Raw genomic sequence first — 222,617 nt, 5'->3', positions numbered from 1 at the left:
GCGATGAGCTGGCTCTTGGCTTCACTGCCTTCTCACCTGGCCAGGTGTGCCAGGAGAAGCCGCCTGGCTCCTGCCTGGCTCCGGTCGGCATTCAATGCTCTGGTCCTGCTGGATTTGGGCACAAGAAAGGAAGCTGGGGGAGAATGATCCTGGACCCTTGCTTAGAACCAGATGTCTGATTGCCCTCTCTGCCTGATTTCTCTCTTGGGTCCGCAGCAACTCCTCTGGGTTGTAGCTCCTCTCGAGGGGGAGGCTGGTAGAGCTTCGGGCGCCCCTGGGCCAGAAAAGATGATGCCTGGAGAAGGGGTTCGTGGCTTCTCTTCCACATCAGTGGGCTGCCGTGCGTGTCAGTAAGAATGCCTGCCATTTGCCAGCCCAGAAGGCAGTGGGGGAAGAAAGAGGCTGTTGCTAAGGTAGAAAGGATTCGGTTACAGCCAAGAGAGCCTCTGCAGCCCCAAGGAGGGATAGCGGAGTCAGAAAGGGATGCTTATGAGGCTGCTGGACTGATGTGTCTCAGGGCCTGCCTTTGGCAGGGGAGGGGAGCCAGGCCAGGGGAGGTGGAGAAGAGGGCTGGGGCGGGGATGGGAGGGCCGGGTCCTCACTCCTTCATACCACGTGAAGGGCATGAGGATCCTACCCCCAGCCTACCGCCCCCACCCATCCCCTCACACACCCCCAGCCATCTCCATACAGAGAAGCCAGGCTTGGGAGCTGTACAGTGAGAATTGCAGGGTGATCGTGGGCAAATCCCCGTCACCCCTCTGAGCCTCAGTGTTCCTCTTCTGCATGATGGGTAGATTGTATCTGCCTCTCAGGACCCAGGTGAGACCACAGCCTGCTACACCAGCAGCCAGATGTGTGAGGTGCTTTGTACATGCCACACCTCCCTGCACATGGTTTAATTTTTCCCTCCCATCAGCCCTCTGAGGCAAGCACCAGTATAGTCCCATTTTACAGATGAGAGTCCGAGGAGACTGGTGATAAGCTGGGATGGATCTGCCATGGGCAGGGACCCCCTCTCTCAGAGAGCGGAGTGAGGCAGTCACGGACTGTGGCCAAGTTTAAGGTCACGGCTCATCCCAGACACAGGGGACTTCTCTTCTAGGCAGGGTCTTCTCTTCCAGTTCCCTTCCCTTAAGCAATGGTCAGGGCTGCGGAAGCAGCTCTAATGACACTGATTGGCATCCAGGACCCAGGTCTCCCCCCTCTGGCTTGAGGTTCCGCCCACCACCTGCCACCCCCAGCTCCCAGGGTCACCCTGTGACACCTGCTTCCTTGCCAGTTCCAAGCTTGCTTTGTTTTATGTTCAAAGAAGATGCAAGGAGTTTAACACACCGTGGATATGTCGGTAGCTCGTCAGGCTGGAAGGAGGAGCTGGGAATGACCCCAGGCGGCCCACTTGTGCCTGTACTCCTAATTTCATCCACTTGACCTGCATTAAACCTGGCTCCCCACTCCCTTTCCAGGCCCCTGCTGCTGCCCAAGCTGGGGCCTCCTCTCTGTCCTCCTGGCCTCCAGTCTGGTCCCTCCCAGCAGCCTTAGCTGATCACTCCCCTCCCCTGTGCTGAATCCTTCAGCGGCCCCACTCTGCTTCCGGACAAATCCTGACTGCTGGGTCTGGCGTTCAGTGCTCTCCCCGTGGTGACCGGCCATGCCAGGGGCCACCTGGGCCCGTGGGGCCTTCTCCTCACCACTGGCTTCGGGCCCTGAGTCAGCCAGCCGTGAGCCTCTTCTAGCAGCGAGGGAGACAATGGTTCCATGAGTCCCCTGGGGGAACTGAGGCCCAGAGAAGGACTCCGCCTTTTCCAAGTCCTACAGCCAGGCTTTCTGGCAGAGGGGACCTCCTCTCTCCTGGACCTTTGCTTCCGTGGGCATGGGCCCCTTGGGAGTCAGCGGCCCATGGCCAGGGCTGAGCCCTCCTCCCCTCCGGCATGGCCACCCAGTTTCCTGTAAGCTGGGTGCAAATCAGCCTGTGCAGATCACCCCCACGTGCTCTGTGTACCCCTTGGACCTGCTGCCCACATGCCTGCTCCCCGCCTGGGCAGCCTCTGGTCAGCATCCTGCTGCCTCCCTGCTGGTGGGTTTGGGGCACAGGCCTCGTCCCAGGACAGCCTCCCTCCCCAGGCAGGGTGGTCTCCATCCTAGTGCCCCCCCCCCCTCGCCCTGCCCAGGCGGCCCCCAGCAGGTTGTTTTCTTGGTGCTGGGCCTGGCTCAGCCCCCGGGGCCTGCCAGTCACGTAGCCAAACTTGTTCCTCCTCTCCCGCTGCCCAGGCTGCTGAGCACAGCGGTTTCCTGCTGGGGAGAGCACAATGGAACCCGCCCCTGAGGGACCCACCCTGGGGAGGCGCCAGCCCAGCTGGCTCTGAGTGCTGTGTGACCTGGGACAGAACCCACACCCTCTCTGAGTCGTGGTGTTCCTGGTGAGAAGTGAGGGGGTGAGACAAGGTCACGAGAGGCCATCATCTCCAATGCTGATAACAGCGAACTTTCCTTGGGCACTAAGTACAAGCCAGGTGCAGCACCCCCGCATCCTCGCGGCCACCTGTAAGCCCGGCCGGGTCAGGGCCGGGTTAATTCACTTGGCCACAGTGGAATGTCCCTTTTCTGTCCAACCTCCCAGAGTTGCTTCCCCTCTCCTGCTCGGAGATCTGCTCTCCCCATCTCTGCCCCCCCCCGCACCAACCCCCCCAACCCCTGTGTCTCCTTCCTCCTCCTCCTCCTCCCCAGCAGGCACCCTCGGAGAAAGGAGAGGAAGTGTTAGAAGGTCGAAAGCGTCACCTGCACCAAGTGTTCCAGGCCTGCTGCCCTGGTTGACAGTGGGGGGAGGCTTAGGGAGATACGGGGAGGGGGCTGACAATGGGAGGAGGAGAAGAGACAGCGGGGAGAGGGCTGAGGGCTGGAAATGGCCTGCAGGCTGGCCTGGGAAGGAGCTAGCCAGTTGGGGACCAAGAATTACCCAACAAGCCGCCCACCAGAGGGTTTCGGAGGCTGGGAGCCTGAGGTCCTACAGAGTTTGGCTCCCGCCTCCCCACCTGTCCCCACCTCTGGCACAGTACCACCACCAGCCTCGATAATCTCTTCTTCATCTCCAAGTTTGGACCGGGCTCTCCATTCCAGGGCCTGACTCTGAACGAGATCCTCTGAGTGGTGGGCAAAGGGGAAGTGGCCACAGTCCCATGATGGCACTTCCTCAGGACACACAGATGAGCAGCCCTAGCCTCCCTGCCTGACTCCGTCATGGGTTAGGGTACCGTATGGGTTTCCAAGCGAGAATCAGGGAGACAGCAGGGCCTGGGTGCCTGCAGCAAGACCCTGTGGTTCCCCTAGTGGGAACAAGTGGCTACTGTCACTGACGCCCTGTCTCCTAGTCCGCCCCCCCCCCCAGCCCCGACTTCAGTGTCCGAGGCCTGGCAAACACTCTTGATGACTGACCCCCTCCCCCAGACCTCCAGGATCAGAAGGTGTGACTTTGCTCCTGTGCAGCCATGACTTTCATCCTGCCTGAGTCCCCAGGCCACGGAGGCATCACAGTGACTCTACTCTGAAGCTCAGGGTCCCCAAAGGAACCAGCCCTAGACAAAGTCCCAGCTGACACATATCCCCCCCCCCCCTTTGGCCCATGGGGTGTGGAATCCTAGCCTTGCCTCTCTGAGCCTGTTTCCTCATCAGCACAATGGTCCTCGAATAATCCCCACTTCCTAGGCTGGTCGAGGACCAAAAGCAACAGTGTGCATAAGGACCGTCACCCAGTGAGATGGAAATCCTAAAATTTTTATTATTTTTTTAATGTTTATTTATTTTTGAGAGAGAGAGAGAGAGAGAGAATGAGCAGGGGAGGGGGAGAGAGAGAGGGAGACACAGAATCCGAAGCAGACTCCAGGCTCTGAGCTGTCAGCCCAGAGCCAAACACACGGGGCTCAAATTCACGAACTGTGAGCCCATGACCTGAGCCAAAGTCGAATGCTTAACTCACTGGGCCACCCGGGCGCCCCAAGAATTTTTATTTTTAACTGGATGTGCTTGCCATCACTGCGTGTCTTTGCCCCACCTTCTCTCCCACACCTCTTTTTTTGTTTGTTTGTTTTTAAAGATTTTATTTTTAAGTCTCTACACTCCAGATGGGGCTTGAACTCACAACCCCGAGATCAAGAGTCACGTGCTCCACCGACTGAGCCAGTCGCTATTTTTCCTCTCCCGCACTTCTGACTCCCTTATTTCCTTCTTGCCACCTTCGAGGCCCCCAAGCCCGCTGGAAGTGTCCCCCATTGTCACAAAGAGCCCAGAAGCCCACCTCCTCCCCAGCCCACCCCGGACTCCTCCCCAGACAGGCTTTGGCCCTCCTGGCAGGTCTCAAAGCCCGACCGCTGGGCCTCCTCAGACGCCCCCCCAACCCCAGCTCCTCAGCCGACTAGGGAGTCAGGGCCTGAGGGGGTGGGGGGTGGCAGCTCCAGAATCTACATGTTTAACCAGCTTCCCAGTGGATTCTGATGCCCTCTATCCTACCTGCTGGAGCAGGAACATCCAACACCTTGTGGAGTCCTGGGAGCCCCTCTGTCGGCAACATCGTGACCTGGTTGCTGCCCCCACCCACTGGGGGGAAAAAAAAAAAAACAAAAAACAACCTTTCCCAAAGCGTGATTTCTTCCCCACCCGCTTCTAGGACTGGGAAAGCAGGAGTGGGCAGGGCCGGGCTGGGCAGGGCTGGGCAAGGGAGACCAGCGGCGTTGTGCTCGTTTTTAGGGGTTTTCCTCTTCGGCTGGTTCCTAAGCAGAATGCCTGGGTGACTATGGGGACAGAGCCTGATGCAGCCCCTCATGGGGCCCTCGTGGGGCACAATAGGAGATGATGGGGGTGCGGGCTGCATTTACGCTCCTCCCAGAGCCAGGCCAGGGCTTGAAAAATCTTTAAAGTCCCCTTCATGCAGGAGTTATTCCCCCATTTTACAGAGCAGGGGTCTGAGGCTCATCAGGGCCCAGGGGTGTGCTCAAGGGCACACAGCTGAGGAGGGGGCCAGAGAGGGGACTCAGCAAGGGAGTTTAATTTGGGGCTGCACAGGGGCTTGGCTGCTCTTTCCTCCTCCAAACTCCCTCCCTTGCTTCACTGTACCCTCCCCCAACTCTGCACCCCTCCCCCCAATCTCTCAGGCTGTGTGTCCTCTCCTCCTTCTTCCCCAGGCGGCCCCATCCTCAGCCCTGTCCTCATCACCCTCCCCCAAAGTGGACACAAGCCCCTCATGGCTTCAGCTGTCAAGATCCAAAGCATCAACCTGAGGTCACAACAGCAACATTTAAGGAACTTGCGTGGGTCAGGCCCTGCCTTAGAGGTGTTCCGGAGGTATCAGCCAGCTGGTTGAACCTCACCACAGCGCAGTGAGTAGATGCTGTTACACGAGGAACACGAGGCCCAGAGAGGTGAAGTAATTTTCTGTAGGGGGCAGAGCCAGGGTTCAAACCCAGGCATCTCCCATACTTCCCTTCCCCTTGTCACCCCTCTGACTTCCAGCCCAGACCTCCCACCCTGGCTTCAGGCTGGACCACTCCTCCCAGTTTCTCTTGAGCCGCCAGCAAGGGGGTCACCAAGCCTGTCTGGCTCTTACCATAGCTCCCATCTCAGTGTCAAGAATTGTTTGTTCCAGGTCTCCCGCTAAACCTAGACTGGGAGCATCTCAGGTCCCCTTCAGTCACGGCCATGTCCCCACACTCACCTCGGCAAGCTTGGCACACAGTAGGGCCTGAGTCCCTGTTCTAGAAGGAACAAAGGCTTTCCAGCTCAGAATCTGGCCAGAGCCTCCCCCACAGTGCCCTCTGCTGGTCAGACCAAACACTGCCCTGGGGCCTTCCAAACATCAGCGCGCAACTGATCCCCATCACCCTAATAACCCCCTGGGTTTAAAAAGCTCCTTTCTTCCTCTGAGCTCAAAGCACTTTCCCATCTGTGATCTCCCTGGCTTGGGACCAGCTGCAGCATTTCTCTCCCCACTTTACAGAAGCAAACCGAGGCCTGGAGAGGGCGAGCCCCGGCGTGCTGCTGGCAGATCCAGAAAAGAGCTTGTAAGTTTGTTTCTCCAGCCCTCTCAGTTACAGGTGAACAGACTGAGGCCCAGAGGGGAACGGACTTGCTCACATGAGTCCTGGGAAAGAACCTGGTGTCCTAAATACCGTCTGGGGCTCTCCCGCGACATCGAGATCTCTGCAGCTCAGCAAGGGGTGGCCACGTCATTAAACATGAGGAGTCTCTGTTGTCCCATTTGTAAAAGGAACAGAACTTCCTGCTCTGTTCTGTCCGCCCCCCCACCCCGGGGGGGATGGAGAACACAGAAGCTGTGAGGCGTGAGGCCAGGCGAGGCTGGGTAATGGGAGAATGAGGGCCGTGATCCAAGCCGCAGACATCAGCAGGACCCTCACCCCTGTCTGGCATAAACACAATCCAGGAGGCCACTCCTCTCCAAAACTTGACCTTCCGGTGGGCTGGCACGTTGTGTATGATGCCCATGCACGTCCTTCCCTGGATGACCTGGTCGGGGTATCAGAGGTGGAAGGTGAAAAGCAGTGGTGGCCAGTCTAACCCCACGTCTCAATTCCTGCCCCCCTGTTACACCCCTCCTCGCTCTTCTCACAATCCGTCAATATCTGTATTTATCTTAGTGACTTGTTAATATCTCTTCGCTGCCAGACTCTTAAGTCAGACATTGGCAAGCTTTTTCTGCAAAGGGCCAGATAGGAAATCGTTCTTGCTTTAAGGGCCATACCATTTCAGGCTGTTTTTTTTTTTTTTTTTTTTTAATTTTTTTAAATGTTTATTTTTGAAGGAGAGAGAGACAGTATGAGTGGGGGAGGGGCAGAAAGAGAGACAGAGACAGAGACAGAGACACAATCTAAAGCAGTCTCCAGGCTCTGAGCCATCAGCACAGAGCCCGACGTGGGGCTCGAACTCACGAACCGCAAGATCATGACCTGAACCGAAGTTGGATGCTCAACCGACTGAGCCACCCAGGCGCCCCCCATTTCAGGCTGTTGTAAGGTGAAGCAGCCATAGACAGTAGGTAAACAAGTGAGCGTGGGTATGTTTCAATAAAACTTTATTTACAAAAACAGGCCAAGGGCTGGATTTGGCCCAAGGATTATAGTGTGCCGACAACTTCTCTAATCCCCAAGACAGCTGAGACTTGCCTGATTCCTCCCAAGTGTATCCCATTGTTTGGGCAGACAACACAGGGCAGGCACAGGTTTAATAAATATTGGATGAATGAGGGAGAGAAACAGGAAGACCTATGTGGTGACACCGAGGGACACGTGTGATATGGACTGATCAAGGGGGGAGCAGAGCTTGTGCAAACATCACGAAGCAGGGTTGGAGGGGATGCTGTCCGTCCCCAGGAGTTACCAGGCTCAGAATCCCCCCAGAGGTCAAGGTAGAGGGGAAAGTGAGGGGTCTAAGGGCTGTTGCAGTGTGGCCAGGACTCGGACCCACCCCTAGGGTTACTGGGAGGATTAACAGGACGGGACCAGAAAGGGTCTCGGCACAGCAGCTGGCACATGATTATGTTGTTGCTGTTATTAACCCGAGCACCCGAAACTGCCCTCAAGTCCTCACCAGTGGCCCCACTTGGGTCAGCGGGACTCTCCCCCATGGAGGATGTGATGAGCACGAGAAAGCCTGTCCGTGGAACAACTGGGGGATGTCTGTCCAAGTGCTAAGGACACACACCACCTGCTTGCTCACAGACCGGAAGCTTCTCCAGGGCAGGGTTTGGTCTTGCCCCAGTCTCCCCCACGCCCAGCACAGTGGCCGTGTCTCCTCCGTCAGACTGGAGGCTTGCCTTTCTCTCTCCTCATCCTACCTAGTCCAGCTTGTTGCCTAGGGGGAAGTGGGGTGGAGGGTGGGGGGTGACTCTGACCTGTCACCCCACTCCAGCTAGAAGCCCTCAGTCCCAAGCCTGTGCTGGGAATGCACATAGTCTGAGCTCAGCCTGGTCTCCAGAGGTAGCACCCAGCACCTGAACCCTCCGGGTGGAGGCTGGAGTCCCACTGGCTGTGGGGTTCCAGTCCTGGCTCTGCTCCTAACCAGCCTCGGTTCCATCTTTCCTGGGTCTCAGTCGCCACTCTGCACAGTGGGGGTCAGGACCAGGTGAGGTCCGAGCTCAGGAGCGTTGCTAGCCTATAGGAGACTTTGTGCAGATCTGGGTGGAGACAGCACTCCTTAACAAATAGGCGACACCTTTGTGTTAAGAAAAAGGCACCCCGTATGGAGGCGGGCACAGCCCGTGCCAGAGCTCAGGGCTTTCTGACCAGAGGATGGGAAGGGTTCTAGTGCCCTCCCCCTCAGCTGGGCACCCTCGTGCAGGTCGCACGATGCACAGCCTTGAACTGTGGCTGGGTCTGAGTCGCCAGCATGGTACTTTCTGGGTCAGTTGGCCAAGGGAAGATGATGAAGGCAATAAAGATGCTGTCTTGGGCTGCCCCCTGGTGGCCACCTCCTGCATGACACTCACAACCCAGGAAAGCCAGCTCCGGTGTCTCGCCTGTCTCTCTTGGTCCGAGCAGGGGAGCCTCCTCCCTGCCTGCAGAGATCCAATGCCCAGGGAGTCAGAACCTCAACTTCTGAACCCTGAGAAAGGGATCCTGTCATGAAGCAGCCACTGCGGACCAGGCCCGGGACGGGCACGTTAGAGATAAATTTAGCGCACCTGTTTCCTCACCAGGCTGGGAGCGTCTCCAGTGTCCCTAGTGCCTGGCACAGTGGCCGTGTCTCCTCCGTCAGACTTAGAGCTCCCTGAGGACTTTGCCTCCCCAATCAGATGGGGGGCTCACCGTCCTCTCTCTCTCTCTCCCTCCCTATCTCATCCAGTTCAGCTTGTTGCCTAGAGGGTTACAGGGGGAGGGCTCGGACCTGTCACCTCACTCCAGCTAGAAGCCCCCAGGCCCGAGGCTGGAGCTGAGAGCTGCTTTCTTTCTCAGGCTTCCCGGAAAGGCCCCAGGCAGGGCTGGGCCTCCAGCGAAACAGGACTGGGGAGGCTGGTCCAGGTCTCAACAGCACCTGAGACTGGGAGACTGGAAGGAAGCTCGGTGTGCAGAGGAGGAAACAGGATGGGGCTTCCTGTTGCCCTTTGCATAAAGGGCAGATTTCCGTGTGAAACCCTGTGGAAACCGGCTCCTTTAACCCGCTCCTCCCGCTCTGTGCCCCAGCCACCACCACAGCCCTCTCGTCCTCCTGGGAGTCTGTCCCTCCTCCCACCTCCCGACCCTTCAGACTGTTGCCCATGCCACTCAGGCGGCCAGGCCGAGTCCCACTCCCCCTTCGGCTGTGGACTCGGTCACCATCTCTTCCCCCAGATGCCTCCTGAGGCGCCTAAAGCCGGATAAGGCCCCTCTCTTCCACGCTGTCAACAGCTCTTTCCTAGCACTTCTCAGGGTTGTGATTCTCCACTTACCTGGGTCATTACCGGATTAATGCCTCCCTCCCTCCAGCTCTTCTCCCTCTCCCAGTGAAGAGGAACCTCATCTGTCTCATTTATGCTTAATCAGTGCTACGCAGGGCTGGGCACATACTAGGTGCTCAGTAAACATCAGCTGGATGAAGGAAAGGTTGCTTGAGTCAGTCCTGGCCCTAATCAGTTTCTAGATGTGTGACCTTGGACAAGTCTCACTTTCTGTCATTCAGTTAACGAATACTTACCAAGCACCCACTAGGCACTGTTCTGGGCATACCCGTCAAACGCAGATCTGCTGGGCTTCCAACTGCTTTCCTGAGAAACCAGTACTGAGATGTGTGAGGCCTGGAGATGGGCAACCCGGAAGTCTTGTCCGCTCCCACTGCCCCCCCCACCCCGAGACATCAGAAAAGCCAGTCCCCTGTACGCCCCACAGTATCCCTGCCTCGATACCTTTGTGCACACAGAGCACTCCCCTATCTTTGCCTGCCGAGGTCCCGCTCAACCTTCAAATTCCCACGGCAGGGTCACCAACACCTTGAAGGCAGCCCCACGATCCTTGGCAGAAGCAGTTCTGCTCTTACAACACTCGACTGGCATGGGGATACACCATTGTCCACACTGACCCAAGCTCTTTATGCACATGGCTCCCCCTGCCCCCCCCCCCCCCCCGGCCATGCCACCCCCGATCCCAGAAGCACCTGGGCTTAGACTGAGTGTGATTCATCGCTGTAAGCCTCTGGTTGATTGATCTTTCTCTGGTCAGCCCCTGCAGCCTCTGCTCTCCACGCTCCAGCGCCCAGCCCAGGGCCAGGCACTCAGCGCTGGCTAGTGAATGTCTGTTGCTAAGAACAGCAGCGGCAGGCCATAGAAGCAGGGGCTCTGGATGGATCCCCAAAGTCCGGATGGGAGAATGGGATTCAGGGCACCGCCTGGGCACTCTCTCCCCTGGTCCCCTCACTCATGAGGGCCTCTTTCTCTCCCTGCTCTCCCACAGATGGTGAAGCAAGGAGGGGACTGGGGGGAGGGTAACAGAAGGTCACAGGGCAGATGGACTGTAGGCTGCTCTGGGAAAGGACAGCTTGCCCCCGGGGAAGGACAACCACACATCTTAGAGCTGTCTGGGAATCTGGGAATCGTCAGCTTCAGCAAAATCCCAAGGACTAGGAAGGTGAATGTGGGCGCACAAGGGGGAGCGGCCCACCCCTGCGAGGCCCTGTTTGCAGTGAGTGCCAAGCTGGGCCGACAGGCAGGCGACCCCGGTTCGACTCTCTATCAGTTTGCTGTGTGACCTTGGGCAAGCCCGTGCCCCTCTCTGAGCACCAGTCTGCACACGGACAGGATTGAGTCAGTGTGGAGCTGAGCAGCATGAATGCCAGAGGCTGGGATAGCCAGGGCCACCCCACCGCACCCTGGCCATATCTCTGAGACGGTGAGCGGGGGACTCTGCGTGGGGCCACTGCCCAGCCTCATCCACCTGTCCCTGTCTTAGGCTGAAGGGGCACAGTGGGCTCCCCAGGCGTCCTCTCCCCTGCGAACTGCCCCGTTCTCGGCTGGGGTCCCCCCCCCCCGTCCCTCCCGCCCCCAGAGCTGCTAGGCTGCCGGCTGGGAACATCAGGAGCTGTGACCAGCGTCCTGCGTCATGGTGAGTCAGAGCCATCCCTCCAAGCCAAGCCCAGTCACCCCACGACAAGAAGAAGAGAAAGGACACCTTGCCCCCCAGCCCCAGGCCACACAGGAAGGGTTCCTCTCTTCTTTCCTTTTCCGCACCGGGGCAGGCCCACACCTGGCACTGTGCACAGCCCGGAGGCACCCGGGGTGACCTGGACAGACTGTCCCTTCAGAGCTATCCTCCCTCAGGCCAGAGTTGGGGGGCGGGGGCTGCTCTGACAGGGGCGGCACATGGGGGGGCTCTGAGCACACGTGGCTGAACATAGCACTGACTCTAAGGCTGGCACATCTCTCTTGTTCACACCAGCACATAGTAGGCACTTCACGCACATTCATTGAATGAAGATTCCTCAGGCTTCCCGTGGGCGTAGAGAAACTTGGTGAGGCAAGAACGCATCACACCTGTGTTCACCGTCACTGTTACTCATTTTTAGCCCTGAGTACCTACTATGTGCCGGTCATTCTGCCTATATTTCTCATTCATCCTTACAGCAATCCTGTGAGGTGAGATTTTTTTTTTTTTTTTTACCCCCCACTTAACAGATAAGAAAACTGAGGCTCAGGGAGGTGAGGCAGCTCAGCATTCACACCGGGTCTGCTGACGCCCATGGTTAGAGCCACTCTCCATCCACACCCTACTTCAGACAGGGCGCCAGGCCTGGGGCTGGGGGGGGGGGGGGGAGACAAAAAGGTCAGCGCCCTCCCCCACCCCCCTGGCAGTCCCGCCAGGCCCAGACCCTGCCCTGCCAGAGGACTCCAGCTCCAGCCCACGCTCATGCCTCAAACCTTATTCACGCCCCACAACCCTGCACGGCCATCGCCAGGTGTTGGAAGGGAGCCAGCGAAGCTGGCTGGCTTCCTCACCTGAAAAAGGTGCCCAGGTAGGTGTAGGTGTAAAGATGGGGTGAGAGGGGCGCCTGGGTGGCGCAGTCGGTTAAGCGTCCGACTTCAGCCAGGTCACGATCTCGCGGTCCGTGAGTTCGAGCCCCGCGTCGGGCTCTGGGCTGATGGCTCGGAGCCTGGAGCCTGTTTCCGATTCTGTGTCTCCCTCGCTCTCTCTGCCCCTCCCCCGTTCATGCTCTGTCTCTCTCTGTCCCAAAAATAAATAAAAAACGTTGAAAAAAAATTTTTTTTAAAATTAAAAAAAAAAAAAAAAAAAAAGATGGGGTGAGATACGAGTGCAAGTCAGCGCTTCAGACACTGCAGTGCTGGTGCAAGGGAAGGTTCGCTCAGGAGCTGGGTGTGTGAGTGTGTAAGACGTGTGCAAACGCGGATGGCTGCATGTGTGTGCTAGTGCATGCGAGCTCGTGTCTATGAGGGGGTACGGACGCGTGGGACACGCGTGAGCGTGTGCGCGTGAGTGAGCCGCGGTTGCCCCATGAGAAGGGACCCAGGGCTGAGAAGAAGCCCCGCCCAGCCTCTGTGCCGCCAGTGGGCCCGGAGGAGGAGCTGACCCTCAAAGTCGCCTCCCAGCCTAAGGGACCTCAGGCAAGCCTTCGGTGAGCCTCAGTTTCTTCCCCTGTTCAATGGGCGGAGTGGAACTGGTGTTACTGCGCTGCGCCAGGCGTCTGGTCCCGATTAAGTTAAGGTTGCGTGCTTTGTGCCCCAAATCCTGGAATCTCCGCGTCCCCGCTGCCGGTCCCCTTCCCTGACCTTCAGCCCCGGTCACCAGGTGGCGACGGGTGAGGGTCAGAGGTTCCATCCCCTCTCCCCGGCTCCCCGCCGCTCGCCGTGGCTCCCTCCCTCCGTCCAGCCCGGGTCACCCCGCACCCCCGCCGCCACGCCCCGCCCCGCCCCGCCCCGCCCCCGTCCCGCCGACCCCGCCCCGCCGACCCCGCCCCCCAGCCGGGGCTGCGGCCACAGGTGCGCGCGGCGGGCGGCGCCGGGCGCTGGGGAAGGGGCGGGGCGCCCTGCGCGCGGCTCTGCGCTCGCGGGCTCGGGGCGCGCGGTCCCCCGGGTCCCCCCGCCCGCCGTGCTGCCCGCGGCTGGCAGGAGCGGGCGCGGCGCGGGAGGCGGCGGCGGGCACGACCCGGCGGGAGCGACGGGGAGCCGAGCGGAGCCCCAGCCCCTTCCCGCCCGCTGCGCCGGCGCCGCGCGTGAGCCCCGGGCCCGCGGAGAGATGAGCGCCCGGCGGCCCGACGCACCCGAGGCGCAGCGGCCCGGCCCCGCGGCCCCGTGATGGGCTCCTGCGTGTCGCGAGGTGAGGGGGCTGCCGGCCCGGGTGGGGGGTCGGGGACCCGGGGCCCCAAGCCGAGGACGCTCGCACGTCCGCTCGCCGGCTCCCGGGAACCTGGGGGGTGGGAGCGGGGGCTGGGGGGCGACCCGGCCTTCGCGACCGGTACCACCCCACGCCACCCCACCGAGCCCCAGGGGACGCGGTGCCCCGGGAGGACGGGGGAGGGGGGCAGCGCGGGGAGAGCACGGGGAGGTCACCGCATCCCCAGCCCGGCTTGGAACCACACCCAGGCAGGTGGCTCGGAGCGGGGTCGCTTCCCAGCCGGCAGCCACACACCCCCTGCCGTGTGCTCTGAGGGGAGGGAGGCTCCTGGTTGCTCCTGGCTTCTCTGGAGAGGCGGTGGGGACACCAGGGGAGCAGGCCGACTCTCCTTCCCACACTCCCCCAAGGCACAGGCCTTACTTGCCCGACGCGGGCACTTCTGTCCCCTCACCCCAGGCCCCTGTCTTCAGGGTCCTGGAACCCCACGGACAGCAATGGGTTAACGGACATGCACAGGTTATGAAGAAGGTATCCCTCCCCCCACCCTCATCCCTAGCCTCGTCCCCACCCCCATTCGTGGTCAGGGGACTGGAAGGGACAGAGACAGCTGATGTTCCCAGGAACCCCTGGGCCTTTCTTTCTGCCTCTGAGCTTTCGGCCCTGCCCTGGCCCCCTCTGCTCTCCTGCACTTCCCAAGATGGTACCCCAGGAGTGGGGAGTGAACTGCCCGGAGGGGGTGGCGGTGGAGTCCTGCACAGAGCAGGGGGGCTGGAGATGGGGGAGGGGGGCATAGGGGGGTGGAAGTGACTGAGGCCTTGGCCCCAGCTCTGCAGACTGAGGCCAAACCCACTGACCCCAACCACACAGCCAATAGCTTACTTTCAGGGGTTGAGGGATGAACATGCACTGGGGAGGGGCCGCACAGGCCCTGGAGGGGGTCTTGTCCTGGGGGGGGGGGGTGCTGAGGAAGGAGCGCAGCACCCCTCCCCCATCCTCCGGCCTCTAAGGAGCTCATCAGTCCAAGTGGGACGTTCAGGTTAGTAGCTTGGGGTGTCTCAGGAGGGTGTCAGGGCTGGGATCGTGGGTGGGACTGAGGTTGTGCGAGGTTCACAAACTTATTCATTCATTACGCTGATGTCAGCGCGACACCTACTGTGCGTGCTGGGTGGGCATCTAGCGGAGATGGGTCCGGTACAGCGTCTGCCCTTGTGAGGCCTAAAGCTGGCCAGAGGGGAAGGTAGCTTCAAGGGTTCCGGGAGAGTATTTAAGATCCTTGAGGACTGATAGCCTCTCAGTGCGTTTCCAGAAACCAGAAAGCTCTGGGAAGGCTCTGGGTGTGGGGCAGCTGGGATCTAGTGTTTCCTTGGTGACTGTGTCCTTTGCACATCACTTGGCCATCCCGCGCCAGGGACCCAAGTGGACCTGTCTGTGAGCTGGAAGGCTGCAGACCCACTGAACACAGCACAGGGGCCAGAGAGGAAGAGATTCCTGCCAAGGTCCTCTGACCCCCCCAACCAGGGGCTGGCACCCTCTGCCGTGCCTGTCTGAGGTCACACAGGCACCCTTCCTTCTGCGGCTTGGGCTCCCCAGTGCCCCCGCCAGATCTAGCTGTGTGTTCTAACCTTGTCTGCTTCCTGGGGCTTACAGCCCCAACATGCATGGGGCCAGTTGGATGAAGGTCCGAGACCACTTGAGCAGAGGACAACTGTGGTCCCAGGGACCGAAGCACTAAGTGGAGGCCACCCAGCCTCTAATTGTCATTACAGCTTACCAGGTATTGGTTGGAGCATTTTAGGCACAAGTAGCTAATTTGGGGTGGGTACTATCGCAGAACCCATTTTGCAAATGGGGAAACTGCTCAGAGGGGGAGTTGCGTGACCTGAAAATAGCTGACCCTGTGCCCTTCGCCTCCTGCACCACACCCCCAACCCGTAGCCCGGGGGGGCCTGGCCTGCTCCTCTCCAGCTACAGGCTTCCATGAGCTTCCGAGTGTTGTTCTCTACACCTGCACCCAGCGCCAATAACAACCACTGTCTCCAAGCACTTCGCTGTGCCTGCTGCGTAGCCCTGAAGCCAGGCCAGGGATCGCGAGCCTCGTGCTATGCCCATGCTCAGCCCAGAGCCTGCACCCAGGTGGGGCCGCCCTAGCCAAACCCGAGCCCCGGGTACAGGCCACACCTGGCAGAGCCTCCCCATAGCAGCATGGGGCAGCACGTCCCTTCTCTGTGCCAGGCCTGAGAGGTCAGGACTGCAGACTGTGGAGCTGGCCAGCCTAGGTTCCCATCCACACCATTCACTAGCTCTGTGACCTCAGCAAGTTACTTCACCTTGGATGTGTGTCTCAGTGCTCTCATCTCTAAAATGGGACTAATACCAGTATTGATGTCCTAGGGTTGCTGGGCGGGGATCAAATGACTTAATTCCTGTAGAGCACTCAGACCCAGTGCCTGGCAGGAAGCAAGCACTCATAAGTGTTACTGTTTGTTTCATTTGAAATGTTTTGTTATCACCGAGATAACAAAGAGACCCTCTTGTCTGGGAAAGGGGAGGCCTCGGAGGCTTCCAGCCCCGTCCTGCCCTCATGACTGCCCTGTGGCAGGCATTTGAGGTACTGAGGACTTGGGGAAAGTCATGGGGACCAGAGTAAGGCAACAAATGCTATTTCCAGGAGCTACTTTGTATTCATCATCTACTAAGCTACCATTTATCAAGGGCTTAGCCTCACCCCGGCTGAGCCTTTACTCCTCTGACCTAGTTTGTCCTCATTCAACCCCGGGAGGGGAGACACGGGGCTCAGAGACAGGAAGTCTTACCTGAGGTCACACAGCCAGGACACTGAGAGGCAGGATTTGAATCCAGGTCCGTGGTAGCTGAGCACCTGAGGAGGGACCCCTTGCCCTTTGCTTTCTGATGTGCCCTACGTGAGAGAGGTACCCAGTGCATGGCCAGTGCTTAAAAAAAACACAACTCTCGAATAACTCACGTGGTTGGGGCTTTGCTGCCACCACTGGTGACAAAGTGTATGGAGCAGGGGGGTTAATATCTGCCTCCCTCTCTCCCGGCTGCAGGTTCTCTCAGGGCCGCCCCATGCCCCTGGCGCCCCTCCGCCTGCCCCTCCTGCCCCAGCCGTGTCCTCCAACCAGCCCATCAGCCTCCTGGCCTCACCCTGGGGCTCTCAGTGCCCTGGGCCCTGGGGTGAGGGCAGAAATTGGAGACTGAAGCCTTTCTTCTGGAAGGTCAGACATCTATTATGTCTGGGAGAAGGCTCCAGCTCTGAAGGGGCCGGCCAGAGCCACCCACAGCGCCCAGGGCCCACTGACCACGCCCCCGTCCCAGCCCCTCAGCTCTTTCTCACCCTGGCCCTTGCAGAGCCAGTGAGCAGTCCGACATGGGCACTGGGGGAGACTGAGGAAGGAGTAGATCTGGCCTTGTTAGGAGCTCACTGTCTGAGGAAAGAAACACAACCTTGCCCGTGGAGTAGTCTAAGTGGGGAGGCAGGGCATGGACACACACACATACACACACACACATGCAGAAAAACTGCTTGAGGAGATCACCACTGGTTAGTGGTTTGAGCACAGTCTCTGGAATTTCAGACTGATCTAGGTTTGAACCCCCATCTCTGTTCTTATTAGCTGGTGACTTTGCAGAAGTGATTTAACTTCTCTGAGCCTCAGTTTCCCTGTCTGTAAAGTGGACATAATAGTATCTACTTTGCAGGATTTTAGTGAGGGTTAAACAAGAGATAATGGATGAAAAGGCCTAGGACAGTCAAGGCCTAGGCCCTGAAAAATAGTAGGTGTTCAATAAATAATGGCAGCAAATTACTGCAGGCCAGACTTTGCTCATTAGGGCTAATACAGCCGAGGCCAATCTAGGCAGGCTGCCTGGAGGAGGTGAGGCTAGCACAAAATGAGCTCTAGGATAGCTCATCAAAGAGACTGAGCCACAGGATGGCTGAGGAAATGGAAAGGAGTTGAGGTGTGTGGGAGGTCCTAGAGAAGGGCCCGTTGTCTCCCTCCCATCCTTGGTTGGGGAATGGAAACGGACCCCCTTGCTCTGCATCAACTCACTGATGAAGTTACCGCTGTGGTCCTGGTGACCTATAAACAAATGTCCTGGGGAGCAGAAGGGCACTTTGTCCACTCGAGGCCAGGCCTCTGCCAAGCTCAGAGCGACAGCCTGCTGTCATGGCAGTGACTCACCAGGCAGAGAGGCCAAGGGCTCACTCCCGGTGGCCTCCCTCTGCACAGTCCCCACGGTAAGCTCCAGCCCTAGGGGCAGGACCAGAGGTCACCGGTGGTGACCGCGATCTGTCCACCCGCTCCGGAAAGAGGATCTCAGGTCTGAGAGGGGAGAGGGACAGAGCAGCCACCGTTTCCGGAGTGTTTGATGTGACGGGTGCCTCATCCTCGGCAACCCTTCCCTGAGGATGTGGGGACTCTCAGCTCACAGGTGAGAGCCCACAGCTCACAGGGGCTGTGACGCATCTGGGATTGGACCCGGGGCAGGGACTGTAAAAGTGTTCTCCTCAGAGACTAGGACAGGGCCTGGACCTCAGCCGGCCAGCAGCACGCACCCGGGGAGCCCCTGGCTGGAGGACTGCACTGTGCGCTCAGCCACAGGGGTCCTGAGGAGCTTAGAGCCCAAGCTTGGCGGCTATGGGTGGGGGGGGGGGGGGGGGGCACGGTGAGGACCTTTGCACCCCGGCTGCGTATCAATTACTGTGTGCTTGCTTGCTTGCTTTTAAAGTTTATTTTTATTTATTTTGAGAGAGAGAGCAAGTGGGGCTGGGGCAGACAGAGAGGGAGACAGAATCCCAAGCAGGCTCCATGCTGTCAGTGCAGAGCCCGATGCGGGGCTCGAACCCACGAACCGTGAGATCATGACCTGAGCCGAAACCGAGTTGGGCCCTTAACAGACTGACCCACCCAGGCGCCCCTCCTGTGTGCTTTCAAGAGGAAGTTTACCCTCTCTGGGCTGCTGGGAAAGAACGGGGTTACCTTGGGCCCTCCCTGCCCTCCTGGGGTGCAGAGCCCTGGGAGACACTCCAGGGGCAGATGGTGGGCTGGGACGAGAGCACCAAAGAACAGCTAAAGGGGCTAGATGGTTCCGAGGCACGTGTGAGAGGGAGCTGAGCTGCAGACGCACCCAAGGGGCAAGCGGAGACAACCAGGGTGGGAGCTTTGCAGCAAGAGGGGCTTAGGTCAGACATCAGGAGGAACTGTCCGCAGAAGATTGAGGAGCTGGTGTGAGAAGGCAGGAAGCATCCTTGGTAGGCAGGAGAGAGCGCTGGCTGAAGGCACAGGGACAGAGGACACGTCTGGATGACACCCCTCTCCTTGCAGGATCAAGATGGCCCCTTCCAAGTTGCTAGGGCAACCAGAGGCTTGTCGCTGCTGTGGCCAGGGGAGGTGGGGGAGGGGGCAGGTCTCCAAAGGGGCCTCAGGCCTTGAGGTCAAAGGAGTAGGGTGTGGACCCGGAGGGGAAGGAGGGCCCCACCACTGCCTCGGAGAAGGAGACGCCCACAGGAGCGGTGGCCAGGGGTCCCCCCAGGCTGTCCCCAGCCCCCACCCCACATGAAACACTGTGTTTTTCCAGTTGCTGGTGGTGACGAGGCTGCCGGTCCCAGCTGGGCGAAGAGCAGCCTGTGACTTCACCCTGGGCTGCTCCATTACCTGACGTCTCCATGGCAACCAGCCTGTGACATCACGGGGCCAAAGTCCTCAGGGGGAGAAGGCAGCTTGGGAGGAGGCTCCCAGACGCCAACTGAGGCAGGGGGCAGGAGAGCCGGAGAGGGGCTGAGAGCCAGCAGCCCTCCAAGTCCACCTTGGCCAATGACCTTGCTCAAGCCATGTCTGCTCCAGGCCTTTGACACGGCCTAGCAGCTTCCTCAGTGCTCAGCTCCCCTTACTCTCCAGTCTGCAGACCACACAGTTTTAAAACAGCTTCAGGGACGACCAGGGACCCCTAGAAATATTCCGGCACCTCTCAAAGTTCCCCGGGACAGCCTGCAGCCAGCACAACTCTGCCTGCACCCCGGCAGGCCCCTGCTTATGCACTCTGGAATCTTAGGAATGGCCACTCTCAGACGTTTTTGACTGGAACCCGTAGCAATAAATGTATTTTGCATCACGACCTAGCACACACATAGAGAACTCTTACCACAGGTGCGTAGGCACACTTGTGTGGGCACATGCGTGTCTGTGCAATTTAAAGTTTCATGGGGCGCCTAGGTGACTTGGTTAAGCGTGTGACTTCAGCTCAGGTCATGATCTCGCGGTCTGTGGGTTCGAGTCCCACATCTGGCTCTGTGCTGACGGCTCAGAGCCCGGAGCCTGCTTCCGATTCTGTGTCTCCCTCTCTCTCTGCCCCTCCCCTGCTCACACTCTGTCTCTCTCCTTCAAAAATAAATAAACGTTAAAAAAATAATAATAAACTGAAGTTTCATGAAACAATACTTAACCTGACTCCTCCGTAGGTTCTGGTATTTTCTGTCTTATTTTATCACTTTTTTAACAGACTCTTTTTTTTGAGTTTATTTATTTTTGGGGGGGGTGGGGAGTGTGTGTGAGCAGGGGAGGGGCAGAGAGAGAGGGAGAGAGAGAATCCTAAGCAGGCTCCATGCTGTCAGTGCTGAGTGAGACACGGGGCTCGATCTCAAACCATGAGATCATGACCTGAGCTGAAGTCAAGAGTCAGATGCTTAACTGCCTAAGCCACCCAGGCACCTGTATTTTATTTTATTTTTTTTATTTTTAAATGTTTGTTTAGTTTTTGAGAGAGAGAGAGAGAGAGAGAGAGAGAGAGCGTGCACACACAAGCAGAGGAGGGGGCAGAGAGAGAGAGGGAGACACAGAATCGGAAGCAGGCTCCAGGCTCCCAGCTGTCAGCACAGAGCCCGATGTGGGGCTCGAACCCATGAACTGTGAGGTCATGACCTGAGCTGAAGTCGGATGCTTAACTGACTGAGCCACCCAGGTGCCCCTATTTTATTTTATTCTTTAAAAATATGACCTAGTAAGTGGCTTGCATGACCCACTGAAGGATGTGCCCCTGCTTGAACGCCACCTTGGAACACGGTCTTTGTACCCATGGAGACTCTGAAACCCAGAGAGGGGCAGTCCCAGCTCAGGGACACACAGCCGGGACTCGGGATAAAGGGCAGGATGTGTGGAATGTTCCCGTGTGCAAGCACACGGCTCGGCCCACGCTGCTCTTGGCTCCTGGGTGATTGAGCTCTGAGTTCAGGGCGTGGGAATGTCAGTCCTGACTCTGCCTTCCTTTTCTCCAGTCCTGCTTCAGACAGGCTCATTCAGACCTCCCTCAGCTGCCCGCCTGCACCCACCTCTGGGCCAGTCTCAGGGGATCCTGAGTCCCGTCCAGCGTGGATGGAGACTTTCACCTCACACCCTACTTGGTGTTCCCTTTGGCCGTCCAGTCAGGACTGGCCGCACCTGAGGGCCACAGCCTGCTTTTTCCTCTGCTGGCCTCCCTCCTCTCTCTGGGTCCCATTCTCCTCTGACACGTTGGGGTCTGGCATATGAGGAACTTGTAGAAAAGTGGCCAAGATATTTTTATCCATCTGGAGTTCTAGTGATCTCTGTTGGCTCAAACTGGCTCACTGTTGAGGCCAAAAAAAAAAATTTGTTTTTAATGTTAATTTCTTTTGAGAGAGAGAGAGAGGGGGAGAGGGGCAGGGAGAGAGGGAGACAGGGAATCCCAAGCAGGCTCTGCACTGTCAGCGCAGAGCCTGATGTGGGGCTTGAACTCGTGAACCATCAGATCATGACCTGAGCTGAAATCGAGAGTTGGACGCTTAATCAACTGAGCCACCCAGGCACCCCTGTTGAGGCAAAATTTAGTGAGCAATGTGCAGGCCCTGTGGCAGGTGCTGGGGCTGTGGTGGTGAATAAAGCTGACGAGGACCAGCCTGTAGACGGCTGATGGTCTACTGAAAGACTGTGAATAAGGAAAGGGACATATAATGTGTGGTGATGGGCACCATAAGATCACGGGGTAGGAAAGGACAGGTGTCATTAAACAAAATGGCTGGAGACCTCGCTGAGGTTCTAACATTTGAGCAGAGACCTGAATGCAGTGTGGGAGTGAACCTGCGGCTATGTGGGAGGAGAGAGTTCCAGCTGGAGGAACTGAGCGGCCAGTGCAAAGGCCCTGAGGCAGGAATGTGCTGGGCGCGTCTGAGCCATCAGTGTGGCTGGAGTGCAAGAGGGAGAGAGAGGGACGTTGAGGTGGCAGGGGGACCATAGGTCCCAGATTAGCATGTGTGAGTTCTGCCAGGGGCCACCTGGGGGGCCTGCCCACTGCAGGGAGGTCTGACCCGGTTTGACCTCTTCCATTCTCAGCCCAACTCCCTCGACCCCTAAAGTTGCCCACCTTCCAGCCTCTGAGGCCTGGGGTCCCCTTGTCCTTCATGCAGCCCTCTTAGGGGGCACCAGCAGAAGTCAAACACGGTCCCTTCCTCAGTGTCCTGTTGACCCTTGAGAAACTCATAAGGCAGGCTGCTCCACTCCTCTTCCCGGCCCAGCTGTCTCTCCCCAGCTGTGCAGACACCCAGCCAGGGGTGGGGCGGGTGGGTAAGGATGCCGGCCTCTCTTGTGCAGGCATCCCAGATTTCTGAGAGCCCCCTCACTTCACTTGTGAAGTCAGCAGCGTCAGAAGGGTGGTGCATGGCTGGGGTAGAACAGCCTGTCTCAACCACCTTGAAGAGGGTGTTTGCTTCCCTGCCCTTGACAGTGGCTTTCTTCCAAGTGGGGTACCCGGTACGTCTGTTCTGCTTTGGATCCTGGTAGGCAATACCTAGAGAACAAGAGCAGTCAACTGTCCATTCTACAGATGAAGAAATGGAGGCTCCAAGAGGCAAAGTCAAGGTCCCACAGGTAGTAAAGGGCAGAGTTGGGATTTGAACTGGGCGATCTGGCACCAGAGTGTCACCCAGTTGTCTCTGGACCAGCTCCTCAGGAGCAGACCCTGGAATGAGGATTTGGGTGCAACTGGTGTATGAAGGAGATCTTGCAGAGGAAACCAGTAAAGGAATGGAGAGAGCAAGGCGGAGGAGAGGGGCCGCAAAGGGTCTGTCGCCCTGCGAGGGTGGCTGCAGCCCCATCCCGCGGGGGGGACTCTGAGCTTTTCAACCCCAAACAAAGGGTCATAAACTCGCCTCCGGTTGCCAGAGAGTGGCTCACCCGAAGGAGACACGGTTGCTGCCAGTTGGGAGCCAAGCCCATGGGGCAGGGGCTGTGAATGCGCAAAAACAGGAGGAGAAAGCCATCCAAAGGCACAAGTGAGGCCAGTGGAGCACTCATGCTGTCCCCCGGCTCCCCATCCTCCCCTCCCTGCCAACACCTCCGAAAGCCCCCTAGTCACACTTCAGCCCACGGCCCAGCCCTGCCTCTGGGAGCACCTGATACCTTCCACCTCCGCTTCCTCCAGGAAGCCCTGCTTGCTTCCACGCCGTCTGCTCTTGCAGACTAAGCCAGAGAAGGGTGGTGGGAGCCAGCGTCCAGCACAGGGATGCTGCAGGCTGGGACCAGCGTCCTGCAGAGATCCCCCTCCCTGCCACGGCCCAGACACCCCTGCTCCTCCAGTCTCCCAGACTCCAGGGTTTTGTGCAAGCTGCACACCCCTCCCTCTGCCCACAACACCTTCCTCCTGGCACCCCCTCCTGGCTAGCTCCCCCATCCGCGTGAGGAGTCCGTTCCATCATACCAGGAGAGGGGGTGAAGAACGGGAGCACTCGTGGGTGCTCCTGCCCCCCCCCCCCCCCACCGCCCGTCAGCCTTGTGTTTGAACGAGGGGCTTTGGGACTGGTTTCCATGCAACTGGGAGCTCCCAGAGGGCGGGGATGAAGTCTTAATCCTGCCTCTGTGCCCAGGCGCTTGGATGGTACAGACGTGTATTAAATGGATGCTTAGTGGGAGAAGAAATGAATGGATGCATAAATGAATGAATGAATGAACCAACTAGAATATCAGCTCCATGAGGGCAGAAACCATCTCCGTCTTGCTTGTCATTGTTTGTCAGTGTTCCTGGTGCCCATAACAGAGCCTGGCACGTAGTAGGTGCTCAGCTAATGCTTTGGAATGCATCAGAAAGAAATGCTTACTCAAGTGAATGTAAGGGTGCTCCCAGTTACCCTCTGGAGGTGGAGTCCTCTTCAGTTCAGCCCAAGAATTCAGTCCAGCAAATCCCGCTTCTTCTTCATTTCAGCCTGTCATCCCTTCAGCAACTTCTGCAAGCCTACTATGTGGCAGGCCCTGAGAATGCATCACGATGGGACTGGTCCCTGCCCTCCCACACATGCTTTTAGCAGACAGCCTGTGCTAACTGCTATGATACAGACAGAGGTCATTCCACAGTGTCGACAGAACATCCTCTGGGTGCCAGGCCCTGTTCTCTGGTCTTTGCTATGGTCTCTGCTCTCATGGTCTCACATTCCCAGAGGCACCGGACACTTCAAAACACAAGAACGTCAAAGAGTGTCAGAGTGCCGGCTGCTGTAAAGGAAGCTTGGCCCCGGGGGCAGGGAGGGCCCCCTGAGGAGGTGACCTTGAGCAGAGACCTGAGTGACACGGTTCAGGAAGATCTGGGGATGGTGTTCCAGGTGGAGGGGACAGCAAGGACAAAGAACAAGTGGGCCATTTGGGGAGCAGCAGGGAGGCCAGAGTGGCGGGAACAGGGACCAGGCTGGCGTGCAGGGTGAGGGGCTGGCTCTCCCGTCAGGTTCGATGGAAGGCAGCCAGCGGCAGGTTTTCAGCAAAGGTGCAGTCCGACCTGTAGCATCCCTGTGCGGCGGGGTGGAGAGAGGGCTGCGTGCCAGGAGAGGAAGCAGGAGGCTGTGGCCCTCTTGTGGTCCAGGTGAGAGAGGGTGATGCCCCCTCGTGGGCAGCAGTGGCGGGGATGGAGACGGGTAAATCCGGAAGGGAGGTTGGAGAGAGAGCCAGTAGGGCTTGCTGGTTGGGAGGGTTGGGGGAAGGCAGCGCGGAGAAAACTGGATTTTTGTTTGGTACAGCTGGGTGGACCCTTGCATCATTTTCTAAAATCGGAGAAGTGGAGGAAGATGGGCCCGAGTTTCCTTGAGACACCTGCCGGGCATCCGTGAAGGGAGTTGGAAATTCAGTGTGGGGCTCAAGCAGAGTCAGGGCCGTGGGTGTGAATGTGGGCGGCAGCCGCTCGCTCTCCGATGAGATGCCCTGGGAGAGAGGAGGGAGATGAGGAGGGGCCGGGAGGGAGCGGAAGGGGGACCACGGAGGTGGGAGGGAAGCCCGAGATGGGCGTGGCTTGAGAGGGAGGGAGGGGCTGAGAAGCCAATGAACCGCTGGGCTGGGCCAGGTAGTCAAGGGCTTTCTCCGGAGAGGCGACCCGAAGAGGGTGGAGGAGAAAATGGGAGTCCGGGAAGTAGAGGTCGAACACAACTCTAAGCGTGGCCTGGAAGGGGTTGGAGGAGTGGGCACGGAGCTGGGGGGAGCTGGGGTCGGGACCACCACACCGGCGGCCAAGAGGCAGACAGACAGACAGGACGATCACAAGAGCAGAGAGAGAGAGCAGAGCTCCTGGGTGGGGGGCAAGGCCAGGTCCCAGTCCCTGGTTGGGACGGCTGGTCTGGGCTCGGCTCGGATGGGGTAGGGATAGTTCTTCCTCTGTCATAGGAGGGAGAGCAGATGGTGTGGGCAAAATGCGGGCGGGGTAATGATTTGAGGTAGAAAAATGGGGCCAGGATGGAGCCTGCCGAAGGCTTCTGGATCTCAGTGAGGGACGGGGAAGAGCCAGAAGCAGGGCGTGGGGTCGGGGGTGCCAGGGTTGCCGGTTGGAGAAGGAAAGATGCCCGAGGGAGTCCGCCTGGCAGGAAGCAAACTTAGCGGTGATGGGAGACAGGTAGAAGGGTCCCCAGACGGTGTCTTGTGCGAGGCCTGTGACTTTCTCCAGCGACATGCAGGTCCAGGCACGGAGCAGGCAGAGGGGAGACTGAACACGGTTGAGACTTGAGGGCGTCCGCGAAGGAGAGCTCAGTTCGCAGGCTGGGCCAGGGCTGGGCCGGGAGGGGAGTGAGGGCGCCAGGGGCTAGTGGAAAAGAGGAGGGGAAATGGATTGGAGGTCTCCATGAGGTCAAAACTTCTGGAGTGTGGGTGCTGGAATTAGGGGAAACGGAGGAACAGGCAGATTGTCTCCTCATCTGCCACGGCCTTGGGTCTCTGTTTCCTACAAGATGACAAGGGATGATAATATCGTAGTGCCCATCTCTCGGGACTTGAACAGGCCCCATAAGGAGGAGAGTGTGCGGTTTTTCTGAGTTCCTCCTGTCATTGTATTTCCAGATCTGTTCACAAGTGCCCACAAGGACTGCCCCATGCCCCAGGGCACGGGTCCTCTGAACCCAGACTTGCCCTCCAGCCATCCCCCTGCTGTCGCTCCAGACCATGTCACTGGCAAGGTAACTGGTCACCCTTCATCCCCACCTATGCCCTGGTTCCCAGAGTGTCCCCTACAGCTCCCCACGGGGAGCTGAAACCTTTCCAATCTTCCCTTCCCGCCGCACTTGGCTACTTCCTGTGGGATCAGAGCCCCCAAGGTTTGGTACTCAGTTGAATGAAGGTCTGGGTCACCCTGGGCATCCAGGACCTGGACCTGGGTTGTTTAGAAAAGAGAGTCCTGCCTTGGAGATTTTCCCACCCAAATTAACTCAGTCTTGCAGATAACAAGCCCCCCCACCCCCTACCACCAGCCCACCAGCCCTTAGCAGCCTGCATTGCCCTCTGGAGGGAAGAGTGTCATTCTTTTTTTTTCTTTTTCTTTAAGTTTATTTAAGTAATCTCTGCATCCAACGTGGGGCTCGAACTCATAACCCTGAGATCAAGAGCTGGGTGCTGGGTGACTGAGCCAGCCAAGCGCCCCCAAGGAGTGGCATTCTTAGTCCGGATGCATTAGGAAGAGCTTGCTGGGGGTCTCAAATCTTGCTGCATAGTTTCCACCCCCACCCCAGAGGTCGTGGCTTGAACCTACCTGTTGATATAATTATTATAATATATATATTTTTAGGGCATACACATGCTAAGTGTCATGCTGGGCACTTTGCATCATGTCATTTGCCTCACGACAACCTGTGAGGTAAATGGTAGTATCACCCCTTTACAGAGGAAGAAATTGACGTTCTGGGATGTTAAGGCATTCGGCTAAGCGTTCCCAGGTGCAAAGTACAGAGTCAAAACTCGAACCCCGGTCGGATCTAGGTCCTGCACTCGCTGCCTTGCTGGCAGAGCCACCATTGCCTGCCCCCCGCCCCCCGTCTTTCCCCGCACGGCAAGGGAAACCAGGGCACGACCCAGGAGTAGGCAGACCCCGACCTCGGAATACCAGAAGGCTGACCAACACCACCGCCCCGGGCTCCAGGACCTGTGCCTTCTGCTGGCACTGTGTGCCAGGCCCTGCCTGACCCTCTTTCTCCTCTCGTTTTAGGACAAACAGATGGATTTCTGTTGGGATCCTTGGCAGGTCAGTGCGTTTGCCCTTCCCCCCGGTCCAGCCAGCCGCAGCTGACACCGTTGCCCCTCACTGTGCAGTGCCCAGCCTGAACACCCAGTCTTGCCGGCCCTGGGGGAGGGGGGCCCTGACGAGAACAGCGGGGTGGGATGGCCCTGTGGGGGTGGGCACAATCGCTCAGGGAGGATGCCTCGTGGGGATGGAAGTGGGGAGGGGGGTGCCCTCTGGCAGGTGCAGGGGGGATGTCATCTGGCACCTCTCTTCCCCGCAGAGGTGCTTCCAGACCACCAACGGCTACCTGTCTGATTCCAGGTCCTGCTCCAGCAACTACAATGTGGCAGCTCTAGCCACCTCGTCCCTTGTGGGTAGGCCCCGACTGCCCTCTCCTGCCTTGGAGTTAGCATGTCCCCCACCCCTGGACACTAGCCGTGGGGAGGGCAGGGCTGGGCCGCAGAGGGAAGGATCGCAGCCCCGCCCGAGTCACCATTTTCCAGATGCCACGCTCCGGGCCGGGTTCGGCCAGGGGTGGTGACTTGGTGCTCCCGACCCACCCCCCCGCCCCCCGGCCGGGTTAAGTTGTTGGGGTCTCCCCGAAGCCCTGAGGAGCGGGCCCCGAGTCTTCAGATCTCTTCAGCAGATGCAGTCTGCCCGTCACCCCCGCCTTGGGTCGGGTTCCCTAGAAGCGAGTGCTTTATTGAGGGGTAGTTCTCCAGGGCAGTGTGTAGGAGTGAGGGCAGCAGGGCCAGGGGAGGGAGCCCAGCAAAGAGGGGGCTGCACGAGAAACCGTTCTCGGCCTGATACCCCCGGGGAGCTCAGGAGCACAGACCGCTCCCGGTGCTGGCGGCTGCTTGGATATCACTGCCCCCCGTTGGTCCCTTGTTGCCCCTGGGAAGGCTCTCCAGCCTCCAGGGCGGCTCTGGGTGAGGCCGCTCCCCTCAGCCAAGGGCAGGCTCTGGGGAGGGCTGCAGGCAGGAGGCAGTGGCAGCGGGGAGGTGGGCGCACAGGCCAGCACGGGGTCTGCCTCAGGTCGCCCAGAGCACACCTTCCAGACCGTTCTCAGCGGGCCAGCCTCTTTGCTCACAGGTCTGTCCCACGTACCTCAGGCTCACGTCTCCTTAAATCCCTCACGGCCCTCACGGCCCTCCCTCCCTCCCTCCGTTTGCCTGGACGCTTTGCCACCTGAAACCCCTTCCCTCTGCAGGGGCCCTGCGGGGGCCTCTCGAACCACCTCCCGCAAAGACCTTTGCCGGTTGCCCGCACATCTAGCTTGGGGAGGGGGGGCTCCGCCTTCTTCCTCGCCTCCGTCCTCCCCATTTTCTCAGTCTTATGGCTCTGGTTTCCTTGGTGGATACCCCGTCTTGCTTAAATATTGCTGTTCCTTGCGTCTTGGCTCTGAGACCCCGGTGACTGTGTGCTCAGCCTTGGTTCAGAGAGATGCTGAATCATGCCTGACAGCCCTTTCTGTCAACTTCCACATCCAGCCAGTCTCCTCCTGAGAACCCCTCAGGCCACCCGCACCCCCCCCTCCCAACACTGTCCTGTCTCTTGCTTCCCTTCAGTGGTATCTGACAGAGCCTCATCTCCACCCTTGGCCCCTTCCCTAACTAGGATGCTCTTCCTAAACAGCAGATCTAACCTGTCACTCTCCTGCTCATTACCCTGCTGTGGCTCCCCATTGCTAGAAGGAAAATGTCAGAGTCCTCAGTCTAGCCCCTGAGGGGCTCTCCAGCCTCTTCCAGTCTTAGTGTTGCCCCACGTCTCACCCCTGGTAACCCTGGAATCATGCCAGATTCTTCCATGCCTTCCTTCCCATCTCATCTCTGAAATAGCCTCCAGTCTTGCCTTCTTCTGTCCAATGCACCTACAAACCTACCAACCTACCTGTAAGGCTCAAACCCCAGTCTACCTCTTCCAGGAAGCCTACCTGGTGTACGGCATCCCACGCAGGTCTCCCCTTCAGCAGAGCTGGCACTGGGCTTGGCACAGGGGACGCTCTCTGAGCACTTATTAATTAATGCATAAAGGGAGAGGGCCGGGTGGATCTCGAGTGAATCTTTGGGTGGATCTTCTGGGGCAGAAGGGTCTAAACCTGGTCAAAGGGAATGAAGGGTGTGGCAGGTCTGGGGAGGAAGCACCAAGTGGAGGGGAATATTGCCTGAAAGCAGGATGCTGGGGGGGGGGGCGGTGCATGAGACCTCCACATGAGTGGGGAGCATCTAAGTGAGGTGGGGGGCCTTGGGGCTTGGGGCCCGTGGGGTACAGAGTGGACAGGGGGACTTGCACAGATAGGTACAGGGCTTTGTGGGTATGAGGCTGTAAGGACGCGGGGCGCTGGATGAGTACACAGCGATGAATGATTGTAGGGCATAGGTCATTGGGTGGGCCTGAGGCACTGGGGGGCCCGGGGTCGCGGGGGTAGGGCCCTGAGCTGGGTTCTGTGTCAGAGCGGTCACCCAGCTGCCCTCCATGCCCCCAGGGGTGGTGCAGAGCATCAAGGACCACATCACGAAGCCCACGGCCATGGCGCGTGGCCGCGTGGCTCACCTCATCGAGTGGAAGGGCTGGCGTGCCCAGCGGTCGGGCTGGGAGCCATCCCCGGCTGAGGATGAGCATTACTGTTGCCTGCCAGACGAGCTGCGGGAGGCCCGCTTTGCTGCAGGTCAGAGGTTGGGGGCGGGGGAGCATGGGGAAGGGACCGTCGGGTCTCTGGTCCTTAGGGGACCGAGGGTCACCACGTGGGCAGTGTCTAGGCAGGGCAAAAAAAAAAATGCCAGGGGGTGGACGGGGCATCAGGTGGGCGCTCTGATCACCGGGGCCTGGATGGACAGCCAGCTCACTGCAGAGTGCCAATGTGGCCTGGCACCGAGGCCCTGCCCCCATCTTCTGCCGTGTCCCTGCTGAGCTGAGTCCCGCTGTCCTCCGCCTCCCCCAGGGGTCGCCGAACAGTTTGCCATCACAGAGGCCACACTGAGCGCCTGGTCCTCGTTGGACAATGAGGAGCTTCACCCCGAGAACAGCCCTCAGGACGTCGTCCAGCTACAGGGTACCTCCTGGGCCGGCGCTGGGCGGGGCGGGAGGAGCAGAGCAGGGCCTGGGTGCCTGCCCTGCCACCAAATGCACTGTGACCTCGGACAACCCCCCGCCCCCCTCCCCTCAGCCTTGGTTTCTGCGTCTGTCCAATGGGGCTGGGGATCCTTGCCCTGCCCACTGCCCAAGGAGAGCTCTAAGTGTAAAGGAGAGAAGAATAATAGTAATAATGCATCATGGGGATTAAGTGATTACTGTGTTAAGTGCGTATTGTATTATCTCACTTAATCCTCACGACACCTCTACGAAATAGGTCCTGTTATTATCTCAGGGAAACCGAGGCACCAGGAAACTTGCCCTAGGTTACACAGCTAGAGGCATCAGAGCCAGGACCTGAACCTTAATCCCTAGCACAACCAACCAGTCTTCTAGAACCCCAGTTACTGCTTCAGCAGGGCTTGGTCCTGGGTGAAGCCTGCATACCAGCTACTTCATTTAATCCTTCCTCTGACAGCGAGGGGAGGGAAGGGAACGGAGGCCCGGGAAGAACACTGTCCCAATTTTCAGAGCGCAGGATGCAGATTCGAGTCCAGGCGGCACGGCCTGCTTTTACCTCCTCCACTCATTCCACCACCCCTGGAACCCCCAGGGAGAAACAGGGGCTCAGAGAGGTTCAGTGACTTGCCCAGGGTCGCACAGCTCAGCAGTGACAAAACACTGGCCTTCACCTTCCCTCACACACGAGGAGAGGGTGAGGAGGGGGTCCGGGACTCCATTCCTCATGCCTCCTCCCCCTCCTGTTGGTTTTCCAGACCTAGAGAACGTCTACCTTCAGGACAGTCTTCTGAGCGGCCCCTCCCAGGATGACAGTCTTCTGGCCTTCTCTTCCCCTGGCCTCTCCCCCGATGGCTGGCCCTCACCCGATGAGCCCCCCATCACAGCTGCCGACCCCCAGCCCCCCAGCCCTGAACAGCAGCATCGGAGGCGGCTGCCTAGGGGCCCGGGGCCTGAGGGTGGGGCCCACCTGCAGGGCTCCCTCCCCTCGGTGGACAGCATCTCCCTCTCGGAGGAGGAGGACGAGGTGTTCTACAACTGAGGTGGGGGCTACATGGCTCAGAGCCTCCTCATACTGTGACCTTGCCTGGGGAGGCAGCCCGGGCATATCAGGACGTCGGGGTCTGGGCTGGGCGACTCTTGACCCCTCAGGGCAGGCAGAGGGTGGGTGCAGAAGGGATGGGGGGGGGGGTCAGCACTCCTTGTGGACCACTCTGTGCCTCCGTGGACCTGCCCCAGCAGTGGGAGCCATAATCCCCCTTCTCCCTTCTTTACTTGGCTCAGGTGGGCACCTTCCCCCGCAGGATTTCTGTCATCAGTGGGCTCAAGGACACTCAGCAGACACCAGGGCAAGCTGCCCAGAGGACCCTGCAGCTGGGCCCCCAGGCAGACAGACGCAGAAGGGCCTAGGAAACCCACTCGGAGTGGGACCTGGGGCCCCTGCCCTGACCCCGGGGCTCGGTCCTTCCCCCTCCCTCTGTGTTCGTGCCCCCCTCCCTCAGAGGTGGGACAGCCTCTCTGGTAGCTAAGTGTCTGTTCCTCAGCTCCCTTCTTGAGAATCTGTCTCTGGAGGGTCTGTTCATCCCTCACTCTCGGAACCTGCTCCCTGAACCCCTTCCCTGCACCCTGGAAGGTTCTCTGCAGACAATTAAAGCGGTGGGTTCACCCAACGAACTTGGCCTGGTCTCTGGGGGAAGGTGTGTCCTTGGGCCCCTGGGATAAGGGGGTTTTAGAGGGATTCGGGGGGGGAGGCCCTATGCCCTGCCCCTCCCTCCCCCCCCCCCGCCCCCAACAGGTGGTTCACCCACTGCCAGCCGGCCCGGCCCGGAGAGGCCCCACGGGAGATGCCCAAGATTCTGCGGAGCACACAGGAGCCACACCCAGGGACGCTGCTTTATCAGCCCAGGCTCAGCCAAGGAGGAAGCTGGGGCTGGGGTGAGGGTAGCTGGACCACAGGGTTCTTCTTATTCGTGAGGACAAGCGTCATAAGACCTGGTGAGGGACCTGCTCTCCTGCTTATTTAGCAGCAGTGGGAGGCCAGGAACCCAGGCCTGCGATGCCCACAGGTGGCCACCAGGGGGCCCCCCAAGAGCTCGCTCAGGGCCCGCACAGGTACGTCGACGCCCTTGGAGCTGAGGTGAGGGGGTCTGCAGCTCTGGGAATCGGCTTTATTTTTCTCAGGAGCCTCTGGTTGGGAGTCCTACAACCCCCAGAGGGCCTCTGTACCTGCCCTTGGTGACCGCATACACCCCTGTCTTCCTTGTAAATTTGGTGACTTTTCGATGAGCACCCACTGTCCGCTGGTTTTCTGCGGTCTCCATTTCTGCTCTGTCCAGGGTGGAACTTGTCCCTTAAGGCATATAGTGCTTGCGTCACCCAGGATGGACCATGGTGACCGTGGGGCCCTCTTTGGTGCTAGGTCAGAGCTGCCCGCTACACTGAGCAGTTGAGGTGTGCCGTGATGGGGGAAGAGAGGCAGGGTCCCCGCCCAACCTCCTTCACCAGGGCAGCTGAGGCGCCCTGTTTCGTCTTGCCAGGCTGGCTCACTTTGGGGCTGGTGGGTTTGTCAGGCTGGAAATTGCTTTCTTCAACTAGAACAGAGAAAGAGGGGTTGGGGGGAGGGAGGATGTAGAAGAGGCTGAGAGTGGGGGTTCCAGTATTACCTGACTCTGCTCGGGGTTGATTCTGGGGTGAACGTTGAAGCCAGTGCCCCCCGCCCCCCGCCACTGCACAGATGGAACCATTGAGGTCCAGAGAATGGCAAGACTGGCCACTGGCCGCAAAACAGTGGCCATCCACTCTGGGCCAAGAAGTGGGGCTCATCAGAATCCAGTGAGACCCCTCTAAATTTAGATGGGAGGATACTGGTGCCCCCCCCTTGCCTCCCCAGCCTGCTAGGGCATGGCTCCTCTGCCTTGCTCCGCCCCTGGGACCCTCGTACCTCCACCCAAGACACGGAGCCTACAGCTCTGCCCCGGGACGTCACAGGCAGGGACTGAAGGTGCAGCAGCTCGAAGAGGTTGTGTGCCTGGAGGAGGGGTTGTTAGGAAACATTGGAGGACATGTGCTCGGCCCACCCCTCTAGCTTCAATCTCGCCCTGGCCTGGGGCTGTGAGCTGAGGTGGAGCCCTGGCCAGGGCTCCGTCCCACTGGTGCCCACCTTCCTGTCTCTGAGCCTGGGGAGTGTAGGGCGGCCGCGTGCATAGTGGTGGGTGGGAGACAGGACCTGGGCCTGCAATATCCACCATGACCACCAGAGGTCTCCAGAGTCCGCATAAGGGACCAAGGGCAAGGACGGGTTTATTTAAAGGAATCCAGGATCATCCAGCAGCACAGAGGAACTGAGGCCTCCCCCAGGCCCCCAGCCCCATGTGCCAGGCTCTGTTTTGCAGGGTGGGAGGGGATCAGCACTCAGAGTGATTAAGTAATGTGCCCAAGATCACACGAGGAGAATATGGTAGAGCCGAAACCGAGACCCACGTGTACCTTTATGCAAAGACACATTTTTAACTACTGTCTCTCTCCACCCAGAGGCTTCTGTTCCCCCAAGCTCTCCCTCTTCCCTTAGTCTTTGCGTCATCCCAAGAATCCTAGCAATAAAGGCTGGAGAGGACAAGGACTGCTGTGTCCATTCCGCAGATGAGGAAGCAGACCCAAGAGAAGGAGACGGAGTGTGCCAAGAAAGCTGGAGCCTAAGTTCCCCTCTTGGGCTCTTTCCCTCTACCCCACAGTCCTTGTCTGCCCGCATGCCCACATGCCCGCATGCCCCAACCCTCCCCACTGTCTCCCACTACCTGGTGCAGGGAGGTCTCCGGAGACAGCTGCAGGGTCACTGGCTCCATGGGACAGCCCCCAGCCAAGATGTCCTGGAGACATTGCTGGGGATGGTGGAAAAATCATGGGGGGCCTGGGCCAGCCACCCCTTCCTCCAGGCCGGCCCCCTAGAACCACCTTTCCCAGAGGCCCCCTCCCCTCACTACCCTGCTGACCACTCCCCATCCTGTACCCACCTGGTGTCCTGGGGCCCAGGAAGGTGGCTCAGCCTGGAGTGCCTGCACCAGGTGGGCCCTTTCCATGGTGCCCACCAGTATCTGGGACTCTGCACAAGTGGAGAGGGAGAGAGCCACATCAGGAAGAAGAAACTTACATTTGCTGGGCACCGACTATGTGCCAAGAACTGTACTGGGTGTTCTCGTGTCTCTCAGGAACCTACAGCAGCCTATGGGTCAGGAACTATTACCACTCATCTTACAGAAGAGGAAGCTGAGGCTCAGAGAAACAGAGAGGCTGATTGTCTTGCCCAAGGTCACTCAGCTTTTGATGTGGAGGCCTGGTAGTTGAGGGCAGCTGGGTGAGGCTGCCAGGGGGCCGGGAGGTTACCTGCCCACCCTGACCGCCCCTGTGGCGGGGCCTCAAGGCAAGAGCAGGTTTGGGAGAACTAGCGTGAAGATATCTGTGCATCACGGCCGGGCTTTGCCCCTCATTTCCCACAGGAAATGCACCGTGTGCTGAGGGCTTGGCAGGCCTCACTCCAGGCCATGACTAAAGCTGTGTCTTAGGTGAGCGCCAGGGTCCCACAACCTGCGCCTGTGGCTCTAAGGGTACAAGTGGAGTTTGTCTTGGAGGCCAGTTCTGTCTTTGTTCCAGGAGGTGAAGCCTCTTCGGGGAGTCAGACATATGCAAGTATTTTCAAACGGGATATTTGGTGTATTCTGTGGGATAATGTTAAAAGTATCCCAGTTTGAGTGGGGAGAGGGCCTGGCATTTGGGGTGAAAACCTCCGACAACTCCATATTGCATTGGTCCCTATTTTCCAGGTCGGGAAACTGCAATTCTTAGAGCTTGAAGGGTTTGCCCAGGCTTCTGTTGCTCATAAATGACTTCATGGTCTCTTGGGGTGGGTATGGGGGTGACCCATGCAGTTGTGCAGGTTGCTTCCTGAACAAGGCACCTGCTGCAAGGATGAGTGGGCATCAAAATCCAGCTGTGCTATGCTTGCCAAGTGTGTACCTTGCCTTGTTTGCACATACGGGCTGGCGGTGGCCCGAGTGGACATAGCTGCCTCCCCCCGGCATGTCTTTCCCACTCTTACTGTACTTGTCCCAGTGGGAAATGATGCTCTAGCTAGATCCTTCCCCAAGATTCAGCTCGTGTGTCTTTTAACAAAGGTGCCCATCCATTTTCCTCCAAAGAGATGTCTTTCTCATGGCAACGGGGTTTCAAGAGAGGTGACTAAGCCGGGGAATGCTTGAAGGGGAGACCCTGGTAGTGTTCCCATCGTTTTATCCCCACTCCCAAGCACACGAGGACTGGTTTCTAAAATTCCTAAAGGTATCCACAGAGTGCCTTACAAGCCCCCTCTCGTCTCTCATTTAAACATGTCAACCACCCCAAGTAGGGCGGTTGCTATCTCTATTTTACCAGCGAGGAAACCGAGGCTCAAAGAGGTGCAGTGACCCACCTGAGGTCACACAGTTGTAGAGAGAAGATTCAGATTCAGGTGCCTGACAGGTCCCATGCCCTGCTTTCCCTTTCCTGGACCTGAGCCCCCAAGGATGAAGAGAAAGGTCGAGGGAATGTCCCCTCCCCACCCGCGCTGCCCCCTTCCTGCCGGGCACCTGTGCTTTCCACCAGGAGGTACTTGGCCATGTCCGTGGAGGTCACGACCTTGACCACTTCCTCCAGCGGTGTGTCCTTGGCCACCGTGGTGATGGTAGTGTTCATGAAGTGCTCCACAGTCACACGGTGAGAGCTGAAGGCAGAAGGGCGCTCCCTTCAGGTCCCGGAGTGGCAGGATATCCAGACCCCAGGACGAGGCAGGGGTACCTGGTTCTTGGCTGTGGGCAGGCGCTGAGACATCCCTAGGATGAGCAACTAGGGTGGGGAGGAACTTGGCAGAACCCCAAGGTGGGGAGGAACTTGGGGACCGGCTCACCTACGGCCTGACTCTGGATTCCTAGCTCTCAAACCCGTCTCCCCGCCCAGACTGTCTCTGCTTCAGTCTGTTTTACTCGGAAGCCTTCCCTGAAAAATTTCATTTGAAGGAAAGTTTTGTGGCAAAATGAAAAAAAGGCTTTAAAGTTTGAAAATCACTGGAGTAGCCACCCCCGTTTTACAGATGGGGAAACTGAGGTCCGGAGCAAGGTGGCAGCTTGCACATGTTGGCAGCTGGGCCTTGGGTCTCAGAGACTCTCAGTCCTGCTTCTCTGGGAACAGAGGCTGCCAAGTGAGGACCTCAAAGCCTGATTCCAGCCCCCTGTGTCCCAGTCAGGACAGCAGACTCTTCCATACCACCCAGGTCCAAGGTCAGCCACAGTGAGGGTTTTGTGGGTTTTTTTTTTTGGAGGTGGGGCCTCAGCCCAGCCCACCCAGACCCATCACCCCCATCAGCCAGCCCAAAGTGGGCACCTCTCACCTGATTTTCCGACCTCGGATCCACGGAAGGTATGGCAGCTTCTTGACAATGATGGTGCCGTCATAGAAGGAGGGCTGGAAGCTCTGGGCGATGGCGTTCGCTGCCAGCACGGCCATCAACACCGGCAACGCGTGCACTATCTGGCCGGTCAGCTCGAAGGCCAGCAGCGCCGTGGAGATGGTGTGGGTCACAGCCCCTGAGAAGGCCGCAGCCCCTGCAGGGGGCAGACCCAGGGCGGGGCGGCTCAGGCCAGGGGCCAGCCTCGTGCAGAGCGCAGAGCCACCCGGGGCTAAGGCCACGTGCTAGACGGCAGCTGTCCAGAGGCCACACGCTGGAGGTGCCCCGGTGGCTGGGCTCGGTGAGGGGGAGCGTGGTAAGGGAGAGTGTGGGGCACCAGGGACAAGACGGGAGCCAGAGAGAGTCACGGGGGCTCAGGGAGGGGGCTCACGGGGAGGCGCAGTGACTGCCCCATGCCCCGCAGAACCACCGGCTGACCCCCCAGGTCCAGCCCAGCTCCGTCATGTCTCCCCGCCCAGGGCGGACTCAGCACACTCACCTGCCAGGGCGTACCCTCCAGGCATAATGGGGTTGGTGACCCCTCCGGCTACGATGCCCTCAGGGAAGGCAACAGCCAGGGCCTCCCCGATGAGGCGCCCGATGGCAGCTCCTGGCCACAGACAGCAGGGGGAGGGGGAGCCAGGCTGACCCGGCTCCCACAGCCCTCCGTTCCTGGGGACCAACCTCAGTACCCTCGGAGGAGGGAGGGGAGGGGCCAAGAGCCACAGCCCTGCCCCAGTAACCCTGAACCTCTCAGACCCTCAGAACCCCAGACTCACCGAAGATGAATATGGGCATGAAGTAGCCGGCAGGCATGGGGATTGTGGTGGCCAGAATCAGCATCCAGAACTGTGGGCGGTGGGAACCCAGCAGGGCAGAGGTCAGGGGCAACCGGACAGGAGTGGGCGAGAAGAGGGAATGGATGGGGGCACAGGGGAGTGTCCCGGGGGGAAGGGGGTCGCGCGGGCACGCGCCCATCGCCGGTGTCTGGTGTTGACCAGGAAGGCGCTGACCGAGGGCAGGAAACCCGTCCTGACAAAGTGCCTACTGTGTGCCTGGCACCGTGCCGAGGGCTTTCCTCTCTTCCTTCTCAACCTTCCCTCCGAGGCCGACACAGCAACCGTTTTAAAGACGAGGCAACCGAGGCTCAGAGAACTGAAGCCACTTGGCCAGGGCCGCACAGCTGGCGGGAGTCAGATCAGGCGGGCCGGGCGGAAGAGGCCCAGGCCACGGACAAGCATCCCCCTCCCAGGCTGGTCTCCACTCTGTGCGCTCCCCTGGGGGCCCCCTGGCACCCACCTTCATAACCAGGAAGAAGGCGAGGGTCCCAAAGATGGTGAACCGTGGGTGGTACCACTCGAACCACAGGTTCTGGGGGTCGAGCTCCTCAGGCCAGGGTGGGGATGAGTTCCGGGTCATCAGCGCCCATGAGTTGTTGTCGAACAGTGACTCCAGATGCTGCTTCATGGACAGCTGGTGCGGGGGACAGGTCGGTGAGGGGGCTGGGGGGCCCCTTCCTGCCACCCCCCCTGCCCTGCCCCTGCCCCGAGTCTTCCTCTGCCCTGTCCCGCCTCGGGAAGGGCTCTGACGTCCCAGAGCTGCGGTGTCCTCGTCTGGAACTCGAGGATGACCCACAGGCTTCCCCTTACGGGTGTGGTGGGGATTATGCGAGATGACGGGCACAAAGTGGGTGACGGATGGCGGGGGGTTCCCAGCCCTGCACCCCTTACCCGAGAAGCGATGAAGCGGCCCACGCCAGGGGGGTAGGTGATGGAAGCAAGAACCAAGGCGGCCAGGGCGGAATACAGAGGCTTGCTGTGGGGTGGGGGTGGAGGGGGCGGGTAAGCTCCAGTGCTGGCCCCAATCTTCCCCCCCGGAAGGGGAAAAGGACAAGAGCGGGCCCCATCACCACCCTGGGGGCCAGATCCACTCCAGGGGAGGAACCCTGTGGGGGTCAGCCCCACCCCGCCCAGACGGAGCTCCCATCAGGCCACAGGGCCACGCGTGGCAGGCCTGGGGCAGAGGAGGCCGACTCTGAGATGCCAATGCCAGGGGGCGGGCAAGGTTTGGGGAGGAGAGGGGCTCAGTTAGCCCTTCCAGCTCCATGGGAAAGTGGGCCTTCCGTGGGGGGTGCAAACTCAGTGACAGAGTGAGGGGTTGGTAGCCCAGCAAGCTGGGGGTGGTGGAGGGGTGGCTGAGGGGACCCGGAGAGGGGGTGTTAGGAGGGAACCAGGGCTCCATAAGTGGCGTGTGGGCTAGGAAGGTTTGGGGGGCTCTGTAGGAGGACGACAGTACAGAGGGCAGGGCTCTCTATAAAACAGATCAGGAGGCTGAGAGTAGGGGCCAGGGGGTTGTTCCCCCTGAGAGGTCCCCAGTCCCTGCCCAGAGCCTACCTGGTGGCCAGCAGTTTGGAGGTGACCCGGTTGGTCTTGACAAAACCAAGGAATGTTCGCTGACAGAAGAGGTAAGCACAGCTCAGGATACCGCAGATGGCCCTGGGGAGGGGAGGGGAGTTCTGGAGCCCCAGCCCGGAAACAGGGTGGCAGTTCAGGCCTGGGGGGGGGGGGAGGCCCCCAGTGGAGGGCACTCACTCACCCCAGGGCCACAAAAAAGAAGATCTCTGGCAGGTCGAAGGGGACATCCACCCTGAAATTGGTCTTGTAGAGGGAGGTGATGGTCTCTGGGGAAGGAGGGGAATGATAAGGGACCACGCTCCTACCCCAGCCAAACCCCAGTCCCAGCCTCAACAAACAGGCGTGGGGGTCGTGCCAAGTCCTGCCCCCACGAAGTACCCTTTCCTGGCATTCAAGGCCCCAACAACCAGCCTTTGCCTCTTTGCTCACCGTGCCGTCTTGTACTCTCAGGGCCCCCATCCTTCATGCCCAGTACAGGTCAGGAAGGAGAGGGGAGAGGGAGAAAAGAGGGAAAGAGGGGAGGGGGGGAAGGGACGAGGAGGGAGCCGGGCCTGGGGTCAGGTGGTCTGATGGGGACTCACCCTGCTCGCTGTTGAAGACTGCCAGGAGGCGGAACATGAAGGCCCCGCAGGTGGCAGCGAAGAAGCCCCTCCAGTAATCCCAGACAGAGAAATGTGAAGACATGACCTCGATGCTGAACAGGACGCCTGAAGGTGATGCTGAGCTTAGAGCCCCACCCCCACCCATCCCAGCACCCTGAGCCCGCCCGTCCTGCTCTCCTCTCTCCTCCAGGCCTGCCCTCTCTCTTTGGTCCTGACCTGAAGTGAGGAAGGGCAGGCAGGAGCCCAGGGAAGACGCCTGTGTGTGCCCTCCCGGGCCATCTCAATCCCTCCAATAGCCCTAGGGGGTGGGGCCATTATGGTCCCCATTTTACAGACGAGGAGGTGAGTCTCAGAGGGCCGACCCCACCAGCCCAGGGTCACGCAGGGAAGCTGGATTTCAAACCCGGGTCTGCCTGGCATAACCCTGAAGTGTCTCAATAAACACGTCCACCCCACCCAGGGGTGGCCGTGCCCTCAAAAGTCTGCTGTAAGAACCAAGATCTCAGCTGGCCCCCATCCCTCCTGCAGGTCCCTCAGCTGGACACAGGAGTGAACGGATCAGTCCACAGCGGTAGGGGACAGGAGCGGTGTGTGGGGGCCCCGGGGTGCAGGGAGGGGTGCGAGGGAGGGTCTCACCGCTGAAGGGCGCTGCAAACACTGTGGCCACACCCACCGCGGCCGCTGCCACCAGCATCTCGTTCTGCTTGCTCTTGTTCTGTGCGAGAAGGGATCCGGGGGGGATCCGGGGCTCAGAGTCAGCCCCCACCCTCCCCTCCTTCTCGTCCCTCCAAGGACGGCCCTCCCTGACTCCCTTACCTCAGGCTCCCCAATGGCCTTGGTGTGCACACGGCCCAGGTAGGCAGCGATCATCACAGACAGGTGCACGAAGGGGCCCTGCGGGGGGAGGGGGGGGGGCGTGGGCACAGGGGCGGGGCTTGCCTCTGGTGGGGGGCGTGTCAGAGTCCTAGCCCCTCCCCCTCGGGGCCCAGGGTTAGGGGAGGGGGTGCTCAGAGAGAGCCTCATCCAGGCCCGCATGGATACCCGTCCACACCCTTCTTCGTTTCCCCGGTTCTTTTGTCACACGCTGGGGACCCAGCCCGTCTCCTCCCCAAGACTGAGCCCCTGAAGGCAGGCATCGGCCTGAGTCCCCGCTGACCCGGCTTCTGTGGGGCCCCGGGGGAGAAAGGCAGAGGGGGCGGGGCGGGGTGGGAATGCTCTGCCCATACCACTTTGCCCAGGAAAAGGGTGCTGCCAGTGGCCAGGGTGCAGGTAAGGCCCACGACCTTGGCCCCGAAGTTCTTAATATCCAGGTAGTCCTCCAGCACCACGCCTGACAGAATAGTCTTCAGCTCTGGGATTCCAGAACCTTGGCAGGGGATGGACAGGGGGGCAAGAGGAGGCACAGTCTCCAGATTAGACTCAACACTTCACCCTGCGCAAAATGTTCCACGCCGTGAACCTGTCGGGTCCTCCAAAACCCTGAGTTGGGATGTGCAAATTCATTTGCAGAGGTGAGGGTCAGAGAGGGGGACGTGAGCTGCCCGTGTCGTTCCCGCTGAGCCTGGCAGACAGCTCCGGCAAGGTGGGGGGAACCCAGGACAAGAAGCTCAGGCCACCCGCGGATGTGCCCCTGGAGCTCCCCAGCGCTGGCCTGGAGCTGGAGGCAGAGCTGAGAGGCCCTGGGGGAGCTGTGCCCCCCTCCCTGGGGAACCCGCCCCCAGGGCTCCCCGTCACCACCCAGAAGAGCCCTAAGAAAGGAAGCAGAGCCAGCAGTGAGCCAAGAGTCCAGATCTGGCCTTCTCGCTGTGTGACTCTGGGGCAGCGACACGACTCCCCTGAGCCTGGCCTCCCTGGCTGTGAAATGGGGTCACTGCTTCTTGCCTCCCCCCATCAGAAGCCGCGAGGGACAGGAAAAGGCTTTGGCACGAGGCTCCGCGGTACAAAGCACACAGGCAAATGGCTCACCTCCAGAGAAGGGTGTGATGCTCTGGCTGAAGCCAGAGGAGAAGGAGACCAGGGCCACAGGGTACACAGTCCAGGAGAGATACCGGAGCAGGTGGCTGTCCCCAATCTCCCGGTAGAGCCACTTGTGTGCTGGGGACACCCGGGAGTCAGGGAGCCATCACAGCCCTCAGGTGTCCCCCGACCAGGAAGTGGAGGCTCAAAGAGGGGAGGCCCGGGGCCACCCGGGGAGCAGCAGATCCCCAAATGGAGGGAGACGTAGGGCCCTGGGTCTATATTCCAGTGTCGCCACTCCCTAGCTGAGTGACCTTGGGCAAGTGACTTAACCTCTGTGAGGCTCTGCTTCCCCGTCTGTCAGATGGGCTAGCAGTGGGACTTCCCTCCCAGGATCATTGTGAGAAAGCTCTCAGATGATGGCCGGGGCATGTGCGTAGCAGGTGCTCAGGAGAGCCCCTGAGCAAGTCCACCGGAGGGGTGTTAGAACCTTCCTGCCCCCTTATCCCGGTTCCTGGGAGATCTCAGGGTGCAGAGAGCCTGCTGAGGCGTGGGAAAAGAAAGGTCTGGTAGCCTGAGCAAGTGCCCTCGCCCGGAGCTACTGAGCCGAGAGCAAGGAGGGAGGGAGGAGAAGAAACAGGGGCAGCAAGAACAGGTGGGCAGAAGCTCGGAGGACGAAGGGCTCTTGGGCACATGTGGGCCTCTCTTGCTCATCGTGCAGATGAGGAGACTGAGGCCCATAGAGAGGCAGGAGCCTGCCCAGGGTTGCACAGCACATCAAGAGCAGCGCCTGCACAGACCCAGGCCTCCTCCCTACCCGGAGCCTTCCTCCACCCGCGATGCACCTGGCGGCCCATGTGGCATCCCGAGAGCGTGCGTGGAAGCCTGTGTCCAGAGCAGGAGTGCGTGCCAGGGAGGGGTTACCTCTGACCACGCGCCCGATAGCGAAGTTCATGGCGTAGCTGATCAGGGCCATGAGCACCCCGAGGGTCATCAGGAAGTACCAGTCCTCCCCGACGCGGAACAGCTTCTGCTTCAGCCACTCCAGGCCCCCTGGGGCAGGGGCACTGGGTCATAGCCCGGGACAGGGGTGGGGCAAGCACGGCCCCTTCCCTGGAGGCCTGCTCAGGCTCAGGGCAGGGAGGCCAGGGGCAGTGTGGGGCTGGGGCCACGTGGTCAAGCCCAGGGTAGCCCAGAAGGGGGTCTGCACACGAGGGGCAGAGCAGGAACTTGGACAAGTGAAGGTGGCCGCACGGTGGGCCCTGGCGGGGTACAGAGGCCTGGCACCCTCCCCACCCACCCCCCACCCACACTGGACACTCATGGAAGAATGATGGAGCAGCAGGGGGTGGGGAGTGTGTGCTGAGAGCCACAGCCTTCTCCAGTGTCTCCGCAGGGCCCACAGCTTACAGAACACAAGGGGCTAGCAGGACCCCTCCATGTCTCCAGACCCGTGGGGCCATCCTACAGGCCGCACCGGTGTCAGACCAGGCAGCACCCACTGGGCCCGGAGCAAAGCCCCCAGTATAGCCATCAGGCCTTGGGACCTGCTCTCCCCAAAGGCAGACAGGAGACATCTAGCACGTCTGACCCATAGGCAAAGGGACAGGCAGACAGATCCCTTCCCTCCCGGCCGCCCAGTGATTGTGGGCACATCAAGGCAGGGCAGCTCTTGGACTTCAAGGTGGGTGGGGGAGGTGGGGTCTGGGTAGGTAGGGGTGATGTCCTGAGGGGTCTTCGACAGGGAGAGGAAGGGACCTAGCTCTCACCTCGAATGCCTCTGCGGATGCGGGGGCACGGGCCCCATAGCTCCTGAAGAGTCACAGGGCTCCCCGAGGAGCCCTCACGCAGCCCTACCAGCTCTTCCATCGGGTCCCTGAGCAGACAGACAGACAGACCCTTGGTAAGCTGCTCCAGTGGCTTTGCCCTGCCGCTTGGCCCTTCCAATGCCCCTACTTCCCAGATAAAAAGGAGAAGCGTTTTCCTGTTTGCATGTGTGTGCATGTGCGTGTGTGTGTGTGTGAAGTTACCAGGAGGGGACATAGGTCTGCTGTGCCCTCATCACTAAGGGGGTGCCACCGAGGGTGCAGGGTGGGGACCGGGGTTCCTAACTGTGCCCTCTGTGTCCAGTGGCATGTTGATCAAGGCAGGACCCCAAGCCTCAGAACTCCCTTCCCCTGCTTGGACACAGCTCCTGCTTGGCTCCTTCCACTGCTCAGAGCAATCTCCTTGCCCCGCGGAGTCACTCTGTGGGGTCCCCAGGGGCTGCTCTGACTCCCCCTGCCCATCCCTGAGCCCCCCTCTCCTCTGCTCAGGCCACAGAGGCAGGTAAACCGCAGGTGCTGAAGGAAAGCCCGTGAGGATTGAAACGAGGTGCTGGCCCCCTGCCCCCCAGCCTCCTGCCCCAGCCCGACCTGCCCTGGCCCAGCTTCCACCCAACCCAGGCCCCGGCTCCACACCCAGCAGCCCCTCACCTCTGTCCGTTGGCCCTGCTGCGGCCCCAGCCAGCCCTCCTCTAACAGAGACACCTCTGCCTGCAGCCCAGATGCACCTGAGCAGGTCTGCGTTCCACCAATCAACATCCTAGGCCCCCCTCCCTCCCCGCCCTGCCCGGGTTTACCGTGGCCATTAAGAATGTCCTTGACAAACCAACCAGAACTGCCCAGGCCGGTTGAGCCGTGCAGGCCAGAGCGGCCAAGGGGGACCAGGAGCAGGAGCTTCCCAAAACCCAGGACAGCCACACGGAGGGTGGCACTCAAGCACACTGCAGGTGCCTGCTGTGGGCTGGGGGACACGGGAGAGAGAAACTCCTGCACACCAGCAGGACAGGGAGGGGTCATCTGCGGGGGGCTGAGGGTCAGGGCCCTGGATTCTCAGATCGGGGCATGGAAAGGGTTTAAAAAAGCAGAGAAGAGGGGCGCCTGGGTGGCTCAGTCGGTTAAGTATCCGACTCCTGATTGGGGCTCAGGTCATGATCTCATGGTTCGGTTGGTGAGATTGAGCCCCGCGTCAGGCTTGGGGCTGACAGCATGGAACCTGCTTGGGATTCTCTCTCTGCCCCTCCCCCACTCGCTCTCCTCTTTCTCTCTCTCTCTCAAAATAAGTAAATAAACTCAAAGAAGCAGCAGCAGCAGAAGCAGCAGCAGCAGAGAAGGGAGAAGGGAGAAAGCCAGTGGAGCTGGAGGAAGACCTTGGGCAAAGGCGAGGGGCCCCATTGCTGCTGTCCCCTGGCTGTGCCAGGCTCTGTGCTCAACCCGCCCCCAAACCCGTGAGCGCTCACAGAAACCCAGCGAGGTGGGAGGTATTATCCCATTTTAAAGAAATTGGAGTCTCTGGGGGGTGATGCTTCCGCTCCAAGGTCACAGACACTGAGGGCAGAGCCAGAATTCCCAACCAGGTTGGTCAAACTTCAGCCCACACACTCTCCACTGCCCACCTTGCTCGGAGATCGGGGGTTGGGGACAGACCTCCAAGCTGGAGCAGGGGCAAGCGATTTGGGGCACCACAGACCCCCAAGGCCTGGGGAGGAACTTGAACTTGATCCTCACATCCGGCCCTTCTGGTCTCAGAAAACTGCCCTCTCAAACTATAATGCTGAGTGAAAGGCACAGACGGTCCCACCCCAGCAGAGGGTAGGACTGAGGGCACGAGGGACATGGTGAGGGAACAAGGTTATGTGCCTGCCGCATGCCCGGCCCTTCATGTTTGCAACACTGTTCATCCTCCCACGGCCTTATGAATCAAGGGCGGTATCACCATTTCACAGCCTCTGATCGAGGATCAGAGAGGTGCCAGCACGTGTCTAAAGTCACACAGCAGAGGCTGAACCCAGCCCTAGACTGCCTGGCTTCCCCCCTCCCTGGAGTTCCTTCAGTCCCTGTGGCTTTAATCAGCCAGGGCAAGGGTTTGAGCACAAAGCAATAGATTTGGGTCTGATGCTGCTTTTGGAAAGATTTGGGCAAGAGATTTGGGGTAACTGCCCTCCCTCCCCCCCCACCCCCCTGCCAGACAAAGCTCCTCTGTGAAAATCATCATGGCCCTTCCGCGACGTGTTAAAATCCTGGCACCCTGAGCTGCTCTCTGCCCCCGGATGCCTGGCCAAGTCCATCCAAAGTAGGAGCGCGTGCGCCTGTCGTGGGAGGTGGTGGGAGGTGGGGTGCGGGCTTGTTGTTCTGCCTGGACCTGGTGGGCCTGGGCCCGCTGTCACCTTGCTGCCACAACCTGCTGACTGTGTACAGTAACAGGAAAACTGTTGAATAGGCTACAATCCCACAGCCGGCATCGGCCGGGCCAGCCTCACCTCCCAGCCCTGGGAGCACCAGGAAGCTGGGGAAAGGGCAGCAAAGTCCCTCCAAAAGGCATTTTCCTGCGTCATGTCCCAGCAGCAGGTGGGGGGTGCCAGAACAGCTCTGCCACCCCCATTGGTCCCTCACCACTCGGAGCCTCGGTGTCCTCTTCTGCCCCAGGAGGAGTCATGGGCGCAGGGGGCTCTCTCTGCCTCATTCATCGTGAGTCCCCCAGAGCCTAGAACGGTGCCCCCCACATAGTAGGTGTTCAATAAATTCCTGCTGAGTGATGAGTGGTTTCCAAACACAGGCCTGAGGGCTGGCTGTGTGGGGACCTGATGGGAACAGATTCCTGGTCCCTTCCCAAGACCCCAAATCAGAATCTTGGCACACAGAGGGAAGAGTCTGTGTTTGTCAAACGTTCCCCCCCCCCCCCCCCCCGGATGGTTGGGATGCCCTGGTAGGTTTGGGATTCGAGGTTCTGGATCATCTCTGAAGTTCCTTCTATCCCTGTGATCTGGAGGGAGAGCATTGCCAGAGACAGGGGAATAGCCTTGATGACCTTTTGAGGTCCCCCCTGGCCACTGAAGTCAGTAGATCCAGTACATTCACGGGCGATGCCTCAGAGATAGGAGGAAGGGGAGGAGGAACGGTGGGCGGGGGTGGGTAACGAGATCTGAGGTCCAGGAGCAGTGACTCAGGCCCTCAGCACCATGACCTTATGTCTGCATTTAGCCACTGGCTCCTGTTCCCCTGGCGGGCGGCAGGCTTCTGGGCCCCCCACCCCCGCCCCTACCCTCTTTCCATCTCTGCCTCGTGCCGGTAACTTCCTGGCAGCCCTAGTGGAACCCCTCGGACAGGATGGGTGACACGGGCCCAGCAGTGATCTCCACCACAGTGACAGACCCCTGTCGCCCCAGCCTCCACTCAGCTCCCGGCTACACCCTGAGCCCTAGGCTGCCCCTGCTGCACATACCCCACCAGCAGCAATAATCACCCCAGATGGAGCCCCTCCCCCAAAACGGACGATGTTCTGTGGGAGCCAAAGCAAAGGAAAACAGTCGCCACCTTCAGGAGCCCCCAATCTGGTGGGGAGAGAGGCAGACCCCTGCACCAGGGGAACCACCAGTCTGAGGGCAGGGGGTGGGGGGGTGAAAACACAGCAGAGAAGTCACAGCCCCAGGAAGACCATATCAGAGTGCCAGGCGCTGGGGTGGGCATCTGGGCAAGGGCCCCAGTGTGGCTGCAGCAATCACAGAGGCCTTCACGGAGGAGGAGGAATCCGAACCGGTCTGGGCAGGAAAGGCAGGATCTGGAGACAAGAACAGAAACCCCACACTGTAGCCTGGGCAGTGCCCACCCCCCCAGAATGGCCTCTCCTGCTTCACCTACTGGCCCTGCATGATGTCAGTCCTGGCTCGGCTGAGCCGTGGGTGGCCAGAGAGGGGTTTCTGGAGCTTCTGGGCTAGCCTGTCTCCATACACATACGGTCAGGTCACCCCAGCCTCCTAGAAGGCTTTGAATCAGACCCATCTGGCCAGCTCTGCCACTTACCCACGTGCAAGCCCCGCCCTCTCCGCGAGGCTCCGCTTCCCTGCCTATAAAATGGGAACAGCACCTCTTTCCTGAGCTGTGGGGAAACCATATGGGGCCATGCTGGAAAGCTCACAACCGGGAGGCACTCCAGAAGTCAGAGCTAGAATAATGTCTTCGGGAATTCTCGTTTACCTCTAACCGAAACCCCTCCCACTGCGGTCCTCAGCATCTCCATTGAGCTGGAGGTCAAGTGAACAGTTCCCAGAATACAACATGATAGAACTTTTTTTTTTTTTTAAGCAGGGTTCATGCCCAGCACGGAGCCCAAAACAGGATTTGAACTCACGACCCTGAGATCAAGAGTAAGATGCTTAACTGACCGAGGCATGCAGGCACCCCCACCTTCTAAATCTTTAAGGACAATTACCAAATTATCCGCCCTCCTCCCCTGAGTCCTAGCCCAACACCCCACCCCAGCCAAGGACCGCCAGCTTTCTCCTCTTGGGGCCCCAAAATGTCCTGAGAGTAGGGGGAGGGCAAGCATGGAATCTGGGTCCCCATGGGAGCGGGCAGGGGGACAGCTGCACATTCTACTCCCCCCCAATCAAGGGCTGTCTCAGTCTTTCCTAAGAGATGGCTGTAAACATTATCTGCCCTGAGGGAAAGAGTCACCTCACACAAGGGTCCAACAGGTGGGGGTCCTTCACCTACCCCTACCTTCTCACCTTGCACCTCCTACTGTCCCCAGAGCCAGGGGCTCGGGGCCCCACCGCCCTGACTGCCCACCACCTAGATCCCCTCTTGCCAAAGACTGGGATGTTGGGGGAGGGGGGACAGGAAATAGAAAACCCTGTCCTCAAGCAGCTTGCAGTCTGATGGGGGAGGCACAGTCCTTAGAGAGCCCCAGGCCGATGGGGGCACACGGAGACTCAGAAGCACCACACCCACAAGGTCCTGGGGTGGGCACGGGGGGTCCGAGTGGCAAGGGGACAGATTGCCCCCGGCCCGCGGCTGCGGAGGCCCCTGGGCTGGAGTTCTCGGCCTGGAATGCTGGGCTGTGAGCTCAGCCTGGGCCTGCGTGTGCCGGACTGTCAGCAGTGCTGCCTCACCGGAGAAGATTTCCAGCCCCCTCCGGGCCGTGGCAAGGCCTAAATTTAGCTAGGAGACAAGGGGCTGGCCCCAAGCCCAGGGACGGTCGGGCCTTATAAAGCGCCGGCAATCAGGGCCCAGCACGCTTCCCCAGAGCCCACACCCTCTGCTGTCCCCCTGCCCGCCTGGCCAGGGCCCGGCCGCCCGCCGTGGATGAGCCACAGGACCTCCTCCACCTTCAGAGCGGAGAGAAGCTTCCATTCCTCCTCCTCGTCCTCCTCGTCCTCATCCTCCTCAGCCTCCCGTGCCCTCCCAGCCCAGGACCCGCCCATGGAGAAAGCCTTGAGCATGTTTTCCGAGGATTTTGGCAGCTTCATGAGGCCCCACTCAGAGCCCCGGGCCTTCCCAGGCAAGTTGTCAGGGCTTTGAGGGGAGGGGCGATGCACAGGTAGGGGACACCTGCTCCTGGCCACCTCTGGAGACGGCTGCCGAGCTGCCAAGAACAGGTGCTGTACAACCATAGCCACGTGTGGCCACCAGGACAGATGTGGCCAGGGACAGATGTGGCCAGGAGAACAGGCTGGTCTCCAAGGAAGAGTTGTGGCCCCAGGGGTCAGCTATGATGCCGATGGCCACACATGGCCCGTGGCCAGGTCCTCGCTGGAGATGTAGGGGGCAGGACAGGGTTGAGGGGTGGGAGGCATCCCCCAGCCTTCAGGCCTGGGTGGGGGGGGCGGGGGGGCTGCCACAGACACGGTCACATACACATAGTCCTCCCACCTGTGCTGGGTGAGGCCTGGCCCCACCACGGAGAAGGTGGGCTGCGAGAGGTGAGGACAGGTGGGCTGGGGGGTTGGAAACAACAGCTGAGCGGGAGGCGAGGCCTGGGGGCCTGCCCCTTTCCCCAAGAGGAGCCAGAGACCCGGGTTCTAGACGCAGGTCTGCCCGGTGCTCAGCTCACAGCAGCCTCCTCCACAGCCCGTTCCGGGGGGCCGGGCAACATCAAGACCCTCGGGGACGCCTATGAGTTTGCAGTGGATGTGAGTGACTTCTCACCTGAAGACATCATTGTCACCACCTCCAACAACCACATCGAGGTGCGGGCTGAGAAGGTGAGCCTGCCCACCCTGTCTGGACCCCGGCTCCACGTCTGTACCCTCTGTACCCCATACTCCATGCTGGGACCCCAGACCTTGTCCAGTGCCCCTCCCCCGAACCCCCCCAGAACAAACTAGAGACCTTGCTTTTATTACTTGTAGGCCACGGGACGGACCCCAGCCTCTGCCTCTCCCTGCCCCAAGACTCTGAGGTCCTTTCTTTAGGAGCCAAGGGCAGCTGAGGGAGCCACAGGGGAATGGGAGAGGGTGGAGGGATGCAGGGAGGCGGCACCTGAGGAGGTGAGTTGAGGGGGGCCCAGAGGATGGACATAGTGGCTGAGTGGGGACAGCTTTCCTGGCAGGCATATGGGTAGGTAGGGGGCTCACCTGGGAAGCTGGCAGGGAGGAGCTCGCCCACGTGACATTCCCTCCCCTACCCAGTGGTTCAGCCCCCATCCTCCTGGGATCCTTGACCTGGGCCCAAGGCTGGCCAGAGGCCCTGCAGTTCAGGGTCAGACACACTCCGGACCCACCCCGCACTCCCTCCACCCATGGGCCTCAGGGTCACTGGGTCACTAGGGTCTCTGAGTCCCAGCTCCCAGGAGGCTGAGACCCCGGTGGAGGGTGTGGCCCGGCCTGCACAGGAGCGCTGCACCCTCCCCACCCCCACCCCCAGGGCCCCAGTCACGACTGCCCATCAGAGAGGGCCTGCCAGGCTGCCTCCAGATCCCCCACGGCCTAGCTTCCTCTCCCGAGCAGGGGAGGCTACATGCCCTGGCACCTCTGCCAGGGAAGCTGAGGACTGTGGGCACCAGGACCAGAGGGCAGCACGTGCCAGCCCTGTAACCCCCGCCAGTGACTCAGCCGCCCCAGCCTCCTCTGGACACGATGTGCCGGCCGAGTCGTGGGGGCGGGGCTGCCGGCCCAGCCCAGGCCCCGGACGCCCAGTGCGTCTGGGCATCCCAGAGGGCACGGCCCTGCTGTGTGCTGTCTTCTCTTTGTCCCCCGGGGGCTCTGGATTCTGCCACCGAGCTCCCTCTCTGAGCTGCCCCCCCGCCAAGCCCCTCGCCTCCCCCTGGGAAACAGTGGAAGGCCTCCGAGCAGCTCTGAGGCTGGCCCTGCATACAGCCCTCAGCCACCGCCACCCGGGCCAGCCCCTCTGCTCCCGAGGGTAGAACCCCTTGGCATGTCGGGGCCTGGCTGGGGTGAGAGGAGGAAGACTTGATGTGAGCAGGATGGGGCTGGGGGCATCCGGCCCTGACCCATCACCCCTCCCCTAGCTGGCAGCCGACGGCACAGTCATGAACACCTTCGCTCACAAGTGCCAGCTGCCCGAGGACGTGGACCCCACTTCCGTGACCTCGGCCCTGAGGGAAGACGGCAGCCTCACCATCCGGGCCCGGCGTCACCCACACACGGAGCACGTCCAGCAGACCTTCCGGACAGAGATAAAAATCTGAGGGCCTCCCCTTTCCTGTCCCCCCCACTCCCCCCTTCTCCCCCACTGGCCTGCCAGAGACATTTTCCTCACCTCTCATGACAGCTTGCAGAACATCTCAGCTCAAGTTCCAGGCCCTGACACCATCAGACCCCGGGTGGGTCAACCCCGCCCCCCGCAACTGAGGCCTTCTGCCTCACCTGTGGCCTCCAGATTCCAGATGTGGCCTCTTTCCCTTAATCCAGAATAAAGGGATTGAGATTGGAAAGGGAGACCCCAAAGAACCCACTTTGGGGAAGGGGTCTGGGACAGGCAGGAGCACTAGGCAAATAATCTGCAGGACAGACAGATGGACAACTCCTTTGATCTATGGAGTCCCTGCGGGGGGACAGGGACCTGGGACCCCCTTGGCCAAGGGGAGCGGGCGAGGAAGAGGCAGATATTAGCGGAGGTGCTGATCCCCGGCCGTGGCGGCGGGAACCCTCTTCTCTGCCACTCCCCGAGCCCCAAACCAGCTGCCAGGTTCCCTGCTCCCCGGTGTCCCCACCCACCAGCTGTGCCAGGGCAGGGCCACACAACGTCTGTACATAGATGGGGTTTTTCCGATACAGAGGGTTCACGATGAAATTGCAACACTTCTGCCCTCCGTTACCTGCTGTGCCCTCAGGCGAGGCCGGGCAGAGGGGTGGGGCTGGTCCCTCCTCCCACCTGGAGACCTGGGCTCCCGGGGCTGCTTCCGCAGACAGGTCCCCCAGATGAGGTGAGAGAGAGAACGTGGATGGGGCCTTGGGTCTTCAAGGTTGGACCCCGGCTTCTTGCCAACCTTCCCCCGCGGCCAGTCACCTCCCCCACAACCCTGCCCCTTCTTCAATCAATGAATCTATAAGGCTTGGTGTGTGTACATACCACACACACGCCTATTGTCCTGTCCTTCAAATACTGAGCACGACCATTGGTTGAGGCTGAATGCAGAACATTCTAAAATCAGATTTTTCAATCTCCATTTTTATCAATGGGGAAACTGAGTCTCTGAGTGGTTGAATGCCCACCTTACTCATTAAAGGTTGGATCTGAACCCAGGCTGTGAAAGCTGCTCTCAAACGGCCCCACCCCCAACCCCTCTGTGCACTGGGGAGTAGTTCCCCTCATTTTGTCCCTTATGGCCTATGTCCCCCTGCCCCACATCTTCCTGTTGGGAGAGAGGGCCCAGGCCATGGGAAGAGCCCCCAGCCCAGTTCCCTCCTAGTCTCCAGTCCAGGGCAGGGACCCCCAATCAGCCTTCATGCTGAGGAGCCCCAGACACCTGCAGTGACACTGGCTCAGTCTCCAACCTACAGATGCAGGGGTGGGGGGAAAGGGGGTGGTTCACAGTAGTTGAGGCCCCCTGGGGCGAGAGGCGGGGGCCAGCTTCTGACTTCTGCACCTCTTGGGTCAGTGTTCTATAGGATGGCCTCTGACGTGACCCTGCCATTCTGGGGCCCTTAAGGGATGGCTGGGGGGTGGGAGGGGGCATGGGAGGACCCCAGCATTGTACCCTGCACACACAATAAACCACAGAATCACAGACTTCCGGAGATCACCTGCCTGAAATTCTCAAACTTGGGTGGGGGCTGGAGGCAGCCAGGGGGAGAAACCCCAGGATAGACAGATCTGACTTCCTTGAGATTTGGGGGCAGGGGTGGCACCTCAAGTAAACTTCCAGGACCTCACAGAAATGTGGGTGGCCTGTGGTCTCCTCCCTCAGCTCCCAGACCCACCTGAGCGGGAATCCCAGAATTATTGCCCTGAAAAACCTTGCGGGGCTTTCTCTCCCAACCGCCAGCCCCTGCTGCTACACGCCGAGCACTGTCCCAGGCACAGGGACACCGAGGGTGGGCCAGCTGCACTGTGTCACCTGCCCTCTTGAAGCCCATCTGGTGTCACATGGGCTCTGAGGACCAGACTGGCTGAGTGACTGGGCTCGGGGTCACGCAGAGCCAGGGGCAGAGCAGGGCTGGAACCTGGCTGGAGGGCTGGCTGGTTCGGGGAGTCTGCGTGCTCTCCGGAGGGACCCCACCCCACCCCCAACACCAGCAGGCGCTACTGAAACCCGAGTGCCAGGCAGTCTCCGGTGCAGCTCCGGCTGGCTGCGGGCCGGAGGAGGGGAGAAGGAGAGGGGGCGCGGTATTTCCAGCCTCCGTGACTCACTGATTCCACTGGGCTATTTGCAGCCCCGAAACTCAGCAGCGCGGGGGTTGGGGGTGGAGCCGGGCCAGCTTCCCAGTCTCCCTCGACCCCTACCCAGGGTCACGCTCACCTTGGCTTCCCGACCCCAGCGATGCCCCTCCCAGGGTCGCGCGAAGAGGGTGGGGGCTGGGGGCTGGGCCGCTGGCAGCCCGGGCTGAGAAAAGGAGAAGTTTCTCCAGAAGCGGCCAGTGGGGCCGAATACCATCCCCCCCACACCCGGGCCCCAGAACCATTCCCCCGCCCCCGACCGAGGTTCCGGAGCTGAAGATTTTGCCGGGGACAGAGCAGAGGCTGTCTGAGAGAGCCCTCCGACCAAGGTGACCCTGTGGGAGAGGAGGGCGGGGAGATGGGGACAGCGGGGCCCTCTTTCATGGGCTCCGCCCCCTGGGCGCCTGGGCTGGCCACAGCGCTTTGTCTCCTCCGCCCCCCACCCTTTCCAGGCTAAATATAGGCCTGGCTGCGGGCCCTGCGCCCCACCCCCACCCCGTGAGGGATAATTTTAGCAGCCCCATTCACTGAGTGCCTAGTGTGTGCCCAGCATGCTGCTCATCCTTGCAAGGATCCTGCAAAGTAGGTACCGAGGAGGTTGGGAGAGGTCAAGCAGCTGGCCCAAGGTCGCCAGCTTGGAAGTGACTTGGCTGAGATTTGAATCCTTGTCTACACCCGAGGGGGAGGGGCAAGTCAGCTCCCCCGCCCCTATTCTGGCATCTTGCACCGGAAAGGCAAAGTTGTACATCTATAGTTTTTGGAGTGGGCCTGTGCAGGAGGGCAGGGGGAGTGGAAAAGATACAGCCTCCTGGGGCCGGAGACCTGTGAGAAGCCCAGGTGCCGGGGACCCCCAAGGGTGCCAAGGACCTAGAAGTTTCCCTCACTTTTAGGCTCAAAGCCGCCTCCTCCAGAAAGCCTTCTAGAGCTACCAGTTCAGGGGCACAGACAGAACCCAAAGAACCTGAGGCCCAGACTTCATGTTGGAACTGGCCAAGGGGGAAGGCAGACCCACTTGCTTGGCCAGCCCTGTGCCCTTAGGGAGTCACTCCACAGTCCTCTTGGTGTGGTGGGGAACCCAGGCCCAGGGAGGCCCAGCGCCTCGCCCCAGGGTCACACACAAGTCAGTGGCCGAGGTGAGATAAAGACCCAGGCCTCCAGACCCTCCGGCCAGGGCATCTCTTCCAGACCAAGCCCTTCGTGCCATGGCCACCTTTCCCCTGGGCCCAGAGACAACTCCCACCTCCCACATTGTACACCCCGCCCCCCCACCTCCCCCCTCCCCAATCTGCCTGCGATCCTAGTTCTGCAAAGGCAGAAGATGTCTCACTCTGCCCTCTTGCTCCCAACCCTGGCATGGGAAAGGGGCTAAGCGCGCGTTTGTTGGGTGTTTGAAAAAGCTAACGAGCCTCAGTAAATAGTGGAGGGTCGGTCACAGACTCTGGAGCTACCTCACCTGGGTTCAAATCTTGACTCTGCTGCTTCTGACCTGTGTGACCCTGGAGGAGTCACATAGTCTCTCTGTGCCTCAGTTGCCCCATCTGTAAATGGTGCTCATAGAATCTACTTGCTAGAGGTTTTTTTCTTTTAATTTTTTTTTTTTAGTCTATTTATTTTGAGAGAGAGAGAGAAAGAGAGAGAGAGAGTGAACATGAGTGGGAGAGGGACAGACAGAGAGGGAGAGAGAGAGGATCCCAAGCAGGCTGAGAGCTAACGGCAGAGGCCACATGGGGCTCGATCTCAGAACCAGGAGATCGTGACCTGAGCTGCAACCAAGAGTTGAAACCAACCGAGCCACCCAGGCGCCCCGCTAAGGTTGTTTTGTAATGCATGTAAGGGACCCGGGACTCGTGTGTGGTGTCTGGCTGTAGCTCACGGGTGCCACACACTGAAAATGCTACCGTTATTGCGTTTAGGTTTGGATCCCGACCTCCTCAGCTTCACCCACGCTGTGGCTCCGTCTCTGAGATCGAGACTCAGGCAGGGGGTTCAGAGGAGTTGCCGGATTGCTGCAGCCTTCTGTCCATGAAAAGCAGGTAAGGGCAGAGCTAAAATGTTCCCTGTCTGGGTCCTGGGGGTGGAGATGGCAGAGAGAAGCCTCTGGAAGCCTTAGTTTCCTCATCCCATAAGCAAAGATCAGGCACCACCCTTCCAGGGGCTGCTAGGATGTACCAGAGAGAGATGGTGTTTTTGTATAAGCTTAGTAAATGGTAAACTCTTGTTAAAATTGTGCTTGTTTGACGAATAACAAAAACCAAGGCTCCGCCCACCTGGCTTTGCCCTGAGATAACAGACGGTCCTGAGTGGGTGGTGACTTGAGTACCAGCAGGACTGGTGGTCAAGGCAGGAGCCTCTGGGCAGGAGAGGCAAATTGTTTACAGTCAACACAGCTGGGCTACCCCACAGCTGGCCTGAGGCTCACTGTCACCAGCCAGCTGGGCCAGTCCCCAGCTCTGAGGCCTTCCAAGGCCCAGACCCAGAGACAATCTTTCATGGAAGTCTGGGGGCTACTAGACAGGGCAGCTGGCCCTAGGGAGCCCCAGAGGGGGGAGGCAGGACTGCAAATCTGCATCTTCCTTCCATTCTCTGTCCCCTCCTTCTCACACATTTTTTTTTAAGTTTATTTTATTTATTTTGAGAGAGAGAGAGAGAGAGAGACCAAGCATGAGTGGGATAAGGGCAGAGAGATAGAAAGAGAGAAAATCCGGGGCGCCTGGGTGGCTCAGTCGGTTGAGCGTCCGACTTCAGCTCAGGTCACGATCTCGCGGTCCGTGAGTTCGAGCCCCGCATCGGGCTCTGGGCTGATGGCTCAGAGCCTGGAGCCTGCTTGGGATTCTGTGTCTCCCTCTCTCTCTGCCCCTCCCCCATTCATGCTCTGTCTCTCTCTGTCTCAAAAATAAATAAACGTTAAAAAAAAATTAAAAAAAAAAAAAAAGGAAAGAGAGAAAATCCACAAGCAGGCTCTACACTACCAGCACGGAGCCCAATACGGGGCTCGAACCCACGACATCAAGAGTTGGACGCTCAACCGATTGAGCCCCCCAGGCGTCCTCTTCTCACACAGTTCTTGACCACCCCCTGTTATATACTGACACTTGAAGGCACTGGGGACGCAGTGCCTAAGCATGGCCACCAACCTGGAAACACACGCATTTACTCACACTTTAACTCACTCACTGGTTCAATAGTCTTTCATTTATTCATTCCCTCAACAGAATTTCGCTAAGCTCCTACAGCGTGATTGGTAGGCAGAGCTCTGAGGTCAAATACCTTAATTTCAACCCTGGCTCTGCCACTTGCTAGCTGTGTGACCTCGGGCCAGTTGCTTAACCTACCTGAGCCTCAGTTTCCTCATCTGTAAAATGGGATAATGCCGCGCAGGATTGTGGGTGGCGAGACTAACTGAGCTGCTCTCCTCCACCTGTGTGTTCCACCTCAGTGAGGGCCCTGCTCACCTGCTCAGCCCCACACACTCCCTGCACACTGCCAGGCCCCAGGCTGGGTCCTCGTAAAACCGTTTGCTGCTGGAACGGATGTGAACGCAGTGCCTAGCCGCATGGCTCAGGGTCATGATGCTGTGGCTTATAGTCACACTCCCTGGGGTTTGGATTTGGGCTCTGCCTCTTTCTGCATCTGTAAAATGGCAATAAAAGTCATACTCACCTCTCCCAGGGGTGATGTGTGATACGTATAAAAATATACACAGTCATGGGGCTCCTGGCTGGCTCAGTCAGAAGAACTTGAGACTCTTGATCTCAGGGTTGTGAGTTCGAGCCCCACGTTGAGTGTAGAGATTACTAAAAAATAAATAAACTTAAAGTAGGTATACCCATATAGTCATCGAGACCAAGCGGGTGTTGGTTAGAATGAAGGTTTGGCTTCTGAAACCATGGGCCCCACGAGGTGCCCCATGCCCTACAGGTTCCAACTGTCCTTGGCCCGGAACCTATGGGGTGCCCTCGAGTCTGGTGATAGGGCGACACCTGCTGTTCCAAAGTAGGATGTGCAGCCACAGGCCCACCCTCTCCCTTGAGGGCCTCAAACTCCTCCTTTGCAGCCATTTCTTTGGGCTCTTCTAATTCAGTGATTCTCAACCAGGGGAGGAGAGAGGAAGGGTAGATGTCATCCACATTACTCTGTCACCACCTCTCTAGTCTAAGTCGTCACCTCCCTTTGCCTGGATTAGGGCACAGCCTCCAAAGCTTCCCTACCTTCTGGTCCCAGCACAAAAGCTAGAGAAACTTTTTTTTTTTTTTTTTAAGTAAATGCAACACCCAACACCCAACACGGGGCTTGAACTCACGACCCTGAGATCAAGAGTTGCATTCCCAGGGCACCTAGGTGGCTCAGTCAGAAGAGTGTGTGACTCTTGATCCCAGGGTCCTGAGTTCAAGCCCCAGGATGGCTGTAGAAATTACTTACATAAATAAACTTAAAAAAAAAAAAAAAAAAAAAAAAGAACAGTCGCATGCTCTACTGGCCCTAGAGGAACCTTTTTTTTTAAAGGTGGGTCTGGGCCTGTCACTGCTCACAGTTTCCAATGGAACCTACCTCAGAATAAAATCTAAAGACCTCATCATGGCCCACAAGGCATCGCGCGATGTGGTCCCTGCCACTTCTCTGGCAACTGTTTTGTGTACATATGCACACGTCGTCTGTCCCGACTGGAGAAGAAGCTCCTTTAGAGGGGGCCCTGTCTGTCCTATCACTGCTCCAGTGCGGGGTCTAGCCCAGAGCCGGGCACTGAATGAATGAATGCCCTAGCTAGACTGAATGACTCTGGTCCCTTTTCCTGGAACACTCCCCATCCTGGCTCCCTTGCCTTTGTGTGGTTCACTCCACTGGTCAAAGCTTAGTCTAGGGGCGCCTGGGTGGCGCAGTCGGTTAAGCGTCCGACTTCAGCCAGGTCACGATCTCGCGGTCCGTGAGTTCGAGCCCCGCGTCAGGCTCTGGGCTGATGGCTCGGAGCCTGGAGCCTGTTTCCGATTCTGTGTCTCCCTCTCTCTCTGCCCCTCCCTCGTTCATGCTCTGTCTCTCTCTGTCCCAAAAATAAATTTAAAAAAAAAAAAAAAAAGTTGAGAAAGCTTAGTCTAGATATCACTTCCTGCAGGAAGCCCTCCCTGATCTCCTCTCCCCAGAATCGACTGGTCACCCTCCTCCAGCCCCAGCATTATCCTGTATACCCTTACTGTTGCACTTATCAGAAGCTAACAGTAATATTAATAGTCACTTCCTTTCCTGGCTTCCCACCAGGCTGTGAGCTTCTGGAGGACTGAGTTATGTCTGTTCTCTCTGGATCCCCTCTGCCTAGGAGGGATTCTGCTGCGACGAGAGGCCATCAGCCCTCTGGTTAGGAGCAACCCGGGCTTGCCTGGGTGCTAATTCCAACTATACCAGTCTGTGGGGCCTCACTACACCCCTCAGCTCTTTGGACCTCACCTCCCTAATCTGTGCTGCCTCACACGGGCCCTGCAAGGAGGCCGCTTCCCTGGCCTGGAGCAAATGGCCAACACACGTTTGTAGAAAACCGATAAAATAGCCATTGAATATCTAAATGGACATTCAGCGATCTCAGAAAGCCTTGAGCCACGCTTCCTCGGATGAGTTGATTCAGCATTTCACACAACGCTGTGCCTCTTACACCCTCACACGCACTCCAGTGACCCCACTTCCTGCGGGGTAACACGACTGCCCTGGGAGGCGGGGACCACCTGGTCCCTTGTATCCCGAGGGGCACATGAGGCTGGTCGCAGTAGCTGCTGAGTAAGTAACCGCTCCTGTTTGTATCTGTTCAGACATGATACCCTGTCACCTTTCTGAGCACCTTCTGCCCCCTCTTGAGAAGCAGTTTCCCTTATTTCCCATTTTGGATTGCCTGGGAATTTCCCCCACCTGGTATCCATGCCTCCCGGTGACCTACAGACTTGCACGAGAGTGACTTGCCTGTCGCACTGGGGCATCCTGACCCCGCTCTGGGCGGCCCTGGGATCAGATGCCAGCCAGGTGGCCCTGGGGAGTGTGGATTTTCACAGTGCTGGCTTTCTCATCTTTTACTTAAATTATTTTTGAGAGGTAGAGACAGATCATGAGTGGAGGAGGGGCATAGAGAGAGGGAGACACAGAATGTGAAGCAGGCTGCAGGCTCTGAGCTGTCAGCACAGAGCCCGACGCGGGGCTCGAACTCACAGAGTGCGAGATCCCGACCTGAGCCTAAGCCAAACGCTTAACTGACTGAGCCACCCAGGCGCCCCTCCTTCTCATCTTTTAGATCACACTTTGCCACTCACGGTGTCAGAAAAGCTTTTTTGCCCCAACGGCTTCCCATCCCAGCACCCCATTTCCCTTCCTACATAGTCATTAGTTCATCACTATTCAAAATCATCTTTATTTGGTTACATATTTAGCCCTTTCCCTCTCCCCCACCCGGAGGAGGAGCTCCAAGAAAGCTGTGGCATCTTCCCCAGTACTTTGCAGAGCCTGACGTGGAAGCCGCTCCGTTAGAATTTGCTGTATGAATGGTCTGGTCTCTTTCCACGTGCAGGTGCCTGATCTTGCTTCCGCTGAAAGGCTCGCAAAGATAGGAAGGGGGAAGGTGGATACCCTTGAGTGTGTACTTGGTGGCTGTTTCAGATGTCCTTTGCAGATCCAATGCCTTTCCTTGGCTCAGGCACAAATGACTTCTGCTTGGCTGGGGAAGGGGGGTTGGGTTCTGGGAATTGCAGTCCCCGAGCTCGAGCCTGGTGTGCCAACCCCCTCCTTCATGGCCAGGCTCTTCCAATTAATCTGCCTGCCCACAGACACAGGAGGAGAGGGCTTTGAGGGAGCCTATGACAGTTCCCCAAGCTGAAGACCTCGAGGGCACAGACTTCAAGGGGTTTCCCTTGGCTTCAGGAGCCTCCTGCGGGACCAGTGGACTGACTGGGGAGGAATCTGGGGCCCCAGTCCCTCTGCAGGGTGGCACGGCCCCCCTGGCCTGGGCAAGGCGTCCCCTACCCAGGGGGGCCTCCTGAGTCAGGTGGGGCTGGTTTTCTCCACAGAACAAGATATAAGTCTTCATTGGCGGGGTGACGGTTCCTAGATTAGGACCAGGGGCTCGGGGCAGCACTGGGGGTGCTATCAGGGAGATCTGTCTGCCACGAGCACAGTCGATGACAAAAGTCAGGTGAGCGGGGGGGATGGCCTTCTGATGGCAGCCTGGCTTCCCACCTAGAAGGAGGGAAAAGACCAAAGGTCTGTGTTAGCACAGTGGAGTGTGGTTTCCATTCATGGTTTGGTTTTCGTTCCCTGGTGCCCTCCCTTAAAGGGTTTAACTTCCCCTTCCCTTCCCTTCCCTTCCCTTCCCTTCCCTTCCCTTCCCTTAAAGGGTTTAACTTCCCCTTCCCTTCCCTTCCCTTCCCTTCCCTTCCCTTCCCTTCCCTTAAAGGGTTTAACTTCCCCTTCCCTTCCCTTCCCTTAAAGGGTTTAACAACCCTTCCCTCGAAAGGTTGGCTGACACACAAAGAGGGGAAGAGAATGGGGTCTAAAAGCATGGATTCCTGCCCCCAGGGAGACCTGAGTTTAAATCCTGGCTTTCCCCATATCAGCCATCTGAGTGGCTGGAGCAGGAGTCCATTGCATCAGGGCTCCTGGTAACAGACTCTGATACACTGGGGGAGGGGGAGGAGTGAGGTTCTGCATTAAAAAACATTTCTTTTTCTTTTTTTTAAATTTTTTCAATGTTTATTTATTTATTTATTTATTTATTTTGAGAGCGAGAGAGCAGGGGAGGGGCAGAGAGAGAAGGAGACACAGAATCCAAAGCAGGCTCCAGGCTCTGAGCTGTCAGCGCGGAGCCTGACGCGGGGCTCGAACTCTCGAACTGCAAGATCATGACCTGAGTTGATGTTGGACGCTTAACCGACTCAGCCACCCAAGTGCCTATATTTAGTTATTTTTGAGGGAGAGAGAGAGAGACAGCAGGGAAGATTTTTGAGAGAGAGAGAGAGAGAGAGACAGCAGGGACGGGGCAGAGCCAGAGGGAGACAGAGAATCCCAAACAGGCTCCAAGCTGTCAGGGAAGAGCCTGACGCAGGACTCGAACTCACTCATGAACCATGAGATCAAGACCTGAGCAGACATTAAGAGTCAGATGCTCAACAGACTGAGCCACCCAGCCCCCCAGGTTCTGAGTTTTTAACAGGCTCCCAGGGGATGCTGGTGCTGCTGGTCCACAGACCACACTGTTCAAGTAATGAGGTCCTCAAACAGGAGGAAGGTCCTGTCACCTTTTGCAGACGAGGAAAACTGAGACTCCAGTTTGTGCAAATGCTGGTCCTCCCCTCCCAACACAACCTTGTCCGTAGCCTCAGAGCACACCAGGAGCACCTGTGCTGTCGGGCCTGGGAAGGAATTCCTGCCATCTTTCTTTGGTACCCTTCCCACCCAGGTCCAGGATAAGCCCTGAGCCAACCTGCCCACTTATCAACGAAGAAAGTACCAGAGCAGCTCTCTGTGAATCCAAAGCCTGTACTCCTTGTTTGTTTTTTTTTTAAATTATTTTTTCAATTAATTATTTTTGAGAGACAGAGACATAGCACAAGTGGGGGAAAGGCAGAGAGAGAGAGAGGGAGACAGAATCCGAAGCGGGCTCCAGGCTCTGAGCTGTCAGCACAGAGCCCGACGTGGGGCTTGAACCCACAAACCGCGAGATCATGACCTGAGCCGGAGTCGGACGCTTTGCCGACTGAGCCACCAAGGCGCCCCTAAAGCCTGTACTCTTAAACAATTAACTTTGGAGCTACCGAAACAGCAAATAAATCCATTTTCTCAACTGTATGCCCTTCATCACGACACAGGCTCAGAAGGAAGCTTACGTTCTGGTAGCTTTGCTGACACAGGAAATAAATGAAGCCCACCCATGGCTTGAGAATCCTGGCGGCTCTGGGGAGCCTATCTGCCCTCCCCAGGCCCCCTTGGCTGGTCTTTGGGAAGTGCTGACGCCCCTCCGCCATCTCTTACCTGAACTGGTCTCCACGTCCGTCTCCAGGCCCGTGACCTTGGGGCTGGCCTTTGGGTCGCTGGGGTCTTCCGAGGGGGTCATTGCCGCTTTCCACAGGGCCTGGATGGAAGAGCACTTCTCGGCGGCCTCTTCCAGGATGAGGCTCCCCACCCAAGGACCAGAGCTTTTATATTTACCGGATCCGGATCCGGATCTGCAGAGTGAGTTCCACCAAGAGCCACAGGAACTGGCCTGGGGCAGCTAGGGGATCGCTTTGATCAACAGGGTTATGTCAACAGAACTGCTGTTGGGTCGCTGGGAGGCTGGCCTTTTCTACCAAACAGATACTTATGTCTTTCAACTCCAGCCGCTTCCCACACGTCCTTTGTCTTAGCCTGTCCGGCGTTAAACAAGAAACATGTATTTCTCTCGATCTTAGAGGCTGGGAAGCCCAAAATCAAGATGTCCACAGATTCTGTGTTTGATGAGGACGCACTGGTTCGTAGATGGCTGTCTTCCCCACTGTGTCTTCAGGTGGCTGAAAAGACACAAGTACTCTCTGGGGTCTCTTTTATCAGGACACTAATCCTACCCTGAGGGCTTCCTCCTCGTGATCTAATCACCTCCCAAAGGCTCCACCTCCTAATACCATCACACCAGGATTAGGTTTCAAAATATGAATTTCGGGAGGACACATTCAGTCCACAGCATCCTTTAAATCAGCTGTTTTTACTGAAAAAAAAAATATATATATACTTTATTATTTTTCGAGGGGAGCATAGTTAACCTACAAGATATATATATTTAATGTTTGTTTATTTTTGAGGCTGGGGAGGGACAGACAGAGAGGGAGACACAAAATCTGAAGCAGGCTCCAGGCTCTGAGCTGTCAGCACAGAGCCCGACGACACGGGACTCAAACTCACAAACCGCGAGATCGTGACCTGAGCCGAACTCGGACACTTAACTGACTGAGCCACCCAGGCGCCCCGACATAAAATATTATATTAGTTTCAGATTTGTGACACAGTGATTTGACATTTGCGGATAAGAAGAAATGCTCGCCACGGTAAGTGTGCTTACCATCTATCCACCTGTCACCGTACAAAACTATTACCGTATTATCAACTACGTTCCCTATGCTATACTTTTCATCGTTTTTTGTACTTACCTTTTTTTTTTTTTTAATTAAAGATTTTATTTTTTAGAGGTGCCTGGCTGCCTCAGTCCGAAGAATGTGTGATTCTTGATCTCAGGGTCGTGAGTTTGAGCCCCATGTTCGGTGTAGAGATTACTTAAATAAATTAATAAAAAAAAATTTTTTTTTAATGTTTATTCTTGAGAGAGAGAGACAGACAGAGACAGAGTGTGAGTGGGGGAGGGTCAGAGAGAGAGGGAGACACAGAATCTGAAGCAGGCTCCAGGCTCCGAGCTGTCAGCCCAGAGCCCGACGACGCCTAACCGACTGAGCCACCCAGGCGCCCCATAAATAATTTTTTTTTAATTGGCTTTTTAAGTGATCTCTACACCCAATGCGGGGCTCAAATTCACAACCCTGAGATCAAGAGTAGCAGGCTCTACCGACTGAGCCAGCCAGGCAGCCCTGTTTTATAACTGGTAGTTTGTAACTCTTAATCCCCTTCACCTATTTTGCTAATTCCCCACATCCACCCCTCTGACAAGCACCAGTTTGTTCTCTGTATTTATGAGTCTGTTTCTGTTTGTTTACTCATTTACTGGAAATCTACTTTAAAAAGAAAATTAGTATTGCTACATTAAATGGAAACAGTATCACTTCTATACATCACAAGTAACTCTGTATGGTGTAAGAATAATGGTCCCATGCCTTAGTCCCCGGAACCTGCGATCATGTGTGCTGGCACAGCAAAAAGGACTCTGCATTTGTGATTAAGGGTATTCCACTTTTAACATCAGTTCTGATGTATGTGGGTTTTTCCCCCACGCCACCAATTAACTCAATTCTGACGCCACCTTGCTGGACAGAGCGTCAGATCCCCCAGGTTAAGAGCTCAGTCCCACGTGACTGCCAATTTCCCCCACTGCTCAAGCCAATTGCAATTCTACGTTGCCATCTGTGCTTCTGATTTATAGATCAGAGGTTCCCACAACCCCCTCCTTGGGTTGGATTTATTTGCTAGAGCTGCACACAGAAGTCAGAGAAACATTTTATTTACTAGATTACCAGTTTATTATAAAAAGATACAACTCAGGTGAAGCCAGCTGGAGGAAATGCACAGGCAGGGCATGGAAAACGGGGCGTGGAAAACTGAGTGCCCCACTCTTCCCAGAATCTCCTCCATATGTTCACCAGCCCCAAAGCTCCCTGAACCCTGTCCTTTTGGGTTTTTTGGGTTTTGGGTTTTTTTTTTTTTTTTTTTTTTTTTGAGCATTGTTACAGTGGTGTCATTGATTAAATCATTGGCCATTAGTAACTGAACTCAACCTCCAGCCGGTCTCCCCTTCCTGAGATCACTGGGTGGGGCTGGAAGTTCCAACTCTAATCACTTTGTTGGTTCCCCTGGCAACCAGGCGCACCCTTAAGTGACCTAGGGGCTTTCCAAAAGTCACTTTGTTAACATAACAAAAGACACCTTTCTTGCTCTCTTTCACGAGGGCAATTCCAAAGGCCAAGAACCAGAACAGTGACTGGAATATATTTCCAGTTTATCCAAATGAGCCACCCAGGTGCCCCAATGGTGTAGTCATTTTAGAAAACCATTTGGCAGTGTGAAAACATATGTCCAAACAAAAACTTGTATGCAAATGTTTAGAGTAGTAGTATTTATAACAGCAAAAGTAAGAATATATACAATAGAAGGAAACAGCTCAAATGTCCATCAACTGATGAATGGATAAACCACGTGTGGTATATTCATACGACACAATATTTATTATTATTATCATTATTTTAAAGTTTATTTCTTTCTTTTGAGAGAGGGAGGGAGAGGGAGGAGCAGAGAGAAAGGGTGAGAGAATTCCAGTGAGCCCTGATGAGGGCCTCAAACCCACTACCGACCGACCGCAAGATCATGACCTGAGCTGAAACCAAGAGCTGGGCACTTAACCGACAGAGCCCCCCAGGTGCCCCAACGCAGTATTATTTGACTATAAAAAAAGAGTGAAGTGATGATACCTGCCACCGCAGGGATGAAGCTTGAAAACTACTTGAAAGAAACTACATGTTGTCTGATTCCATTTATATCAAATGTTCTAAATAGGCAAGGTCATCAACACAAAGTAGATTAGTGGTTGCCAAGGAGCTGGGGCCAGGGAGAGTGATTGCTAATGGGTGTAAGGGTTTCTTTTTGGGGTGATGAAAATGTTCTGAAATTAGTGGTGATGGTTGCATGAGTCTGTGAATATACTAAAAACCACTGAAGTATACGCTTGCAGAAGGTGAATTGTATGGTATATGAATTAAATCTCAATAAAGTTATTATTTCTTTTAAAAGGACACGAGCTCTATCCTACTTCTCTGAATGAACTATATATATACTTTTTATTCTTTATTTTTGAGAGAGAGACAGAGGGCAAGCAGGTGGGGAATGAGAGAGAAGGAGACAGAATCCGAAGCAGGATCCAGGCTCTGAGCTGTCAGCCCGACGCAGGGCTCGAACTCATGAACCATAAGATCATGACCTGAGCCAAAGTTGGACGCCTAAACGACTGAGCCACCCAGGCACCCCACCGAATGAACTATATTTCCAGGTAACTTTGGCCCTAGTTGATGAGGGAAAAGTTCTTGTTTACACAAGAATTCCAGCTGGGACACCTGGGTGGCTCAGTAGGAAAGAGCACGTGACTCTTGGTCTCGGTTCCTGAGTTCAGGAGTTTAAGCCCCACATTGGGGGTAGAAGTTACTTAAATAAATAAATAACTTGAAAACAATCCAGCTAGTAAATGTGGAAAAGAATGATAACATCAGAAATGCATCATTTTACGACCTCTAATGAAATCATTGACTCGAACGAAGAAACTGTTACATGGGAGGTCGATGGGGAACTTTCCAAAGAAGGAATCCAGCTGCTGTCATCGAAACCTGCCAGTGGTCTTAGCACCACTGAAGGGGTCTCTGATGGGACTCAAGAGAAGCACTCAGCAGCACCTAGGGACATGTTCTTACTAAAAATGTCGTATCCAAATCTACTCAGGCCTCTGTAGCTAATTTACAGGAAATAGGAGGAGAGAAGAGGTAGTCAGATGACAGCACAAGGAAGCAAACGGAGAAATCCAGAATGTGGGACTTTCTACGGGACGTGCTTCCAAAGAATTTTCTTCTCCTCCTCCTCCTCCTCCTCCTCCTCCTCCTCCTCCTCCTCCTCCTCCACCTCCTGCTTCCTCTTCCTCTTCCTCTTTTAATGTTACATTGTGGAACTGTAAGATGATTTTTTAAGAGTTGCACACTGAGGGGCGCCTGGGTGGCTCAGTCCATTAAGTGTCTGACTTCCACTCAGGTCATGATCTCGAGGTTCATGAGTTCGAGTCCTGCGTCGGGCTGTGTGCTGACAGCTCGGGGCCTGGAGCCTGCTTCCGATTCTGTGTCTCCCTCTCTCTCTGCCCCTCCCCTGCTCGTGCTCTGTCTCTCTCTCTCTCTCTCTCTTTCTCTCTCTCAAAAATAAATAAGCACTGAAAAAAAAAAGTTGCACACTGAACTATATAAGGATAGAATGACATATCTGGGTTTGCTTTATCTTATTTTATTTATTTAGAGAAAGAGAGAGAGGAAGAGAGGGGCCAAGAGGCGGCGGGGAGAGAGAGAATCCCAAGCAGGCTCTGAGTGTGGAGCCTGTCACGGGGCTTGAACTCACCAACCATGAGATCATGACTTGAGCTGAAATCAAGAGTCGGACATTTAAACGACTGAGCCACCCAGGCACCCCTAGAGATTAGACTTCAGAGATTAAAAAAAGAAAGAAAAAGGAAAGGAAGGATATATTAGGTACCTGTAGCAAAATAACTGTTGAATCTGGATGATGGGCATATAGAAAATAATATTTTTTCTAGATCTATTATTTTATTTTATTATTTTACCTAGTACTTTATTGTTTTTTCCTTTCTTTTCTTTTTTTTAAACTTAAAAAAAATTTTTTTTTAACGTTTATTTATTTTTGAGACAGAGAGAGACAGAGCATGAACGGGGGAGGGGCAGAGAGAGAGGGAGACACAGAATCGGAAGCAGGCTCCAGGCTCTGAGCCATCAGCCCAGAGCCCGACGCGGGGCTCGAACTCACGGACCGCGAGATCGTGACCTGAGCTGAAGTCGGACGCTCAACCGACTGAGCCACCCTGGCGCCCCTTTTCTTTTCCTTTTAAAGTAAGCTGTACACCTAACATGGGCCTCAAACTCATGATGCTGAGCTTAAGGGTCACGCGCTCCACCAACTGAGTCAGCTGGATACCCTTATTTTATCTAGTACTTTGTAATATTTCCAAAATGGAGATGAATTAAAACGTGTGTGTCAAGGATGTATGCCAAGGATGCCTGTGAAGTGTTAAGAAAACTGCTTCATGACAAATAAGCAGAGAAAAAAAACTCATTGCGCTTACAAATTAATATATGGTTATTTAACTTGTGATTTTCTTTTTTTTTTTTTAATTTTTTTTTTCAACGTTTTTTATTTATTTTTGGGACAGAGAGAGAGCATGAACGGGGGAGGGGCAGAGAGAGAGGGAGACACAGAATCGGAAGCAGGCTCCAGGCTCTGAGCCATCAGCCCAGAGCCCGACGCGGGGCTCGAACTCACGGACTGCGAGATCGTGACCTGGCTGAAGTCGGACGCTTAACCGACTGCGCCACCCAGGCGCCCCTAACTTGTGATTTTCAACCTGTATGTAATCAAACTGATCAACTAAATTGTATAAACAGACATTTGTCAGTTTCTCTACAACCCTTCGAGTTTACAGCCACAAGTGTTGGTCAACCACTGAGGTTCTCCTCGTGGGGAAATGGCCCACACGTAAACAATTACTGAGCTTTGGGAGGACATTAGGGTAGGGAGTGGATGGGGTTTTGGTTGGAGACTCCAGAGATGGCGAAGAGCCCTGTGTGTCCTTCGGATAGCTAAAGGGAGGGGACAGTGGAGGGGGAAGCCCCGGGTGGAGGGAGTCTCTTAGTTATTAATAGACTAAACAATTATCCCTAATGAGGAACCAGGCAAGTCACAAGCCTTCACTCATTCCATCAACAAATGTATACTTAGCTCCTGCTCTCAGCCCCGTGGCCCAAATGTTTCGATCCCTTCTTGGATATTATTCTAAGGAGTTTCTGGCATCTCAGCTTCACTTAATAAAGACCACGGTTGGGTCGAGATCTCAATCAACCAACCAACGGTGCCGTTAGAACCATTCTCAGCTGTTAGGGCTGGGACAGTAAAACTCAAAAGTCTGCAATGTGCACTTATATTTATAAATTTGGCCAAATCTAATGCTATGTTCCTTCCTCCCTGACTTAGCATGTCTAAATTTCATGGACAGTCTCTAGGTTTCGGCTCATTTATTAGCTAAGGTTTGCTCTTTCTTTCTTTCTTTCTTTCTCTCTTTCATCACCTCTCTGGCCAGACCATGTGCTTCTTCCCTGGGGCACTCTGGACTGGACTCAGATCTGAGGACAAATAAAGGATGGTGATCTCGGAGAGGAATCAGCCTCTCTTTGTAAAATAACTTCCTCAGATAAGGTCAGTACGTGCTTCCCAGGGAAAGCAGGGTTAGTCTCATTCAATGGGAGGAAGGGGCTGCATCTCTCTGCAAAAGAGTTTCATTGAATTTCGAATTTGGAGAGGCGGGGCATTTAGTCATCTGTATCCACCCAAACACCCCTATTTTGACTCCTAACTGCCACTTGTTCCCATTCAACGCACTTGGCCAGGCTGTGAATACAACTTTATTGCAATTATGTTACAATTCAGCAACCTACAGGATCAGCTCGAATTTTTGGTTGCATAAGCCCTGTAGCTACAAGAGAGGAGATCAAATTTTTAGAGTAGTCACGAATGGCCCTTGCTTCTCTGGTCCTGTCTTGAGCTGAGAATTTAAACCCTAATTTTTTTTTTGAAAGTCTTCAGTGAAATTATGAATAGCCAACCTACCCACAAGTCCTCATTATCCTCATTTTCCCCATAATGTTCAATTGCAGTAACTACTCCATCTACCAAAGCGTGTCTTTATTAGGCACTTTCCCCCAGGCAACAATACGTATTGTGATAAGTGATAACTTATGTAACTATTTTTTTCCCTGCACAAAATAGGCTAGATTTGCATCACCTTCAAATCTAATGCCCTGACCCCTTGGGGGTCAGTTTCCTGCAGAAATAGAAACCTTGCTGGGCTTTCTCTTTAAACTTTTTATTTTGAAAAAAAAAAAAAAAAAGAATGTAGGTTCACATGCAATCTTTTTTTTTTTTTTTTTTTTTTGAGACAGAAAGAGACAGAGCATGAACGGGGAAGGGTCAGAGAGAGGGAGACACAGAATCTGAAACAGGCTCCAGGCTCCGAGCTGTCAGCACAGAGCCCGACGCGGGGCTTGAACTCATGGAGTGTGAGATCGTGACCTGAGCCAAAGTCGGCCGCTCAACCGACTGAGCCACTCAGGCGCCCCTCACATGCAATCTTAAGAAACAATACAGAGCAATGCCACCACCTCCTCCTTTACCCAGTTACCCCCACGCTAACATCTTGCAAAACTATAGAACACTATCTCGACCAGGATATTTACATGGATACAGTCAAGGTGCCCAACATTTCCATCACTACAAGGATCCCTCATGCTGTCTCTAGTCTTCCTTTAACCTAAAAGGGATTCAATACAGAAAATTAAGTGTTTATAACATTATTGGAGGGGCTGAAAGAATGGTCTCTAGACCGGTCCCCTAGTAATGGCTCTCAGAACACCATGGAACTCACCAGTCAGACGCTTTTACTTCTGCCACAGTCAGGAAAATGAGGAATCAAGAAGCCACCACTGAGATTATTGCATTCAACAGATCACCAGCAGGAATCCACGGATCTAGATTTGGGACTAGAAGCTGGTTCCCAGGCGCTGGAATGCTGAGTTTGGCTGTCACCATCTCACAGATGGCTTCTGAACACTAGCGGAGCTGGAGACTGGCCACCATGCACTGTTGAAGACCCTCACGTGTGCATGACCTTGCTTGCCAGCCGCAATGAGCTAACATCGGTAGGACAGTTCTTACCAACTTGCAGAACTCATCTGTATCTGGAATTCTAACTGCAACTGAGTGTGGGAAATGGTATTTGAACTTTTTCGATTCTGGAAGGAGTGGGTGGACGATACCCAACACAGATGGACACAGAGGTAGATCTGTGTCCTTCATACTGGGAGCACAAGAGGGGTCCTATCAGATTTGCTATGATTTTCTTTAAAAGAAAGAGTGAAGTCAACCTGCTACTGAGTCCTTTTAGTTTTCCTAGTTGTTGCGAAGGGAGGAGTGGTGACTTGGCTGACCCATGTTTGCTGAAGCTCCTTTTCAGGCTAGCCATCATGAATTTGTAGGTAACAGTCTGTCCCTTTGGGTACTTCTTCCAAAGGAGCAGCTGGATTTACTGAGGGTTGGAAAGCTCACCAAACCTGATGAGGGAGCGTGGGGCAAGCTGAGGGCAAAGTACAGGCTAACAGCACCCCCCACGCCCACCCCGGTTGAACATGTGTGATGTTTCTGGGACACTCCTGGCTACCCCAAAACAAAGGAAAGCAGTTCAAGTGCTTGCCATGGTGATGTGGGAAACTAAGGCAAGTGAAAAATCAAATTCCTAATTTAATAGGCCTATAGCCCACTGACAAGTCCTTGAAACAAGCACAGTGACCTCCCTCTAGGATCCCAGCTGCCTCGATGACACTTTGCTAGGGGCAAAAGAGAATCTTAACATCATCCCAACCTTGAGGATCCTGTAAGTCTACTTCCTTTATCTCAACTGCTCCAAGATACATGCTGGCAATCCTACTCCAAGCTTATGGCCCCCTGATATACATCTGAAGGGTCTCATGACTAAGGTTTTATTAAATGGTAATAAATGGCATTTCCCTAGCAACAGCTAGCCCCTCAAGGTCCCGGAAAACTTGCTTACAAAAATACCTTAGGGACTCACTCTATCCCTGACCGCCCCCCCCCCCCCCCAACCTGAGGGTATATAATGAGTTACCCGTCAGGACCCCGGTGCAGCTCTTCCTGCCCACGGGTCCAGTCCCCGTGTTTTAATAAAATCACCTTTTTGCACCAAAGATATCTTCAAGAATTCTTTCTTGGCTGTTGGCTCCGGACCACCCCACCATCACCCCAAAACCTCATCAAAACCCATACGACAAAAAGACAAGGGAGCAAAGGAGTTCAGGATGGTGACAAGAGTGTGGTTAACATTCATGGGAAATCAACAGGATCAGAAGTGAAGAAAGGAGAGAGCCCGCGAACTGTGAGGAAATAGAGAAGTCAACGGCCTAGAGGTGCTTTAAAGTTGGAAAGAGGCCAGAGAAGGACTGTTCACGTCTGCAGACACTTTTTTTGTTTCTAGCACCCTCATTCACACCCGGGCTAATCCTGGCTCTGCCCTAAATAGAGAACGGGGAAATGATTGGCTCAGAAAGTAGAAAAAACATAAATGGGGATCTGCTGCTTTGGAGCCACACAACTGGTTCACATCTCTGCTCCACCACTTGTAAGATACGTGACAATGGGCAATTCGTTCAACCTTCCTGGGCCTCCGTTTTCTCTTCTTCAAAAGGGGGAGAAAAAAGCCTAACCCCACGGTTAGTGAGAAGACTTAAGGAGATCATGCGCGTAAAGCGCTTAACAGTGCCTGGCACACAGTAAGCGCTGAACGCGGAGAAGCTGTTACTGTTACGTTTGGAACAGAAAACCAAGGAAGGTTACAATGAGGACAATTCTAAGTGCCGAAGTACTGTGTAATACAGAACTTCTGGGCAGGTAGGCGCATGCGCCTGTCCGCGGTTCTCGGCCGGCGCGGGCGCTGCGCATGCGCCGGAAGTTGCAGCCGGGAAGCCAGCGAGGTCGGTTCCGCCCGACTCTGACATGGCGGCGCCCTTTGTCTGCTCTGAAGTGCCGTCCCCGGCCTTCTCGCGGCCGTGATGCACCTCCCTCTACGGTGGGGTCCGGGACATGGCAGGTGAGGGCCAGAAGACGCCCGCGGCCCGGGGAGTCCCGGGAGCCGGGCGGAGGCGGTGAAGGATGGGGCGCAGCGGGACGCCGGGGACGGTTGTGTGGGGGAGGGGAGGGAAGTGGAAGGGGAAGGGAACCGGGATTGGGGGGTGACGACCCCGCGGGGCAAGGGGGTGCGGGGCAGCCGCCAGGCGAGCGGGCGCTGAGGGGGCGAGCGGACCGGCAGTTCCCGCGAGGGAGCGCGAATCGCCTCCCGGCTTGGGTGACACCCCGGCTCGTAGCATCTCCGCCCCCGCCGCCCGGCTGTCACCGTCCCTTGACCTCGCGCGCCGTGGCGGGTGGTCGTTCTGCGGCCGCAGCGTGGCGCGGTGTCGGGGCCGCTCGCGTCGGCGCGTCGGGGGCAGGAGGGCACGGGCTTGCCGGACCAGGAGGTGTTGGCAGAGTGGGAGGTCCACACTGCCCCTGTACAGGATTATTTCATTCATTCCTTCCTTCCACCCGCGGCGGCTAGGCACCTGATAGGGTGTGAGGCTAGAGCGAGTGCACCAGACAGACTTGATCCTGGTGGGGTGGTTGAAAGTGTCAACTGTGGAGCCAGGCCGCCGGGGTTTGGATCCGGACTCGGTGCTTGCCGGCTGTGTCCTGAAACACGTGAGGTTCTCGCTGTCTGCCCCGGTTTCCTCATCCTTAAAGCAGAGATGGTAATGAAACCTGCCTCCTAAGGCTGTTCTAAAGATTAAATAAGGTAATAGGTGCAAGGTGTGGAGAACCCTGGCTAGCATAACGTAAATGCTGTGTGTGTTTGTTGTTGTGACTGTTCGTTTCGTGGTCATCGCCCAGAGCTCAGAGCCTCATGTGGGAGCCGTGGACATAAATACGTGATTCTGAAACTGCCCTGAAGGAAGAAAAAGCACAAAAGTTCTCCTTGCTCGGGAAACAGAGTAGAGGCACCTCACTCAGTCTAGGCGGATCCAGGGAGGCTCTCTCTCCCTGGAAGCTGAGACCTAACGGATGCAAGAAAAGGGGGAGGATTCTCACCTGAAGACGGGGGTTTGTGAGAAAGTTTAGGGGCTACTGGCATAACTGAATTGAGTTCTCTGCCCTAGAGACAGAGACAAGAGGTAGGACTAAAGAAGCAGGCTGTGGTCTGGTCCTGTGGGACCTTGTGAACCTAGTTAAGGGCTCTTAAGTTTTAGGTTAATGGAAAGCCACGTAAGAATCAGATGGGTGGACTAGAAAGATCACCTGTTTATGTGGAGGAGGCGTTAAAGGCAGCAGGCCTGGAGACCCGTTAAGAGGCTGCTAGAAGAATCCAGGTGAGAAATGAGGGTGGTCTTGAGTTAGGTTAGAGGCAGAGGGTGGGGAGAGAGGTTTTGGAGAACTGGCAAAACTCGGTGGTTACGTAGATGAGCAAGGAGAACTTTTATGCTTTTCGTCCGTCAGGGCAGTATCAGAATCACGTATTTATGTCTGTGGCTCCTAGGGGCAGAGAGGTGTCGGGACTGACCTCACACTTGTGACCCACAGGTGGTGGTGCCACTCAGTGTGATAGGGAACAGGCCGGGGAGTAGCTGTGAGAAGGGAAGATACGTTTAGTTTTGAACATGTTGAACGCAGGTGCCTGTGGAACAGTCAAGTGGGACTATACAGTGGCAAGCCAGAAGTCGTCCTCCATCAAAAGTCACTAAGGTTGTGGGAGTGGGTGTGCTCACCTGGGGCAAGAGTATATTTCATGGGAAAGCAAGAGTGTCTGAGACCCCCCGGAGGGATGCTAATGCTGTAGCAATGCGGTAACTTGGGCACAGCCTTGTTGCTCTTGCTTTTCAGCATTGTGTTATGTCTTTCTGGTAAGTAGGGGTGTGTGAGGGCTGGGAGAGGGTTTACTCATCTTTGTGTCCCGGGTGGCCGGCACAGGGTCCGGCACGCAGCAGGCCGATAATGATCCAAACGAACTTGTACTGAGGACTGACTTTGTGCCGGGCTCTGAATTTGCCTGTGTTTCATGGATGAGTGAAAAAGGGCGGCTTTTAGGGAGCAGGTGCCTTGCAGGTTCTCATCCGATTTTCTGCTTGGGTGTCTTTGATTCAGGTGATGAGCTGGAGGAGGAGAGCCAAGCTGGAGTTTACACAAACTGTCAGAAAAGAGTAGCCTGGGCTCCTTGGAAATCTGAGGTATGTCGGTAATGCTCAAGGATGAAACAGACCAGAAGGTCAGCTCGCTCGTCCTTCTTCTTCTCTAGGCTCAGCGCGATTCAAATCACCCTTTCAAGGCAGCTTTTTCTTTCAAGCTGTACAGTGAGGACAGTATCTGAGTGTGGTTGGGAGACTGTTGCTGTCATTATTCGTGGTTTACCAATGAAGACCAGACTAGGTTAATCACTGGGCAAATGCTCACACCTTGTTTTAATCAAGTACAACCTAACATGCTCCAGCCAAGCAATCCCAAAATACAGTGGCTGAAACAAATTCGAAATTTACTCCTAGAAGTAGGCAGTCCAGAGTTGGTAGGGCATCTTGCTCTGTTCTGTGAAGTATCCGGAAATGGGGTTCTAGTGATCATGTGGCTCTCCTTGCTCAAACCCAGATCTCCGTCTCCTGGTCCAAGCTGGCCGCTCCAGCCCCTGCCATTATTGTCTGCACCCCATCTGGCAGACAGAGTGGGGAGCACATGTTCATTCCTTTTAAGGTTCTCATGTTTAAAGATCTGTATTCTTGTACAGCATGTCCCCAAACATAAGCATCTGGTGTACAACCAAAGAACGAATCATGACTGTCCCAAAGCTGGAGGGAAAGCTGGCTAAGGGAGCCTGCTTGGTCCCTGTGTGACTGGATTGCTGACCCTGGGGCTTGGGCCCAGCCTGAGGGAACGTCCCCTGTATTGGTGACAGGGGGCTGGGCGTTCTCCCCAAGACAGACTGCTCTGGCTTCAGGTGGGTTGACATGCTTGGGCACAGGGAGTCCTGGCTTGTTAATGCATTCAGCGCTTCCTGTGCCCAGCAGGTCAGACGCCATGGCAGGTGCTAGCTAGGGAAGACTGGATCCTAGGAGCAAGGAGCTCTTAGCCGTGTGGGTAATCACCATAACACAAGGAACACTACGGGGGTCTATTCCCGAGTGTGAGGCGATCCAGGGGAAGGATGACTGATGGTGGAAGGCTCTGCTGAGATGGGGGGGAGATCAGACTGAACAACGTGTTTGGATTGACATTTGTGAAGCTCCCCTCGTAGGCGGTGAGGACTCTGGTGTTAGGTGTGAATCTCTGTTTAGTGGCTCTGTATCCTGAGGGCCAGTTACGTCACTGCTGTGCCTCAGTTTCCTCCTCTGTCAGATAGGGATAACAGTACCTACATCACAGAATTGTTTTGAGAATTCCCGGTGGGGAAGCCGGGTTGTGTCCTCACTCAAGGCAGGAATTATCCCGATTGTCCAGAGGGGATCAGCGACCACTCTGGGAGTTCTGCCAAGCTCTCTGATTAAAGGGGTCCATCTGTGGATTCTCAGAGACCGTACTCTGAATGGTCTGGCGAGGGGTCCTTTGGGAAGGGAAGGATTGCCTCTGCCTGTTGAATTCCCATAAGCGCAAATGCTGCTGGGAAGCCTTCTCTGGGCCCTGCCCGGTCACCCACCCCAGCTGAGGGTAGAGCTCCTCCTCTTGATTTCTTAGCATCCTGCACTGATGTCTCAATGCATTCCTACCTCACGGGATAATCCTAGGTTTCTCCGTCTCCCCGTTGGCCCATTGGCATCGTGCAGGCGGGGACGGGGCTTGTTTCTTCTGGTCCCCGGCACATAGCTGGTGCTCAGTAGACATACTTGGGTGGATGAATGATCAGCCTTGGCTGGCTAGGGAGGAACCAGCAGTCGGGTTGGAGAGAACCCCAACGTGATGTGGGGCTGGCATGCTATTGACTGAAGACAGGAGAAACCTGACGGTTTATTTGGTATCCGGCTGGAGTAGGGGTGCGAAATAAAATGGTGACCTGTGAGATTTGACAGTTGAGGTCAGAAGATAGTTCCTCTGTCCTTTTCTAGTAGAGCATGGTTTCTCAACTTCGATTTTTTTTTTCAATTTCTATTTTTTAATGTTCATTTATTTTTGAGAGTGAGAGAGACAGAGTGCGAGTGGGGGAGGGGCAGAGGGAAAGGGAAACACAGAATTGTTTCCCTGAAGCGGGCTCTAGGCTCCCAGCTGTCAGCACAGAGCCTGACATGGGGCTCAAACTCACCACAAGATTCACGTCCTGAGCCGAAGTCGGATGTTTAACCGACGAAGTCGCCCAGGCAGCCCCTTCTCAATGTTGGTGTTCTCGACATTCAGAGCTGCGTGAATCTTTGTTGTGAGCTGTCCTGTGCACTTCGGGATGGTTATGGCATCCCTGGTCTCCACCCATAGACGCCTGTAATACTCACCTACCTCACCAGCTGTGATGATGAAACATGACTCCGGACGTTGCCAAACATCTCCTGGGGCCAGATGGTCTCCCGCTAGAAGCCTGCAGTGTCGGGTACTGGTCAGAAGTCAGACATACGTGGACTCTTCCTTGTTCTTATACCCACTAGATGTGCCTCTGGGCAAAATACTTGGTCTCTCCAAGCCTCAGTTTCTCCCGTTGTAAAATGGGGATACTGATGACCTCACACGTAACTTTATTGGCTGGAATTATTGATGAGGTGATGAATGTGAAATGCTTAGTCGGGTCCCTGACTCCGTAATTGGTAACTGGTGTTATTATGTGTTAGGAGAAGAGGACCCTTGAGAGGGTCAAAACAGAGCGTGCACAGTTGAGGAAGAAAAAAAATGGTATAGGAATACGTACAAGGTACAAAAGTCAGAAGGTTCCAAAGAATGCCTTGTGGGGAGGCGAGTCACCCTTCCATACCTGACCCATTTCCCCTCCCAGAGAACTGTTAATGGTATCTGTGGATCCTTCCAGAGCTATTGCCTGCATGTATATGTCTCTGTGTATCTAGAGAGGACCATTTTGTAAGCGTCAAGTGGTTTGATTCTGTTTACAGACACTGAGCTCCTGCGTGTAGAAGGGCAGCCTCTGAGGGCGGGGCTTCAGGGTTTTACTAGTTTGCCACATAAAAGACCAGGTGGCTCGCTCTTTACCGTCCTGAAATTCCTCGAAGGATGGTGCTTGCGCGGGTGGTCACAAAAGGGAGGGACCCAGCCCGAGAGAAAATGAAAAACTCCAGATACGTTTGTGTGCACAAAGCATGTTGTCCTGGAGACCACTCCCTCCTTCCTTTGCTGGCCACGGTTTCTAAATGACTGAAATAACAGAGGTCGAAGCATAAGCGTTTGCTGAGCGGTTTCCGCACTTGGCTGCGGACGTGTGCGCTGTCGGCACAGGTACCCGGCCCTCTCGTGGGTCCCCCTGCCACCAGTAGCTACCCATCCAAGGGCCAGTGAAAGTAGACCTCCGGGCTGTAATCGCCACGGATTCGTGCGGAAAACCGGGGCTTGGGCTCTGGGCTCGGGGAGTCAAGCCTGCTTGTCAGGAACTGGAGAGATGTAAGCCTTGAACTTCCAAGGAAAGAGGCAGAGGGCCTGGTTAGAAGTGGGAGTTGCTCACTCCTGTCTAAACAGCCGCCTGCGGAGGCTCGGAGGCGGCGGTTCCCGCTGAGGGCGGGACCACCCCGAAAGCAGGTGCAGTGGGTTCCTGGTAACATCAGAAGCCTCCTCTGACATTTTGATGACTGCAGCTGATACTGCCATGTGACAAAAGGGGGGCCGTTGAGAGTAGATCCTGTGAGCCCTCATCACAGGAGAAAATTGTTTTCCTTCTTTTTTTTTTTTTTAAGTTTACTTATTTTGAGAGAGAGAGAGCATGAGCAGGGGAGGGGCAGAGAGAGGGAGGGAGGGAGGGAGAGAGAGAGAGAGAGAATGAATGAATGAATGAATCCCAAGCAGGCTCCACACTGTCGGCACAGAGCCCAACTCAGGGCTTGAACTCACGAACTGGGAGATCATGACCTGAGCCGAAACCAAGAGTCAGCCCCTTAGCCAACTGAGCCACCCAGGTGCCCCTCTTTATTTTTCTTGTATCTCTGTGAGAAGGAGGATGTCAGCTGCACCTGTTGTGATCACACGTCACCATATATGGCAACTCAGACGAGCTGTACACGTTAAACTTACCCAGTGATGTATGTCAATTATTTCTCAGTAAAACTGGAACCCCCCCCCCCCACCCCAAAAAAAGAAAAAGCACTCAGTTTTTTGTCATAAGAGGTCTGGCAGTAGAACCTGTTCCCCCCACCCCACCCACACCACTTCCTATGCTGGAACTGTTATTAATCAAAGCAGCCACTTTCCTGTCCCGAATGGGAGGCGCTGGTGCCCAGCGGGAAGCTGTTTCTCCAGGCGCTCTGAGCCTGGTGTGCAGCACGTCTCATTTCGGTAGTCTTGGCAGTGGGGGGCCCCCATCAGGGACTTTCCTGGTTTACTGTAACTCAGCTGCCCAAGTTCATGCCTCGAAACATTGTTTAGGGGCGCCTGGGTGTCTCAGTTGGTTAAGCGTCTGACTCTTGGTTTCGGTTCAGGTCATGATCTCACGGTTTGTGGGTTTGAGCCTTGCGTGGGGCTCTGTGCTGGCAGTGTGGAGCCTGCTTGGGATTCTCTCTCTCCCCCTCTGTCTCTCTCTGCCCTTCCCCTGCTCGCCCTCTCTTTCCCTCTCTCAAAATAAATAAAATTAAAAAACAAAAACATTGTTTAAAGTCAGAAAGAACATTGTTTAATTTTGTAAGTTGTTTTTTGTTAAATATTGAGTAGATACAAAGAAATATATACAGCATAAAGAATAGATACAAGGAAACCCATGTACCCATGGCTCAATTTACAAATAAGAATGTTACCGTTTGTTACCTTAGGAACACCCCTCCCTGATCCTATCCTGTCCTGCCCCCGCCCCCAGCTCATCACAGTTTTGCTTTTACCATTCTCTTTACAGTTTCAACCACGTGTGTTTGTATTGCTAAACAATGTGTTGTCTCATTTTGCATGTTTTTGTTTTGTTTTTATTATTTATTTTTTTGAGAGAGAGGGAGAGAGAGCGAGCGCGCGCACGCGTGAGCAGGGGAGGGGCAGAGAGAAAGGGAGACGCAGAATCGGAAGCAGGCTCCAGGTCCGAGCTTGCAGCACCGAGCCCGACGCGGGGCTCGAACTCACCAACTGCGAGATCGTGACCTGAGCCGAAGTCTGACACTCAACCGAATGAGCCACCCAGGCACCCCTCATTTTGCATGTTTTGAACTCAATATAATCATGTTGTTTTCTTTAGTTTCTTAAATTGTTGGCTTAATATGGGTTCTTGAGAGTGATGCATGTTGCCTGTAGTTGTATTTCACTTTCACGGATAAAGTTCCCTTGCAGGAGAATTTACTTATCCTTTCTCTTGCTAGCGGACTTCTGGGTTGTTGAGTATTTTGCTGAGACGGTGTTGCTGTGAGCATTCCTGGCCCCCACGTGCAGCTTCTGCAGGGCGCACCCTCAGGAGTGTGGCTGAATCTCAGGGTGTGTGACCTTCAGTCCAACCAAATAATGCGTAACGTTTCCAAAGTGCCTTCCCCCGTTTACAGTTCAACTGAAAATTCTGTTTGTTTCACATCCTCCCAACTCTGGTTTTATTAGGCTCTAAAAATTTTTCGTAATCTGGGGCACCTGGGTGGCTCAGTGGGTTAAGCAACTGACTTCAGCTCAGGCCATGATCTCACGGTTCATGGGTTCAAGCCCCGTGTCAGGCTCTGTGCTGACAGCTCAGAGTCTGGAGCCTGCTTTGCATTCTGTGTCTCCCTCTCTCTCTGTTCCTCCCCTGCTCATTCTGTCTCTCAAAAATAAATAAACGTTAAAAAAAATTTTTTTTTTAATTTCTAGTAATCTGATGGGAATGATGTCTTGTGTGGTTTTGATTTGCATTTTCATGATTATTAGTGGGCTAAGCATCTTTTCATATACTTATGAAAATTCTTGTTTAACGAGGTTCCACACCCAATGTGGGGCTTGAACTCACGACCCTGAGAGTAAGAGGCACATGCTCGCCTGACTGAGCCAGCCAGGTGTCCCTTGTATACTTATTCAGGTTTCAGCTGCTGTGAAAAAGCTGCTTAAATCTTTTGCTTATTTCTCTACTGGGTTGTCGATTTTATTTCATTTTATTTATTAATGTTTATTTATTTTTGAGACAATGTGAGAGACAGAGTACAAGCAGTGGAGGGACAGACAGAGGGAGACACAGAATCCGAAGCAGGCTCCAGGCTCTGAGCTGTCGGCACAGAGCCCAATGCGGGGCTCAAACTCACAAACCACGAGATCATGACCTGAGCCGAAGTCAGACGCTCAACCGACTGAGTCACCTGGGCTCCCCTGTCTTTTTATTGTATATGGATTTCTTGTTTGTTTTTGGTTTTTGTTTTGTAGACTGACCCTTTTTCGGTTATATGTGTTGTACCTGTCCGTTTCCTCCTGTTTGTTGCTTTTCACTGTGTGTTTTTTTTTTTTTTAACAAATTCTTAATTTTAATGTTTATCATTTTTTTTTCTTTTATGGTTTGCGCTTTCTGTTCCTTTTAAGAACTTCCTTCCTACTTTATAAAAATATTCCCCTGTATGTTGTCGTCCAAACATTTTTTGATTTTGCCTTTTACGTTACGGTCTTTAGTCCATTTAAAATTATTTTTGTGTATGCTATGAGATGGGGGGCTGATTTCTTTTTTCCTTTTTCAAAAATTTTATTTAAAACAACTTTTAAGCTTTTTAAATGTTTATTCATTTTTGAGAGAGTGCATGAGCTGGGGAGGGGCAGAGAGAAGGAGGGAGGCATAGATCTGAGCTGTTGGCACAGAGCCTGATGCGGGGCTGGAACCCAAGAAGCAGCATGATCATGACCTGAGCTAAAGTCGGACACTCAGCTGAGTCACCCAGGCACACCTAAAATTTTTCTAATGTTTATTTTTGAGAGAGACAGCATGAGTGGGGGAGGGGCGGGGGGGGAGAGGGAGAGAGAGAGAGAGAGAGACAGACACACAGTCAGTCCAAAGCAGGCTCCAGGCTCTGAACTGTCGGCCCAGAACCTGATGCGGGGCTCAAACCTGTGAGATCATGACCTCTGAAGTTGGACGCTGAAGTTGGACGCTTAACCGTCTGAGCCATGCTCCCCCCCCCCCAATTTTTTTTTAATGTTTATTTATTTTTGAAGGAGAGATAGAGTGTGAGTGGGTGAGGGGCAGAGAGAGAGAGACAGAATCTGAAAGAGGCTCTAGGCTCTGAGCTGTCAGCACAGAGCCTGACACGGGGCTCGAACTCACAAACCACGAGATCATGACCTGAGCCGAAGTCGGATGCTCAACCGACTGAGTCACCCAGGCGCCACCCACCCCCCCCCCCCGCCACAAATTTTTATTTAAAAAAAAATTTTTTTTCCAGTTTATTTATTTTGAGAGAGAGAGAGAGCACACACGTGTGAGGTGCCACCAGCACAGAACCCAGCGCGGGACTGCATCCCACCAACCATGAGATCATGACCTGAGCCCAAATCAAGAGTTGGATGCTTAACGGAGCCATCTGGGCTCCCCTCCTTTAAAAAAAAACAAAAAAACATATATAAACGGACTAAATTGTCCTAGTACTATTTATTGGGGGGGGGGGGGGAATCCCTTTCATGTGGTTCTGTAAATGTGACCACTGACCGTCTTAATACGTCAACGTCCACAGATAACGTGGATCTGTTTCTGAGCTCTTTACTCTTCTCCGTCTCTGTGCCAATATCATTCTGCCTTAATGGCTGAATTTTTATGTGATAGTTCTTGGAACCTAGTAGGGCCTTGGCCCTTTGCTCTTCCATTTTAATTTCATTTCATTTTTTAACGTTTATCTTGAGAGAGAGCACGTGCAAATGGGGAAGGCGGGGGAGAGACTCTCAAGCAGACTCCATGCTGTCAGCACAGAGCCTGATGTGGGGCTTGATCTCATGGAGCATGAGCCAAATACCCTAAGCCAAGATTAAGAGTCAGATGCTTAACCAGCTGAGCCACCCAGGTGCCCCCATCTTCATTTTAGATTGTGCTTGTCAAATTCCATAAAACGTTGTTGGGATCTTTTATTAGAATTGTTTTTGAATTTATTCCATATCAATTTGGATAGAGTTGGCATTTTTATGATGTTCAAGTCTTTCATGAACATGGTATATCTTCTAATTTACATAAATCACCAAAGTCTAACTTTAGTCACTGTCTTCACAGCCTACTGTCAAACAATCAAGGACCTTAGCACACTTTAATTCCCATCACTCCCTCCTTTTATTCTATTGGTGCACATTTTAGTTCTTTTTTTACAATTTTGGAAGATGCCATTAGTTCAGTATTGTTTGGATTCACTCACTTATTATTGACTACTTTAGTTGGTCCTCATTCTTTCTTGCATTTAATATTTTCATTCTGGGATCACTTTTTGTCTCCCTGAAGTATATCTTTTGTAATGTGTGAGTTTGGGCTGTCATTTATTTGGGGGCTTTCTAGTGTTTACCAGTTCCAGGGGGGGGGGGTGTGGATTTTACCTGCCAAGATTTTGGTATAGGCAGTTTCTGTGCAGTCCGTTTTTCCATTGACTTATCATCCTATGTGGCTCCAGCTTTATTCTGGAGGATTGTCACACGAGACACGAGACCTCCCTCCTTAGGAGGGAGAGAGAACTTGAGCCCGCTCAGTTCTGCAGGTGCCTTCGATACCCACCCTCAAAGCTCCACTTGCTCTCTGGATTCCAGCCTTTGCTGACTTTTGTTTGACCTCTCAGTGTTCCTCACTGACTTGCCGGTTCTTTGATGCATTTAAAAAAAAATGTCTCACAGTTTTCCTTCAGCATTTGTAGTTGTTTGCTGTGAGACTTGGCCTGGTTACTTGGTGTGCCACGCTTCCAGAAATCAGGATGTTTCTGAGTTTTAATCTTGTGTTTCCTCTGGCAGCAGGAAACACCGGAGATTAGAACTAAGACTTAGTGATATGCGCTAAGGGTTTTCATAAGATGTTTTGTAACACTCATTAGTACAAGGAAAGGGAGTTGGTAAGTGCCAATTAATGACAGAATTTGCCCTTTGGGGACAGACTAAGGGTCTTTTGAGGCTGGCACTCCATGTCTGCAGAGGTTTTGTCCTTTTCTGAAGTGGAAAGAGCACATCTTTAGAGTATGATGGACTTGGCCTTGAATCTGGGCGTGTCAGTGAGAGCTGGGTCAGCTGACAACCTCTCTGAGCCTTGATTTGCTTATCTGCACAGTGGGGGTGATCAGATTAACACCCTTCTCTGGGGATTACTGCGGGTAGTGATGACGTAGCATGTATTCTGGAACACGCTGCAGGCAGGCAGCTACAGCAGCTATCAGTTATTCCCTTTGACGGCATTTTCTCCACGTGCTGCTGCCCTTGGGAAATGACGAGCCTGTGATCTTGGTAACCTCCCAGTTGTTTCACGTGGTGGAGCTGATTACATATTAGCAAGGCTGTTTTCTCCGGGCACAGGCACACGGTCCCACCCGCAGTCCTTTACCGGGACTCACAGTTTTTCCCAGCTGGGCGAAATCCCCATCCGATTGGGAAATCGCCGCATCCGTACCGTGGGCTCTCTGATCAGCTACTCACATCCAAGCATTAGTTTTTACCCAACCAACGAATGCATTAAAAATTCGCATCGGTATCAGCAGGCCGCCATCTAGACAAAGTGTACCATTTCATGATCCTGAGAACACGCCCTGGCCCACAGTGGAAACTGTCAGTCTTTTAGATTTTTGCTCGCCCTGTTCTGGAAGTGGTATCTCGTACTTCTTTATATTTCTTTATTAGGCTGAACGTCTTTTTTTCTGTGTAGAATACATTGACCACCTGTGTTTCTTTTGTGAATTGCCTCGTCATTTCCTTGACTCATTTTTCTGTTGGGAGATTTTTTTTTCTTGTTGATTAATTTTTAATAGCTTTATTGAGATACCCATGCAGCACCCATTTAAAGCATAGAATTGGGGTGCCTGGGTGGCTCAGTTGGTGAAGCAGCTGACTTCGGCTCAGGTCATGATCTCACGTCTCGTGGGTTTGAGCCCCACATCGGGCTCTGTGCTGACAGCTCAGAGCCTGGAGCCTGCTTTGGATTCTGTGTCTCCCTGTCTCTGTCCCTCCCTCACTCACACTGTGTCTCTCTTTCTCTCTCTCTCTCTCTCTCAAAAATAAACATTAAAAAAAAGTGTACAAGTAAATGGCTTGCAGTATATTCCCAGAGTTGCACAACTATCACCTCTCTCTATTTTCAGAACATTTGTATTATCTCGAAAGAAACCCATTACCAGTCACTCTTTGTTTCCCTCTGTCTCCCCAAGCCCTAGTAGGCAGTCATTATCTATCCTTATGGATAGGCCTGTTCTGGGCATTTCATGTGAATGGAATCCTGTAACTTGTGGTCTTTTGGCTGCCTTCATTTAGCATGATATTTTCCAGGTTCATTCATGTTGTAGCATATATTTTTACTTTTTTGTTTTGTTTAAGTAACCTTGACGCCCAGTGTGGAGCCCAACGTGAGGCTTGAACTCATGACCCTGCGATCAAGACCTGAGCTGAGCTCACGAGTCAGAGTCTTAACAGACTGAGCCACCCAGGCACCCCTTTATCATTACTTTTTTATTGTCCAGTATTCGATTGCCTGGACACACCACGTTTTATTTATCCATCAGTTGACGGACATTTGGGTTGTTTCCACCTTTTGACTATTACAAGTAATGTTGCCGTGAACATTTGTGCACAAGCTTTTATGGGGACATAACGTTTTCATTGTTGTTTGTACGAGGAGCCTTTTGTATAACAAGAGTGTTAACTCTTATTTACAACATAGGCTGCCAATATTCACCCCTAATTTATATTTACATTTGGGAAGTTAGAAGATAAGGGTAAAATGGATGAAACAGAACATTTAGGGGCACCTGGCTGGCCTGGGTCAGTGGTGCGTGTGACTCTTGATCTCAGGGTTGTGAGTTTGAGCCCCGTGTTGGATGTAGAGATTACATAAAAATAAACTCTTAAAAAAAAAAAAAAAAAGGAACAGAACATTTAGAATGCTGACCAGTCTTCCATACTTCTAAGAATTAAGTGTATGTGCCGACTTCCCCCACTGTGGCCCCAGTAAGTGGCCCCTTGGGGCTGGTCTGCATACCTTACAGGGCTGCTGCAAGCTCTCTTTCTGTACCTGTTTGTGTCTCTCTCAGGCCTTAGGACCGGGAAACAGGAACCAGGCAGCAACTAGGGTGCTTTCCAAGTTTCTCTCGGAAGCTCACACTCCAAAGCGACTGGCTGAAAAACCGCCAGGGTTTGCGAGTCAATCAGTCGTTAAAAGGCTTCCAGCAGCTCTGCTGACTCACGGCTGTTGCAGGTGGAGGGGATTTGAGGGGCTGGAGGTCAGCCAGCGCTGTTTGTTCAAGGGCAAGCGCTGGGGCCCTGAGCTTCCTGAATCCTCCCAGGGCTGTTGTCCAGAAACTGTTCTAGAGCTGCCCTTTAGCAGCTGGAGTTGAGGAGCACAGCAGTTTTAAAAACCATTGGAGGGGCGCCTGGGTGGCTCAGTTGGTTAAGTGGCCGACTTCAGCTCAGGTCATGATCTTACACTCTGTGAGTTCGAGCCCCACGTCGGGCTCTGTGCTGACAGCTCGGAGCCTGGAGCCTGCTTTGGATTCTGTGTCTCCCTCTCTCTCTGCCCCTCCCCTGCTCATGCTCTGTCTCTCTCTGTCTCAAAAATAAATAAAAACATTAAAAAAATTTTTTTTAAAAATCATTGGAAATGGAGACATTGAGTTCTTGACCACTTGTTATCCAGGCCTAACATAACCCAAAATAGCCCTCTAAAATATCCTTGTACTCATTTAGTTTTCCTCAGTCAAGTTTTACAAAATATTTTTAGTCGAACCAACTATCTGGAATAGTAAGTAGACAGTTTGGTGCTGGCTTCTGCTGTGCATAGTTCTGTATCCGAATATATATGTCCTGTGTAGCTCTTGTCCATCTCAAGATTTCCAATACAGGGAAGGTTTTTGTTTTTTTAAATGTTTAATTTTGAGAGGGAGAGTGTGAGTGGGGGAGGAGCAGAGAGGGAGGAAGACAGAGGATCCAAAGCAGGTTCTGCACTGACAGCACAGAGCCCGATGAAGGGCTCGAACCCACGAACTGCAAACTCATGGCCTGAGCCAAAGTCAGATGCTCAACAGACTGAGCTACCCAGGCGTCCTCCAATATAGGGAAAGTTTTTTTTTTTTTTTTTTAATTTTTTCTTTTTAACGTTTATTTATTTTTGAGACAGAGAGACAGAGCATGAACGGGGGAGGGTCAGAGAGAGAGGGAGACACAGAATCTGAAACAGGCTCCAGGCTCTGAGCAGTCAGCACAGAGCCCGACGCGGGGCTTGAACTCACGGACCGCGAGATCGTGACCTGAGCCAAAGTCGGACGCTTAACCGACTGAGCCACCCGGGCGCCCCGTATAGGGAAAGTTTTAAATGAAAGTCTTCTCAGTGCTGGGTTACTGTCTCATTTTTGTCGCTCGCTTGGTATCTGTTATACTTTGCATGCCATTTGTCATCTGGCAGTCTTATTGGTGAAAGCATTTATTCAACATTTATTAAGTCTTCACACTAGAAGGGATCTTAGCAGTCACGAATCCTAGTGAGGCGATGACAAGCCAAGGAAAAGTCACGTGAAATGCACGTGCTGCGTTGAAGTCCGAATACATCCACTCCCAACTTCCTTTTTCCTTTTGGCTTGGGTCCCAACCCTGACGAGTATCATGGGACAACTAATCCTTCCTTTGGAATTGTCATGTTCTACCTGCTTTCTCAATGAAAGCCCCGGTGTTCCTCCGGAATCATCGTGTTCTTTGCAGAGAGCAGGTAGGTGACTTTTGCCGTCAAGGATGAGCACTGCAGCCTGTGTTTCGGTTACTGTTGAGCGGCACAAGCACTGCCATTTGCAGGGCCTTTTCCTGGTCGTCTTTCATTTCATGGGGGCCTGGTGAGATTTCACATCTTTTAGAAGAAGATGGCATCAGATTCCTCTTTTTCCTTCGGTATCGCTAGCGTGGGTTCACGTGCAGCTGGAATGATGGTCGCCGGCAGCCGCGTTGTGCAGCGGGAACTTGTATCCTCATCATCCCCATTTCAAGAAAGGAACCCGAGGTGCTCGGCCCGCTTTGGTTTGATGCCGAGGCAGGAGGGGGTGACTGGGGCCAGGGGTCCGGCAAGTCCCTGAGGCCGCGCGCAGAGCTGCGTGTGAGCCTCTCTGGAAGGTCATCACGGCGTCCGAGCGGCTCGGCCGCACCTGGCAAAGGCCGCCGGCTGCCCTTCTAGGGGATTTTCACTTTTGTCCCCGTAAGGAATTTCTGCTCATAAAGATTTCTCGGGTGACACATTCGTTGTGCAAATTACCATAATTTTCCATTTCCCCTATGAGAAACGTTTTCCCGTTGAGAAGTTTTGAGTCACCAGGTCTCGTAGAAAATGTCTTAGAGGTTTTATAGTAAAGAGAAATGAAGGCGCTCAGGCATTGTGGACACTTTCTTTCTCCTTCCTTCCTTCTTCCTTTTTTTTTTTTACTTGGTTTGACTTTGTTAATGGCTAACATTTAGAAGTGGTAAAAGAGAATGCAGAAAGGATGTGCCCTGGCAAGTAGAGCTCCTTCCTGCCCTTGCCCTGCTCCTCTGAGGGCCCCTCCCCTGTGTCTTGTGCTTCCGGTGACAGATGAGCTAGGATGTCACAGCCTGGGCTGATGGTTTTGCACAGACCGCACGGCCCCGTTTCCCCTAGGAAGGGTCAGGTTCCGAGTGTGTTAAGGGACTTTGAGCCGCTCCGAGAAGAGGTACTTAACATTTTTCAAAGGATGTTACAACGTTTAATGGGCAGGCCATTTGCACGGGTTGCCCTGAAAGGTCCGCGTGAATGTGTGCACCCTCCTGGTGCCAGCTGGGGGTGACATTGCCTCATTTTTCCCATCCCAAGGGTCCAGCACTGTGGGACTTTCTAACTGCTTTTTCTGCTTCTGGCCCTTCCTCTTTGAGTCTGTTCTCCATACTGATGCAGCCAGAGTGACCTTTCAGAAACGTGAACCTCACCGTGGCCCCCTCTTGCTCAAACCCCCGGCAAGGCTCCCGACGGCCAGGCATGAACGCGAGGTCCTGGCATGGTGGGGGCATGGCCCCGGCCTGTCCCTCCAGCTGCATTTCTCACCGCGTTTTGCACTCGGTCGTTTCTCTTGGGATGCTGAGGTGTGCTGTCCCTCCCCCACCCGGTCCCGAGCCCGCGCAGCAGTTTTTTCTCCTGAACGCACCCCGTTGGGTGTGCTGTCCTCTTCTCTGAACGCCCTTCTTGCCTTTGTTCGTGTGTCTTGTTGGCTGCGACCAGGTACCGTATCCTCCTGTGGCACCCCTTCAGAACTCAGCAGAGGATGGCGACGGGGTCTGGAACCTTCTCCTTGGTGAAAGGTCCTTGAAGGTGGGCGCCTAGGCCTGACCTTGCTCCCGGGGGGGGGGGGGGGGGGGGGCGGGTGCCGCCAGCTCCCATCAGGTCACAGTAACAGAGGCCTCACAGCGGAAGTTTGAAGCCCCACGGACACAACGCCCGAGATCTGAGTGCCCTTTTGTCACGTTGGACCAGGCCGTGGCTCCCTCCTCTCTGTCCCCCTGCTGTGGAGAGGAGCCGCGTGCCTCAGTGGCAAAGGGGCTTCGCTTGGGGTAACCTGGTTTGGTTTGTTTTAATTCATTTTTTCCCCTTTTTGTTCAACTGTGTATCAGTCACAGACCTGTGTTAAGAGAAATGGGGTGCTTGGGTGGCTTAGTCGAGCGTCTGACTCTCGGTTTCAGCTCAGGTCATGATCTCCTGTTTTTGTGGGTTTGAGCCCTGCGTGGGCAGTGCAGAGCCTGCTTGGGATTCTCTCTCTCTCTCTCTCTCTCTCTCTCTCTCTCTGCCCCCCTCTCTCCCTCTCTCCCTCTCTCTCCCTCTCTCTCCCTCCCTCTCCCTCCCTCTCCCTCCCTCCCTCTCTCCCTCCCTCTCTCCCTCCCTCTCTCCCTCTCTCCCTCCCTCCCTCCCTCCCTCCCTCTCTCCCTCTCTCCCTCTCTCCCTCCCTCCCTCCCTCCCTCTCTCCCTCTCTCCCTCCCTCCCTCCCTCCCTCCCTCTCTCCCTCCCTCCCTCCCTCCCTCCCTCTCTCCCTCCCTCCCTCCCTCCCTCTCTGCCTCCCTCTCTCCCTCTCTCTCTCCCCCGTCTCTGCCCCTCCCCCACTCATGCTGTCTCTGTCTCTCAAAATAAATAAACTTTAAAAAAAAAAAGATGTAATATTTGATTCTACCTTTGCCTGTATTTGTGCAGTATGACCTGTTATTTCTCTGTCTCTCTTTTTTAAAGTTTATTTTTGAGAGAGAGTACGAGTGCCCAGCAGGGGAGGGGCAGAGAGAGAGAGAGGGAGAGAGAGAGAGAGTCCCAAGCAGGTTCCGCACTGTCAGCGCGGAGCCCGACGCAGGGCTCGAACTCACAAACCACGAGATCTTGACCTGAGCCAAAACCAAGAGTTGGACGCTTAACTGACCGAACCATCCAGGCACCCCTGTGTTGTGTCTTTAGCCCGCACAGTGGTGTGTGGCTTTCCTGGTCAATGGGTGAGCAGCCTAGAACCCGGAGAAGCTTGCCTGAGGCCACCCTGGCAAGACGGGAGCCAGGATTCATTTGCACATCCTTTGATCTGAATCTGCTGGTGTCTCCTCTTCTTTGTCCAGTATGTGCTCCCATGGGGACCCCGGTCCGCCCTGGTCCTGTGTCTGTCACCACCGGCCCTCCTGTGGCCTTGTCAGCCGGTACACCAGCCTCACTCGTCGCCTCAGGGAATGGCCCCAGCACTCGGCCAGTTTCTCAGAGGACAATTTAGAGTCCTCCTTGACTCCTTTCTTTCCTGGCAGGCACGTCTGCATCAGCTGACTGTTGTCTCTACCAAACAGCTTCCTGATCCCACCGCTTCTCCTGCCTGGGTGCGGGGCCTCCATTGCTTGCCTCTCCCTGCTGTTCCTCTGTCCCCTCCGGCCTCCTTCACGCCTCTCTGCACCCAGTCCCCTGGGGCCCCCCAGTGCACTTAGAAGAAACTCCAAAGCCCGACTTGCCTCTGATCAACCTGAGTGATCTCCGCCTCTGCCACTGCCCACCCCGTGCCCCCCCCCCCCCCCCCCAGCTTCCTCCTTTCCAGGCGCCCAGCCCCTTTGTCAAGGTCATGCCTGTCTCAGGGCCTTTGCGTTTACTCTTCCTTGTTTCTGCAACAGTCTCTGGGCTTTCACGGCAACAACGTGGCTTTCCCTTCCACTTCATTCAGGTCTTGGCTTAAACGTCACCTCCTCAGAGAGGCCTTCCTTGACTGTTTTCTTAAATATGAAACAGCCTCTGCCTCTCGTCTCCTCATCTTCTTGCGCCTTCTTCACAACACTTAACACGTGAGATTGTATATCATATTTATTACCCGCCCTCCCCCGAGGCCTGGTAGCTCTGATGTAGTACAGGCACAGAGCAGACCCTCCTCCAGTGTCTGTGAAAGGCTGTTGTCTCTGGGTCTGTTTCCCGATTTAGGGGCTGAGGACCCTTAGAGGGGAAGGTGATAGTTAGGTAGCCACGCAGCTGTATTGCGCCCCCCTCCCCGATTCTCTGTATATTGAAGGAAGATTTCTCATTCTTACGACCTCTCAAATGCACAGAGATGCTGTTGCGATTAGTAGGAGGGAAATTATTTTTCATAGTGGTTTTTGTCTATTATTTTCTCCGTTGACGAGCACTGGAAGTACGATTATCATCTCATGAGGGTCCTCGGAATATTTGACCTTGAGTTAGTCACACTCAAAAAGTCCAGGAATAGGGGCGCCTGGGCAGCTCAGTCAGTTGGGCTTCTGACTCTTGATTTCAGCTCAGATCATGAGCTCGTGGTTTGTGGGTTCGGGCTGTGCATTTACAGCGTGGAGCCTGCTTGCTATTCTCTGTCTCCCTCTCTCTGTCCATCCCCATCCCCCACTTGCGTGTGTGCATGCTCTCTCAAAATCAATAAACATTAAAAAAAAAAAAAAGGCCAGGAATCACCTACCTCTCTGTACAGGCCTCTTCCCCGACTTGATTTGTAATCGTGTGATGCCAAGGTCCTGGGGTCAGTGCTGTCAACAGCTGTGAGGAGGAAGTCCGTCTGTCCCACCCAGCAGTGAGTTTATGAAACCAGGGGAGACCAGGCAAAGTAGCAGCCTTGTTTCAGGCTATGTCAGTGCTCAGGGAGTATTGGGGTGGAGGGGCCGGGGGGGCGTGTTGGGAGAATGGTAAAGTGCCACCAAGTCCCACATATTCTGATTTTGTCTTTTTTGGAAGCAAGGCCCTTAACTCACCCTCTGTCAAGCTCTTAAGAGTGCCCAGAGCAGGTCCTAGCATGATGGATTCTGAACTGGCATGGGCACGCCGGGATCTGGGACAGCCCTTTCCTCAGGGCCGGCCAACCTTCCTACCGGGCCACATTCCTGGAGCGGTGGGCTCCATCGGGGGTCAGGGAAGGGGATGCCTGTTCCCTCTTCAGAAGCGTGGTTAAGCGTTCGAGATAATGGGGGTTCTAGAATTTGAAAAGCAGAGGCAGTTGTACAATTTAACTTTATATTTAGGTGTTATTTTTAGGGTTTTAAAAATCTGTGGTTTTCTTGTAACACAGACTTCAAAGAAAATGCTACTGAATCTTGGCTGGTAGGAACGTGTAGACGGCAGCAGTTGATTTTCAGAGTGGGGCCATTACCCAGTGGAAGATGAAGTATCAGAATCTGGGCCTGCTGGGGGAAGGGCCGAGGCCGTTTGTGTGTTTACCCTAAAGGGGAAATTGATTTTTAAAAGTTTGAGAAACACAAGCTTAATATCAGAGCCGTCCTTGCTGGGCAAAGAGGAAGGTGCCGGAAGAGCTGGTTTTGTTGGCATCTGCCCCTCTGCCATGTTGTGCTGGAAAGGGACAGCTCGTCACACTGGGTGGGTGGGTGGGTGGGCTGGGCCGGCAGGTCTCACAGGTACAAGGCTGGCCTGCTGTGAACTTCCGTGTCTTTGGCCTGAGTTTGTGTGCGCTCAGCTGTAGACAGGATCTACCTGTGTTTCTAGAAGATCTGGAATGCCGAGCGACTGGAAGCTGAAGGGTGATCCCTCTTACCTGCCCCCGGACAGGACACGGCTGTGTCACGTCTGGGCCTGCAACCGGGCACGTTGTGTTCTGGGAGCTGGGGACTGCTGTTTATCAAGACCAGCGTCTCCTCGCGGTAGGCCAGTTGTTTCCTGGCTTGATGGCTTCCCTCTGCGTGCAGTTCGGTGCTTGCTAATAACCCGGGTAATATTTCATGTTTGACAGGTGCCCCTTTGACTCTGAGATGGGGCGGTGCTGTGTGGACCCACTTAGAGCTGTGGGCAGGTGCTCCAGCCTTCACCCGGCAGCACCCGTGGGGCTTAACAGAGCAGTTGTTCAATATAAAGTGCTTCCCCCACAGAGAAAGTAGCTCTGGATGGTTCTTGCCCAGTGCTCCTCCCTTCACGCCCTCCCTCTCTTAATGTTAATTGGGCTCTGGGATTTTTCCAGATTGCTTTTATTTTTTTTTATTTTTTTATTTTTTTTAATTTTTTTTTTTTTTGACATTTATTTATTTTTGAGACAGAGAGAGACAGAGCATGAACGGGGGAGGGGCAGAGAGAGAGGGAGACAGAATCGGAAGCAGGCTCCAGGCTCTGAGCCATCAGCCCAGAGCCCGACGCGGGGCTCGAACTCACAGACCGCGAGATCGTGACCTGAGCTGAAGTCGGACGCTCAACCGACGGAGCCACCCAGGCGCCCCACCAGATTGCTTTTAGAAAGAATAATGGGTTATGATTACAACTTCCTAACAAGGTCAAGTCACTAAATAGTTACCAGGTGCACCCAAGGTACCCAGCATAAAAGGATATGTAGAAACCATCTGATACGATCTTCGACCTAAAAATACAGCCATAGTTTGCATCTTTCTTTCCTGGTAGCGTTCGTTTGCTGAGTGTTTACCGTATGTCAGGCACTGTACAGGTGCTGTGCTTACGTTTATCTCCTGTAAGCCTGTAACACACGTCGAAGTGGTCCCACTGGCCCCGTTTTGCCAGGGGAGGAGCTTTGCTGGAGACGCACGGCTGGTGTGGTGGGTGGCAGAAGCTGGACTCGGGTCCCACCTGGCCCGATCCCAGAGGCCCTGTCGCCGCGGTGCTGAACTGCCTCTCGCCTCCTGGAGTCCCGGAGGCCGCAGTGCGGAACTTGACTCTCAGAGCGGCCGTGTTCTTAGTTCTCAGGTGGTCGGGTGGTGCCGTGCGCGTGTTGAAGAGACGTCGTGAATGCCATTTCGTCATGGGTGGGGGCGGGGGCGGGGGGACCTGGGATCCAGGTTTTGTTGAATTTCTTGCGTTTCACCACCCAAGGAGAAGCCCTTCTTATGTCCTCATCTGCTTCCGGATGTTTGGGAACTGGGGGAACGGGAGGGACCGTGTTTGCCGTGGCCAGCCCCCCGTGCACCCCACTCGAGTCCGCTGAAACCTGACGGACACCCAGTGAGAGAGGCCAGGAGCGTGCTTGGAAATAACCCCATCTCTGCGGGCTTGAGTGTAGCACCTGTCCCTCTCTCTTTTCTTACTGAAAATTGTGTCAACTCTGGAGAAATGGTACGGTACGGAAGTATATGGATTGTGTGTGTGTGATTTAGATGATACATCTAGGTGTGTCCAAGTAAAGAGACGGAATGCTCTCAGTGTCTCAGAAGACCTCTGCTTGCCCCTCCTGCCATCCGGACAGAGCCATCGTCCTGGGTGTTCTGGTACTCACTGCCTTCACGGTTTTGCCGGCTGGGTCCGCTCTCCCTCGCTGGGAGCAACCACCTTGAAACTCAGTGACTTCAACTGTTGGGAGTTTGTTACTTCTCCCAATGTTGGGGGTTGACTGGGCAGTTTCTTTTGTTCCATGAGGCGTTGAGGTCGTGCATGTGACCGTTTAATAGCTGGCCTGGAAGGTCCAGGAAAGTTCTCTCATACTGCCGTCAGCCAGGGCCTCCGAGTTCATCGTGTGCCTCTGGAGGCCCCTCCACGCGTCTTGTCTCTCCAGCAGGCACAGTCCCTGCCTCTTGGTGAGAGTCATCACAGGGCCCCCACATGCAGTTGGAATCTTCTGGCACGGGGAGCGGTTGGTGGCCATCCTGAGAAGGGTGCCCACGCCGTCCGTCCGTTTCCGGTCGCTTAGTCGGGCCTGTTTGGAATCATGCTGCAGGCGCTCTCCAGGTCCCTTTTCATCCCCGAATGAATTCCTTGTGGGGCGGGCCGGGGCTGTACGTCCAGCCAGGTTGGTGGCTGTCCCCAGAGCCTGGGAAGTCGGCCCCGTCCCGCAGGGATAACCACAGAGCAGCTGGTGGCGTCCTGGGGAAGGTGCCCGAGTGCAGTGAGTGTTTGGAAGGTCAGGCCAGTTTCTTGAGTGGGCCAGTCGGGGGCCGGTTTGGGGCTTCATCTTCTCCATCTAACGTGAGGACTTTGTGGGCTCTGTTCTGTTTGCATTTTCTCTAGCTCGAAGCTCTTAGGGTCTTCTAGTAGTTTTCTCTAAGGCCCACCTTTATCGCTCGAAAGCAAGGAGAAAGAAGGCAGCAGGGGCCCCCACACTTTGGCCTGAGCGAAGGCATCGCAGAGCCGGCCAGGGGCTGGGGGAACCGCACTCGAGCACTGACGCTGGTGACCAGGGGCGGCTGGGCTGTTGCTCTTGTACCATTTCAGGTCTCTCCTCAGACGGTGACTCCGAGTGTGCACGGGGGTGGACAGCCCCCCGGGCCCGCGGGACCCACGCATGTGGCTGTGCGGCCCAGGCAGGTGCGGGGTTTCCACACCCTCACCTCTTCCTGGAGCCTCTAAACCTGGCCGGATCGCGGTGGGGTCCTGTCTCTGTGGAGCGTAGAGGAAACAGGACCCAGTGGGAGGACTGCCGTGATCATTCTAGAGCATTTCATGCCACCTCTGGTGCCCCTGTTCTCGCTCAGCCCCTCTGAGGGAAGGGCCCGGCCAGCTGGCCCCTCACCTGCTTGCCACATCACCTTGAGGAGACAAGGGCTGGTGGAGCTTTCTAGCAGGCTGGGCCAGCTGGTGGAGGCAGCTGGGGGCCCCCCATCTGGGGGGGCGGGTTGTGGCCTGCCTGTGGGCACCCCCGCTGAGCCTGAGCCCCCACGGCTGCGCTCGCCCTCCCTGGGGCTGATGGCAGGACTGGGCTTGTGAGCCTGGCTTCTCGGGCGTGTGGGCGCCGCCTTCTTTCTCTTCCTTCCTTGTCCTTCCCCCCTCACACTCCCCGTTTCTTTCGCTGCTTCCTCTCTTATCCTGTCCCGTTGTCTCTCTTCCTTTTCTTTCTTTGATTTTGTCAGAACAGGTGCCCTTTAGGAGTGTTTCTCTGTTGGGACAGCTTTGGGACAGCTGCAGAGGACTCTGGAGACCCCCACACCCATGTTTGGGGAGGAGCCCACTTCTGGGCGGCAGCTGGCAGCGGAAGAGCGTGGTTAGCGTTGGGGAGGAGGCATTCCCCGTGGGCACTGCTGCTCTCCTGGGGGTGGGGGACACTGGAGGTACCGGGCCACCAGCCACCCTCTCCCAGGACCTTTACTGGCCCCCCCACAGCCTCTGAGATAAAAGCCCCTGCCCACCCCCCATGTCCAGCCCCAGAAGAGCCTGCTTCGTGCCCTTTCCCTGGAAGCTGAGGCCGTACGGCGGCACGATGGCTCCTCGTGGCTTTGGGTGCCCTGCCACCCCGGACTGATCAGCCCCTTCCACCCTGTTGGCCGGGAGTCTCTTCTCAGGTTTACTTTCGCAGCAAGTTAGGTCGTTCCAAGCTGGAGGGCGAGGGCCCTGGGACCAGCTCTGTGCCTCGGGGGTGGGTGGGGGGGGTGGGGGTGGGGTGTCAGCTGATGCCCCCTGGTTGTTTGTGTACCTGGGAGACCCTTCCTCCCAGCTCAGTTTTCGGGTTGGCCGCTGGCGAAGGTGAGGGAGCTCCGAATGGGCTTACCCGGAAGCTGATGGAACATCTGCCCCCTAGGCCTCTGGTTGTCCTCCCTTCTGCTCTCCAGACCCGCTTCACCTGGGCCTCAGAGGACACAGGCGGCGACTGGTGACTGGGGCTCGGGGGCTGCCCGTGCTCCCACGCACTCACCCGTCTGCTCAAGTGCCTTTTTCTGTCGTGAGAGGACAGCTGTACGGGTGAGCTGGCCCAGGCCTCTCCTTGCCACCTGCCTTTGGGTCCACGTATGCCGGGCCTGGACTGAACTGCTTTCAGATGCTAGGCCTGAGTGCCCTGGCCCAGGTGTTCAACCCGCGGACTGGACGTTGGTTCTTGTCCGTGTTCTCCAGAAACAGAAAGGTTTCTGGAGAAAGCAGACACCTTCCTTCCCCGCTTTTTCCAGAGATTAAAGACAGAGAAGGATGCCTTCACAGGTGTCGCGTGTCAGCCGTGGCCTTTGCTTTGGTGGCTCCCTGCTGCTGCTGCTGGCTGGCTTGGCTCCAGAGCGGGTTGCTCAGCGGATGCCGAAGGCCTCCCCTCTGGACTCCAGGGCTGGCTCCTGGCGCTTCCCTGCTGACTCGAGCTCCAGCCACTGGCACCGCGACGGAACGGAGAACCGAGAAGCCGTGGCTCTGTCCGGGAGCTTGTGTGTGGAGGCTGGGACCAAAGGACCGTCCTGGGGACGTCGGAGGGAGGGAAAGGGTGTTTCTGGGTCCCCAGCAACAGCTTCTCTGAACTCGTGGCTCGGAGGAAGGCTGGCACGTGGGGCGCACAGTCTGTTGCCATTGCCACATCCCCCCCTTACTCCTTGGAGCCCCGCCTGCCGCGCGGTGACTTCCCCCAGCTCCGCAAATACGCGGCCCCGCTTCTGAACGGTTTCCAGACACCACAGGGTGGGTGGGCTTTTGGTCCTTCGGGGCTGGTCTGCGCTGGCTAAGCCCCTCGTGTGGGGGCGTGGCTTTCCTCGAGGCTCCTCCGCCACGACCGACCGCCATACATGGTCACTGCGGCTGCAGCAGCACCGGTGACTCACCCCCAGGAGGCTGATTTAACTGAACAGCAGGAGCCGGTGAGGGGCTGCTGCACCCTGGGGGCTGGGAGCCCCAAAGTGTCCTTCTCCCCTGCCCGGAAGCAGACCCGGACCTCAGATGCCGGGCCAGGGCACCGACAGCCCGGTCCTGGTGGATCAACGTGATGCGGTCCCAGGAGTGGGGCGTTGACTTTTATTTTGAAGTCGGGTCTTTCTTGAACGGAGGGCCCGCTGCTTTCCCTATAAAATGCTGGTCTTGAGACTGACTCTGGTGTGGTGCTGCTGGGGAGGAGAGGGCTGCTTTAGATACTTATTTAGTCACGGCCTGTGGTAGTTTGTGATTGTTGGGCACCGGGCCATGGAATTTTTCTGAGCATTTTCACTTGAGACTGTTACGGGATTTCCAGGCCTTTGTGTGAGGCCTCTGGCAGAGAAACTGCAGCCAGCCCAGCAGCTCTTGGGGTCAGGGCCAGAGCTATTCCTCCTCTGGGGACAGCCTGGAGACGGTTCTGGAGGCAGAGGACTTTATGTAGTTTCCTGAGCCTGTGAATCAGAGAGAGAGAGGGAGGGAGAGGGAGAGAGAGATCCCTCTCTCCTGGACTTTGCCAGAGCCCTGTGGGTGCAGCGGGAGAGGGTCCGTTGCTGAAATGCCGGGTGATGAGACATCTGTCACCTGTGCGTGGCAGAATGGGAAAAGTAAGAACAAAGTAGAAAGGTTTTCATAAGGCCAAATGTATCGAATTGAAAGATCTGTCCTTTTTTCTAAAATTATGTCATGCGTTGTTTTCATAAAAAAAATGTTAAACTGACCATGTCTTTTTCTTAAATGCTCACCGTAATCTGTGTTTTGTGTTTGTTTTTTGATTTTTTTTTTTTTTTAATATTTGTTACCTGGCAGGACACAAAGGTGGCCGTTTTGTGTTGGTCCCTCCATGCTTGTGGTTGGGAACTTTGCTGGCCAGTAAACCCGGGGCTCTAGGAGCCCTGGCTTGCAGAGGAAGTCTGGAGTGATTTTACCCCTTGTGGATTTGTTTGAATTCTCCCCATCTCCCCCTCATTTCTCACCTGGGAACTTGGGGGGCGACCGTCAGGCTGGCTGGCCCCCCGTCTCTGTGCTAACGCAAAGGCCCTTTGGCTCTCCCCAGCCATGGACTTTCCCCAGCACAGCCAGCACGTCTTGGAGCAGCTGAACCAGCAGCGGCAGCTGGGGCTTCTGTGTGACTGCACTTTTGTGGTGGACGGTGTTGACTTCAAGGCCCACAAAGCAGTGCTGGCGGCCTGCAGCGAGTACTTCAAGATGCTCTTCGTGGACCAGAAGGATGTGGTGCACCTGGACATCAGTAACGCGGCAGGTACCCCGTTGGGTCCAGGGCCAGGCCCCGTGAGGGTCGGGGGCCGTGGCTGGCTCTGTGCCGCGCACGGCCCTCCCGGGAGCGGCCCCTCCGAGGCGTCGGGTGCACCAGGCCGCCCGCACGGGTGCTGCCACGAGCGTCTGGGCACCAAGTTCCTACCGCATTGTCGACCGGGAGCCGGGTGGTAAGAGGAGAACTGACGAGGGAGGGCTCACGATACACTCTCAGCCGGAGTGAAATAGGACAGGCTCGTCAAGAGGGACAGAGAACAGGTGGGCTCTCAGCCCCCGACCCGTTCCCATTGCTCAGTCGGTCCTGAACCCCCTACTCCAGTGCTAACTATGATGGAGACGGGAGGGGTGTCGGGAAACCTTGCAGTTGAGGAAGGAACGGGGCCTGGATTTGGCTCTGGCCCAGAACCGCATGACGCGCCATGGGAAGGTCCGGGCAGAGTGCCGTGCCCCCATCTTACCGGTACGGAAGCTGAGACCCAAAGAGGTCAGGTGACTGGCCTGGAGGTCAGGTACTTTGTGGCAGAGCCCTGAGGAAAGCCAGTGCCGAGACCCTCGTGTTGGGGCGCCCTCCAGTGGTAGGGTGCGGCGGCTGGCCGGAGCTTACCCCGGGGGGGGGGGGGGGGGGGGGTGTTCCCACTGCCGTCCTCTGTGCAGGGTAGAGGTTTACACCCTGGTCCTCCGTGCAGGGCGGGTGTTTTTCCTCTCGGTTCTCTGTTCACACCCTCTGTCCTTGGTGCAGGGTGGGCGTTCACCCCGCTGTCCCCCGTGCAGGGCGGCCGTCGTACCCCCTGCCCTGTGCGGGTGTGCTTCATCTCGGAGGCCGTCGTCTGGGCCGAGAACCCCCAGGCTGTCCGCCCACCCGCCAGCACGGGAGATGGGGGGACGGCGGCCCGCCACTCCACTTTTCCCAAATCCCTGGATCCTGCGACCGAGTGGAGTGGCAGAGCCGGCTGGAAAAGCCAGGCCCCGCGAGGTCCGTGATGGCTGGCTGTGTCCTTGGCAGGCCTCGGGCAGGTGCTGGAGTTTATGTACACGGCCAAGCTGAGCCTGAGCCCTGAGAACGTGGACGATGTGCTGGCTGTGGCCAGCTTCCTGCAGATGCAGGACATCGTCACAGCCTGCCACGCCCTCAAGTCCCTCGCCGAGCCCGCCGGCAGCCCCGGGGAGAATACGGTGGCCTCAGCCGCGGAAGGTGAGGTTATGGCCAGGCTGTTCCTGAACACGTGGCTTTGGCTGGGGTGCTGTCTCTGACTCTCTGGGCCTCAGCGTCCTCGCCCGGCCCTGCCTGTGTCAAGGGGTGCTAGTCTCAGGAAGGCCTCCCGAGGGGCTTGTCGTCTGCCTACCCCTCCCCCCGCTTTACCCACTTCCCGTGGGCTCTGCTGCTGCAGAGGGCTGGGGGTGCGCTCGGCCCGGGCCCCTGCGCGTGGGGTCGTTCCTCCAGCAGCTCTCCCTGCTCGTGCCCTTCCCCCTGACACCAGGGGTGGGCCAGGCTCTCGTGGTACCCCTTGCGGAGAGCCCGTCTCCCTCCTGAGCACGGAGCTCTGATGGGCGGTATTGCTTTGCGTGTGAGGTCTGCTCCCTGACCAGGGCGGGAGCCCCCGCGGAAGCAGCAGCCGGGACTGTTCATTCTGTGCTCAGCCGGTGGCCTGGCATGGAGTGGCTGCCCGATGAGCAGTCTGGTCAGCCAATATGTAGGTGTCTCCCCAGGGAGGATCTGGAAGAGCCAGCAAGTTCCGGGCCACCTCACCCCTCCAGGCGGTGGGCGCGTGGTGGGAAATGGCAAGACTGTCCCGTTCCATCTCCAGGAGGAGACAAGAGAGCCAAAGAGGAAAAGGCGGCTGCTGCCGTGCTGAGCGAGCTGGACCCGGCAGGAAGCGGTCCACCCACGGGCCCAGACAGGGAGCCCAAGGAGGAGCGGGGCGGCCAGGCCGAGAGCACGGCCAGCGGTGAGTTGTGACGCCGAGTCTGTCACCTCCCCCCCCCCCGGCAGCCTGGGCCCTGGGGCAGTGAGCGGCCTCCCGGGGGGTGGGGGGGGGCCTCCTGGGGCTGGGAGAGCCGTTCACTCCAAGGCACCTGCTGCAGCGAGAGCACGGGCACAAGTAGCCTGAGTTTGGACGTGCAGCCCCCCCCCCCCCCGCCCCGCGCCGGGCCACAGCCACTCCCCGGGGTCCCCGGGGGCCTGGTCCCGGGGAGCCATCTGGCTGCCAGAGGGAGGGTCCTCACGCAGCCTCGGTGTTCCCACACCCCACCCAGGTGCCGAGCAGACAGAGAAGGCCGACGCCCCCCGGGAGCCGCCCTCCGTGGAGCCCAAGCCCGACCCCACGAGCAGCATGGCCGCTGCGGAGGCCGAGGCCGCCTTGTCGGACGGCTCGGAGCAAGGTGCCCTGCCACCGGCCCGGCCGGGCGGCCGTCGCTCACGCGTCCCCCCGGGCCCCTTCCCCGACCCCCCAGCCCCCAAGCCGATCCCGCTCTGACTCAGGCTGTAGCTTCGGCCGAGGCCGTCTTGCCACGGTCAACTCCTGACCGCTGTCTCGGTCGTGCACCCCGGCCGGGCTTCTCTCGGCGCGGACGTGTTCCTGACGCAGCCTCGGTGTGGCCGCGGCGTCCCGGCCGCCCCCCGCACCCGCCGTGCCGCCAGCCCGGCTTCCCCGGGGGCGGAGGCCCGGTCCCACCTCCCGGCAGCGAGCGGCCTGCTCCGCAGTGTCCTCTGCCCTCTCCCCGGCCGGCACCGGGGCCGCTTGTCTGTGGTGGCCACGCCGAGCTGGCCCCTGCAGGGGACTCGCGCGCACAGGGAGGGCTGCGGAGACGAGCCCTCGGCCTTCGCTGGCTCCGAGGTCCCTTCCGGCCCTCCCGAGCGCCTCAGTGCCCACCCTTCTCCGGCAGAAATGGAGGTGGAGCCGGCCAGGAAAGGAGAAGAGCAGGAGGACGAAGGCGCAGCGGCCGCCGAGGTCAAGGAAGAGGGGCCGCCGCTGGAGAAGGGGGAGCCCCCCGAGGAGAGCGAGGAGTCTGCCAGCACGGACTCGGGCCAGGAGCTGGGCACCGAGGCCCGGGGCCCGCGCTCGGGCACCTACGGCGACCGCACCGAGTCCAAGGCCTACGGCTCGGTCATCCACAAGTGCGAGGTGCGGCCCTCCCCTCGCTCCCCCCCCTCCCCTCCCCTCCCCCCCTCGCGGCCCCGCAGTCCCTGATGCCCGCCCCCCGCTGCGCCCTGCAGGACTGCGGGAAGGAGTTCACGCACACGGGCAACTTCAAGCGGCACATCCGCATCCACACGGGCGAGAAGCCCTTCTCGTGCCGGGAGTGCAGCAAGGCCTTCTCGGACCCGGCCGCCTGCAAGGCCCACGAGAAGACGCACAGGTACGCCGCCCCGGCCGCCCCCCGCCCCCCTGCCCCCCGCAGGGCCCCGGCCTCTGGGCGCCCAGCGACCGTCCCCTCTCCCTGTCGCCCCGTGCCCCCCAGCCCGCTGAAGCCGTACGGCTGCGAGGAGTGCGGCAAGAGCTACCGGCTCATCAGCCTGCTGAACCTGCACAAGAAGCGGCACTCGGGCGAGGCGCGCTACCGCTGCGGGGACTGCGGCAAGCTGTTCACCACGTCGGGCAACCTGAAGCGCCACCAGCTGGTGCACAGCGGCGAGAAGCCCTACCAGTGCGACTACTGCGGCCGCTCCTTCTCCGACCCCACCTCCAAGATGCGCCACCTGGAGACCCACGACACCGACAAGGAGCACAAGTGCCCGCACTGTGACAAGAAGTTCAACCAGGTGCGTGCCGACGGAGCGGCCAGGAGGGCCGGCCGCGCCGGGGACCGAAGCAGACGGGGCCCCGCCCCGGCGAAGCTCTGACCGCTCTGCCGCCGAATCTGGGGCGGGAGGTGGTGGCTCGGGCCCCAAAGACCCGGGGCGGGGGCGGGGGTGGTTTTCCCTTTTCGCCTCCGGGACCTGGAACGTTCCACGGGCCTCGAGGAAGGACGGAGTGGTCCGCGGGCCCGGGAGAGGGCCGAGAATCCCTTGTTCGCCGGCGGGAGGGGTGGCCGAGGCCGGTTGCGCGGGGTGGCCCCCTCTGACCCCTGCCCGGGCGCAGGTGGGGAATCTGAAGGCCCACCTGAAGATCCACATCGCGGACGGGCCCCTCAAGTGCCGAGAGTGTGGGAAGCAGTTCACCACCTCAGGTAGGGCCGGGGCTGCCCCGGCTGCCCTCGCGTCACGCCCCTCCGCTCCTTGCCCCCCCCCCCTCCCCGCCGGCGCTCACGCGGGCCCTCCTGCATCCCGCCGCAGGGAACCTCAAGCGGCACCTCCGGATCCACAGCGGGGAGAAGCCCTACGTGTGCATCCACTGCCAGCGGCAGTTCGCGGACCCCGGCGCTCTGCAGCGGCACGTCCGCATCCACACAGGTGGCCGGGCCGGGCCGGGCGGCGGGCGCCTGGAGGCTGGGGAAGGCGCTCGGGGAGGAGCGGGCGCCGACACCTTCTCCCGTCGCCTCCCCCCGTCCCCAGGCGAGAAGCCGTGCCAGTGCGTGATGTGCGGCAAGGCCTTCACCCAGGCCAGCTCCCTCATCGCGCACGTGCGCCAGCACACCGGCGAGAAGCCCTACGTCTGCGAGCGCTGCGGCAAGAGGTCCTGCCCCGCCCGCCCGCCCGCCCGTCCGTCCCTCCCATGCCCGGCGCCCTGCACGGTGAAGGGGGTCAGGAAGCGAACCTAGAGCTCAGCTGGGAACGGGGTGGACGGCTGCCCGGCCCCGGGCCTCGGCTCCGGTCTCGCAGCCACGCCCGAGACGCCTGCCCGGCTCCCCCCGGCTCCCCCGCCACCCTGGGCCCTGGCTTGTGCAGCTCCGTGCAAGCCCCCTCCCTCTGCGGCCCCGCAGGTTCGTCCAGTCCAGCCAGTTGGCCAATCACATCCGCCACCACGACAACATCCGCCCTCACAAGTGCAGTGTGTGCAGCAAGGCCTTCGTGAACGTGGGGGACCTGTCCAAGCACATCATCATCCACACTGGTGAGCCCGTGCCCACTTGCCTGTCTGTCCCTGTGGGGGGGGGGGGGGGGGGCGGGGGGCGGGGGCGGTGGGAAGGGAGGGCCCTCCAGATCCCAGCCTTGGGCACTGGCCCTTGCTGCAGTTCAAAGGAGGACCCCGTTTAGAGTTTCTAGAAGGCGCAGTGGCCACTGGACGCTTCTGTGCAGCCCTGGTGGCTGCCCCAGAGCACTCGCTACTGGAAAAGACGGGGCTCTGGGGCAGCTGGAGGCCACTGAGGTCCTCCCCCCCCGCCCCCCCCCTCCCAACGGCAGGCGAGAACCTTGCCTCCCCCCTCAGGAGAGAAGCCCTACCTGTGTGACAAGTGCGGTCGTGGCTTCAACCGCGTGGACAACCTGCGCTCCCACGTGAAGACCGTGCACCAGGGCAAGGCGGGCATCAAAATCCTGGAGCCAGAGGAGGGCGGGGAGGTCAGCGTGGTCACCGTGGATGACATGGTCACGCTGGCCACCGAAGCGCTGGCGGCAACCGCTGTCACTCAGCTCACAGGTGCGGGCCGCGGGCAGCAGGGGCTGGTCGCGGGCAGCCGGCCTCTGGGGTGGTGGCGACGGGCAGGTGCCTTTGGCCTTAGGCCCCTTGGACTTTGCCCACAGTGGTGCCAGTGGGGGCCGCGGTGACCGCCGACGAGACGGAGGTCCTCAAGGCCGAGATCAGCAAAGCTGTGAAGCAAGTCCAGGAGGAAGGTGAGGGGGCCGCCCGGGGCGTGAACACCTGTGAACCCCCGAGGGTTCTCCCCATCCTGACCGCAGCCCTCCGCCTCCCACAGACCCCAACACCCACATCCTCTATGCCTGCGACTCCTGTGGGGACAAGTTCCTGGACGCTAACAGCCTCGCCCAGCACGTGCGGATCCACACGGCCCAGGCGCTGGTCATGTTCCAGACGGACGCGGACTTCTACCAGCAGTACGGGCCGGGCGGCACGTGGCCGGCCGGGCAGGTGCTGCAGGCCGGGGAGCTGGTCTTCCGCCCTCGGGACGGGGCCGACGGCCAGCCTGCTCTGGCGGAGACGCCCCCCACCGGCCCTGAATGTCCACCGCCTGCTGAGTGAGCAGGCGTCTCTCCTCTGACTGTTTATTTAAGGATGGACGGCACCCTAGATCTGAGAGGGGTGGCCCCGTTCCCTAGAGAATAAATTGGATTATTTTCTAAGGCTGCCTATAGCTCCCTGTGGGGTTGGGGGCGGGGGCTGCCAGAGCCGGGCCGATGCTCCACCCGGGGAGCTTCTTGGCCAAGCCAGGCTGTCCCTCGTGCAGAAGGGGACCGGTGCCTCCGGACCGGTCGAGAGAAGAGCTGGCTTCCTGGTCCTCAGTTGGGGTGTGGGCGGCACGCCCGGGGCCGGACAGACGGTGGCTCCACGCACCCCCCGTCCCCCCTCGGCCGGTCTCCTCCTCGGGCTTCTCACCCGTTCGGCTTCGGGACCCGAGCTCCCCGCCCCCGCCACGGAGCACAGCCGTGAGCCTGCTCCCCCTGTGCCCCGCTGGGTTGGCTTAACCAGGATCCGGGCAACCCACAGAGCCCCGCTCAGAAGCCCACTGAGCCAGAGCAGCAAGGTAGGCAGGGAGCCAGGCCCAGCGGCCACAGTTCGTTGGGCTTGGGGAAGCAGGCGGGCCCCGCCCTCACCTCACAGGATCGGGGCCGAGCTAAGTGCCATCTTTGGGGAACATCCGTTTGCCGTGCATCGGCGGGAGTCTACGACCAGGCTCTGGGCCCGGAGCCGCGTGGGCCGGGGGCTTTGTTGGGGGTGGGGGGCACCGCGAGCGCCGCCGTCGGCGGGAGGCGTGATGCCGTCTCTGCCCCGCGTCCACGGTTCGCTCCCGGCAGCCGTGATCCCTCCCTCAGAGACGGCACCACCCCCTCAGCAAAAGCACAGGCCCGTTACGAGCCCCGCGACTGTCCCACGCGAGACCCCGAGTCTGTGGTCCCCGTGTTCCTGTCGCCCCATCCTCCTTTCGGGCTGTGCCGCCTCGGGGCCAGCCTGCTCTAGACCTGGAGGAGGAAGGGGCGAGAGACAGACACCAAAGTTTGCTTGAGGGGTTTCTGAGTTTGCATGGGCGGGGGGGGGGGGGTAGTTTGTTTCTCCCGTATCCAACTTTGAAGTGCCTTCCGCGTTACCCAAGAACAAGGAAGTTCGGTCTGTGACAGAAACCTCTTTTGTATAAAACAAAACGATGCTTGGGGAGGATCAAGTGGCAGAAAAGAGACAGGTCCCATATAGACTTGGGGAGGGAAACAAGTGGGACGAGGGCTAGCTGCTCCCATAAGCAAAGGACCCTCGGTCCTCCCACCCAAGTGACAATCACATTCACACTGGACGTGTTTTGTATTTTTTAATAAAGTTTGTAATCCAATGGACACACAAAACAAAACTGCGCTGAGAAAACCAGTTTCATAAATTAATAAGTGTTAGGAAGTTGGGGGGAGAGGTCAAGGTAACAGGAAGAGGGGAAGCCAGTCTTTTTTGTACAGTCTTTTTGTGTGTGTGACACTTCAAATCGCGGGGGCCGGGCCCGTGCTGTAACGAAGCGCACTTATACAAATGAGTGACAATACAAAGTCTGAGTATGAAAATAAGATTTTCTCTGAAAACACATTTTTGGCACAGATTAAAAAAAATGTATGTCAGGGGAATTTGATTTTTTTTAAGTCAGTATTATATATATTTATATATATTATATATTTATATATACACACATCCCAAGTTCTGCATATCCCACCGAGAAAGAAAATCCTTCTGTTTGCTCTTTTTTGATTGTAAACTGTACATCCGGGTGAATCACAGATGGTGGCAGCGGGAGAATTAAGAAAGGTGACACATCCAAATGAGCAAGGGGAAGGGCGGGGTGGGGACCAAACAACCCAGTGAAATGTTCCTTGACCCCGGCGTTTCAGCAGAAGCCTGAAGTCCCGCGTTAGAGTCCTCGATGCGTGTTCAGGGACACCCAGACATCCGGAGTGTCACAGCCCGTCTTCACTGTGCAAAAGTCCAAGTCACTAATTTAGTGCAAAGGCAGTTCTGTTTTGTTTCTTAAAAACAAAAACAACAAAAAATTCATTCCACTGCCCAGTTCCTTTTCTCCAAGAGGAGGAGGGAAACCCAGCCCCAAGGTGCCTGCAGAGTCCATCGGTTGGTGGTCTGTCCTTGGGCTAAATGTCATGTAAACATACAAGTAGCAGCACCACTGCCCAGAGGGGTCTGTCCGACTGAGCCGGGTGGGCGGGCTCGAGGGCGAGGCTGGCATCTGGCAGTGGAGTACGTCCCCTGCGGCAGCTTCTTCCTCCACTTGACCGGGTTGTCCTGTGTTTACTCTTTTGCTGCAGAGCCTCGGGGAAATACACCGAGCGGTGGCTGTTCAGTGGCTCACACAGAGGCAATGACAATCATGAGGTGGGGAGAGATATTGGAGATGCTGGCGAGCAGGTCAGGGGCCAGACGGGACAGGTGGCTCTCCGAGAACTCACAGGGCGGGAAGATCTGTAGCACATAGGCGGGCTGGAGAAGAGGACGAGAGAGGGAGAAAAGTGGGACCCCCCGCCTCCGCATCGGTCACCCCACTACCGCTCTTCCAACCACTCCCGACTGGGGGCCCCGATGGGGCCCAACACGGAGCTGGGGGGAGTCCCGTTTCCCGGGGAACTAACGTCTCCGTGACTTTGTCCAGCAGATGAAACCTACAAGGTGTCAGAAAAACTAACACGAACTAAACTATCCTCCTGGGAACCTCTTCCACAGCATTAGGCTAAGAACCTCCGCCGTCTCAGCTGTTCTTGGGTCGTCTCCGGGAGGGGCAAGGACGGCCCCTCGTCTACACTCTGCTTGCCTGTTGCCTCTATCCAGATTGCCCTGTGCCCGCCTCCGGACTATTCTGGTCGGCACTGGTAACCAAGCCACCAGCTTAGATCGGCCCCACACGCGTGTGCCCCGAGCGAGGACACCAGGCTGACCTGATTGGAGCCGGGGTTGGGAACGTTGATGATCCCTGCCGCCTGCTTGGCCTGCAGATAGGTGATGAAGGCCGCCTTGAGGGACTCAGTTTGGCTCACGACATCCTCTTGGTCACGGCCACAGGGCAGAGCCAGCAGCAGACAGTAATCTGTCTCCACCTGTGGCAGAAGCGTAGCCGTCAGTGACCAGGGGCCTCCCCCGGAGACAGCAGCCCAGGTAGAGGCTTGTCCAACCCAGGGGTTCAGCTCCTGCGTCCACAAAAGGCCCCCTTTCTGAGGTGACCTTCAAGTCTACCCTATTTTTTGACTGGAAAAAAAAAAAAAGGTTTCTGAATCTAGAGGCATTTTACCACCCCCCCCCCCCCCCCATCGGAGACCGAACACAGCAGGAATGCCACTACCACGGCCAGCCGGGGAGACAGGCAGGTGGGGGCGCCCCACGTCCTCCCTCGCGGGCAGGGCAGTTCCTTGCCTGGGCCCTGAGACTTACCGTCATCCTCCGGGCAACCCCTTCCAGCTGGGAGGTCTCCAGCCGCATCCTCTGGGCAATCCTCAGCGGGGGGCCTCCTTCAGAAAGCGGCAGAGACCGATGTGCCAGGACGTTGTTGCCGGAGACAAAGTGGAGCTGCACGGCAGCCGTGTCGTTCTTGAGGGCCAGTAGGCCCTGCCACACAATGGGGTACTTCTGCTCTCGGGGAGACAGACAGGAAGTGAGCGCAGGGCCGGAGAGCAGAGCCCCGCCGGACGCGGCCCCGGGCAACAGCTCGCTAGTCTAAGTGGGGGCTTCAGGGCACTGAACGCCGCGCAGGGCTCGGAGGGGAGCGGGGCAGGGGCCCCGGCCAGGCTTACCTTCAGAAGCTGGACCATGTCCACGGGCCTCTGGGAAGTCAAGTGTGGAGAAGAATCTGGCTTGGGGGTGGCCTGGGCTTCAGTGTGCGTCAGGGCCAGTCCCGGAGGGGTGCTGGGGCTTGAGGTCGTGGGGACAAACGACGGCTGCTTTGGGGCAGCCTGAGCTGGGAGAGGGGCCGGGAGGTCAGGCTTCATGGAGACAGACACAGGCGACGGGTAGGAGGTCTGACTGGTTTCTGCCTGTGCCCTCTGGACCGGGGCATGAGGCTCGGCTGGCCTGTTTGTGAGGACGGCTGGGAGACGAGGCTGTTCGACTCCTGTCTGGGTCCCCTTCGCCTCCTGGGAGACCTGAGGCATCTTGCTGCTTGGTGGCTGGCCTGGCTGGCTGAGCTGGGAGGGCTGGCAGGGCTGCGTGGGCTGTGCGGGCTGTGTGGACTGCACAGGCTGGACAGGCTGTGTAGACTGCGCAGGCTGAGTGGGCTGCAAGGGCTCACCTTCAGGAGCCGGGCCCTGGAGTTCGGCGGGAGAGAGGGGGACAGAGTAAAGAGCCTGTTGTGCCCAGCACCCTGCCCCGCACCAACTGGCCACGGGTTTCTGGGCAGGGTCAGCCTCAGGCACCTCCGGTGAGCCAGGCCCATGGTGCCGATCCTCTTGGGCACTCGGGATTGAAGGTTCTGGTGGGAGGTCACCCGCTCGCTCCTCCCTCCTCCCCCCCTGCAGCCAGTAGCCACCTCCTGGTTCCCACAGCTCCTTCCCGTGTCTCCGCCCTCTGCACTGTGACCTGATCCCCTCATCCTGCAACTTAGGGAGCTCCTCTTTAAACTCACGAAAACGGCGACACATTTTGGGGACCTCACTGGCGTCTCAACCGCTATAGGGAGTAAGGCTGATCGGTGGCACTCACCTGAGCGGGAGCCTTGGTCCGAGGAGGTAGACCGATGGAGGCGGCAGCAGGAAACTGCGTGTGTGTGAGCTGCGCGGGGCTGTGGTAGGTGCGGATGTCTCCGTATCTGTACTCCTGAAACAGCTCCCCGCTGGAGTGCACGATCTGCACCCCATGGGTCACCACCACGGGTGGGGTGAGAGGCAGCCCCTGGAGCTGGCTGCTGGGGGTGACCGTGAGGATGCGGGCCTCTCCGTGGGGGGCGGGGGCTGGCGCGGCTTTGGCATCTGCGGTCTTGGTGGCGTCTTTCCCGGGCTGCTGAGGGACCTTGCTGGCTGGTGGCACCTTCACTACCCCGTCGGCTGCCCGGGGCTGCTCGCTGACTGCCGTCACGTGCGGATGCACCATGATCCTCACGTCCCGGGGCACGGTGTACGGGTGCAGTCGGTACTCGGACTGCATGACCAGCACCTCTGACTGCACAGGGGCCGCAGCTCGAGCGACAGGGAGGTGATAATGCACTTCTTCCTCTGCAGGGTGTTGGGGGGCCAAGGCCGGCACGCCAGCTGTGGCTGGCTGCGGTGTGCCTGCACGCTGCGGGGCCCGGACCTCTATCTGCTGGGGCTGCAGAGGGGCCCTCGGAGAGTGAAGGGTCTCTGGCCGGATGCTGTAGGTGATGCTGGGCAGCGTGGGAGTGTTCATTCTTACCTCGCCCTGGGACAGGTGGCTGAGGGACACGGTCTGGGTGATGCTGTGCGGGGGCATAATGACAGACTGCTCCGGGTGTATGCTAGAGATGAACTGAGGCACAGGAATGCCCGCAGCCAGCATGACCGTGGCATTAGTGGAGAGCGCGGTGGACGTGGTGCTGCTGGGGTGACACGCTCTCGGGAAGGGGGTCGGAGCGGGCCCGCTGGGGCGAGGAGAATGCGCATCTGGCTTCGTGGCTGCCAAATGGGAGACCGTTCGATCTGTCGGGGTACTGGGCCCCGAGGCGACGTGGTTCACTTCTGTAGGCAGTTTGCTGGGCAGAGCAGGAGGGTGGTGGGGAGTGAGCGCAGACCCCAGGTTAGCCGGCTGAAGGACCTTGGTCTCTATTTTGAGGGTGACGGGGTCAGCAAGCTTTTTATTCGTGGTGACTATGCTTGGGGTGAGGACCAGCTGGTTGTGAACCAGCACTGGGGGTGTGTTTATGCCCTGGGTGAGAACCTTCACTGTGCCACCCTGGGTGACAGGGGTGGACACAGAGAGGTGAATGGGCTCGGGCTTCTCCAGGGATGGACGGTCAGCCTTAACAGATGAAATCACAGGAGACGCGTTGTACGTCTGGGCAGTCAGTACCAGAGTAGAATGGGTGGCCACATTTGCATAGCCTGAAGGAGCCTGGGGGCCTTTGGGCGAAGGCTGCGCTGGTGCGACAGCATCCGGTTTGACCTGGGACTTGGACACCGACTGCTGAAATTCGATGTCCATTGCACTGGCGGGGGGGATCTGGCTAATCTTGGCGCTGATCCGCTGCGGGCCTTCGGTCTTCTGCCCCGAATAGCTCAGGAGCACGACCCCTTCGGACGTGTTCACACGCAGGCCGGCACCAGAGCCCGTGTCTGCTGGACGGTCGTCAATCACCGACATGGACCCCGGGTGGAACCGACTGTTTTCATTAGTGCTCGGTCTGGGTTTGCACTTTGCTGACGGTGTAATCACTGCACCTGCCACAGTCACCGCACCTGTTGTGGCAGTCACACTGCCAGAGGCAGCGGTTACTGCACCTGCCGTGACTGTCACCGCGCCTGCATTCATGGCGCCCGCAGCGGCGTTCACCGCGCCCACGGTGGCGTTCACCGCACCCGCAGCGGCGTTCACCGCGCCCACGGTGGCATTCACCGGGGTGGTGAGAACGTTCACTGGCCCCGTCAGAACGTTCACGGGCCCCTTTAGGACGTTCACGGGGCCGGCAGGAGTGTTCACCAAACCTTTCAGCGTGGTCACCGGGCCCTTCACAGAGCTTTTGAGGGCATTCACCGGGCCGGTAAGGGCATTCACTGGGACCAAGGACACATTCACCAGGCCCGTCAGAGCGCTCACCAGGCCAGTCAGGGTTTGAGGAGCTGGTTTTGCCAGAGTGATCTTTTGCGAGTTCTCCAAATCAATGCTCACGGGCATCCGACTAATAACAGAAGTAATTTTGGGAGCAATGACCGGAGCCACCTTTTCCTTTTCAGCGGCTACTGGAGCCTCTGGGGCCTGTGTGTCAGAGGTGTTGGTTACTGGAGCCGCTGGTTTTTCTTCTAAAAGAGGCTTTTTAGACTCAACTGGAGGAGGGGGCGGTGCCTCATGCAGGCAAGGGGCGGCACTGACGGGCTCTGCAATGGCAGTCGTGACACTCGTGGAAGTGACGCCAGTGGCGGAGACGTATTTGGGGTCCATGAGGATCTTCCTCAGCGTACTGGAGCTGGTGTCGATGTCAGAAGCTTTCGTGTCTGGGGGAAGAGCTGGAGATGGGGTGGACTGAGCCCGAGGCTCCTCCTGCCTCGTGATCCACTCTGTGACCTTCGTAGAGGAGCTCTGGTGTGGGACCCCCCCAGAGGCGACAGGAGGTGGGAGCTTTGCTGCAGTTACAGAAGGAATTGGGGGGGTGGGTGTGCTGGAGTCACTGGGTGGGGTCACTGGGTCACTTTCGATGATGGAATGCACCTTGAATCTGGCCTGAGGCTCGTCCTCCACTGGTGCTGGCTGGGAGGGCGGGGGAAGGTCTGGGAGTGCAGATGCTCTGGTCGGTGTCTTTTCTTCCACGCCGCTGTCTTGGGACAAGTTCTCCAGGGATGGGGTCTTGCTTGGGTCAGAAGAACAGGACTCAGGCGGGGCGGACTGGGGCTTTTCTCTCTGCTTCTCTTCCTGTGGCGCTTCTGGGGGTGGCGCCACCCTCCCCTCATTTGTAGCAGGACTCTTGCTTTGACCTTGGTCAGGTTCAGAGACGGGAGTCTCTGTACTGACCCCCGTTTTCTTATTTGTATTCCGTTTGCGGCGTGATCGAGTTGTCTTCTGGCGCCCTTTCTCTTTCCGAGCAAGAGGGACTTCTGCTTCTTTTGATCCTTTGGCTTCTGGCACTGGCTGGGAGGGTTCGCTGCTGTTCCCTCCAGCTTCCTTGGTATCTGCTGGGCCTGCTGAGGGGTCAGGGGCACTGACTGGTGGCCCAGAAGATTCTGCGGCAGCCTCGGTCTCCAAGATGCCGGACACAGCCTCATGGGTCTCAGGCTCCATTCCCTCCCCAGGGGGCCGCAGCACTTGAGGACGGGGCTGTAGATCTGCCTGTGGTTCTGCAGGGTAAGGGGCGGCTGCTGGGAAGTTTTCTGGCTCCCCAGAAATGTCATTGATGATGGAGCCAATGGCCGCAGCCAGTTCTGTTTCACTTGCTTGGTGTGCGGGCTTGTCCCCATCCTCTGTGGAGAGGCCCTCTGGTGCATCTGTGGCCGCCGCCTTGAAGGCCGCGGAGGTGGTCTCCGTGAGCTTCGCGATGTTCTCCACGGCCTGCTCCAGCTCCATCTGCCTGGCTAACTGATTTGGTTCTGGGGACGGCGTAGTGGCAGACACATCTTCCTTCTCCTCCGGTTCCTTCTCCAGACGGGCCGGATCGCTGTTCAACTGGGAAGATAAACTCCCCTCCTTCTGGGGACTCTCGCTCTTCTCAGGGGGACCCGCCACTACCTCAGCTTCCTTTTCCGCTGCCGGCCCCGCAGGGCCCGCGGCCACGCTGGGACTCGCACTGGTATCCGCAGTTTTCAGATTTGCAGATTTGTCCACTGCTGACCTAGAGTTTCGAGATCTCCCTCTCTTTGACTTGGAGTTTTTTTCAGGGGCTGCTTTTTTCTCTACCACTTCAACTGCAGGGGCTTCCGGTACATTTTTGTCTGTGCCAATTTCTTTTTTGTCACGTTTCTGTTCACTTCCTGCTTCTTCTTTATCAGCCTTGGACTTTGTATTATTTTCTTTCACACTGACCTGGGGACTCACCTCAGTGGCCGCCTCCAGACGTTCAGCATCAACTTTTGGCTCGTTTTTGCCCCTTTTCCCTTGTGGGCCACCAGCAGCTCCTGATTTTTGGGCTCGTGGGGACCTCCATCCCTCCGCTGGTTTGAGCGTCTCAACTGGTTCTTTGGCCTCGGTCTCCTCATCTTCTTCAGCTCGACGGCGTGTTTTCGGAGGCCTTCCCCTCCGTGGGGTCGTGGGAACCGCCGCGGCCTCCTGCAGCTCTCGCTCCAGTCTCTTCCTGGTCACTCGTGGCTGCTCAGTGGGCTCCTTGACGGGAGAGCGGCTCTCGTGGTCTCCCATGGTTGCATAGACACTCCTCACGTTCCGGCGCCTCGTTCGGCTGAGGGGCAAGCTTGGTTCTGGGTGTTCTGGGTCTGCCGTGGCATTTTTAGAGGCGGTCCTTGTAATCTTCTCTGCCTCCATCTTCAATTCTAAAAGCTTCTGTGCTTCTCCCCGCGGAGAATTGGACCGCTTGAGTTTCTCCCGGTCTATCCGCTCGCTCTTCCGGGTGACAGGCTTCTCCACAGTACTTGCTGCGGTGGCCTGAACAGGGGTCTTGGAACGCTTACTTTTGTTTGGCTTTTTATCTTTCGTGGCAACCGGAGGATCGACCTCAATGTCTTCAGCAGCTTGAGGCTGAACCTCAGGGACAACTTCAGCTTTTGGATTTGCACTGGGCTCAACATTAGCAGCTGAGTTTGGCTTTTCCACTTTGGGCTCATCAGCGTCCTCAGGCTTCTGAGTCGGTTTTGAAAGCGGTTGGGCACTGTCGGGTTCTGGATCTACAGTGACCTCAACCTGAGAAAATGAGGCCCCAGGAGTTGGAGGCTTGGTGTCCAGATAAGGCAGCTGGTCAACTGATGAACTTTCTTCAACAACTGATGGAGTCCTGGCAGCATCTTTATTGGCGTCCGCTCCTGGGGGCAGGTCGCCTTGCTCGGTTTGCTGCACGGCAGCGGGAGCCTGCTCAGACACAGGCTTTGCTTCTTCTGAGGCAGAGGCTGGCTCCCTGGGCTTCTCTTCTGTCACCAAAGGCACCTCCCCTGCTTTTTCACCTGCTGTCGCCTTTTCCGGTGATGACGATGCTGACTCTGGAGTTACAGCTGTGACAGCAGGAGGCCCAATGGGAAGGGGGGTCTTCGGTTCCACCTCTTTACTCTCAGAGGCAGACTCTGGGGTCTCAGGATGATCCTCTGTATCTTCCTGTTTTTCAGCCTCTTTGGGTTTTTGGTCTTTTTCCTTTTCTTTCTGTTGCATTCGCGTGAGTTCCATAAATCTGCTATGGAAAAGAACTACTGGCTCTTGAATCACGTCAGCCGTGCTGTTTGCTCCATCAGACGTCTGCCTCCCATACAACCTGCCAGCAACGAAGTCTGATTCCTCGTCTTTTCTCTCCAGATGCTGCAATCGCTTGGAATCTTGTTCAAAGATTGAGCTGTGTAAAAAACGAGAAGCAAATAATTCTTGTCTTTCCTGTTCTTCTTCTTTATGGTCATCTTTTTTATCATCCATTTTTCCTTCGGAATCAGTCCGAATTTTCTTCTTTTTCATGTACCAGGATGGGATAGGTCTTGGAGCAGAGTCAACCTTCTCTTTATCTTTGTTGTTTCGAAAATTGGCAAAACGGGAGTCCCAATCAAGAAAAGACCAGTTTTCTTCTCGAGATGAAGAGAGGGACTTAGCTCTTTCAAGCAAAGCCTTCGTGTCTGGTGTGATTGTCTTATCCAGTGCAAAAGAGTAAAATTTGTTCCTTTCTAAAGAACTGGAGAGTCTTTCCTCTCGCTCACGTAGCTTGTCTTCTCTGTCCCTCAATAAAAAAGACAACCGAGAACTTTCATATAGTGCAGAGGCTCTGGGTGAGTGGGATTTGTGTTCACCGTCTTCATCAGAATCAGAAGGCACCTCCCCAGGTTCCAAGTCACGTACAGACCTCTTTCGAAGGCTGTCTCTCTTAATTATGCTGTTTGGGAAACTCACATCAAATCTGCTGGCATCTTGTTTCATTTGAGAATCCCACCGGTTTAGTTCATCTTCAGAATTCAAGACCGAGAGCTTTATTTTGGCCATGTCTGCCATCTGTTCTCTCCTGCTAGAATCATAAGGATTAAATTTTAAAGACTCTTCTCTGACCGTGATGTTAGAATAGGGGAGACCTTTTTCATCTACTTTAGGAGACCCTCTTACTGACATGAGCCTAGGGGAGCCTATAGGGTCGTCGTCTTCGTGGAAAGAGCCATGTCGGATGCTGGGAGAACCGCCAGCCCTTTCAGAATCTTCACTGATCTGGCGTGAACTTCGGTAATTCCTCTCTCTCTTGGTGCAGACATCAAAATCCACGTGGTCCATCCTTTTCTTTTTGCTAGGAGGAGAGTCGTCAGTGACATCTTGGGGGGGTTTGCCTACCTCGTGAACCAAACTACGTCTTTCATATTCATCTACATCTTTTTTAGGACTGCCAAACTTCTCAGACTTGGCTATTTCCATCTCCATCTGCTGTTTTCTCCGACTCTGCTCCATTTGTTTTCGGTAACTCTGCGTGTGATCAATATCAATGCCAATTTTTTCTTCAGTATTTACTGAATGTGGTTTCTCTTGGCTTGGTTTACATTCAAGTGTTTCATCACGAAGACTGCAATAGTTTTTCCTAATATCTTCTCTCTCTGGTCCCTGATCATCTAATAATTGCAACTGTTTGAGTTGTGGTTTTGAGGGAATAGGTTTTTTTGACTGGATTTCTTGATTTTCCACAGAGTCACATACTGGTTCTCCCAGCCTTGCTTGTAGGTCTGAGTTGGGCCTTGAGCCAGTCCCAACAGAAACGCTGGCAAGCTCCTGACACTCTTTGGGGCTGGGAGCAGCATTAAGTCTGTCTAGTTTTATTTTCTTAGATTCTCGTTTAAGAATTTCTTTCCTCACAGGCTTTCTTTCTGACTCTCCTTCCCTCAGCAGAAGGATGTCTCTAGAGGATAGGTCAGGCTGCTTTTTTAAAAGTACCCGAGCTTCCTCCATCTCTGGACTACTTTTCTTGACTTCTGACTTTTGCTTTTCTACTTTCAAATTGGAATCTGCAAAGCGCCGCTTCCTTGCTTCCAGCTTCTCCAAATCTGCAGCGCTGACCCCATCAGCAGTCTGCTCTGGTTTTAGGTGCTTCCTGGATTTAAGCCTGCCTTCCTTATCTACCACTTCTATGTGGCTTGACAGGCCCTTTTCCTTTGGCACTTTCATTCGAACCGGTTCCAGTTTAGACAAGTCAGACTTTGCGGGCTCTGTCTGACAGACCTGAAGTTTCTGATCTAGGGCAGAAGACTTGGCAGTGTCATTATCAAGCTTGGCTTTCAGCTTTTCCAAGGGAGTATGGTCAATAACTTTCCCCTCTTTTTCTTTCACGCGGGTCAAGACTACACAGGGCATGAGCTCGAGGCGGTTTTTTGCTATCCCTTCTTTGTCAGCTTTTTCTCTGCTCAGTTTATTAGAACTCCTTGATTTTTCGGGGCTCTGTTCCCTCTCATTTTCTTGGTCTGTCTCTGAAGACTGAGAACTAGGAGAATGAACTTTTCCTTTTCGTTTCTGCTTTTCAGTTTTGTCCTTTTCCACTTTCTCCTTCCTTATTAAGCGTCTCTCTCTTTCTACTCTCTCAGGATCAAAAGTCCTTTCTTTATCTGTCTTTTCATTTTTTGTATAGCGTTCCAAACGAGATTTGTCCAGTTTTTCATATCTTGGAGGAGAAAGTGAGCTACAGCTTCCACTCCGGTCTGAGGACCTGCTGTAAATCCTCCTCTCTGAGTCACTCGGCAGCCGCTCGGACTGTGAGGGAGAGGTGCCAGGGCTCTGGGGGCGCCGCAGGTGCACCGGGCTCTGACTGCGCTCACTTGGCCGCCTCTCGTGGTCTCTGTCTCGGTCAGACTCAAATCTTTCGCGTTCTCTTTCTCGTTCCCTTTGCCTGTAACTGTATTCCCGAATATCCTGTTCGTAAGGATCATTTCTGTAATCCCTGTATTCCCGAGGATCGTCATAGTATCGCGATTCATAGTAGTCTCCTTGGTAAGTTTCCCATTCTGAATAAAATTCTCTCCCTCGAGCTGGATAGTCCCGTCTGGAGTCCTCAGGATATGTGCCCGGAGTACGAACATTCTCATAATACGTACGATCTTGGCTATAGTCATAAGATCCCCTTCGTTCCTCTCTATCAAATTCAAAAAAGAATATATTAGTTCTTTTGTGTCCTTGTCATTTACACATTTAATCACACATATGAGATTAAAAGGCCTATTCTAAAAATCTTTGCCATTATTTAATCATTAGACTTGGATGGTCCAATATGGTACATAGCCACAATTTACACGTGGCTATCAGTAACTTAAAATTTGAGATGTGACTATAAAATACACATTGGACTTGGTACATTTATCTTTTAAAAAAGAAACCCTTCAAATAGTTTAGATTGACTACATGTTGAAATGGTAATATTTGAAAGCTAGGAGTTAAATGAAATTAATGTCACCTTTTTTTCCCACATTTTTAGGTCTACCAGAAAATTTAAAACTGGTTCAGTCGATTAAAAATGCAACTTGATTTTAGTTCAGGTCATGATCTCATGGTTTGTGGGATCAAGCCCCACATGGGGTCCACGCTGACAGTGTACAGCCTATTTGGGATTCTCTCTCTCTCTCCCTCTCTGCCCCTCACATGTGTGCATGCTCTCTCTCAAATGAAATAAATAAGCTTAAAAAAAAAATTGAAAACCACAGTTTAGTCTACATGTTTCTACTGGATGACACTTCAGTCCCCCCCCCCTTTTTTTTGGTAGGAGGTGGTATGACATAATGATCACTAGTATATTACACAGTATCACATCCCCACACTTCTGAGTCTTTCATAATTACTTTTCTGCCAAAAATATTCTTACCACAATCTGGGAAAAAAACGTACTACTGGTAAAAACAGTTTAATTAAAATATTGATTAAATATTTAAAAATATTTTAATTGAAATCCTCCCACCTATGTGACCCATAGGATACTGATAACACATCTATCTCAATTCACAATTTAAAAAAGCATGCTGGGGGCCAGTCTCCCTAGGCTGTCTCCTCACTTGTAAAATGATGGTAACCTTTCCTCAGAAGGTTCTTAAGATTAAATAAGATAACATTTGTAAGAACTTTCCTAACATAATGTGAAGACCTTCCGTCATATTGTTACTTTTCCCCAACCCATGAACTGATTATAAGCTTGTGAAAGGATTCCTCAATTGTAAAGGAATTCACCATGGTTTTCTCTTACAGTGACCTATAGGGGGCATTTAAGATTAAATTTACACACAAGAACATGTATGATAGATAAAATGAAATTCACCCATAACAGAGACTAATTCTTTCACTCTTGTTCCCTCTCCATTTTTGTTCTCTCAAGCAGGTCATGCATTCTACAAAGTACTGCCATTAGTGGCTCACTGAAACAAAAATCTAGAACTTAAGCCCCTAATGGCATGAGCTTTTTTTGTCTCCTTGGCTACAATTTTTTCTAGCTCTTGTAACAGTGCTTGACTCATAGGAAGGACTGAAATATCTATTGAAAGAATGAACCTTAGAAAAATATGTCAGTGGGGTTCCTGGGTGGCTCAGTTGGTTAAGCGTCTCTTTCAGGTCACGATCTCGCAGTTTGTGAGTTCAAGCCCCGTGTTGGGCGCTATGCTAACAGTATGGGGGCTGCTTGGAATTCTCTCTTTCTGCCTCTCCCCTGTTCACACATACGTGTGTACATGCTTTCTCAAAAAAAAAAAAAAAAAAAAAAAAAAAGGGAAGGGAGGAGAGGAGAGGAAAATATGTCAAAGCTACTACTGGTTGTTGTTCCAATACACTCTCCACAGCAAATGAAGTATCTAAAGACTTAATATCCAAACACTAGAAGCATCACACATTATTATATATATTTGTATGGCATTTCTCAGTCCAAAAAGAGTATTTTTTTTTTTACATTATTTAGGTTATTTTTTTTTAATGTTTATTTATTTTTGAGAGAGAGACCAGAGCGTGAGTGGGGGAGGGGCAGAGAGAGATGGGAGACACAGAATCCGAAGCAGGATCCAGGCTTCAAGCTGTCAGCACAGAGTCCAACATGGGGCTTGAACTCACAAACCGCGAGATGGTGACCCGAGCCAAAGTCGGACTCAACCAACTGAAGCACCTAGGCACCCCTATGTTATTTAATTGGTTTCGAGATGGTCTTTCTTAGAGTTCCACAGGAATCAGTCTTTGCCTAAATAATGGCCAGCCATCTTGCAAATGTTACTAGGCATGGAACTTGGCTAATTCATTGCCACCATAAATTCCAAGGAAACGCCATTTTCATAAACATACTGTATGCTTTCTTTTTAAAAGAAATGTTTATATGAGAGAGAGAGAGAGAGAGAGAGAGAGAGAGAGCGAGCGAGCAGGCACACGCACACGAGTGGGGGAGGGGCAGAGAGAGAATCCCAAGCCGTTCCACGCTGTCAGCGCACAGAGCCCAACACAAGGCTCGATCTCATGAATCATGAGATCATGACCTAAGCTGAAATCAAGAGTCAGACGCTTAACCACCTGCGCCACCCAGGCACCCCACGTTCATGCTAATATAAAATGATTAAGACACCTAGAATGGCCACTAGTTCACTGCCCACATTAACAGTAGGCTTGAGAGATGTTTTAATCAGACTACAACTATACCCAAAAATATGAAAATATTTACAGAAGTTGAAGCTATATGTGTAAATGTTAGTGCTGGAGCACTGTTCAGTTTAATAAATACTGATTTTGCACATATTTTGCTGGGCCTTATGAACCAAAAGAAATGAGTGTTCCTGTCCTCAAAGAACTCAAGTAAGAGACAGTACAACTCAACACTGAACCTTGGACAAAAGGGTGTTCAGGAACCTGGAAAAGCCAGGTTTTGAGAACTCTGTTCACATGACTGCACAATATCCCAATGCCCCTAAGTAGGTGGGAAATTCATCTAAAGCATAATAGGCTCTTGTAAATTTATCTTGAGAATCATTTTGGTAAAGTATAAAGCTCCATGCACCAGCAGGAAGGAGCACTGGGTTTATCTCCAGACTAATGTCTTAGCCTGTGACCTTATCAGCAAGGCGATCTGATCTTCAGTTCCACTAAAAGTAACACAAGATAAGAAGGAGTAAATGAAATGCTACTTTTAAACTGCAGAACCCTATGCAAATCGGTCACTGTTTGCATTCCTGAGGGAAACTACCATTAGAGGTAAACCATTTTTTCATTCATTCATTACGCATTCAGTGGGATGACTTCCTTCCACTCTATATGAAGGGCAGATATCCTCAAGTTCTACTGCAAAGAGTGCACTCCATAAGCACTGCCATCTAAAAAAAATGGGGCAAAACTGGGTCACACCCTTCTGCTTCCTACTTTAGGAGATAAACTCCATTCAAAAGGGATAAATAACCACGGGTAAAAACCAAAGAACAAAGCCAGAGCCAGAATGTCAGTAAAATGAGTGAATTTAAGAGTGGTAATATACAAAAATTAACACCCACACAGCATTATCCAACCCTCACAAGACACTATTCTTTGAAAAATATTTAACGTATGCATAGAGGATTTTAATGGATGTTTTGTCTTAGGTGCCACCAGACCACCAACACACTTCGTATTGGCATATGGGTAAGAATTCCTGTAAGTACTAAAAATGTTAAAAATGACTTTGAACTGCTACTTGGGGAGCCAGGGTGGAGACCTTTTTTCTCTCTCCACAGACACATATATTCTCATGCATATGCACATGTATGCTCTCACGCACGTGTGCGTTCTCTCTCTCTCTCTCTCTCTCTCACACACACACACACACACACACACACACACACACGACACAGAAAAACCTTACATCGAAACCGACATTCTGGCTAGAGGGCTGTGGACTCCAGTCTACTAGTGAAAAACCATCAAATCTTTATATAAGTTCAGGCTTTTGGGAATTTGGCTGCGGGGTACATTTTTCATTAAAGCAAAACAAAACCTCCTCACGGCTGCCTGGCTGGCTTGGTTGGTAGAGCATGCGACACTTGATCTGGAGGTTGTAAGTCTGAGCTCACATTTTGGGTATAGAGATTACTTAAAAATAAAATCTTTACAAAAAATAAAAATAAAAAACTTTCCCGGCATTCAATGAACGTTGTTCAATATTCCACAAGTAAAGGACTCAAAAACTATATACCTTCTTCTGTAACTTAAAAACAAAGTGGCAAAAACATGCAGTAAAAAGGGAATCAATGTATTCAACAGGTTTCTGGCAGCACAATCAGGATCTGACTCATACTTGTAGAACCCCTTTTATACTTGAACTAGAGTGTCTAAAGGCATTTTTCACACGCAGCCTTTTGTTTAATGCGTATGTACAGGGGTGGAGATCCAGTGGTAACATTCCAGGACACTTAATCACAGAGACATGTTTGGACAAACAGCCTGACCACGTGGATAATAGTTTCCATTTTCTTTTTAGTTTTTTGAGAGAGCACACATGCGCAAGGAAGGGGCAAAGGGGGAAAGAGAAGATCCCAAGCAGGCTCCACTGATCAGCACAGTGCCCAACATGGGGCTTGATCCCACGACCTCAATTATGACCTGAGCCAAAATCAAGAGTCAGACACTCACTCAACTGACTGAGCACCGCCCCCACCCCTCCCGCAACACACCCTGATAGTTTCCATTTTCAAATATGATCAGCTATTGAAGCACTTGGTGACACTATGTTAGGATGTTTTTAACATATCCAGTCTAAAAAAGAATCAATCATCAGCTTGGGGGCAGTTGTACGCTAACAGAGATAGCCTGGTTCAAACTGTGAGAACTTAAAATGATTCTGAACTGCAATGTTTCCTACAAATAGCAGAAAAAATATCAAATACTGTACTACAGTACCATGACTGAAAAAAATCAACAACAGGAAATAAGGTTTACTTTTTATGTTGCTAAAGTTACCAATTTATATATGCTTTGGCTGATTCACAAATTATTATTTAAAAGATTTGAATTCAAAACAAAGTTCTTGGTAATCTTTAAAAAAATTTTTTTAATTGTATGGGCACATGCATGGTGATAATCTGGATGCTGTCATTACTAAATAAATATACAGGGCACTTAATAGTTTGTAACGCCCTTTAACATGTTATCATATTTAATTTAAAACTGTAAGACAGGATATTTGTACATAAAGTTATAATTTAGCAAAATAGTAACTCTTTCAAATTATAGGGCTTTCAGTGAGAAATGTATTTAGGTTACCTAAATCCCCTGAGCCACATGAAAACTGAATTCATAAAAATAAACCTGTGTTTCTGTATAGGTGAATAAAAAAGGAAAGGAGTTTTTGGGGGATGAATTTAGAAATAAGGAGTGAAAAATAAAATTTAATTCTATATAAATTTTATGTATTTGAAATTTTAAAATTCAAGTTATGCTGATAGGTTTAAAATACATACCTTATTGCTTGGGGGAAAAAAAATACATACCTTCTTTCTGCTAACATTTCATAAAAGTCTCTGATATCTTGACCAGACTTTTCCATACAGTGATAAAATGCCAGCTGGCTTTCCCGATTTGCAAAATCCACCTTAAAAACAAAGAATAGCAGGTGTTTGATTCAAGTTTCAGATTTTTAAAGTGGAAAGTGTTATCAGATTTGAAAATCCTTCCCAACACAACCCTCTAGATAAACTTCAAGTAAGAGCAATCTATCTCAACTAAGTTAAACAGTCCTAACTGGAAATGTATTTTGTTAACTCAAAATCTCTTTCAAATTCAATACAAATCTTGACAACGAGGTATACTTTATTATTTTTTAATGTAAACTCTATGCCCACTGTAAGGCTTGAACTCATGACCCTGAAATTAAGAGTCCTATGTTCTACCACCTGATCCAGCCAGGTGCCCCAATAAAGAAGTATAATTAAAAGTTCTAGAACCCAGGGGCACCTAGGTGGCTCAGATGGTTAAGCATCAGACTCCTGATTTCAGTTCAGGTCATGATCTCACTGTTTGTGGGTTCGAGCCCCACACTGGGCTCTGATGCTGACAGTGCCTGCTTGGGATTCTCTCTTTCTCTCCCTCTCTCTCTCCCTCTTTACCCCTTCCTCACTCACACATTCTCTCTCTTCCTCTCTCAAAAATTAAATTGAAAAAAAAATTTTTTTTTAAGTTCCAGAGTCCAATACTGAAGGAGTGGAAAAGGCAAAATGGAAAACTGAAACGATACCTATCAGGATTCTAGGTTGCCAAGTAATCAGATCAATGAAATCCAGCAATCTATATGTATATTTGCTGGAATCAGTCAGAAAATATAAAACATTTAAACTTCACTCACAGCTGGGCCTCAGAGTCATTATTAAAAGACTATGATACCTGCTATCTATTAATATCTTATTTCAATCTTACCACCATAGGTATTAAGTGCATACATTTCTTCAAGTTCTCCTGAACCAAAGTTTTTTAAACAAAAACACCAGACAAAAGATTGTATGTTCAGTGGTTACCCACTCTCTAGAAGAGGAGGAAAGAGGAAGAGAGGATCATTCTGGAAACTGGAATGACTGACACTTCAAGTTCCTGGGATGCATACACCCACAGGTGAATGCGGGCCAGCCTGCTCCAAGAGTCTACATGTAAGCATTGGGTACGTGGGATGTGGAGAGGCACATTTCCTTGAATGACACAATTTTTGGGGAAGGTTCTGTGGCTAATGACCCTGTGCCCTCAAGCAGCCAAATGTCAAAATAGTAACGTTCCCCTTAAGAACGGGACATACAGCACACTCGCTGTAAACCACGTCCCTTGCTGGCCGCCCACAAAATGCCAGTTATTAAGAGGGTGGGGTCTCAATGCGATTTTGTTTTACTTCTGTTTAGTCATTCTGCACACCTTAATTTTATTCCCACCGATTTTCCTCCCCTTGGTCTCTTTTACAGCTGCTTGCGCATATTCAATTTCATTGTAGAGGACCAGGGCCATGCCTTTTAAGCGGTCAAACACCACCTGTAAAAAACAAAACAAAAACCAAATAAGAGCCTCATCCACTAGACTCATTGTCAGTTCCAAGAAAATCTTAGGTCACAAGGACACTGCCAAAAAAAAAAAAAAAAAAAAAAATTTCTCTAATTCTAGAAAAAATGTCAGGGCTTTTCCCAGTGAAGATAATAAAATGTGTAGGGACTGTTTACAATTGCGGATGCTGTGCCTTGAGGTACATTATGCCTTTATTTTGTCTTTCTGCATCTTTATTTTCCATGTTGACTAAGTTCTGTACTGTGTACTTAAGTAGGCATTCTTGTAGTTTGGGCTCAAAAAAAAAAAAAAAAAAAAAAAATCAACACCCCTGAAAGAGAAAAAAATGTAGAACACTGAATCAACAATAAATTTCAGTGAATTTTGGTTAATAACAAGCATTATTAACTTTAAGCTACTGGATTTTTACATTTATACTAGCAGTCTTTATGATGTGTATTTGTCCAAACAACAAAAGCTACATTTAAAGAAATGCTGAAATTATACACCACACCCACCACAGTGTAACTCTGCTCTCAAGAAGGGAGTTCAAAGCTCTACTTTCACATAATGGAATGGGGCCCACAGACCCTTTTCCTGTTGCTTGTAGGTATGTTACCTTACAAACTTTGACTAGATGAACACTGTATGATCATCCCTTTAAAGTCATCTTCTTTTTTAAAAAATAAAGTCTAATGACATATTTGTGTGATTGTAAATAATTAGATAATTAGACTAATTTTCATGTGAGATAAAATAATAAAAACCTCTAAAACACCTTCTATTTAACAGTATCATGCAAATTAGTTTCAAAATTAATCATCATGGCTAGTTCAAAACAGTTTTTCAAAATACTTCCTCACATCATAAGCTAATAGATGCAAAAGCCCTTCTACAACAAATTACTAGTAATTTTTAAAGAAAAGAAAACGTCAACATTAAGAACTGGGGCTGACAGGACAGAATTCCAAGAATAGGGAGTCAGAAGTAACCTGACACCAACACCAAAACCTCCCACCTACCTTTACCACAGGCCCATATCGGCAGAAATGGCGTGTTAAATACTGATCCGACACATTTGAAGAAAGCCCGTCTAACCACACGCAGTTTGTAGGCATGCTCTTTCCAAAACCCAGCTGAATAGGAGAGGTGAAATTTCTATTAGTAAAGTCACCAATTATTCAACTACAGAATTCTGAAAAAATCTGTCTTCTGTAGGAATCTTATCAACCATCATCCCAAGGGAGAAACATCTGGTTAAAATCAAAAGAAATGTACACAAGCGTGATCCTGCCAGGCTAAGTATTAATTCAGCTTACAGTACAAGAGGATGAGGGTGCACAGAATTATATCACCTTTACTGTTATCTAACTGTACTGCAATTTGAAATAATGAGACAGACAGACACACAAACACTCCAAATCATAATGGTGTAATAACTTATGCAAAGTCCTTTACCTTGAGGCGATTATTTCCAAGGTACTCTCCATCCATCTTCTTAATAGCCTTACAAACGCTGGCAATATCACAGTACTGCAAGAACGCGTACTGAGGAACTCCATTTACTTTCTTAATATCAATATCCTGAAAAAGCCAATTAGTACCAATTAGTGGCAGGCCAACAGGAAAATAAATCAGAATAAACTAAGCCCAAACAAGGTGCATATTTCTCAAAACAGTCATATTCCCCCAAATCACTTTCTTAGTTAAAACCATACATTGTAATACAACTGTAAATAGCCTGAAAGACTACACAACACAGCATTTGTAGTCACAACCATGAAATCCTTCCTCTGTGAAATTCTTTGCAGAAGAGAAAGTGCAAACTCAAAATTTAAAATTCACAATACCTGTGTTAAGACAAATTTATGAAGAAAAAGGCTGTGCTTGATTCAGCAGCACATATACTAAAATTGGAACAGTACAGAGATTAATAAAGGCAGCCTATTTAATAAAAACCTAAGAAATACAGTTGACCCTTGAACAACAGGGGGCTGGGGGCAAGGGAGTTAGTTAGGGCACCCACCTCCAAGGCAGTTGAAAATCCACATATAACTTTTGACTCCCACCAAACTTAACCACTCATACCCTACTGCTGACCAGAAGCCTTGCTGATAACATGGTTAATTAACACATATTCTGTAAAAATTATTATACTATATCCTTAAGTAAGCTGGAAGAAAGAGAATGTTATTAAGAAAATCATAAGAAGAAGAGTCCACATTCAAGCAGATCCATGCAGTTAAAACCCATGCTGTTCGAGGGTAAACTGTAATTCGCTTCTGCAATAATCTAAAAACCTTTATTAGTGGCTGGCTGGCCATTTAAAATAGAATATCTGAGAAGAATAAGAATGAGAAAGAAATCAGGTTTTCAAAAAAGTGATTTAAAATATGCAATCCTAAATTAGAAGACTCATTTAATGTATCAGTGTATCTAACTGAACCAAGCCTGGTGACTGATATATATAGTAATGATCTCTCATATCCAGAATGAATAAATATATAAATACCTGAACTACCTTGTGAAGATGTATCAGAACACCATCCCTTGATTAAAGAAACAGTCTATAAAAGGCAAAGCCCCATCTCTTTATTTTTTTTTTTTTAAGTTTATTTATTAAGTAATCTCCACACCCAACGTGGGTCTCAAACTCAGGACCCTGAGGTCAAAAGTCATGTGTTCTTTCAACTGAGCCAGCCAGGCGCCCTTAACTCTAATTCTTTAGAAAGACTGAAACCTGTACTCACGCATGACACTCTGGTTCTGCCTACTTCACTACTTAGACAAGGTGGTGTAAAAAAGCTGGCTTACACATGAAAATGGTCCAGAGAAACCAGATACGTGGATTGCAAAACTTACACTTGAACAATAATGACCCATATGGTGATTATCTAAAGTATTCTGTAAATCACAATATTTACGCCTTTTTAAGGGTCATAAGCCAATAATCAAAAGCTGAAACAGAGCAAAATGAATAATGCATTTGAAGAGCAGTTTGAGGAATCCTTAAAAAAAGCAGTAGTTTATACTTAAAATAGTTCTTCTTTTTTTCTTTTAAATAGGCTTCACCCCCAGCGAGAAGCCAAATGCAGGGCTTGAGCTCACAACCCTGAGATCAAGACCTGAGCTGAGATTCAGTGTCGGACGCTCAATGGCATAAGCCACCCAGGCACCCCTATACTCAAAACAGTTCTAAGTAATGGTAAATAGGAGCTGAGTTTCACCAAAATGTAGTACGCAACAATCCAGAATAACTCCATGTAAGAGAAATGGTCTCCAAAGAATATTGGTGGGTAGGCTCACTACAAGGGTTCTTCTAGCTACAGCATAATCTATCAATAAGCAGCAGACCATTTCCCCTAAGTTTGTGTGTCATTAAAATAGTTACCCTCGTGAGCAATTGCAAACATGGAATAATGGTTTTCAAACAGAATAGGACATGGCCACTTATTAAGCATGGATCTTAAACACTATAATCACTCCATGTGTAGCAACCCTGCTGATGAAAATGTATCTATGTACACAAATACAATTTCTTACGCTCCTCCAAAATTCAAAGTAGCAGCCACATTCAAATAAAAGTATATCTGAAAGTTTTATCAACTCATAGACTCATAAATGCTAAGCAGCAAAATAAATAAAACTTTTCTGTCACGAAAAGGCTGGAGCCCAGGTAGGTTAAGTGAACTCATCTAAGTAGGCAGTACGGCTGGAATTAGGGTGTGTGATAAAAGAACTTAAAATAATTGAAATTCAAGAAAGGAAAATGAATGTTTTGCTGTTTCTCTAAATATATAGCTTGTTTTTTCTTACTTTGTACCAACCATTTCTATCTCTTGCTCCTAGTCCCTTTGAGGTTTAGGTCAACTACAAGCACAAATATTTTATTCACTAGATTGTATCATTTAAAAAAAGTAAGAATTTTTACTTCCAACATTAGTGTATAAATAAGGATGGATAGATGGACGGACACATACACACACACACCTGAAAGATTAACAGTAACTGTTCTTAACCCAGAACGTTTTTTTACTCTCCAAAATCCAAATATACACAACAATTTTCTTGCTGTTACTAATACAAAGTCTAGGAAAGACAGAAGTAATTTCCCTATTTTTTTCAAACACAAAACAAAATAGTATATATATCCCAAGGGTATAAAGCTGTAACCAAACTATTTTCACTATAAAGTGACTCAAGTTTTGAGTCACGAGGAACAGAAAAACCCTTCGAATTCCTAAATTTAATAATGACTTGCAAAATATAAAAAGTGATTCTAATTAAAATTTCAAAACAGAACTGAGCTTCCAGCATGACATCCACATTCCAGTAATCCCCAAGGTATTTCTGACATGAATTGTGATAACACAATACTCCTATACTAAGTTGCTGCTTCTTTCTTACAGACTTCTTTTATTTTCCTTCCCACCCACAGGACTAGAAATGGCTTTAAACAGTACTCGATGGACAAAGAAAATAAGAAAAATGGATAGAAAAATACATATATATAAATAAAACAAATACATATTATATAGTTTTATATACACACATAAAACAGTCCCCCAAGGAGTTTTGCCAGACCATCTTTTAGCAGGAGTTAAAAACACAGGGCAAATGAGAAAAGTATTTGTTACACCATCTAAATATCATCTTTCCAAATATAATCTTGTACTATGCTTTATGTTTTACGACAAAGATCTAAAACTTTTTACTGTAAAAAAACAACATACCACAATTTCTCCGAACCGCTGGAAGATGTTGCGAAGGTCATGATAAGTAGTGGTTTTTTCAAGGTTGCCAATAAAGAGGGTTCTTGTTGCTTTGGGGTGAAATTCATCTATCCTTTCATCCAAAGGACGAAATTCATTTTCACTTTCCGTTTCTGTTAAGTGTTTTGGGGGCAGAGTAAAAAGAGAAGAGGGTTGTTTGTTTGTTTTTTTCTTTTTCTTTTTTAAGTAATCTCTATACCCAATGTAGGGTTCAAACTCACAACACCAAGATCAAAAGTCACCAGCCAGGCACCCCAAAACCGAAGAATGTTTTAATGTATATTTAGATATCACAGGAAAATCTACACTTAAGAATCTCTGAAATATTGGGTGTGAATACTCATACAATCTGAAAAAGGTATATACAGCTTCAGAAATAGCTGCCTTTTGCTTAACTCCAAAGGCTAAAGAAACTTGTCAAAAAAACTTAGGGGTAAGTAACACTTTCTTTCTTTGATCTTCAAAATAGAAAAGTGGACTGAATTTCAGTCCGCTAAGTTCATTTGTTTTAAAAATAATCACTAACACAGAAATAGATTTTAAACCCCAGCAAAAACAGCAATTACTTAAGCCTAATCTTAGGTTCCAAAAATTCTGCAGCAGGCTCTCGATGGGAAGTATAAAACTACAATCTGAAACACACGTAAAACTCAACTGAAAACTCAAATGAAGGCCAGCTTCATTACTCAATTTGCTTTTCAGCATTTTATAAAATATTTAGCATTTTGCATCTCTGTTAATTAACAGAGCCCAACCATCTAAATGTAGCGATTTTTAGATACAAGAATAGTAATTGTATGCAAACTGACTGAAGCAGTACTTCTGAAACTGCTGCCACATGGGCCCCAATGACACACACAGGGAGACCACACACCACTCCTAACTAAGGTTTCTATTTCTTATGATTAAAGCCCTGGTTTAGTGTCTAATTCAAGCACAACCTTTCTCTAAAGCTCCATTTTAAACACGGTCCAGCGCAGAATATTCAATGTTTTGTTGATAATAACTTATACACAGCCTATTATGTTCTCTTTTTTTAATGTAAAACAAAGCCACACAAAAAAGTTAACAATTAACTGACTGAAACAAACTGTTTAGAGACAGGCACTAAATATTACTGATGTCACCAACAACACTGATACTGAAAAGATTCAACTTCTGAGCTGCTCAACTTCTGAGCTGCTGAGTGAATTCAGACAGAACACACCTCACTCCCGATTCCAGTCTGACTGCTCTAATGGCAGCTCAGCTTAATCTTACTGGTGTCATCAAAGAATATGTACTTTCAGAGACTCAAGTGGACCCAGAAACTGCCAGGGTTCCTGTACCTGTCTCCATACTGTATTTTGATCATATCTCCCAGGGGAGATCTCATTTCAAGATCAACTAGGTCTTCTTGAAACTAATAGAGGGCACATATTTAGGAATATTTCATTTAAAAAGGGAGAAAAAATGAAAAAGAAAAGAAAAAATAATTCAGACACATCTTAAGGTTTATACTCCAAAAGGCAGAATCAGAAAGATAGAACATAATTTGCAACCATTAAAATCGTACGTACTGGCTTCATTTCCACCAAATAAACAGCTCAATAAAAATTTCAAAATCAGAAATTCAGTTTAACAAAGATTTTTAAAAAGTGTATTTTCCACATGTCATCTATTTAACCTTCATGACCAGTTCAGGTCTTAATGCCTGCATGTCAATGTAAAAAAACTCTTTTTATCTTCGCAATTTCATGTTTAAGGGACTGTAATGATCTATCTGCACAGAACTAAGCACAATCTTAGAAGCCACCTGGGGTCTATATGCAGAGTTGGGCTTCTTGGATTTGGATCTTTCTAACAAGAGGTCCCTGACCTAAGGAAGCAATCAGCTCCATACATTTCAATACAAAACATTTTATGACTTAACCATCCAACAACAATTCCAACCAAGTCTCCATACTCACATTCAACTGCTTTCAAATATCCCATTCAACAAGTGTTTCATGCTGTCCCACCTGGAAAAAGTACGTTCAAGCTTTCCTACGCCTCAACCAACCAAACTTCTCAAAATCTTCACTAGCAGGTGTGGTTAAAGCCCAGGTGCTAACTAATTAGGTAAAATGCATTTTTTACAGTGAAAATGACAAGCCAGCCCCACGACTTGGGAGATGTGAGGGCCATCTATTGTTAAAGGCCCTGAATTAGATCCCCGCTACTTAATAATTATATGTGGCTCTAACAACTTCCTACAATACGTTATATGACATTCTAAATATTATTCCTTAGGTCAATTGTGACCTGTTCTGAATGTGTTAAAGAAGAACTCCTGAGTTGTACTTAGCTCAGTATAACTTAAGAGAGTACATCTCAAACTTGGAAGAGGAGGAAACATGAGGGCATTACCTATAATCCCTTTGAATTCTTGTGTTTATCATAAAATTATGCACATTTTACAATCTTCCCTCTAGCAACTCTGTGCCTATTTTTTTTTAAATTCTTTTTTAAACATTTATTTATTATTGAGAGACAGACACAGAGCGTGAGCGGGGGAGGGGTAGAGAGAGGGGAAGACACAGAATCTGAAGTAGGCTCTGGGCTCCGAGCTATCAGCACAGAGCCAGACACGGGGCTCGAACTCGCGAACTGTGAGATCATGCCCTGAGCTGAAGTCAGTCGCCTAACCAACTGAGCCACCCAGGTGCCCCCATGCCTGTTTTAATACATACAAATAACATTTACACAATCTTATCAGGGAAATTCTATTTTTTCCCTCTTAACTGTCAAAACAATGAATATTATAAGAAAATAGGCTACGTTTGCCCTAAAATTCCATTCAAAGTTTTAGGTGTGTGTTTTTGTTTTGTTTTAAAATAAAGCTCTACAGCCAATATGGGACCTGAACGCACAACCCTGAGATCAAGAGTCACATATTCTACCAACTGAGCCAGCACCCCTCAAAGTCTTAGTCTTAAAGTTGGTCTCAGCTACATAATGTGACTGCCTAATTTAAACATTTCTCCACAAATTTACTTACAAGCTGCCTTAAACTGGAAGGTTCCCAAACTTGAATATGTGAATTCTGAACCATTAGGCTGGGACAAGGTGAAAGGTCTGCACTATAGGTGGTTCTGAAACAGGATAAACACTGACCCGAGCCATGCCTGAGAAGACTTCCTGCCTTACAACAGGTCTTACAGGTAGATTCAAACTAATAAAATGTCCCCCTGAAACTCTCAATGGGTCACACTCTTCAGATTTAGTCCTGCTTTTCTTTGTCACTAGCTTTCAAGGTCATGGAAACTAGGACAACAGATCTAATTTGTGCTGGGCATAACAGAAATAAAAGCAGTCTAACTAGTCCCTCCGATCAATGTAGCAAGTCGTCTGTTTCTTAATTCAGGGTAACTCTGATGTCATTCTCCAAAGAACTATCTCCTTATCTCATTCAATTCAATCCTTTTGGGAAGACAGGACTCAACAAAGGGCCAAATTGTGCCTTTCAGCCTCTTAGAAGTCAGCATTTCTCCCTTAAAGAAACAGAACAATTTTCACCCTCCCTAAGCAAAACAACATAATTTTATTAACTTGAAAAACAAATATAACCAGTCTTTAAAACAGAAGACATTGGAAGTATGTCAACAAATAAAGTTGGAATAGTGTCCCAATTCAGGGTGAGATGTGACTTTTTCATAAGGTGAAATATAAATCTTACTAAAAATTAGCCTCCTTGTCTCTTACCTGGCCCTATCCATGCTGTTACTTCAATCTGCATGCCAAAGAAAAGTTTTCCTTTTGACGCAGTCAATGCTTTTTCTTGGTCCTCTTGCTGCCGAAAGAATACCAAACCATACCTCTCTTCTGAAGTTCCATGGATCTGCACTGACGTCACCTTTCCAAATTTCTTAAATTCATGGAAAAGGCCATCTTTAAGGCTTGTATCTAAATCCCCCCCCAAAAAAACAAGGTGCTTATTTTTCTAGTTCAGTTACAATTCAATTAAAACAAGCTACAAAATCTCTGGCTTGATTTTTGACCTAAGTTTTGTTAGCATATGAAACTTTTATTTTTTTTTAATTTCTTTAACGTTTTATTTATTTTTGAGACAGAGAGAGACAAAGCATGAATGGGGGAGGGTCAGAGAGAGGGAGACACAGAATCTGAAACAGGCTCCAGGCTCTGAGCTGTCAGCACAGAGCCCGACGCGGGGCTCGAACTCACGGACTGCAAGATTGTGACCTGAGCCGAAGTCGGCCGCTTAACCGACTGAGCCACCCAGGCGCCCCTGAAACTTTTAAATAAAATAACTAAAATGGTATTCATAATTTTCCTCATTTAAAATGTTAATATTTTGAAATGGGTTTCCTATCATAGTTTTATATCCAAAATTATTTCAGATAACACAGGACTCCAGGCCAATATAATAAAATTAACTGAAAATAGCATTTCTATAATTCACATCAAATTTCCCCTAATATCAAAATACTTAATCCAGTAAGTATATTTACTAAAAACTAAACGTGTTTTCTTCATATAACACACACCACACAATCTTTGTATATGTATATACGATGGGCACAATAATGTATATATGTACATATATATGTGATATAGTAAATACAAATAACATGCAAGCTTCATACACGTAACAACCTAGAAACTACATACAGTTATGATAATCCCTTGCTTTTCCTTACGTGGCATTTAAATAGTAATGAACCACAAAAAAGAAAGCCTGCTGTCACTACAAGACAGAATTTAAGTTGCCCAGCCTCATATTCCCCAACAGCAGCCGAGAGGAAAGTACAGTAACCCAAAACTTTACCTGTAGAGCGTACTGGGAGATTCTGAACCTTGATTCCAAAACTTTTACGCGGCTCCTCTTTCTCCAGGGATGAAAGCAACTGGGAAGTGGGTGCTGGGACTGCTGCAGATTGAACTGATCGGGCTGGAGAGTCATCACTTGAACTACTGCTGGAGTCAGTGCTGCAGAAGGGCAAAAAAAAAGACAGACAGAAAATGAATACATATAAAATTTCTGAGAAATCAACAAGTGGCAATAATTAAAAGCAACAATCTACATTTTAGGTCTGGGATTTCTGGACACCCTCCCCTCTCTCCACACTCTATTTCACACTCCCCCTGGGAAGGCAGAACAAACACTGGCCTGAGACTGTGGAAGCAAAAGTAACAATCTTCTACCACCACAGTCCACCAAAAGACAAATGTTGTATTCTATGCAAAATGTGAACAACGTTTTCCAAATGAAGTTAAGCCTGTAAATGCAGTTCACTTAAAGGTGGTAATAAAAGAACAGTGAATTGGGATGCCTGGGTGACTCAGTCCACCTAGTGGTTGAGGGTCTGACTCTTGGACAGGGGCTCAGGTCATGATCCCAGGGTTGTGGGATGAAGCCCTGTGTTGGGCTCCATGTGGAGCCTGCGTGAGATTCTCTCTCTCGCCCTCTTTCCCTTTACCCCTCTCCCCCCTTAGTGCTCTCTCCAAAAGGAAGGAAGGGAGGAAGGGAGGAGGAAGAGAGAAAAAAATTCCTTTTTTTTTTTTCTTTTTTAAAACCATGGTGAATATATGGGTTTTGGATTCAGAGACTGCAATTCAAATCCTGACTTAGATGTAGAGCACATATCCTTGGACAAGTAACTTCACCTCTTGCTAAGCCTTAGTTTCCACATCTGCAAAATGGAAATAATAGAAGTACCTATCCTGCAGGGTTATGAAGTAAAATAACCCACAGGTTTACGGAGTTTCTACTCTGACAGCAATCAACAAACAAAGTGGCCTTGCTGCTACTACTGTCGTTACTACTACCGCTGCTGCTACTGCCACCACCGCCATCTCAGGGACATATTAATTTTGAAGAAAACAAAAACATCCAAAATAATTTCCTAGGTATTTTAATTTTTAAATATTTGAGGGACTAATGAAATACTACGTAAATTACTTGAGTCCTGTTGGTTTAAGCTCTTTTCTCTGTAAGAAATGTGAGAAATGAGTCAATGAAATTGAATTTATTACTCTTCAGTTTGATACAATCCTCAAAGGGGGAGACAGTTGAAAGACAAGGAGAAAACATTACCACATTCAGATTAAGAGAGAGATATACCGAAACAAATTTATTATGTCTGAGATCTGTATGAATAATAGGAAAGTCTCTTTTTAGCACCAGACGAGCAAAGACTGCCATGGTTTTGTTGTAACATCTCAAATATATTAATAAAAAAGCTATTTACAGGTTTCTGAAATTTTGCTTCACACTCCCCCTCCCTACTGTGGAAGCCTTATCTTTTAAGCAAATAACTCTGGTGGGAGGGGGGTGGTTAATCCACCTCGAACACACTAGAGGGAAGACCTGATAGTTTTTGACATTTGGGCTAAAACTGCAGCTCTCACAGCCAATACAATCTCTAAACCAGCCAGATAAGTAAATCCAACCAAGGAACTAAGGCAAATTTGCCTTTGCTTTTTTAAAAATTAAGAAATGCTGTAAGAAAACAGAGTACTATAACTAAGAACATACACAGCATTTTTACTTAGCTCTCACGTGCTAAGGCAAAAATGAAAGCTTGATTAGGTTATCAGAGCACCCGTAAGTTTGAAACAGAAATAAACCAAAGCCAGTAAGATCCAAAAGGACATATCTGAGTTACAAAATACGAACTACTAGGGATAGAAGTCTCAAGACAGAACCGCAGATTGTCACAGCCAGGCCTCCTATACATGACTAGGCTTCAGTTTTCCCTATAAAAATAATTTTTTTCCTAGATCATTCAGTAAAAGCAGGGCTACTAGCACCAAGTGATGTTCATTCAAATTAAGGGTTAATAAAAGTAATCTTCTATTTTTAGCACAGAAGGGAAAAAAGGCTTGTCTTATGTATTAAGTACTCCAAGTAATACAAGATTACTGACTAGGCGACCATTTGATTACAGTATAGAATATGTTATGACTTATCAACTTAATTCCAATGAATCACAAAAAAAAACCATTAAGGAAAATAATTACAATTCTACTGATATTATAAACACCAAAAATTCCTTAGCAACAGTGGGTAAACAAATATGGGTAAGAGTAGAATTTCTGCCATTGAAACAATCATGAGGCAACAAAAACCAAGTTCTAGATAAGTCTGTGTTATAAAAATGGAAAACAAGGTGACCAATGGGAACAATGACTTTAAAGTACAAAATAATGATAGAAATTAGATTTGTCATAAATGCCATCGCAATTTTGGTGAATTCCCTGCTACCACACTAATTTTGAAACAAGATGTAGAATTTAACTGGCAGAATTATCTGCTGACCAATTTGAAGTGGTAACTACAAAAGGGAAAGGTTTTTAAATCTTTACAAAACCTTACAAAATGATAAAATGATTCAACTTTTGAGTTCACATTTCAATATGCTAACCTAATCTGCAATGTGCATTTCCAGTGTGGTCTGTTAAATGTACAATGGATTTTAAGATCATGAATCAAAATGGGGGCACAAATTTAGACCCCCGAATATTTTTCAGTTCTACTAAATTGACAGAAGGCCCAAATGCCCAGAAGCCTGTGTCATTTTTTAAATTTTCTTTTTGAGAGAGAGAGAGAGCACGAGAGGGGGCGAGACAGAGACAGAGAGGGAGACACAGAATCTGAAGCAGGCTCCAGGCTCCGAGCTGTCAGCACAGAGCCCGATGCGGGGCCCAACATGGGGCCTGAACTCGGGAATGGTGAGATCATGACCTGAGCCAAAGTCGGACGCTCAACCAACTGAGCCACCCAGGTGCCCCAAAGCTGTGTTGTTTTTAATTTTTAGAAAATTCTTATTTTCATAATTTTGCTAAAACTAAAGAATCACCAGGGCCCTGGGGGGCTCAGTCTGTTAAGCATCTGACTGCAGCTCAGGTCATGATCTCAGAGTTTGTGGGTTTGAGGCCCATGTTGGGCTCTGCACTGACAGCAAGGTGCCTGCTTCGGATTCTCTGTCTTCCTCTCTCTCGGCCTCTCCCCCACTCACACTCTCTCAAAAATAAATAAATAAATAAATAAATAGACACTAAAAAAACAAAAAACAAAAAACAAAAGTGAAGAATCACAACGTTCACCAAAGCTTTCTTGAAAGCCAAAAGTAGTTAGTCAGAATCTATTCCAATCTAAATTGTCTTAAAGTAGTAGTGATATTATCAGCTAAGTTTTAAGGAAGTGAATTTTAAATTCATAAAGCCACATCAATATTACATTTTCAACATCAATATTACATTTTCAACATCAATATTAGATTTTTTAATGTTTATTTATTTTTGACAGACTGTGAGCAAGGAAGGGGCAGAGAGAGGAGTGGGGGACAGAGGGTTAAAGCAGGCTCCATGCTGACAGTAGTGAGCCTGATGTGGAGGTCAAAGTCACAAACTGTGGATCATGAAGTCGGATGCTCAACGGCTGAGCCACCGAGGTGCCCTCAACACTAATATTACAATTCAACATCTAAATGGTAGAACTGGGAAAAAAAAATAACCCACAGTTTAAAAGAAATCTAGTTACACTGTTCTTAAACATCTAAGTAGGCTAAATTACTTCTTACATGTGCACAGAATTTTTCACTAAGATTACTAAGAAAACTAAGAAGTAGATCTAAAAATTTCCACAATGAATAAATACAACAAACAACTAGTTACTTGACAATTCTTTTTTTTTTTAATGGTAAGTATCTTTATTTTATAGGAACCATGTTTTACCAATAAAAGGGAAAATAAAATGCAAAAATTACAAAAGGCAATTTATTAGGAAACAGATAAAAAGAAATGAACATAAAGGTGTACTAAAGGGCACCTGAGCTGGCAATGCAGTTGTACGAGCAATGATTAGGAGTACATGAAAGCAGGTGGCCTACCAACACAACTATATGGAAGATACTGGTTAGTGCCCAGGTAAGAACCTGTGACAGGGTGCCCTATCCATTGCATGGAGGCCACCGCTTGAGGAGAAGCCCACCTCCCTGAGCCCTGCTGGAACCCTGCTGCCTCCCTCCAACTGCCTCACCCAGCTGGACCAGCTCTGCTCCAGTGCAGGTATCCACATCAGTGAACCATGCCCCTGTGTGGGGAGTGGCACCTGCAGCTCTAGAATCCCCATCGCACAGGTCTCCCCTTGCTGTGTCTACAGGGCCTAGGCTTCCAGGGAAGGGACAAGGCCCTCTGGCCGAGGGCAGTAGCTCAGGACCTCGATATAACATTAAGAGAACAGAATCTGGGATGCCAGGATTCATTAACCCCAAATTACAGTGTCCAATAATCAACTATCCCTATTCCTACAGCCATTTTATACACAGAAGTACAGTGAACACTTGACTCTTAACACTGAAAATGTCAAGGCACTGGGTATGCTATTTATAAAATGACTCAGGGCTAAATTTGCTCTTACACAAGAGTAGCATCTAATGACAGACATCAACATCTGTATCCCTGTATTTGTAAACACTTGATTATTATAAATATTTACTTATGTTGGTTTTGTTTTTTTAATTTGGGGGAGAGAGAGAGAGAGAGAGAGAGAGAGAGAGAACACGCAAACAGGGAAGAAGGGCAGAGGGACAGAATCTCATGCAGGCTCCACGCTCGAGGTGGGGCTCAACCTCACGAGCTAAGCCGAAATCAAGGGTTGGACACTCAACCTACTAAGCCACCCAGGCACCCCTATGTTGGCTTTTTGAAAGCTCAAAGATTAAAAAACATTTAACCAAATTAAGTTAAGAAACAAAAATCTGGCATAAATGGAAAAAGGAGCAATTAAAGCAACTAGAAAACTCTGCAATTAAAACAGTTAAGAGGGTCTATTTGTTAAATGCAGATATAATCTCAAGTGACAATTTTCCAACCACCTCTCTTCTATCAGATAGCTAATAATTTTCTCTCTACATAATATACAAGCTTGAATCAGTAAGGAAAAAGATGCAAAATGCAGCTTTTTCATCAGGCTTTGGCAATTCAAAACGTGCCCACTGTCCTCATGCTTCCATGAAATGAAGGGGAAAATCATATAATTTCTTACTTAAATGGGATGTGTTACCACACCAGGTAATAACCCCTCTGTATCCGATGTCTCATAGGTCCAAATGTTCAAGATAATCATGGTTTTTTAGTGCAGCAGTTCTTTCAATGGGGGTCCCAGTATCCTCTCAGGGGGTCTGTGAGGTCCTCCTTACTTCAATTACACATCTGTGTGAGGCCAGATCTTCATATACTTCACACACACACAAATTATAATAACAGGCTGAATACAGAAGTAGTTATGAGAATCTATCTACTTAAACCAGACTTTAAAGAGATTAGCAAAGATAAATAAAAAAACACCAGTCATCTCACTATTTTTGGTTTTTTTTTTGTTTTTTTTTGTTTTTTTTTTTTAAATTTTTTTTTTCAACGTTTTTTATTTATTTTTGGGACAGAGAGAGACAGAGCATGAACGGGGGAGGGTCAGAGAGAGAGGGAGACACAGAATCGGAAACAGGCTCCAGGCTCCGAGCCATCAGCCCAGAGCCTGACGCGGGGCTCGAACTCACGGACCGCGAGATCGTGACCTGGCTGAAGTCGGACGCTTAACCGACTGCGCCACCCAGGCGCCCCACTATTTTTGGTTTTAAAAAATAGTTGTATCACACCAGCTGAAGCTCTAAAATTGGCTAGGGAAGTTCCTCCCCAGAAGCAGACATCATCTTGAGGTGAACAGCTCCCCTAGGATCAGGGATGAAGATCTTCATCTCCAACATGAAACCTTTACTCCTTTTGCCTTTTCTTGCTTTTTGCTTTTCTTTTGCTTTTGACCCTACTTGCCTTTTCTCTGTCAATGCACAGGAAGACAATGTTCCTTAACTCTGGCGATTGTCACTAAATCTATCACTAAGGCCACAAAACTGCACAATAAAAGTCCTTAGAATTTCTTCCTAAGGTGGTTTGAGATAACAGAATTGCTTTAGATTACTTATGGGCTGAACAGTGTACCACAGCAAAGTACCACACAGGTACTTTTTGCTTGTACCTGGATCAACACCTCTGGTATCACAGCACCTATCAGAAATTAACAAACAGGCCACCTAGCTAAAACAGGCTGATGCCCCTCCAGGTACATTTTTTAATTTATTTGACTTCAACCGGTTTGGCTCATAGGGTCCTAAGGAGCATATTTCAATCTTTGGCATTATACAACTGACAGTCATTATTGCTGTCTCCCTAATGGGCTATATATATTCTCTCAAGGGTCTTAAATTCATGTTTATAGCCATCAGCAGCACATCAGATGGTCTCACCATGCTTGGAGAAACAGAAATGAGATGCAACACCAAAATGAACAGCAAAAACAATTCTTTCATGGACTTGACTTCACAACCTATGGGTTTTAGTGAGAGTGGCATTAATACTAAATTTTTAGTTCCACTGTCACTTATTAGAGGATGACCAAAAGTGGGGGGTGGGGAGGGGAGTTGTTAAATTCATTAAAGAAGGAGGCCATTAGACTGAGGTGGTTCTAATACCTTAAACAGGCTATGTAAGCAAACCAAAACCTAAGCCTGTACATGCCTCAAGGTTAAGAAATCAAATAGAAAGCCCATCACAAACAGACAAGGAAGCTTTTCCAAATAAGGCAAATGCAAAGATACAACTGATCAAATGATTTCCTTGCTTTGCTTCCACACCTTTTCTCTATTAAAAGCTTTACCCTACCTCCTGTTGGTGGAGCAATCCTAAGCACTTCTGGTTTGGCACTGACCAATTTAAACTGATTTTTGCTCAAATTACTGAGAGAGAGAGTGAGAAAGTCATATCAAATGAAATAAAAAACAAAAGTTTCCAATTAAAAGTCTTAATTTCGAATATGGCAAATGTCAATAAATACTACAATAAACAAAAGATAATACTTTCAGAATATAGAAGGATCCTGAGCCCAGGAAGTAAAACAAAACAAAAACAAAAAACAAAAAAGCCACTAGTTTAATAGGCAGTCTGATGTGATCCCAATTCCATTTTTCAACTCTACCACTTCTAATGTACCTGAGTTAACCTCAGTATTATAACTCTGCTTTTTATAAGAAAGGGGAAAGAAATACTCAACTGTGTGGTCTAGAGTAAGATACCTCTTTTTGTCTCTCTCAGCTTTAATTCAGCTAGTGAGTTACCGGATCTCATGGCCTTCAAAGGTCCTGCTAACTCTAGGGGTCTATGCTACACCACCTACCTCCAGCCACTCATCTCTGATAGCTCCCAAATACCTATAGCATAAAGTCCACACTCTTCAACAAGGGAGAGAGGATCCTTTACAACTTGGACCCACACTAATTTTCTGCCTGATCCTTCTCACTCCCTTGTCTTGACCCTCTTACCCCACCCACTAATCATCTATCCATATAAGAGCAATGTATTGGGGGACACCTGGATGGCTCAGTCAGTAGAGCATGCAACTCTCTGGGGTTGTGAGTTTGAGCCTCAAGCTGGGTGTAGAGATTACTCAAAAACAAAATCTTAAAAAAAAAAAAAGAGCAATATATCAGTTTCTAGTCATGGGTATCTTTTTTTTCTTATTAGACATTAAGTCATTGATTAGATTACTTCCTCTCTACTCCTTAATTTTCTTGTAATGTAAACGGTGATACTTGTGAAGGTTGTGGTAAGGGTTTAACAAGTTAATGATTATAAAAGGCATAAGCACTATGCCTAGCATACAGCAAGCACATAAGAGCTATTGCCCATACCATTCCTGTTGAAGGCACTTTTATTTTTTAATTTTTTTTCTTTCTTTTTTTTGTTTTTTGGAGAGACAGAGAGTGTGAGCAGGGGAGAGAGAATCTTAAGAAGGCTCCACGCTCAGCTTGAAGCCCAAGGCAGGGCTTGATCCCACGACCCTGCGATTGTGACCTGACCCAAAATCAACAGTGGGATGTTCAATCAACTGAGTCACTCAGGCGCCCCTTGAAGACACCTTCCTGTCCCTCCTTGCCTGCCCTGCCTTCAAGAATCAGCTCCAATGTTAACCGTCTTCTCTGTAGCTGTTCCTGACATCCCGCTCCACCCCACTACATTCACTGGTTTCTTACTTTTACTATAACGTCTACCTCAAACTTCACTCTATATTGTAGCTACTCATTTTTGAAAGACCAATAATGAATTCATCTTTGCAAACACAGAACCTAGTATGGTGCCCGATACGTAATGGATGTGCCTGTAAGAAATTACAGATTGGAGGGGCGCCTGGGTGGCGCAGTCGGTTAAGCGTCCGACTTCAGCCAGGTCACGATCTCGCGGTCTGTGAGTTCGAGCCCCGCGTCAGGCATCTGGGCTGGCTGATGGCTCGGAGCCTGGAGCCTGTTTCCGATTCTGTGTCTCCCTCTCTCTGCCCCTCCCCCGTTCATGCTCTGTCTCTCTCTGTCCCAAAAATAAATAAAAAAAAAAAAACGTTGAAAAAAAAAAAAAAAAAAAAAAAAAAAAAAAAAAAGAAATTACAGATTGGAATTGTGAAAATGAATGAAATTAATACCTAGGAAAGCACACCAAGCTCCATAAAATGAAGGTATTAACTAAACTCAGTATCAAAGAGTAAAATGAAATTTCTATTTTTTTAATTTGTGAAATATTTTACAGTTTATTTTGAGAGTGACTGAGCACAAGTGTGGGGGGTGGGGAGAATATGAATATGAATGAAAATGAATGAAAATGAATCCCAATCAGGCTGCACACTATCAGTGCAGAGCCCAACATGGGGCTCAAACTCACAAACTGTGAGATCATGACCTAAGCTGAGACCATGAGTCAGATGCCTAACCTAACTGAGCTACCCAGGTGCCCCAAAATGAAATTTCTGATAAAATATTACTTTGGAGCAAACTCTACAAGGTTATTTCTTTTTTCTTCAGTGTGTCACTGTCAGCTCAGAGCCTGGAGCCTGCTTTGGATTCTCTGTCTCCTTCTCTCTCTGCCCCTCCCCAACTTGTGCTCGGTATCTCAAAAATAAATAAATGTAAAAAAAAAAAAAAAAAAAATTAAAAAAATAATGGCTGTTCTAAGTTTCTAGAACTTTAATTTTTTTTTTTTTTTAATTTATGTATTTATTTTGAGAGAGCAAGAGTGGGGCAGGGGCAGAGAGAGAATCCCAAGCAGGCTCTGCACTGTTCAGCAGAGTGCACTGTCTGGACTGTTTATTTTTGAGAGAGACAGACAGTACAAGCGGGGGAGGGACAGACAGAGAGGAAGACACAGAATCTGAAGCGGGCTCCAGGCTCTGAGCTGATCAGCACAGAGCCCAACACGGGGCTTGAGCTCACAAACCATGAGATCATACCTGAGCTGAAGTCAGATGCTTAACCGACTGAGCCACCCAGGCGCCCCAGGTTCCAGAACTGTAAACACTAATAACCTGACTGAAAAATCACAGAGATCTATAAAAACAAAAACACTGCATGCATTTCATGCATCCTGTTACCTCGACCGTGGGACATTTTTGGTGGTCATAACTGTGGATGGGGATGAGGTTATTACTTCCATCTCGTGCACAGAGGCCAAAGATGCTGTTAAACATTCTACAGTGCATAGGGGAGCCCCACGAAAAAGGATTATCCATGAGCAGTGAATAGTCCAACATTGAAAACCCCTGCCTACATTCTTTAACTACTTTCCCTTTTTTTGAAAACCCAACATGCTAATTTTAAGCTCCAATTCAAACATGGGACCCTTTAAAGGAACTGTTCTTATTACTATTACTTCATAAAAATATTTGAATTCCAAAACTTACAGAAAAAAAATGAAGGAAAAAAAGGTCAATTTCTGAAAATCAGACTACTCAAGAAGCTGTCACTCAATTTTAGAAAACATGATAAAAAGAGAAACTGCTAACAGCTTTTTACAATATGTGCATCATGTCAATAACAGAGTCACAATTCTTGTAGAAAAACTGTTTTCTTCATGTAAATAATGGGTGAAATAAACAATACTGCATCCCATATTCTAGTAAGGTTTACATCAATGGAAAATATTCTATTCATATTAAAATGGTTTCTTAGTTCAATAGCTTTCTTTACTCTCAACCTAGGGATTCAGGGTGGTGGTTTAGTATCACAATCAGATTTTTTCCCCACCAAAGTACCATGTTCAGAAGAATTGGTAAAACTTCTATTTGAATAAAGAGCTTAATGGGGTATTTTGTTTTATAAACTTGAAGACATTTTATTTTTTTCAAGTTTATTTATTTGAGAGCTAGAGAGAGAGAGCAAGTGGGGGAGGAGCAGAGAGAGGGAAACAGAGAATCCCAAGCAGGGCTCGAGCTCAAGAACCGTGAGATCATGACCTGAGCCGAAACCAAGAGTTGGACACTAGTAAGCGACCCAGGCGCCCAAGACATGTTAAATTTGCCTTTATGGGGCTCCTGGGTGGCTCAGTCAGTTAAAACATCTAACTTCAACTAAGGTCATGATCTCACAGTTTGTGAGCTTGAGCCCCACATCAAGCTCTGTGCTGAGCTCAGAGCCTGGAGCCTGCTTCAGATTCTGTCTCCCTCTCTCTCTGGTCCTTCCGCACTCACACTGTCAAAAAAAAAAAAAAAACAACAACCAAAAACAAAAACATTATGGAGATATCTGTATGTATATCTCTAAATCTACAATGGAATACTATTCAGTCTTTAAAAAGAAGCAAATCCTGCCATTTGTAATAACACTGGTGGGCCTAGAGGTCATTGTGCTGGGTGAAATAAGTCAGATAAAGACAAATACTGCATGGTATCCCTTTTTGTGGAACTAAAGGAAAAAACCCACATAAACAGAGATGGTGGTTGCCAGGAGGGTGATGGAAGTGGAGAGAGGTTGGCAAAGAACACAAGCGTTCAGTTGTAAGATGAGTAAGTTCTGAGGATCTGAAGTATAACCTGGTCACTATAGTATTGTGTAACTGAAACTTGCCGAGAGTAGAATGTAAGTGTTCTCACCAAAGGAAAAAAAGAGAGAGAGAAAGAGAGAAAGAGAGAAAGAGAGAAAGAGAGAAAGAGAGAAAGAGAGAGAGAGAGAGAGAGAGAGAGAAGGTAAATATGTGAGGTGATGGATGTGTTAATTAAGTCAAGTCAAATGTGGGAATCCTTTCACAATGTACACATATATCAAATCACTTTATATACTTCAAATATACTACAATTTTATTTGTCACTTACAGCTCAATAAAGCTGAATAAGCACACATGTGAAAAAATAAACATTAAAAAAATAAAAAGTTTAAACTTGCCTTTAAAAACAATAGAACAGCAAAAAAAAAAAAAAAAAAATCAGATGCAAAAAAGGGCACCTTTGAACTTGAATAGACATTTCTCCAAAGAAGATACACAAATGGCCAAAAAGCACATGAAAAGATACTCAACACGACTAATCATTACAGACATTCAAATCAAACCACAATGAGATACTACTTCACACTCATTAGGATGACTATTATAAAAAAAAAACAATATAACTATGTTGACAAGGATGAAAAGAAATCAGAACCCTTATGCACTGCTGATGGGAAGGCAAAATGGTTACAGACACCATAAAAAAAAAACAGTATGGCAGTTCCTCAAAAGTGCAATTAGCATATGATTCAGCAATTCTACTTCCGGGTATATAGCCAAAAGAACTGGAAACAAGCAGGTTTACTGCAGTGGTGAAATGGGACCTGTAATATTTTCTGCGAGGCTCATGAAGGAGAGTGGAAGTAACAAGACTTTTCAATATTAGAAACCAAGAAGAGTAATTTTAGGTCATTTGCCAAAATATCAATTAATATACTACTTCCTACACTTTGACTTCTAGGGTCCTAAAGTAAAAAAAAATTAGATCCCAAAGGTTACAAGTGGGGTATTTTTGAAGTATGACCGTATTCAACTGGAGATCAAAGAAGCCCAACTGAAAGAACTGTGGAGTAACAGTGACAACTGGGGACTGAACCAAAGTTCTTTTTAAAAAGGGGCTGTTTTGGAGGTGCTTGGCTGGCTCAGTCAGTTCGAGCCCCACGATGGGTGCACAGATTACTTAAAAATAAAATCAGGGGTTAAAAAATAAAATAAAATGAAATCAGGGGTGCCTGGGTGGCTTAGTCAGTTTAGCGAACGACTCTTGATTTTGGCTCAGGTCATGATCCCAGGGTGGGATTGAGCCCTGTGTCAGGCTTTGCACTGAGCATCGGGTCTGCTTTAAGACTCTCTCCCTCTCCCCCTCTCCCCTGCTCATGCGCTCTCTCTCTGAAATAAAACATATACATATATATAAAAAGTTTTTTAAAACTTAAAATCTTTCAAGGGCACCTGGCTGGTTCTGAGCATGTAACTCTTGATCTTGGGGTCATGGGTTGGAGCCCAACGGTGGGTGTAGAAATTACTTAAAAATAAAATCTTATCAATAAATAAATAAATAAATAAATTAAGCAATAGGGCTGTTTTGAAGATTAGGATTTTGACTTTGGAGGAACTAAGGTGATTGGCAGTGGAAGGAATTACATGTAAAATTCCTTAAATAAGAACGGACTTAAAAAAGGACTGAAAACAGGGACTCCAAGAGATACTTGTACACACACATTCAGAGCATGTTTTTTTTTTTTTTTTTTAACGTTTATTTATTTATTTTTCAGAGAGAGACTGCATGCACACAAGCAGAAGAGGGGCAGAGAGAGAGGGAGACAGAGAATTGGAGCAGGCTCCAGGCTGCCAGCACAGAGCCTGACAAAGGGCTGGAACCCACGAACCGTGACATCATGACCTGAGCCCAAGTTGAATGCTTAACTGACAGCCACCCACACACCCCATAGCATGTTTAACAGCCAAAAAGTAGAAGGAAGCAACCAAAGTGTCCATCAAAAGAGGACTGGTTAAACAAAGGATAATATCAACATAAAACTGAACACTATTCAGCCTTTGAAAGGGAGGAACTTGAATGCTCATAGAAAGACTAGACGGAAACTATAACTCAAAAAAAGTTAACCTGAATGAACCCTGAGGACATTACGCTAAATGAAATTAGCCAGTCACAAAAGGACAAATCTTTTATGATTCCACTCCCAGAAGATATCAAACATAGTCACGTTCATAGAGACAGGAAGCAGAATGGTGGCTACCAGGGGCTGGGGGAGGGAGAATTAGAAACTGCTGAAGGAATATGGAGTTTCAGTTTGGAAAGATAAAAAGGTTATGGAGATGGATGGTGGTGATGGTTGCACAACAATGTAAATGTACGCTGAAACTACACACTTAAAAATGGTTAAAATGGGTAGGAGGGACATGCCTGTCTCAGTCAGTAGAGCATGACAACTCTTGATCTCGGGGTCACAAGTTCAAGCCCCAGGCTGGGTGTAGAGATAGAAATTACTTTAAAAAAAAAAAAAAAAAGTTAAATGGTAAATATTATGTTATTTTGCCACATACACATACGACCTAAAAAGTAAAATACAAAGTGAACAGTTCTCTTTATGCCTTAGAAAAAGATGAGAGGTTCCAAACCAGTCAATGAAACAGGATACCTGCTGCTTGCTGTCAATAAAGCTCTGCTAAATCAAAGGGTCTCACAACCTGGTTGATCCAGGTAAAGTTCCTCAGAAATCATTTCAGAGGGATAAGTTAGCTCTAACTGGTGATTCTGCAACTACTGCAAAAGACATGGGGAAAGCACTATGCGCTCAACTGTATCAATGATAAATTAAGCTCTTTAGAACCAAAGGTAATGAAAAGTTGTCTAAATTATTTAAATATAGGATACTTACTGAGAAAAACTATTGATACATTAAAAAATGGAATTGTAGGGGCGCCTGGGTGGCTCAGTCGGTTGAGCGCCGACTTCAGCTCAGGTCACGATCTCGCGGTCCGTGAGTTCAAGCCCCGCATCGGGCCCCTGTGCTGACAGCTCAGAGCCCGGAGCCTGTTTCAGATTCTGTGTCTCCCTCTCTCTGACCCTCCCCCACTCATGCTCGGTCTCTCTCTGTCTCAAAAATAAATAAACGTTAAAAAAAAAAAAATTAAAAAAAAAAATGGAATTGTGGGGGTGCCTGAGTGGGTCAGTCAGTTAAGCGTCCAACTCTTTATTTCAGCTCAAGTCATGATCCCAGGATTGTGGGATGGAGCCTCATGTCGGGCTCCATGCTGACCACAAAGCTTCCTTGGGATTCTCTCTCTCTCTCTGCCTCTGTCCCCCTCTCGCTCTCTAAAATAAAATAAAAAATAAAATTCTTAAAAAAAAAGTAAGTAAAATAAACTATTACTAAAAATCAGGTGACTTTACAAGGCCCTAAAATTCCCTAGTTAATTAAAAATTTTTAGATGATGGGGGTGCAGGGGCACCTGGGTGGCTCAGTCGGTTAAGCATCTGACTTCAGCTCAGGTCATGATCTCATGGTTAGTGAATTCGAGCCCTGCATCGGGCTCTGTGCTGACAGCTCGGAGCCTGGAGCCCGTTTTGGATTCTGTGTTTCCCTTTCTCTGCCCCTCCCTTGCTTGCACTTTGTCTCTCTCTCAAAAATAAACAAACATTAAAAAACAAAAGACTAGCTTGTCTTGGGGAAAAAAATGGGGGTGCCTGGGCGGCTCAGTCAGTTAAGTGTCTGACTTGATTTCAGCTCAGGTCATGGTCTTACCATTTGTGAGTTTGAGCCCCATATTGAGCTCTGCACTGACAGCACGGAGCCTGCTTGGGATCCTCTGTCTTCCTTGCTCTCTGTCCCTCCGCGCCCCCCCCTCCCCACTCTCTCTCAAAAATAAACGAACATTAAAAAAAATTTTTTTAAGATGATGGACTAGCAGATACCTAGTCACAAGTGCTGACTACAATTTTATGTTCAGATTTAGGGGATGGAGGTATGGGGCCAATATATGATTAGATTCTGCTGCTACAGACAGATACTGCTACTAGTGGGTAAAGTAAAAACCTTATCTTTATACGTACTGTCACTGTGTCCCAAACACCTTGCCTCGGAATTACTTTTGGCTTAAATTCCTAAGAGCCTGGGCTCACAGAGTCATTACGTTCTTGGCAAACCCTTAGGAGTCAGAAAATCTGCTACTCAAGTAACTTAAAGCAAAAAGCAACAAAACATGCCTTATCCCTGAAAGTTATAAGGAGATATAACATGTCTGCCGAAGGAACAAGAAATCCTATATGGCAGCAAAGTCTTTGTACATCCATGGGATGACTTATTCAAGGGACAAACTGGAAGAAATCCAAACTGTCAATTATAACAAAGGGGATTTTTCTCATAGGCAGTATATAAAAGCAGATGTATTTCTTGTTTGAAAAACCAAAATGTTTCAAAACACATAAACCGAGAAAGCACACAGATTAAGTGAAACTGCAATATTTTTTATTCCAAATGGTTACGTGCAACTGCTGTACCCTTCACCAAACCCACAAGTAAATTTGAACTTTGAGTTTTGCCTCTCTCCAACTGAACTTTGGTGCTAATTACATCTCTATCCTATCCAGAATAAAAAAGAAGTGCTATTTCTCACTTCTGAACTCTCTGTTAAGGCAGTTCCAGACTCAAGAGGTTAGAAGGGCACCTAATTCCCCAGCAGGAAGCCTAAAGCCATCTACTATTTGGTTTACTTACTTACTTACTTATTTATTAATGACTTCAAATTACAAAGAAACTCCAGCCTAAAGTCTTTCTGCTTAAACAACTCCTGCAGTTTCTTCCAGTGGAAACAAACTCAAAAGCTACAGTCCAAATGGCTCCAACAACCATGACACAGCACTATCAGGAGGCCAGTCTGCCCTCCCCTCCACCATGGAAAATGATGTTCAAAGAAGCACCAACTCCCCCAGTTTTGGTTATATAAATCATGTCTAGAAGCACACGGGTGTCTATTAAAGAGTCTTATTCTAATTCCAACACCCAAATTCCACTGTATGTTAATAGACACATTTTAAACCTGTATCAAAAAATATAAACATCACTTAAAAATTACTTTCAAAAGCTTACGGTGTTTTTTTTTTTTAATTATTAAAAAAAATTACTCTGGTTAAAATGATTTCATTTTCTTCTTGGGGGATTAAACTATTTGGAGGTCTAGATATTAAACTTTTTCAAAAGCTAAAATATACCCTTAGCCACCCTGGAAATCAACATGCATTTTTGCCCGACCAAAATGAAATTTGTTAAGGATGGAATCTGGAAGTAGTTCAGTCTGTATTTTAGGCTTGCGAGTCCCAAGAACCTTTTCCATCAATCAGTCCATAATTTCAAAGAGCACAGAGGCTCTTAGAATTAAAATAAAAAGAATGTATTCTATTTTTCTTTAAACATGACAAAAAGCACTAAACGGATGCACAGATTACTTCGTGACACTGTAATCTGGATAGAGCCTGCTTCTACAACAGTGCTGTCCAATAAAATTTACTACAAACCAAAAATTTTAACTTTTAAGTAGTCACAATTTAAAAAGTAAAAAGAAACGGGAATCTTAATAATGTATTTTTTATTTAATGTAATATATACTCAAAATATTATTTCAACATGCAGTCAATGTAAAAATTACTAATACTTTTTTGGCTACATCTTCAAAATTCAGTGTATATTTTTTAATAGTTCTACTGAGATATAATTTCACACCAGAAAAGTGAGCCATTTAAAAGAATACTACTAATGATTTTTAGTATATTTATGGAGTTAGGCAATCATCATGATGATGTAACTTTAGTACATTTGCATCACCCCAAAAAGACACCTCATTACTATTAGCAGTTACTCCCCATTCTCTTCCACCCCCAGCCGTAGGTAATCACTAATCTACTTTGTGTCTGTATAAGTTCACCTATTCTGGATGTTTCATATCAACAGAATCATACAGTATGCAGCCTTTTATACTGGCTTCTTTCACTTAGCATGTTTTTTGCAGTCTGTCCATGTTATAGCACAGTTCAGTACTGGTGCAAAGACTAACCAAATTTCAAGTGCTCAAAGGCCACATGTGGCCAGTGGACAACACTGGGCAAACTAGTTCTAGAACCAAAAAGCTCCTCAATAAACAAGCATATCACCTGTTAAATAAGAGACCATGTTAAAGCCATGAGAATCCTTAAAGAGAAATGCCATTTATGATAGGCAACAAGTTAGAGATTAGTATTTTAAAATAATTGTTATAGTATATATAAAAACCATTATGAAAAACTAATGCCAAGATGTTATTTGATAAAGCCACAAGTATTTCTCATTATAATTCCAGATAGCTCCAACAAATGGGCAAAGTGATTCTTAAAGGCATAAATTAACTACTTGTGAAAGTACATAATTAGCAGAAAAAAATGGAACTTAGTTCCAGGGTACCTACCACTTACACTTTAAAAAACTACCTTCGTTGATGATTTAAAACAAACAAAAATACCCACCATCCCTTGTTCAGGATTATACCAACAATTCTACACAAGTTGAAAAGTTTTTAATTTAATGACATTAAGAAAACCTCAAATGGTTATTAAGTAATAAACCAAATTTAAACAAAAATGTGTAACCCAGGGCACCTGGGTGGCTCAGTCGGTTAAGCATCCGACTTCAGCTCAGGTCCTGATCTCACAGCTCGTGAGTTCAAGTCCCACACTGGGCTCTGTGCTGACAACTCAGAGCCTGGAGCCTGCTTCGCATTCTGTGTCTCCCTCTCTCTCTCTGCCCCTCCCCCACTTGTGCCCTGTCTCTGTCTCTCAAAAATAAACAAACATTTAAAAATAATAAAAAATAAAAAATAAAAATTTCTAACCCTATTTTACTGAGCTATATATAATGTTTTCCCACCTGATTCTATGAATATATTTTACTACCCTCATGGTAGCATATATTTCTAATCTCTTCTGCACCAAGGAAAATTTTCAGAGTATGACTAGGATTTTTAAGAGAAACTAACTCTATTGTGCAAAGTTAATCTTAAAATATATTTCACTCATTATTTTGTTTATCTGGAAGAAAAAGTTCATTTACTGTACAAAGTGGATTTAGGAAGATGTTCTACAGAGGTCAATTTATACAATTTCTAGCAGCATAAACTCTAGTAGCATATAATTTAATAAATGATCACACAATTTAAGTAAATAAATTACCAGAGGGTACTCTTTCTCACAAGAGAAGTAATCACAAAACTACCCTCTATAAAGGCAATCTTTCACTTTATACTCTAAGACACAGATTTAAAAATATAATAGGGGAAGGTGCTTGTAATAAAATCTTGGCAAATTCTGAGCTTCAGAAAATGGTAATGTTTAATTTACTTTAAAATGAGATTAGCACATTTTCCTTTACATCTGTGATGGATGATCCCTTATTCAGGGCAGGGTGAAATTATACCAGGGTTTCTGAGAATGACCTCTAAATGTAAACAACCCCAAAAAAAGATAAAAGAGAAGAACACCAAAACTACTCCTCAACCATAAGTAAACTTTTACCATAAGTAAAAAAGATTAACAGAGGTTTCAATATCATTCCAAAAGTCTGAAACATAAGCAAAGTTATGGAAATTTCCATTTTCTATATAGCCTTGGCATCCACAAAGACAAAAATAAACTTACTCTTTTATTTGAGGCTTTAATTTGTGGCTTAGTGACTTCTGGGTGTTCTCTGATGAGGAATTAGGCCATGTTTAATCGCTTAATTCCCTTATTTCTCAAAGAGGAAAGCTAAGTTCTTTATATGCGCAAAGTAGCTATGACACTAAAAATTTGCAATTTAAACGTAACATTTTTTTAAAGAGTTTGCTTCCAAGTCAAACAAAATTCTGCACAGTATTTTTAATTTTAAAATTTGTTGTTTAGGATTTTAATCTGAATTACTCTTTGCTAATTTTAAAGCAACATTTAAAAAGTTTACTTCAAGATTAAAATTCACAAGATATGGAGTCACAAGTTTACCCCCAAACCTATTTTCATTTCTTCCACCTAACAATCAAATTAATCAAAATAAACCCCAAGCACAACCCAAATGAAAAGAATGAAAAGGTGTAAGGGAGAGACAGTTCATCACTTAAAACAGACTAACTTAACTAAATGCAAATTCCTGGGGAACTCTGGAAATTAAATAAATTTTGGGTAATATATTGTGCTTTTATCACCAAATGCAAACCACGTCATTATTACCCAAGCAGTGGTATGGCAGATGCTGTTTGTCAAGCCCTGGCTTTTAAAGGGCAGAAGACAAAAAATTACAGTGAAAGCAAGGGAGAAAAAAGGTAAAGCACTGAAAACAGCAGCATTCACACCAGCTTCTAGTCTCAAGCTCCTTACTGGATCTCAAAGGCCTCCCCCTAGGAATGAACCGGCTTAACTGGCAGCCACTTCACAGCTTGCTCCTCCCTACTGCCTGCCCAGTCACAGCCCAGAAACTTCCGCAGTCCCCGCCCCACCCCCTGGGCTGAGGGCTGGGCAGAAACTCTGGCAAAATAAGGAAGACTCTGGGAGGTGGCAAGCAGCCAACTCAAACTGGATGATTCCAGTTTAGGCTGGTCTGACTCAAAAACAAGCAGTTCTTAGCCTTCCTCACAACATTCAGGCACACTGACTGCCCAGGCAGCACACAATGAGCTCTCCTCATTTGCTCTCAGGGTTAAATCTACCCGGTTCTCATCTCCTAGTAGCAGGGAATCTTAAGTGAAAGCAAGATTCTCAGTGCAGAGCAAATATGGATCAGCCTAGCACTTGTTTCCAAAACTGCCTATTCCATACAGAACCCTAACACTGACAACATCTATTACCTATGGAAAGCTCCTCTAAAATTTTTATACTTGACAAAAAGAGGAAAAGCCATAAAGGAAATCAATCTATTTATAGATCTCCACAATGGAAGTTAAGCCCATCAAAGCAATCAGGAAGCAAACACCTCCATTTTCCATATTATGCATTAAAAAGGCTTGGCTAGTAGGCGCCTGGGTGGCTCAGTCTGTTAAGCAGCCATCTTTGGCTCAGGTCATGATCTCACAGTTCACGAGTTCGAGCCCAACATCGGGCTCTGTGCTGACAGCTCAGAGCCTGGAGCCTGCTTCAGATTCTGGGTTTCCCTCTCTCTCTGCCACTCCCCCACTCACGCTCTCTTTCTCTCCGATCAATCAATCAGTCAATAACATTAAAAAAAAGGCCTGGCTAGCTAATATGACCCCAAAAGACAGAAGACTGTGTGTAGCTTATTTCCTCAAAAAACAAACTATACTGCAGCTTAGAAAGGAATGTGCTTCAAAAATGTGGGCTCTTCAACTGATGCTGGGAATGGAAAAAGATACTACAATAATACACACACACACACACACACACACACACACACATTCATTCACTGGGGTTTACTCTCCAATGCACACACTGGTAAACATTTATTCCATGCTGCTCAATAGCCCCAAAATGGCATTAAAGAGGGAATGACCAAATGTTGGTTCTTCTGGACAGTAATGGTATTTAATGGAGCCACTCAAAATATGGGGAGACTTTATGTGTATTTTTTTTAATATTTACTTATTTTGAGAGAGAGAGAGAGAGAGAGAGAGAGAGCAAGTGAGTGCGCTCGAGTTAGGGAGGGGCAGACAGAGAGAGAGAGAGGGAAAAAGAGAATCCCAAGCAGATTCAGCACTGTCAGCACAAAGCCCAACTCGGGGCTCGATCTCACAAATCATGAGATGACCAAGAGTTGGACACTTAACCGACTGAGTCACCCAGGGGCCCCTATGTGTATTTGAAATCTAGTAATTTTCTCCAGGATTGCAGACACACTAATATGCTTGCTGTCCTTTCCCACCCCCAACCCTTCTCCCTCCAAAATTGGTAACTTTTTAAAGAACTTAAAAACCTGTCATCTATACTTCTTTATTTTAGTAATAAAGAAACAATTTTTTCTATGGAAAAAAAAAAAGAACGTAGACACCGTTATCTCAAGGAGAATAGTTAATCATAAAGTCAATGAAACCACTAGATGGCTTTTATTTAATTTCATCACAAGTAAGAATTCAAAATTTTGGGGCACCTGGGTGGCTCAGTCAGTTAAGCGTCCGATGTCAGCTCGGGTCATGATCTCAGGGTTCGTGGGTTCGAGCCCTGCATCAGGCTCTGGGCTGACAGCTCAGAGCCTGGAGCCTACTTCAGATTCTGTGTCTCCCTCTCTCTCTGCCCTCCCCTGCTCACGCTCTGTCTCTCAAAAATGAATAAAAGCGTTAAAAAAAAATTTTTTTTAGAGTTGAAGATTTCAAGATAAAAACTATATTATTGGAAACAGGCAACGAATACGTTTCATTTACAATACTGACTTTCAGCAAAACATTCTCCCTTTTGAAATCTAAAGTAATTTCAGCTGTCTAAAAAAGTAAAGGGGGCACCTGGGTGGCTGAGTCAGTTAAGTGTCCGACTTCAGCTCAGGTCATGATCTCGCAGTTCTTGAGTTTGAGCCCCATGTCGGGCTCTGTGCTAACAGCTGAGAGTCTGGGCGGCAGGGGGTGGGGGGAGAGGGAGAGAGAGAGAAAGTGTGTGTGTCTCTGCCCCTCACCCGATCTCTCTCTCAAAAAGAGAAACATTAATGAAGAAATTTTTTTAAATAAAAAACAGTAAAAATGAGGCATAAGTACAAAATAAACAGGCTAAGAATGGTTGTGAAATCCATAAATAAATCAGCTATTTAAAATGCCTTAAAATGGAGGGCGCCTGGGTAGCTCAGTCTGTTAAGCATCTGATTCTTGGTTTCAGCTTAGGTCATGATCTCATGGTTCATGAGATTGAGTCCCACGTCAGGTCCTGTGTGGACAGCATGGAGCCTGCTTGGAGTTCCCTCTCCCTCTGCCGTCTCCTGCTCCACATGCTCTCTCTCTCTCTCTCTCAAATACACTTTAAAGAAATGCGCTACAATGGTGTTACGTTTAAAATAAGCATAAATATTTTCATTTTATATGAAAGTAAGGGACAAAAAATAAAGATCTCTCCTGAGAATATTTATTATCCTTGACTTTGGCTTCATAAAGGCTTAAACCTTTACTGTCCCTCCTTGAAAGTCCTATGAATTCTCCCAAAACATACACTTCACTTGTTATCCTCAAATCAATATACATCTGAATTGTCTATTTTCACATTTTAGCTAGCATAATTTATGTTTCAATGGTTTCTGTGCACAGGTATGTTCTCTTTACACAAAGAACAACAACAACAAAAATCTCATTTCAATTTAAGCAACTCATCTCAAACTGACAGGTACAAACAGCAAAGAGGAGAAAGGTTGGTATTATGCAATAAAATCAACTTCATTTCTGCTCTCACTTCAATCCTACGCAGCTACAAACAGAAGAGTTGGAGGGAAATATCATGGTTTCTAAACACCAGTTTCCCAAATACAGTTTGATTTGTTGTGTCACTTTTTCCTGAGATTAACACAAACTATTTTGGCCCTCCTAAATACATCTGAGAATGAGGAATCAGCGCAACAAAACCAAATTTTATCTCCAAATAAATCCAGAAGTTATCTGCCTATTCATTATTATAGATAAGAGATCACTTTTGATGGTAAAAATTCAACAAATGTGTCTCTAAGATTAAACATTACAACAATCACCAACAAACTATTAATTCCTTTAGCACTTAAAAAAACTGGTTTTTAGGGTGCATGGCTAGCCCAGTTGATCTTGTGGTGGTGAGCTCAAGTCCCACAATTGGGTGCAGAGATTACTTAAAGATAAATTCTTTAGAGGCACCTGGGTGACTTAGTGGGTTAAGTGTCAGACTCTTGGTTTCAGCTCAGGTCATGAACTCACAGTTCATGAGTTCCAGCCCTCTGTCAGGCTTTGCACGGAAAGCACAGAGCCTGCTTGGGATTCCCTCTCCCTCTTGGCCTGGGTGGCTCATGATCTCACAGTTCATGAGTTCCAGCCCCACAGCAGGCTGGCTGCTGTTAGTGCAGAACCCACTTTGGGTCCTCTGTCCCCCTCTCTCTCTGCCCCTCCCCTACTCTCTTTCTCATCTCTCCCCCTCCCAAAATAAGCATTAAAAATAAATTAAATAAAATAAATTAAAATTTTTAAAAAGCATAAAAAAATAAAACCTTAAAAAAAAAAAAACGAAAGTGACTTTTACTTTGTGTATATATATTAAAACCACTGCCATAACTGACAATTTCCAGCACATTATATATCATAGCAAATTGTATAGCCAGGTAATAAAATGAGTGTTCCTTCCCCAAATCAACATTCCAAATAAACATACTTGTAAAATAAGAGAAATGAAAAATACACGGTCACTATTAATCCCAATGGCTTCCCTCTCACATAATCAGTTTCGTCCATATTCTTTCACAAGCCTGCAAGATGACAGTAATTTTGGAAATTTTTCTACATAAACTTGAAAGAAAATTCTCTCTCCCTACTTAACAACCACTAGCCTCATTAAATCATTAAATCACAGACAAAAGGGTATTTGAATAAAACTCCCCCTTGGGGCACCTGGATGGCTCAGTCTATTGAGCATCCATCCAACTTCCGCTCAGGTCATGATCTCACTATTCGGGAGTTCAAGGCCCACATCGGGCTCTGTGCTGACAGCTCAGGGCCTGGAGCCCGCTTCAGATTCTGTGTCTCCCTCTCTCTCTGCCCCTCCCTCGCTTGCACTCGGTCTCTCTGTATCTCTCTCAAAAATAAATAAACATTAAAAAAAATTTTTTTAAACTCCCCCTCTAGTAAACTGTAATCTAGAACGTCTTGACTGTTCACAAAATGACTAGCAGAATTGGTCTTTATAGAATAAAAAGCTCTTTAGCACTTTTAACTGTATCTGTTGTAAAAATCCAGAATGTGTTCAATATTCTAATTACAGTTAAAATATACTTCAGGAAAAATAATTTAAATTGTCTACTATTAGAAAGAAATGAGTAGGGTTATGACAACTTTGATATAATTTACTCAAAAATATAAAAGAGGAGCGTCTGAGTGGCTCAGTTGGTTGAGTGTATAACTCTTGATTTCGGTTCAGGTCATGATCCCAGGGTCTTGGGATTGAGCCCCACATCAGGCTCTGTGCTGAGAGTGGAACCTGCTTGATTCCCTCCCTCCCTCCCTCCCTCCCTCCCTCTCTCTCTCTCTCTCCCTCCCCTCCCCCCATGCCCCTCTCCCCAGCTCACGTGCACACTCTCTCTAAAATAAATAAAATTTTAAAACATATATATGTAAAAGAAATATAAAAGTGAGGTCTACAAATAATACTAGCCAAAGAAGAAGTTTCATTTCCCTTTCAATAAGAAGTAAATTATTTCAATTGCAAAGGTAAGACATTAGACAAGATAGGGCCTTTAGCATAAATCACACCATATCTTAATACAGCATCACAGCTGAAGAGTCTGATTGTTCCAAATTTTTTAAAAATGTTTATTTTTGAGAGAGAGAGAGAGAGAGAGAGAGAGAAGCAGAGAGAGAGAGAGAGAGAGAAGCAGAGAGAGAGAGGGAAAGAGAATCCCAAGCAGGCTCTGCACTGTCAGCATAGAGCCTGACGTGGGGCTCCAGTTCATGAACTGCGAGATCATGACCTGAACCAAAATCAAGAGCCAGATACTTAACTGACTGAGCCACCCAGGCTCCCCTAAGTTCTTTTATTTTTAAGTTTATTTACTTATTTTGAGAGAGAGAGAGCGAGCGAGCGAGCGAACACGAGAGAACGAGTAGGGGAGGGATAGACAGAGAGGGAGAGAAAGAATCCCAAGCAGGCTCCGCACTGTCAGCACAGAGCCTGACAAGGTCTCAAGACTGTGACATCATGACCTGAGGCAAAACCAAGAGTTGGACACTTAACCCACTGAGCCACCCATGGCTGTTCTAAGTTCTATAGGCTTTTCTCGTTACTTTAAATAAACACCACAAATGTCAGTTTTCCTGCTCTAGAATGTAAGAAAAAAAGAGTATCTCTCTCTGTCTTCCCCTTTGCTGTCCCCAAGCTTCTTCCTTAAATCTTCCAACTATGGGGGCACCTGGCTGGCTCAGTTAGTAAAGCATGTGACTCATGATCTCAGAGTCATTGATCTCAGGGTTGTGAGTTCAAATCCCACAGTGGACATGAAGCCTACTTAAAAAAAAAAAAAAAATCTTCCAACTATGACAACATAAAAAAATTCTAGTAATGTAATAACTATACCAAAAAAAAAACAACCATGAAATTTCACAGGTATTTTCTAAATCAACTTATTCTAATTTTAAAACTCTATATAGGTAAAAAAGCTTGCCGTATATTCAGATTTACTCAAACAGGTAACTAAGCACAATTTAACGCCACATGGCTTACCAAAAGCCACAAAGAGAAAAGAGACAATGAGATGTTATCTGCTAGTTATTTTCATGCAGTTTTCTTTGCTTACTACTATATTCATTTTCTTTCCACCTAAATACCTATTTTTGTGACTAAAAAGAATTAAAATCTGTAGTTACTGGACATATTTAGAAAGACAAACCAACAGAGTTCAGAAGAACAAAAAGGCAAAGGTTGACCAGAGCCCAAAAAGCTTTTAAGGGAGAGGATGGGGCTGCCTTTGGAAAGTTGAAAAGATGCACCTAGCCATACACCCAGATTAATAAAATTTCACATGTTAGCTCTTAATTAGACACATACATAGTTTTTGTTTTGGATTAGCCATTGCAAATGCTTAATCTAAACTAGTTCTATTCTTGGGGCACCTAGCTGGCTCAATCAGAAGAGCATGCAACTTCTGATCTCAGGGTCGAGAGTTGAGCCCCATGCTGGGTACAGAGATTACTAAAAATGGATGGATGGATGGATGGATGGATGGATGGATGGATAGAAGCTAGCACGCAAGCTTTGATAATATATAAATAAAATAAACTAGTTTTATTCTTGGGGCTCCATACAAACCATCTTATTCTATAGATCTGGTGCACAACACAATATTTGTTAAATAGATGGCTGAATGTAAATTCAAAAGTTAACTTTATACTAAAAAGAGATTTAGAGAAGTAATCTATTGAATAGGAGGGAATGGAATAAGAAAATGTTTCAGATTATCCAAATCTCAACTCTCTCCTTTTACCCTTTTCATCCATTTCCCCCTCATTCATTCAGTAAACTTCTGTAAGGTGTAAAATCAACAACTAACTGCCAGGATACCCTTTCAGCAATCTGGTGAAGTCTATATACCAGTTTTCAAATAGTGTTTCTAAATACATGAAGTAAAGTAAATAGGAATAAAAGGGAAAACAATTATATTGACATGGTTATTAAAAGATTTAAATTTTGTGGTATAGTAATGTCTTCATTGACATTAAATTACAATACTTAACATTGAGTTTAATAACTGCTTCCCAGTAATGATGACTAGAAGCCCAATTCTGAGATACCTGCAGAATTACCTGTGGATTTATACTGGTAACAAAGTAACTCATACTGTTAGTACCACTGGTTTTTGATGCCTATTTTCATAATGGGAGGCAATACTTAATTTCAGTTATATGTTACTAGTAAGTGAAAAGATGTTATTTTCCTGATCCAAGTTCAGGGACCCTAAGCTAGGCCAATCATCTTTGGTTGTGATTGAAGTAAACAACTGGGAAACAAAGCACAATCAAAACCTACTTTAAGGGGCACCTGGGTGGTTCAGTCAATTAAGCATCTGTCTCTTGGTTTCAGCTCCGGTCATGATCTCACAATTCATGAGATCAAGCCTCACATCTGGTTCTGTGCTGACAGTGCTGAACCTGCTTGGGATTCTCTCTCTCCCTCTCTCTGCCCCTCCCCAACTCATGCTTGCTCTCTCTCTCTCTCTCTCAAAAATAAATAAACATAAAAAAAAAAAAAAAACTTTAAGATTATTGGGAAAGTTTATGAACTAATTTAAGTTCCATAAATTCTTCTTCAATTCCCTTAACCTTTATTAAAGAAAATTCATTAACATGATAGGAAAAAGAAACTATAGAAATAAAGTATGTTCAAGTTCAATCAGGACTTTGAAAATAAATGCTTTTATGGAATTTACATATTTAAAATTTTCTGCTGGAAGGAACAGTGACTTCCTAAACCATGACAGAGAAAGAGACAGAGCATCATAGGGCTGCACATAGGGAAGTTATTTTTTAATTAAAAAAATTTTTTTTTCAATTTTTATTTTTTTTTTTTTTTGAGAGAGAGTGAGTGAGCAAACGAGCAGGGTAGGGGCAGAGAGAGGGAGGCACAAAAACCAAAGCAGGCTCCAGGCTCTGAGCTGTCAGCACAGAGCCCAATGCGGGGCTTGAACTCACAAACTGAGATCATGACCTGAGCCAAAGTTGGACACACTGACTGAACCACCCAGGTGTTCCCACATGGAAGTTTTTATACCATTAAATCCCAGTTCTCACCAGTTAAATACTGATAACAGTTATGCAGAAACTGTAGGTGTGTCATTCATAAAGACTTCACAACCAAACTGCTATTAATCCCATGTTTACTCATTTGAAATGCACTGCTAGGAATCTGTTCACCAAAGTTCTAACAATTAAGGGGGATGGAGAGTGATTAACTTTCCATGTCATGCAGACAGAATACAAGCTTGTTTCTATAGCTAGAACTGAACTATATTTTATCTACTACAAAATGTTAATCTTAAACATTTTTAAAGACCTTGGAAGGTCATAGTTTCACAGTCATAAAGTTTTAAAGATTAGAAAAAAGAACTTATTTCTTCCAAAAGGAAATTGAACATTGTGAATCTATATAACATCTCAAAATACTGCACTCTGAAGTCAACATAATAGTAAAGGAGAAGAAGGCATTTGATAAAAAGGAGGCTGAACCCAGGGATAAGAGATATGCTCTGCACACCAAAAGAATTTCCCACACTTGTTTCAATCACAGCATCAAATCTTTTAGCTATTTACAACAATTTTGCTTTATCCTGTGTTAACTAAGAACTGTAACCAAGTATTTCAACTATTTATTGAACATGTACTTTGAGACAGACAATATACTAGGCTCTGTGGTGTGCACAAAGGAAGACCTGGTCCTGTTCTCACAGGATAGCATCAAAAGGTCCATCACTGAGTCCCATCTCCAAAAAATTCATTCTGTTTTTCCACAAATCAACATAATCTGATTCTTACTGTGTCTCTCCTGCTTTTCCCAACTTAGGCATTCTCAGAGTCCAAGTTTTCCTTTTCCAAACTACTGAAATAGGCTCCTAACTGCAATCTCTGCCTTTCCTATTCTAAGTCACCAAATGCCCTTCTAAAGCACAGACCTCAACAAACTATCTCCCTTCTCAAAATCTTTCAACCACTCATCTCTGCATGAAGAATCAAACCCAAATTCATTATCATGGCTAAGTCACTCTAAATTATTTGCTGTTTGTAAAACATTCTTCCACCACTTGTACCTCTTCAGGTTGTTCCTTCAGCCCACAATGTTCCCTGTCTAGCCTAAAACTCACCTCTTCTTGTTAAAATCCTACACATCCCTCATACCCCTAAATCATAAAAACTTCCAGCCCCAAGTATGAATCAGGCAGGTGACAGAGGAGGAAATATCTTCTACTGATTGTAATTTAGTACCCCTGTAGATTTTCTAAGCTCATCCTGCCTTTGTGGCAGTTATCTTTCTGACTGTAAACATTCAGAAGCATATAACTGCTCCTTTTGCTTATATAAACAAGAATTAACTCCACCAAATTGATCAGATGACCTCTGGGTTCAAGCTTTTGAGCCTACAATGCTAAGGGTTAGATACCAAACCACTATCACTCCCACTAAGTACAATCCTGAAGGCACTAAATGATGTTTCGTTTTGACCCAATAAAATGCCATGGCATCCCTTTAATGAGATAGGTTTATGGAAAATGACTAAAACCTAAACACTTTAATTCCATGTAGGAGAAAGTGGGACATGACAAGACTTTATAATCAGCTTATAGAATTTGAATGAATCTCACGGCACCTGGGTGGCTCAGTCGGCTGAGTGTCTGACTTGAGCTCAGGTCATGACCTCACTCACAGTTAATGAGTTTGAGCCCCACACTGGGCTCGCTGCTGTCAGCAGAGCCCATTTCAGATCCTCTGTCCTCTTCTCTCTGCCCTTCTCCTGCTTGCACTCTCTCAAAAATAAACAGTAAAAAAAAAAAAAAAAAGAAAAAAAAAAAGAATTCAAATGAATCTAGTCAATCATTTAACTCAACAATATACCAAACATAAACTCAAGAGAAGTTAAGGGTTTTCTTTTTCTTTTTGATGTTTATTTGAGAGAGAACAAGAGAACAAGAACGCAACCAAGAGCAGGGGAGGGGCATGGTGAGAGAGAAAGAGAGACAATGAGCTCCAACTCACAAACCATGAGATCATGACCTGAGCTGACACCATAGTCAGACGCTTAACTGACTGAGCCATCCAGGCACCCCAGTTAAGGGTTTTCATCCATGTGAGAGCTGAAAGATAAGGGTTTTCATCCTTGACAGAGGCTGCAAATGTGGAGCCAGAACCTAATTTTCCCCAATTACATGATCATTTACTTTTCTTAAATTAATTCTAAGCAGGCAATACTAAAAGAGAAATAATTAATCTGGGCATTTTAATCAGGTCAAAAAATTCGTATCCTGTAAATTTAAAATATATACCACCTAAATATAAAACTACGATTATCTGTGACAAATAGATTGAAAAACAGTAACTGGAAATGGGAAATGATTAAAGATTATCAACTGAATAATAATAGCTAGCAATTATTAAAGGCAGCATTTATTAAATATATAGAGGCATCAAGCTCAGCATGTGAAATACATTCTTTCATTTTAATCCTCACATAATTTTAAAGCACGATTCTTATAAGAGATGGGAAGCTGAGGCATAGAGAGCAACTTGTCCAAGTAACATGTCCAAGATTATTAAAATGAGTAATAAGCTCTACTGTCTACCTAGATCTATGATAAACTTCTAAGCTCTTTCCTGTTAAGTTTACCTTCGAGTTATTATTTTCATCTTTAGGGTAAAACTCCTTTGTAAAAAAATTCCCAACTAATGAAATTAGCTCCCTCAGCCTTAGTGAACAGCTAAGTTACAACCTGCGTTTAAAGAAAGCTTTTCTACTTGAGTTTATAATTGGCTACCACTTTGTTGTTAAAATTAGTTAAAAGGTATTCATAAGTTCATTTATTCACTGATATTAAATGTGTCAACAATATATTTCACCAATACATCTTTAACCAAACAGCTTTTATGAATTTCCAACCAAAATAATAGAAATAAGTTAGCATTATACACCCAAGCAATTAAAAACTGTAGAGATACCACATTTTCAATGGCACAGGATTTACTTCATTCAGCTAAAGTTACCATTTTTCTGCCTCTTTTGGTCATTTTAATATTGAGCATCTGAAACATGAAACAGTATTTGCAAATCGCTTAATTTCAGTTATCAGACAGAATGAATTCAATGGCCACCCGCTAATCAAAGCTTCTTCATTCGTACATGATCCAAGATTACTTACTTTTAAAAATATTACTATGCTACAAATCATTACCACTGATTGTTGAGAATTTGTGACAATTTATTCAACAGCTTGTCTGTTATAACAAAAGGCTGTTAACCTACCTGTCACTGCTGGTACTACTGCTGCTGCTGATTGAATCACTACTGGAGGATCTACTCCTAGAGCCGCTGCCGCTAGGGGACCTTGTGGGTCTAGACGCTTGGCTAGCCAGCCTCTGAGGAGACTGATTTCTAGACTGGGATGAATGTGGTGACCGACTCCTGCTGTGCTGGTAATTCCGCTCTGGCCTTCTGCCTCGTACCTCCCGGGTAATATCATCCCTGTAGATATCCCTGTGTACCACACTGGGCAGTGTAAACTGCTCCCGAGCCCTAGGTTCGTATCGGGGGTCATGAGCATCAAAACGGTTTGGACTTCGACTCCGAGAAGTATAATAGAGCCCATGTTGTAAAGTCCGCTCGCGAGGATCTCTATAGTAATCCTGATCGTAATGTCTTGTCCGATCAAATCCTCCCGTCCCCCGTTCATGGTGTCCATAGGCACTATGTTCATAAGCACGCTCCCTGTTATCTGAAGCCCTGCATTTAGGAGGGGGGAAAAATATTTAATCAATCAGAAAAGGGCAAGCAAAACTAAAAGCAAGTCATGCAAACATTCACTTCAGCATTGTCTGTCTGCAACTGGTCATTTTCTAAACAGCATTAACCTACTTAGTAAGCAAATACTACCAAGCTTAACATTTTACTTGACTCCAAATATTACCTTCACAGCTGAGCAATCATTGTGTATATCGGGCTTTCATGACTAGTGTTCTGCAAGTCAGCTGCTCTTTTTATTAGGGATTTTCTGGCTTACACACAGAAATATACATATACCATCTCCTTTTCACTTGTAGTTAAATGGAACAAGAAGAGACTACCATTTTAATATCAACGTTTTCAATACTTCCATCTGATTATAATATACACCAAACTTTTACTTACTTAGCAAATTTATTTTAGGCAAAATTTCCATGATACATTTTAACACAGACATGAAAGCCCTATTGCAATGTATGTCCCAGCAGTAAGAGGGCATTTTCAAAAAAGTCCAGAAAAAAATTTTAAGTGTGACTTTTTCTCACTTTTGACTTCTTGGGTAATTATAAAAACTACTAGATTATGTAAATTGCTGTGCCCAAGCAATCACATTTAATAACAGAAATGGAATCTTAAAAGAAAAAGAAAACCACTTAGGATATCAAAATGATGGGTTGACACATGCTATTCTATGGCAAATTTAATTAAAGGATAAACATTATTTTATCTCATGGTGCTATCAAATTCTACAGAATTTTTAAAACGCCTATTCCATGATTCGACGTGTTAATATTTGTACTTAATGGTTACAGGAAATATGTTCTCTTAGGTTTTAGCTAAACTCAAATTGCCTCTGATGAAATCAGCCAATTTTGGGAACTGTAAGATATTCGAAGGTTGCTATCAGCAATGGTTTAACTTAAAGGTATTTTTTGTCGGACAAGAATATTTGCCAACCTACGGTTACAAAAATTGTTGTTGCATATGTTCCATTACACACATGCAATTCTGTGCTAATATTAAAAACAAATTCTAATCCTATGAAGAAATCTTAACATTTTCTACTTTTGTAGGAAACCAGAACTCATTTCCTGAGTTCCTAAAAGACCATTTCATTACTTGAATCTGAATTTGAGAGTTTCTTCTCAACCTTATCTTTGGATTAATCTATCAAAGCATTAAGGAATAACGAAAGAAACAGAAGAATTAGGATCTGAAAAAAAATCTTAAAACTAATACTATGCCCCCAATATATACATAGATCCTTATCTCTCCACTAATCTTCATTTACAGCCACCATTTCACTTAGTAGCAACCATACCTTCCCAGGCTGTTTTTGCTATTTGCTGCTACGATGTAAAGCAACTGGCATGGCAAAAAATTCAGTAATATCTTTCCTTTTTAAATGTATTAAATAACTTTCTCCTTTCTAAATTTGCTACATTGCTGGCATTTGGATAGATATTTCAATGCCTAACAAACAATAGGGTTTCCTTTGAGATTTAAAGAGAAAATTTCACAAATAATTCAATTAGCACCCTATCAAATGTTAATTGGTAAAAGCTGTTATTAATGATATACCAGAAGCAATAAGCAATAGTTCTAGGAGAATTACTTCTACAGCTGATATTTTATAAATATGCGAAGTTCTTATCCATTAGGAAGATACAGAAGGCAGGCACAAGAGCTAGCAGAGCTGAAATCTAATAGCTATTCTTTGATTCATCTATTAGTACTAAATACTTCTAGAGTTAGTGGGGGGAAAAAAAAGAGAGAGTTTGACTTGGGTTAGGAGAGGGGCTATATACACAGGTCAGGACATACCAACCTTTTCCAAGTGTGGAAACACGACCTATAATCCCAATTAAATCTAGGGAGAGAATTGTGAACATAACTTCCCCAATTTTGGCCCCTCTTATGGGGGTAATCCACCTTCTTAATGGGCAAGGGTGTCAAATGATATTTAGATGAACCACAAGGAAAAAAATCTTAGTGACCAGATAAAATAATTCCACTGGAAGCAAGTAGTCCCAGACAAACTGTAACTCTCAAACCCCCAGACTTCTTTCTTGAGATAGCAGACAATTATAAATTCATCCACATTTATAAAAATTTCCAGCCCTAAGTATGAATCAGGCAGCTGACAGAAGAGGAAATATCTCTAGGATTCCACCAAATGAGGAAGTAACAGTTGTTCGCCAATAGTTCACCTTTGTAGCCATCCAGCACAGTCAATTTTGATTGCTGTATCCACAACTGATCGTCACCATGTGTTCAAGGCTAAAGTACCTTTAATTGGACAGCAACTTGTTTAAGAAACAAAACAGTAATCCTCTTCCCCTGGGCTAATGGAATCTTGACTGCATGACATCCCATACATTCCAGCAATCAGAAAAGCATGGCTATATTCCAAGATTTAGAAACATTCATTATCTCAATTTTCCCCCATTCCATCAAGGAGTATAATTCCAACATGGAAACTGTGTAGATCCAAAATGGAAAAAAATCAAACAGTGCCTTCACTCTTCTTCATCCAAGTACAGATTTCCAGATTAAAGTATTGTTTGTAGAATCCAAGCGGTTGAATCATTATGGTCTGCTAGGTTTTTTTGTGACAATCCAATTCGTTCGCACACTTTATGTAGTGAAAATTGAGAAGCAGATATCAACTTCTAAAAGAATCTGTAGGCTCTAATATTCCAGATATATTCCATATAGTACAACCACAAATCTGTAGCCAAATAGCTCCATCAGATAGCAGAGATATATCCAAGGAAGGCCTTCACATTATCCAAGAGAAGGAATAGTTAACTCTAGAAGACAGGTAACTCCAAAAATGATACTGCCATACAAAATCTTCCACCACTTTACATCTCAGGAGTAGATATCCAACCAGCTGCAGGAAATATCCTCTACGATTCCACAAGATACCAGCCACTGGGAAGAAATCACTTCTGTTTCCAACCCAAAATAGGAAACATTGAGAATGCCCAAAACTTTAAATCCATCTGGGGCCCCTAAATATGAGTTTCTGTTTCTCACCATATCAAATACAAAATACCTGCCTACAGAAACCTTGGAACTTACCCATCAAGTCTCCGCTCATAACGTCCTTCTCGTGCATGAAGTGATGGTGGGGGGCCATAAGCAGGCCCTCCACCACCTCCTCTGAACCCAGAAACCTCTCTACTACGAGATGCTATGGAAACTGTATCATCCAATCCCCGAGCAGCACTCGGAATGGTGCCTGGTTCATTATAATCCGTGCGTAGGTCTCTATCTCCCATTTTGTTGACTGAGTTGTGAGCTTTCTGTGCACTTTTGATGTCCACAAAATCCACAAAGGCAGCCACTCCTCCTTCAGATCCCCTCTTGGGGAGAATTTTGACACTTTCCACGCGGCCATATCTGGAAAAAATAAAACCAACATTATTGTTGCATAGGAATAATTTTCCAAAAACAGTTTTTGAGAATTTGTTTCATATTTTTAGACAATTTACATTGTCTATGAACATGGGAGGAACTGCAAAGTGACACTTGGAACGGCTTTCACACTCACATTTTTCTTTCCTGGGGCAAAAATGTACACATTTTTAAAAATCTTTCCTTCTTTGAACGAGAGAAAAAGAGCATGCACACAAGCAGGGAAGGGGCAGAGGGAGAGTGAATCTTAAGCAGGCTCCGTGTCTAGCACAGAGCCCAGCACAGAGCCTGGTGTGGCGAGATCATGACCTGAGCCTAATTTAAGAGTTGGAGACTTAACCAACTGAACCAGTAAAGCATCCCTACAAATTTTTTTTTTAAAGTAAGCTCTATACCAACACGGAACTTTGAACTCATGACCCCTGAGATCTAGAGTCATAAAAGCTCTACTGACTGAGCCAGACAGGAACCCCAAAAGTTCACAGATGTTTTAACCATTTTATTGTTCTCACTTCTTAAACATAGTATTTACTAAATTACTTTTCCCCTTCAAGAAACAGCTGAAATGAATCTCTCAGAAGTTTTAGGAATTTTCACATCCTAAAAAAAGATATTAAACCTAAGATTGTTCAATGTTACTTAGAAATCTTTAAAGATGTTTATTAAAGTAAAAATTGAAACTGATAACAGCTACTTTAGATTTCATTTTAACTCAATAAGTGAAAATAGTCTTAATGAAAAAATGAGATGATTTCATATCTTAAAGGTAAAATAAATCCATTATTTTGTGTGTCTACTTATTTTCCAGTGTCAAATTTTTTTAATGCAGTTTTCTGCTATTTAATTTCTTCAGGAGGTTAAAACTATTAAAACATAATTTAGGCATAGTTAGAATTGTTTTTCATACAAATTAGTAAATTTGACAAAATCTTTTGATAGACCATATGTTCCCATTTTATTAAAAAATCATTATGTTTGCAAAGAAAAATTTTACGACACCTTTTATATTTTGAAGCATATATATAAGAAATACAAGGACTTGGAATTTTAAAAGTCATGAAATTTCTACAAATTTCATTAGGAGTTAATTATGTTTTATGTACTTGTAATTTGGCATTTTAGAAAGGCAGGCACAGCACTTTTAAATATAGCATTCGTATTTGCTGACAACCCAAAATCATAATTTTACACTTCCCTTGAAGAAGCTGACATTATCAGAAAGCAGAACTTTCCTCTTTACATCCTGTAGTATGATTTAAGTTACTATCTCTCACAAGGGAAGCATAACCCTAAAACTCAATTTCATCCGGCAACTGAACTAAAAGTAACAAAATTATTTGTTAATGAAGTAATGAAAGGATATTTTTAATTTGGGAAAAAATTGTTTGAAATTGAAATTGTCCTTTTCTTTCCAAAATACAAACATTAAATAATACCTTCCATTATATCTGACAAAGGACTTGTATCCAGAATACAAAAAACCTTATAACTCAACCCATTTTTTTTTAAATAGGCAAAACACTTCAACAAAGAAGACACACAGATGGCAGATAAACAGTAAAATATGCTCGAAATTATTAGTCATTAGGGAAATGCAAATCAAAACCACCACGAGATACCACTTCACACCCACCAGGATGACTATTTAAGGGGGGGGGGGGGGCGGGGGGAAGAACGAGTGTTGACAAGAATGAGGAGAAATTTGAAATCTAGTGCAGAGCTGGTAGAACTGTAAAATGGTGCAGCAACTGTGGAAAAGTTTGGCATTTTCCCAAAAAGCTAAGCACAGAATTACCATATGACCCAGCAATTCCACTCCTTTAAGAAATGGAAACTGGTGCTCAAATAATTATGCAGACAGCAGTGTTCACTGAAGCATTATTCACAACAGTCAAAAGATGGAAACAATCCAAGTGTCTACCAATGAATTAATAAAATGTGAAATACACATAAATGGAATAGTACATTAAGACATAAAAAGATGGGGCACCTGGGTAGCCCAATCAGTTAAGCATCCAACTCTTGATTTCGGCTCAGGTCATGATCTCATGGTTTGTGAGAGTTCGAGCCCCGTGTTGGGCTATGTGCTGACAGCATGGAGCCTGCTTAGAATTTTCTCTCTCCCCGCCCCTCCCCTGCTCGCTCTCTCTTAAAAATAAACTTAAAAAAAAAAAAAAAAGAGAGATGTAAAAAGAAACAAAGTTCTGATACATGCTACAACATGGATAAAAATTTGAAACATCATACTAAATGAAATAAGTTGGACAAAATGGGAAAATATTACCTTATGATTCCACTTGTATGAGGTATCTAGAATAGGCAAATTCATCAAAACAGAAAGTAGAATAGAGGTTACCAGGAGCTGGGAGAAGGGGGAAATGGGAGTTATTGCTTAATGGGTATGGAATTTCCATATGGGATGAAAAAATTCTAGAAATAGATGGTGGTGATGGTTATATACAACACTGTGAATGTACTTAATGCCACTGAACTGTATACCTAAAAATGGTTAAAATAATTTTATAGTATGTATATTTTACCACACCCACAAAGTTTATCACTAAACAGAAGGATGCATACATAGGCTTTTCTACTAAAAAAGAAAAAAGAGGGAAGCAGCAGAGAGAAGCAACTCCCCATTAAAAAAAGTTAGTTAGCCGAAGAATAATACAAGGAAAACAAATGTTTAAGCTTATGTCTTGAATAATAAAGAGCTAAATGCAATACTGAAAGAGGGACCAGATAATGTACAGATAATGCAGATAAGGTGGGCTCACCATCTCTATTCTTTTTCTAAATATCTGTCTATCTATCTATCTATTTAGAGTGTGTGTGCATTGTGCAAGCAGGGGAGGGAGAGAGGGAGGGAGAGAGGGAGGGAGAGAGGGAGGGAGAGAGGGAGGGAGGGAGGGGGGGAGGGGGAGGGAGAGGGAGAGGAAGGGAGGGAGGGAGGGAGGGAGGGAGAGGGAGAGGGAGAGGGAGAGGAAGGGAGAGAGGGAGGAAGGGAGAGAGGGAGGAAGGGAGAGAGGGAGGGAGAGAGAGAGGGAGGAAGGGAGAGAGAGAGGGAGGAAGGGAGAGAGAGAGGGAGGAAGGGAGAGAGAGAGGGAGGAAGGGAGAGAGAGAGGGAGGAAGGGAGAGAGAGAGGGAGGAAGGGAGAGAGAGAGGGAGGAAGGGAGAGAGAGAGGGAGGAAGGGAGAGACAGAGACAGAGAATCTGTGCTGTCAGCATAGAGCCCAATGCAGAGCTTGATCCCTTGAACCCAACCAGGAGATCATGACCTGAGCGGAAAGCTCAACTGACTGAACCACCCAGGTGCCCCTCTATCATTTTTATATTAAGGAAAGCACATTTTGGAAAGAAAACACATACAAATCTATCTTCCAATTTAACAAAGGAGAACTTAATCAGATATTACAATTCTATATTACTCTTCTACAATGTGAAGACTGGAAATTTCCAAATTAAAAAAAAAAAAAAAAAGCCAACTCTTCATACCATGAACACTCAACTGGTAAATACAACATCCTGACTTTTGTCTACACTTTCTGAAACAACACATTTCCTACAGTTTTCAAGTATTCCTCAAGTATCAAGATGCGACATTTATCTGACGTTTACTAATTAAAAAAAAGAATCAAACCATAATTAGACACTGTTTCCTTTCTGAACTATATCAAGCAGTAGATACAGGTTTTCAGAGAACCTATGGAGTATTTTCCAGTAATACATACAAAATAACTTTTTCTAAGATTACAGGGTCACTGGTTGTGTTACTATCTCATTTATAATTTTTAAAGAATTAAGAGAAACTGTTTAAAATAAATGAGAACATAAAGCTAATAAATTGTGTTTGATGGTTATAAGCTGCAGTATATAACAATCTTATAGGTCTGTCTTCAAAACCGGTCAAAAAACAATACTAAATTGGTTTCTGGTTGGTCAAAAACCTTCAAAATTAAAAAATATTAAATTTATCAACACACACTGTATTCTTCTGAATTTTTAAGAGTCAATGTAAAAATTACCCAAAAGAGGAACACCTGGCTGGCTCCATCAGTAGAGCATAAGACTCTTATTAAGATCTCTGGGTCATGAGTTCAAGCCTCATGTTGAGTGTGAAGCCTACTTAGAATTAAAAAAAAAAAAAAAAAAAAAAGTTATCCAAAATAATAACCGGGTCTGGTGAAATGTTTGGTCTCCTTTCAGCAATGGACAATTTATGTAACAAGCACTGACCATCGTTAGCAGTTCCTTGAAGAATATAATTTCACTGAATTAATGGCCTCAGAGCTCACATTAGAAAGCAATATTGACATAGTTGAGGAAAAGCATGGGAGTATAAGAGACTAGGAACCCAATTCAATTAATTATATGCTTTTTAATAAGTACTGTTCTAGGCACTTGATGCATATCAGGGAGCAAAACAAAGATCCCCAGTCTCAGGGAATTTAATTATAATTTAGTCCTGATAGGTGAAGAGTCCTCCTATTCTAAACTGTTTTTATCAACTCTACAAGAAGCTTACTCTATAATTTCCAAAGCAACACCATTACATAAAGCTAAAGACATTAGTATGCTAAAACCCAATGAATTCTCTCAATACCTCTTCTTTCCAAGAAGGCACTGTACTCAACCATTAATGGCTGGGTTACCATTAAAATTCAATGATTAATTTTAATCCTAGTTTTTGCAACAGACCCTACCAATAAGCAATAGTAAAGAACAGCCACATACAGTACTTCCTTTTCACACAAAGCCTCCTACTACAGAAAACAATCCTCCCCAAGTCATTTTTGAAACAAGACAACAGGTCCACTCCGCTTAGAAAATACAATCAAATTCTACATCTACTTTGCCCAGTTAACTCCTAGAGTTAAAAGATCCCCTCTGAGTCTTTTATGATTATTAACATTACTTCTGCATTTTCAGGTAAAGAGATCCCTTCTAAAGCTTCAATGTTGTCCTGCTATCCCAGGTAAGAGTTAATAGAATTATGGGGTGCCTGGGTAGCTCAGTCTGTTGAGCTTCTGACTTCAGCTCAGTCATGATCTCGCAGTTCGCGTTGGGCTCTGGGCTGACAGCTGGGAGCCTGGAGCCTGCTTCTGATTCTGTGTCTCCCTCTCTCTGCCCTTCCCCTGCTCGTACTCTGTGTCTCTCTCTCTCTCATAAATAAAAAACACTAAAAAATTTTTTAAGGAAGAGTTATAGAATTATATACAAGAAGAATATCAGCTTCTCTGATGAGGCATGCAATTAACCTACACATCTACTCATGTAAAATGCAAAATATCATTTTCCAAACATTATATATTTTATCAAACTACCAATAGCTTTGTGTATTTCCCACTTTCCCACCCTTCCATCCCATTATGGCCAACATGTTGCTTATTCAAAAGCAAATGGCCAATAGGCACAGACAGAAACAAAGCAAAGATCAAATGAACATGTCATAAGGTATAAAAAGGCCTAAAAGATAAATATTAAAGCTTGGTTAGGCTACCTAGAATAGCAGAGAAAAGAGGGACACCAGGTGGCTTAGTCGGTTGGGCATCTGACTTGATTTCAGCTAAGGTCATGATGCCAGGGTCTTGGGATCAGGCCCCACATCAGGCTGGGTGCTGAGCATGGAGCCTGCTTCATATTTTTCTCTTTCCCTCTGCCCCCTCTACCCTGCTCATGCTGTCTCTCAATCAATCAATCAATCAATCAATAGCAGAGACAAGAAAACGTGTGTTTGTTTTTTACACTATAAAAAGATCCAAAATCATTCATCTTTCAAACTCAGACAGTTGGGTCATAAATACATCCATTACAACTACCAAACTATCTGGAATAACACAGTAACATCAACACATTAATTATCTTTCCATAGCAATAACTTTTACAAAGGAATTGCTAATTTATAAATCAACCCATTTGATCTTATATTTATACCAAAAGGCTAGTTTCCCCTCTTATGTCAGACTTTTACTTCCTATACCAGTGACTGGAAATACTTCAGGCGATCCCTAAGACAGAATCCTCAGCAACTTGTTATGTTGTAAGAGCACCTAATTAGAGCTGGCCACATTTTTCTTATAGAATTGTGGGTGAAAAAACATTTTTATTGTGATAAAATGTAATATAAGCTAACCATTTTTTTAAAAAGTAAGCTCTATGCCCAACATGGGGCTTGAATTCACGACTCTGAGATCAAGAGTCATGTGCTCTACCGACTGAGCCTGCCAGTCGTTATTTTAACCATTTTTAAGTGTACAATTCCAATCTTTTAAGATTAAAGCTATTGCTTGTCATCAATTTAACAGAGGTAGATATTAAAGCTACCTCATTCACAATTACTGATATCCCCAGATTTCAACACATTAAATGTGGTGTATAACTCAGAATCACATACTTAGATTCCAAAATGCCTACAATTTGGACATAGCCAAATAAGGTATTTGTAACATGTCTCGTTATAACAGTTAAATTAAAGCCCAAAGTAAAACTTAAATTTTAACAGTGACCTAGAATGACAAAATAAATTTACATTATTAGCATGACAATGATAAAAGTTAATGGTCTTATTTTATCCAAAAACAAATATCAAAAATTGATATAAACCCACAAAAACAGGGAAATAATACTTGCAAACTATGTATCTGGTAAAGAGCTCTTACAATTAAACCTAAAAATGAATGCAGTTTAAAAATACACAGGGGCGGCTGGGCGGCTCAGTGGGTTGAGCGTCTGACTCTTAATTTCAGCTCAGGTCATGATCTCACGGTTCAGGAGTTCTAGCCCCACAAGAGGGGCTCCGTGCTGACAGTGCAGAGCCTGCTTGGATTCTCTCTCCTTCTCTCTCTGCCCTCCCCCCGCTTGTGTGCTCACTTTCTCAAAGTAAATAAAAAAAAGCCTAAAAAAAATCTTTTTTAAGAACGGGCAAAGGTTGGGGCACCTGGCTGGCTTAGCTAGTGGAGCATGAAACTCTTGATCTCGAGGCCGTGAGATCAAGCCCCATGCTGGGTATGGAGCTTACTTTAAAAAATAAATAAATGTATTACCTAAAAAAACATATGATATGGCACTCAGCGACTATGAAGCTGGGCAGATCTCATCTGGATGATGGTGTGGATTTCACTGTCCTCCCAGCCTTTCCACCTTCTCCTGAAACCCCTCAATAAATGGTTTGAACAAAAAAATTTTTTACATAGGGGCACCTGGGTGGCTCAGTCCATTGAGCGTCCGACTTCGGCTCAGGTCATGATCTCGCAGTTTGTGGGTTCGAGCCCCGCATCAGGCTCTGTGCTGACAGCTCGGAGCCTGAAGCCTGCTTCGGATTCTATGTCTCCCTCTCTCTCTGCCCCTCCCCTGCTCACACTCTGTCTCTGTCTCTGAAAAATTAATAAATGTTAAAAATTTAAAAAAAAATTTTTTTACATAGATGTATGTATATGTGCATGTATACGTATGTCCATACAATGGAATGCAGTTTGGCCACAGAAAGGGATGAGCCTCGAAGACATTATGCTAAGTGAAAAAAAACCAGTCACATATTGTGTAATTCCATATATTATATGAAACATCCAAAACAGACAAATTCATAGAAATATAAAGCAGATTAGTGGTTGCCAGGGCCTGAGGAGAAGGGAGAATGGGGAGTGCCTGCTAACGCACGTAGAGTTTCACTATGCTGTAATGAAAATGTTCTTGAAATTAGTAGTGATGGTTGCCTAACTCTGATTATACTCAAAACAACTGGATTGTATGCCTTTTTTTAAAGATACATATACACATATATACATATACCTATATATATATATACACATATATGTACATATATGTACACATATATACGTGTATATATATATAGTACATAAATTCTACAGCCACCAAGGGGCTCAAACTCACTACCCTGAGATCAAGAGTCACATGCTCTACCGAATGAGCCAGCCAGGCACTCCTGAACTGTACACTTTAAAAGGATGGGGGCGCCTGGGTGGCCTGGGTGGCTTGGTCGGTTAAGCGTCCGACTTCGGCTCAGGTCATGATCTCACAGTCCGTGAGTTCGAGCCCCGCGTCGGGCTCTGTGCTGACAGCTCAGAGCCTGGAGCCTGTTTCAGATTCTGTGTCTCCCTCTCTCTCTGCCCCTCCCCTGTTCATGCTCTGTCTCTCTCTGTCTCAAAAATAAATAAATGTTAAAAAAAATTAAAAAAAAAAAAAAAAAAGGATGAGTGTTATGGAATGTGGATTATATCTCAATAAAACTTACTAAAAGAAAAAGATGGGGCATCTGGATGGCCCAGTCTGTTGAGCATCTCTCTGTTTTCTTTTTAATATACATTTTTTGGGAGAGCATAAGCAGGGGAACGGCAGAGACAGAGGGAGAGAGGATCTGAAGCAGGCTCTACGCTGACAGTTTGACAGCAGTAAACTCGATGTGGGGCTCATGACCTGAGCTGAAGCTGGATACTCTACCCAACTGAGCCACCCAGGCGCCCCGAGCATCTGAGTGTCGATTTTGGCTTGAGTCATGATCCCAGGCTCGTGGGATTAAGTCCCGCATTGGGCTCTGCACTGAGCATGGAGCCTGCTTAAGATTTTCTCTCTCCCTGTGCCCTTCTCCCCTACTCCCACTCTCTCTAAAATAAAAATAAAAAATAAATAAAAGAAAAAATATAGGAGCTCCTGGCTGTCTCAGTCATAAGAAATATATGTATGATAAAATAGTGCCTGTCGCTGTCCTTTAATACAAAAGATTTTGTATCTCCTTTAGTCATGAGCATCTGTTATGTAAACATAAATCAACTGCATGCTGTGTTGTCTATAACTGGGCACACTCGGAAGACGTTTTCTATTTCAAGTATGCCTGGCTGGGAAGATAAGTAACCCACTACTGATGACAACCACTATCTGCCACCTTCATGTCACAATGACACAGAATTTCCTTCAGTAAATCTACTGTGAAATAAATTTATATAGAAAGTAGATCTAAAGCTATTTTTAAACAATATATTCTTGTTTTAATCATGCTTTCTTTTGCCTAAGTACAAATAATTACTAAAGATGGCAAAAGACAGACTGAGAATCCCTAAAGCCAGCAAAAGACAGCCCTAGTCTCACTAGAGAAAAAAAGCTAATACCCTGAGAGATGCTTCTCTACTTGGAGGGATGAGGGGAGGACTGGAGAAAAACAAGAGGAGGAGAAGAATGATTTGTAACAGTTTGCCAATATGTGTTATCTCTCTGCAAAGCAAAAAAAAAAACAAAAACAAAAACAAAAACAAAAAACAAAAAAAACCTATTAATTTGTTGTATAATCTTGGGTCTGGGAAAGACTTTCAACATGGGGTAAAACCTTTTTTTTTTTTTAGAGAGAGAAAGAGGGTGCGTGCACTCGAGCAGGGTTGGGGCAGAGAGAGGGAAACAGGATCAGAAGAAGGTTCTGTACCAACAGCACAGAGCCCAGTGTGGGGCTCAAACCTGAACCAGGAGATCATGACGTGAGCCGAAGTCGGACACTCAACAAAATGAGACATCCAGGATCCCCTCTCTGTTTTCTTTAAACTTTATTTATTTTGAGAGAGAAAAAGAGCTGGGGAGGGGCAGAGAGAAGAGGGAGAAAGAGAATCCCAAGCAGGCTCTATGCTGTGAGCACAGAGCCTGACAGAGGCAGGGAGGCTAGAACTCACAAACCATGAGATCATGACCTGAGCCAAAAGAGTGGGATGCTTAACCAACTGAGCCACCCAGGTGCCCCGGGGTAAAACCTCTAAATCATAAAGAAAAATACCACATAAACCACATAAAAATTACAGTTCCTAACAGCAAAATACTGTCAAAAAATGGGAGAAAATACTTGTAACACATGAGAAATAAAATGTTTTCCTAAATATACAAACAGCTCTTACAAATCAAGGGAGACAGAGGCCCCAACAACAAAAAAAACAGGCAAAATATTTTAACATAAAGTTCTTTTTAAATACGCACATACACATAGGGAGCACCTGGCTGGTTCAGCCAGTGGAGCAGGAGACTCTTGATCTTGGGGTTTGGGGTTCAAGCCCCATAGTGGGTGTGGAGATTACATAAAAATAAACAAATAAGATATGCACATACACACAAATAGTAAACAAAAGAAATACACTCAAAAAAGTTGCTAAATTTCACTCAAACTTTTGAAAATACGAATTTTAAAAATCTGAATTTTTAAAAAGGTACCACATAACACAAAGACCTAAATTAGTAATACCGAAGTACTAGCCTGAGTAGAATAGCCATTTCATACCACTCTCTGCAGGAGTATAAATTAGAAAACCTCTTAGGAAGATAATTTTATAGTATCGATTAGAACTAAGTACACATCCCCAGAAATTCCATTCACAGGGATTGATCATGTATATGTAATTGCATGTGTCTGCAAACAGTATACAAGATTGCTTACTGCAACACTGCTTATAACCGTAAAAAAAAACAAAGCAACCACCATTTCACTTTGTATGAATTTAACTGCTTTACGTACCTACTATAAGTAGAATAATACAATATTTATCCTTTTGAGATTTGCCTTATTTCACTTAGCGTAATTTTTTTAAACAGGTGAAAATCAAATTTAATAGGTGTACATACAGGAAATCCACACAGACATGGGATTCCCTCACTGAGCATAACTTCTTCAAGGTACATCCATCTGTAGCATGGGTCAGAATTTCCTTCCTTTCTAAGGCTGAGTGATATTGCATTGTATGTTTTCTGTTTATCCATTCATGGGTCATTAACACTATGGCTGCTTCCATCTTTTGGCTATTGTGAATAATGCTGCTATGATCACAGATTACTTTTTACATATGAAAAACTATTTATTGGTTCTACTTAGGAGGGTCTAAGAAAACCTGAAAACCGAAGAACTTAATTCGAGCAACAAAACTATACTCATTTGTTAACCTAATCCATGGTGAGTGTCTAGAATGCTGTACATGAAAATTCGATTGGGGCGCCTGGGTGGCTCAGTCGGTTAAGCGTCCGACTTCGGCTCAGGTCATGATCTTGCGGTCCGTGGGTTCGAGCCCCGCGTCGGGCTCTGTGCTGACAGCTCAGAGCCTGGAGCCTGTTTCAGATTCTGTGTCTCCCTCTTTCTCTGACCCTCACCCTGTTCATGCTGTCTCAAAAATAAATAAATGTTGAAAAAAAAAAATTTTTTTTTAAAAAGAGAAGAAAATTTGATGACTCACTCTTGAGAAAAATGTTTTCAAGGTAAAGCCTTGAATGACAAAATTCTTCAGAACTATTACAGGCATCATTACGTCAGTGAAAAAAATGCATTATTTCACACCAATCTAATGAGAAACTATTTACTAAGTAAAATTAATTTTAGGGAGTGCCTGGCTGGCTCAGTCAGTAGAGCATGCACCTCGATCTCAGGGTCTTGAGTTCAAGCCCCACGGTGGGCATAGTTTATTCAAAATTTTAACTTTTAACAATTTTTAATTTTTAACAAAAGGATAATGCTCAACTAATACGTACACCTCTGAAAGATTATTCAATTATGAGAAAAAATTCCAAAGATTCTATAAATTTTTATTTTTTACATTTTTATTTAAGTAATCTCTACATACAACATGGGGCTCACACTCAAGATGCCGAGATCAAGAGTCACACACTCCTCCAACTGAGCCAGCCGGACTCCCCGATTCTGTAATCTTTAGATCCTACTGGTGAGATCAATAGGAAGTCTGAATCTATTAGACAATTTTAGAACTAATTCATAAAGTTTTTCTCTAGAGAAAAGGAGAAAGGAGTCTGTACTGCAAGAATCAAATTATATAGTGCAAGAATATGATGACCACCAAGTTAACTTCTGGACATTTGTTCTCACAATAATTCATGAATAACTTCATTAATGTGTCTGATTTACACAGGACTTTTCTGGGGAAAGCTCAAGTATAATTGTAAATAGAAGCAAATGATTATTTATGATCAACCATTTCTTAAAGTAATGACAATGAATAAAGCAGTTAGGTGAAGAAAAAGGAGCAAGGCAAGCTGATCAAAATAAAGGGAAGGCCGGGGCACCTGGGTGGCTCATTCGGTTAAGTGTCCAACTTTGGCTCAGGTCATGATTTCGCGGTTCATGGGTTCGAGCCCCGCATGGGTCCTCTGTGCTGACAGCTCAGAGCCTGGAGCCTGCTTCAGGTTCGGTCTCCATCTCTCTCTGCTCCTTTCCTGCTCATGCACGCTCTCGCTCGTGCTCGCTCTAACACACATACACATATAAATAAAACATTAAAAAGTTTAACAAAAAAAGGGGAGGGGGAAGGCTGAGGCGCCTGGGCAGCTCAGTGGGTTGAACATCCGACTCGATTTCAACTTGGTTTGTGATCTCCCAGTTCCTGGGATCGAGCGTGGGGCTCTGCACCGACAGCAAAGAGCCTGCTTGGGTTCTCCCTCTCCCTCCCTCCCTTAATAAACTTAAGAAAAAGAAAAAAAGGGAAAGCTGGAGAGAACAAAGTTGAAGTGGCAGAAGCCAAGAGAATAAAAAATAGCAAAAATCTACATCAAGAATTCCTAGTCAGAATGCAAAGGGCTCTTTGAAAACGTGCTTCCTACCTGACTTAATAGGACTATTACTTACAACTGCTGAGAAGAAATTCATTTTTAACCTTATGACTAACTTCTTAGTAAAATGATAATTTAAAAAACGACTTTGGGAAATTTATGAATACTTCCAATATTTCACTTGACTAGTGACTTTTATCCTTATTTCATACTACATGGTTGCTAAGATAAAATAGAATCAAGACAAAACGTATCCCACCTTTTGTTAACATACATAAATTCCATATTCTTTTTTATACACCATTATGAGTATTTCTGTAAACTCTGAAGACTACCTCTACTCTCAGATTTAGGAAATGAGCTCACAGTATCACTCCTGTATCTTAAAAGGCCTATAGTTTTTGGGTGTTTGTTTTTTTTTTTTTTTTTTTTTTTGCTCAGTTCCATTGCTTTATAAACTTTTAAGTAAATATGCTTCCCAATACAGAACCTTGGCATGAAATTAACCCCATCAAATTAAAAAAAAAAAAAAGTCCTTAGTCTCCATGCCAATCGTTTTGTTAAATGTGCCAACTTCCCCAGTCAACATTTTAATCTGGTTAATCTCTAAAACTAAAAAGCTTTTTCTACAAACAAGAAGTCTTTTAGGAAGAATAAAAACATTCGGAAAAAAACTCAGAAAAAACATTTGTTTTTAATTTTTTTTCATGTTTGTTTATTTTTTAGAGAGAGAAGGACAAAGCATGATGGGGGGAGGGGCAGAGAGAGAAGGAGACACAGAATCTGAAGCAGGCTCCAGGCTCTGAGCTAACAGCACAGAGCCTGACGCGGGGCTCAAACTCACGGACCGTGAGATCACGACCTGAGCTGAAGACGGACACTTAGCCGGCTGAGCCACCCAGGCGCCCCAGAAAAACATTTTTAAAACAAAATTTCCAGTAAGATCAACACAAGGGAAATCAAGTGTCATAACCCCGTGAGACCCAAAGCTGTGATGAAAGTTCCTTTTATACATCTACTTTTAGAATGACAAAGCAAACCTATGCTGAAAAAGATGATCTGTGTCAAAAACCACTGTGGAAAGCGCTACTTATAGAGAGGTGTGGGTGATAAGAAAAACTAGAGTATATCCCTATACTTCAGATTGGTGTAACAAAACATATACACCATTTAAAAAATTCACTGCAATATAATTTAAAACTATTTAAAACTTTACAAATACCACTTAAGTCTTGACCCAAAAAGTTGTTTGTTTGGTTTTTTTAATGTTTTTATTTTTGAGAGAGAGAGAGAGACAGCGCTCGAACAGGGAAGGGCAGAGAGAGAGGGAGACACAGAACCGAAGCAAGCTCCCAGGCTCCCAGTTGTTAGCACAGAGCCCGACGTGGGGCTTGAACTCGTTAACTGCGAGATCATGACCTGAGCCGAAGTTGGACCTCAACTGATTGAGCCTCAGAAAGGCTACTTTTGATTGAGGAGCATAGCTCATTAGAATGATTCATTTCAAAGTAACTGATAACACCAATGTTTTGTATGATGGATACAACACTACTTGTAGATGTTAAACTCTTTTATAATCCAAATGAAGTTTAATATATACTTTTTAAAACTTTGTAACATTCTTTGGGAATGCAAGCTGGTGCAGCCACTCTGGAAAACAGTATGGAGGTTCCTCAAAAAACTAAAAATAGAACTACCCTATGACCCAGCAATGGCACTACTAGGCATTTATCCACAGGATACAGGTGTGCTGTTTCGAAGGGACACATACACCCCCATGTTTATAGCAACACTATCAACAATAGCCAAAGTATGGAAGGAGCCCAAATGTCCATCGATGGATGGACGGATAAAGATGTGGGGTGTGTGTGTGTGTGTGTGTGTGTGTATACGTATACAATGGAGTATTACTTGGCAGTCAAAAAGAACGACATCTTGCCATTTGCAACTACGTGGATGGAACTAGAGGGTATTACGCTAAGTGAAATTAGTCAGAGAAAGACAAAAATCATATGACTTCACTCATATGAAGACTTTAAGAGACAAAACAGATGAACATAAGGGAAGGGAAACAAAAATAATATAAAAACAGGGAGGGGGACAAAACAGAAGAAACTCAAATATGAAGAATAAACTGAGGGTTACTGGAGGGGTTGTGGGAGGGAGGATGGGCTAAATGGGTAAGGGGCACTAAGGAATCTACTCCTGAAATCACTGTTGCACTACATGCTAACTAATTTGGATGTAAATTTTAAGAAATAAGATTTTAAAAAGTTAAATTAAATTTAAAAAATTAAAAAAAAAAACTATAGCATTCCAGTAACCTTTATGCATAAGGAAGAATGACAGCTATAACAAGATTTCTTAAACTGGAAAGACCCTAGGAATCTTATAAAATCACCCACTGAGTTTCTGGGAGAAATTAAATGTACCCACTTTAGATTAATATATGTGTTAATGAAGACTTAAAGCATCTTATTTTATATACAGCATCACATACTACCTGAATTTTAAGTGCTCTCTATAAACTTAAGATTTTTGCAAACCTAGTTTTCTCTGACTAAAGTCTGGCCCACCAGAAGAAGTCAGTACCTATTACAGCATGTAATTCTAACTATGGATGTGCCTGAAATTCAGATCACTCAAAGAATTCAACCTGACTAAAAGAACAACCTTAGAAATCTAAAGATTCCATTATTCGTAAGCTAAAACCAGGGGTAAGAAGGGAATGTAAGAACTGAAAAACAAAACAAACAACCCATGATAAAAACAGCAGTTCTAATCACTAAGAATGCAACCACAAAAAAAAAAAAAAAAAAAAAAAAGGAGGGGTGGGAATCAAGCTATTCACAGGACACAATCTTTGCTTTCTAGTCAAAGTTTTTTGAAGATTTTAACTTTCTCAGCTCAACCTTTCTATGTCAAAGTTAAAATCAATACTTAAGGGGAGCCTGGGTGGCTCAGTGGATTAAATGTCAGATTCTTGATTTTGATTCTCGATCTCAGTTTGTGGGTTTGAGCCCTGCGTCAGGCTCCACACTGACAGTGTGGACCCTGCTTAGGATTCTCTCTCTGACCCTCCCCGCCCTTTCTCTCTCACGTGTAAGCACGCTCTCTCACAAAATGGAGAAACTTAAAAAAAAAAAAAAAAAAAAAAAAAAGCAGTTAAATCATTCTTGGAGCACCTGGGTGGCTCAGTAGGTTGAGCATCCGACTTCTGCTCAGGTCATGATCTCACACTTTGTGGGTTCAAGCCCCCCATCAAACTCTGTGCTGACAGCTTAGAGTCTGGAGCCTGCTTTGGATTCTGTGTCTCCCTCTCTCTCTGCCCCTCCCCTGCTCACAATCTGTCTCCCTCAAAAAATAAAATAAAACGTAAAAAGAAAAAAAAATTAAACCAATGTTTAACCTTTTTGTGCCCTGGAATGCTTTGATGGTCTGGTGATACCTATAAATCCTTTCTCAGAATAGTATTATTGAAATTAAAATACACGGAACAATAAAGAAAACCGATTATATTGAAATACAGTATCAAAATATTTTTATTTCTTAAGTGTTTATTTTGAGAGCAAGCGGGGGAGGGACAGAATCCCAAGGAAAAGAGAGAGAATCCCAAACAGGCTCTGCACTGTTAGCAGAGGACGTGGGGCTCCATCTCACAAACCTTGAGATCATGACCTGAGCTGAAAGACTCGGACACTTAACCAAATGAGCCACCCAGGTGCCCCTATTAAAATATTTATATATATAATTCTATTCATAAAAAAAAAAAAATCAGAGGACAAAGGTGATATTAACATATACCAAAAGACAACGTTATCAGCAAAATTCACACAGCAAGAAACTGTACAGAACAATCAACCTGGTTAGCAACAAATAAAGTTGTAAGTAGAGAACCAAATTAAAACCTATTATGGGGCGCCTGGGTGGCGCAGTCGGTTAAGCGTCCGACTTCAGCCAGGTCACGATCTCGCGGTCCGTGAGTTCGAGCCCCGCGTCGGGCTCAGGGCCGATGGCTCGGAGCCTGGAGCCTGTTTCCGATTCTGTGTGTCTCTCTCTCTCTGCCCCTCCCCCGTTCATGCTCTGTCTCTCTCTGTCCCAAAAATAAATAAAAAACGTTGAAAAAAAAAAAAAAAAAAAAAAACCTATTAGGGGCGCCTGAATGGCTCAGTAGGTTAAGCATCTGACTTCAGCTCAAGTCACAATCTCACGGTCTATGAGTTGGAGCTCTGCATCAGGCTCTGTGCTGACAGCCCAGAAACCGGAGCCTGCTTCAGATTCTGTGTCTCCCTGTCTGCCACTCCTCTGCTCACACACTCTCTCTCTCAAAAAATAAAAATAAAAACAAAACCTATAGATTAGCAGGGCACCTGGGTAGCTCAGTCAGTTAATTGAACTGCTCTTGGTTTTGCTCAGGTCACGATCTCACAGTTGGTGAGTTCGAGCCCTGAGTTGAGCTCTGTGCTGACAGCTTGAAGACTGCTTTGGATTCTCGCTCCCTCTCTCTCTGCCTTCTCCCCTGCTTGTGCGCATGCTATCTCAAAAAATAAATATTAAAAATAATAAACCTACAGATTAGGGACACCTGGGTGATTCACTCGGTTGATCACCTGACTCTTGATTTGACTTCTTTTTTGATTTCTCTAAATCGTTTTTTCAATGTTTGTTTATTTATTTATTTGGGGGGAGAGGGGGGCAGTGAGGAAGGGAGACAGAATCCCAAGCAGGCTCTGCACTGTCAGCACAGAGCCAGATGTGGGGCTCAAACCCACAAACCGCAAGATCATGACCTGAGCCGAAATCAAGAGTCAGCTGCCTAACCAACTGAGCCACCCAGGTGCCCCTTGATTTTGGCTCATGATCCCAGGGCCATGGGACTGAGCCTCAAGTTGGGCTCTGCTCTGAGCACAGAGCCTGCTTGGGATTCATTCTCTCTCTCCCTCCCCCTCCTACTCTGGCCCTCTCCCCACTCATGTTCTCTCTCTCTAAAATAAAATTTAAAAATTAAACATTAAAAAACCTATGGATTAAAAGACTTCAATTATCAAAATGTTCATTAATAAGTAAATAAACAGGGGTGCCTAGGTGGCTCAGTCGGTTAAGCATGAGACTCTTGATTTTGGCTCAGGTCATATTCCCACGGTTTGTAGGTTCGAGCCCCACGTCAGGGTCTGCACTGACAGTATGGAGACTACTTATGATTCTATCTCCCTCTCTCTCTCTGCACCCCCCCCCCAACTCTCTCTCAAAATAAATAAACTTTAAAAAAATAAGTAAACAAACTGTGGTATCATGACTACGATGGTAGTGGTTGTTACAACAAGCCTACATTTCTCAAAATTCAACAAGCTCTACACTTAAAATAGGTACTGTAAATTAAGCCTCAATAAAAAAAATTGTAGGGGCGGGGCAGGTGCCTGGGTAGCTCACTCAGTTGAGCATCCGACTTCAGCTAAGGTCATGATCTCACAGTTCATGGGTTTGCGCCCTGTGTTAGGCTCTGTGCTGACAGCTCGGAGCCTGGATCCTGCTTCGGATTCTGTGTCTCCCTCTCTCTCTGCTCTTCCCCTGCTTGTGCTCTCTCTCTCTCTCAAAAATAAATAAAAATTTTTCATAAAAATTTTTCATAAAAATTTTTCATAAAAATTTTTCATAAAAATTTTTATGAAAATTTTTAATAAAAAATTTTTTGTTTAATTTGAAAGAGAGGGAGAGAAAGAGAGCACAAGCAGAGGAGAGCAGCAGAGGAAGAGGGAGAATTCCTAGCAGGCTCCATGCTCAGTGTGGAGCAGGACACAGGCTTGATCCCATGACCATGGGATCATGAACCTGAGTCAAAATCAAGAGTCAGATGCTCAACCAATTGAGCCACCTAGGCACCCCCTCAATACAACTTTTTAAAGTTTATTTATTAAAGTACTCTCTATGTCCAATGTAGGGCTTGAACTTATAACTCTGATATCAGGAGTCACATGCTCCACCAACTGAACCAGCCAGGTGCTCCTTCCCCCCTTTTAAATTTTTTAAATAAAAATTTTAAAAATTACATATTGCCAATTATAATTTGTGTACCTTATATAGAAACTGAGTTTTGTTTGTTTTTTTTTAATTTTTTTTTTAATGTTTATTTATTTTTGACAGAGAGAGAGACAGAGCATGAGCAGGGGAGGGGCAGAGAAAGAGGGAGACACAGAATTGAAAGCAGGCTCCAGGCTCTGAGCTGACAGCACAGAGCCCGACACGGGGCTTGAACTCATGGACCGAGAGATCATGACCTGAGCTGAAGTTGGATGCTCAACCGACTGAGCCACCCAAGTGCCCCAGCAACTGAGTTTTTAAAAAAAGATTCTTAAAAGAATTACAAACGTGAATACTGACTGGGTATTTGAAATAGGAGGGGCGCCTGGGTGGCTCAGTCGGTTAAACGTCCGACTTCAGCTCAGGTCATGATCTCGCGGTCTGTGAGTTCGAGCCCCACGTCGGGCTCTGTGCTGACAGCTCAGAGCCTGGAGCTGTTTCAGATTCTGTGTCTCCCTCTCTCTCTGACCCTCCCCTGTTCATGTTCTGTCTCTATCCGTCTCAAAAATAAATAAACGTTAAAAAAAAAAAAAGAAAAAAAAAAGGAATACAGATCTTCAAACATTCCTTATCTCCTAGACATAAATACTGAAATATTTTGGATAAAGTAAGATGTCTGGAATCTACTTCAAAATAATACAAACTCCACCATTCCCTTGTGCCAAAGAATAAGGGTCTTAACTCATTAAGGAACCCTTTGGATGGGGACCAAGAGTATCAAGAGGGAGAAGAAAAATAAAGCTGAGTGCAGCCACCATGGACAACAGCATGAAGGTTCCTCAAAACATTAAAAACAGAATTACCATATGATCCAGCAATTCCACTTCTGGGTATTTATCCAGAGAAAATGAAAACACTAATTTGAAAAGATATGTGCATCCCCATGTTCACTGCAGCATAATTTACAACAGCCAACACATGGAAACAACCTAAGTATCCATGGACTAAAGAACAGATACGGAAGAGGTAGTGCATACATACACGATAGAGTACTATACAGCCATAAAAAGAGGGAAATCTTGCTATTTGAAACAATGTGGATAGATCTTAAGGGCATTACACTAAATGAACTAAGTCAGAGAAAGAGAAATAACGTGATCTCATTTATATGTAGAATCTTAAAAACAACAATAAAAAACACAAACTCATAGATACAGAGAACAGATTAGTGGTGGGAGGAATGAGCAGAAGGGTGAATTGAAAGGGGGTCAAAAGGTACAAACTTGTAGTTAGAAAATAGTCGTGGGGCTGTATTAAGACTCTGTTAAGCACGAAACTCTTGATTTCGGTTCAGGTCATCATCTCACAGTTATTGAGTTCGAACCCTGTGCCAGGCTCTGCGCTGACCATGCAGAGCATACTTAGGATTCTGTGTCACTCTCTCTCTCCCCCCTAAAATAATTAAACACTTTAAGAAAAGTAAAATAAAATCTTCAAAATAAAGAGTCGTTATCAGAAGAAAAAAATTTTTTTGTAATTATGTATAGTGACAGGGGTTAACTAGACTTATATGGTGGTCATACTGAAGTATATACAAGTACCAAGTCATTATGTTACATAACATAATTAGTTTCAAATATACATCAATTATAATTCAATTTTTTAAAAAATGCTAAAGTCCACAGGTTTGGAGGAAGGTAGGGCCAAGGCAAATTTTGCTGAGATACCACACAAAGTGAGTAACAACAAAATAAATAAATGAAGCACTGATAATTCCTAATATTATTCCCAACAAGCTCCTTTCTCACTATCCCCTCTTCTATGTGACCTAGCATATAATAAAGCCCAGACTGATCCAGTGATTAACTTCATCTCACAAAGTCAGTGGTAGAACTAGAACCAAAACTAAAATTTTAAGAGTGGGATAGTTCTAAATGGGTTTTAACCAGAGAGGCAGGTAAATTTACTCATCCACAAGTTGTCTCCTATGAGAGAAAAAATTGAGGGCAAAAACATTCAAGTCATTTCCAGTCCTACCTTCCTTTTGTTTCCTTGTCCCTCATCCCCAAATGTTGGTTTTCCAAAGAAATGTGCCTAGAGGTGGCATCTGGATATGTGCTACACTGAGAATATAACTGGGCAAATAAGTAAATATACTGAGAGGAATTGGAGACAGGTTTCTGTCCAAGAAAAAATTTACGGAGTGCCTGGGTGGCTCAGTGGGTTAACCATCCGACTTCTGCTCAGGTCATGATCTTGCGGTTTGTGAATTTGACACCCATGTTGGGCTCTGTGCTGACAGCTCGGAGCCTGCTTTGGATTCTGTGTCTCCCTCTCTCTCTGCCCTTCCCCCGCTCATGCTCTGTCTCTCTCAAAAATAAATAAACATTGTTTAAAAATTTACAAACTTGGAAATGGGAGGTTAGAAAGAATCCTTGTGTATTGGAGCACGTGAATATTTTTAACAATGTGACCCTGAGATACAGATATGGCATATACATGAAAATGTGTGTACACACACACACAGAGGTATATACACACAACACACATCTTAGCTTTGTAGCCAAGGGTAAACTGAGCATCCAGATCTTGGTTTCTCAATACCATCCTACACTAAAAAATACCCAGGACTTCTTGAGGAAATGGTTGATTACAGGACTGGGGCAAGGAAAGTACATGGTAAGTCTTTGTTGTACCTACAATAAATGCTCAAAAGAGTAATGGGAAGATATCAAAAGGACACAGTAGCCTGTTTGAAGGAGCTTGCACTGGCCAAATCTAGAACAATTTGGGTATCAAATAAACCCTGGACTAAAATTCAACTGAAAAAAAAAAAAAAAAAAAAAAAGAAAGAAATCGTGAGTATTATATACACATGTAAAGTTTGTGTCTACAGAAGACTAAATATAGAAGCAATCACAGCAGTATATAATAAAGGCAAGACTTATCATTAGATACTAAGGCTAGTGGCTATAGGCTTGATAATGGAACAAAGACTATCTGCATAATAGTGCAATATCTCCCCATAAAATGCTAATCAAATACAAAGGGGGAAATAGTAAAAACATTAACTTGACTAGGTGAGCAAAGTTAAACTATCACCAGTGGTGGGATGGATCCATATCGTCTGTCTCCTTATAGGTTACTGTGAGAAGGGCACAGAATCATTTGTGGTATTCTTGCCAAAAATGCATGACATGATCTGGTCAGGAGGATATACTGGCTAGACTCAGGCGGAGGGTCATTCTGCAGAATGAAAGATCCATGCTACGTAAGACTACCAGGCACATGAAAACTAGGGTAAGACTGGGGTCCATAGGTGGCTTAGTCAGATAAGCATCTGACTTCTGCTCAGGTCATGATTTCAGTGGCATGGGGCTCTGATCCTCTGTCCCCCTCTCTGCCCCTCCCCTGCTCATGTTTGGTCTCAAAAATAAACAAACATTAAAAAAAAAGAAAGAGAAGTTAATGGAGTAAATGTATCAAAATGCTAACAATTGGGGAATTTGGGTGAAAGGGGTGTGGGAATTCCTTGCACCATTCATGAACTATTTCAAAATAAATTATAAATGGAAAAAAATAACACTGGTAGGAAAGAATTGGATCTAAGTGTGGACAGGCCTTCATTCTGATGTATCAAATGCCATCTTTTCAAAGAGACCTTACTTACTCCCCCCACCAACATGGCCCTCCATCCCCTCCTTTGCTTTATTTTTCTTCATAAGGCAGGACAAGCCACGATTGACGGTTGTTGGGGCTGAATGAGGAGTACGTGGGATTCATTTACTATTTTTCTATTTTTGTATATGTTCAAATTTCTCCAAAGTATAACTTTTACACATAAATTAGTAATGTATATGCATCTTTATTAATGCATTAAAGTACCTAGCAGCAGGTCTAATTGCTACTTTAGTTTCCAAATCGTGATAAGCATAAATGATTCACACAGAAATGGGGAAGTGAAAAGGAATGTGTGCAACAAATGTAAGGTGAAATATGAAAACACTTGATTTGTGTTGGTGAAACCACAGGTACTATTCATACTACCATGTTGATAATACCATGATACTATTTTCTTGAAGAAAGTGATAAGCAATGTAAGTATTTCCCATTGAATGTTCCCACAAATATTCCTTAACTCTAAGAACCGGAGCAATTCTTTATATAATAAAAAATCTTTTTTTTTTTTAATGTTTATTTTTGAGAGAGAGAGAGAGAGAGAGAGAGAGCGAGCAAGCACAAGCCGGGGTGGGGCAGAAACACAGAGGGAGACACAGAATCTGAAACAGGCTCCAGGCTCTGAGTTGTCAACACAGAACCTGAAGTGGGGCTCGAACTGATGGAGCATAAGACCATGACCTGAGCTGAAGTCAGATGCTTAACTGATTGAGCCACCCAGGTGCCCCTATAATAAAAATCTTTAACTGTGCTAAATTTCAATTCATCTCTATACTCAAGATGAACTCCTTAAACACAAAAATTCACTAAATTTAAGTCAGGAAAGAGATATTCCTTTGTGGGTTTTTTAGATGTTTACCATTTTCAATTTAGCAGACACAGACATAATGTAGGGGGGGAAAACCTGAATATTATAATACTCTAGAATTATACCGAGATCATTTTTTTATGGCAAAGCGTATTTCCACACACTGAAAACCAATTAGATAGTACACAAAAATTATATGGTTTCTAATAAAATACTTAAACATTCTAACTGGTTTCCACAACAGAGTATGCTATTTTCACTCACAATATGAGTAGCTCTAAGGCAAATAATAATAAGTAAAAATAAAGTAAGTAAGGAAGGTAAGAAATTTAACTACAGAAAAATACTACTTTGTTTTGTCTCCTTGTTCAGCAGACTAATATATATGTCAGTTTCAAGGGCTTGCACATTTATTTCAAATCATCCAATAAGGAAATTCAGGAGCCCAATTTCAATAAATATATACACTGAAGGAATTTGCAGACTACAATGCTTACTCTAAATGCTGTGGACTAGTTAACTACAGCTCAAACACTAGATTTTTTTAAAGTAACAGAGAAATACACCATCTCCAATTGGATATACTAGTTTTCAAGAACTACTGCAAACTTTTAAATTTTAGCAAAATTTCAAACGAGAAGGTGAGACTTAGAAGACTATTTGGAAAAACTTTCACATTACCACTATCTTTATAACTTGTATATAAATTTTCCCAAAGCATGAGTGCTCACAGGATTAAAAGTGTCTCATAAATCAAGCCTGAATTCGCTTCATGAGCATACCAAACAATACAATGCCTGAGCAATCACCAGTCTACAAGAAAGGTAGTTGGAAAAAGGTGCCCTCTACACAAGTCAAACACCACCATTCTTCCGGGCACTGAGCCCTGTTTTCCTCTAATCTGCCAGAGACATTCTACTCAGGAAGTAAAAAAACAACATTTCAAGCATTCTATGTGATTTTTTAATGCTATTTCTCAAGATAACTGATTTTTTTATTTTTAAAACGTACAAAAGCCCATCATGAAAACAGATTATCAAAATTATAACATTCAAAATCAGAGATGTTTCTACATAGAAACTGGCTAGGCTCTAAAAAAGAAACGACGTAGCAATGATGTAAGGCTAGGGTGAGTCAAATCTGTTTTAAGTCTAAAAATATATCTAGTTATAGAATACTAAAGAAATGGAAACTCTTCCACTATATTTTTATTGTGTCCCAAAAGTAAAGATATCCAGATACACGTAACACATAACATACATTCCAGAGATTTAAGCTCAGAAAACCACTGAAAGAAGACCTTTGAAATTAGCAAAACCAAAATACATTTTTAAATAGGTCTCATTCTTTGACAAATTTTATACATAAGCTGCTACCCTGCTCTATATCTGCACAATCTTTAACGTATTCTCAGTAACTGGACATGGGAAGAACCTGAATATGCAATTTACTTATTATCTACAAATAAGATATAAAGAATTTTAGATTCTTTAAAAGGCTCTATTCGTTTGTTCATTCTAATTCAGGGAATCATCTTTGCATACACCTCTCTTACAACTAAAAGACAGCAACCAATTGTTGTGTAACTCCTCCCTTCCCCCCTTCCACCCAGCTAACATACAAAGGAAAGGACTTTCTCTATTGTGCAAATTCAGTCCCTGCAATAGATCTTTGTTAACTAAAATCTGATTCAGAAATAGTCCTCATTTAATTTTTTTCAACCAGCATATTAAAAGCTGTAAAGATAATGAACACAACAAATGTGTTCTTATCGCAAGAGGGTAAAGCCAAATTTTGAAAATGCCCTGATTACACTTTAAAGATTTAGTCATTCTTTAGTATGGAAGAAAAAAAGCCAGATCAGCATCCTTCTCTCAATCTATTTTTCACCAAAAACACTGATCAAAATGTAAATAATAAAAAAAAAATTTTGGTTCTGACCCTTCCCCCACTCCCCCCCCCCCAAAGTACCTCTAAACTGCCAGCTCCCTAAACTAACTGGCTTAATCTTAAAAAAAAAAAAAAAAAAAAAAAAAAATTACTACAAAAGCCTAATCAGTGTTACAAGAATAATCATTTTGAAAACGTTTTATATAATGTATTCCCAGTCTACACCTCTTAATCCTGTAAAACACTTATCAGTTAATGTAATTAGCTGGGGAAAGGGAAAAAGCTGGTAAAAGGCATTGTAGGGTTTCTCGCATTTTGATTTCTAGAAAACACCAGAAGTGAGTATCCTTAAATTTCCTTGCAGAGCTGTCATTCTGGTACAACTACCTTTTTATCCCTTTTACTTAAATTACTCAAATTTCATTTTCCTCCCGGTAGCAATCACACATTTTACAAAACATGTTTTACAACAGGGATAAAACGCTTTGAATTCCTCCAAACAGGGTCCATTTAGCTCCACAGCTGGAGAAGCAAAAACATTTCTTGTACATGTTTAAGAATAAACAAGAAACCAAAAATGGAGATTACCTGTCAGTAGGAAGTGGGAGAATGGGAACTGGGAATCCCGAGGTCAGGGGTGAAGGGGAAATTTTTCTCTGTAAATCTTTTAGTCTTTAAACCCATAAGAATGCAATGCCTATTTAAAAAGAAGAACGTTTGTTTAAAGTTTTTAAATGTCGCTTTTAAAATAATGGAGTTTGGTGGACACACGGTCTGCTTAGTTTTAAAATAATCTGCTTTTATCAGCAGCATCTGCTTTTGCTCTGCAATAGGTGAGATACTCCTTTAAACGCAGTCGCGAGCACTGTGCCGGCTAAGCCCTCTTGAATACAGTAACGTTCCTCCAGACCTCGGCTTTCGAAGGCAGCTCGCATCCTCCGCCCCCTCCTCCCTCGGCGCATTCTGAGATCTGCTCGGCTGATTCCCACATAAAGTGGGTCCTGGCCGCCATTTTAGAAAGTCATTCACACAAGCCGGACCGCAGCACCAACCACTTAAAAACCTCCCCAAACTCCCCTGCACGATCTCCTCTTTCCTTTCTCTAACCCCTCATCTTGAGAGGGGTCAAACTCCCTGCAAGAGGCATGCAATGTCTCTGGAATGTGCATAACGCGAAATGACACGTCTGGCCACAGAACACTGAGGAGCAAAGCGAATGCTGCAATGCACGTGTCTGCACGTCGGCACAGACGAATTTCCCAGGCAGAGACCCACAGACAAAGTCCACCAGGGGTTAAAAGTGACCACATCTAAGTGGTTCTTCCACTCCAATAATCTGCACCTCCAAGATTTTCCCACTAAAGCAGTGAAGATACTGGGGCTGCGGGTGGGGGTGATGGGTGGAGCAGCGCCAGGCAGAGAAAGTTCCCATCTGCCTCCCAACTGAGCCCAAGGTCTCGATCCCCTTTATCACAATGGACAGAGGTGAGTTTCTGCTGCCTGCCTCGCCCTGCCTGGTTTCTCAGCACAACGTAGTAAACACCGGGAGAGTCCCTGGAAGCGCGCCTCCCCCAGCCCTGCCTAGGACAGCGCTAGCAGGTTATGAATGGCCTCACTATTGCCGGCTCCTTTTCACACGCGGACACGCGCAGACGCGCGCTCCAGCGGTGAAGATTTAATACCCCAGTAACAGCAACCACCAACAGAATCAATGATCCTCCATTTAAAAGACAGAGTGGAGCGCGGCTGCCTCTGCTTCCATTTCCTTATCCAAGCAGCTCAAGAGCAAGCGACGCAATCTATTTTTCCCATGGTGACTCACTAATAAGGGCGCTCCACAATTTCCTTCACTCACTAGATAGTAAGGGGAATTAAGAGGAAACCAAACTTAAAATCTTTGAGGATTGTGAATATCGGAAAATACAGTAATTTTCAAAGGCAGTCACAGATTTGCTACAGTCCTTCTCATTTTGCACCGAGCCTAAGTAAACCGTCACTTTCAGCATTTGATGCCGAGGACTCTATCCGTTACGGTACACGTATATTTCACAAAGAAAGCAAGCGCCTAAATACTACCGTAGAAGAAAGACGGATCAAAAAACAACACGGATTCCCATACTTCACACACAAAACGTATTCTGGGAAGTTTAAAAAAGCAGCTACGTGTTCTAATCTTAAAAGACTCGCTTTTTCCTAAGCACCGAGGAAAGAACTCTGGGTGGGAGGGAGTCTCTTTTACAGGCGGCCCCTACGCGCTAACCCGGCGCGGCCCCGGAGGCAGAGAGCCTGAGGCTGTCGGGCTCCGACGCGAACTGGGTACCGTCCTACCTGAGGTGGGCCTTCCCCGGCAAGCCCTCGGTCCCCACCGTCCTCCTCGCCCAGGGACCCCAGACGGCTGAAAGCGGCCAGGAAGGCGAAGGAGCCAAAACAGGCGCACCAACTTATTTTCAGACACCATCCTCTCTAGCCAACCCCGCAAAAAGAAAAAAAAGGGGGGGGGGGGGGGGAAACCACAGAAAAGAAAAAAATGCGCGCTTGCTATTTCCCTTTAGTTTCTAGATCTGGAAGTCCGTGGTGAGAGGCGCCTGGAACCTCGTAGTGTCTCCCCAGTTCTGAGATGCACCTACACCACCTACCAAGACTTCTGCCTGGGTCGAACCTCTGCTCTCACACCAACCCCTCTGTAGGTCAGACATCTCCGTCAGCCCGCAAGGCGAGGAGCGGGAGCTGCTGCGGGACTCCGGCGTTGGCCGCGCCGGGGTGGGGGTCCCTAGTAGGCAGGGGTCCGGGGCGGCGGCGCGCAACGATGCGACCGCACCGCCGCCCGGCGCCGGCTCCGGGGAGGCCGGGCGACAGCCTCGTCCCGGCTAGGTAAGGAGAGGGCGGCAATGGGGCCGCGCCGCCGAGGCCCAGGCCCAACGCCGCGACGCGGGCCGAGCGGCGACCAGACAGCCGCGCGCTCCTCGCACCCGTCCGTGGGTCTGGCCCGGGTCCCCTCAGCAGTTCCGCGCACGGGGAGGGGCCGGCAACGGGCCGGACGGGCAAGCGGCGCCTGAGGAGAAAGCGCGGCCCCGGGCCGCGTGTCACTCACCGTTTGAAATGCTCGATGATCTTCTCTTCCCGCACATTCTCCGGTAAGTTGCCCACCCAGAGGTGCCTGGTTTCCCGGACCATGCTGGGCGGTGTGCCGGCGACCGCTGGTGCGGGTTCTCCCTCGCCGGCTTCGTACGAGCCCGTCAGCGCCGGGAGGCGGGCGCCGGGGCGGCGGCGGCGGCGGCTGCGGCGGTGGCGTCGGCAGCGGCGGCGGCTCCTCCGGCTCCCCCCCGTGCAGAGACCATCCCTCTCCCCCAGGTTCTGACTCTCGGGCCTCGCAGCTCCGCTCTGCCGCCACCACACACCCGAAGCCGACCCTCGCGCTCCGGCGGCGCATGCGCCCGGGCGGCGGCGGCGGCGGGCGGGGGAGCGGGGAGGAGGGGCGAGCGGGACCCGGGAGGCAGCGACTACGACGAAGCTGGCGCTGTGGCAGCCGGACGCTTCCCACCGGCGCGCGCGGCCCGCCTCCCTCGCCGCGGGCGCGCGCGCGTCCGCCCTCCCGCCGAGGCCGAGGCGCCGAGTTCCTCCCAGCCGGCGCGCAGGCGCGCGGGGGAGGGAGGGACACGGGGTCGGGAAGGAACGCTCGCGCGCCGGGTCCCGGTGCGCAGGCGCGCAGTCGCGCGAGGAGCCGGCCGCGGGGCGGGCGCTCAGTCAGGCTTGGGGCTCTGCGCGTGCGGGGGCAGAGACGGCCTCCGGCCCCTCGAGCAGGGGTTCCAGGCGCCGGTCTGGAGGAAGAAGAGAGAGAAAGGGGGTTGGTTTTGATAGGGCTGCGTGTCAAAGCGACTGCCAGTGCCCCTCCTAGGAGAAGCCAAGACTTCTTCCCCTGCTCACCCTTCGGCCAGGAGCTGGCGGTTTCCGGGCAGTTGGATCCCCGCCTGCTTGGGAAAGTGTCAGAACAGGGCCGCCCTTCTCTCTGCCCAGCGAAGCAGTGACAGCTTCAAAAACCCATTCCTCTCAAGAATCATTAGCTTGTAACGTTAAGCAACTTTATTTTATATAAGATTGCGAAACCTTTTGCAAGCTCTCCTAGCTGGTCGTTACAGGATACCAGGAATAGAACTGAAATGAGAAGGCTACGTATCTAATATTGTATAAAGGATTCATATAGAGATTTACTGTAATTTAACATTTAAGCATAGAAATGGATCAGACCTCTGGCCTTTCCAGGCCTAAAGGCCTTTAAAGACCACAGTAGAACTTTTATATCAAGACCAGTTTGCAACCCTGGAGAAAACCCACAAAATTAAGGCAATTGTACTGAGTCCAGAAAAATGGAATTGTTTAAATTTTCTTTTCCATTTTTTATCTACAAAAATAACGTTATCAGAGGCGTGGAGCTTCAAGTACATACCAGATTGTAAATATTTGGTCTCATTCACTGTCTCCTTAAATAGGAGCCAACTTACCACCAAACTATGCTGTTTTGAATTGAAAAATATGGTCACCATAATCAATGGCACTAATACCCGGATCAGCTGTGCATAGTTTCTTTCGTTCCCACAGACAGTAATGCTCCCAAGTAGTTTTGTTGTTGTTTGCCACATAGTCTAACGTAAGTTTCTTAATGATTGTCAGACTTAGAGTCACATCAACTGTCTTGTATTTGGTTTAATAATGGTCTGTACTAAATAAATAAACTTGATCTCAGCAGGTCTGATGAATTGAGATAATCTCTCCTCTTTTTAGGACATTCAAAAGTCTAAGCAAGCCCCCACTTTAAACAGTTGCAACAATTACAGTACAAGATGTGCTAGCTCAGGAGCTAACTTTACCATCCATTTGAAATGATTTTTGGAATTTTGGCAAGTTACTTCTCAAACTTCTAGATTCTAAGGTAATTTAACTGGTTTTTATGCTATTTTCCTAGCTTATGTTTACACGTTTTCTATTTCAACTTTTTTTTTTTTTTTTTTTTTTTTTTTTTTTTTTTACTGTTTGGGAACTTCAGTAAGTCAGAAACAGAAAGAGGTGGTGGCAAAGAGTTAGAAACAGAAAAGCCCTACCCTAATAGTGGCACTCATTCATAATTTAGTTAAGGTATTAGTGCCACCCCAGAAGTTCGTCTTGTATTCATGCAAATCAGTCATTAAATGAAATGGAAATGTGTGTTCTTGAAAATATTCTGGAATTGATTTCTCAGTAAAAGCAAATCAAACCACATTCAGATGTAGGATAAGTCATTTACATTTGGCCATTTCTCTGTCACATCAACTATCACATAAGGAGTGTCAGGCCAGCACACTATTAACCTAAACCCCTGAACTATATAGCCCTGTATATACAGATGCAGTTAGCGTTGAACTAAAATGCATGTTTCCATGAAGCATGAATTTCAATATAAGCAACCACAATTTGAAACACATTTTCAAATATGATGTAAATGATTTATTTAAATCCTGATAGGCTATGAATTAGCTGAAACTTCTTGGGAAAGACCAAAGTGTCATCATGAAGAACAGAAGAGATTCAGCTCAACTGCATTAAGAGGGGCAACTAACAAAGACAAGGATTCAGAAAATAGGGTCTTGCACTTAGAGAAGGGGATATCTCACCTTGAATGCAGACTTCAGTTAAAATCATGCTGAAGAAAAATTCAAGGGCTGAAAAAAAAAAGGGGGCTTTTAGATGCAAAATCAGGAGAGACTAATTAGAGTAATTATTAAATACGGTATCCATCTAGGACTCCCACAAAATAAAAGGATAAACTAGAACAAAATAAGAACCAGTTAAGATGTTTTATACTACTTTCTGCACGGCACAAGAATTAGGGGACATTAAGTGAAAATTAAAGCAACATGTTTACCAACTAATATTTTTTTTAACATAACGCAAATTGTTAAGCAAAATTGAATTAAATTCTCCCAAAGACCTTTACAGATCACAGAGTGTCAAAAAGATTAGGAACAAATGTCAAATTAAGAGAGTATCAGTTCTCGTTTTGCCAGAGATTTACCAAACTGAGAAACAGTCTCTCTCTAACAAGATTAAGGCTATAGCAAAATCCCATCAAATGTCATTTGATACCACCTTATACTCAGGATCTCTTGAGGTGTTAGTCAGAATACCTGTTGGGCACCAAAAATAGCAACCCAAGTATTCATGTTAGTTTCCTGGGCTTTTAAAAATCTGATGTGTATTTCTAAAAAGAGAATTCAGTTTATAAAACGTGAACATACATCAATAGATATATAGATTAATGAATAAAACAAATTTCAATTCTTATCTGTTCAAATTCTTAATGTGCTCCTTTGATGCCTATATATATATGTATATATATATATATACACCATATATGTGTATATATAGTATATATATGTAGTATTTATATATATTGGATATATACATAGTATATATATAGTATATATGCATATAGTGTATGTATGTGTGTATATATATATATATATATACTATATATATAGTGTATATACATACATATAGCAATTTAGGTAGGAAGTCTGTCCATCTTTGTTAAAGTTAATAGTTGCAGGTTAAAAATATTGCCCATATTCCTTACTGATTCTTTCAGCATAACACTGCTTGACCATGAATTGAAAAACACTGAAGAAAAAAACATTGATTGTATGAATGAGAGACCTTAATGTATAATGGAATAACCCTTGGATTAAGAGTTAAAAATTCCAGTTCCAATTTTGTCACTGGCTATATGACCTAGGCAATTCAATTAAATCCTCAAAAGTCTCAATATCCGTATCTGCAAAATGAAAATAAAAAATATGCTTTCTCTACCAAAAATGGTTGCTAGAGGGGCGCCTGGGTGGCTCAGTCGGTTAAGCGGCCGACTTCAGCTCAGGTCATGATCTCGCGGTCCGTGAGTTCAAGCCCCGCGTCGGGCTCTGTGCTGACAGCTCAGAGCCTGGAGACTGTTTCAGATTGTGTCTCCCTCTCTCTGACCCTCCCCCGTTCATGCTCTGTCTCTCTCTGTCTCCAAAATAAATAAACGTTAAAAAAAAAAGTTAAAAAAAAAAAATGGTTGCTAGAAGTATCAAAGAAGATAACATATGTAAAAGAATTTGGAAGAAACACACCATCAAAATATCAAATACTAATAAGTTGACCACTAATTTCATATTTACATCAAAAATAAGCATCAGTTGGGGCCCCTGGGTGGCTCAGTCGGTTGAGCGTCCGACTTCGGCTCAGGTCACGATCTCACGGCTGGTGAGTTCGAGCCCCGTGTCGGGCTCTGTGCTGACAGCTCAAGAGCCTGGAGCCTGCTTCTGCTTCTGTGTCTCCCTCTCTCTCTGCTCCTAACCCACTCACATTCTGTCTCTGTCTCTCTCAAAAATAAATAAACATTAAGAAAAAAAATTTTTAATAAAAAAAAATAAGCATCAGTTGAAAGAACATACTATTACCAATTTTCACAGTTATAGCCAAGTCCTATAGTCAAATCAAAATGCACTAATTGCATATTAAGTGCGCAGTTTCTGGGTTTTGTGGGTTTTTGCTGACTTTTTCTATTGCAAATCTCTTAATAACAACAAAACTGGTAAGTGCATGCCCTTTGCACAGCCCCAAATCAAGTATTTGATTTTTTTTCAGTGCCTTTCATTTTTATTGGCAATGTATCAGGAAACACTGGGAAAGCTTTTCTCTGTTTCTGTCCTTGTTACAAAATATTTACAAAAGCAGAATTTCTTCATAAGCATTTATCTTTGTATGTTTTCAATAGCAAGGCAACCCACTGTTATTCTAGTTTTTAAATTATTTTAACAATAATTGATGCTCACTGAAAAAGATCAAAAGGAGGTTGCGATCTCTCCTTTCATCTATGATAAGTGGATAGTGAAGTGAATATCCTCATTTAAGTATTACAGATAATTCAGAAAGGTAACATTAAAGCAGAGCCATTTGCAAAGGGAAATTAAAATAGATGTTTTTAATCAGGTCTTACTTTCACACTGTGAGGAGCTCCCGCATTTAACATGCTAGATGTGCTCAAAGAGTTCAGTCATGCATAATGGAAGCCCAGTTGGAGAAAGCATCTGAGCCTCAAACTCGGGCTTTGAATGCTACCCCAGCCAATAGAACAGATAAATTAAAATCAACATTTGAGCAGGAGGACAGAATCGTTACCAGATATTTAACAAGATTTTGGTTACAAATCTAGTCCCAAGCAATTAAAACTAAACTATTTCATGACAACACATATACTTAAGATACAAGCGCTTGTTTCTAAAGGCATCATGTAAAAATACATTAACGGGCCCTAAAATGATCAAAGCCTATTTGACAATACAAATTCCTTCTATTATTAGAAACAGTTTTCCAAACAGTAGAAATGAAACAGACAACACTGCTATATTATTCTCAAAGAGTGTTTGACATATTGCTAGTTCTGAGAGTCAACTGGTGAAAGGCAGACTTGTCCATTAACTTATTTTGATATAGCAGGCTCACTCTGGTGGAATTATATATACATAAATTATCAGAACTTCCATCAATTGAACATTAGCCAGCTAGCTCTCTAAATCATTCTTTCAGCAGGCTAACATTTCATCATCTATTTCCCTGTTCAACCCTCCAAGAAAGCTAAATAATTTATCCCACGTTGTTTTTAGTTTTCCAGAAACGAATGTAATGGCTGATATTTTCTTATAAAAAATCAATTCTTATGTTTCTACCATTTCCCAGGAAAGTTGCTAAAAGTAACTTTTTTCCCTCTATGAGGAAATACTGCTAATGTACCTAATATTTACAATTACGAACACGATTTATTAACATTTATGGCATTGGAAAAAATGGACTGGAAGGATATTTTCAAATATATTAATCACAGCTGTGCCTATGTGGTAGAATTTTTTTTAATTTTAATTCTACTAAAGTTAACGGCCAGTGTTAGTTTCAGGTGTATAACACAGTGATTCAGCAATTCTATAGGGAGTGCTCCTGATGACAAGCGTACCCTTAATCCCCTTCACCTATTTCACCCATCCCCTCACCCACCTCACCTGAAATTTAAATTTTTAAGAAGTTTTTATTCATCTATATTTTCTTAAAATTTTCTTCTACACCTTCTTCAGTTAACATATACTGCTTTTATAATTAGAAAAAGCTGTAATAAAATGACTTTTCGAAGTCAGCATCTGGGTTACTTCAGTTAAGGGTTTCTCTGAAATGTTGATGCTGGACGCTACTAAATTAACATATTTAACAGATCCCATGTGAACAAAATGTTATTCACTATGTTAATTCTGAGATTTCATTCAACCTTTTAAACCCCTGCTGCTAATCCTCATGGGAGAAAAGACTAACCCTCTTCACTAGAAGTGCTATACTTTAACCAAAACACCTCATGTATTGAAGATTGTAACTTTTAAACATCAGGAAGTCAGAATACAAATCATGCAAATCAAGGCTACTGATTAATTCAAAGACTACTATCAAAGTATAGTTGATGGAATCTCAAAAACAGTAATACCAAATAAAATGTGTTTAGTAACTTGTTATATAGGTTTTGAAATTTTCAGCAGACTCAGGGGATTTCCTGCTCTAGTTTGAAGTAGAAAATTTAGACAAAAAATTATTTATGTACTCATTCAAAATGTTTTGAAAACTGTTTCCATTTCAATTCAATTATTATTGTTTGATAATAATGCCTCTTTAAATCACATCACTGCCTCGAATATTTTGCATTACTCTTCAGGAGGGTAATGATTGCTAATTTTATATAATTCGACATTAGAAACCTTTTGGCTTAAGATAAAACCACACTATTTAAAGACGAGGTAGGACATGATGCCTTTCTGAATTAAATACTGGAATTATTTTTCAGGCTTTAAAAAATTAAATTTCAGTATTTTGATGGAGGCACTCATTGAATTTTTTTCACGTCATATACTACCAGAGTCATGGAAGCCACTTCTTACACTTCCTTTTGGTAAATACTTTGGCTGAAAAGAGAATGCCTCAGGATAACTCTCTTAAAGGATGCTTGATTAAAATGGTCATTAAAATGGTTTCTCTAAGAAAACAGAATCATTAAGAGTCAGAACTAAAGACTTCACTGTATACTGTAGTTAGCTGGCAGAAGGGGCAGGGTGGGATGAACTACTAAAACGGGTCTAGGTTTTCCCCACCACACAAGATGATATAAACACACACCCAAGCATAAACCTTTCACTTAAATTCACTCGAAAGTGGCTTCAAAAAGGGGTACTCTTGTGTTTCACAATTTTCAACTTATGTATATATATCGTTCCCCTCAGGATCAGTTTCCAGAGATCCTAATTAGACCCCAATAAGAACTTTGTTTTTATGCCTATTTAAAATTATAAAAGGTACAAATAAATAAATGTAAAAAAGCTTTAAAAAAAAATCGGGGGTGCCTGGCTGGTTCGGTGGATAGAGCATGAGCATTAGACCCTTGATCTTGGAGTCTTGAGTTCAAGGCCCAAGTTGGTATAGAGTTTACTTTAAAAAAAATAAAAACATTGTTTAATTACAAAACGTACAAACAAAATCTTCCCCTTATTTAGAGGTGTTGCCCTTACTTCAGGGACTTTGACTTCAAAGACTCTCATTAACCATAATTTGTTAGGATAGACTCTCTAACCGAAATTCTGCGAATTCAAAGGACACTTAATCTGGTCATTTCCAAGCTTCAAATTACAGCCTTGTTAGCAGGGGGAGAATTCTATTGTTTGCTAGTGCCTCAACGCAGCCTCTGGATAGCTTTTCAGATACTAAGAGTTCTGTTAGGAATCTGGCACCAACTCAAAATTCCCACCGGGAAGAAAGATCTTCCTTCCTTAGGACCCACTGCGTGGCTCCGCCCAGAGCCTTGACCTGACCTGACCTCGGACTTTGCGTGGTCAATGGTGCACCCGCACCTGCGGGCAAGTTAGCACTTCCCAACAACTTCAGAGCCAAAATGCGGCTCTCGACCATAAAATGTCTGTCTTTAGGAGCCCCCAAGGTGCCTTCCTCGCGAACAAGCTCCCTCTTTTAAACCTTACATCTACCAGGATCTGAAGGTACGTTACACGCTAAACGAATATAGGAAGGCAATTACTCCACCAGTGAAACGAATGTCCTCCAACAGGGGGCAAGGAAACAAAGCTCAGGACTGGAGACAGCAGACCTCCATGCCCTGCCAAGGGAACCTCACTTAGCCTGCTGGATTTCAGAACCGGGCTGGCATGGGGAGCGGATTACAAGGCAAGATAACAGAGCTTGGGGGGAGGGGGGGGCTTTAAGAACCCACAACCCTGGCAGTAATTTCCACCACACTTCTAAGGGGAGAGGAAAAGAAAACTAAAACCAAAGGCACCTTGAGAAACACTAAAAGCTGTTACTATGGTTACCACGCGGCGAGCTCAATTCTGCCCAGAGAGACCGAGCAGTACGCCCGGGCCCTTTGTCCGCATCCACGCACCAAGCACAAACCCAGCGGCCAGCCCCACCAAAGGCTTACGTCTGCGACCGAGGGAGGCGTTCCAAATAAAGGACACCTTTATTTTGGTTTAGTGAGCAAGAACTGCAGGCAGCGCCTGAGGGAAGCCGGCGCGGCCACCGCCTTGTCCCTGGGCCAGGGCTGTCCCCGCCCCCTCCCCGTTTGGAAAAGGCTCCACCACACTTGCAGGCACCGAATCCGGTCAGGAGCCGGACCAAACATGGCGCAGGCAGGCGTGGAAGGGAACCAACCAGACACAGTCCGAGCTCATCCCTTCGGCACAAAGGGAAGGCTCAGCTCCGGGAAACCCGCGAACAGAATGCTTAACCCCTCAAGACGCTACAGTTTCCCCGAATGGGAGCTGAGGAAACAGTGAGTAGGACGCAACCGAGTGGCTCAGACGCACTTCATAGCGAAGACGCTACCGCAACCGGCGCGGAGAACACAGCTCGGCGGAGACGACCTGCTGCGCAGGCGCGCGGAGCAACGACGCGAGCGCTTGGGCCCTGCCCCTCCCCCCCGTCTTCTCTCAAAGGCCAGGGGAGTTGCCCCAACGCGCTGGCGCAACGACGGAACGTGGGGGGGGGAGGGGAGGAAAACCTGTTCCCTTCATTGTGAGAGCGAACGGCCCCGCCCCGCACGCGCGCGCGCACGCCCCACTCTCACACTTGCACACGCGCGCGCCGAATTTGCCGCCCAATCCGGCGCGCATGCTCCGGGAGGGAGGCGGCGGCTGAGCCTGCGGCTTTTTGGTGTTTCCCTGAGAAGTTTCTGGAAAGACGGAGCCCAAGGGAAGCTGGGGGATGGGGAGCACAGAGAAGCGACCGTTTGAGAGAAAGAAAGCGAAACATCCAAAACACACCGACACCGCCCAGCTTCCATCCACCACGTCATGGCCGAGGCAAAGCCCAAGGCCACCAAGACCCTCACGCCACGGGGCGGGGAGAAAGCTTGGGGACTGCAGCAGCCGCTCCTTCCTCTGCCTGTGCCCAGCCCCGAGACTCCTGACCACGGGGAGAAGGGAGAGGGCAAGGGGGGGAGCGATGAAAAATCTAAGACGCTCACTGGAGGTTTGCGTGGAGCGCAAGCCGACATCCGCCCTCTGGAGCTGCCCGTGCACTCGTGGGCCGCCCGTGGCTCTCCTCTGGGTCTCGAGCGTGGGCTCCGCATTGAGATTCTACGCGGCGGCCGAAGTGCTGGTTCGGGAACTCCTTAACCCCTGTTTCCTCAATCTCCCCCTCATTTGGGGGGGGGGGGTGTCATTTGGTCCCTCTTCCTGTCTTCACGTTGATGGCCAAGAGCTAAAGCTGCGGGCGTGCAGACACTAGAAAGGGGTGCTCCCTGCCCGCGCCAGCCCGAGGAACGTCTTGGGCGGGCAGGGGTCGCCTGGCTGTTGTGCGACGTTCGGTTCTCTCCAGGTTTTGGCCCCTTAAGTGAGAGCCTCCGGCAGCGGGGCAAGTTTGGAAGCGCAAAGGCGGCGCACGCACAAAGGCGCCGCCTGGTTTGCGGAGTCGAGAAGCGCTCGCCGGAGTGTGGGGCGCGAAGGCGTACCCGTGCCCAGGGAGGATCGCCCCCGACCGCCACCACAAGGAAGCCCGGGCGGGCATTGTCGCGCTTGGGGAGGCGGAGGGGGGGGGGGGAGCGGGGAGAGGCCCGCGGCGCCTTTTATTTCTCCCTCAGCGCCGGCTCGAGACTCGGCGCGGCTGCCATTTTGTGGCGCGGCCGCCATTTCGCGGGGCCGAGGGGGCAGCGGGACGGGGGAGGGGCGCGCGCCGCCGCGGCCGGCGGGGGGCGGGGCTGGCGACGGCGCCCGGGCAGCCCCCAGCAGCGAAGGCGAGCGCGTCCCCTTTGTTCTTCGCCTCTGGGCTGGGGCTCCGCCGCCGTGCCGCAGCGCTGCGGGCGCAGGGCGTGTGCGCTCCCCCCGCCTAGCCGCGGAGGGGCGTGCGCGCAGTCCCAAGTCCCCTCTGCCCTCTGAGCCCTTCCACAGGGAGGCCCGTCACCCCTACCCTCGCTCGGTGAAGGGAGTGCGTTTTATTGGGCCGCGCCCCGAACACCACCGTGGGAAGCCGTAGTTCACCCTGAGAATGGAGGCGCTTTGGGAGCCTCGTGCGGTGGGGGTGGCCGATCGGTTTGGATGCCACTGCCTGGAACCGTAGTGGCGCTCCGCAAATAGAAGAGGGCCGGGCTACGCGAGCTGGGAGACCTGACAAAGGTGCCGAGCGCTAGCGTAACCGAGGGGTCGGGCTCTTTAAAGAAAGAAAAGTGTCTTTGAAGTGCTGTCGGCGGGAGGAGAGCCGAGACGTTGCTGTTCATTGGCCGGCCGCGAGGCACGCACTGCGCAACTAGTTTCTGATAGGTTTTGTGGCCCATTATTTCGATCTGAGCCATAAACTGGAACAATAGATTGGAATATTTTATTTCTGTCTGTTGAGAACATCTTCCGTTTCGCTTCTTTTTTAAGCCCCTTACGAGTATGTAAATAGCAAATTGACTCAATAAAATATTACGAGCCTTCCGGGGTCCTTTGAAATCCTGAAAGAGCTATTGTTTTTCTGATTTCAAGGGAATATTAAAATGTGAATCTTGGCATTTTAATGTTCACTTTGCGGCTGGAATCAACAAAGCCAGGAAATTCAAGAGTAATGCTTCTATATTTGTCTTCCCGTCTTTGCTTTTTGTGCAAGGTATTTTTGTTTAGTGGGTTTGGCTGTTTTGTTGTGTTTTTTCAGTTTTGTTTTTCTTCACAGCAACATGAATTCGTAAGCGAGCCAGCCTTTTCTGGCTCAGGTCCCCATGTCTTTTGGTGTTAACAGCCACAGTAGGATTGATTCCCCCTCCCCTTACTATGTATAATTACGGGGGGGGGGGGGGGGGGGAGGGGGCTGGTTATCTGTTTCAGTAACAGGGGAGTTAAACCCATAATGATAGGATGGAAAGTTAAAAAAATATATTATCGTTGAGGGAACAGATCAGGATTTGATGGCTTCCAGATGAAAAACATTTTAGGAGTAGCTGTTAGATCCCAAATTTTGTCTCCATTTCAGTATGACTAAAAGCACTGCCTGGAATTTTAATTTCGTATACTCTATCTCAATATTCTGCAAAGCACAATGTGTTTTTTGTGTATTCAGAACTTATGAAATATATTGTTTTTAAAACACTGTCACTTTTTGTTTGTACCACCAAAATTAAGTAGTATGAGACTATTAGCTTTATTGGGAATTAGGACAGAATAAGGCAGACAAAACATGCCTTTAAGAGCTAGGCAGTTGAAATTTATGGAGTGATTACACAGTCCTTTCACTTTGTAGAGCTGTGGAAGGATCTGTTTTAACAATTCTGATTCCTACAATTTGTTTTTATTTATAAAACATGTTATTTCCCACCTTTAACTCTTACACTTAACACGAAAAGCACACCGCCTTTCTGCACAAAATATTTGCAGTTTGTATTTTCTTTAGAGTGGGTGCTATTTAGCACTGTTCACCTGTCCCTTATGACCAGTGCCATACATTTGCAAAACAGTTGAACAGAAATTCAGGAAGCTTCTCTCCCATCCTAATGTTGGTCTCAAAAACATGTTCCAACTTCCTATGCCAAAAAGCTAAACAGTATTAAACAGGTGGGCTTTAAATGTGCAGAGCCAAGTTCAAGTAAGCAGATTCTGAATTACAACAATCTCATGATCTGCCTGCCCTTGGAGTTAAAGTGCTTTGTATGTAGTCCTAGGACTGGTTTCATTTAGTCAAACCACGCAGGACTAGAGAATTCCACGATCACTAATCCATTGTTCCTATAGAGTTCTTTCTTTAAAAAAAATTTTTTTTTAACGTTTTATTTATTTTTGAGATAGGGAGAGACAGAGCATGAACAGGGGAGGGTCAGAGAGAGGGAGACACAGAATCGGAAACAGGCTCCAGGCTCTGAGCTGTCAGCACAGAGCCCGACGCGGGGCTCGAACTCACAGACCGCAAGATCGTGACCTGAGCCAAAGTCGGCCGCTTAACCGACTGAGCCACCCAGGTGCCCCTAGAGTTCTTTCTTTTTAAACTGAGCTTCTTAATTTGTACTGTTTTGTGTTCCCTGAAGAAAGATTGGATGTTCACCAGAACCTTTAATTAAACCAAGATTCTTATTTATAGACAGCCAGGGCAGAATCAAAGTGGTATGTGCTAGGCCCTTGGGCTTATTTTTTTGACGTTTGGTGAAGATTGCAGCTTTTCTAAACAACACAGAAACACTGAAGATCTCTAGCCATTGTTACAGGAAAGGGCAGTTTTCATGCCAAATTCTAGCATCGGAGGGAATTTAAAACAATAACAGTAATAACCTTTTCCTGGTAAGGATAAATAAGCTCTTCTAGAGACTTTAGTAATATGGGAAGTTCTTCAAAATATTTTGGCAGCAGTGAAGCACTCCCACGTGCTGGAATAGTCTTCCCCTTTGAGGCAAAACTCAGAAATTCAGCACTTCAGAAGTACTGGAGTTCAAAGAACAAATCTTTGCGGCCAACAGTGTTTCTTAGGAAAATAGAAACACGTCTATGAAAATAAAAAAGACCCTGGAACAACCCCACATTTGTCTTGCCAGAGTACAAGATTCCTGGTAATTGTGCAGTTTATATGAAACCTGTAGATTTAACATTTTGGCATCATGGTTTACATGGCCTGTACAGACAATACATCAAAAAGACTTCTGGGGGCGCCTGGGTGGCTCAGTCGGTTAAACGGCTGACTTTAGCTCAGGTCATGATCTCACAGTTTGTGGGTTTGAGCCCCTCGTCAGCCTCCGGGCTGTCAGCACAGAAGCCTGCTTGGGATTCTGTGTCTGCCTCTCTCTCTGCCCTTCCCCCGCTCATGCTCTGTCTCTTTCAAAAATAAACACTAAAAAAAAAAAAAAAAGTCTTCTGAAAGTCAAGCCCTTTATTACTTTGTTTATGTAACAAATAAGTTTTGAGCATCAACTTTGTGCCACATCCTATTCCAAGTACTTAGGATATATTGCTGAAGACACCAATCAGATTGCTATTCTCATGAAGCTTAGCTGGTTTGGGAAGGGGGTGCAGGGGGGATGGCGGGAGGGGGAGAAGAGGCAATGAATATAATCCACAGGAAAATGGGGCGCCTGGGTTGCTCAGTTGGTTAGGCCTCCGACTTTGGCTCAGGTCCTGATCTCACGGTGCGTGAGTTCAAGCCTCGCATCGGGCTGTGTGCTGACAGTTTGGAGCCCGGAGCCTGCTTCAGATTCTGTGTCTCCCTCTCTCTCTGCCCCTTCCCTGCTCACACTCTGTCTCTCTCTCTTCCTCAAAAATAAATAAACCTTAAAAAAAAATTTAATCTACAGGAAAATAATAGCAACAGTAAGTGCTAGGGTGAAACTATAGAGACACATAATAAATGAAGTGTGTGTTGCAATTGACATGGGGGTGGTCAGAGCGGGCCTCATTAAGAAGGGACTTGAAGGGTGCCTGGGTGGCTCGGTTGAGTGTCTGACTCTTGACTTCAGCTCAGGTCGTGACACCAGGGTCGTGGGATCGAGCTCCATGTCCGGCTCCACACTGAGTATGGAGCCTGCTTAAGATCTCTCTCTCTCTCATTCTCTCTCTCTCTCTCTCTCTCTCTCTCCCTCCCTCTCCCCTTCTGGCCCCTCCCCATCTCGCACGTGCTCTCTCTCTTTCTCTCAAATAAAATTTTAAAAAACAAAAGAAGATACTCGAGTAAAGACTGGAAGAAACTAAGGGACCAAAGTGGCTATTTAGGGAGGTGATTCCACAGAGATGGACCAGGAAGTGCAAAGGTCCTCAGGTAGGAGCATGACTGGCACATCTAAATCTAGCAAGGATGGGGCGCCTGGGTGGCTCAGTCGGTTAAGCGGCCGACTTGGGCTCAGGTCATGATCTCGCGGTTCGTGAGTTCGAGCCCCGCGTCGGGCTCTGTGCTGACCGCTCAGAGCCTGGAGCCTGTTTCCGATTCTGTGTCTCCCTCTCTCTCTCACCCTCCCCTGTTCATGCTCTGTCTCTCCCTGTCTCAAAAATAAATAAAACGTTAAAAAAAAAAATTAAAAAATAAATCTAGCAAGGAAATCACTGTGGCTGGAACGGAATGAACAATGGAGAGAGCGTAAGAGATGATGAGGTCAGAGGTTAGGGGAATAGGGGCAGGTCCATAGAACCTGGAAGGCCACGGGGGAGGACTTTAGCTTTGAATCCACATGGAGGTGTTGCCGAGAGCTATTGAGAAGAAGAGGCTAACGATAGAAGCAGGACCCCATGCGGGGGCTATTTCAGTAATCTAAGAGACGGGGGTGGCTTCGGTGGCGAAGGGATCCTGGATATATTTTGAAAGTAAACCCAGAAGGCCTTGCCGATGGATTGAACATAGAGTTGATAACAAGAGGAGCCTGAGGTTTTTGACCCGAGCACCTAGGAAGATTGAGTTGCAATCAACTGAAATAGGGAACACTGGCTAGAACCGTTTTATAGAGGAATACGAAGAGCTCAGTTTTAGATCTGTTCAGTTCGAGATATTTATTAGATGGAGACATTAGGTAGGTGGCTGGATATGAGTCTCGAGTTCAGGAAGAAGTTCTGAAGATCTATATATTTATATATTATTCAGGAGATCTATTATACATACCTATATTGTGTCCGTGGGACGGAGTGAGAGAGAGAGTGGGAAAGAGGGGAGGGGAGGGGAGAGGGAGAGAGAGAGTTGGGAGTTGTCAACATATGAATGGAATTTAAAGTCTGAAACTGGATGAGATCACCAAGGGAGTAAGTGTAGTTATGGAAGAGAACCAGGAAAGCCCTGGGGCATTTTGACGCTTAAGAAAGAGATCTCAGAAGTCAGTAACTTGCAAAGCAACTGAGAAGGAGCAAACCAGTTAGGGAGGAGAAAAACCAAGAGAGGGTAGTGTCCAGGAAGTCAGAGGAAGAAACTGAAGGAGGAGAGAGTGAGCTGTTGTGGGATGCTGTGGTGAGGTGAAGTGAGGCAGGATTGACTGTTGGGAGCACCGTGGAGGTCTTTGGCGACCTTGACAAGAGAAGTTTTGGTGGAGCAGTGGGGCAAGAGCCTGCCTGGACTAGATTGAAAAAAAAAATGAGCGAGTCTGGAATCACTTGGGGAAAAGTCCTACGGTGGATTTGGAGGGGAAGATGCCAGGGGTGGTGATGGTTGAACGTACCTTCAGTTGCAGAAAGTTCCTGGATCTTTTAGCTGTGCCTCTGTCCCATAATGACATGATCGGTATACACTTTCTTTGGAAAAGACAACTACTTCCTATAAAACCTGCAAATTCTCAACCCGGAGTTTGGTCAACACTTGGAAGAATTTGGTCAGTAGGACAAGGAATCGAGCAGAGAGCTTTTCCTGGAATTTATATAACCGTCAATGCTCACCAGCAGTCTGGAGTGCTTAGAGATACAGCCAAGCAGACTTTGCCCTGGTTTCTCAAGCGTGTACCTCAATAATCCCTGAGGACTCTGCAGCTTTTGTTGGACTTCCTGTAAAAAGCCTTAGACCAATGATGGCAAACTGACTCTATCACAAGAATGGGAATGCCCTAAGAGTTAAGTGCCCCTTTCAACAGGTTTCCTGTACCTGTCATATTGGAGACTGCTTGAGTAACAGCAATTGCCAGTGGATGACAGTTAACTAGATTGGCCGTGTGCTTTATATGAAAACGTATTTATCATCCTGGGCTTGAGCTCCACCGTTAGAATCCTGCATACTGATTAATATAGTTAAGTTAAAATTTTTATTTTCAATTATATTACCTGGTCATTTCTTATAGGAGCATGTGATAAAATACAGATATAAAATATTAAAAAAAATTTTTTTTAAACGTTTTATTTATTTTTGAGACAGGAGAGACAGAGCATGAACAGGGGAGGGTCAGAGAGAGGGAGACACAGAATCTGAAACAGGCTCCACGCTCTGAGCTGTCAGCACAGAGCCCGACGCGGGGCTTGAACTCACGGACCGCGAGATCATGACCTGAGCTGAAGTCGGCCGCTTAACCGACTGAGCCACCCAGGCGCCCCTAAAATATTATGTATATATTAGCCTAAAACATTTATGCTGAATAGTCACCTTTGAAACCATCTTTATTTGGAAGCATTTATCAATTTGGATGAAGCCTAGAATATTATATGATTGAATTTATATTTTCTTTTTTTTTTAATTTTTTTTAACGTTTATTTATTTTTGAGACAGAGGGAGACAGAGCATGAATGGAGGAGGGTCAGAGAGAGGGAGACAGAATCTGAAACAGGCTCCAGGCTCTGAGCGGTCAGCACAGAGCCCGACACGAGGCTCGAACTCACGGACCATGAGATCATGACCTGAGCCGAAGTCGGCCGCTTAACCGACTGAGCCACCCAGGCGCCCCTGAATTTATATTTTCTAATACTCATGAAACATTGCACTGACTAGCTTATGCAGTCTTAAACCATTTTTCCCTTGTCCTGGCCCACACAACGCTTGCATCAGTTGCCCTGATTTGCCCTGTAGTGATCCATTTGGGGGCCAAGGAAGACCGTCTCCCTACAATAGAATATCAGAATATCAGAATATCAGAATCCTAGGCCAGTCTGATACATCTGCCTTGTGGGACTTTTTCACACCTCCTGAAAATCACTGATGTAGAACTTAAATATAGCTGAGGCACAAATGGTCTTTTCCTTTACAAACCAGTTAGTTGACTTGAGATTTATTTCTAATGGTATGAGTGCATCAGTTGCTGGCACAGAGGATATGTCATAAATAATTGACTTCCTTGAGAGGTCCAAGACTACTACATTTTTCAGAAGACCTATCTCCTTTCTTCTTATTTATTTATTTATTTATTTATTCATTTATTCACTTATTTATATTTTAGTAAGCTCTATGCCCCAATGTGGGACTTGAACTCACAACCCCAAGATCAAGAGTTGCATGCTCTACTAACTGAGGCAGCCAGGCGCCCCATATATACTTTCTTACTTTAACAAACGTATACCAATAGCCAAATTATGGAAAGAGCCTAAATGTCCATCAACTGACGAATGGATAAAGAAATTGTGGTTCATATACACAGTGGAATACTATGTGGCAATGAGAAAGAATGAAATATGGCCTTTTGTAGCAACGTGGATGGAACTGGAGAGTGTTATCCTAAGTGAAATAAGTCCTACAGAGAAAGACAGATACCATATGTTTTCACTCTTATGTGGATCCTGAGAAACTTAACAGAAGTCCATGGGGGGAGGGGAAGAAAAACAAAAAAAGAGGTTAGAGAGGGAAAGAGCCAAAGCACAAGAGACTCTTAAAAACTGAGAACAAACTGAGGGTTGATGGGGAGTGGGAGGGAGGGGAGGGTGGGTGATGGGTATTGAGGAGGGGACCTTTTGGGATGAGCACTGGGTGTTGTATGGAAACCAATTTGACAATAAATTTCATATTAAAAAATAATTTAACTAAAAATAAATTTAAAAAGTATAGCATCTATTATATTGGAGAAAATGAAATTATTTGTACAAATATCATGCTGGATTTTTTTTTTAACTTTATTTATTTATTTTGAGAGAGAGAGAGAAAGAGAGCACAAGCTGGAGAGGAATAGAGAGGGAGAGAATCCCAGACAGGATCCGCACTGTCAGCACAGAGCCCGATGTGGGGCTCAAACTCAGGGACCATGAGATCAGGACCCGAGCCGAAATCAAGAGTCAGACGCTAATCGGAGTAAGCCACTCGGGTGCCCCATGCTGGATGTTTCTAACCATTGATTATAGTTCTGCCTTTTGAAGAAAAACAGAACCCCGACTTCAGCTCAGGTCACGATCTCGCAGTCCGCGAGTTCAAGCCCCGCGTCGGGCTCTAAGCTGATGGCTCAGAGCCTGGATCCTGCTTCCGATTCTGTGTTTCCCTCTCTCTCTGCCCCTCCCCCGTTCATGCTGTGTCTCTCTCTGTTTCAAAAATAAATAAACGTTAAAAAAAATTTTTTTTTTTGAAGAAAAACAGAACCAGTTTTGGGGTTTTTTGTGACAAGTCTTCTGAATATTTGAATTTCCTTATCTTTGTGTGAACCATGCTTACATTTGTTCAATAAATACTTGATTGACATTTAAATTAGAGAATGGGAGGAGTTGGCTGTAAAAGGAGAACAGAAAAATGGAGACGTAGCTGGTGAGGGATGAGTGGCTGGGGAAAATGGGATCTAGGGAAGTTTGCTTGTTTTTAAGATGGAAGAAATTACAAGACTCTTTTATACCACTGCTTATACGGTAGATAACTGATGTGGGCAGGAGAGTTTGACCGGATGCAGATTCTTAAGTAGGGGAGAAGGACTGCATACAGGAAGGAACTGGCTTCGGATAGGAATATAAAATGGTTCATCTGTCTCAGCCAATTAAACGGAACATGCACTTTCCCCATGGGGGCCAGTGTGCAAGGCTGCAAACAGTCGCCTCTTTGGTAGTGTGGGCAGAGTGTTGCTTGTATGATTTGCCTCAAGGGACCTTGGAGACAGTGGACATTCATGTCTGATCTCAGGCTATCTCCAATCTAGACTCCAGACGTATGCAGGTACCTTTGGAAAGCCTCAGGGCACAGTGACCAGGGTCCACACTGGCCCAGTCATCATGTCCAAGCTGCAGAACAAGGAGCATATGATTCAAGCTCTAAGCAGGGCCAAGTTCAAGTTCCCTGGCGGCTGGCAGATCCACATCTTCAAGGAGTGGGGTTTTACTGAGTTTAATGTGGACGGATTTAAAGACACCGTGGCTGAAAAGCCCCCCAGGTGGCTGTGGGGTCAAATACAGCCGCAGTGGTGGCCCTCTCAACAAATGGTGTGCCCTGCCCTCTGGAGAACCTTGGCAATGCCCCCTCTTCAGGCAGCCCCATCAATAAATCTTAGTTCCTTCCTGTCCAAAAATAATAAATTGATAGATAGATAGAAATAGTTCATCTAAAAAAAATAATAAATTGATAGATAGATAGAAATAGTTCATCTAAAAAAATAATAAATTAATAGATAGAAATAGTTCATCTAAAAAAAATAATAAATTGATAGATAGAAATAGTTCATCTAAAAAAAAAATAGTTCATCTAAAAAAGAAATAGTTCATCTAGTGAGAGACCAGAAGCTGTAATACATGGGTATAAAATGCTGGTAAACAGATGTGGTTGAACAAGTCTATACAAGAAATGCCACGATACACTAAGAGACTGTCAGGACCAGGAAGTTATCTACGCTTCATTTTCCCCGACTGAATATGAGAATAATGATACAGCACACCAGTCAAAAGGTTTCGATTTACTTCCTATATTCTTGGTCATGTCTCTTAAACGTTTTTGGCAAGATCTTTGTGTGGCTTTGCCACTAAACTAACCTAATGTCTGGCAAACAGTAGTTGTTCAATAAACATTCGCCGAGTTAGTTTCAAAAACAGAGTTGTTTTGAAGATCCAGTAAAACAAAGAATGGATGTAAAAAAAAGTGCTTTGTAGTCTGAGAAATGCGATTCAAATCCAAGGTGTTTATGTTCAGGAGAGTCAGGATAAAGTTCACTGGGTTTTTTTTGACTCCTTAAATGAGAAACATTATGTAAATGTGGAAACATGGTCATTGTTACTGAGACTTTTTTTTTTTTCGTTTTAAAACAATTTTTTAAGTTTATTTATTTATTCTCAGAGAGAGGGCACGTGAGCAGGGGAGGGCCAGGAGACAGCGAGAGAGAATCCCAAGCAGGCTCTGCACTGACAGTGCGTAGCCCGATGCGGGACTCAAATTCACAAACCTGTGAGATCATGATCTGAGCCAAGATCAAGAGCTGGACGCTCAGGGAGCCTAGGTGGCTCAGTCGGTTAAGCATCTAACTTTGGCTCAGGTCATGATCTCATGGTTCTTGAGTTCAAGCCTTGTGTCAGGCCCTGTGCTGACAGTTCAGAGCCTGGAGCCTGCTTTGGGTTTTGTGTCTCCCTCTCTCTCTGCCCCTCCCCTGGTTGCTCTCTGTCTCTCTCTCTTGAAAATAAATAAACATTAAAAAATTGAAAAAAAGAAAAAAAGAGCCAGACGCTTAACCAACTGAGCCATCCAGGCGCCCCATAGACTTTTTCTTTCCCTTAGAGGAATAGAGCAAAACCTAAAGTGTCTGTGAACTAGCTTGTCAACTTTGGCCTTTTAACCCGTGTAATGTCACAGAATTGACAAAGTATAAAAAGGCCAAAAAACCTAAAACCATCTAAGTCAGCCAGCTGTATACGAGTGTCATAAAGTTCAAAGTTACATTTATAATACTGAGCACATAAGTATTGTATTACCTTTCCTTTTCTTCCTTCGTTTTGCCTTGTTTTTTGGTAGATTATAATTTCCAAAATAAATACAAATTGGGGATGTGGATTTACTTTTCCAGGTAACAATAAAGTTTCAAATTTGTTGATGTTTCTGCTGAGAATTTCTTTTTTTTTATTAAAAAGATTTTTTTTAATGTTTATTTTTGAGAGAGAAACAGAACATGAGTGGGTTAGGGGCAGAGAGAGGAAGACACAGAATTCAAAGCAGGCTCCAGGCTCCGAGCTGTCAGCACAGAGCCCGACGCAGGGCTCGAACTCACAAGCTGTGAGATCATGACCTGAGCTGAAGTCAGACGCTCAACTGACTGAGCCACCCAGGCGCCCCACTACTGAGAATTTCTTAAGGTACCCAAGTACACCAGTCTATTTTCATGATAAATCTATATGATCTTCACACATATTGTAGGACTGATGTGGACCAAAGCTCTAGCTGATAAGAATAACTAAGAAAAAAAAAATCCCATTCAGTGCATGTGTATTTTCTTACCAGGATTACAGGAGGTAATATACTTGAGCCCTGGAGTTTGAAAGCAATTTCCTATATGCTATGATTTGTTTGTTTGTTTTTAATATATGTATTTTTAAGTAAACTCTGCCCCCAACATGGGGCTTGAACTCATGACCCCAAGATGAAGAGCCTCATTCTCTATCGACTTGAGCCAGCCAGGCACCCCACGCTAAGTAAGGTTTTATTCCCTAGGAGAAGCTCTTATCTGTGATTCTGACAGAATATCTGCAAGGAGAAGTAAATCAACTCAATGCCATCATTTTCAATTTTTCGTCATTATCACTGGCGATTAGATATTACATAATTAGCTACGGTCATACAAGAGGATTCAGCAGAGCAGTTTAGGATTAAATTTAGGAATTAGACATTAGGAACTCACCAGGATCCCATAAGTGTTTTTAAGTGTTGTAATACGGGATGCTTAATTAGACCTCCAGCCTAGTTCCTGCTGTTACCCAGCACCGGGCCTTTTAGGATTACCTAGGAAAAAAAATACTCAGTTCTCAGAAAATCTCAGAAGTCACGCTCAGGCTGAGGAAAGATATTTGCTGAGTAATGCAGCTCAGTCCCCTTCCTTGTAAAGCCGGAACTGCCATATGTGTTTTTTCCAATCAGCCCCACCAGATTTCTTCTAGGCATGATTGGGTGTCCTCGAGCCAACCATTCTGCCTCTGGAGATTTACGCATTCTCGGTGAAATTTCCCTACACCATCTGATGTGATAGTCTCCCTCTACAGGTTTCCTGTTCTGGGTCACGTTGAAGGATTGTGCCACCTGTTCTTAACCTACTTCTGTCTCCCGCTGCCTCGGTGAAGAACAACAGTGTTGACATCCACAGAATGGATCTGCCCTCACAGTGACACCCGTCCACCTTGCACCGGCCACCTTTTAATCGGGAGGATCCCCAGACCTGCTGCAAACATTAATTACGCTTCATAAATACCTCACTGATACTAGGCTGCAAGCCCCAGTAGCCCCGTTTTATGATTAGGGTTCCCCAAATGAGATGGAACCTTTGCTTCAGCCCGCTCAGAACAGGGACAAATCTGGGTCATGAGCACAGCTCCCCTCGCCTACTTAAAACTGCCCCTAGGGCTGTAGGAGAACTAATTTTCTCCCCATGCTCCCCCAATACCCAGAAAGTAGTGTTTTTATTTTATGTTTTAATTTTTTTATTCATTTATTCATTTTTGAGAGACAGAGAAAGACAGAGCATGAGAGAGGGGCAGGGAGAGAGGGAGACACAGAACCTGAAGCAGGCTCCAGGCTCTGAGCTGTCAGCACAGAGCCCGACGCGGGGCTTGAAGCCATGAACCGTGAGATCATGACCTGAGCCGAAGTCGGAAGCTTAACCAACTGAGCCACCCAGGCACCCCTGTTTTGGTTTGTTTTAATGTATGAGTGTTTCTCTCTGAAATGCCTATCTTTCTTTTGCAGCTGATTTGGAGACTGTGACTGCTTTTCTAAGCTAGATGTGGGGATTTTTTGTGTGTGCTGAATTCACCTTTGGCAATTTGTTTACAAGGAAATGAAGGTGTCTTACATTTGCGCTCATATGTATGTATATCATCACCAAAACCAATTCAGGCCCTTCTGGCCCATTTTCTTTTTTCCCTTTCTTTCTTCCTTCCTTCCTTCCTTCCTTCCTTCCTTCCTTTCTTTTCTTTCTTTTTTTTTTAGGGACAGGACCATATGGTGATTCAATTTTGGTTCTCTTGGATAAGAGGTTGCACTCTGGAGTCACCTTAGCCAGGGCTGCCCTCTTGAGGTTTACATATGCAGCCACTCATTATTTTAATGTATTTTTTTTAATAATATATATACATATATTTTAATATTTATTTATTTTTATTATTATTATTATTATTTTTTAGAGAGAGACAGAGTGTGAGCAGGGGAGGGGGACACAGGATTGGAAGCAGGCTCCAGGCTCTGAGCTGTCAGTGGCTCTGAGCTGTCAGTGCAGAGCCCAATGCGGGGCTTGAACTCACTAACCATGAGATCATGACCTGAGCTGAAGTCAGACAACCGACTGAGCCACCCAGGCACCCTTAAGTTTTGTTTTTTTTTTTAATGTTTATTTATTTTTGAGAGAGAGAAAGAGACAGAGCGTGGGTGGGGGAGGGGCAGAGAGAGAGGGAGACACAGAATCTGAAGCAGGCTCCAGGCTCCAAGCCGTCAGCCCAGAGCCCGACGCGGGGCTCGAACCCACAGACCGCGAGATCATGACCTGAGCCCAAGTCAGTTGCTTAACCGATTGAGCCACCTAGGTGCCCCTCCCTGCACCTTCTCACTCATTCTAAAGCTTAGATCAGGCCTGTGTGTGTGAGGAGCAGAGAGAAGCCATACAAAAGGGCTAAGGACCAAGCGGTCATTGTCATGATAAACCCAGAAGCTTCTTATCTGCTTTGATGTGGTAGTGTAGTGAAAAGAGCCCTGACAGGGAGCCAAGAGTTCCCAATTGACCATTGGCAGACTGTGTGATCTCAGGCCGGTCATTTTTTTCTCTCTGTGTCTCAATTCCCCAACAGAATGGGAGCTGCTGGTCTAGCCCAGGGGTCAGCCAAGTTCTGCAAAAGGCCAGATCATACCATGTGGGGCTTGATGAGCCATATTGTCTCTATGGCAACTACTCAGCTCTGGCACCATCGCTCAAAAGCATCCACAAACTGTAAGCAAATGAGTGTGGAGATGTTCCAATAAAACTTCATTATGGAAACGAAATTTTGAATTTCATGTAATATTGCCATGTCATGACGCATTATTCTTCTTTCAATTATTTTTGAACCATTTAAAAATGTAAAAAACAAACCAAAACAAAAAACACAAAAGACATGTTTAGTGCTCAGGCTGTAGGAAAAAACAGGCAGTGAGCCAGATCTGGCCCAGGGCTAAAGTTTGCCAACTTCTGGACTAGATAATCTCAGAGAGCCCTTCCGGTTGAATCTTCTACACGTTTAAAAGTCGACTTAACTATAGTTCCTGTTTGTTTCTTTTTCTTGGAAGACACATGCCATTCCAGTGTGATAGAAAGGACATTAGAAGACACATTGACCCCCCCAAAAAAGATGTCTGCCAACTTCACACTGGTCAGCTTTACACACTAGCAGTTCTTGTTTCTTGTTTCTTTTTTTAAAGATACTTATTTATCTTGAGAAAGAGAGTACACTTGAGCAGTGGAGGGGCAGAGAGAGAGAGGGAGACAGAGAACCTCAAGCGGGTTCCACGCTGTCAGCACAGAGCCCAGCGTGGGGCTTGGTCCCACGAATTTCAAGATCATGACCTGAACTAAACTCAGATGTCAGAGGCCCAACCGACTGAGTTTGAGCCAGGCACCCCGCATTGATTTAAGATTCATCCCTCATGCAAATGCGATATCCTTACATCCGAAAAAATACATTTAACTTTATCGTCAGTACATCTTAACGAGGATGTGACAGAAAGTTGAATGTGGATTGGGAGAGGAGCGGAGGCCCAGACATTGTGTCTGGAAACGTAAAATGGTGTATTTATAACTATATATGCAAAGGTGGGCTGAGAGAAGGAAGAAGCAGGCTTTTCCCCACTCCTCAGCTTTGCAGAGTTCTGACCCCCCACTCGGGGTCCATGTGCCAGTCTTCTTTAAGGAATGAGCGCTTGATCAGGGGTCAGGAAAACTGGGTCTCAGCCTAGCTTGTGGCTTGCTAGGTAAGAGGGAAATCATTTGCCTTCAGCTTCCTCATCTACAGTATGAGGATGACGACCCTGCTGTGCACCGTGCAAAGCTGAGCATATGTATGAGTGCCTGTGAGCTCTACAATGCCCCAACAATGTCCAGAATGTAAGGAGCATTTGTCCCGTTGGATTAGCCACCTCCCACTGACTAGCAAGCTATAGTCCTTCCCTTCAACTGTAATGTTGCTGCCCACTATCTTTTTTTTTTTTTTTTAAGTAAGCTCCACACCAACATGGGGCTCGAACTCATAACCTCAAGACCAAGACTTGCACACTCCATTCATTGAGCCAGCCAGGTGCCCCCGAGAAGCCCACTTTTTTTTTTTTTTTTAAGTAAGTTCCACACCAACATGGGGCTCGAACTCATAACCTCAAGACCAAGAGTTGCACATTCCATCTGCTGAGCCAACCAGGTGCCCCCCAGAAACCCACGCTAATGGGCCATCCTTGGGTGGGGTTTCCACCCGACTCCGGTGGATCGCTGCCCTGAAACGAAGAACAGCCTGCCCCGTTGCCCACAGAACCAACCAGTTTCAGCTTGAAGAAGATGTCACATGACCGACACCAACGTGGTATTTCAGAATTTCTTCAGGACTGAAATTCTGATTTACGTTTGCATCTGCCCCAGAGATGTGCTCAGTGATGGATTGGATTCCAGCCTCTTCCCACAGCTGTCTTCTCCCCTCCCTTTCCGCTTCTCAGGCCCACCCCCACCCCACACACTTCAAGAGTCACCCCCAAGAATGTATCCCTCTCCAGTCCCCTCTGGACTCCGAGGTCTTAGAGCAGTTTCTTTATTGTCGTTCATTTTGGCCTTTTTTCTACACATACTCATGTGGTTTCATGCCTGATCGCCCTCACCAGATTGTCTGCTTCTAGAGGGCAGGAACTCATCCACGCCAACTTTAGAGCTGGAAGGAATCTTGATGTTTATTCCCTTACTACATCCTCTCGTCTAATGCCCGAACCACTTTATGACGTCTCTGACCACTGTTGCTTTGGTCTCTTGCGGGCCTCTGGTTCTGGGGCCCTCCTTACCTGAAGAGGTCTGGCTCAATGTAGGAATATAAGAAGACGCTAAACATGG

The 222,617-nt window shown here is 48.8% G+C and overlaps 6 protein-coding genes, 2 long non-coding RNA genes and 1 other non-coding gene across 11 annotated transcripts; 5 read left to right on the top strand and 4 right to left on the bottom strand.

Moving 5' to 3' along the window:
• Positions 1-13,273: 13,273 nt before the first annotated feature.
• Positions 13,274-31,093, top strand: FAM131C (family with sequence similarity 131 member C). Its single transcript, XM_042951602.1, has 7 exons — positions 13,274-13,301; positions 25,655-25,770; positions 26,793-26,828; positions 27,088-27,181; positions 29,293-29,475; positions 29,749-29,859; positions 30,656-31,093. Exons 1-7 carry the CDS (start codon positions 13,280-13,282, stop codon positions 30,937-30,939), a joined length of 846 nt encoding a protein of 281 aa, XP_042807536.1. The 5' UTR covers positions 13,274-13,279; the 3' UTR covers positions 30,940-31,093.
• Positions 31,094-32,059: 966 nt separating this feature from the next.
• Positions 32,060-43,841, bottom strand: LOC122227177 (chloride channel protein ClC-Ka). Its single transcript, XM_042951494.1, has 20 exons — positions 43,816-43,841; positions 43,111-43,217; positions 42,266-42,394; positions 41,351-41,479; positions 40,612-40,751; positions 40,202-40,279; positions 40,022-40,100; positions 39,365-39,490; positions 38,965-39,049; positions 38,763-38,864; positions 38,100-38,184; positions 37,669-37,842; positions 37,149-37,218; positions 36,869-36,979; positions 36,313-36,526; positions 35,516-35,649; positions 33,908-33,996; positions 33,692-33,775; positions 32,839-32,925; positions 32,060-32,488 (listed from the first exon to the last, which is right to left on the bottom strand). The coding sequence occupies exons 2-20, from the start codon at positions 43,208-43,210 to the stop codon at positions 32,441-32,443; spliced, it is 2,064 nt and encodes a 687-aa protein (XP_042807428.1). The 5' UTR covers positions 43,211-43,217; positions 43,816-43,841; the 3' UTR covers positions 32,060-32,440.
• Positions 43,842-48,376: 4,535 nt separating this feature from the next.
• Positions 48,377-52,394, top strand: HSPB7 (heat shock protein family B (small) member 7). The gene is made up of 3 exons (XM_042951205.1): positions 48,377-48,661; positions 49,231-49,364; positions 50,630-52,394. The coding sequence occupies exons 1-3, from the start codon at positions 48,466-48,468 to the stop codon at positions 50,807-50,809; spliced, it is 510 nt and encodes a 169-aa protein (XP_042807139.1). The 5' UTR covers positions 48,377-48,465; the 3' UTR covers positions 50,810-52,394.
• Positions 52,395-59,365: 6,971 nt separating this feature from the next.
• LOC122227310 (steroid receptor associated and regulated protein) lies at positions 59,366-70,447 on the bottom strand. The gene is made up of 3 exons (XM_042951702.1): positions 69,896-70,447; positions 61,996-62,513; positions 59,366-60,204 (listed from the first exon to the last, which is right to left on the bottom strand). Exons 2-3 carry the CDS (start codon positions 62,075-62,077, stop codon positions 59,777-59,779), a joined length of 510 nt encoding a protein of 169 aa, XP_042807636.1. The 5' UTR covers positions 62,078-62,513; positions 69,896-70,447; the 3' UTR covers positions 59,366-59,776.
• Positions 70,448-72,005: 1,558 nt separating this feature from the next.
• On the top strand, positions 72,006-104,759 carry ZBTB17 (zinc finger and BTB domain containing 17). Its single transcript, XM_042951575.1, has 16 exons — positions 72,006-72,130; positions 74,212-74,294; positions 98,361-98,567; positions 99,585-99,773; positions 100,387-100,527; positions 100,835-100,960; positions 101,465-101,703; positions 101,796-101,938; positions 102,041-102,341; positions 102,661-102,748; positions 102,855-102,971; positions 103,074-103,194; positions 103,442-103,572; positions 103,888-104,097; positions 104,202-104,291; positions 104,375-104,759. Exons 3-16 carry the CDS (start codon positions 98,363-98,365, stop codon positions 104,656-104,658), a joined length of 2,385 nt encoding a protein of 794 aa, XP_042807509.1. The 5' UTR covers positions 72,006-72,130; positions 74,212-74,294; positions 98,361-98,362; the 3' UTR covers positions 104,659-104,759.
• A 1,165-nt stretch (positions 104,760-105,924) lies between these two features.
• On the bottom strand, positions 105,925-196,924 carry SPEN (spen family transcriptional repressor). Of its 3 annotated transcripts, none has more exons than XM_042952070.1 (15): positions 196,560-196,924; positions 168,205-168,525; positions 164,641-165,117; positions 133,939-134,099; positions 132,855-133,055; positions 129,093-129,244; positions 125,818-125,943; positions 125,382-125,495; positions 124,237-124,350; positions 122,832-122,932; positions 109,306-117,496; positions 108,402-108,911; positions 108,043-108,237; positions 107,553-107,711; positions 105,925-107,100 (listed from the first exon to the last, which is right to left on the bottom strand). In XM_042952070.1, exons 1-15 carry the CDS (start codon positions 196,640-196,642, stop codon positions 106,969-106,971), a joined length of 11,037 nt encoding a protein of 3,678 aa, XP_042808004.1. In that variant the 5' UTR covers positions 196,643-196,924; the 3' UTR covers positions 105,925-106,968. The 3 variants fall into 3 exon arrangements, with proteins under 3 accessions (XP_042808004.1, XP_042808005.1, XP_042808007.1); XM_042952071.1 differs by lacking the exon at positions 196,560-196,924 and adding an exon at positions 196,105-196,169; XM_042952073.1 differs by lacking the exon at positions 164,641-165,117.
• On the top strand, positions 196,518-220,579 carry LOC122227513. Its single transcript, XR_006206089.1, has 3 exons — positions 196,518-196,602; positions 198,248-198,395; positions 220,348-220,579. It is a non-coding gene; the product is annotated as an uncharacterized LOC122227513 (long non-coding RNA).
• On the bottom strand, positions 197,086-205,734 carry LOC122227512. Its single transcript, XR_006206088.1, has 3 exons — positions 205,384-205,734; positions 199,114-199,161; positions 197,086-197,286 (listed from the first exon to the last, which is right to left on the bottom strand). It is a non-coding gene; the product is annotated as an uncharacterized LOC122227512 (long non-coding RNA).
• LOC122229040 lies at positions 215,354-215,485 on the top strand. Its single transcript, XR_006206902.1, has one exon. It is a non-coding gene; the product is annotated as a small nucleolar RNA SNORA70 (small nucleolar RNA).
• Positions 220,580-222,617: the final 2,038 nt, after the last annotated feature.

This window comes from Panthera leo, chromosome C1 (genome assembly GCF_018350215.1).
Source record: "Panthera leo isolate Ple1 chromosome C1, P.leo_Ple1_pat1.1, whole genome shotgun sequence".
In the NCBI taxonomy this organism is placed as follows: Eukaryota; Metazoa; Chordata; class Mammalia; order Carnivora; family Felidae; genus Panthera; species Panthera leo.
This window is presented reverse-complemented; position numbering and strand designations above follow the sequence as displayed.

What these genes read in the sequence shown, in the direction of transcription:
- ZBTB17 (XM_042951575.1), top strand. Translation starts at nt 98,363, where the DNA reads ATGGACTTTCCCCAGCACAGCCAGCACGTCTTGGAGCAGCTGAACCAG. An exon ending in GGCCGAGAGCACGGCCAGCG is followed by an intron (nt 100,528 to 100,834) that starts GTGAGTTGTGAC and finishes CACCCCACCCAG; the next exon opens with GTGCCGAGCAGACAGAGAAG. An exon ending in GTCGGACGGCTCGGAGCAAG is followed by an intron (nt 100,961 to 101,464) that starts GTGCCCTGCCAC and finishes CTTCTCCGGCAG; the next exon opens with AAATGGAGGTGGAGCCGGCC.
- FAM131C (XM_042951602.1), top strand. Translation starts at nt 13,280, where the DNA reads ATGGGCTCCTGCGTGTCGCGAG. An exon ending in TCTGTTGGGATCCTTGGCAG is followed by an intron (nt 26,829 to 27,087) that starts GTCAGTGCGTTT and finishes TCTTCCCCGCAG; the next exon opens with AGGTGCTTCCAGACCACCAA. An exon ending in GGAGGCCCGCTTTGCTGCAG is followed by an intron (nt 29,476 to 29,748) that starts GTCAGAGGTTGG and finishes CGCCTCCCCCAG; the next exon opens with GGGTCGCCGAACAGTTTGCC.
- HSPB7 (XM_042951205.1), top strand. Translation starts at nt 48,466, where the DNA reads ATGAGCCACAGGACCTCCTCCACCTTCAGAGCGGAGAGAAGCTTCCAT. An exon ending in AGAGCCCCGGGCCTTCCCAG is followed by an intron (nt 48,662 to 49,230) that starts GCAAGTTGTCAG and finishes CCTCCTCCACAG; the next exon opens with CCCGTTCCGGGGGGCCGGGC. An exon ending in TCGAGGTGCGGGCTGAGAAG is followed by an intron (nt 49,365 to 50,629) that starts GTGAGCCTGCCC and finishes CCCCTCCCCTAG; the next exon opens with CTGGCAGCCGACGGCACAGT.
- LOC122227310 (XM_042951702.1), bottom strand. Translation starts at nt 62,077, where the DNA reads ATGACCCCCTCGGAAGACCCCAGCGACCCAAAGGCCAGCCCCAAGGTC. An exon ending in GGACGTGGAGACCAGTTCAG is followed by an intron (nt 60,205 to 61,995) that starts GTAAGAGATGGC and finishes CCCTCCTTCTAG; the next exon opens with GTGGGAAGCCAGGCTGCCAT.
- SPEN (XM_042952070.1), bottom strand. Translation starts at nt 196,642, where the DNA reads ATGGTCCGGGAAACCAGGCACCTCTGGGTGGGCAACTTACCGGAGAAT. An exon ending in AGCGGTTCGGAGAAATTGTG is followed by an intron (nt 125,944 to 129,092) that starts GTATGTTGTTTT and finishes TGGCTTTTTCAG; the next exon opens with GATATTGATATTAAGAAAGT. An exon ending in GAAATGTTAGCAGAAAGAAG is followed by an intron (nt 117,497 to 122,831) that starts GTATGTATTTTT and finishes TGAATTTGATAG; the next exon opens with AGAGGAACGAAGGGGATCTT.
- LOC122227177 (XM_042951494.1), bottom strand. Translation starts at nt 43,210, where the DNA reads ATGGAAGAGCTGGTAGGGCTGCGTGAGGGCTCCTCGGGGAGCCCTGTG. An exon ending in TTCTTTTTTGTGGCCCTGGG is followed by an intron (nt 38,865 to 38,964) that starts GTGAGTGAGTGC and finishes TCCCCTCCCCAG; the next exon opens with GGCCATCTGCGGTATCCTGA. An exon ending in CATGCCCATATTCATCTTCG is followed by an intron (nt 36,980 to 37,148) that starts GTGAGTCTGGGG and finishes GTCTGTGGCCAG; the next exon opens with GAGCTGCCATCGGGCGCCTC.